At 38.3% G+C, this 213,711-nt stretch overlaps 9 protein-coding genes across 15 annotated transcripts; 2 read left to right on the top strand and 7 right to left on the bottom strand.

The window, feature by feature from the left end:
- Nucleotides 1–1,159: 1,159 nt before the first annotated feature.
- On the bottom strand, nt 1,160–38,731 carry adamtsl7 (ADAMTS-like 7). Its single transcript, XM_055037038.1, has 18 exons — nt 38,554–38,731; nt 37,950–38,004; nt 37,730–37,796; nt 34,551–34,873; nt 32,775–33,195; nt 32,020–32,122; nt 31,100–31,236; nt 12,743–12,947; nt 10,049–10,224; nt 9,783–9,879; nt 9,295–9,489; nt 9,035–9,164; nt 8,265–8,469; nt 7,849–8,022; nt 5,878–6,051; nt 5,580–5,759; nt 5,102–5,246; nt 1,160–4,889 (listed from the first exon to the last, which is right to left on the bottom strand). The coding sequence occupies exons 2-18, from the start codon at nt 37,976–37,978 to the stop codon at nt 4,747–4,749; spliced, it is 2,904 nt and encodes a 967-aa protein (XP_054893013.1). The 5' UTR covers nt 37,979–38,004; nt 38,554–38,731; the 3' UTR covers nt 1,160–4,746.
- A 2,827-nt stretch (nt 38,732–41,558) lies between these two features.
- Nucleotides 41,559–72,769, bottom strand: LOC129364409 (leucine-rich repeat-containing protein 49). Of its 2 annotated transcripts, XM_055037019.1 has the most exons (19): nt 72,542–72,769; nt 72,335–72,400; nt 71,887–71,956; nt 71,044–71,223; nt 70,793–70,883; nt 69,725–69,928; nt 69,105–69,171; nt 65,938–66,081; nt 60,414–60,497; nt 60,231–60,292; nt 57,820–57,967; nt 55,605–55,688; nt 53,290–53,465; nt 51,920–52,003; nt 49,020–49,254; nt 48,231–48,416; nt 47,053–47,162; nt 44,741–44,894; nt 41,559–42,311 (listed from the first exon to the last, which is right to left on the bottom strand). In XM_055037019.1, the coding sequence occupies exons 1-19, from the start codon at nt 72,632–72,634 to the stop codon at nt 42,096–42,098; spliced, it is 2,454 nt and encodes an 817-aa protein (XP_054892994.1). In that variant the 5' UTR covers nt 72,635–72,769; the 3' UTR covers nt 41,559–42,095. The 2 variants fall into 2 exon arrangements, with proteins under 2 accessions (XP_054892994.1, XP_054892995.1); XM_055037020.1 differs by lacking the exon at nt 60,414–60,497.
- A 9,301-nt stretch (nt 72,770–82,070) lies between these two features.
- larp6a (La ribonucleoprotein 6, translational regulator a) lies at nt 82,071–88,884 on the top strand. Its single transcript, XM_055037025.1, has 3 exons — nt 82,071–83,028; nt 86,102–86,300; nt 86,943–88,884. The coding sequence occupies exons 1-3, from the start codon at nt 82,259–82,261 to the stop codon at nt 88,038–88,040; spliced, it is 2,067 nt and encodes a 688-aa protein (XP_054893000.1). The 5' UTR covers nt 82,071–82,258; the 3' UTR covers nt 88,041–88,884.
- Nucleotides 88,885–93,600: 4,716 nt separating this feature from the next.
- Nucleotides 93,601–98,458, bottom strand: tm2d3 (TM2 domain containing 3). The gene is made up of 6 exons (XM_055036306.1): nt 98,332–98,458; nt 97,919–98,020; nt 96,894–97,054; nt 96,632–96,806; nt 94,960–95,035; nt 93,601–94,845 (listed from the first exon to the last, which is right to left on the bottom strand). Exons 1-6 carry the CDS (start codon nt 98,435–98,437, stop codon nt 94,680–94,682), a joined length of 786 nt encoding a protein of 261 aa, XP_054892281.1. The 5' UTR covers nt 98,438–98,458; the 3' UTR covers nt 93,601–94,679.
- Nucleotides 98,459–99,367: 909 nt separating this feature from the next.
- tars3 (threonyl-tRNA synthetase 3) lies at nt 99,368–112,776 on the bottom strand. Of its 2 annotated transcripts, none has more exons than XM_055036545.1 (20): nt 112,703–112,776; nt 111,319–111,662; nt 110,698–110,787; nt 110,117–110,304; nt 109,887–110,010; nt 108,900–109,024; nt 108,544–108,661; nt 108,345–108,409; nt 108,173–108,251; nt 107,834–107,980; nt 106,247–106,345; nt 104,690–104,856; nt 104,422–104,584; nt 103,232–103,369; nt 102,798–102,875; nt 102,611–102,711; nt 101,837–101,941; nt 101,462–101,534; nt 101,242–101,356; nt 99,368–100,076 (listed from the first exon to the last, which is right to left on the bottom strand). In XM_055036545.1, the coding sequence occupies exons 2-20, from the start codon at nt 111,637–111,639 to the stop codon at nt 99,928–99,930; spliced, it is 2,445 nt and encodes an 814-aa protein (XP_054892520.1). In that variant the 5' UTR covers nt 111,640–111,662; nt 112,703–112,776; the 3' UTR covers nt 99,368–99,927. The 2 variants fall into 2 exon arrangements, with proteins under 2 accessions (XP_054892520.1, XP_054892521.1); XM_055036546.1 differs by having other exon boundaries at nt 110,698–110,784.
- On the top strand, nt 112,288–129,865 carry ulk3 (unc-51 like kinase 3). 2 transcript variants are annotated; one of them, XM_055036547.1, is made up of 17 exons: nt 112,288–112,378; nt 112,900–113,041; nt 113,202–113,342; nt 114,042–114,162; nt 114,365–114,460; nt 114,678–114,821; nt 116,844–116,926; nt 117,687–117,842; nt 117,969–118,074; nt 118,198–118,238; nt 119,537–119,639; nt 120,610–120,674; nt 121,202–121,280; nt 122,838–122,878; nt 125,091–125,138; nt 125,247–125,334; nt 126,750–129,865. In XM_055036547.1, the coding sequence occupies exons 2-17, from the start codon at nt 112,937–112,939 to the stop codon at nt 126,764–126,766; spliced, it is 1,434 nt and encodes a 477-aa protein (XP_054892522.1). In that variant the 5' UTR covers nt 112,288–112,378; nt 112,900–112,936; the 3' UTR covers nt 126,767–129,865. The 2 variants fall into 2 exon arrangements, with proteins under 2 accessions (XP_054892522.1, XP_054892523.1); XM_055036548.1 differs by having other exon boundaries at nt 125,271–125,334; nt 126,750–129,863.
- A 26-nt stretch (nt 129,866–129,891) lies between these two features.
- On the bottom strand, nt 129,892–134,333 carry si:ch1073-459b3.2 (growth arrest-specific protein 1). Its single transcript, XM_055036549.1, has one exon. The coding sequence runs from the start codon at nt 133,904–133,906 to the stop codon at nt 133,163–133,165; it is 744 nt and encodes a 247-aa protein (XP_054892524.1). The 5' UTR covers nt 133,907–134,333; the 3' UTR covers nt 129,892–133,162.
- A 2,730-nt stretch (nt 134,334–137,063) lies between these two features.
- Nucleotides 137,064–144,469, bottom strand: cplx3b (complexin 3b). Its single transcript, XM_055036903.1, has 3 exons — nt 143,965–144,469; nt 140,186–140,273; nt 137,064–140,093 (listed from the first exon to the last, which is right to left on the bottom strand). The coding sequence occupies exons 1-3, from the start codon at nt 144,120–144,122 to the stop codon at nt 139,869–139,871; spliced, it is 471 nt and encodes a 156-aa protein (XP_054892878.1). The 5' UTR covers nt 144,123–144,469; the 3' UTR covers nt 137,064–139,868.
- Nucleotides 144,470–170,516: 26,047 nt separating this feature from the next.
- Nucleotides 170,517–212,801, bottom strand: LOC129364298 (tyrosine-protein kinase CSK). 4 transcript variants are annotated; one of them, XM_055036857.1, is made up of 14 exons: nt 212,588–212,801; nt 210,885–211,020; nt 189,306–189,389; nt 187,020–187,136; nt 185,506–185,618; nt 180,420–180,639; nt 177,284–177,377; nt 176,727–176,792; nt 176,220–176,319; nt 175,974–176,064; nt 175,710–175,783; nt 174,943–175,138; nt 173,716–173,802; nt 170,517–171,841 (listed from the first exon to the last, which is right to left on the bottom strand). In XM_055036857.1, the coding sequence occupies exons 3-14, from the start codon at nt 189,318–189,320 to the stop codon at nt 171,659–171,661; spliced, it is 1,356 nt and encodes a 451-aa protein (XP_054892832.1). In that variant the 5' UTR covers nt 189,321–189,389; nt 210,885–211,020; nt 212,588–212,801; the 3' UTR covers nt 170,517–171,658. The 4 variants fall into 4 exon arrangements, with proteins under 4 accessions (XP_054892832.1, XP_054892831.1, XP_054892830.1 ...); XM_055036856.1 differs by having other exon boundaries at nt 210,899–211,020; XM_055036855.1 differs by lacking the exon at nt 210,885–211,020.
- Between the last annotated feature and the right edge of the window lie 910 nt (nt 212,802–213,711).

Below are 213,711 nucleotides of genomic sequence, written 5' to 3'. Positions count from 1 at the left end.
CATTTATGGCATTTCAACTGGAAAACAAGAAACATTTAGGCTGTGTCCAAAACCATGTTTTACATAAGGAAAATAATAGTGCAAATTATTCTTTATTAAGCACTTTTGCTGCAGTTTCACTCAGATTCTCCTGAGATAGTCCATCCTGGTGTCATTTCAGGCCCGTCTACTGACTGGATGATGATACCCTGAAGGTGTAAGCTGCCTTTTATTTAGTCCCAAAGTCAATGGTGTTGTTGAAAGGAGGAGAACAGAGGCTTCAGTACTGCGCACACATTCATGTTCTATTCAGCCTTGTGGCTGTCTGTGGTTATTTATAAAGACTCAATTCCAAACCCAAACAGTGAGATTATTGTCCTTTTTCTTCTGGTTTAAGTTTTGATTATTGCTGAATCTCAGATTGCATCCATCTTCTATTTCCCTGCTGTGTGTTAGAGAGTGTAATATTGTTACTTTGGTGCAAGAGTCTTTCTTCCACTTGGCATTTGGAGTGACTAAGTCTGACTGTTGCAGAGCCATAGATGTGGAAATTTGGAAATCCATTCTTTTTGTTCCAAAGCTGCCTGGAAGCCATGCTACTTGGACAGGGGTGTAAGTTATAACCTCAAAGGGCTTTGTACACTGCCAGCTGCAGCACTGATGAAGTTACACAGACTTACAGATAAAGTTTGATGACATTCTGCAGATCAACTTTTTTTTGGGGGGTTAGTTCTAAGTAATTGTTTAAAACAGAAGATTTTTTTATCAGAAACACTGGAAATTGTGTGCTCTGTTTCATGTTGCTGCTCTTTTCCACAATCAGGAATCCATTTTAGTTTGGGTACTGCATGAGTGGCAAGAGGACAACTTTTTTTGAAAGAAGGCCTGCTTGTAGTTTGAGTAGAAAGTATTATTTTAGTCTACAAACAGTAAATATCTTGTTAATATTAGATAAGCATCTATTGTTACTTTTATATTACTTCTGCCTCAATCTAACACCCTTCGAAAAAACAAAAAAAAAAAAAAAAACACTGGTGTTATTACTGGAATACTGGCTTCTGTAATTATATCCATTACAGATTAAAACCATCCTATAAAAAGGTATTTTATTATTGTTGTTTTTTTAAACAGCATGATTTTATTACAATGTTATGCATGCACCCTGGGAAGAATAGTAGAAACTTATGGGGAACCTTAAAAAAACAAACAAAAGTACCACTTTAGAGGCACCTAACACACCAACAGCATGTTGCTGGAATGCTATTTTTCATCAGACACATGGAAGCGTTTCAGGATTTACGGTAATTTGGATGAAACTAAATATCACCAATTACTGAAAGAAAACCCGTTAAAAGCTGCAAAAGACACAGAACTGCAGTGGTGGTTTCTCTTTCCACATGACAAACCAAAACAAAGTGTTAAAATTTTATAGTTGAGATTAAAAGCAAATGCATGTGTGGGAATGCCACAACTTTTCACAAACCGTCTCCAACCAGTCTGACTGAATTCAAGCTACTTTGGAAAGCTGATAGATACAAACCTCAAAAGCCTACTAATAGGAGAAAATTTAATTACATGTTAATAACTTTTCAACCCATTTGGGCATCTGCTATTGTATAGCATGCAACCAAAAATAAGTGAAGCTTGGATTAAGATTGTGAACGAAAAAAGAAACAAAAAACAGTTAGGAAAGTTTACCAAGACTGAAAACAAAAGCTTCTGTTCATGTTTGTTCACTGCTTAAGCGTTCCACCTTCTAAAGACAGACCTTGGCATAAAAAGGGACCTGAATTAACATATTTTCTTGCTACAACATGAAACAACAACTGATTCCACTCAAGAATGTATGTATTTTTTGGTCAAAACTAAGAAGGAATTCCAGTAGAGTTTGACATAACATGCTATCAACATTTATTATTCAACATACAGCCATTCAAATTTGAAAAATGAGTTCAGTGACTAAAGAACTTCAGTTTATTGTTCTGCTCCTTCTGATTAGCTGCATAGAAAATATTCAAATCTTTACTAAATTATGAAACATGTTAGGTTGGAGCATTGTTCACACAGACCTGCATGTTGGTGCAAACTTAATCCACTAGATGGCTCTAAAGTAATATCATTAAGTCTTTGCTTTCAATGAAAAACAGAAATTATTTCATATAATTTCTTCTTGATTGACAATAAACTCCAAACTCCCACTGGCTTTCCACAAATGGTAATTGACCTGCAACTCTAGGAAAAAAAATATATTGAATACAAACATGCAACAACCTGTAGCTTCATGGATGTGTGAAGCATTTTTACATATTAATCCAATTCTTCCACTTGCCTTTAAGTAAACTGTGTTAGGTTCTACTATGTCTAATCCATGAGGTTTTCATTTTTTAAGTTATTGTGTAGTAAGTTTTTGAGAAAAGGTGTAGCCATGGAAGGAGAACAGCATGTTTCAAAAGGAGATATTGTTTTCAGATGACAGCACATATTGACTAGAAAGTTGCATCTGCCACTGGTTAAAACACAGGTCAAACTATAAAATGGTAAATAAATTTGCAATTTAAGCAGGAGATGATCACTCAGTTTGAACATCTGACCTGTTTGGGGCAACAACAACAGAGTCTGTTTGTAGAAAATGAGGAAAATCTGAACCAAAAATGTGAACTCCACCAACAACCACCATCAGAAAAGTGCAATTTTCTCAGGAAAGGTTTGAGTGTAAAACCACATATTCCTCTGACATTTTTAAACATAGTCTATTTAAATAACATCCTCAAAGGTAAACAAAGAAAAAGAAGAGTAGGGAATATAGATTGTGTTTTCTTTTCACATCTGTGATTCACACAGATGCATACATACTCTTCTCCTTTGGTGAGACGGCGAACAGGCTAAAGGTGAAGATCAATGAACAATTTGCATCCTCCCATGGCTTATTTTAGAGATAAAATTAGTTCACCCAGGCTGGATGAACAAAGATTATTCAAGAGTTGGGATTGATTTACAAAGTGTGGCCTGCAGCTGGAGTCAGTGCTTCATGATCCATCACACATAGACATATCCAGGACATAAACTACAGCTGCTACATTCTTTGCTTTAACCCATCCGGAACCACGTACATCAGAAGATCAAGGTATGATCTTTTCAGATTTTCAGACTAATATAGTTTCAGCATTTCATAGAAATTCAGCTTTCAGAGATTAGAGGAAAAATGGAGATGCATAGAATAAGTTGATTAGGGTTCAGTGTAAAGTTAATGAAGATTTAAAGAGTCGTGTCTGGAGTTCACTGGTTTTGGTCCACTGTGTTTCATCGAGTCCGAAGTCAGTGCAGCTGTTCAGCATTTTCTCGACAATTTTTAGAGAAATGTTCATTTCCTTTCTTAGAAAGGAAATGAACATATCTGACAGAAGTGCAGATATCTTCTGTCAGATATCTAAATCAGATATCTGACAGAAGTGCAGATATATGATTTAATAACAGCATTTCTGACCAAAACCCAATAAAGAATCAGTGGAGTATTGTCAAGCTGAAGATGATCCAAAATGCAGACAAACCTGTTTTGGGTGTCATTAACAGAAATGAAGGCCTGAAATTGTGTGTAATGTCTGAATTATAATCTCAACTACTGAAATACCTCTAATCAGTAGCCAGACTTAAATTGAGAGGGGATTAGTAATAACAATGCTCAACACTTGTGAGGTACTACATGAGAAAGTTTATAAACAACATTGTCATGGTAAAAAGGGCTAAATAATCAACGGGAATTTATGAACCACAGAGATATCAAATCAAGCCATGTGTACAATACAGCTATATAAAGCATTAATAATATTGTAAAAGTTGTGTGTCAAGGATTGATCAGTTGTGGAGTGATCATGACCCACAGGGAAGAAAAGAAAACAGAAAGTCATGTTTTCAACTTATCAAAAATCACCAGTGTCTGCAGCATCTGGTTCTGCCATCCAGCAGGCTGTGGGACGCCCACGTCCGGTTCGGAGGCTGTGATTGGATTAGAGGCAGAACAGCTGAAAAGAAGCCACCGGTGGCCGATAAAGTAGCATCCACCCTGGAGAGTCACATACATAAATAAAGAGGACTCCCCCCTCCTTTTAGGTTATGTGGGAGAGTCAGAGAACCATTAAAAAAACTAAACATTTATCAAACTGTTATACATAAACATATATACAGATAATTATATTACAAAAGCTGCTTTTACATCTCGGGGCAGTGTAGGAACGGACACGTCGTTAGTCCCATGGAGGGTTTAATGCACAGAATTTGTTTATGAAAGGAATGTTTTTGTGCCGGGCTCAGTTTAATGAGCCCATGTTAGTGAGGCTGGATGTGAAACCGCTTATTATATGCTGGACAGTTTCCACTTTGCTAGAATATATCCTCCACAGAGGGTTTTCTGGCAGTCTCCTCTGGACAAAGTGATGCACAAGAGCCAGCTGTAAACGCTTCATCACAAACTGAAGAACGAGAACCCAACAAGTTTTTCTGATTCCTCTGTTTGTTGTGGCTCTCGTTGATCCGGATAACGTTCCTTCTTTCCAGCACGTGGATTCATGTCACACATGATTCATAGCCTTTTTTGTTCCCCAACAGCAACCCGTAAAAGATCCAACACAAATGGTCCTTCTCAGGTTTTCATCCCTCTTAACATTAACGAGGGTCCTTTCTGAAAAAGGTCCTGTCCGTCCATCTGTCCAAGTAGGCTCAGGGTCAGAGAGCCTTTAGTGGGTGTGAATTCGGATCCTCAGGAAGTCGGTGCTAGCTGCGACCTCGGTGTACTTTCTGTTTGTGTGCAATGCGTGAACAAGATGCACAGCATGCTGTTTTGTAATAATCGTAAACGCAGAGGCGAGCCTGGACCACCACGTTGCAGTTGTAGTACTTGTCTCTGCAGTTCAGGTCTGAAGCAAACGAAAACAAAAATCACTAGTTATCATGGAAACTTCCACGTCGAGATCTTTTTTTCAAAAACAAATGAAAATGAATTTCCGTGGAACACGTTCAACATTGCAGACGCTACAGTGAACATATGTTCAGGAGGATGCTGAAATCATCAGGAGATACTGATCCCCTGTCAGTGGTATTCCAGACAATGTAGTAAAAGTTGGCTGACCTATCTGAGGTATGCAGGGCTCAGGGCTGCAGTCCTCCCTGTCCGCTGGTCTCAGTTGCTCATCACAGGCCTCAGAGGACAGCATGTCGTCTGACAGACAGCGCACCTCCCGAATGCGGAAACCTCCTTCGCACGTTTTTGAACACTGAGAAGGGCATAAATCAGTGCAGTTTATACAACTGGCACACATTCTGTATGCATAAAATATGCATTACACTGGAACACTTTACAGCAGGGGTGTCCAACGTGTGGCCCAGGGGCCATTTGTGGCCCATGAACTGATTTTGAGTGGCTGGACAAAATTCAAGAATCCTATAATTAATTGCATTTCAGAGGTGAAATTCCTAGTGTAGAGCAGCAACAGAAAAAAGTAAATAAAGCACACAGTTGCAAAAAAAAAAAGAATAATAGAAAAAATAAATCTTTACAATAAATTAGAGTAAATATATATACATATATTTGTTGCAATTTTACTCACTGCACTCCAGTCAGTGTGGTACCACTTTGCCCCACAGGTCTTAATGTTGCAGCTCTGCTGACTGAGTGGTCGTTCCAAGGATGAGCATTCATAGGGTGGCATGGTGGTAAATCCTTCATCGGACTTTATCAGGCACACCACTGACCTCTGCTGACTGCCTGTGCCACATTCTGCAGAGCACTGGTTTAAAAAAAACCCCAGCATACAATATTTTAAATAAAGAAATGATAAACAGACACAAGAAAAAGACATAAAACACCAAATGTTTTCTGCTAGAGTCTTTTGCCTTTCTTTGTACCTGGCTCCAAGGACCTGTGAACCACTCGATTCGATTGTCACAGGGACCGTTGTTGCAGACCTGGGAATCTGCAGGCCGCTCGCTGCCACACCCCTCCAGAGGGAGGCTGCCGATGTGGTTGGTCAGGCAAAGAATGCTGCGGGTTCGGACACCCATCCCACATTCAGCGGAGCACTTTGGGGAAAACGAATTGCAGTTAATGTGGGGTAGTAATCAGCAGGTTTGTCATCAAAGTGCAATATCATATCACTGGTCAATCTATCTGCCAAATTCCTATATTTTCTTTTGTGTTGTATTTATATTTTTTATTTATATTTAAATTATATTCTTATTCCTTGCTTATTTTTGCTTAATTTAGGGTTCTGGCTACTCACATTTAGTGTGTACCTTTGTATTTAATTTGTATTTTTTGTATTCTTTTGTATTTTGCTCACAGTGTGCCACTTTTCTGCCTGTAAACTGCTGGTAACTTCAATTTTCTGAGGGAGTCTTCCCAAGGGATCAAAAAAGTACGAGTCTAAGTCTAAGTCTAAGTTCAAAGACATATTTTTCTTCCTAGTTTAAAAGAAAAAAAAAGATATATAAATGCTTATATATAAATAATACAATTATATGAAGACTATGAACATTTGTAACCATAGAAGACAAGTAATAATAGTAAAAGAAACAAAGTGTGTTGGAAGTGTTTCCTATTACTCAAAGTTGAGAAGTAACACAGTTTATAACTTGGTTAAAGGAGATACTACTGAGAGCCTTTAAAACTGAAGGAAAACCTCCCTGCTCAGAGCTGCTTTTGAAACATGAGAAATGAAACATTAATCAATATTCTGATGTGCAATGATGGCACTTGACAAAAGGTCAAATGTAATGGTTCAGTTGTTGACTGTGTGTTCGGACTTTGTATTTCTGTGTCTTTATGATGTTAAGCACTTTGAAATGCCCTGTTGCTGAGATGTAATATTCAAATGAACTTGATTGATTGACCAATTGTGTTCATAAACATAAAGTTCATAAAGTAGCTTAGTTTAGTAAAATGCATTCTATTACCATGACTTTTTTTTTATGATTCTCTATCAGCTTAAGTCATCTAATAAGATTGTTTTATTAGGTGAAGCTGTAGCCACTTTCTCTTAATGTTTCTTCTACATTTTTCTCTCTTTTATGCAGAAGCCAAATGAAGGAGGATTAGTATGTTCTGTTCTTTCACTCCACCACATGGGCAAGCAGCATGCAAGAAATGAAATTTCAGTTCTATTTCAAGAAATTGAGTGGTGATACAGACAGTGTCATCTGAACAATGTTTTATTATTTTTTTATTATTATTGTTGTTGTGCAGTAAAAGCAGTAAGCAAAAAACATGGCTTGATGTTATAGAAAAAAGAGAGACTGGGGGAATATCTGCATGGCTGTCTAATGCTTTTTGTTTTTATTAACAAGCCACTGTCAACCACAAAAAATAACTGGTGGAAAGCTTTCCTGTGAAATCTCATTAATGTGCAATGCATTGCAGGAAGCAGTGGAGACAGGATTATCTCTAATGTCTGTCAGCACTGAACGCAGAACCTGACTTCATTACTCAAACCACTGTCAATAAATGAGCCTTTAACTCTCTCCACAGGGCGCATGTTTATAAGGTCAGAAAGCTTTTTTTTTTTTTGGGAAAGCATTTCCCCAAATTCCCACTCCTCTCTAGGTAAATGACTCATTTCTATTTCATAAACTCAAACTGAAGATGCAGACTTTCGGCTGCCTTGTTCAGATTTTTTTTTCTGTCATCCTTTTTTTTTATGTATTTTATCATTTCAAACATGAAAAAGTTTGACAATAAAACTTCAAAGTAAAACAAAAAAAAAAGTTAATTCAAATTGAACACTGTAATACCTCTTAAGCCTGGATGCTGTATACAGTAGGTTCATAAAAGTGAAAAAAAAAAACAACAACTCTATAGCATCTAATTATTTCTTCTCCTACCCTGTTTCCCCAGTCAGTGTAGAACCAGCTCTTGGCACAGGTTCCCATGTCGCAGTTCTCTACATTGCTGGGTCGCAGGTTCATGTTGCACTCCTCATCAGGAACGAAGTCACCCACGTTGCTGACACAGCGCACCTCTCTTGACCTCTGACCCACCCCGCATGGCACCGAACACTGTGGAGACACAGACTGCTTGGTTACAACAGGGACTGTTGCCTCTTAATTGTTTCATTCACTAGACCAATTAATAAACTGACAAGATAGCAATGTTAAAACACTAAGCTGATTTATTAAATGTAGTCATAAAAGTAAACTTATAAAAAGTAATCTTCTTTGCAGGAATAATTTTTGAAAGCTTAAAGTCATTGGATGAATAATTTATGTCTGAGTCATTCCACCGAACTGTTTTCACTCACAGATGTCCACTCAGAGCGAATCTGCCACTCACTGCAGATCTTGAGCTGGCAGGTACTGGCCGTTTCGGGTCGCTCGAGGTGTTGACAGTGGCTCAAGTGGACGTTGAGGGTGCGGTTGGCATAGACTTGGCGGCACAGAACCTGCCGGTGCTGCATGCCCAGTCCACAGGTCTTGCTGCACTCCGACCACTCTCCGATGTCCCAACTGAAATCCAATGAAAGCCTAATGTTAGTAATACTGCATAAAATATGTATTTTTCTAGACATGTGTCTCGCTAGTCAAAGTTCTAATATTCAGATTCAAAACAAAACTGAATGTTCAGGATGACTGTATCGGAAAGTACAGGCTTTGCAAGATACACAAGTTCTGAAATAGCAAACCGAAGAATGGACTTGGTTCTGTAAAACTCCCCAAATTATTATAATAGCAAATCATTGAAACGTAACATTAAACTATTAAGTGGCGCCACTTACCATCCATCAGTAAACACTACTCAATCACTGCATCAAAGTAAAACTCTAAAATAAAACAAGAAGTTTCCCAGCAGCAAAACATGTATACCAACAACCATCACTTCAATAGTGAAAGCTGAAACCATGTGGTACAAAAGTCTCTCAAATAATTAATATTCAACATTATTATAATGACTCCAAGATATTATTTTTATTACCCAGAGTTTACTTTTTAGCTACAATGTTTTAAATACAATGTTCTTCAAGAGCAGTAATTACCAGAAATTAGCCAATGAGAAAGAAGTGATTTCCCTTACAATGCTGGGCAGGGTTGCAGGTTGCAGGCTTCCTCCTGTGGACCTGGGCGGCTGCTGCTTTCACAAAAAGCATCTGACACCTCGACATGATTCAGCCGGTGGACGCAGCGGAAGATTGAATTTCTGAAACCTGACAAAAATTCCTGCATTGGCTACAACATCTAATTTGGCCAGTGATATAGTCACGATGAAAGCAAAAACTTTAACATTTGCTTGAAATTCAACACAGTAACCCATATGCCCAAGTTGAGCGCCCTAACCTTTTCCACAGGAGGCGCTGCATTCAGTGGTGCCAGTCAGTTTCCAGTTGTACGCCCTGTCACGTCTTGGAGGAACCACAGCAGGCACCTGGTTGTCAGGAAGATGTGGGTGATATCTCCCCCCACCTGCAGAGTTGAAGTTCTCCTGCTGCGTGTGGATTTGCTGCGTATACTCATCCTGTCCTCTCGCAGATTCTTTGGCGGCACAAAACAGAAAATATACCAGACTGCATTGCACATCACCACCATCAACTGTCATTTCCAATTTCTGATCTCAATTTTTTTTAAACCTTTCGATCTCGGTCCATTTTCTTTTAAGAGCTTTAATATCAGTAGATTACATAGTAAGTATTCATGTAATCTTTGTGTCATTAATTATCAGCAATTATTTTAAATCAAACTAGGCTGTGCTATATTAAGCCTTTCAGTTATCTGCTGGAAGTGTCTCTTTCTCTGTGTCTCTCTTTACAGAGTTAGCTGTAATTCACCTTCTGCTGTTTGTGTTGGTTGCTGAGGCTTGACGGCTTTCTCAGAGGGGAGAATGTACTCGTAGTGAACTCCAGGGTTTGGTTGTTGAAAGATCATCTAAAAGAAAAGTGATGGAGACTTTGAAGATGAGCCTTAAAAAATCTTCACAATATTTTGTTATGCTTTTCAACTTTTTTGCGGTCTCAAGTCAAACTCAAACCGCATTTAAACTGAAGATAACTTTCTTCTTTTTTTTTTTTGAATAAATTATAATTTTTCTGCTTACAAAAACATCCAGAATTTCATTGGTGGGGCCCTCAGCAAGAAAGGATTCCCCAGCTGTACTGCTGATCTCATTGGGTCTGCGGTAGGTGAACATGGTACCTCCACCCTCATATTTCCCCGGTCGGTCGATAGCCCAGTTTCCATTTATAATGGATCTCCCTGAACGGCTTCGCAGAGCTGCAAGAGACAGAAATTAATGACCATATAATCACCAACCACAACTCTGCGCTTGAACCAATCTTCTCAATAAACATTACACACAAATCTTGTCCATAAGTATGTGGACAAGATTATAGCAAACTCTTGTTGAGAAGAAAACAAAAGACATGCATCTGAAACTATTGATGTTTCAGATGCATGTCTGAAACATGCACACAAACATCTTAAAATAGCTCTCATACACACAGACATTGATATGATTCTGTACAGACATTTATGTACAATTATGGACATTAATGTTATATTCATTTTGAGTTTTTTATCCAAGCATTTGAACTGTTTTTTACAGAATGGAGAAACTGTGAAGTATTCAGTTTATACACCTCAAAACTGAATCACCGCTAAATGCTTGAGGAAATGTTTGGTGTTTCAACACCAATATTCTTGACTGCTGTTACAGGCTCCTGATGCCCGCAAAATCTTTCATGCAAGTCCTATAACAAACTCTCCCTGGATATTTTCTGCCGATTTTGTGGATTAAATGCAAGAGGCAATTAGAAAAGCATTAGGAGTGTAACATTAGACTAGCTTGTAAAAGAGTGTTTAGACAACTAAAAGCACTGTTAGATATCTGCAGTGTAAAACAGAGTCAGACCAAGAGAAACAGCGACAGAGACAGAGAAGGGAGAAAATAGGACTTAGTGTGGAGATTGTAGATGATTTCAGATTTATTTTAAATGCTGAAGTGACAGCCATCTTTTTTCAGCTACAAGTCATTTGTCTGAAGAAATGTTTCCACAAGTTACACTTTTCTTACAAGAGAGACTTTTTTGTCTGTTTGGAAGTATATATCAAGCAATAATAGCCCTTCATGAAAAACACAGTGTTTAAGCATTGTTATTAAGGTAACATTGTTTGAAACTACAGAGGAGAAGTTAAGACCACAGCCTTACTACCACAACAGATAGCCTGACTAACTAAGCAGCTGATATTAGCTTATTTTGCTGGTGTTGCTATTTAGAGAGCAGAACAACACAATCAAATTGTATCAAAATTAAATAAACAAATCACATGGATAATGCTATGCAACTGTAAGTAACCACATATTTTCTAATTCTAGCAGTAGCAGGAATAATTGTTGCTGACTGTGTTGAAATATGCTATAAAATTTTGTTTGTTAACGTTTGCGTAAATATTGTGAACTTGTGGCACTTTGTCTCAAGTTTTTCATTCTGTGAAAATTTTCTACAGGCCTTTCCATAACTTATCACGTCATCTAAATTTTAAAAATGTTACATTTATGATTAATGGTCTGTGTCATCACTCCTCATGAGGTTTATTTTCACTGCTGTCATAATAGTATGTGCAGGAGATAGATTTCAATTTTTTTCTACATATGACCAGGAGTAAAATAAAGGAAAGAACTGAATTAGACGACAGCCAAAAACTGTAAAGCAGGGTGGAAAATTAAATGCTCTATTTGGAGGGAAACAAAGCGTGCATTTAGAATGAATGAGAACTCCAACTATGCTGTTTCCAACTTGAAGTATTTGTCAAAATACTGAATATAGCTGCTCATTCTTGTTAACTGAATGATTGGATTTAAATCTTCAGTTGGTAAACTACACTGTAAGTATTCAAGGACCATTGTACTGTTGTAAAAATGTGCCTATAATGACTTAAAATGCCATGCTCTTAATAAAACAAGCAGATACTCAAACTTCTCTATTTAAGAAGTTTCAGTGACGGCCATTATAGACATCCATCCATTGTCTATAATTGTTCATCTTTTACAGTGTCGCTTTCGCCAGCTGTCCGTGGACAGGGCACCTACCCATCTGAGGGAAACACAGAGAAACATAGTGGAAATAAGCATGCCTTCATTTTTGCAAGCAATCCAGAGAATCCATCAACCTGACATGCATGTTTCAGACAGCTGAAGAAAGATAGAGAATCAGAGAGAACCCAGGTAAAAATACCCCATGCAGAGAGACCCCAGTTTGAGATTCAAACCCAGGAACCTCTTGCTGAATGGCAGCAATGCCAATAGTTGCATCAGTTTAAGAGGTTAAGAGTCTGTAGGAGCCCACAGACTCTTAACCTCCAGCAATGAACAAGTGCCATATGCACAAATATACACTGAAAGCTCACCCAACATTTGATGAATTTAAGCACAACATGCCTCTAAGGTTCATTCTTCGCTTGATGTTTCCTCTACTATTCATCTACTAAAAGTTTAAATATTCTAGCAGCTGTACTCCTTCTTATGTCCACCACATCATATCATATCTGGATGATATGATGTTAAAATACAATGACTGGACTAAAGAATAATGAAAAACCAGCTAAAATCCAACAAAGAGAGCAGAAAATAATTGCTCAGTACCACTTTAAGAGATGATAAGAAAGTCTAGCTCCTCAGCTTTCAGGTGTACAGACGAAAGTAAACATGCAAAGCAAAACCACAGACACTAATACTATTCCACAAAGTTGAGAATCTTCTGCATTGTCATCAAGGTCTGTTTCCGTTGCCCACCCAAGTAGTTTCTGCTCTTCACCATCTCCGTCACGTTGATCCTCGTGGCTCCCTCTGGGATCTCCACGATCTTGTGGTAGCCAATCTTGGACAAGCTGTGTTTGAACAGTCCTGAGACCAGCCTGCAGGTTGAGTTATCACCGCCGCACACGCCGCATTTGTCAACCACCTTTCCAGATCCAAGATATTCATCGCACCCAAGGCTCTATGGAGCAGAGAGGAGGAGGACAAGGAAGGGTTAAGTGGTAGTTATTACAGAAGAAAGTTCAATAAGATGAAACACAAAACCATGCTTAAAATAATTTAGGATTTACAGGATGTGCGAACAAGCCAGTGCCTTATTTTCCTCCTCTTTAGGGTGTGAATTTTATGTGCCACATCAATTGTAGCAAATTACAGGAAAGCTGGATGTAGTAAAACAGAACAGTTAACATCAGCACTCCATAATCAGGAGGAAAACCAGCAAACTGTGCAAACAGGTGGTCAAGGATCCAAAATGGTTTCAGTAAGCTACCATTCACTCAAACAAACAGAGTAGTATAGCCTTTTATCTGAATTTTATGTAGATCTACCATATGTACAATAAAACAACCATTTTTCTCCTTTAGGACTGAAGCTGTATTCCCACATTAGCAAGAAAAAAAAACATTTTAAGCAGCAGCTCCTCCTACACAGACTAGATTCTGCGCATGTCACATGGCCGCGAGGTGGAAAACCCAACTCAACAGACAAATGAGACAAACAAATTTACAGGATGTGCATCATAAACTCACTCAATTTTTAGCCATCTCAGCAGATTTTGCCTTTCTTAAGCTGTGATAAATCTGCAGCAGATTTGTGGCAGAACAGCCATATAGCAATAAAACCATAAACAGGTGGTGAAAGGTAGAGTGAAGGAGAGATGGAGGCAGGAAAAGGTGATCTGAGCCAAAAGAGGCAAGCTGAAAAGGAGAAACTGGCTCTCTCCCTCTCTTACCATTACTCTCTATTTTCAGCCAAAGCAAACATGAAGTGCCCACTTTCACACAGGAAATAGTAAATGATGGAAATAAAGAGAAGTGTCGAACAGCTGAACACTCCTGTGGTCAGCATATTGTGGCACAACTTGGAGTTGAATAAAGAGAGGATCACATCATTAAACATAACAGTTTGACACAGTGAGCGACGGCCACGTTTTATGAGCTTTTTTTACAGATCAGCGCAAATGAAACAGCTCTTTAGTTTGCCCGATGAATTGTGTCAAACACAGCAGGGTCCTTTTACATTGGTGACCAGCCACATTTAATTGCATGTCTGGTAAAGACGAGTAAAAAGTCCATAAATAAATTAGTCTTTTATTGCTATAGCAAAATACCACATTCATGTACAGTCTCTGGTGTTTAATGTGGTGTGAATGTGTTTTTCTACATGCAAATAAATTTTATGGCAGACCAAAATGTCTGCCATGTCAAAGTTAAATCTCTGTCTATTCTGACTAAAGCAGACAGTTCCAGTTAAAGACTTTGCAGAGTTTGGTAAACTTCACACATTTATGTTTATGACAGAAGGACAAAAGTAACACATTTTTTCTAACATAACTCCCAACCAGTCAGTTGACAGGTTGGGAGGTGACAGCACTCTTGCCATCACCTTGATTTTGCATTGTAGAAAATAAATGTAGTAACTCATCTACTCCCAGGGGCCTGAAGTTAACACAATTTGGCATCTGTATCACAACATACTGAAATACCCAAGCAAAACTAGAAAGTCATAAGTGGAGGCTTCTTGAAATTCGTATTAATCGATCAAGTAAATTACAGCAATATAATTTTTTAAAACATGATATTATACATCTAAAATACATTTACCCAAAAAAGAAAAAAAAGTATATATATCTTTCACATATGTGAAAGATATATACATATATGTGAAAGACATATATATACACATATGTGAAAGATCTTAGCATAAAGCCACTACCAATTGTGTGGTAGTTGTGGTTGGAAATGATAATTCATGCTGTACAGTTGTTAGTTTCCTTTACAAATACAAATCCAGCTCTAGGCCCCATGATGTCGAAGGGTGTAATCACACACCATCATCACTGTTGTCTTCATTTACAGCTAGTTAGCTACAAAGAAACATTCGTCCTACCACAGTTTAAAGGAATGACCAATCATGTGCAGCAGTTATGGTTGGAGAATGTGATATATTTACTCCCCATTTGAAACATAAACATTTAAAACCATCCTTCTTGATTCCAAGGAGTCATTTAAGATCACATTTAAGAGTCTATATTGAAAAGCAACTCTTTCCAACACATTCCTATTATCTATCCTCTGTATATCCGCTTATCCTTCCAGGGCCACTGGGGAATGTTCAAACTTCATCAATAAGATCCCAGTTCAGGGTTCATTCCCAGAAATTGTTGATTTATTGGGTATTAGGTGAAAATGAAAGAAACCCAATTGCCACCCCCATGTGAGTAATTTCGTCTTAGTGTGAATAGAGCTGTTCTGTTAGAGATCTTCACAAAACAAAGAACATCATAAAGACCCAGGAACACACCCAACAGGTCAGGAATAAAGCTGTGGAGAAGTTTAAAGCAGAGGTAGATTATAAAATAATATCTTAAGCTTCACAGTTCAAACCATTATTCTATAATGGAAAGAGTACAACTACTGACCTTCAAAGACATGTCCTCTATCTGCACTAAAAGGCAGTCATCGAGAGCATTACCATACCAACTAATAGTTACTCTGGAGGAGTGTCAGGAATCTACACTGCAAGTGGGAGAATGTGTTGACAGGACAAATATGGTCTTTATATAAATGTGGTAACAAGAAAGCTATTTTTTGAAGAAAGCCACAAAATATACTGTTTGGAGCTCAAGTTGAATGCCTTAGGCCCTGTTGGGAGGACCACAAACATGAACGATGATCTGGTGAGAAAGGAGATAAATAAAACCTTTTGGCTTGTTTGTAAATTCTCTGTGTGATGGAGAAAGAAAATTGCACATCACCACGTCCACAGCATCCCCACGATGAATCACGGTGGTGGTGAATTTCAAAGTGGCATGGTTGCGGATCAAATCGGGCCAGTCTGGGAATTTCAGAAATTGCTGATCAGGTTGTATTTCTACACACAGCCATCTCTCTTGCTCAAGCAGAACGGTTTGAAAAGCACAACGTGTGTGTGTGTACCTAATGTTAATTGTTACGCTCCATGTGGGTTCTTTTTCTTTTATTTGGGAAGGATCGTCCCAAATAAATTGGTTAGTCCAATTTCAGTCCATCAGTCCAATTTGTTAAAGTCAAGTAGCAACAATGTGTAGAAAAAACAGGTAAATAGTTCACAGTTTCAGCACTGGACGACTGTTAAGAGTCCTGAAGGGACAAGCACAGAGTGTCCCAGAACAATAATATTCAACTCCTTTTCTAGGTCTCTCGCTAAGCTCCCATCTGAAGTCATTTCCTTAGCTTAGCATGTGTGTTTATGTGCATGCATGCAATCAGATAAGAGATAGAAAAAAAAACACAAAATCATATATCCATACCAGTTACCAGCAGAAAACCAAGGCTACAATTTGGTAAAGTTGGACAACATGTAGGAATTATATTGCCTGGTTTGATTTTCACTCCAACCTTCAAATGATTGGGTCAGAGTTTGGAGGAAACAACATGAAGGTATGGATCCATCCAGCCTTGTATCAGCAGGTGATAGTTCTAATGCTGTAATAGATGTTTACTTTGGGCTTTTTATTCCCTATTGAATGTTGTTTTCATCTTCTTGTGTCAACATGACCATGGTTGTGGGCAACATGAAGATGAAAATGAGTTCAATATGTGGCTTCCACAGACATCAGATAACAATTCAATAGAGCATGTTTGGAGGTGTTAGAATATCAACCCAACTACTATACTTCTTTGGTCTTCTCAAATGAAATTGGAATGAAATAAACTTAAGTTTGTGCTTGTAGCACACATGTGTCAAACTCCAGTCCTGTTCTACCTAAAATCTGGACTAAGCATAAGAAGGCCCAGCACATTTGTTTCTCTGAAATAACTGGAGCCACGAGACTCGACTTTAACAACCCATAAAGATACTCCTCATTTGTTTGACAGGAGTATACATGCAAGAAGGATATGGAATGGAATTTGTCCCTGAATAATATTTCTAATTGCCAGACCTTCCCTCCGGATTTAAAAATTCAACCTTAAGTGTGAACCCATGGAAACGAGGCGTAGCTGGTGTCAAAAGAACCCAAGAGCCCATGTGACTGTAGTTCAGGTAAAATGCTGCCAGCTCCTATATGCCTGAATATTATTTTTAATAACCACTGAGTCAGCTTTCGAGTCTTAGATTTGCTTCTTCAATGAGGGAGAACCACAGATTTGTTTTTCATCCTCTCTCTATGGGTGGCTTTGTCATGGGCTAATAAAAATGGTTCTGTTTTTAGTGGAAGTAAAACGTGGTTTTAGTGATGCTGGCTTTAAGCATCACTAAAGCCAGCCTTCATCTGGATGTGGTTATGTGTGTCAGGATAGTGGAGTTGTCTCCAAGTCAAGAGTCAACCAAAGTAAATCCTGGCAGGTTTTCTTACAAGCAGATGATTTTTAAACGCGTTGCATTCCAAGGTCTTTGTTAGACAGGGATTCAAACAAACGAGTCAGTAAAGATTTCATCTCTTTCCAGGAAACAAAACAAGTCTTTTTAAATTGGACATGGTCGCTATGAAGGACTTTGAGTTTTGTTTTCTTTTATATATAGGTTTATCTGGTCCAAAGTTCAGCTCTGACAGCACTTCCACTTCAGCTTTGACTTTACAATAGATCTTGTCAAAGGCGTCTCCAACCTAGAGCTTTATTGAATTATAGCTCTAAAAATGCATTTCCCCCTTTACAAATTTGTTTTGTTTTAGTTTTTATTGTCACATTTAAATATTTCACCTTAGAAAACAAATTTTAATATCAGACATAGTAAATACAATAAACAGCTGAGGGAAGCACATTGCTTCAGAAAGCACTAGAAGTATAGCACGGACATTTTAACCACCATATGGTAGCAAGTATTTTTTGCAACACTACTTTAGGCCCAAGGAAGCTTCGAGTTCCCTGGCAGCCAATGCTAATGCATTGTGTAACTGCATGTTTGTACTTTTTATATGGTCAAGCTTCTAACTTGCTTACAATCTGCAAGTTGTATCAGACTGGAGGCCATGTACCAGTTTAATTTGGCAGCCACAATAATATGTGGTCAAATTTGAAAGTGCAATAGTACAAAAGTAAAAAAATTACAATACCAACTGTCTTGAAAGGCAGATATTAGTGGCAAAAAACTTTAGCCTCGGAGAATTTAAAAATAACAGCCAGAGCAACAGACTTTTAGACTTTTAAAAGTTTACTAGAAATTTCAGAAAGGCCTAGTTAAAGTCCAGAACTGGATCTAATTGGAGAGAGCTTGAGTTATTTTGAGAAGAAAATGCCCATTTCTTAAAATGCAAAACTGGTAGAGATATACCCAAAGAGATTTGCAACTGTAACCAATTAAATACAGATTTGCATTTATAAAAACAAAAAAGCCCTTTCTTTTCTCTTGACCTATCACGTAAAATGTAAATAAAATACAAAATGTTTGTGGTACAACATTTTTTAAAGGATTAATGGGTGAGAATATATTTGCAAGACATTGCACATAAATATTTGCTGTTTTATATAATATAGACTTTAGTACTTGTAGTAAAGGACCAGACTAAAGTTATCATGCATTTATATGAATGTACAACTGTTGCTCCTGCGTAATTAAAAGCATCTTGTATCCTCATATACAAAGCTTAAATGAAACCATTTAGAAAATGAAGGCAAGACTGACTGTGGTTTACACCTAAATGTCTTTTTGAATATGAAACAGAATGATCTGCGGCTGACAGACATGTCCAATCCTGGCCTGAAATTCAGACTTGCACCAGCAGCTGCAACACCAGCATCCAGATGTGGACAGCTGTCCTGGCCCATACACAACAATAGAAACTACAGTTATGTCTAATATGATCTACCATATATTTCTCTGACTCCTCTCTCTCCTTTCTAAACATTTCATGTTTAATCTTCAAAGCACATATATGATTTTGGTCAGTGGCTTACAGACAAAAGAATGCTATAAGATAGACTAGTTGCCAGTCCAAAGCACTAAATAATAGTCTACTTCTTTATACTTGAAGGTTTGACAGAAATGCTGTTTTTTGACATTTCTGTTTGATGTGTTTCAAGCCAAGTGTTGGGAAGACATAACAAGACTGGATATTTCTCTGGACTCAGCTTGCATTCCACCACTTTGTATTAGCAGTTTGAGTTAAAAATGAGAAGCTGCCTGCTTGAGTCTTTTTACACAAATAACTCTTAGGGCTACATGCCGCCAAACTTAATTCTATAAAAAACAAAATGAAATTGAAGTAAGATATGCATAAAGCGATGGCTTCCCAGACTGAAAACCATGTGGTGATTCAACCTCCCAAGTCTTTATCCACATAAATCCACACTGGATTCCCGCTAGAACTTCATAGCCTGCATTTTGGCAGGTGGCCATTCAACTTATTAACATATAGTAAAAGGACTAATTAAATTGTGAGACCTGAACTACTAACTCCTCCATAAAATGTGTCTCTGTTTTGAAAGAGAAATGTTTTATTTCTCTTATAAGGTTTTGAAATAAATGTGTGCTTGAATTGAATAATTTGAAAGGTGTAGAAAGGTATTCTGAAACAGACTATGTGCAGAAACTCAAGCCCTGTTTCTGAGCTTATTTTTAAGAGGACTATCTGACATTAATGATGAGGATTTCAAAAGCACTTTAGAGGCTGGTAAAAGTATTTAGTAAGAAGCTAATAAAGTTGTTATAGGTCAGCTTTAACTTTAAGATCATCTGGAAATGTGATACTGATTTAGGGTGGCTTCCAAAAAGAGGATACAAAGACAGTATAATCCCAGTGACAAGGAATTTACAAAGAAGTTGACTTCAGGATTTGACATTCAACTGGAATTTACATTACTAATATCTGACAAACACATAGGCAAAAAGACTTTTTAATTTTTATTTTTTTTCCCCAATTTGGCTTTTATCTGAGAGACAAGATTATAAGCTTAGACTTTAATAAAGAAGAAATAAAAGTCAGTTTACTTTGCCACTACCATCTGCCTCCCACATGCTGAGATTCTGCACAAATTTTACTGGTTTTAATGAGCAAGTCATCTCTGTCTTTCCTTCAAGTCAGCACTTTATGATTCAGGGTGAGCATTTCACCCTGACCAATAAACAACGCTACCAGTCTTAATGTGAAACATGTTGGACTATGCTGTTCTTGTTGCACCTAATTGTTTGGAATTCAATACCAAACTTTTTTTAAAAAATCAAACAGATACCAGATTTAATGCAAAATGCAGTTTTAAAATTTTGTAGAGTAATTTTGGCCCGCTTCTCTTTTCAGAATTATTTTAATACAGCACCATTTGGTTTTCAAGAATGAACATAATTTTCAACATCACACAGAGTATCTCAATCAGCCTCAAGCCCAAGCTTTGACAAGGTTGACAAGGTCAGCCCAGACCATGACTTTTGTGATTTGAAAGCAATTCAAAGTCTGATTTTCTGCTGAGCTTCACATCATTGTCCCCTCTGTGCCTCCTCTCATTGAATAAGAGGAGGCACACTTTCCAAAAAGGTTCCACTTTTATGACGTCAGTGCAAAGAATATTTTCGCAAAAGCTAGTCTGCCATTACTCACACTAACTTATAGCAATGTCTTTGTTTCTCATCTGATCTTGAAATTCTCAAGCTTTGCTTTTTCACTCTGACAGACAGGTTCTTTATAAATTAAGGCTTATTTTTCCATGGTTGGCAACAAAGACATGCAGTGTCTTTCTCTAAAAATTTATTCAAGTAAATTATTAAACAATAGAGCCCATTTACTTTTGTGTAGCTTTATTTAAATAAATGCAATCCTTATGTTAAGACAGCTTCTTTGTTTTTTTTGGTCTGATATTAAAATTCCTTCCATTATCTGAAAGAAATCCGTAATGGGAAAAAACATTTCTCTGGACAGTAGGCAGTAAGTAGACCACTAAAATAAGAGCTTAAGCTTTCAGAGATTACAGATTATATTCATATATTCACAGTTCTTTGTATGAAAGATATATGCAAAAAGTATTTTTTAACTCTCATTATCAAATTCCAGTCTGAGTGTAACACAAATAGATTCAAAGCTATTAGAGAAATGTGCCAAAACTGCATATAATTTCACAGGAGACATTACATGTGATTTTTTAAAGTATTAAATGAGCCCAAAAATACAATAAGACATGCTGTTTAGACTTGTTTTGATGTATAATTTGTAAGATAACTCACACATTTATTCAATTTGCTCCTTTCCCTAAGATTTTAGTCCTGGCTCTGGTATTATGGAAAAACTATCTTGCAGCCTGACAATGGTCAACAACCACAGCACAAACCCAGGTTTGCTGTTGTGTGTAGCAATCATCCAACCTTCAGTTCTCCACAACAGAGCTTTGTTCAAAATCAAAACTACGGAATGTTAAACCAAATGGCCCGCTTTCACAAAACACAAACAGCCTGGGGTTCATAATGGAGAACTCACAAGACATGAACTGAAGACAAAACAATTGCAGCCATGATTCCAGCTAAGTCACAAGTACTTTGTGTGTCATTTTAAAGTGTCCTGCACATTTTCCTGAGTACACACTGTGGGCCATTTACCTTTTTGTAAGAAAACTCTACAGGAGAGGTAAAACTTTTTCATCCCAACAGTAAAACAAGACATCGTCCACATCACAGACTGTCCTGAGGAAATGCCAGAGTGTCTTCATTTGAAGACTCCACTGACAGAAAAGTACTCAGAAACAGCATCCAGTTAAATGAATCTTCAGCCAATGAAATGGATTGAGTTTCTCCTGACAGCAGCACTCTCATATGGATGGTCAGTTTTAGTAACATAATAGCAGAACAGTCTCCATTTGCTGAAGGTTCGATTTCTAAACATAGCCTGATATTGGCTGCATTATATAAAAGTGATCTCCAAATTCTGTTGGAGATCCAAAAAAAAGCTCATTTTAATCAATGTTTTGCTCATTGCTGTGTGTTTTATTACCAAAATACAGCAGCATACCCAATGCAGCCTCAATATTAAGTGACATATTTGTCACCAAACAGATCTTTACATAAAAACAGATCCAGTGGCTGTTAACAAGCGATGCCATTGTCGAATGAGGTTGGGCATCCTTATCATGACCTTGGTGCTTGATAGGTTCACATAACAGCCTCAGGTGTCCCACAATGCATTTATTCTTCAGCAAACACAGCCCATCTGAGCTGGTATCCCGAGTACATTTGTTAAGCTCCAGGTCTCACTGGCTCTTCCAGTTGGAGAGAAATATAATCCCACAAGCAGCCAGTGAATGTTCTGTGGAAAAATAAACAGCTCAGAGAGCAAGGAGAGCCAGAATCAAAACAGCAATACTGTAAATGATTCCACTCAATAGCTGGACCACAGGATAACAGACACTGTCCAATATGTTTATAACACCAAGAGCCTGGCAATAAGAGAGGATTCATCTTGGCGCAGTGCATATGACACTGAAACTTCCAGAGCCTCCAAAACAATCTCAGTCTGAAGCAATGCTTCAACTGTTATAATCAGACACTGAGCGACAATGGGAATCCCCGTTCTCCCTCAGGTTCCTCCTGGACCCAGCAGAGGTGATCCTACCTGCGACCGCGGCTTCCCCTGCACACACACGTGGAGCCAGACAAGCAGCAGCAGAGCCACTTCTGACAGCATCCTCTCATGTGGCAACAAAAATGCTCACAAGTCTGATGCCTGCTTCCGTCTGTTTCTTCCTCGCCTCTGTGGCTCTGACAAAGCTGAAAAAGAACCTTCTCACTCCAGAAGTGATCACTGCAAGCTACTGCTGTAAAATGAGCAGGGGGAGGTGCAGTTGGGGGATAAAGAGGGGTATTTTCTTTTGAGCAGAAAGAGTAAGAAGTTGAAAATCAATTGGAAGGGAGGAAAATACGTGTTACAGTAACTACCAACATTAAATTGGAAGTCAGAAAGGAAGCTATGTGGAATTTTTCCATGTGGGATGAAGGGGAGGGAGGAAATTTTAGAAGCATAACCTCAGCAATTAAAATATGTGCAACTGGCTCATGGCCATGCTCTCTTCATAGGATTCAAATATAAACTCTACATCAGAAATTATCTTTACGGTTGTTTCTCATTCTATGAAAGCAAAACAATAAAATTGTGTTAAAATGGAAACATGCTAAAAAGGTAAAACATATTTCTGTCAACACATAATTTGACATATTGACTAAAACATTAATTATTTTTGCTGCATAATGCAGGCAGTTAAAAAAAAGCCCCATTAAAATCACATAGCTTACCAACTGTACCCAATTTGTTTCCCCAACATTAATTCTTAAAAGTCAGAGCAATGTAAACTTAAATTGGCCCTTGGTCCAGAGATCAAGGGCTTAGAGATGTCATGACTGTTTCTGCAGAAAATGACCTTTTTGAGAATTGACCTGGAAAGACATTCAGTGAGTTAATTGAAAAAGTTTCCTGGTTTTAAGAGACACATGGAGACCACAACAGTCTGTAACAATCTGAAGAGTTCGTGCAGCAGAAAGCTACATCTGCAATGGCTGTGAGAGGCAGAAGCTCAGCAAAATATGTTTGCAACCGCTGAAGAAATCTGATGGTACCTAAGTAAAAAACAGTCAATCAGTGAGAACTCTCATCATTTCCACTGCTAAGTCTGTAGCATTTGCAGTTAGCCTTTCTACAACCAGAAGCACCAACGTTACATTGCAAAATTAAGCACTTCTCTAGAAATATGAGTAGTTGAACCAAAATGACAACTACTGGAGTAAAATGAAGACAACACACACAAATCTACTTTTTAATCTTGATTTTTGGTAAGAAACTGATACAAATCATAATTTTTAAGTTACTCAGAAAAACTTACTCTAATGTTTTTAATAGTTGGACAAAAATAAATTTTCCAAAAACTATATTAGGGAATATTTGAGTAACAATTTGTTAAGCTTTGTACAAATTATTTGCTTTGGACTTTAAATTGATTTCTGTTTTTACTGTCACTAAATAGCTAAACCTACACCCAAATATTTACTTGGCAATAATATATAACATTTATGTCAGTTAATTTCTTAGTGAATCACCTATTCCCAATATTGGGTAATACTTTGTGTGACTACTGTGCAAATCAAACAGAAGGTTTTAATGCAAAGATCTTTTTCTATTTTATTCAACTGGCTTGTCTTATGGTGTTTGCTGGAACAGAGCGAGCATGAGACACAGACACACTCACCCACGCACACATACATGAAATCCAATATGGGGCATCTGCAGGATGCAGAATGACAACTGTATTTTCAGCTGGAGTCATATAGTAAGGGAAGGTCCCTTTTCAGCGACCGATCCATCACAGTCGCCGTACCGGCATTGTCCTAGTCTTCTGAAAAATCAGAGATCTAATATAGACCAGTGAGTGTATGTCGGGCGGGGCCAGACCGACGCTTCAGCACACCCTGGGGTCCATGTGTCTGTATATAGGTGGGCCAGCCCAGAAGCAACCTTGGCTCAGGACGCCTGATCCTCCCGGTCTCCAGCCCACACATGCTAGAATGCTGCAGGTGTTCTCAACATTACTGAGTCCAGTTGACTCATACTCTTACAGTTACTGAGGGATGTTTCAGTCTGAAGCTCATGAAGAAAACTATGATGACAGCAAACATTTTTTGGCAACTGTGACTTGCTGGAACTGGAAGAACTCAACTTGAATCCCATAACTTAACTGGAATTAATTTTTCAAATCGAAAGACAATAAAACAGTGTTACAACCTTCTTGAAGCATGTGTTTAAATCTCTAACCGAGAGCCAACCAAGTTTTCCCCAATCATTACTTTTAAATCCTTTACATTTAGTCAACTTGACGAAATCCTGAAGACAAGACAGGAGGACGCAGAAAGAGAAGACATAATTTTTGTGCATCTGGGATACATATTAGTCAAGCAAGACCAGACATGTAGGTCCCATGATTGTTTCCCTCAAGCAAAGTGTTTTGACTGAAGAAGGGAGGATAGAAGAGGATGGCTAATGAATAAAGCAGGTCAGGAGAAGAACATTGATAGGAGGGACAAGGTGTGTCTAAGAAATGCTTCTGCGTCTACTTATCTCTGGCTTGAAACTAAAAGCTTTTTGTATCCTAACTGAAGTAACGAGGTTTTTAAAATAATACCTCACTAAAAACACTCATTGTTATGGCGGTTTTATTTTAATAACTATGCATGAATCCAATTACCACAGCTTTGATGAAACTCTAAGACTAAAGGATGTTTTGATGTGGAATGTATTATGTGTGAAATTGCTGGATATCATGAGCCTTTCTTGAATCTTTAAGTAATAAATATTCAAAGCAAATGTACAACAGTACAAAAGTGTGGCTGAGTGGAACAAGCTGGGTTCCCACAAGCTGACCAGCTTTGAATTCTGAAGAAGGTCGTATCAACAAGACAATCTGAGAACACAAATCCCAGACAGATGTAACAGTTTCTCTGGCTTAGCATAGGAAATTGGTAGAACCAACCAGCCATGAAATGGCTCCAGGAAATCTTATAATCTTATAAATCATAATAGGGCCAGACATTTTGTAATTATATATTTCAACACAAAATAGATACAATGGACATTGGGCTCCCACAGTTCAGTTCAGTATAAGCAGATTTTTTTCGTGGAACATAACTCCAAATTATGCATGGAAAATTTGCCAATTTTTTTCACAAAACATATTTTAAATATTTGAAAGAAAATGCAGCTTGGGAAGCTGACATATCAAGACACATGCTACTTGACATGTGTCTTGACACATGTCAAGGCATGTCATTTGCAAAGCACCCAATCCAGGAGTGCAGACTGATTAGCTGCATCCCCAAGAGTGGAGATAAGGGCGACTGTGGCTATTAGCTTCTGTGGTACCACAAAGGTTTCCACTATGAATATTAATGCATTTTAAAGGATATTTGGGGTGTAAACTATTAAAATAGTCAGTTTAAATTGCTTTTACAGCAGATAGTTTAACTATTTCTGGGGTTGATAATCCAGCAAATACAGGGTGTCCACTGACATTTTTCAAATATTTTGGTGGACAGTTTTAATTTTTTTATTACATAAACTCTTACAAAGTCCCAAATTGTTAACGTTTCAAGTCTAATTTTTTAGTTGTTCTCAAGCTTCTCATAAGCTTTTTGTGCAACTAAACGTAAATAGTGGCAATATTTTACAAAGACTAAAAAAACAAAGTTTGAGCCACCATTCAGAGTCAAAAGAAAGTAGAATACTTCTGTTTTTAGCCACATGCAAAACACACTGATTCATGAAACTGAAAAAAATATATTTGAAAGCAATGGTACTTTCTCACATTATTCAGAGTATTTCATGATGATTTCAACCAAATTTAATAAAAGAATAGTTTTTATAGCCAAGCCAACAAAGTGCAAAGAGATAGAGATACCATCACTGTCAAATTTTAGAAAAACAAAAACGGTTACAGTTTAATAAACTTTGGTGTGTGTAATAAAGTGTTAACTACTCTTTAAAATTGTGAATAACACTGCTCCTTCCCCACTGAAGCACTTTGTCCAACTCTGCTCTGAGCAGACAACCAGGAGCTCCAAGTCCATGAGAAAAACCAAACATAGCTCAGCATTTGCAGAGACAGCTTTCTCATTTAAAGGGATTAAAGAATGGAACAAACTCCCACAAAGTCTTAAACTTTCTGCTGACCTGAAGGACTTTTCACCAGGAAAGCATTATTAGAAAGCAAGCAGTGTCAGCACTGAAAATTAAAACAGTAATTAAGGCTTTTGATTCTGACTAACTGTGGTAATTTTGTATTTACAATGATTCTAAACAAGATATGCATGGACATTAAATGTATTATGGTATGTATAACTTTAGACTGCTGTATTAACCCACCTTCTAATGGACTACAAATGGAAACCTGATTAAATTAATCTGGTGCAAAAGTTTTTCAAATTTTCCAGCTAAACTAACTAAAAACAAACAATCTAAAGAACTAAGCTGCCTTAGACAGAAGTGAAAGAAAGAAATCTGAGTCTAATTTACTGCCCTGAGAACCACATTTGGCAGACATTTAGTTCAGGACTAATAATAAACATGTCCATTTTTATTTCTAAATTTTATTTTAACTATCCATTGGCACAACTTTTTAAAACAGATGCATGGCACTTTACCTTGCTATGTTGCTTTATCATCTTAATAGTTTTGCGTTGTTAAATGCTCACCTGGTAACATCCTAATTAGCTAAAGATATTAATGTTAAAAATGTCCTGCTTTTAAATACTTTATGATAGTCACTATGCAAATAAACAATAAAGAAGAAAGAAAGATATCGATAGTAACCTAACTAAACATCATACTGAATGCATCTTAAGGAGTGATTTTGACTGAAGGAGCTTTCCACGCACCAAGTTTTTAATTTGTTTTTATAAATTTTAAACTGGTTTTATGTCAAGACACATGGTTGATTGGACCTCTTTTGCGTAATTGGCTGCAAGTTTGGGAAGATTTTCCTCCTGAAAATTTAGCTCTATTTAGCTTCAGCTTCTTAATAAGACTGTCACAGGACATTTTCATTACTTAATCCTTCCTTTGATTATACAAGGTCTCCTCTTACCTTATGCTGAATATGCAGCATCCCAAATTATGATGTTCTAACCTCTAAAGTTCAGTGTTGGTATGCTGCTTTACCTAGTGTTAATTCTCTTCAAAACATTGTGTGTGCAATGACTTTTAAAGAGTTCAACTTCAGTCCCAATTGATCAGACTATATTCTTTCAGTGCTTTTCAAATTCTCTGCAGCAAATTTTCAGTGTGACTCAACATGCTCCATCTTCAGCAAATCAAATCACATTTTACTTGTATAGCACCTTTCAGCAGCAAGGGATTTCAAAGTGCTTTACATAATAGAAAAAAAAACTAAGTTATGGAACACTGTTAACATTACATTTTGCAGATAGTTTTTCAATTAAAAAACTGTATATTAATTTCAACTCCCGCTACTAAGTATCTTTCTGTGTGTGGCATTTGGATCTTGGAAAACTCGTCTGATTAATCTTCAGCTCATTTGAACACTCGGCTGTTTCAAAATGTCTGCAGCCAATGCCATCATGTTCTCTAGCAATGAGATTGCAAACACTTCTAAATAGGTTTCACCAACTATGACATGCATTTAGTCTATCAGTTTGGAAATCTGAGATCAAAGAATAAACCATTTGATGGAAAACTGCATTAATTGGGAGCCAGATTACTTTATATGAAAGATCAATTTTCAGTTTTCTTTTGGGTCTCATTTTATCAATGTATTCAATTCCTATTTGTGTTCATTAGACCTTATTACACAAAGCTTAATTTAGAGGTTAATTACTTTCAAATTATTTGTAAGTGTCAGTTACTTGGTTCTCCTGATACTTGTAAATCTGATGTTGATCGCTTCATTGGAAATGTGGTTATAACCCTCATGAGAATATAAACCACAGTTACATTTTGGATCGCGTGGAAACACATGCAAGAATGACAGACCGCTGACATTCCAAACAAACTGATGAAGCAAAAGAACAAAAAATCTCCACAGCCTATTAAGAGCGACTCAACAAGCTAATTAGTGACAAGAGTCATCTGCCTGAAAAGAATCACTGTCAACACAGTACTAAATGTGCAACCACATCTGTAAAGAATGTTCTTATAAGTCACTATGGAAGTTACTGCTTACATGTGTCTTGGTCAGGAGTTACCTTAAATGAAAGTGATCTTAAGTACGAGTTACAGAGGTAATAAAAAGAAAGAAAAAGATGAGGGACCAAAATACCATGGTGCACAACACAAGTGTTGAGAAGTGACATGATATGTGGAGAATAACAGTAAAATAATTCAAAAGGAACTGAGATTTTCAAAAATTGTAGATTTAGAAGTACAATGATGGAAAGATGAATCTCAATTAAAGGTGTATCGAGCCATCTCGACAGTTGATAGTTTGAAGAGTCAAACTATCAACTAACCAACATCTTATCATGCTGTTTGTCACATTACTCATACAATATAAAGTGGAAAGATAACTTGTTCGCAAAGTAACCTGACTGAATTTGTCACTTCATGTCCACTGACATAAACACATGACCATCTGCAGTGTGTAATGATGAACAGTCTTGGGAGCCAGCAGCTGGGGTTTGTCATGGCAAATATTAAGCTATCTCCAACAGTGTGTGCCAGTCAGGCTGTTTATCACAGCACTCATCCCTCTTTTAATAAGTCTGCCTGCCCACCTCAGCAGAGAATGCACAAAACAGATGCAGCTGTCAAAGAAGAGAAGTGAAGCAAGGCTCTGGTTGTTTGATTAGTTTGGGGCTGAGCTCCTCTCTGGATCCTGGGAAACTTGCCAGTCAGAGAGGAAAACTATCACTGAGATCTCAGCAAACCAAGAGAATAGATGTGTACTTATTCATCTTCACTGGCAAATAAAAATACAACTAAATCAATTCTGAAAATCATTACATCTATCATTGTGATGTAGAGATAATAAGAGACCATTAATACTTTATGGCAGGACTATGAATAGAAAGATTGATGGTAAGTTCAGCCATCATATGAGATTTCCTCTTATTTCATCATTCCTTCCCAAACTGTATTGAGCTAGAAATCAATAACTGAGTATGCAATAGTCCAGGGAAGACCAATTTTTAACTTCAGGTGGGCCAAACATCACCAGCAGTGAAGTGTGTGTGGTCAGTGATCGCCCTTTAAAAATACAAACACACTTCTCATATTCACTCACTTGGCTTTAAAGGGGAAGTCAAAAATGGGTGAGAGCTCTACAATAAAGAGACCTTTCTTTCACTATTCGTCTGAGACACTCAGTCATTCAGAATGGTGTCAGTGCCTCAGTGTGAGCTTTTCCAATATACAGACATAGTGTAAAAGTACTAATGCCCCTTCAACTTAATCCTGTTTTGTCACATCACAGCCCAAACTTCAACATGTCTTACTGAGTTTCTTATGTAACAAACCAACATAAAGCAGTCCATAATTGAAGTGGAAGGAAACAGTTTTTTGAATGTTTTACAAATAAAAACCAATATTCAACGCTTTTGTGTCAATATTTTTCAAAATGGCCAAAACAAGTCGAGAATGTTTTACCTAATAGCACCTGTGAAATGTTGATTTCCTTACTGTATATTTTAGCTGCGTATATGTGGTTTATTGATGTAATTCCTGGTTAAATGTAAGCTAAATACAACTAAATGCTTCAAATAGACAGACACAATGCTCATTTCTCACAAAAGTTGGAATCATTGTTTATTCTTAGAACATAAAGCTTTCTCAGAATGTATTTGCATATTGTTTTGAAATTTTACCAAGAGACCGAAACTTGTGTGCTTTTTGAAATATCACAAATAGTATTAATAAATGCTAAAGTTTCATTATTAAATAAAAAAAGAAAACACAAACTATTTTTTTCTTGCAAAACTAACTTTTGTAAGAAAGAGTTGGGATTATATATTTTTTTGATAATGAGCTATGAGCCTTGGACTAGTACCAACAAAATGTCCAACATCTTGACTCAAACTAATGATTTTCTGTTTTGTCCCAATTATTCACAAAAACTCAACTCAGTCCCTGCGAAGAAGCAGCAGCAAAACATGTTTTATCGTGGTGGAAAAGTGATTATATCCAAACCTAGAGATTAAAGACCTCACTTGCCTGATATAATCTTAATTCTGCAGTGATTAATTACAATGCATGAGAAACACAGAGTGCAGAGCAAGGTCAGCGTTGTGATCACACGGCACTTTGCTGCTTCTTTCACACATTTCTGACTTTAAAACCCATATTAGAAGAAGAGCAGGGAAGTTCACAAAACATGAAAAGCAAGCCAGAAATGCTGCTAATCATCACTGGCAACAACACAAAGAGTGAGCCTACTTTTACGCTGTGCTGCCCTCTCCTGTTCACAGCCATTATTACACTCCAAAGTATACATTTTTATTGTTTATTAAATGCATTCTTCTCTTTATAAAAGAATAAAACAAAGTCCACGCAGGAAGAATTATTCCAAGAAAGAAGAAGCACCAACAGTCTGGATGAAAATAGCAGACAGGATAATGATGGCTACTTTTAGGTACATGCACTGCAACCATCATCCACGAGAAACCGAACATGTCTGTGCTTCAAGGGAACAGCTCATCAGGTCACAGCTGAAGATTGCTTACCGTGCATCGTCCTGCCACACACAGATTTATTTCATTTTGTCCACACGGTGTGCCATCAATCACCCTGTCTGACTGTCGCACGTAGAATCTGAACCCAGTGGCCCGGCAGTTCAGCTCACAATGCTGCTCCCCAGGAACTGAGAGAAGATCAAAAGGAGTGAGACATGTAGATATTTTGAGATCCTGATGGTTTCACACAATGTATTAGCAAAAGAAAACAGTGTCAAAGTATAAAAGACAATGACAGACTTGACGTATCATTGATTAAAACAAGGTAATTCATTTAGACTGTTAACATGAATTTGATAAAAATTCAATGGTTTCTAACAGGGAAACAATATACACAAAAGGATAAAACTAAAAGAATGTGTTACAATATGTCCATTGACAAACTTGTTTCACATTTTGTCAGGTTAAAACCAGAAACTTTAACAAGTTTTATTGGAATTTTGTGCGCATGAATTTTCACCCATTCATGCACACACTCAGGGTGGCAAGCTACTGGATAGTAATAAAGCGCAGTCTGACAGAAAGAAGGCTGCCAGGCACCGGCGCCACCGCCACCAGGTCCTCTGACCAGCAGGCAAAGTGGATGAAGTGTTAACAACAGAGGCAGGAGGAGCTGGGATTTAGAGGAGCTCCAGAAATTCAGATCCATCAATCTCACTGACTTTTCCTTTGGACTAAACACATCACAAGCCTTGCTTGCTGGTGATGCTCACCAATTGAATGGCAGTTTGCTCTAAGGTAGGTGTGGCTAAAATGTAGCTTAACACCATCAGTATGAATGCAAGTATGAATGACTAAACGTAGTGTGAAGCACTTAGAAGTTCTTGCAAATCATCAGGTCCCATACAAGTGTCAATTTACCATTTGACACTTGTATACTGGGCAGAAATAATTATAATAATGAAGCCTACCTTCATTAAAAGGTTCCCATTTATAGAGTCTGCCCATGAAAGGCTGGTTGTTGTAGGAAGAACACTGAACCGCTCTGATGTCTTTGCTGGACGGAGGACAATCCTGAAATGAACAAGAGAAAGTGTAAACAAGCATTTATTTTTCCATAAACATGTAAAATCATCAGTAACAACTAATGGCTCTTACTGTCATGTTCTGACAAATAGTTGGAGTCCACTGTCATGTTCGTGAAACTAGATCTCACTGAAGTCTCAACAAATTTTTATTTGGTGAGCCTCCTGATTTAACAGGAGGAAAATATAAACTGAAACATTGCCCACTAATTTAAATACACAGACGTGTTGTGGCTGACTGAAAACTGGTTTCCATAGATTGCTGCTTCATCTTTTTTCACAGGTTTCTATTTTACTCTGAAGATTAATAATAAACAATTCCTGACATTCTCAAAACGTTTGGCTTGTTTGTCTTGCCTGTACCATAAAACTTTTCCTTGATTCCAGGTGTTCTGAATACAGAATAACTTATTTTTTCTTGATTTATTGGCATATCTGAGAACAGAAGGCTGCCTAGTTTAGCACTGTTGACTTGCAGAGAAGAAGTTTGTGGCTCGTATGAATTTCTGTGTAAAGTTTGCATGTTCTAACCATGTATACATGTTTTTTCTGGATAGACTGGCTTCTTCACACAGTTCAAAAACATGGCTCTGTTCAACTAAATCCTAACACTACTACTGTGGGAGTCCAGACATCCATACATTACTGTTGCAGATCCTGTAGTGAGCGTGCTCCCCTGTACAGAAGGATGAAGGCAGTGGGTTGTAAGGTCTCTCCTGGTACAGCTGGTGGCTGGAGGTGTGACTCCCAGTCTGGACCTCAGCCTGTTTGGAGGATGCAGGCTGGTAAAGGGAAGTCCAGAGTTGTTTTTTCCTGGGATGTTGAGTCCTGGGATGCACATACACCCTGGTAAAGCGATGGAGGTTGTTGGAGGCATCCAGTTTGTGTGATCTGAGGTCGGTGTGCCCTCTAGGAAAGGCCTGAAGGGAGTTAGCAGCAGGAGAGCGTTTTTGTCTGTGGAGGCGAGGCGAAGCTGAGCCTCTGCCTGAATCCACTAACAGTGGAGCCACATGAGGTGCCCGTCCATATCCATACTTCCCTGGGACAATGTGGGTGACCTTCCTGGAAAAGTAAATGTAGATTATGATGTATTTATCCCAAAATTAACACATTTTATCTAAAAAATAAGATTTAGTGAAGAATTATTAATTGTTTTTAAAAACCACCAGTATTTCTCTAGGAAAATGTCAATGTGCTTTTTCTCTTTTTCACATAGAGTCCAACTGAAACAACTTCTTCAGCTGTCAGCATTATTTGCTTAAAGGCAAGCCTGACAGGAAGGAGGCCACCAAGCTGCCAAACACAGGCTAAACTTTTGACTGTAACTACAAAAGACTGGCTTTCCACTGGACGGCAGTCAGATGACCCAGAGAGGCGGCTCCAAAGAGTCACTTTTACATCAGGCTGCTCAGCATGCAGCACACATCCCAACAAATGCATGAGCTTTATAAAGCCAAGTGTACTTAATGTTTCTGACATTTGAGACAGCTTGTCTTTAATCGATGCAACAATGAAGATAAAATAAAAAATCTTAAGAAGTTGATATTTTAAATGCCTAGAAATTTAGGACAGATCCGTAATACACAAGAAACTTCTCCTATGGGCAAATTAATCTACCTGAGCTGAGATCTTTGCAGCTCCTCCAGGGCAAACATAAACCGCTTGCAGAGTGTTTATCAGCTTCTTTGATTAATGCTCTACTTGCTCCACTTCATGGGCATGTCTTTATAACTTTAATTTTGGCATCTTCCATTTTTAGATGATTAAATGAACTGTGCTCCATGAAATGATTGCTTTCATTTGTCCTTAGGTATGATTGTCTGTAATGGACTGGTGACCAATCCAGGGTGTACCCCACCCCTCACTCAGTGAGATTGGCACCAATCTCACCGTAACCTTACAAAGACAAGCAGGCAAGGACAATAGATGGATAACCTAAAACTTATTCAACTTTTTCCACAAAGTTCTCAATGTCTGTCTTCAAAGAACATTTGTATATAGATGAAATTGCACAGAATAAGTCTGTTTAATTTTCAGGAGACATATGATAGCTGTGTTTGTTTTTCTTTGTAAAAAAAAAAAAGTTTCACCTTTGCAATTATGCCTTTCTTTATGTTTTGTTAAAGCTTAATTAACACAAAGATAATTATGCTTAGAATCCCAATATACAGTAAGACAAAGTGTGTGAATGTTCAAAGGGTATTATAATGTTTGCATACCACATCCTGTATACAATGTCCCAGGACAGACTTTCTGAAGAGCTCAGTGAAGTAAGAGCATTACATCCTTAAAATGCCATTCTGTTCTACAGAAGCCTGTTAATCGCTCTTTCATTTAAGATAACAGTAAGGCAGCAGGGAAGGCATAAAATAGTTTCAATTTTATTTATGAAAAAAGTGATCTCACTGTTTTCTTACCTGCGTTCGCCTGGCCTGCTCTGCTTCTCCCTCCTCAGCTCTCCCCTGCTGCTGCTGCTGTTGTCGAAGGCTCTGACACCACTGTGGCGTGGAGCAGCAGCAGGTTTCAAAGCTGAAATGACATGGCCTGGCTGCTGGGGCTGAACGGCAGCTCCTCTGGAGGGGTATTGAGTGTACACAGGCAGACAGGGCCTTGTCTGTTCTTGTACCCCTTTCCCACATGTCCGGGAGCAGGTTGACCAGGCACTCCAGGTGCCCCAGGCTCCCTGAATTTCCCCATACTCCGCCCTGAACTCCTGTTGAGACTCTGTCCTCTGAGGCACCTGTACGGACGCAACAGAGCTTATATTAGATAAGCAGCTAAGTGTAAAAAAGTGGGGCAGGACGTTTAGATGTGAAAGCCAAGTACTCATGGGAAGCATTCATCAACAAGACTTTAATCTCTGCGGATCTTGGTTTGGAAAAACGCTCAAGTCAGTGACCTCATCTCCTCACCATGAATATCCTGATCCGCCACCTGTACATGAAGCAGACCTCTGTTCAGTGTAATAAAACCCTCATCTGGCTGGTTAGCCAGCATCTATTAGTAGCCTGTCCCTGATTGGCTACCTGAATTACTCCCTGTTGACTCTACTTTTCTGTGCAACTGCGCCAGGGACGTTTTAGCAGCGATCAGTGAGCTCACTGTTTGAGTAACGGTGTGCCAAACCGGCATTATGTATGGAAATCCTACTTCTTTGAGGAGCACTTTGTCTCTATTCACATCACTCTCTCTGGGCAAACACATGGCTGCAGAAAAAACTTAGCGACCACCAAGTTTTAACGGATGAAAAGAGAATACAGGAGCGGCAGGGGGAGTTGGCAGGAAGCTCCTCAGATGTCAATCAGCCTGGGTAGCTATTCAGCAAGACCTCAGAACTCCCCGCCCCTGGCTCCTTTACTCCTTCAACTCAATGCCACTGTCATCTCTGGGTCAGCATCGGGTCACGCAGCTGGATTCCAAGTGGAAGCACGTGAAGTCAACTTCGCACAAACTGCCTTCCAACTTTTAACTGAAGGGACTGTAGATGTGTTACTGAGCTTCACACGTGAGTTTCTTTCTGTTCCTGCAGGGTTCAAGAGGTGGTTGTCTGACAGCTGGAACCTGCCTTCTCCGTGTCAATGGGTGCACTCACTACTTCTCAGAAGTTTGCAGATTATGAGCAAAATGAGATTCTTTCAGGAGGTAATCTAACTGGCCACATGGAGTAAGGATGTTTTAATAATTGTCTGACACTCAGTTTGAATGGGGACCAAAACTGCAACATTTGTCACATTTTCACACTGTGCCAACCCAAACACCTTTGAGCAACCCATTCTCCACAGTGCCTGTGGTGGCACTGCACCCAGAATTACTGAAAGAATTGCACAAAATTACACAAAACATATCTCAAAAAGACATTGATTTCAACTTCCTTCTTCACAAAATGTGAACAAAAGTGAAATGGAAGCACCACATTTTAGCAGTAGTGAAATTTCTCTTTTGTCCTTTTTGTAAAAGTCCACAATCCCATTTGTCCAGACTTGTTCGATTGTTTTTACCCAGAATGCCCTACTCTATGACGGACCCCCTGAATGTTATTTTACATCGCGCCTGCGCACAACGCTGGAGGGAAAAATATTATTTCACATGGTAGAACAATTCCGTTAACTAAATGAAGCCGGGCGATATAGGTATTCCTAATTTGGTCATATGTGCCACAACCAAAAAATAACGGAGAAAAGACGCCGAAGAACAACTCAAGACTACTTTTTTTCCTCCCTCTGTGTCGGCTACGCTACGCGCAGACTCGTCATTTCCCACACAAAAAACAGAACATTCAGTCCGTTACAGCGCCATGTTTTTAGGCTTGGTGATTATTTTGCAATTATTAATAAATTGTGGCAGATTAGCTACTGCTGCTATCAGCTAATCCAGCACTTCAGTGGTTGATTAGCTAATTAAAACACTTGCTCAGATCTGTCAGAGTTGGCGTGTCGGTCGCCATATTTTTGTTTTAAGTGAACCGAAACGCACCGAATTCCACATCGACATGTTCCGGTTGTCAAAGTCAGGCAAGGATAACTGAACTGCTTCCCCCTCCCTCACGATTTTTGTCTTAATTAAAATGTTTTTCTGACCTTGTTCTCTAGTTGTCGAAGAGTGTACAATTAAGTTGCAAAGCACAGCGTCCCGTTTTCTTTTATATACCAGGCTTGCATTTAAGATTTAGCACGTTATATTGATGGTAACTTTGCTAAACCAGTCGAAGTCATCGTCAGCCAGCAGCTTTTTCAACCTACAGCAGGAAGATGGAGGCGGGTTCTTGCGCCCGTAATCTTCTTTTTTGACAATAGCCTACCCTATAAATTCTCTGAGAGGTTTAGATCACGCAGGTTTGTGGGCCAAACAAGCACAGTGATACTATAATTATTAAACCAGGTATTGGTACTATTGGCAGTGAGGGCAGCCATCACGTCATTCTGGAAAATGAAATCAGCAACTCCACAAAGCGTGTCAGCAGAGAGAACCATAAAGTACAGTACAATTTCTTGATAGAGGACTATATACCAACTTTAGATTTGAGAAAACATGGAGCATCGATACTACCAGATAACATGTCTCCCAAAATTCTCATTGAACTCAAACTAGAAAACTTTAACTCTGGGAAGTTGGTGTCCAGATCAATAAATACATGTAAATTAAGTAATTTTCTTCTAAAGGCAGAACTTTGGAACATTAAGCAAAAGATAATTGATTTTTCTTCTTGGCCCACATGATACAGTTCTGGTTGCTCTTGGTTTTTCCAGCTTCCATAGCATTGACTTTTTCTGGCTTAACCCCATTATGGAGAGTGTCAGTGACTCTGCTGGACCCTAGTCAGGTCAACACTCTTCCAAATGAAAGTGGAGGCAATGAGAAATGACCATCACATTTCTGTATTTTTTCTTACTGATGACTTATAGGACTTATACTCTGGAGAATATGGTATTCAAACCGTCAAGCTGAGGAAAAGTTCACAAATTTCACCAAATGTGCGATATTCAATGAACTCCAAGTCTAACAAAGTATAAAAACCTTTTTAATTTAATTACTAACACAAATTTCTGGCCAAAGGCTGCTCTATTTTGTTGATCTGTAATATGCAAATATTGCTCACCTTCCTGTGATCTGATGTTTGTTGACTGTCCAGGAGTTGTGACCAAAGCAGGAGCTGAACAGATAGTCTGCAAGCAACAGGAAGAAATTATTATTGTTCAAAATTATAGTTTTGCACAAAGGTACCACATTTTAAACTGTAATTCAATTATATTGTGATTCGTATTTTATAATAAAATAAAAAGGCCCAAAAGAAAACTCAAAGCAAACTGGTAAATTACCTGATGGACCAAATCCTGACTTCAAGCATGACGACTCGTTCCACAGCGTTGGACACTATGTGTGCAAACAGAAAATAATGGTGCCTTCTAATTCACTTTTTTGAGAAGAAAAATAAAAGCCTTTAAAATGTATTTAGTCTCACCAAGTGTCCACTTCTTGACTTTTCTTTTCTATTCTCAATAAGAATCATTCAGCTTGAACACCCACAGACAGTGACTCTGGCAGAAACCGTTAAAGTCTTCCACCCACTTGACCATGTGAGTTGACCTCTGACCTTTTTGGCTCCTAATGAGGGAGCTCCTCTAGTGAAATCCCCCCCCCCCACTAGCAGACAGCAGATCTAAAATTCAGCTAGAGAAAGCCTTTCACCTCTCAACCCCACACTATTTAACTCAGTCATGATTTGCACGTTGTCCTATTTAGGTTCACTGAAGCAAAAAGGCTTTCGAACGCGTCCTGATAACAATTCAGCTTGTACTGATCGCAGGGGAACAGTGGCTTATTATCTGCAAACATTTAGAAAGATGCAAATAACTATGATTACATCAATAGAAACCACAAAGTTAAGACAAAATCTAATACCTGCATTCTTCTCACACTCACCTGCAGCCTAATGATGAAGCGTTTCTGCTTTTTATACTGGTGTATCCTCTCCAAGCGCAGGCATCTTCACAATGAAAACTTGAATCTGTGAAGAAATGAAGGGCTTCCCTCTCAATACCTGGTGCAGATCCATGTGACCCACTGAAACCATGTTGGGAATTCGGGATCAATCAGACTATAAGCCCCGTGTATAGCTCTTCATTGCGACTCCAGCGGTTCTGCTTTTACGCGCAAACACAAGGACTGTGACAGAGAGCTGAAAACTGACACGGCAGAAGGAAAACACCCTCTGCTGCGCCCCCTGCCTCAGCCAGCCTACTCCACTTTGTTCTTTGAGCTGTCATGTAAAAAATACGGAGGTGGGAGTCTCCTCCTGCTTTTTTCCCAGAGTGCGCGCTTGGATTTGTCTGAGCGTGAAGGAGAAGCAGAGCAGTTTAGGGTTTTCAGTGGATCAGCCACATCAACACTCTGGCACTCCTTTTGCAGGGCTGACACAAAAGCAGCGCACACAATTAATTACTCATCGATTAGTCATTAACACATGTTTGAGCCAATATCTGACAAACTGCATTAAGCGGTATTATGCTGTTCGCTGAGTCAGTCTGTCCAACTATACTTAATTGATACCATTGCCTTGCAAAAACCTTCATACTCCTTAAACATTTTCACATTTATACTCAATCAAAACCTTTGATTATTGTTCTAATTGGACAAACTCATAGTAGTGCATAATTGTGACCTACTGTATAAAAAAACATGCGTGGTTTTGAACTGCTTAACAAATACAAATCTGAAAAGTGGGGTGAACATTTGTTTTCAGCCCCCGAAGTAAATCATTTGCAGTGTCTTTTAGGGTGTGTCTCTTTCTGTTTTTCACATGCGTTTGCCCTGGTTTTACCTTCATCCATCTTCCCAACAGTTACTCTGCTCAATAAAGCTATCCCCCAGCATGACACATTCATCACCATGTTTCCCGGTGTGATGGTGAGTTTAGAGTGATGGGCATCATTAGTTGTTTTATTAACATTATCTCATTTTATTGAAATGCTATTGCAACCATGCCTAAGTATTCCTGGAATAATAGTAATAATAAATAAAAATTAATATCTGACAAAAATTCAACTTTTAAATAAATTTTGTCTAAAGAAAGGTTGTGCTCAAAATTAGCATTGTTTGTAATTTATTGGAAAACCTGTCCCAATTAATGATTCAAAATCTAGATTTTTTAAAACATGGCTATGATATAAATTAAAAACAGTTGAGACATTATTTCATTTTAATTCTTTATATGTCTTTGACCCAACACAATTTCTTTATTCACAAATAAAGCAATTAATCCTTTAAGCAAACTAAGTATAGAAGATTAGTAATAAGTCTTTAATTTTTTTTAAGCTTCTATGTGCCCTGAGACATTCTTCACTCACTGTCTGCACTCTGTTACTAGTCTTGGAGTTGTGTTGAAACTGCTCGCTGTGTTGGCAGCTGAAGTCGTCTAAACTGTCACAGTGTCTCAGCACAAAGCAGTGATGCTATCACAGTTGTTCAAAAGGAATTTACAGAAGCTTTTCTGACAGCACATGCTCACACAGACTGGACTCCTGTCAAAGCAGAATGAAAGATTTTATGTAAGATCTTCAGACTTTGAATATAACAAGATGCTTGTCTCCATATTGAGTTGAACTAGTGGTTAGAGTCTTTCACATGGAAAGAACTTCAAGTGTTGCACAAGTATTTCCTTTACTAGATCTTTAACATATCTCCTTGCACCTTGGGAGTCTTTGAAATTGTGCGAGTAACTTTTCTGGACCTTGAAATCTATAACAAACAGCAATAACTAGCTGAAACTGATCACGTTGAAGTCTTAACTCCACACCACTTCTACTTTTTGAATTAAATTAGTGCAAGTAATTAACCATGCAATTATATGTTTAATTTAATAAATTATTTACCGCCTCAAAGCTGACATAAAAACAGCTAAAAAGATGTGTAATTTAAAAAACTAACTGAAGAAAAAAAACATTACATAACACATAAACTGACTGATTTAGGTAAGATATCTGTAACCAAGGCACTGATCTCCGACAGAACAAGTACCCCAGACAGCAGAGCAGGTTTGTTAGTGTGAAGCTGTTTGACAGTTGATTTCACTTCAGTTATTTGTTCTCCCTTGACTTGTCTGGGGTTGAAGAGGTTATTAGGGAGGGCTTAAGCAAAGGTGAGCAAGAATATAAGAGAAGCAGGTGAAGCCTCTACCTTCAGGGACATTCCAGGGTTCATGCTTGACACTAAACAGAGAAGCTTCACCTCAGATATGACTTTATACTTGCAATGGTCCCTTCAAAATGTCTCAGCTTGACTTTGGATCTGGTCAAAAGAATTTTTGAATTTTAAGAACTTAGCATTTGCTAGTTTGCATGAATGACAAATAAAAAAATGCAATTTGTCTGATTTCTCTTGTTACCACTCAGTCTGCGTATGATTGGTTGAACTTTTGAGTTTTAAAGTGGAAAATGTTTTTGTTTAAATTGTATATTCTTACTTACTCATACTTATGTATGCAAGCTGGGTGCAATGCATACATTGGATTGCAATGTATCCATTACATACATACATTGCAATGCATACATTTTCTTTCTGTTTTATAGTTTATTAAGGCTTTATCTGCTTAATCCAGTAAATGTTTCTAGAGAAGCGTCAAACTTTAACATTTGTGGTTTGATTCATCATGATAAAAAACACGAGGAACCTCCAGACATACAAAACTTGCAGAAGAACAAGACAGCCTATCCAGGGACCCAGTGCATCAACTAAACCAAAGAACGGGGCTGAGAGATGACAAAACTCTCACTGTCACATTGAAACAAGGCACTTGGTTTAGTTTATGGTAGTTCTGTTACTAAAAGCTTGTCTGAATACCCAAAAACTAAAAACAAACCTTCAATTATACATCAAAGTTTTCAGAAAATAGATCCAATAAAACTATGAACACAAACTTTGTGCTAATGCATAATCTTTTAATACTAAGTACAATACAGAAAGTCAGTAGTAAACAAAAAAGACCGTGTGTTTGTTTGTGCCTTTTCTTTCATGTCAGGCAGGACGAAGTGAGTTAATAATGCATGATGCTGATTAGAGGACAGAAAAATCCTTCTATTCTCCAGAAAAATACTCTGGTAATTTTCAGTCGAGGACGGTGCAGGATTTCATTCAGAAAGCTTTTAAAGTGCAGAGGATTTTTTTTTAGGGTAGTCAGTGCACCACAAGTCAGTGAGTCCTTTTAAGCTTCCTTAGGCATGATACAGCTCCACACTCTGAGGAACGGAATCAGTGAAGTTCTACATTCAGTCAAGATGTGCTGACAATTTTACAGACATCTTTAAATCCTCCATCTCAAAAGGGTCTCCAACTAACAACTGATCAAATCAGAAGGAGATGAAGCGCCAAGAATTGGGAGTTTGACATGGGAAAAAAAAAAAGCAGCGGGAAGCAATGTCCACATTTGGTAATGTGTATGTGATCTTATGTTGAACCTTTGGTCCTTTTCACTTGGTCTCAGTGAGCTTTGCGAGACTGGCTTGGCGGAAGGCCCCACTGTCCCTCATCTCCAACACGCAGTCTCTCACCATCTCTGCAAACATGGATGGCCAGAGCTTGTGTAAAGCCTCACCCTTCAGATTGGTGTCTGATGCCCATTTGACCAATTCCTGAAGGTATTGTTCTATCACGGCGGAACGCTCCGATGACTCCACAGTGCCCTCCTGGGACGAAATAAACATATTCACAGAGTGAAACATTGCGTAGATTAATTACACAGCTGGAAGTTGCCCGAGGCACTTTGCAGATACCAAAGGAAGACCTTAACTGAAATTACTGAAATGATTAAGTGATGAGCAAAAGCAAGAGTGATTACATTTTTCAAATTCATCGGTGGCAAACTAAGAATTGTGCCAAATGGTGTCACAGTTTTAGTAGAATGGAATATAGTAGTTTTTAATGTTTGTCACTGTACACCTGTACAGTGAGATTAAAGCCAACTTCCAAACAGTGCTAGTATCAAAGAAGAAAACTAGTAAAGAAAACAACATCACAATGAATCAAAATGTACAGTTGAGAACCTGGTGCCATCTAAAGAAAGTATCTCTATTGCCCTTTCTATTGATGGGAAAAAAACTACTCCAAAGCAATGGATTTATTTGGCATTTATATATTTACCTTATATATATATATATATGACAGTTTAAATAAATGCAATAAAGAATAAAAACATAAGTATAACATTTCTTAATGCATGACTAAATGTAGAAATAATTCATTTAATTACTGCATAGTCCTGTCGTAAATTGGCCTTCTGTCAGCATTCCCACCAAAGTCAGTAAGCAGAGCTAAAGGTGCAATGCACAAATTGATTAGTCTGCATTAAGGTTGCTGTGCAGGTTAACCAATCAGATGTCCAGCTCCATCTGGCAAGCCACATGACATTATAAATTTAATAATGGATTCTAGCACATAAAATATGAAGTAATTAAACACAAAACTAACCTAATACTATATATTAAGTAATTTATTTTGTGATTGCCATCAAAAGAAAGGGCAATAGAAATATTTTCTTGAGGTAGTAACAAGTTTGTAATTGTATTTTTGATTCATTGTGATATTGTATGTTTTCTTCATGTTCTCAGGTTAAAACTGTGCCACAAATTTGCACAATTCTTAGTTTACCACAGACTGTGGTAAAAGATGTAATCACTCTTGTCTTTGCTCATCACTAGATCATCTAAGTCATTCCACTAAATGCCTGAGGCAGTTCCCAAATCCTTTAAAGTTCTGATACACACAAAATATAATTGGGACAAGCTAAAATAAAGGAAACCTAATACACTTATTGTGGTTTCATGTTTAAGCAGTTTCAAAAGCTTCAGAAGATATATGTGCAGCTGAACTGGAGCTGACCTGAATAGAATAAAGAATAGCAAGATGAGTTAAGGGTGAACTCATACGTTACTCCACTTGATCCCCCAGAGAGTTAAAGAATGTGCAGAGAACCCTAAGACAGTCTTTAAATGTTTTGGATTTGATGCTGTTGTTGACTCTGCAGGCTGCATGTTGTCTGATATGCAGCCTGTGGCAATACTTGTAGAGGTAGATCACTGGAGAAGCCCCAAAAGTACGTCTTCACATTTCAAATCAGATTCTAACCACATTTTGCCATCCGGGTTATAAACGAGAGACAAATACACGCAGCGTAAAGTCTTTGAAGTTTGAGCTTAACAGGTTGTAAATTAATGCTAAGGTTGTTTTGGAAACAGGCAGGCATGTGGAAGCTGCTAGCATAAAAATAAACCAAGGTTTTAAGTCATTTAAAACCTGAACACATTTTTCATTTTACCATTTCTCTGTGAGTCCTTTGGCTCACAGAGAAAGTGTTGGATTAATGAGAGTTTCCTGTGGCTCTTCAGAGCATAGACTATTACAGGATATGTAATGTGATATCTGTCTAAGGTAAAGGACAATTTTTCAATAATGCTAGATTTATGAGCTGATATTTAATGTTACTTAACCTCATTCTACACTATGTAGATATTCTGTATGCCCTGACAAAAATTCACTCGCTTTCGCATGCAAAATAATTTAAGTGCCTTGAATGGTGGGACAAGACATCTTTTAATAATTGTTTGACCACTTTGGGTTTTGTATGTTTTTACTTCAAACTAGTCACAATGTTGAAGAATAGTTATGTATGAAAAAAAAACTCGATTTTACACCCATCATCCTAATTAACAATGACTATAAAAAGTGGCACATCCTATGACTGAATGTTTCACAAAATGTGCATTGTTTCTTCAGACTTAGTTCTTTTCAATTATGTTTTTAAAGATGTCAACATATTTGGCAAGACATAAACAATGGGACGAGAGCTACAATAGAAATCACAGTTTAGTAGCAAAAAAGAAGTGTTTCAACACTCCTGTGATATTAGATGGCAAGTATTCATGTGGAGATATCTCTGAGATCAGTGTGACATCTTTCAAATTTGTCGCTTTTAGAAGGAGATTCCTGTCTGTCAGTCAGTGTCTGGCATTTAGTACATGTCTAGTGAAGAGGGCTAGGTTTAGCAGACAAATGTCTAGATCTATTTTTTACACCACTGAGCTTCTGTAACACCTTTGTTAATAAAAGCTAAACAAACCTCAGGGCTCTCTGGATTACAGTCTCTGCTTGGATAGTTAAAGAGCGCTCTGCTCAGGCCTTCACCCAGGAGCTTCCCATTATCCCGAAGCTCCTCTGGACTCAGCCCCGCCCGTCGACCACGCCCCTCCAACAAGAACTGCAGCTGCCTTTTCCTTCAAAGTGGAGACAGAAAAGCAGAACAAGTGAGTCAAAATAAAGAAACTGCCACACAGAGAAACAGTGGCGACAAGAGAACAAAACCAATAAGACAGCAACTTTCTCTTTTAACTATTATTTTTCTTATTCAAGAAATAAGAAAAATAAATAGTTTTAAAAAACATCAAGGGTAAACAAATTTGATTCTCAATAAAGAATAAAAACAAAAACACAAATATAATAATGGTTTGTATGAAATAAACTACATCAAATTTTTGCTATAAGTATAAAATCCTGTGTGATAAAGCTTTGTACCAACATGTTCAGCAGTGCCAGGATGCTTAAATTTTACAGAGCAGGCTGGAGGCTAACATTCCACTTTAAATGACAGAGTGTGTGAAAGCATGTGGAAGTGTATCTGTGTCAACCCATCAGTGTGTAGAAATCAGTTTCATACAAACCAGCGGGCTCAAATCCCAGCAAAGAAAATTGCTTTGAATAACAAACATGTTTCAATTGATGTGTTTCATATGTAAACACAACAAATGCTTAAAAAGCCTTTCTTTTGCTACATTACAATAAAGTAACAAAAGCTTAAGCTTCAATGTACTTAATTGGAAATTTGAGTTTTATTTTATTTCATTTTTCAAACATGCTTTGTCACAAAATTTCAAGAATCCCAGATGAAGCAGCTGGTAAGAATATGTGCCAGAGCAGCTTTGCCCGACAAAAAGTTAATCTTGAGATGGTATCCTAATTGCTTGACTTAAAAAATAATTTACAAATACAAATGTCAAAAATGCATTGTAAAATTACAATATCTGAAGCTTTGAATGTGTCACAAAGCACTGAAAATGCAAACAGTTTTGCACAGCTGCAAACCTACCGAGAACATGACTGTCAATTCAACCTTAAAAAGACTTAGAAGAACATTAAGCAAAGAAGCACCAAGCAGCCCATTTAAACTCTGGAGGAGCTGCAGAGTTTTACCAGAAAGGGAATACAGAAAACTCCTAGTCAGGTCACTATAATCAATTTGGCACTATTTAGAAAAAAGGTAACTATTGAAAAAATTAGTTACAGTGGGTTTTATTTGGTTGTTGTCAGTAAAAAGGGTTGAAAACATGTATTAATTATTAATGCAAATTTAAGAAAACTATGTAGCCTTTGCAATAATGCACTACTTTTTCTGAGCTACGACATAAAATCTCAATTAAATATATTAAATTTAGTGGTTGTGACCTGACATGGTTAAGGGGATTGAATACTTTTGCAAGGTAAAGTACTTATTCGCAGAAGGCCACTAAACACAATACTGTTCTCTGCAATAAAGATTTGAAATTATAACAACTGAATACACATGACAGCTCTGCAGGCAGATTAAGAGTTCATGATATGAAAATGACAGGCCTCAAGCTGATGAGTATAATCCAGGCGAATCCAAATGTGCACAAATTAGGTTGAGAGATGAAGTGGTGGGGGCCAAAAAGTTTGAAATGAAAGGCAGGTTGAATCTCCTTTTCTGAGAATTTCCAAGTATTCAGGAAAACCTTCATTATTTTCATTGTGAAGGTAACATTATAAAAGCCCAATGGAGATAAGGGAGGCTTTTTATTTTAAATATTTAATGTTAATGCTAATTATTATTACACAACTTTCCTGAGATTTCACAATTCCAGATTATTATTTTAATTAAAAGAATAGAACTTAGTAACTAAAATAACAAGCCAAAAGTAAAAATGTTATTTTTTCTTTAAACAAGTCCATGTTTGCCTCAACCAAGCTTTTTAAGAGCAATTTCAGAGTCATCTTGTGCGTGACAAGTAGAGCAGATTCTAGATTCGTGAGGATGTTTTTGTTGACCCAGAGTGACAGACCTTAAGACTTATTTGGCTGGAAGGAATGCTTGTGTCCAGGTGCCAAATACCCACCCTTAGCCAGAAACACAAAGTCTAATTCCTCTGGCTCCTCTGTGCCAGCCTGTGTCTCATAGCTACACACACAGTCGCAGAAACGTATACTCGCACAAAGCTACACACAGGCATGAATGCACATGCACAGAAGCCTACATATTCAGGAGGTGAAACTCATTGAAGAATCCAAACATTCTTGATTCATCTAAACAAATACTGCTTACAGCCTGAAACAGTCTACTGAGCATCTGACAGTTCTCACCTGGACTCTTCCAGCAGCAATAGGAGCCGGCAACGTGGGGTTTCAGTGGCTGCTATGTGACCCAGTGTCCCAAATACACGCTCTGCAGCAATTACATCATTCATGGTCACCTAAAATCAACAAAAGAGTTCACTGATCGCATGTTTCTATAGTTGATTTAGAACTTAAAAACTTTAAGTCTGTCTTTCGTGGTTTATGAAGTACAATAACAGTGGTATAGGAGAGCAGACTAAAGGTACATTACACATAAGAGTTTAGCTTAGTCAATGTTAATGTGCTCCTGTGAAATATAAATAACATAGTTAAGAAAGATCCTGACGTTCAGTCTGCCAAGAATAAAAATGTAGTTAGGTATAATGAGGTGTTCACTTTATATGGTTCATACAGCAAAGTTAAATAAGAAAACACCATATTCCATGTGTCTATAAGTCATTATTTGTTTCACAAAACCTTCTCATCTGTAATATATAGTTTCCAACATTTTTGGAAGGAAACAACATTTACGTTGTACTTCTGCCATTATACGTGCTGTTTTTGATGCATATGTGCTTGATTTCTAAACTGACATTAACCAATCTGTTTCAGTCAGACCCATACAACCACCTCTCAATGCAGTAATAGCAGGAAGTCTTTGGGGGTATGTTTCTACATTATCCTAGCCAAAACATTTAACATTGGATTCTTCAGACTAGGCCACCTTCCTTCACATGTAAATGGCCTGCACTTGTTTAGCACATTATCAAGTCCAGAGGACTCTAAAGCACTTCACACTACATTCATCTTCTGTTGGTGGTAAGCTGTATTGCCTACCCTGGGGCAGACTGATAAAAGTTAAGGCTGTGACTTATGTTATCTAACAAACCTTTGAGATCTTCAGCTAGATTTATATAGAGATTAAATTATACACAGATAGACCCAATTTACTTGTAAGGTGGAAGATATTTTGGGATGTCAGAGTAAAGGGAACTGAATACATATCCATATCAGTTTTTTGAGTTCTATTTGTAAAATATAAACCTAGACATTCAAGTAATACTTTCCTTCCAGTAAACAATAATGCACTAATTTCTGTTGGTGTGTGACAAAAAGTCTCAGTACCGAGGTTGTAAAAGTGGAAAAGTTCAACATGCATATGCACTTTATATACTGTCTGTACTGAAACATAAACCAGCCCTTACCTCCTGGCCATTGATTTTTTGAAGGTTGAAGTGGTAGAGACGATAGATGATGAATGAGCGCCACAAAGCCAGACTGATCACTGGGTTTCCTTCTGGATGAATGGTCAGTTGGTCCAGACGCCTCACCTGAGCCAGAGCAGCGAGCTGGGGGAGACGGCTGATGTTGGTTTCCAGAAATATCAGGTGCTAAGAAAGAAAAAACAAGTTCTACATCAATTTCTTTAAAAGTATTTGTTAAAATGCAAAAGAAAATAAAGGATAAAAATTTACTTTAGGCTAAAACTCTATTTCAGTATTTGGAAATTTAAAGTATTAAATACCTATCAACAAATGCAGAGTGACTAAATGAAATGTTTTTGTACAAAAAGATCCAAATACTTGCCAAAGAAAAGACAAAGAGTGAATGTCTAGCTAACTAAACCAATGCAAGTACCAAAAACACAAGTTTCTAAATTTTACCAACACGCAGAGAGCCTCATTTGGACACGCTCGTGTCTCCCTTCCCAATTTATTGCAAATGCAAGCAAGGATTCATAGACTAATTAGAGATGTTTTATTGGGCTTATCTTAGCTAAAATTTCACGGCCGTAACATATAACAAAAAACATGTTGCAGTTTTGAACCTAACAGAACGAACAAGGTCATCCTGAACTGTCCATCAAAGAAAATACCTTTGCTTATTTTTCAACTTTTTTTTCAAAAGTTCTTCAGTGTATATTTTCTTATTTTAGTTTTGATTTTTTAAATTATTTTTTTCCAAACAGTTTTCCATGTAACTGGTGACCTCACCGATAGATTTGGGAACTTGACTCTTATCCTAGGAAGTGTGGGAACGATGGCATCAAAGTTAATGAAGCGGAAGGCGATGACGGTGACAGCACCAGCAGTCTGAACACCCCAACCTCTCTCCAGAGCCTCCAGGGCTCCAAGTCCAAATAAACGCAGGGTGTCTCCATCAAGCTCCGCCAGATGACTGTCAGACAAGGACAAGCTCTGAACGTTGCCACTCCCTGTCTCCACAAGTCTGTAAAGAAAAACATGAAAACATTCTATTTGAAACAGAAGCGTGCTGCCTTGGGAAGTTTAAAGACTAATCTTTGAGGAGACAAAGGTGGATACAGCTGGTTAAAGAATTATAAAGGAGCTGGCTGACAATATCCTGCATGTTTTGGTTAATAGCTGCTCTCTGCTTACCTGCACAACAGCTGAAATGCTCATTTAATGAGAAGAAAGTCTTGAGAGCAGAGAATCTGAGCAAGGCTAAAGAAGATGTGTATCCAGGTGATAATTGGCAGCCTGTGTACTCACCTGTGTACTCAGGGGACATTGCTTGCAGTGATACTCTATGTATCACTGAAAAATTTGAGTACAGGCCGCCAACAAACTACATCTCTACTGCAGCTAAAAACAATACTGGAATGTGAATTAGAGTCAGGTCTTGATAATGCGGAGATGAAGCATGACATATGAAGAAAGCACACAAAAAATGAGAAAAACTTGTGAGCACCATGAATCCACTGCACTGTGTTAGATGATGTATCTCCATGATCAGGGCTGAAAGACTGCCAGTTGGCTCTGAACTCCATTGTGTCACAATGCTACAGATAAATTATGAAGGCGGAGAGCAAGCCACGGAAAATGATAGGAAAAAAAACTATGGCATCAACAAACCCTGAATGTACTTCAGTTAGCTCTATCTCACATAATCCCACAGCACTATTAAAAGTGACATCTGTCATCTCTAAAGAAGCTTAATCTTCTCAAGTTGTTTCAAGATTTCAACTCTCATTAATGAATCTGAGTAAACCTTTTTCCTCATCTTTCTATCTCGACAGATGTGTTAGACACATTCCACCTGTCTTCTGCCTTAAACATTTGCCAAATGAAAAAGACATGACCCTGCATCAGCTATAATCTGGCAAATTCTGCTCCAGTAAATCACAATTCGATAACAAAATTAACATGCTCAAAGTGGCGTCAACATTAACTTCAATGTCATTCTTATTTGTCGCCAAATTGTGGTAGCTAATGTCAAGCAGAGATGAGATCATGTGTTTTCTTTCTACATGAAAGAAAATTCCTTTTTAATCTAACGAATCTTACGATCTGTTTAAACAAACTGAGAAAATTCTGTTTAAAGAGAGAGGACATTCTGTTCTCTCCGAATGTGAGAACAGTGATCAGTTAATGCACACTGCTGCAGATTTCAAAGTAAATTTCCATTATGGCAAGAAAATACAGACTTGGTAAAAGATAAAGTAGAGAGTGGAAGGCCTATACAAAACTGAAGTTTAGAGCTCTATTTTGAAAGGTTTAATCCAATTTTGTGGTATCTCCATCTGCCCATACAGACTTACATATAATAGACATATAATAGACTTCATAGCAGCCACTTTATACCTATTTATAAAACTATGAATAGGTAGACAAAATGCAAGTTTAAGAAGAAATTGTTATATCAAAAGTACCCTAAAATGAACTAAGTAAGATTGAACAAGAATTTCTTGTGCAGATGATTATTGTTAATAAAGAATCTGTCAGCTTCCTTAACAACTAACTGCATTTAGTTGTTAAGGTGGAACATATCAAACATAACTTAAAAGAAATTTGATTTTGCAATTTGACACCTTGAAGTTGGCCTCTGTGTCCTTAAGACGCTCTTGCTCTTTCCAACACTCGGCATTCAGCATGTCATTACAACAAGCTCAATTAAGACATTAACAACCTTTCTCAGTACCGCTGCACTGAGAAGTAGTTTGTATGATAAGCTCAGCAAAGTCTCTGTTGCACCAGGTGTTTGCTAATTGTTGCTGTTACTATTCTGGAGGATCTGAGCAGGAAAGGCACAGGGGTGGGGTGCTCTGTGATGCAGAAGCTTGGCTGGAGAAATAAGCTGGAGTAGGGGAAACTTTGTGAAAGCAAGCATTTAAGAAACCGTGAATGACTGGAATTAGGATTCAAGGTTTGCTGAAACATGAGTGAAAGAATTAAAACAAAACCTCAGGTGTGTGTTTCATGAGGGAATAACATTGTAACATGATGAAAAAGGTCAAAAAATCTATTGAGTCTGTACTGGGCTGAATCATATCAGTTGTGCCTTTTCCCTCAATTGAACTATATTGCACTTTTAAAACAAAAGCATTGGCATTGAAGTTTTCTGCTTTGGGGCTATTTTTTACATCATGATGCTGGGAGGAAAGGCATTCTCTGAACCATGTAATAACATTCCTTCAGACAGCCCTTGCTTTCATCTCAGCCCTCCTCCTCATAACTCAGCCAGAGCTGGATCACAGTGTGTGCATGAGAAGCTACCAGATATCCGACGTCACAAAACAGTTTTCAACGTCGTGTTATGAAATCTAGCAGGGGAAAACCTATTTTTAACATTTCCCACATATACTTGTTTACTATCTCTTCAGGTGCATAACTACAGAAGGTCTTTTGGTCCTGAGCATGTAAATAATAGGGTTACTGTGTTACTTGAAAATATTTTAAGGTGTGTGGGGAACAACAGCTGTTGCAGATATTGACTTCAACTATTAAATGGTATTTTAGCAGCTGAAAATTTTACAGGGACATCAGTTCCAGAAGTCAAGTAACTTATCGGAAAATGTATCTCAGGAGTTGATGGGAGTCGATCTGTGAACAGCATTATTGGTGCATTAAACATGAGAGCAGCTTTTCCTTACTTTGGATCTCGAGGGCTGTTAGGACGGCTGTTGGTGCGGAGTCTGTTTTCTGGTCGTTCTGGTCCTGAACCTGGACTTATCCGTCTGTTGGAAACATGGCAAAACCTTCAGCAACATTTAAACACAATGTGTACAAAACTGACCAAATTAGTGTCACTCCTAATTTGGTCATTTATTTGCTTGTCTCACTGGTTGTGATGAATTTAAGTTTTGAGACTTTGGCGATAGAAACAAAGACCTGGGATGAAAATAGTTGTTTGAAATCATCCTAAAGAGACCACAAATGTCTGAAAAAAAAAATCCTGAGAATTTGTCCTTGTCATGACACTTACAACAAACTTGACCTAAAAATATTCATGCCTATGCCATGTCTGATAAGGCCACAGAAATTTGAACATACCGGTATTAATGTCTACTTTGGGTTAAGTAATGGAATCTCTGCTACAGTATATTGAAAAAACTCAGATTGTCATATTTTTTTCACATTACAACCCAAAAATGTTTGAAAACAAATGCACACTACACTTCTCAGAGTTTTATTTGTTAAAAAAACAGAAACCTATCAGGACATGGCTATCAAAAAGATAAGTGTTAACTATAGAAGGTACCAAGAGGTCTATGGTAATTCTACATAGACAGATTTGGAACCAGTGAAATTTGGTGAGAAAAAAGTTATTGTTCAAAAACAAGTATGTGGAAAAAGTCAGTACAAAATTCAACAATTTAATCTATGAATGATGTGTGTGGGCAAAAACTGATACTGTACATCACCCTGAACACACTATTCTCAAGATTGAACATGGTCTTAATAGAATCATGTTGTGGGAAGCTTTTATTTTCTAGGATGTGCAAGATGTGCAACATTGTCATCTTTCTGGATTTTACTTCATCCAGAAAGATGGAAAAAGTAAAATACAAGGCAATAGCAGAGGAAAACATGCGAAAGCCACACACAGACTTGGAATTAAAGCTGAGGTTAACTTTCCAGCAAACAACCAGAACTACTAAGGAATGGTTAGATCAAAGCATAGTCATGTGTTAGAATGGCACAGTCAAAGTTCAGACCCAAATTCAATCGAGAACCTGTCATAAAAAATAATAGAATTGTGTTCACGTTTATTCTCTATTCAATCTAACTGATTTGGAACTACACAAAACAGAAAAAGTTAAATATCAGCCTGAAGGCATAGAAAGCTTGCAGCTCAATTTGCTTCTAAACATAATTTCAATAGAATAAATTTTGACAGCAATGTGACAAATTGTAGAAAATTGAAAGGGGTAACGGATACATGGCAGGTTTTGCCAAATAGTGTATCCAAAAGTTTTTAAAAAAGTCTGACATTTTATAAGAAACATTATGCAGTATGCACCTTGGTTCCTCTGGAGAAGTCTCCTGTGCCAGGCCATTGGTCTGCGCAGGGCTGTGAGCAGGACTGTTCTCTGGACTAATGTCCTCCTTAGAGCCGTTTGTTGGAGGCAGCTCCAAGCAGGCTTTGACACCCTCCCACTGCTGGGCCGCATTACGGATTGCTAGACGACGCTTCTCCTTGATGAATACATCAAATACACAAACACAAAAGGTGTGACTACTGCAGTATATTGCACAAAGAGTATACATTTAGAGTGCAATTCAGTTATTAGGAGACCAAAACAAGCATTTGGTATTTGTGGTTCCGTTTGGTCAGTTGTCTGCTTTCAGCTTATTCTGCAGAATGAAGTGCATAACTTGCTACATTATTCCTTCCTTGTTCTATTATAGTTATTTCTAGATTTTGTTTCTCTCTCAAAGCTAGAAGTAAATTGGTAGCAGCAGCATTCCTGCCACTTCTGGATTATGGAGATGTTTTATATATGAATGCTTCGACCAAATGTCTTCAATCATTGAATACTATCATTGTGCTTTAAGGTTTATAACTGGTAGCAGACGTTTTACACATCATTGTGACTTGTATGCAAAAGCTGAATGGCCTCCTTTAAGCGTACGGAGAAACAATCATCTGATGATCCTGATTTATAAATCTCTACTCGGCCTAACTCCAGGATACTTAACCTCTCTCTGACATAGCTCGGTTAGTTCTCATACTTTACGCTCAAACAACATTTTTCTTTTGCATGTTCCACGTGTTTGAACTAAAAAAGGGAAGCAAGCATTCAGTGTGTTAGCTACTACAGCCTGGAATCAGCTCCCGTCTGAACTCAAGATGTCAGAAATGATTTCGCTGAATTTATTTTGAGCGGTTCTTAAACCTAGGCAACAAGTTTCTATGAAACAGAGTCACTGCTTTTAAATTGTTTTTCTATTGTTTTACACTTGTGAATATATATTAATTGAGTATATTCTGAAACAAGTTTGCTATGTCTTGCAGACTTATGCCCAGGTCCCTTTCGAAAATGAGATCCAGATGTCAACGGGGTTTCCATGATTAAATAAAGGAAATACTTTTTTTTTTTTTTTTCTAAAAAGTCAAGACAGTACTTAAATACTTCCCTGTCTGACAACATGAAGTAAGGTCTTGAAAAGCAAATTCCTCTGATAAAGGAATTCAAAAACAGATGATAAACAAAGTCATCAATATCCATCAGTCTGGAACGGCTTACAAAGTAATTTCTAAGGCTTTGGGACTTCAGTGAGTCACAGTGGAAGGAATTATCTGGAAATGGAGAATACATTAAGTTGCTCTGAACCTTCCTTAAAAGAATTGGCCGATCAGAATTACTTGAAGAAAGTGTTAACTCATCCAGCAAGTCATTAAAGAACAACATTTAAAGCAATGCAGACTTTTCTTGTTTTAGCTAAGCTTAGTGTTCAACAGCAAAATGACTCTGTAAAAAATAGTGGCGGAGACTCTGTAAAAACTGGTGTTCACCAAAGACACACACACAAGCCCATCTCACATCAGTTAGAAATATTTTAATGATGCTGAAGACCCAAGAGGCAAAAATAAAGCATTTTATAAGTGTTCATCCATGCTACATCTGGTGTAAAACCAACACAACAACAAGATTGCTGCTTCAGGACGTGAAGTTTTTAGGGAGCAATTGCTTTTCACAGGGTCAGTTTGGTTTAGATAGACTTAATAAATGATATTCTAAATAAAAAACTCATTTTGCTCATGTTACCTGATCTGGTAATCTAATGGTGTAAAACAGAAAAGCTTTTAAGAAGTCTCTGGGGGTAGGGCGAATATATTTTCACAGACCCTTCTTAAGTTCCTGAAATACAGCTTTCAAATAAGTTTTGAGATTTTGTTTTACAAAAAAGCCTGTTACATTATTTAAACAAAAAACAACTTGCATATTAATGCCACAACTGTAATACACCACTCTTTCATTGTGTAACTATATAGCTTTTAAGACAAACTAAAATGAAATAAAATTGATCAGAATAAGGCAATTGTTATATCTTCACTGGCAACGTTAGAGAAAGTATATAAAAATGAGTAAAATATATAAATTAAAAATGGTAGTAGCTATCTGCTTAAATAAAAGAATTAGACCTCAGGAAGCCTCAATATAATTAAAGCAAAACTGAACTTTTTCAATAAATACTCATCTATGTACCAAAGACAGCTAAGCAATTATCTGCAATCTAACAATCAAAATATTAGTTGTACTTAAAATTGCACATCAACACACTCAATCCATGCAGATGTTAACATCAGAACAAAGCAGATAGGATTAGTACCTTATGAATTGTCTGCTTGTGACTCTCCTTCTTCTTTTCTTCCTCTTTTCGAGTCAATACACCTGCCATGCGCCGATCCTCGTCCTGCAAAGGAAAACTGGTGCAATCATGGTGTCGCTCCATTCATGAGTTGTGAATTATTCAACAGAGCAAGGAGGGGATGAAGGGGGATCACAAAAGAGACAGTCTGGGTCTAAAAGACTCTTCTCAGCACCGGAGATCAACCACTATGGAAGCCGGGCGAGGAATCCTAACACCAGCCAACTGCATCACAGGATTATCTGTCTGATTTCCAGTCTCAGATAAACTGAGCCCAGCTGTTGTGGAAAGGCAGAACTCCCAGAATGCAATGCTCCCAAAACAATCTGAGCCTGCTGGCTAAGAGCAAGGGGATATTCAGCTTTCAGTGAAAAGCTAGCGGAGACGCAGCTTCAGATTGATCAACAGAGTTTGATCCAGTGAAATGAAAAAATAATTTCAGCAGCTGGAGGAAGTTTTGATTGGATTTTGTGAATACTGTCACACAAAATGAAGAACAAAAGATTCTAATTCTCATCTTGAAAACATGAAAGTCTTCTGTGTTAATTACTTTAGTGCTGAAGTTTAAAGCAATTAAATTCCTAGTGATTTTGTGAATAATTGCATTTATAATAACAACATTAGAAAGCATCTTCATATGTGAACTGCCATGTGACATTTAATTGGACAGTTTTTGCAAGTGAAAAAAAACTGATGCAGTGCCTTCTAAAAGTATTTTTATCCTTGAATATTTTTACATTTTGTTTGGTTAGAACTGGTCCAGACCCAAATTGTTTCAGACAATGTGACAAAGCTTTGAATGCTTTTTTGTTGACAGTGGCTCTAAATCCTTTCTGGCAGAGTGTTAGCAAATTTACAAAGCCAGAAGGGCAAAACTCTTTCAAGATGGTACATCAAAACACAATTTATTTGGATTTTTTTTTTTTCAAATATGAGCAACTTTGAGATGATCTACCATGTAAAAATCCAAATAGAATACATTAAAGTTTATGGTGTAATGAGTCAGTTTGTGAATGTAAAGCTATGAACATATTTTAAGGTGGTGTATTGCATTTCATTGGATAGTATCTGCACATAAAAAAATAAAATAGATACATTTGGATCAAGTATTTTGCTAATCTATAGAATTAAATTTAATTAAGTCAAATATATTTTCCCCTCAATAAATGAAGCATATCCAGTATATGGGCTGTTAAAACCTTCTTTTCATTTTCTCCTGAAATGTGAAATTCTTTTCTCTGTTTCATTAATAAGATTTAATCTTCCAGCACTTAACCTCAGGTCTTGACAGATTAGTGACAGCATAGTGCAGTAGAGGAATTTTTGTCCAAAGCAGATCAGGTGAAATATAATTTAGATCATTGTTAAGAGAGAGACTTAATTACTGGATGGAAGAAAAAAAATAGTGATTTCTAGAACTTTAAGCTGCAGGCAGTCACTTGCTGAAGATATTTTTCAAATCACACAGATCATAAATCTTGAAAAACCTGGTGTCGTTACACTTCAAAAATGAAAACCTGAGAAAAGGGTTGAAATTCCCTATTTATGTTTTGAGGGCAATGTCTGTGGTACTGTCAGATTCCTCTCAGGTTACAAGCTCAGTCCTGGGTTCTCACTTCTAAATACAAACTAATGCTCCGCTGTAACATATTCATGGCATGTGGTAGAAATACAATAGTGCTTCTTATGGCAATACTCAAAATACTTTACAAAGTAAAGTAAACATGATTTGTATTTCTGTACCAATCTATCTATTGTATATATGCATCTCTTTCGGTATATGCATGTATATGTGATATACATGCATATACTAGAGCTGGTGTGTTTGCATTTAAATGTTCTTAAATAATATGGTTAGTTGGGTATTAGTATCTTTATTTAAAAAATAAGGTAAAGATTATGACCCCTTTTTAAAGATATTCTGACATAATTTATCTTAGTAAAAGACAAACTAGTTTTTAATCTACAAAATAAATACATTAAAACTAAGATTTCCAGCATCTACAATGATGCCCCTACAGCACAATTTCTTTCTTTCAGTTGAGTCTCTAGAAAAAAATACTTAGTCAGCAGTCAAGATCTCTAAGGAAGTAAAGTTTCAAAAGTGCTTCTCGAATGATTACTTCTTTGTCCCATTAACACCTGAATAAGCCAATGAAAAAAGAGTGAGTCTTACTGTGATGCGCTTCATGTCCAGCTGTCTCAGGTGAAGCACACAGCGCAGGACGGCCTGCTTGTACCATGTCTCCAGGGCTACAGGATTCCCATCCAGGGTGAGCTCAGAAATGGACTGTGACTCTCCAAGGCAGGCTAGCTGATCAAAACTAGATAGAAAGGAAGAACATTGTGAGATCTTAAGAACAATGCGTCATTACACAAACCACTGAGCCATAGCTTATGCTTAAATAATGGCGCTTTTAGGCAGCCTGCAATTAACACTGAAGTCAAAGAAGGACATCTTTTACCATCTTTGTATCATAAAGGGTCATTTGTAGACATGAAGAAGCAAAATTATGATAATATTGATTATATTAGCATTTTTGTCCTTTTTATATTATATATATATCTATATATATATAATTATCAAAATAATTTTTTTCTGAAAATCTGATTACATAAAATCAGTAAATAAAGAACTTTTTAAAATATATAAATTCCAGCCTACAGAAAAGTATGTTCATGCACTGTACAGTATGAGCACTCAATTCTTGGTCAGGGATCTTTGTACATTTAATTACTACATCAGTTGTTGTAGCATTGACACAATCAACCTGCAACCTGTGCTGAGGTGTTAAGAAAGCACAGGTTGATTTAATAACTGCCATCAGTTTATCTGCATTGTTGAGTCTGGTGTTTCTCACCTTCCCTTTCTTCAGTTCTCCTGCACATAAAAATAAAATCCATAAAACTTTTCAGCTGAGGGAAGCAGGAAGTGCTAAAAATGAATTCCAGGTATATGCCTGAAGTGATTTGATAAACACAATAAACCAACAGCAGCAGACGACGTGGCTTCATAAATCTTCAACTCTCACACTAGACCTCAAACAAACTGGATTTGGTGCTAAATCTGCTAAACTTTTCATTTGTAATTGATTGTCCACTGGGCAAGTGTCCAGTCAGTTTCTGTTTTAAAAAAAATTTAATCATTAATTATGTAACAATCAAATTTTCTGAGAACCTGAATCGTTAGTTTTCTTTAGCTGTAAGCTATTATAAAACACAAACAGTATATTTGTTTGTGTATACAAATGACTAATAATTATAATATGGAGGTTTCATTTAATTTTATTCAATCTATTTAAATATACCCATTATAAAAAAAATGTACTGTAAATAATACCATTGAAATTCCTCAGTCAGTTTCAATGCTTTGTATGTTTGCAGGAAAGATGATTGTCCGATGATTGTCTTTGGACAAATTGCTCTCTCCAGGACTTGTCCCTTCTTTGTGTTATATGTTTTGTAGTATTGTCACAAATAACTCATCCATAATGACAAGTTCTGAAATATAGAATGCTGCTAAGAAACAAAGAAATGGGTAAGTGTAATTTAAAAATTGTTTAAAGTGGCCTATCAAGATTTTAAGGTCTTAAAAAGATTTTTTTTTTAAATTAAAATGTAATCCTTTTTAGTGGCTTTTTAAGATTTTTGTAAAGAAACTAAACATCACACTTTTTATGAGATTTTTGTTTCAAGGTTCTCTACTGGGTAAGATAGGGACACCAAACAAATGACTGCGCTCTGATTATCTACCTAGCAACAGAGCACAACTGTTTCTCTTTCAGTATTATATATTTTCTAATGTTTATCCCAGGCTTTTGAAACTCTTGCTTTAAATTTACATTCAGCAGGTCTGGCTTAATTAAAATGAAATAAAAAAAATAATAAAAAATAACTATTCATGCACAAATTACACATTTCTTATATACAGATTATAATTAAACTAGTATGACACTATGGAGTTAATTGGAGCTTTTTTATTTTTACTCAGTATCTGATGGTATTTATTTGTTCCTGACTACGTGTGGCCCAATGTAGAATCATGCTGACACTTGAACAACAGTGCAGGCAAGAGATGTCAGGTCAGATCTGACAGTACAAGGTTAACATGGACAAGTAGGGCTGTCCCACCATATATCCCACATTCAGAGGAGATGATGTTTTGCTCTGGCTAAGTAACACTGAGATACCTCCTTTTTTAAAGATCAATGAGGAAGGAAGAAAATAATAACATATTTCCAGGGGTGACAAAAGTGTAATTTGGGATATGATTAAACCAAAACAATGCCTACAACTTAACCTCAAAACCTCAGTAATACCTTTATTACTTTTTCTCAGATTGTGTCTTGGTTGCCTGATTAACTTTAGGCATTCATCACAACTATTTCATACATAGCATTTCAAATACGTACATTAATGTAAGTAGATTACGTCTGTATTATTATCAGTATCTGTGTGAGGCCGTATGCGTTCTGCCTCTTTTGACAGAAGCTGCCAAATCCCAGGGGAAGGGACGTGGCATAGTCCAGCCACCATCCCTGTCTCTGCTCTGTGGGAATGAGGGAGTTAAGCTATACCAGCTCTTACCTGTGGATGTTGTTGCAGCTAAGAAAGAGACGCTGCAAGCTGGCCAGGCGGTCCACCTCAGTCTAGAAAGAGAAAAGGGGAGAGGAAAGACAGAGGGATGGATGGAAGTGAAGAGAAGAGGATGTTCAGGATCAGGGCACTGCATCGTCACAGCTCTGTTTGCCTCTCCATTCCCTCAGTCACCTTGCAGCTTTTTGCTCTAGCATTCAGCATCCTCAGCCACTCTGCGCATGCACACACACACACAAACAGAGCATGCTGCCTTGTCTGCACATGGAGGGGAGGGGCAACAGAAAGAGAGAGAGAATGAGTGAGACAGCATGAAGAGAACAGTGGGGAGGGGAGTGTGTGCTGCGCTAATGCAGAGATTTCCTGCTGCAGGAGGCTAACTTGAAATGCTAACTGGGACATTTACACATCCAGGAGTACAAACAGCTAACGACCACAGAACTACATCGCACTATAAAACAAGGACAGCAAAGGTAAATTCAACAGAAAAAAAGGCCTACGATTGCTTTTACTGACTCGTCAGGTCACATTCAAAATCAATACACATAGACACAGTGAGGGGGTGGGGTGAAGAACAGCAGCTGGCCAGCTGGCATGCTGACCTGGACACAGAGGAGCAAAGGACGATATCATAAAAACATCACCTAATCAGATGTCAGAAATGTGCTACTTCATGTAGAGCATCTTACGATGTATATGTGTGTGTGTGGATGACCAGTGATGCACATGATGGGAGCAGGGAGGGCACTCCCAGCAGCAGCCTGAATGAGCTGTGTCAGCATCCACCCATCGTGCAGCCAACGCCTCACATAGCGGTTTAGATTTCCTGCCCAGCTTCTGGTATAAATTAGACTGTAGCCTAGCTTAGGTTATGCTAGCTCCTTCATTGACAGCAATACACCAATGCAGCAGATACACATTTCTTAGAGTTACCCACAGTCTACATCCATACACAAAGTATCTTTCATTCTCACTATAGGGCTTATAAATCCAACAACATAATTTTGATGGTGTGAGCCATCTGGCTTATAAGCTATTAAAATGTCTGAATATCACTAACATACACTGGTTCAAATTTGACAGTCTTTGTGTCATGTCTGAGGGTGTTTTTCTGGTATATTTTTCTTCCAAACAACTGAGAATTGTTTAAGAACCACATTATTGTTGCCCACTATCATGGCCATTCAGAAGCATAATCCACAACGTCACAAAGCTTAAATAATCTCAGACTGGGTTCTTGCATATGAAAAATGGGTTACTCCAATTGCCTTTACAATTAAGGCTATTGGAGTAACCAATCGCCTTGACTAAATTAATTGTTTGCCTGTGGGATGTGGTGGACGTGATCACGTGATCAATGTTCAGTTGCCCACTTTGTAGCAACTGTGTGACAGTCATATAAACAGAAATAGCTGAGGAAGCCTTGACACCTTGGTAAATCCAGGACAACAAAATGTTTAGCACTATCAAGCAGCAAAACATCCCCAGACCATTTCACCACCACAACCCAGTTCGATTGTCAGCAAGGCAGCCTTTTTTGAGGTTCTGTCAGTTTTAGACAAAAAGTAAAAAGATACATGCCTTACTCAAACATCCATACTCAACACAAAAAACACTAAAAATTGTATGAGCTCAGATGAAAGTAGAACAATTAATTGTACCTGCATCTATCAGTTAGAGGATCATCAAGCAAGCAACATCAAAGCTTTCCCTTAAATGGAAAAGCATACAAGTTAATAGCACCTTTTACAGCAAATTGTTGTTTGATACTACCATGTTCGATTAAGAACCTGGAATTTCTCAATATGTAGTGCCTTTTGGATCATGAGAAATTTGAGATTAAGTAATTTTATTCACTGTATTTGCCAGGGAACCTCTAATACATTTCTTTGAAAAAGTCATGCTGTCGAGTGTTATCCAGCACTGACAATGAACCTCACTCCCCAAATCCCTGCCTGTGTCATCCTCTGTGTGAATGCTGGTGAAGAAGCAGCAGCTGCATACTGTCTTTAGCTAAAAATAGCAGCTCTCTCCCAGACAGAATGATGTCATCACTGGGTTGATGAGCTACAACAATCGCCCACCAATGTGCTCTCTTTTTCAACTAACCTGATCAATTGGAACCAATCAGCTGACAGGATTTGCTGAGAGCCTGTGCACAGCTACATGTTTGTGCCTCCTTTTGTGCCTGCAGGCGTGTATTTATCTCTGTGCCTGTGCCTTCACCTTTTTTAAATCCTTGCCTCACCCTCTGCTCACTGGCAGCCTGCGTGTCTTCAATTTTCACACTTACTTTGAACTCCAGTGAATGTGCTACTCCAAAAACATAGAATAAGCTCTCACCAAAGCATGCAAAATGACACACCACAAAAGGAGAATGAAAGGCACTCAAATAAACTCCACTACAAGCGGGCCCTGATGGGAATTTTTTTTAAGTTGTTGAATTTTGTGGCAGGTCTTTCAAAAGAGTAGACATGCAATAAGATCCTAGCAAGTCTTTTCTAAAGTGTACCATGACGGCAGATTAATTCTTTGCACGAAACCAGCTTGGGGTCATATGTCAATCAAAATCCATTGGTATTCTCTGTACAATGTTGCATGCGTGTGGATCATATTTGTACTATTTGGATTGTAATAGGAATATTGTTCTTGTTGAATGATCATTTTTATAGATGCAGACGTGATTATATTCAAGCAAACAGTTTTTATGTTAGTTCCTATGTGAAAAAAAAAATCAGACAGACATGTTAAGCTAATTAATCTATAGTAACACTGAAAGTGTGCTGCAGATTGTCTTGCATTAACCATTTTTAGGCTGCTTAAATCAAGTAGCTCAGAAGATGAGAAAGCCCTTGTGCTAATCCAAAAAGATAGTCTCCTTCTGCAAGACACCTTTTTGCCTCCTCTCACTAATGCTTGTATAGACTGCTCTCTCTCTTTCTTGTTATATAAAAAGCATTTTTCCTTTTGAAGATTTGTAAAGTTACATAAATTGCTTTTTTTAATAAATGGATGGTTCACTTTGGTATCTAATTAGAGTGGTGTGGAAAAACTATTATTAAAAGTATCTGGCAGCTTATACTAACAGACTAATATAATCTTAGTACATACATAAAATCAAATCAATTCAAGTCAACCTGGCCCTATATAAAGAAGTAATTACCACCTTGTTAAACCACAGCTTCTCAGTAAATGACAGTAATAACAGAAAGCAGAGGTTTCGAGAACAGAGAAGAAGGGAAGTTATTGTCATCTATTTATCTGGAAAGGACTTTAAGCCCATTCATAAGGCTTTGAGACTCCAGCAAACCACAGCGAGAGCCAAATGGAGAAAACATGGAACAGTGGAGAACTTTCCCAGAAGTTCACCTCCCAAAATAAATTTGCCATTCTGTTTTACGTAATCAATAGTGAGTAGGAAAACTTGTTTCTTCATTCTATTGCAAATGATCTCATGTTACATTTTACATATTTCATTTTAAATATAAATTCTTGCAATGCATCTAAACACATTACAATCAATCAATCAATCAAATTTTATTTGTATAGCACATTTCAGCTACAAGGCATTTCAAAGTGCTTTACATCATAAACACAAAAATACCAAGTTTTTTTTTTCCCCTTTTTTTTCCCTTTTCTTTTTCCCCTTTTTGTTTTTTTTTTCCCCTCTTTTTTCCCTTTCTTCCCCCTTCCTTTTGACACGGAATTTAAGCGCCTGTTACCGCCGGACTCCGCCGTCCGTTTAACCACGGGTATTCGCCGGGCCCCGTTGCCCACAACAGGAAAAAAAAACAAAAAAAAAACAAATCACCCCCAAATAATTAATTCAGTGGAAAGGTAAGATTTATCCTTCAGATTTATTTTTGAGCGATTTATGAAAATTAAACCAGCTAAATGCAGCTCAACAGAAGATTAATTATTTTACATTATTATCAAAACCAGAATTTTTCATATATAATCCCTACTTTTTTCTTGTCACTGATTTCACTTTTCATCTGCCTTCCCTTTCTTGTAAAGGAAATGCCTCTGCACCTGGAGGATGCCGTTTTACTGTACTGTGATAAAAATGCTTGGCAGAAAGAAACACTAATGATAGAGACGAAATAAACTGCTGATGGATAGCAAGTCCCATCTCTTCTTTTTCAAATAACATTAAATCCAGTAATTACGGTTTCTCAGCTTGAAGGCAAAGGACAAGATGAGTGATAAGAATAGTTTTCACTCAATACACAAAGTTGGGATTTTTTTCCCCCCAGCTCAAGGAAGCAGACCAAGACTTAAGGGATTTGCATACAAATGAAGGGGCTTGTTTTGGCACGCAGGACTCTGTTTATCAGATTAAAACTATAGTAACCAAAGAGAAGTGATTTTCCGCATTTCGAACATCCAGTTTCTCTTTCACTGCACCGGAAAGTCAGTGGGAGGTTATGGATAATGACCTCTAAAGTCTCCCTAGGCAACAAAAACAGGACGGATTTCACCCCAGACGCTTGGGCAAGGACTCTATTGATTTCACTTCTGGTTTTGCTGTATTTTTAACACGCATGGCCCATTAAGTCTTATGAAAATGAGAACAGAAATCATCTATGGAAACTGAAAAAGTATATTATTTGCACCTCCACCACGTGTCAAAATAAGCATGTGTTGTTTTGTTGGGGGGGTTTTTTGTTTGTTTTTGTTGTAGAAAAGTGTGCATTAGTCCATGTGAACAAAATAAACATACACATTTAGGAATTTACTTGTGATCATTGCAGCTCTGAGCTGAGGCATCTCCATGGTGTACTGGATAAAAATAAAGCAGTGGGAAACAGTAAATTGCAGCCAAGAAAGCACACAAAACCCACCAACTCTGCAGCTGTGGTGCATTTGATTAATTATTTTCTTTCACTTTTTTGATTCCGGCCATTGAAGAGTAGAAAATAAAGTGTTAGGGTGTTTGGCAAAGACATTCATATCCCTTTTAGCTTCCCATATTTTGTATTATTACAACCAAAAATACTATTGGTAGTTTGTGTGTAAGACCATCACAAAATAGTAGGTGCAAGTAAAAAATGTTAAAAACTGTTTTACAAATTGAAAATCTTAAAGTGTGACCATCATATGTATACAGCCTCCTTTCCTCTGATGTCCCTAAATTCAATCCAGTGAAATCTCAATATTAATGAACAAATAGCATCATCAAGGCCAAGAGACACAGCAGACAGATCACGTATAATGTTATGAGGAAAATAGTGTTATAAAATAATATCCAGAGCTTTTGAACTAACACTACATATCAACCTGTTTTTAAAAGACATTCTCTGATCAAATTAACTGAGCTTGAGCTAGAAAAATTAAATGAACCAAGTTTTCACCTTCAAGATGGGCAAAGCTGAGATATACACAAAAGATTTGCAGCTGTAACTGTAATAGAAAGTGAGTCTTCAATGAATTAACTGGGGGAGTGAATATTCACATAATACACCTCTGGAAATTTCTGTGTTATTCTTTTTTATGTGTGCCATTATGCTCTAGTTAATTTTATATGACCAAATCCCAATAAATTACATTAAATTTTGAGGTGGTAGCAGGACTTGTAAAAAAGCTAAAGCGTTGTAAAGTGTTTTTCAAGGTACTCCAGCTAAGATTTTTAACTTTACTTTCATTTAATATGTAGGGAAAACAAGACAGACCACATGTGGGTAAAGAGGCTTCTTACCACCACAGAGATGCAATTGTACTGCAGGTTGAGTTCAGTCAAGGAGCTGAGGCTCTGCAAATTCTCCACACTTGAAATGCGATTACTGGACAGGTTCAGAACTTGGAGTTCACTCAGGTGGGATATATTCTCTATCTTCCTGATCTGTATCAAAGCAAATTACAAAATATTTAACACATTCAGCACTAAGTCATTTTAATGATCTTCAGATATTACAGTAAATAATTTCTGTTGGAAAATGATTCCACAAAAACTGGACAAATAGGCCAAGAGACACAGCAATCACTCTTCCTAAGGCTTTCTTGAAATCTCATATTACCTACGTAAGAGCAATAGCCGGCGTCACAACCAAACACAGTAATTATTGTATTTCAAGCAAGCAGCAATTCACCGACACCTGACTTCTGGTTGAACCTTTAAATTATAAAAACAAACATGTGGCTGGAGGCCATTCAGTGGTGAAACCTTTTACTTCCTTCCTCACCTTATTATTAGTAGGAGGGGATATTTAGGAACCATTCTGTTATTTCAAAAACTTCACATGAATCCCTCAAGGCTGTTAAGAGGCCATGAAATGTTGTGCGTGCGCTCTAAATTTCTCTCACACTGAGGAACTTTTAAAGGGCCTTCAAGAGTTCACTTTCTAATCCTTGAGATTATTCCAGTTACATGCACATGCACTAACATTAATAAATATTCTTAGAATCTGGTTTTGATTTTCAAAAAGCAGCTTCTGCAAAACGTTCCCGCTAGCTGTCGTTTGGAGAGTTTAAAAGTTCAAAGCAGATATGACAATTGAACAGATCACTGTTAAAGTAAGTTTTTATGTATTAAATTAGTTTACTATAAATAAGTTTAATACTTTTTCATCAGCATCATGCATAATCATCTGATAGAAATGAATATTTGAGAGTCCAGAACAAAATCCTATTTAACCTTATATTCACCTTCTAATTTTTATCAATTTTATAGATTACCATTCATTTTTATTCAGATTTTGTTTTGGTAAAAAAGTCTGAAGACACTGATAGAAACTGATCATAAAAGGTTGAAAGGTTGGGCTGGTTAAATTTTGAAATAATAAAAACACAATAAAAACTATGAAAAGTTACATTTATTAAAATAAATCACCTCCAGAAAGCTTATTAGTTACTACTTTCATGTGTCACATCAGGTAGCATAACAACCCAAAGACCTAGTTCAGCAGAACAGCTGTAGGATGGATCCACAGTCCCAAGGAGAGTATAGCTTTTAGAAAGCCAAAGCCAGCTGGATGTGAAACCACATCCTCCTAGTAAAATCAAATAGGCAAAAAGATTTGTGTTTGAAGCAAAGTCAACCTTCCTGATTGAGTGTGAAGTGAGAAAAGAGAAATATTGTAATAACAGCAACTATGCACATACAGAAAAAAGGCTATCAGTGTCCCTTTGTAAACAGGTACCATTGTTTAAGAACAGTAAAATTTGGACTAAAGTTGGACTAAGACTGAAAAAGTTTTAGTCTGGAACAATTTGAGAGTTAAAGAGTGACTTTGAAGTCACTGGCTCAAAGCACAGACTGTGAGAATCATATATTCATCCATAGTTTTTACTACATCCCTGCAACTATGATAGTTGTAGGGATGTTGTCGTGCTGGAGCCTATCTGGTTACCAGGAAAGAGGTTAACTTTGCTCTCATACACACAAGCACCCAAACACACTGACATCTGAGGGTAATTTAGAGAAACCAATTAACCTAACAGTACTGTTTCGGACTGTGAAAGACAATTTTCACTTGATCTGCTTTGATTTGTGACTGGCTGTTATTCTATCCATTAATGCATTAACAATTCTAAATCCCACCATTTCAATTCTATAAACACATCAACCAACACAACGTACACTTTTTGTGTTTATTAATAAAATGAAATAAAACTTCACATAGTTTGATTCATTCATAGAGTATTCTAATAATTTCTTCCTTTTTTGATGGATGCAGAATACTGCGTCAGCACCTTTTTTCTCTTTTATGTGTTATGATTCTTGTTAAAAACAAAACATTATAACTAACCAGTAAGACTTCAAAGAAAGACAGAAATTAGTGTTGGCAAGGAAAATTGTGATCAGCAAAACTCTGAGATTAATCCCTTTTCAACACCCCAAAATATGTAACAAAGACTAAAATGGTTCATAAAATCAATTAAAGAAACACTTATTCCACTGTCTCATTACCACAAATGGCTAAATGAATACATAAAATGGTTAGAGCACAAACGTTCAGGGGGCAAGAGGCAACCAACCATTCACTGTTAGAAAAAAAATAACATAACACTGTAGCAGTCATTGAACAGTAATTGAGATGCCTGTTCATGTAAAGAGCAGCCAACACCAGAAAAAGAGAAAGTCTAACCAGAGCTCTGGAGAAGTTCTCTACGGGGAAGTGTGGGCGGGAATGCTGGCACAACGCTAATTTAACCAAGGAAAACCTCTCTGTTTTATTTTGTTTTATTTCCAGGAGCTTTTACATTCTCATCTGATAATGTTTGACTTCTTCTGGCAAGGCTTGGCTCTGGAGGCCAAAGAAACAGCCCTCAAAAGCAAAATCTTTACAGAAGGAACAGTATAATCTGTGAACACTCCAAGCTGATCCCAGGGCTGACAACATAAAAACAGTTATGCCTGTTAGACAAATTAAGCTCGGATCGCTAGGGAAATAATCGTAGGAGTGGACCTGAGAAAAGACCCTGTGAATTTTTTATTGTCAATGCTTTGATTTCTAGTGCTGGTGGAAAAACTAATAGTTTAAATCTCCATAAAAAAAGCCTAACTACATCAAGCTTCAAAAAAAAAAAAGAAACAAAACAGAGAAAAAAAGAGTAAGATTTTAGAATCATGCTTTTTCATCAGCAATCAACTTGGTTGCAATGCTTGCTCTGAAAATACACAATATTGCAAGTTTTAAGCTATGAGAAAGTTTTGAGAGTAGTCCTCCCCACCTACTGCTGGCATAAAGAATCAAAACAACATTTACAAAAACTTTTCCCCACTTGGTAAATTTATTATCTGGAGGAAGTAGGTCAAGATCTACCTGAACTTTGCAGCTTTATTTCATTGTCCAGAATTGATAAATAAATAACACTGCTAAATATAAATGAGCTGTAGATTGAAGGACAGTTAAGAAACAGTACCTGATTGTCATGCAAATCCAGAATACTCAGTTTGTATAAACGTTCCAAGCAGCAAATTTTATGAATTCTGAAAGGGAAATTCAAACATTAGTTGTATACAATTTAACTGTCATCAATTCTTTTCACATTTAGTCACATTATAGCCACAGATTTCAGTGCAGGTTGTGTAACAGCCCGAAATTGTGAAGTAAAAGAAACATTATAGCACTAATTTTTGTTGTGATAAATCCAAGGTGTGGCAAGCGTATGTATTAAATTGTACTTAGTCAATTCTTTTTAGAACCAGTAATCTAGGTGTGTTATACTCTTCATTTTTGACGAAAGATTAATCAGGTTTTTTTGTTTAAATGAGAAAAAAATGTGAACATCTTTTTGGGGGATGAATAGTCTTGCAATGCAATGCAAAATTAAAACGTTCAGTAACACAAAAATGTTCCATTTTCCATTTGACCTACCTAGTAAATACAAAGAAATTCTGCATTTTACTTTAAACTGCAGAAGCATTTGTTAGGTTAAATATAACTTGGATAAATTTAACAGTGTAACACAGTTATTTTGATAACGTATACATTTTAAACAGTCTAACTTTCTATTTATGGGCTCCTATTGTGATGACCAACCTGTTCTTCCCCAGCATCAGGACCCGGAGAGAGCTGAGATTTTCAATACCATTCATATCAGAGATCTGATTATCATGTAAGTTCAAGACGGTGAGCTGCTGCAGATGCGACAAATGCTGGATGCTGGTAATTAGATTGTGCTGCAGGTTGAGAAGTTGAAGTTCTTCAATAAAACCCATTTGAGGAAATTCCTCCAGGCAACGCCTAGATAAATGAAAGAAATATATTTAGCCAGATTTCGCATCCACAAATTTTTTCATTCAGTTATTTAAAAAAAACACTTAATTTTCCTTCCTTTACAGATTCCAATGACCTGATACTTCACAACACATTGTGGTTGAAAGAATTGCTTGATATCATTGTTGTTTGTTGGACACAGGGCATAGTAATTCAAAGAGACTATGCTGCTCCCTGGTGGCAGCCTAGCCTATGTTCGCCATAAGCTTTTATCAAAAAAATGTCAGTAATTCAATTCAAAAAGTGAATCTGGTATATTATATGAATTTTTCCACATGCAAACTGAAATATTTAAAATGGTCATTTTTGTTAATTTTTGTTGCTTATGGCTTAATGAAGTCCAAATATAGAAATATAAATAAAGGTTTCTCTGTCTCCTTTATGGTGAACACAATTATGGAGAAGTCTGCTGATTGGACAACACAGTAATAAAGTATTCAACCATCTTAAAGTTGAACAGAAGAAAAAAGTGTAGTAGAATATACAGAGGAAATGGTGCCTAACAGAGGTACAAAGTTCCCTTTTCAGATGAAACTTTATTTTCAGAGAAACTGATTTATAAAGTTTTTACTGTCAGCCCTAATAATATATGTTGGCAGAAGTAAACACTGAATGAAAAAGTGACGTTACGTTCAGTACTTGAATTGCAATAAATTTCCAATGAAATGGTAATAATGGACGAGACAACAATTTGAGAAACTGGCGATGAAGGTAGTTAGAGCTGCAGAGGGATTTAAAAACAATCATTTCTATAATATAGAATGATGTTCAGCGAACTAAAATACATCAAAATGAAAATAACTTAATGTTGTTGGAAATTTTAAAGAGTACCTGTCCAAGTCTATGCGTTGAAAACTGGCAGCAGAAGTTATCTGGGTGCAGGTGAAACCTGAAGAAGCTCTGTGATTAAACCCTTGAGAACCTAGCAATGTACACATTAAAATATCAAATTATGTATTTTAGTAGCATCTAATCCAGCTTCATAAAATATGTAGTAGACTTTATTGGTACAGTATAAAAACATGCTGGAAAATGTATAATTATCTGAATGATTTTTAGAGAAAATAAATTGTTGCATTTACCTATTGGCTTGAGATGTTTTAGGCACATGTGATGACAAGTGATCTCTGCACTGTGAGGCATTCTGCTTGATCTGCCTCTAGCTTCATTTGGACAATGAAAAACTGGAGCAGCACCAGATAGCCGCACTAAATGCTGGGCAGAGTTGCCACTGGTTTTATTGTTGGAATGTAACTCACTTCCTTCAGATGACACAAAGCAAAATGCAAAAGACAGAACATCAAAGGACTAATATTATCATGTGCAACATCAACATCAACTCATATACAGAGAAGTTTCCATATCAATACATTAGGATGGCAACAAATTTTATTAAATTATTTTAGTAATTGAATTCAAAAGGTAAAATGTGTGTATTGCATACACAGAACAATATATTTCAAGCATTTATTTCTGTTATTATGGCTAACAGCAAGCAAAAACACCAAATTTTATTTAAAATACAATAATGTTATTCTATGCTCTACACAATCAAAGGTTTTCCCTTAACAGCTGTCCAGCAGTCAGTCAATGACGCATGAAGGTAAGCCACAAAAGTTCATTGCTGAAGAAGTCGACTTTTTACACAGTGCTGTATCCAAACATATTAACAGAAGGCTTAGGAGGAAAATGGTGGATATGCAACAGGCCAGTCTACTAAGAAATTTATGAGACATTAAGTGCTTCCCTCTGCTGATAAGCTTTATGGTGATGCCAGCAAAACTTGGCATCTGCCTAAACTGATAAACTGTCTTCCTGCACTTGATAATAAACACTGTTTTTTGGCCAGCAAGTTTACCTGACCTAAACCTCAGAAAGAATCTTTTTTGCTTTTTGGATTTTGGAGAGAAATGTACAAAGCTTACCTGTGTTAGAATCACTAGCTGTTTGTGTGGTACTGATGTTTGTTTCGTTATTGAAATCTTGAGAATCAGACTGAAAAACAGTAAACACAAGTTGTCGCCAGAAACTAAGCACTTAAAAACACATGCAATAGTGGAATAAAAAGTACTTCCAAGAAAATAACAAAAATATAAATGGCTGTTTGTGCAATGGATTCAAGCAGTGACTAATAATTTTACCTGAATAAGTTTCCAATAGTACTGGCTAATTTAAAACAACCAACCTTTCCCGTTTCAAATGAACTTTTTGTATTTAACAAAGAAAACTGAAAACCCAATAACATAGTGAATACTGTAATAATGCTAACATGAATTAATTTTGTATCATTCGAAGGCCGCAACACGTGATTAATGAATTACTGTTTTAGCCCCACTGATCCAACATATCTGTCCCTGACACGTCATTACTTACCATCGTTTGCAGGTTTCCCGCAACCAGTGTTTTGGCTGTCATCAGGTGCAACTTGCATCTGTTGATCTATGCAGAGGACCATTTTAGGTCGAATTAAACAAAACGCGCACATTTGCTATCTCTATCTTTTCCACACAACATAACTTTAGCTCATTTAGCACATACTATTACCGCAACGGGCAAACTGTTACAACTCATTGTCTTTACCACAGGAGTCAGTAGTAGGCATTTGTCGCTGACGTTGTTGTGCTGTTTTCTACCACCGCGTCTGGTTTTCCCGTCAGTCAACTCCGACTCCATTACTTTTCCTGAAGTTACCTTCTAAGTCTAACTTTGATCGAGGAGGGAAAAATTATCATCATTATTATTTTAGAAACGGAAAGTAAGACAAAGGCCTGTTTATTTGCTAAAATAAATAGCTGAAGTGGAAAAGTCCGGTTTCTTAGAAGCTGTTACCATAGCGACAGCTGCGTTTGACTTCCGGTGTAACTTTAAAGGCCTCCTTATGGAAACAAAGGTTCGTCCCCAGAACGGTAGGGCCATTTTATTTACCTCAAACATGGCAATTCAAATGTAATATACCCACCCACAAAAGAAAGAACTGAGATACCTAATAGATAAGACTTATTTTGACACTAGGCAACTTTGGACTAGGCAACTTTATTTATATAGCCAGAGACAATTCAAAGTGCTTGTACAACATACAACACACACACACACACCACACACACACACACACACACACACACACACACACACACGCATATATATATATATATATATATATATATATATATATATATATATATATATATATATATATATATATATATATATATTATATATATATATATATATATATATATATATATATAAGTATACACAAGTTAATTATATCATGCAAATTTTAAATGCCATCTTCTTACCCTTAATGTCGCTGTCTAGCCCAGGTTTATGACAATCAGACAACGTCGCACCTCAGAACAACAAATGGGATCAAATGAATTGTGCCGTTTGTTTTCAGCCCCTTTTTAACCAGGCGGTAATAAGCAGTTGCTGAGAACAGACAAGTGCAGATTCATCAAAGGGACATCCCACACACTGCCTGTCACAATCTATTCATGAAGCCCAGGCTGACACATGTGATGGGAGGAGATACTGAAATGTATGACTGACAGCACACGTTAAACTAAAATGTCAATTTTATCCATTTACTGCATAAATTTAAGAAGCTTTTAAAACAAGTGCTCAATAAAAGGCATTTTTCCAGCAATCAGCTTTTTGAAAGGGTCCCTGTGCATCCATAATATTTTTAGATAAAATGCTGTACTGTTTATCATAAAAATTATGCACACCGGGACTTGTTTTGATCAATAGTTAAATGTAAATATAAATGGGCTGTTTTAACAACCCCAGCTCTGATTAGTTGGCAGTGGCACAGCATGGATGCTGCTGTGACTGATTGAAGACATTTGTATGTAAGAAAAAACAAGGGTGTTTTTTATAGATATTTTCAAAAGTAAAGCATAGGTAATGCAAAATGACAAACTTTTTTTGGACACTGCTGAAGGTTATTGTGTTAGTGTTAGTGCTCATGCTGTATAAATCCACTGAGTTCCCATAGCCTCAGTTTTATGGAAAAAAGCCAAAGTTCTTAATGTGAACCATTTCAATGTGAGGAATTTTAAGGTCAGATGCCAAGACATGTTTGATTTAAACAAGCTGCTATGCTTCTGGCATGCCTTTAGAAATTAATTTGATGCAATACTATTCATAAAGCTAAAAGTAAAGGGTTAGTTGGTATTCCAGATTTATTTTTGTCACTTGTGAAGGTACTATTAATAATAAATTAATATCCTTAATTTACAAGCTGAAGTAGTAATTGATGTCACCGTATTATCAATGTAACTAAGAAGTGTGGTTACTAAAAACACAGCAATCAAAATCAAAATTTATATCAAATTAAAAAACTTTGATGTCATTTGTTTCTTAAAAAGGTTTATTTTCTTTAAAAGGGTTATATCAAAATCTAATAGGAATATAACTCACTTGACAACTTGGGTTAATTCTTATAAGCTTTTATCATTCTTTTGTGAATAACGTGAAGAAATTGTCATGTTGAGGTTTGTAAAGGACTCAGGATAATCTTTGTTTAGTGAATGTTTAGTAATAATAAAGAACAATTTGGGGGAAAAAAGGAGATTTGTATAAGAAACAAGCACAGAGTAGGCAACAGTAGAGCAAATGAAAGAGGAGGGCTTAAATACCGGGAGTGCTGATCATTGGATTAGAAACAGATGGCTCATTGGAATTGCTTGCAGGTGAGAAGGAAAAGTAGGGAGTAAACAGGCAGGCTGACAGATAAGGTTATTAAAATGGGACTCACTCTGATGTCCATCCCAAATTAATGTCTCACACTAAGCTTGATTTGCTGCTTATCCGACGGGCTTCTCTGGTTTACTGAGTCATCGTACCATGTAGACCTCTGTTAGTGTCTGTGGGATTGCACTGCTGTGCTTTCAACTCAACACAAACATCAACACAGCATTACACTGCAGCATACTAGCTACTCTCAATGTGTTTATGTCAAGGATTAAAAAAACAACAAAAAAAACACCATTTTCAAATGAAAAACACTGATATGTGGTATATGTGCGAGTTGAAAAAGGGTTGATTAAAACAATAGAATGTCATTATGCATGTGCATTATAATAAAGGATGTATGAAACACTTGAAAACATATTCTGTAATTTTAAACAATATTATTATAAAATAATGTTTTATCCCATTTTTATAAACTACATTACAATCATATACTCAATTTACAGATTTGTTAGTTGCTGTTTTTTTAATGACATCACTTTTGTAGGTCTTTAGTAAACAATGTAGTGTTTTTTTTTTCACAACAAAGCAGACTTAAAACTTATGTTAGAATCAGAACAAAAGTTAGTCACAAAGGTTCCGCAATATAGCAAGTATATACAAAACTTGATATCATTATGAATGGGGAACCTAGGAATGTTCGCTCCAAGCCTCATTTACATAAATTGAGAAACTAACATGTGATTACTCATGTACAATATTGTAGAATCAAGATCTAAGATTTAATCATATAGATTAGCTCCTGAGTCAAAGTGTAAATGATAATAATTTTTTACAGAATACAAAATATCTCAGATTTGTCATTTAACCCATTAGAATTGCTTTCTTCCAACCCCCTTCAAAATGACCTATTTCAAAAATATTCTCATCCTTCTAAAATAATGGTCCAAGTCATTTTTTGCCATTTTATTTATTTATTTATTTATTTATTTATTTATTTATTTATTTATTTGCATATGAGAAATAATCGTCCTTTTGGTGAGAGATGTTTTTTTGTTTTGTTTTTTGTTGTTTTTTTGTTTGTTTGTGTGTTTTTTTGCCAAAATCACCTTTGGCAAAAACAATTAGTTAGGCAGTTAGTTTTAGAAAGTGATGACTTTAGAAAAATATTGCAAGGTTAATGGCCTAAAAAGAAATGCATCAATGCCTGTCACTATATGTTAAACCTGGAAAGACAATCTTATCTTTTAAGAAAACAACCTCCAGTTTATAAGAGATAAATTGAGACTGAATGATTTTGGACTGAGAGACTGATTAGTTTATGAAGTATTATGTATTTTAGAGTAGCTTATTCAGTTGCATTGATTTAACTGATTAAAACAAAACAAGGCATGCCAATAAATGATGTGAAAGTCTTCAAACAAGTTGGCAGGCTGTCACTTGGTTTGAGGAGATAAGTAGGCAACAATCACCTAAAAGCCTGTAGGAAATTTGCTGGAAGTTACTTTATCACACCCAAATCCCTCTCACTTTCTTTCCCACCATGTTGCATTGAACACAGGCTGGAGCAGTGTATGGCATGTGGCGCAGAAAATGACTCAGGCTGCCCACCAGCTGCGAGCCCAGTTTGGCAGTGGGGAGGAGCAAAGCTACTTCATGCAGAGCTGGCAACAGCCAACAACACCGGTGTGGGGGTTGTGTAGCCATAATGGAGAGAAACAATGTCAAGCTGTTGAAATAAAGTTCAGCATCAGATTTATTGGTCATGTATGTGACACACAACAGGATTTTTGCTCTCTCAAGTAGCACAATAGTAGCACAATAAAATAAAGAATAAATAAATGAAAGAAGAAGGCAAAATAAATGTAGGAAAAGTGCAAATGTAAATAATCGAATCTGTACTATTCACTGTCTTCCACTTAACAGAGATAAAGGTCACAGGGTTAACCCTCCAGGGTAGCAAAAACATCCGTATCTCATTCTGTTAGGCAATTCTAAAACGCAGTGCTAAAAAAGGTATTTGCCTTCCTGAAGACTTCTTCTGTTTTCTCTTTTTGTCCAGATTTAAATCTGATTCAGACATGTGGAATGACGTTATGAAGGGTGTCAGTGTGAAAATAAGCCTTCCAAATTTCTACCCAAAAAAAAAAAAAACTGATGGGAGTGGGATTCTGACACTGTGATCGAATTTCCCTTTAACACAAACACTTGACAGCAGTTGTTTCCCCTCAAAAGTGGCCAAAACTGTTGATAGGTTTACAGGGCAAATATTTGGATGCTTTCTTTCAGTTAATTAAATGAAGTTATAATGTGCATTATTTTTCTGTGATAGTGCAATTTATTTGAAACATTTAACAGGAACACAAAAGCTACATTTATCAGAGAGCAAATACTTTTTACAGCAACGTACAGGTGGGAGTTGGACACATGGGGGAACATGGAAAACTACCAGACAGATTCAAAATGTGCTAACGATTAGTGCAAACGCCTACACCTCTGCAGCCATAAATCCATACATCGATCAATGTTCAATACCTGCTTCATCTTAAAGGGTCTCCGGAGGGGTCCATGCCTCTGTTCTCTGTTCCAGATCAATGTAAAAAGAAATGTGTAATTATACACAGGAGACACCAATGTAGCTGGAAAGTTTCCGCAGCGGAGTTGATAAACTGATCACATTCAGAAAAAAGGGGCAATGGATGTATTGCAAATATATCTCAGTTAATAATATCAATATTACAATAATTTCTATTGGCAGATTAAGTGCTGTAATGTTCCTGTTTTCCATTAAATATATAGTATTACCTTGCATTATTAAAGGTCAATTCAGCATAAAATTCACAGAAATTCAACCAGTCTATATAAATTATTTTATCTTTGTAGAGTTTAGTGCACTTCAGTGTATTTTTTAATCGGAATTTCAAATTATTCTACAGAAAAAAACATTAAAGTTTAAAAACAGCATAGAAATCCTCTTTTTAAATCAGAAATGTGAACAAAATAGGATATCTTGTAGCAATGGTGTGCTTTTCTTAACTCGTTTGAACACATGTTCAAACGCGCTCAAACGTGTTCAAATAGAAGACAGCAACTTATGATTCTAGTGGGAAATTAAAAGAGGTCTCCAAATAATTTAAAATCAGACACTTAATTTTTCAGAAACAATGTGTGCAAGTAAAGGATATTCGAAACAACTGTCTATATGTCCTGCTTTGGCAATCCAAGCAGGTTTACATGAAAGACGGCTGCAACATGCTAAAAAAATGCTTCAAAAATTTTTTATCACAGATCAGAGTGTTGTAAAAATGTATCCCTATAGAACGAGAAAGAAAATGCACAAGTTTAATGCAAGGTGTCCTAAACAAAATGTAGACAGGACACATGGAGTTAAAGCTAGGTCTGAAATTGAATTACTTGGACATCAAAGCAGAGGACATGTTTGGCAGAAAAAGCCATTGGTTTAAGGATGCTTTGCTGCAGAAGGATCTTGCAGAAGGATCTTGTCTAAAATAAATAAATAAATAAATAAATCCACCATTAAATCTGTATTAGAGGACGCTTGTGGAAATTGTGAGACAGTACAGCAAATTCACTCAGGACTTGCTGAGGATTAAGAAATGGAAAGTCCTGGGATGAGTTAAAGCCCTGATCTTGATCTCATTGAGATGCAGGGGGGGTGGCGTCAAACTGGCTGTGCATGCAAGATGCAAGAAACCCCTCAAGCAGATCAAATTAAAACAAATTAGTTAAACTTCTTACATCTGGAACTAAGGAGAGAGGCAGACTTCCCTGAGAATTATGTTATAAACTGATGGATGTCTATAAAGTTATTTTGGCCAAAGAAAACACAAAAAACAGTAAACAAGTACATTTTATCTTAATTAAATAAGCAAGAACAAGCAAGACTAATCATTATTAAAGTGATAGTCATACTTTTTTAAAAACATTTTTAAATATATGATCTCCCCTTTGTATATAAGTCACACAAACTGACTTGCTCATTTTGGGCATGTTTTCTTCACCAGTTTTCACTTCACAGACAACTTTGATTAAAAACTAGAATTGAATTAATAAAAGTGCAAAAAGGTAACATTGAATAACAATGGGTTTACTTAACTGCTTCTGGAACATGAGGCCCAATACGTTCCTAAACTAAGAATTACAGATTGTTACAATAAAAGTTTTTATTTGCCACAAATATCTGCCACTTATAAAAAACTGTATGGGTTTTTGTGTCACCACAAAATAGTCTAAATATGATCAAAATTATTTAAAGTAGATTTGAAAGAGTCAATTTTGTATGATCATGTTTTCTTCCTTAACAAGTCAGCATAGGAAATGCTGACTTCGAGGTTCACACAACACGGTGTATTAAGTCATGTTGGTTTACATAGCAATCAGGGAGAAGTGATGAGGCATCAGTTTCTTAGGAGTGTCTTATCATCAAGTGGATAACTTAACAACTACCTGCCAATAGCAGAAATAGGACACAACTAACACTTCACAGAGATACAAATGTACCAACCTAAGTTTGAGTGTCTAATCTTCTCATATTGATAGGAAGTAAAACACATCCCTTCTGCAAGGGGTGTTTTTAGGCCGAGCAGCTAAGCGCTGCGAAGGCCTATTGTTTCTGTACTGTTTCTTATTATTATTATTATTATTATTATTCTTCCACCCAAATGAATTGGCTTTTTGGGGGCTTTATCATATTCAAAAACTCACCAAACTTGGCAGACCGTAAAGGGAGTTTCAAAATTTTGTATTTTAAGGTCATCGCAAAAATCCCATAAGAAATGGCTCAATAGCGCCACCTAGAAATTTTCAAAGGACCCTTTGCTATTCACTTTCTTCATCGTAGAGACATGAAATTTGGTACACTTGTAGAGCTCCCCAAGATGCTCAAAATTTACAATTAATGTCATAGTGCAAGTATCACAGGAAGTCGGCCATTTTGGATTGAAGGTCCAATTTTGAGCCCATTTTTGCCGTTTACAGCCTCCGTATTTGATCGAACTCCTCCTAGGGATTTCCATTGACCGGCTTCAAACTCGGTCAGTCTGTTCATAAGGCATGTCCCATCTAAAGTTATCAAAACGGTGAGTTTTTGAGTATGCTGAAGGGGGGTTAGCAGGGGTCAAAGTTCACCTACTCGCCGTAAATAATAAACTGCTATATCTCCTACAAAGAAACTCACAGAGGCACCAAAGTTACTGTGATTGATCATCATCCGCTGCCCTACAATACCATATGGTCGAATGATGACATCACTTAGGCCACGCCCCCTGAGAACAGGAAGTGTCATGTTTTACTGTGAACTGTCGCTATCTGACCCCTTTGACCTCATCAACATGAAACTGTGCCCAGACACAGAAAACATGTTGGTGTGTTGAGGATTCCAACCCCGACCAGCTTCGATGGAGCAGCTGGGCGTGGCGGCGTGGCGAAGTGACCCGTAACGCCATAGCCATACGTTTGGCTCTCAATTCCACATTTTTGGGCGCAGCTGCTCCAAAACTCACAAAGATGGATCTTCATCCACTCCCCGACAGGAATCCATCACAATATTTGCAGGGTGTGGCCTAATTTCTCTATAGCGCCCCCTAGAAAATTTTCAATGATCAGCCCCAAGCATGCTTTAACCTACAACTACGAAACTTTGTACACGTGTGTACCATGTCAGGACTTACAAAAAAGTCTCTTGGAGCCACGGTCTAAACCCAGAGGAAGTCAGCCATTTTAGATTGAAGTTCAAATTTTGATCCCATTTTTGCCGTTTACAGCCTTCCTATTTGATCGAACTCCTCCTAGGGATTTCGATTGATCGGCTTCAAACTCGGTCAGTCTGCTCATAAGGCATGTCCCATCTAAAGTTATCAAAACGGTGAGTTTTTGAGAATGCTGAAGGGGGGTTAGCAGGGGTCAAAGTTCACCTACTCGCCGTAAAAAAATAAACTGCTATATCTCCTACACAGAAACTCACAGAGGCACCAGACTTTCTGTGATTGATCATCATCGGGTGTCCTACAATACCCTATGGTCGAATGATGACATCACTTAGGCCACGCCCCCTGAGAAAAGGAAGTGTCATGTTTTTACTCTGAACGGTCGCTATCTCACCCCTTTGACCTCATCAACATGAAACTGTGCCCAGACACAGAAGACATGTTGGTGTGTTGAGGATTTCAACCGACCAGCTACGATGGAGCAGGTGGGCGTGGCGGCGTGGCGAAGTGACCTGTAACGCCATCGCCATACGTTTGGCTCTCAATTCCACATTTCTGGGCCCACCTGCTCCAAACTCACAAGGATGGATTCCCATCAACTCCCCGACAGGAATCCATCACAATATTTGGTGGGCGTGGCCTAATTTCTCTATAGCGCCCCCTAGAAAACAGCAGCCCATAGGTTATGTTGTTATTAATTATTTAAATATACATTATTATAACTTTTTATATATATATAAGTTTATTTTGTGGGTTAAAGTACAAACATTCATTCATTTTTGCTAGAAATAATACAAACAAAGTCATTCAGCAAAACTTATGACAGCGAAGTAAGAACACACTGGGGTCAGTGTTGATGGGACTACTGGCACCTTGTGGAGAAATACTGGTACTGCTAGTGCAATACCAGTATTGCCCCAGCAGGAGGCAGTGGTACTCCATCAATGAGAAAACAGATCGACGCTACGTAAAACAGTCAGCCGGCGACAGCTGGAGCTGCGAAGTTTTCCTGAACATTTTGCCTGCTTTTTGGAGCCACAGAACTGGACTACGCTCAACATTTTGCTTGGATTTTGGAGTTGCAAATCCAAACCACGCTTTTGAGCAAGAAGGCTCTGTTGGACCGGAGTTGGAGAAGTTTAAACTGAGCAACAGCTTCCGCGGTGCGGGCGGAGGCGCTGAAAACTGCGTGAGAGCTTCTGTGGTGGCTGGCGTGAGGCGGCGGTTGCTCATACCCCGCGGTGGCAATAGGCCGGAGCGGCGCTTGGCTGCGAGGGCCGTTCGAGGCTGCTTGCAGCTTTAATTTTGTTTTGTTTTTTAACTTATGAACCAAAACACTAAAATATGTGACGAAGTCACAGATAATTTAGTATCTGTGACTTTAAATACTGTAAATAGACCAATTTTGACCTACATATGTCATCCTGGACGGCTGCAGGACTGAGTTGCAACTAGTCAAAAATGTGTCTATGCTTTCTTGAATACAATTGCTGTCAATTGCCTGAAAATGTATTCGGCATGTTAGACCCTCGGGTCAGAGAGGGGATCTGTTGGGGTGGAGAAATCCCGTCTTAGTGGCACCTCTTGTCATTAATTCTTACTTTCTCCCTTTCACTTGGCTCCTTGACGCTCTTATGCACTTGCGCAAACCTTCCCTCCACGCGCTGACAGAGGCTAAAAGCCAATTATTCAATTAACGGTGTTAGCCAAGGGGTCGGCCTCGGCGCAGCCTTTTCCCAATTAGACTCAAACACGTGTACCCTCTCCCCTACTTAGAGATGGGCGAATGGGACACGCGTGCTTTCACAGACACAGACAGCACTCCGAATGTCTGGAAAAAAATTCTGTGTGTAAGTGAAACACGACAAGCAGAAATATGCACGCTTTAGTGAACGCCTTCATGCGATGCCTCGTCTTTCTCCTTCCTCCTTCTTGGCTTTGTGTCAGCTCTTGCTTGTGGGTTGGGAATGACTGCGAAGACGCGCTGCAGCGGCCCAATCCGAGAGCTCGTTTCAAAAGCAGAAAGCCTCTTACATATGAGGAAGTAAGGGCAGCAGCAGAAGGAGGCTCCAGCCCCTCGGTCTCACTTGGTCCAGGCTGCGTCTCGCTGGCCGCTGCAAGCCCCGCTGCTCTTCAGGGCCCTCCAAAGGCTCGGATCTGGGTCGGGGCTCTCTGGCGAGCCGTGGAGCGCATCTTTGGAGCCCCCTGGGTCTTTCTCCGCCATCGCTGGTGTCCGAAGAAGCGTCGAACAGCTTTGCGCATTCCGTGTCCTGCCCGCGCCTTTGAGCCGAGACAGATTAGAAGCTTCCAGGGAGCAAGCGCTGCTGCTGCCGCTGCTGCTGCTGCTACCATCCAGGACTGGGAGGGACACGGCGGAGCCGCCTGGACCCAGTGGAGCACCATGAGCGGCGCCGTGGGGGTCCCCGGCGTGAACCCGGCGGAGCGAGTCTCGGATGCGCCCGCGGACCCGAGCGTCGATGAGGTAATCATCGTGGACCAGCTCTCGCAAGAGATGGGGACGGTGACGATCACTGTGGCGATTCAGGCAGCGGAGGACGAGGAGCCGGAGGAAGAGCGCCCGGGTCATGTTGAGTGCCTCCGAGGCAGCTGCAGCGAGGACGAGCTGGGGAGGCACGACAAATCAAGGTAGGACTTTTTTCCGACTTTATTGGCTGCTCGGTTTACTCGTGTGATTGTATGAAAAAAAAATAATCTAAACTTGTAAAGTTCCCCAAAAACTCTACCCATTGGAGTTGGAGGTGAAATTTAAGCTTTTCACATATTTATTGAACGCTGACCAGCCGGTGGAGTGACAGCACATGATCCAGCACTGCTTTATATCTTATAAAGAGTATAAAAAGATGCACAACAATAGAAACCGACATTCCGACAGGTGTGATGGCAAAACACGCCAAACAGCATAACGCTGAGACAATGGATGGGGTGAATGTGTCTCCTCAGGCTGACTTGATGGATATTGCGTTCACCGGGTGGGAAGTGTTTTCAAGGCTGTTAAACAAACACCTGAGTCTGGCTGAGGACAGCAACCTTCCTTTAATCTAATTCCCCTGCGTCATGGCTTGCTATTTTTATCCTCTGGTCTATAAGGTCCCCGTCCTGCGTGCGCAAACAGTGAGTCAGTCAGTGGTGCATAGGCCAAAGGTGAAAATGGGTCGCGCTTCAGTCCCGGCGTTTGTGTTTTACTTGCAAGTTGCTCCTTATTGAAAGGTCAGCCTTGAACTCAGATCCCGTCTCGTACAGATACGCTGATTACTACAACATTCCTTCAGAGTTATCAGAATCAAGAGTGTAATCGCATCTAAATCTTGTGCGTGACTTAAATGTTCGAGGGCGTATGCATCCGAAGTCTTGTGGATGTGGGGCCCCTACTAGCTGCGTGGTCAGCCTGCTGGCAAGCTGACCGAGGGTGTGTGTGTCTCTGTGTGTGTGTGTGAGGGAGGGAGGAGGTGATGAGTCATACACAAATTTCATTCAGCCCCTCACTCCAGTCTGCAAAACTAAGACTGCTCTGCTTCACAGCCTGAGCCAGGTGTTGCTGGGTTTGGAACCACGAGAGACTCGGCTGCTTGATGACACGAATGATATTGACAAGTCTAGTTGAACTGTGTAGGACCAATTATAGTTGTCTTGCTGGAAGAAGGAACACAGCGAAAATTAATACAACATTGAAGGAATAAAATTTCTTTAAAAAAGTAATTGGAACGTTTTGTTCTCAAACAAATTAGGCATGGTAAAAGGAGTGTGGCCTTTGAGTAAATGTTTTTCATTTCAAGAGTTTCTGCATATTCCTGTTTTCAGGAAGCTTGTTTCAAAGCTGTTGAGCATAGAAACTGTATACGTCGCCTTGTCATGTTCTCTTTCTAGGTCTGTGAAGACCTGAGCGGTTCGCATGGTTCATATCCAAAAAGGAACAATATGTTCAGGCACATGCTCCTCAGCTACACACAGGTTTCTGGGAGGCATCGTCAATTTAACTTTGACCTTCCTGATTTGTTGTTCTAATATTTTATTTTTGCGACCCAAACTACAACTGTTTGCATTAAGATTGAGGAAACTGTTGCCCAGCCACTGACTTTTAAATTGTAGACATTTTCTTAATTCTTAGGGCTTGTAATGTGACAGGAAGTTGTCATCACCATATGCAAGATAAGATATGTTGCAAAACAAAATGATTTGAACTAGGGTGAGCATATAGATATTTGATAAAAATGTAGCTTTAAGGAACACCACATACATCAGATGTTATGAACTGGTTCTGGTAGTTTACAGGAGAACTGAGGCTAGCAACACAAATTCAGAATCTCAACATTTGTGGAGTGGTTTCCATAAGGCCTGAGATATGTAGGTGCAAGGGCATTCAGAGAATTGAATTACAATAGCCAATCAAATGTGACTGTAGACATAAAAGAATATTGATAAGTGGGGGTTAATTGGCACATCTGAAGACTGTCACTTAAATCAAAGCACAAACACTGAGTGATCTTATTTATTTTTATTTTAATATTCAAAGTCCTATTAAAACTGGCACCTAATGCTTACTATAATAACGAATTGTCAGAACTTTCCAAAAAACAGATCAAGTTTATTCTAGAACTTCTGACTTGTTGCTCTTAAGGAAGTTGGCAGGGCTTTGTGCATATGATTCTAGTTGTTGAGAAAGTGGGAGAGAGGAAAAAGATTCTGGAGAGCCATGTGTTGACGGCACACAAATGAATTGTGTCCAACTTTTTCTTAAATGTGACAGAGGAAGAAAATGGATAACAAACCATATGAAGGGTGGAACCCTGGAAGCACAATTAAAATGAAATTTAAAAATACGCAATTGATACCAAAGGAAAATGTTGTAATTCATGTAATTTTATTCAGAGTTGATGTAGGCTGTGGGTAGGAAGGACCTCTTGTAGCAGTCAATAATACAGTGGTCTTGACAAAGCCTCTGACACAAGACTCTCTATACAGTGGTCTCATAAAGAGGATGCTCAAGGTTGAACAGTAATTTTCTTGATTCTTGAGTAAATATTGAGGCCTGAATTGATTTAACAGTAGATACTGTTAACAATTTAATGGGTATGATTCAAAGCGGACATATGAAAAGCCATAAAAAAAACCCTAAAATCTCCTTGTGAGAATATCACGAGACTGTATGAATGTGGAATTGAAGAATGTCGAGACTAAATCTGTGAAACACACTAAAAAGGTAGATTTAGATGACTTTAGTTGAGGGTTGGCACCAAGTTTCTTTAAAGTTAGAAATCAAACGGCTGTTTTGATGGGTAACAAAATGAAGGATGTTTATGTGGCTTTTTTAAATTGTGAGGCTGATGTGGTGAGCCACCATATTCTTTGTGGGAGGGAGAGTCTGTGACTCTGTGCCCTTCAGATGGAGAGCCGTTGGCAGTTTCAAGGCTTGGTTGGACATGAGATCTGGTGCTGAGACCCAGCTTGTTGATGGCTGTAAAGAAAAATCTGAAAGTAGGAGGGGAAAGCGGGGAGTCATTGGTGATTTGTAGAGAAATGTCAGGATGAGGCTGCATCTCTGCCAGCCATTTAAGCCTGTGGCTTACAGGCTTGAAGAAAGTAAGAAAAAATGTGCAACAGTTTTAATGTTGGTGCTTAGTCTAAAACATGAAACGCTTAGATTTCACAGCACTCAGCAAGTCTCTCCTGACTGTGATCCATGTTCTCTTCCCACACACAGTGGTGCCGGCACCAGTGGAGGGGAGTTGGAGGAGGAGAGCTGGCAGCCTCCAGATACGGAGCTCATCCAAAAGCTGGTCGCTCAGATTGAATTTTACCTGTCTGATGAGAACCTGGAGCACGACGCCTTCCTGCTCAAGCACGTCAGACGCAATAAACTTGGGTTTGTTAGCGTCAAGTTGCTCACCTCGTTTAAAAAGGTAACTATGACTGCAAGTCTGCTATGTGAAAACACAGCAGAAAATCATTTAAATAGGCAAACTAAGGTAGATTAATAAGGCTATAATGACCTGAATTACTGTGTACCTTCAACATGCTAAATACCTCACTGCAGGCTATTTGTACACATTTTATCCTAATGTTCTTTTTGTTCTAAAGCTTCTAATGGGTAATATAAAACATCCAACCACAATTTATATTTGCAACATTTAACAAAAGCATTTGATTGTATTTCCCTGTGACATAGAGGCTTACTGTGGGACTGGATGTTTCTAGTGTCAGCATGACTAGCTGTTTTTGGTAATAATGTTCTCACATTGATTCACAGCAGCAGGTGCTACTTTAGGCTCATGCATATTTGTTGGCTTGTAATTGTTTCCATCTGTTTATACCAGAATATTTAACCAGGCTAAACATGGTTAATTTGGACTGAACAGGAATTAAAGGTCAACAGTGTCTAAGCTATAAAAATGAGCAAATCTGAGCTGTTCACTTCATGATTCAGATACTTCTGGAAAATGTTGGTTTTGCACTAAATCTTGGTTTATGTGATTGGATCAGTTTTAAAACTCAGTGGACTCTCTGAGGCTCTGGTCTTGCTGAAATAAACTTTGTCATTCCAGGTGAAACACTTGACTCGTGACTGGAGAACAACCGCCTATGCACTAAAACACTCAAAGATCCTTGAGCTGAATGATGAGGGTCGTAAGGTGCGCCGCAAATCTGCAGTGCCAGTCTTTGCCAGTGAGTCGTTGCCCAGCCGCATGCTACTGCTGAGCGATCTGCAGAAGTGGCCTGAGCTGGCTGCTCTCACTAAGGATAATGGAAGCAGTGAGGGAGGAGCAACCCAGCAGGAACAGCTGATGAAACTGCTGCTCAAAGCATTTGGGACATATGGCGCCATCGCCTCAGTCAGAGTCCTGAAGCCGGGGAAGGACCTGCCTGCGGATCTCAAGAGGCTGAGCGGGCGGTATGCACAGCTGGGCAATGAGGAGTGTGCTATTGTGGAGTTTGAGGAGGTGGAGGCTGCTGTTAAAGCCAATGAGGCTGTTGGGGGTGAAGATGGAGGAACGGGTTCACTGGGGTTAAAAGTGGTCCTGATAGGAACCAAACCACCGAAGAAGAAAGTACTCAAAGAGCGACCTCGCGAGGAGGGGGGAATGCGCAAAAGTCGTTCTCTCAACAGCAGAGTGCGAGAGCTTCAGTACCACGGGGATGACTCTGCATGCAGCTCATCGGAAACAGAAAGCACCCCCACATCACCCAGGCTAGCTAGGAAGTCTCAGTCCTGCAATAAACTAAGCCCCACCACTGCTGGCATCAGCTTCCAGAACAATCATCTAAGTCCTGGTATATCACCACGCAACAGCCCCTGGTCTAGCCCCCGAGCCAGCCCTTGCCCCCAACGGAAATCCCCCCACTCCCACAAGTCTCCCCTGGTTGCCGATGGCAGGCTGAGCCCTGAGGCTGGGCGCCGGTGGGCAGACTACTCCTCAGACAGTAGCCTGACCCCATCAGGGAGCCCATGGGTTCAGCGGCGCAAGCAGGTGGCGTCTCAGGAGAGCAGTCCAGTCGGCAGCCCAATGCTGGGTAGAAAAATCCAGAATGCTGATGGGCTGCCGCCAGGAGTAATGAGGTTACCGAGGGGTCCGGACGGAACCCGTGGTTTTCATGGAGTCACTGTTGCCGAGAGGGGAAAGACTGCTGCCACACAGACTTGATAACGTGGCATGTTGTGACGCATTTCACATCCCCCAGAAACAAAATGTGAGGTTCCTGGCCCTGTTGCTAAGCCCCCTCCTACATTTGAGACTGTGTAGATATATTTTTGTTGAGTGCATCGGGTTTCAGTCTTTGTTATATTTTTATACGACATTTTTTGTTACCATGGTAACATTAGGGGTTTACCAATGGAAATTAAAGTGAATGTAAACTAATTATGGCTTTGAGAGAAAGCTACAGATGCCACTGAAGGGGACCATGTTGCCTCCATTTTTCTCTAAACTTGTTCTACTTGAGGTGAGCTGGATAAATGAATTTCACCTTTTTTTTTCTTTTCTTTTGCTTCCTCTTTCTCTCTGTAAACTGTCTTGTCCAGTGTAAATGTTTGCAACATTGTCTTTGGATGACATTTAGATGTTTAAGTGGCATATAGGCACATGGACTTGGATATCACCATATGCCTTTTTCTGTATTTGTCAAGCATACATTTTGTTTTCATATGCTCTTTAAATTGAGGCCATACCAGCTCCACTGGCATAAGTGGTAAATGTCACATTTGGTTTAGTTCAGTTTTAATTATTTTTATTTCATTATGGTTAGCATGCTTTGGCACTTTGTAGGGTTCTCCTCTTGCCCTGCTTGTGCTTGACAGACAGCTGCTTTATTTATTTTTATTTTAGTTGTATTTTTCCAGTCTAAACCCACAGAGGGTTTTTGAGGGAGATTCAGGTCAGGAAGGATAGATGTTCTTATGTTTTTGGATTCTTTTCTTTTGCCTTCACATCAGAGCTGGGGTATTTGTACACTAAAATTCCTATTGTACAAATAAATCACTGAAACTGCTGTTTGCCTTGCTTTTTTTCCCCAACTATCATTATGCAAGCTTAATCTTTTCAAATATATTCTTGTTGGTGAGATAAATGTAATGCTAAAGCAGAATGGCAAAGCAATGAAAGGTGATGTATTTTTCTGGTAATGCTTGTGAAAACTCCCATGTGGGAGTTGAAATGAAATGTGAAAAATAATGTACACCAGGAGTGCTGGTTAAATAACCTGAAGTACTGCTCTGGCACATGCAGGGTACCAAGTCTACATGCCACCATTAAATTTCAGGGTTTGGTAGGTTTTACTTTTTATACTATTTTAGAACCTTTTCCTTATTTGAACTAAAACATTGATAAGCAAATCTTTCAAGGGGGAAAATACACCAATATTAATCATGGCGCACACTTATAAATGTGCTTGTGGCAGTGTTCAGAATGAACCACCATTGAAACTTGCTAAACAAAGAGTTGCTACATGCCTGTTATTTTAAAGTGCCTCTGTTCAGCCCTTGACTAAGTGAAGCTGTTTTAATAGGTTTTCCTTTGGGTAAGTGGTCGTGATACAGCCTTTGTCTCCAGAAAGCATTCAAACAAATTTATGAAACTGAAACGAGATGGGGATGCCGAGAGCAATGAAAGCTTGGCTCAAGTTTGCAAAACCAAATTTGAAGTCGCCCAATAGGCATGTCGCAGTATGAAACATGTTTTTAAAAACACTTTTTGCTATGAAAATGCTGCATAATATCCCACAGAAGATGCCCAAATTGAAGCGTCAGTTTTGATTTTTTTTTTTTTTTTTCCTTTTTCCAACCTGAAGAACAGCCTGTGAAGAAGGTATTATGAATGGTTTAAAATGCTAATATCAGCGCATGACAATGACAATAAGCAGTAGTTCTCTATTTTGGTACTCAGGACTCCTGAATATTTTAATAGTTTCTTTGTCTCACAGTCTTGACTTAAATAGGTAATTACCAGTCTTATGCCACATGCTAAGGAGGTAGTGCAGTAATTTGATTCCAGTACGCTAGAGCAGGGAAACATTGGGGCAAAGGTTGAAAACCACTGACCTGATATACATTCACATAAAAATATTACCAAAAGAAGATAAAAGTTATAGAATGCCCCTGCCAGAGTCGAGACTTCAATAAGAATAAAAATCTGAGGCCTCAGCTGAAGAGGGCTCTTTGAACAGAACATGTCCTTAAAGTGTGGAGTATTATAGCAGCGTGAGTGAATTTTGCTAAGTGAGATGTACCAGGTGAGTGCTGAAATAAAATGAAAATTTACTCCTACAAAGCATTAATGTTTTTCATTCTGTTTTCCCAAATTATTATTTTTTCCTTATTTTCCCTAGAAGTAACGTTACGTTAGAAGTGGAACATGTTTTGAATTTATTTATATTGGTCTCATTTTTATCTGTTTAACTTTTATATTTTCCTTTCAGTCTACATGTGTTATCTGGCTTTCCTGTTTAGTGAGCTGCAGTTTTCAGGCCCTTCCACAGCTTTTCAGTTGAATTGACATCTGTATTGGATTGAGCTGTTGTTGTGAAGACGAGTCTAAATTGGTTTGCTGTTGGGTTTTTTTGAGGACTACAGCAGGTTTTTTCTTTTGTATTTGTCTGTATGTAACTGCATTTATGTTGAACTTTTCTGTTTCAGGTCCGACTGGAGAGAGGCATTTAGTGTAATCTCTGGGTGCTCAGAATGCTCTGAATAGCTCCCAAGGTTTGTTTATTGTCACCCAGAATGTTCCTCTTTTTTATGGACAATGTAGCTGGTCACATTTGCACATAGGTGTGTGAATATGATTCATTTATCATGCCTTTATTAAAATACAGCTGCTCAAAGGGATTTGGATGTAACAAAAGCATGGTAAAAACTGAGTAGGCAATTGTTTCATATTGGTAGTCAGTTTAAATAAAATTGCAGGCCTTTGTTTTCAGTTTTATACCAATTAGTCCTTCTCTGATTAGTGTGAATTTAATTATTTCTTTGTTTAGCCTTGTGTTGCAAACCAAATGCAAAGATAAAAGGGTGGTGTGCACTTTTAGTATTGCTTCTCTGCGCACTGTAATTTGTTCCACGTCCTTAGGTGGTATCAAATTCTCCTTAGCAACCACCCCAAAAGTGGGAGAAAGGAAATGCACAGTTCTGACTTTTAAATTCATGTGGTGGCAGCTCAGTGTTTATCCACTCCTGTGTGTTAGGTTTATTAGCCCCAGCAGGAGGGAGAAAAGCTGCAATCTGTGAGCTTGAGTTGGATGCTGCGGGTCGGGGTCCCTGCTCCAAAACTCACAGGCATGGTGAGACTAAGTGGGATTGCGTAAGAGAAAGATGAATAAACTTTTGTTCTCTTGGCGCTATTAGCAATTCAAAATTGGGAAGTCGTGAGAGTGTTGGCCTTTTTTCCCTTCCTTTTTTTTTTTTTTTTTTTTTTTTTACAGCTACCCAAGACTAATAGAGAAAATAACTGTGGGAAGAGTGCAGAAGATTCAAATAATGGTTCCGAGGAGGAAATTTGATATAATTACCTTTAAAGAGTTTCATAAAAGGTGCAACTGTAAATGTCATCAAAGAGAAACGATACTGAAATCCTTCTTTGGCTATTATTTCTAATTGGGCAACAGGATCTGATCATTAAGTTGAAACAGAAAAATAGTATTTGTGCTATATGACTTATTTAGTCTGGACTGGATTTTATTTTCAGACATAATTGATAAGATGAGGTGATTAGATCACATCAAGTGAAAAATAATAGCTCTTTCTTTTCAGTGTTCAGGTTTATGTCATCACACTGTGACTGTTTTTCACAACTATTACAGCATATTAACATGGTTTTGTGTGCATGTTCTTTTAATGTAATTTCAGTAATAATCAGAGCAGACTCATTTTTGTTGAGTTTTAAAAAGCAAGTAGAACCAAAAAAGTAAACAAAATTCATGCCTATTTGCAGAGCTGTAATTGCCTTACCCCAGATAATTTGCAATGTACTTGCATCAGTCGAGGGGTGGGAGCAGTACAGGCTGTGTGGGGGGCGGTGTCAGAGTTAAGGAACTAGAATTAGGGAGGAGATCATTTCTAGCCTCAAAGCAGAGCAACCAACTGAAAAAGTCGACACAAATACAAGAAGTTACCAGAACAGAAAGGATTTCAAAAAAAAAGTCAGTGACATAAATCCAAAGCAAAAGTAAAAACCCAACAGAACTGATTCTCTGCCAAACCAGCTACACTGACGTACATATTCCCTGAGGTCTGAAGTAATTTAGCGCATTGATTAGGCTGTTAGAACAGGAAGAAATCAAGAAGGAAATGCTGCTCTGTCATCATGTTGCACTCCTGATCCCCTCCTTCTGTTATGCATGAGTAAATCAAAGGGCTATTTGCACCAACAGCTGCTTGAAAAGTGAAAGAAACGGGCAACAATTCATGAAAAATTACCTCACCTCATGAATAAACTCTGAGTTCCGAGTGCAGACTGGAGTGCTGCTTAAACTTGGAGACCATTTACACTTCTGCTCAGGTCTAAATAATTGAAATGTTAATTTATTTCAGCTATTCAACAGTGAAACTTGTCTATTGCACAGATTCATTACCCACAGAAAATTTTGAAAATATAGGACCAATGACAAGGCCAGTTTTAATACATTAATCTTATATCCTGCAACATAGCAGAGAGGAGAGCTGACTTGACAGCCAGCAGACAGTGAACTCCCTCCACAGAGAGGGTAAACCACAAAATGTTATTGCTCAATAGGTTTCCTGTACCCATACATATTAGTGGAAGTTTGAGTGAAAGGAAAAAAAGTGGAACTGAAAATGATTCAGGGTTAACCAAAAGGAACGCCTTTTCAGAGCTTGGTGGGGATTCTTAATGTAGACTGAGGTTGGAGTCGGACGAGTTTTGCATTTTATTTAGAAATCAAACTTCCAGAGTCTGGAGGAAGATCAGACCAGACTAACAAAAATTTTGATCTCTCTTCATTCATTCCTCTGCTGGGAATCTCTGTGGAGATGATTTCCTTTTCTGAAAAGGGAATCTGCCCACACGGCCCAAACAAAGTACCAACACCTGATTCAATGACCTTGATTTCACTGCAATTTGTTGTCCAGAAAACTTGCCTGACCTAAACCACAGAGCGAATCTTTGGGGTATGAGTCACCGGACTAGCCACATGTCAGGCTGCATAATAAAACAATTTAAGCAGCCTGACCAAGTGTTGGTTTGATATTAGCATTCTGTGCTTTTTGATCTTAAAAATCTCTTTTTGGACCTCTTGAAAAACCTTTGCACCATTTTTACAGCATATTTTTTCTTCAACTGAATTACCCATCAATGTGCTTGGAGATAATATCGAGTTCTCTTTAACAATTAGATCATTTACCAATGTCTTGAAACGTTCCTGCTTTTGGGACATCAACAATAGTTAGCTGGAAAACAGTCAACTCAGCAGCCTTTCAAAAGAGTTTACTTTTTTCTTAAAATATTATACCATATCGTTTTTTCTGGAAACAAGTTTTGGTTTTTCAGTAGTTGTAGATCATGTCAAATTAAAATAAACAGAAATATACCACCATGTAATGAATCTGACTTTCAAATATTGATTGGAATTAAATCGCTATCAGAGTGTACTCTTCAGCAAGCTTACCCTTTTGTTTTACCTCAAAATCTACTGACTTATTATTCACCTGACCAGAACACAAATTTGTAAAAATATGGCAAAACACTGCCAAGGTAGAGTGTAATAGGATTTTATTTACATAACTTACAAAGAAAACATCATTTACAGCCACAGCAGAGAAAAACATTCAATGAAACATACAAGAACGTAATGCTGTTGGTCGCAAACAGAAACAAAAACAACATTTTTTACAGTTGATAGTGTTTGACAAAGATTGCCAGTAGGATGGAGCGAAAATCTCAAATACCCATACAGGAAAACCACAAAATGGCTGCAGTTTGCAACTACAACACATCTCTGAAGTGTTTCGGTTATTTATCATGAACCAACATATGTTGCTGTAATATTGTTGCGTTCAAAAAACGTGATTATACAGCTAAAGCAAGTGAAGGATGCTGCATATCTTTCCTCTTTTTGTATCTGAAACTAAATTTCAAAAGACTGTATGATAGTTAAAATCTATAATTAATAATTTCCCCAGGTCAATATTCGTACAGTTGCCTTATTTCAGAGGGGGAAAAAAAAAATCAATGCAAAATCACTTTTTTTGAGAAACTGGCTGTTTTCAGCAAAAAATATCACCTTACAGTACTCCATCTCAGTATATTTATGCTTTAAGAACATACATATTACCTTCAACCAGTCTTCTGTGAGTGATGTAACCTTATCAAGCACTGCAGCCATGGCAACCATTTGACCCACATTGATGCATCTATCTTGCAATAAAGTAGGAGCGATGAGTTGTGTAAGGTGACAGGATGTCTGTGAAAGAAGCGCTCCACAGGAAGCCAAAGATGAGCATGCTGGAGTGTAACTGCCGGTTAAGTCAAACCAACTGGATGCACATAAACGGCGGCTCTCCGTCCTCCTGTGCAGCCCCATCTGCCCACTCTCCACAGGACTCGGACGCAGAGCGATTGGAACTGAGCATGTTGGTTCCGTAGGCAGAATCATCGCTGGCTTAACGGGGAAAACACTTCCTGCTCCTTAGCAGATGGGATGAGGACGTGTCGATGTGCTGGACAGGCAAACGTGCTGAGAACTCGGCATCTCAGATCCTCGATCTTTTGCGAGCAAAGTAGTGTGAGGCAGAAGGGGTTGCAGACTGCGACTTTTCCTAGGGGAGCGCTGCTTCAGATGTAGAGGGAGCCGTCGGCAGGTCCCACGTAGCCGACCCCAATCAGAAGAACATCTATCAGCGTCCAAATACCCAGGCCTCCAAAGCTGAACAGTTTGCCCAGTCCCTCTCTCCACTGGCCCAGATAAAACCTGTCTGCCCCAAAACCACCGAGAGTGATGCTGCAGCAACAAAGAGCAGAGGCACAGATTCACAGGATGATAATTTGAGAGCACACATCCTGACTCAAACTGACTGAATAGAAAAAAAATGCTGAAAACTGGCTAAAAGGTTACCTGAGTGCGAGTGCTGTTGACCATTTGTATCCACCGGTCCAGTTACAGAACAAACGCTTCTGAAACCGCCTTTTGCCTAAAGAAGAAAATTACATTTAATAGTCAGTTTAATATTAAACATTAACCTTCAAGAGAGATTTTTCTCATTTAAATAATTAAAAATATGAAAGATGTTTTGTACTCTGTTCGCTTTGCCAGACTAACAGCTGAAAGTCACTTTCTACACAGACAAAAAACATCTGATGAACTCAGATTCCTCCATTCTTTGTCACAATACAACCACAAACTCCAATGTTTTATTATGATTTTATTTGGCAGGTCAACTCAAAGTACTGCAAAAGTAATAAAAATGCAGTATGTAACTTATAAAAAATGTTTTTTTACATATTTGTTAAAACTGTCATGTGACAGTTTGCCATGTGACAAATAATCTGTGAGAAGATCAATCCTTCACTTCCTGCCTGAAGTAATATTGCCATCTTAAGAAATGCATCACTCCCAAGTCATCCTGACCAAAAACAACAAATTAGATCCAGGAGGAGTGTCTTAGTGCTGTCAATCAATACAATGTACTTGCTGCTAAATGTGCTAATGGTCGTTACAGGAAAACTGTTTATCCACCATCATGGGTGGTCATGCTAACAAGGTGCAGAGTAAAAAAAGAAGAGAGCAAAGAGAAAGGGGAGGAGAAAATGGGAGTATGAGCAGCCCCACACAGAAAGCTGATTGACAGCATTAAGACAAGTCTCCTTTCTCTGAGTGGTTATTTCTAGATAGCACTGGTAGAAAGCAGAAGAAGTTCAATTTCTCTCTTTCTTGGGAACATTCAGTTTTAATCAAGCAAAACAATATAAAGAGCTAAAATATAAATCACAAACCACTCAGCTGAAGGTAAAATAAGACAAAATTTGTGCTAAATTGAAGTGCAAAATATAAAGAAATTGTGAATATCTCATCACAGAATCTCCAGGCACAGATTATTGCTCCTTTCACTACCTAGAGAAAAAAAGCATTTTGCCTCCAATAAAAAGCATCACAGGGAAATCAGTTTGTCTTTTTGAAGCATATTAAGTCTCAACAGAGCAATTACAAAGCAGCCACAAACAATGAATTTCACATCTAAATTAGCATGCAAGTTTTTCTGAGAGCCGTTTCTCAGAAAGTCTTTGTTTTCCAACAGTAGCTCCTTTTCAGTCAGAGGGAGAAAAAAAAAGAAAAAAAAGAACATCCTTTACAAACTGAATACAGCATTGACTGCTGTATTCAGTCATTTAAGATAGCCCACATACACTTTGTCTTTAGATGTGCATAAGAAATTAAAAGCAAAATACACCAAGTGGTTTTGTGTAAATCTTCTACACACTGCCAGCTACCTGAATGCAAAACTAATTCATTTACATCAATGTAAGCCAGCATTTGGCTGGAGACAGGAAAAAAATAAGTCATCCCACGCCGTACATTACTGTTTATGTAACGGAAGTAGACAATGCAAAGTTCTCCATGACTCAGAGCTCCATGAAAAGGAAATAAAGTAACATTAAAAAAAAAGCTTAAACTGCCCATACCTTTTAACGGAAAAATAAATCGTCCATCAAAGGTCAAAGTGGATGACGAATACACAATTTACAGAAAACTGTGAGCATAGTAGTGCTATAAACATCTGTAGTCATACCTAAACAATGCACATGGTCCAAGACGTCACAGGTGGCGTTGTAGCGCTTGCGGGGACAGGACACCGTCATACAGTTAGTGGAGTTTGAGCAGCGGTACTCAGATGGGTCCAGCTGCCAGCAGAACTGACAGGTGATGGAGAGAGTGAAGTTACTCAGCTGCTCTCCTGACTTTCCCTGGAAATATAATAAGAAACATTCCTTCAGAGTAACTCCAACCAGACTTTAAGGTAAATCAAGACTCGTACAGAAGCTGCTACTCACTACGCAGTGAACGCCTTTCTTGGGTTTACATGAGAAAGATGCCGGTTTCCCATAAGTGCAGTTGTGTTGGTAATTGCACTGAATGCAACTGGCTGGCAGGCGATCACACAAACCTTTACTTGGACATTTGGAAGTGTAGCTGTCCTCATCTGTTGGGGAAACTGCAAAACATCTGACATTGAATTTGGTTTGAAAATAAAACGCTTTACTAGAGTTGACAAAAAAAATTATTCACTAAGTAAAGTAGGTTGACTGTTAAAAAACAATGAGGTGTTTTAATCAGTTAAAACAGTTATGAATATATTAGACTGTAAACAATTCTCTATTAAAAAGTCTGCACAAGAAAATGTAGGCAAGCTTTTGGAAAATCAAAAATCTAAAAATCTAGTGAATTACAGTAACAAAGTTTTTAATTCTGACCTAATTTATTGATGTCCACCTATAGGTATGTTACTTTTGATAACTGCATGGCCATCACTCTTGTGCTCATCTCCCTACTTGTGATTTTGCCACCTGGCATTGCCAACGCTTTGAAAAAATTATCTTTTAAATGGTTGCTGTGGCTGGGTTTAATATTTAGCAAACAGCATTTGATAAATTACATGAAATATAAAATAAGAATTCCAATCATTGTCAAATTTTATAGTAATTTGTAAGACAGCTATACAAATGTTTTGACCTTTGAACACACAACTCTTAAAAATATAAAGCACTCAATAAAGACAGCTTTTACATCATTTTTTCTGTTTCTAGAATGAATTACATTTACTTGTAATTCATTGGTTTTTATGATCTGTCTGCTGGTCTTTGAATGAGCAGGGTGTTAAAAGTGATTCTATTTCTTTTGTGTGTGTGTGTGTGTGTCAAGTTCACCTGTACTTAATCTATAACTTTTTATTTTAAATTAGCCCATTTACGTTTGGACTAGATTATGCAACACTAAACATGGTAAGACCAATGTGATTCTGTGTTAAAAAAAAAAAAAGATATATTCCTCATAACGATTTAATATCATTTGAATTTACCAGAGGCTACAGCTGGGATCACCGGGCTGGTGATGATAGTTCCATGCTGGGCGTCTCTTGTGTAAGGAGGTTCCTGGTCAATATGAGGAGAACTCAGGTATCCTGAAAAGCGATCATATTTAGTAAAAAAATAAAAATATTGCTTATAGGGCAAACATAGCATAGTAGTTTGTTACTTCACCGAGACAACAGAGTACAGTAACTTCTTCTAAATCAGTAGTTACAGTCACTGTTTAGTTCTAATTACAGTAAAATAAAAGGTTCAATCAAAACATCTCAGAATTGTTTTCATTCAGAAACAGCTAGGAGCAGGGGCTAGCTTGCTATGCTAGCTCGGTGCTACTAGCTTTGGGTACAAAACTAAAAGCTAAAGCCTTCTTCTCGAATAAATATAGCTGTATTTGTAAACATACCATTTACGCACTGTAAAACCAGATCCATAAACAAGATGACAAATATTCCATAGTGTTTGCAGCTCCGTCCTCGGTCTGGTCTCCATATGTGACAGCTAGCAGCCATTGTTGCTGCGGAACAAGAAGCAGCAGATGCATTCACGGAGTGTAGGTACCCCGAAGATGGACGGCCATCCGGCAATTAATCCATCCGATTTTGTCTCTACCGTTAGTGGTTTTGTTTATATAAAAGATACCAAGTAATATATTTAATCGGTGAACAAAGCACTAATCTAGACGCAAAAAAGCGATTTTTTTAACCCCTCTTATTTGTGTTTACTCGCACGGACAGCACGCAAACGTATAACGACATTGCTTAGTGTGATTTATTGGTTAATAGAAATGAAAAGTATATTATATATCCACGATAAGAAATAAAATTCATAAAATTAAATTCGGGATCTACTGAGTAGGAACTAAACTTTGAGGAAACATTTCCATTGATGTTACTTGAACGCAGCATGTTTTAGGGGGCGTTCCTTTTACGTTCTCTTGACTCTGAAGGCATCTTTTTCAATAATATTGTATGAATGCGCGAATAATAGATATTAACGCAGATAATTTAAATGAGCTGGAAATAGACCTTATTTGCAAAACAATTAAAAACGACAATATTTCGTTATAATTTAATTATCGCAGTTTAAGCATGATTATGTAAGTATTTTAGGTCAGGTTTTAATTTTCAGTTAATTTTGTCTGCCTTAACTTAAACATTAAGTGCAGTGGGCGGGATGAGAAACTATCACAGAAAAAAAAAGTGATTTGTGTGAATAGGCTAACCAATCAGATGAAGGGGTCAATTGTAGAGCAAAATGTTAAAATCTGTACATTAAAACAGAAAACAAAATACTATTAGAATTTTTGAAACAATAGAAAGTTGCATGCAATTTATGCAATTAAATGGTAAATCTCACTATTGGGCTCCTTTTATTTAGATGGTACAACAATCATGTGTAACAACTAAAAGAGAAATACAATATATTTTACAAGCAAACACTGGTATGTTCCTGACCTTATACATTAACATGTAGGGTAATTATGGTCTTTCACATCACACAGAATAATATTAACAATTATTGCCAAATAATAAAGAAAAAGAAAAGACTGAATGAGACACAGTAAAGCATGAATGAAAAGTGAAGAGAGAACACATTTTGCAGTTTTTTTTTTCCTTTTATTTCAGGTCTTTTTTCTCCCCATGAGAAATAGGTGTCAATTTCACATCATTTTAATGGTCATAGTGATCTCACACTCTCATTTATCAGTTCAGTTTCCTTCTAATTGATGTAGACTGCCAAGAAATTATTTGGTATTCAGCCCCAAAATGAGATTTTTCCCTCCAGAGTTCACTGACAATCACATGGACATTTACTTTTTTCTACTGCCCCATTCATTAAAATGCACTTACACAAGATTACGATCCATTTGTGTCCACTTCACATTTATGACTTTACAAAATCCATCTACACAAATGCCATCATCTGCCTATTCACAGCTCCTCTAACAACTGCTGTGCATGAGGTAACTTAAGGACAAAATTCGCTTTGCCCATCTTCATCAAAATTCTTCTTCTGCATTTCGGCAGCGGGACTGTTTGAGCAGGGTCAAGCGAGCCATCACCTCAGACACCGGCAGTTCTCCGTGGACCTTGTTGTCTCTTGTGCGCACGTTTACGCTGTTAGTCATCTTCTCTTTCTCCCCGACAACTGCCAAGACACGAGACAACAACAGCTTGACATGACACCACGAGCACAGCTACCCTAACACAGTCCCGGTTTTGTATCAGTGGCTTCAACAACTGTGGGTGGTTGGCCAGCTTGAGCGACCATTCGGCTTGAACTGTGACTGTAATTAAGGCCGATTATTTTGACTGACTCAACGTCTCATGGTTCTTTTCTGAGTAGTTGTGCAGTGAAAAAGAACTAGGGATTGCAAGCAATCAACAACAATTTTAGTTGTTGATTAATCTATCAGTTATTCTGCTGTTTAGTCAGATAAAAACAATTGGAACATTCTGCAGATTTTTTTTATTTGAGTCTTTTTTACGCAAAACGAGAAATACATTAAAAGATGCAAAAAAAACACTTCAATTAATTATTCAAATAATATAAAAAACTATTTTATAGCTTAAAATGCAACAACAAAGGTTTTCTATAATGTACGCTTGATCAAAGATGCTTTTGCAGATATAAATAACTTCTAACATCAACATGTGAAAAACCCTTTTTTTCTTCACATCAGTAAAGCGTAGGGCTAACCTGTTTATTTTTTGAATGATCCAATCAATTAATTTATAGCAATAAGAGAAAAATTACTTTTTAAATTTGAAATGCAAAAGAATTTCTATATTTATACAATTTTGGTTTTATTACAGCTCTGATTTATTTGTTCTGAATCTGTATACTCCAGTTAATGATTAATCAATTGGCAAATTAGTTGACAGTTATTTCAATTCTCGATTCATCACGATTGATCACAATTTATCGCTTCTGCCCTAAAACAAGCCGTAAAAGGTCTTATCAGTTTAACTACAGATTGTATATTTTAAATTTTTCCATGTATCTTTTGAAAAAGTGATCACATTGGAAGGATGGGGTTGTCAGATGTTAAGAGTGCGATTTCATTTTCTGCTTAGATTAAAATGTAGCATAAACCAATTTAAATTCACCCAGAGTTACCATGATCTATTTGGCTGCCCGTATTGTACTCTCACTTAAAATCTAAATCTATAAAAATATTGTTAGTTCTCCAAGATAGGAGGAACAACCTTCCCAACTAATCAGAAACATAAAACTGATTAGATTTGTTACACCTTACAGCAGCTCGTATCCTCTTCACTAATAAATTAAATTTGGCGTCACATTTTCTCACCCAGGATGAAATTATATTGAGCCAACTGAGCGTTTCGGATTTTCTTGTTCAGGAGGCAGCCAGAGTCCAGATCAGCGTCTGCCATGAAACCGGCTTCTGTGAACTGCTTGCACACCTGACAGAGAAAAATACCACTTAATGTAATCAGCAGCATGCTGTACAAACATATGACACCTTTCAGTGACACAGCGGTGTCTATTTTGGGAAATAGAACACGCACCTTGTTGGCGTAATCCTCACAGGAGGGGTTGATGGGCACCAACATCACCTGTCGTGGAGAGAGCCACAGAGGCCTGTTGAAGAGACACAGATGGGTTGTGATGATCCCCATGTAGCGTGACGCTAACAAGCACGCCAGTCAACCCAACCTCCTCAAAAACCGAAAGTTAAAAGGCTGAAATCACTGTAGTGGGAATGATGAGAGTCAGAGAATTGTGCTGTAGTCCAACACAAAGCCATGTAATTAAAAAGCAAGTGTACAATTAGACTGGAACATAAAAACACCCACAATAGGAGGAAAACACCTAATTCATCCATATTCATTTGACATTATGGATTGTGATTTAAGGGCTTGAACAACAGGGATTCAGCTCACCATTTTCCTGCATAGTTCTCTGTGAGAATGGCAATCATCCTTTCCACTGAGCCCAAGATGGCACGATGGATGATGACTGGCCGCGCTTTGTCATCCCCATCCTTTCTGTTACCACAGAAAGACAACAGAAAATGAGGTGGAAAGACAAAAAGAGAAAAAGTGTAAATAACATTTTTACTGTGATTATAATGTGCATATTCAGTTTCATAAACTCTTCTGTAAGTTTTACAATTAATCTTGGATTGTGACAGTTTCAGATTTTATTTATTTTCATTTACAGCAACTTTCAGTTAAATAGACGTGGATAATACAAACAACAATTTGACATTATACATTCAGAGATTTGACTTTAAAATGTCAGCTCTCTCACACTTTCCCACAAGAACCCGAGAGTGTTGAACAATCTTCAAAATATGAATAGTTTTATGGTTGAAATGTTATTCAAAAATGTTTAAATGTCTGTCAATAGGGTTTCTTATGTTACTTTGTTAAATTAAAAAAAGAAACCCCTTAAAAATAATACACAATAAACTATAATTTTATTAAAATCTGATTTGAGTTGTTTTAGTTTTTCAGTTTTTCTCATTACTTGTTTGGAACCATAAATTTAAAAGCATTTAAGGTCATTGAATTGTTATTTTATCTACCAGGACAGTTTGTTTACATTAAAATTCCTTCATGATGAAGAGCTCAAATTTGCATACATGTCTTGTTTGCTTGGCTTTGGTGCTACACAGCACCCAGACTCAGCAGCATTCTGATTAGCTGACTCACCCCACAAAGGTCAGATTGAAGCGAATAGGCAGCTGGAAGTCCAGCTGAATGGTGGCACACTGGTGGTAGCGTCCAATCGCGTCTTTGATCTTAATGTCAATCTGCAACGATAGAAAAAGAATAGTAGACCCTCAGAATAGAGCCGATCTGGCGTTTGCCAGGAGGTTATGAGAAAATACTGCCTGACCTTGGGTCCATAAAAAGCCCCGTCTCCAGGGTTGAGTTTCCATGGCTCCCCAAACTCATTCAGGCTGTTTTCAAGTTGCTGTCAAACATGGAGCATCGATGCAGACAATATTAGTAAATGCAACAAGCAAGAATACGACTGGACATTCAGTCTGTCCTGCTTAATATCAAATTATATAACAAAACTGAACATTTGTAATCCAAACAAAACATATGAGTAATGACTTGCTGAAAACACCGCCTACAGAAATTGAAGGAATTTGACATGACTCATAGATGTGATACTATTTGATGATCACATAGTGACAGTGAACCAAATCTCAGAAGGAGAAATTAATTATCTAAATTTATCGCAGTGAAGAAGACAAAAATTAGATCAGTCCATTCTTTTTTTATTTATTTCAATATGTAATCACGATGCACACCACAGTTTACCTTCTCAGCCTGGTTCCACACGGCTATGTCACCCAGATACTTTTCTGGACGGGTAGACAGATAAAGCTGGCAGGAGAATCCGAACACGTCGTAAACACAGCGGAGGAAGTCCAGACAACCCTTCATCTCTGACTCAATCTATAATTTAAAAAATAAATAAAAATGATGGTACAGTGAATTTATCTGACCAACATCAAACAACTAAAACCCAACCAAATCTTTTCCTTCCATTCAATTTTCCATTAATAAGTTTGCATTTCACATGGCTGTCCCTGCCAGTTGACTCAGATCCTCAAGAAGTTAGTTTAAGAAATGGTTTAAATATTAGTGATATATTGAGCAGTCTTCAGAAACCATGCTCAAAATAAGCAAAAAAACTAACCATTTACTTTCTGCTTAAAGCTAATAAAACATTTGACTAAAAATAACTATTATACAAATATGGATTAGTAAAAGGCAAGTTTACTTAAGGTTCTCCTTTTCCAAAGGTAATTTAATCTCACAAACAAGCCTCATTGGAATGCACATTCTAATTTATTGAATGAGACCATACTAACAAAATATATATTACTTGTTTTATAGTTGCTTGACAATGGCAAACTTTTAATACGTATATCAATTTTCAAATATAGTTACTATAACGATGACAAGCCGGAGTGTAAATATACTAGTGTCTTTAAATTTTATGCAATAATGTTTCACAAACTATAAATTACACTGCATTTCCTATTTTTGCTTTTTCTTCTTTTTGCTTAAGATGAACAACATTCTAATATGCGTTAGCATTGGGAAATATTTTGTTTACTTACATATCTGATTCTAACTAACAATAGATTCATAAATAATGATATAGATCGTAATATATTAGAACACTTATGATCGATTATGTGAGTATTCTGGCATTAAAATATGATGGCATGTTTGTGAGAGATGTTCAGAAATCTAATATGAAAACTACTACCCAGTTTATTTAGAATAAATGTCAGAACTAAAGATTCAACCTGATTTTCTCAATGATAAAATATAATAGTTATTGTACAAAGGGGGGCAAATGCTCTCTATTATGCTTAATGGAATAATAGAGAGAGTTTTAGTTTAAAGAATTGATATTTTGCTAATATTTTTCATACTATTTCACTAATTTATTCTGTTGCACACAATAAACTTGAAGGTTAGACTGCAGATCTGACCTGATCCATCAAGCAGAAAATGTGAGCATCATCCTGCTGGAAGCGCCGCACTCGGGTCAGACCAGTCAGAGTTCCTGACAGCTCGTTCCTGTGCAGGACCCCGAAATCTGCCAGCCTCAAAGGAAGCTCTCGCCACGAGCGAGGCCTGTGGCTGAACATCAAGCTGTGGCAGTCAAACCAGAAAGAAGCTAATCAAACTGTGCAACAAACCTCCGCTTGGTGTGAAAGGTCTTCATGTGCAAACCACCGGGAGACGATCTAAATTTACCAGTGGCCGGGGCAGTTCATTGGCTTCAATGCAAAGATGTCATCTTCCACAGGGAATGAAAACATGTTTTCACTGTAGTGTTGCCAGTGGCCAGATGTCTCCCACAGCTTGCTGTTGTAGATGTTGGGGGAGGCGACTTCCTGAAAGCCTCTTCTCCAGTATTCGTCCTGGATAAACAAGAAAACCACATAAGGCTAAACGTTCCAGATGGACTGCACAGGTACTTCACTGAGAGGAAATGAGCCACGACTTTTGGCTTGAAATCCCCAGCCACTGCAACAAAAACAGTGTATCATCCGTTTTGTTTATCCATTTTTTCGCCCCGAAGAGAAACCTGTAACAGCCTGTCGATCCGTTTTGCTGCCAACAGTTGAAGGCCGGTGGAAAAGATTTTTGTGAACATGTGAAACTGTGAAAAACATAAAGGAGGGAGCGAGAGAAAGCACACAGAGTCATCTTTTTCTGAATAATTATTTTTAGCAGAAAAAGAGCATATTATTCCACAAACGGCTGCCATCAGTCATGTGTATAAGCTTAATTTCCTTAAGAGTTCTGTTTAAATGTTCTTAAATATTCATGTATTTAAAGGAAATGCGAAATGCATAGTTTCAGAGCGAGAACTGGCTTGGGTGATGTGATAATGATCTTGCACTGATTCTGAGGAGCCTATGTGCGGCACTCTGGCATGGCCGAGCCCGTGGGTGTGTGCAGCCTGCTGTGAAAGCCTTGGAGATGTCAACTCAACTTTGCAAAGACGTCAGAGATCCCTGCAGAGCCAATAAAGTCCACTAAAGTTTCAAATACAAAGTCAAATGTTCTGCTGCAGACTGAGGATACCTTTGTGTTACTACAACAATTCAACTCACAGGAATATATTTAAAGAGCCTTGAAAGAATATTCACACTCCTTTAACCCATCTGGATTTTTCACACTCTACAAAACACCCATCTCAGGGATGCGTTTGCAATAAATAAGGCACTACTTTTTTCCCCAAATTAAATACATTAAAGCCTTTTGGTTTAAAATGAGAAAATGTTAAAGATATGAATACTCTGCAAGACACAGCATTAATTCCACCTTGCCACTCATTGAATAGAAGAAAATGAATAGATAAATAAAACACTTTGCAAAATTTTCATCACAGTTGAGACAACCTGCAGCAATCAAGTTGGCGTGAAGACTTTCCCATTTCCAGAGGCAAATTTAAACTTATAAAACTGACCACAAATATTCAGTTTGCTGCTAGCAAAGTGGTCTGTATTGTAGTGAAGTGGCAATCACCTCCAGCCCACTGGAAATGTTAAGTATAGCCTGAATCTCCTGAACTCAGAGTGTGTTTCTGTGTCACAGCCCCCCTGCAGCGCTTCAGTTTTAAAATCATAATTGCTGCCTACAGCAGAAGCAGAGGAAAATTGAAAAAAAAAATCTACTTTTACGTAAACTAAATGAGAGTCTGAGGATGTGAACAGAGCAACCTCACAAGGGACTCCGAGAGCTTTGAAAGGCAATGATTGTTTTGAAAGAAACAACCGAAGTTGCTGATTGAACCTGTCGTACCCTGATGAACTCCGTGAGCGTGTTGTAGATGTAGGCGCCACGTGGCATGAAGAAGCAGCTGCCGGGGCTGAGATCGTGGAAGAAGAACAGCTCCTGATCCTGTGAGGAAGACAAAGGAAATTACTTTTTAATACCTTCTCATCTGCAGGTATAAGCCAATGAGAAACTCTTTCAAACGCAGCAGGGAGCAATCCAATCATCACACATCAAGGTGACCTCCCAGCTGGAGAGCAGGGTCAACCATTCTTATTGAAGCAAGCAGGAATAAATTGAGCACAGTGATAACAATGGCAAGGCCCTCTGATTTGATAAATTAGGCTCTCAGATGGTGACACCTTGTACCACTTCTACGTATTTCAACAGAGTGTCAGATTGTATTTTGGCACCTAGGGTATAACAAGTTCTTAAAGACTAATAAAAAAAAATATATATATATAAAAATTCAGTGAGGCTTCTAATAGTACACTCGTACGTGAGTGTTGAGTGCAAGTACAAGTCCCCAATAAAGTCTTTCTGGACTCTTTGGTTCAGCCAAAATAACTATTTCATGCAGGTGATGTTCCAAAATCTCAATAAAATATTAATCTATTTATATTCTCAACAGTTTTGTTAAGTAAAAAATATATTTCTGAACATCTAAATGCCTATCAATACATGTCCAGGGTTCATTCTTATTTGTGAAAGCCAATTTGTAATTTATCATATCTTTAAGCATTGATTAACGTGTTAAATTGTGAATGTGACAACTCTTTTATTCACTGGAATGATGATGTGCTTGAAATTTTTTATGTAAAAACTTAAAAGGTTGCTTGTTTTGGATATATGTATTCAGGTCACTATTACTAAAATCAGAGATTATTTACATTTTTCGTCTCTCCAGTCCAAAGAAAGTTTTGGAAAGCTGACATTGATTTCATTCTATATGTTGAGAAAATATCATTTCAGTTGTAATACATTATCTGATAGAGTGACTGAAATGTCATAAACCTAAGTTACTCTAATTTGCGACGTTTTATAAGACAGAAGGCCAGCTGGAGGCTTTTTGAGTTGCTGTGAAGCACTGCCCTAAACAAAAGCATAGAAACGTGCCACAGAGCAAACTCTTTAACCCAACATGGAAGCTTTATACATTATGTGGAAACTCACATTTAATATGGGACTGTTATAATAACGTGCTGACTGAGGACCTGCCGTCTGTATCCTTCATGCAGAGTAACCAGATGGGGTGAATGGACAATTCATAGATGTCCTGCATATGCCAGGATGAAGCAGCACAGCGCCCCCAGCTGGTTTATGACAGGAAGCAGATTTGGATATGAAGGGAACTGTATTGTCTGACCAACAGTAAACCAGCTGAGGTAAAGGAAAAAAAGCTTCAATAAATCTTTTTCTGTGAGATGTGGTTTAAAGTTATTTGACGCATCCACAAAAACAAAACAAACAAAAAAAAACACAGACAAAGACTGCTATTTGAAGAAGATGCTTCAGCAATTATGTTGGTAGTATAATTGCAGAGCAAGAATCATCTCTAATTTTAGGCCTGTACCTGCTGAAAGGGCTAAAATGCATCCGCATATACTGACTCACTTTGCCAATCTTTCTGTGGTCTCTATTCTTGGCCTCCTCTTGAAAGTGTTCCCACTCCTTCAGCATCTTTGAGTCTGGGAAGGAAATCCCGTAGATTCTCTGCAGAGTCTCCATGTCCGAGCGGCCCTCCCAATAGGTGGAGGAGTTCTGATGAGAGATAAAGAAAAAAAAAAAGAAATATTCATCTGAAAAGTACTTCTACCTCAAAATAATGGTCTATTTTATGTTGGTTTATCACCAAAATCCAAACACGTGGCTATACTATGACAACATGTGAACAGGTTCTGAATTTTTTTAAAAACCCAACAACTCTGTACTAACTCTGCTATTTCCACTCACCTTGTATATCTTCAGTGCCTTAATCTTCCCTGTGTGTCTGACATGAGGGCCTCTGCATAAGTCAATCAAGGGCCCACATCTGGAAAAGATTCAGTTGTCGTAAATGACTGCATAAATACATGGATTTAAAATGACTAATTGTTTTTCTAATTTGGAAAAAAAAAGGTCTTGCCTGTAGACTGTTGTAGTCGGGGTGGTAACTTTCTCATTCAGAATGCGACACTTGAATTTGTTGTACTGGAAGTAGAAAAGGCTTTAGATGAAAAACACTAAGCATTCAAAAAAATGTATTCAAAGCTTTTGTGCCTAAATTGATACATGTAGCCTAGATAATTTCTGCCAAGAAACATCCACCCTAAATAACTACTTACTTTAAACATTTTTAGCAGTGTCTCTTTACTGATTTCAAGTCTCTCAAAAGGCTGTTTCTCTTTCACCACACTCTTGCACAAAGCCTCCAAGTCTCCAAACTCTGTGCTGGACACTGACCTGGAAACACCAAACACATTCAGGTCTTTACTCAGAGTTCGAGTTCTGTACTGTTCTGACATTTCAGTCTATCGTCTATCTATCGGCAGAGTGATCTTGTATTTGGACTCTGTTTGTACAATAGGGCTACAAACATTGTTCAATTGGCAACCAAGTTTAAAAATATACGTTAAATATCTAATTTTTCTACAAGTTTAATGTGAACTTGGCAAAATGCAGATAGTTAAAGAGTACTTACTTCTGTCCATCTAGGAACATGTCATAGTAGAAGCCATTCTCTATCGGGGGGCCGTAACACAAACAGCCTCCATAGAAACGCTCCATGGCTTCCCCCAGGATGTGAGCGCTGGAGTGCCAGTACACCTAAAGGTAAAATTAAGATACATGGAGAGCCAGTTTATATCCTTTTTATATATGAAGGATATATCCGTTTTATATAAAGGATATAAAAAAATACATAAAGTTAGAAAAATATTTAAAGCAAATCTCTAAAAACAAATAATTATCAGTTTGAGAAGGAATAGTATGTAAACACTCAAATTTGTTTCAGACAGAAATAGCTTTATTATTATTAAACCTCTTAATTTGCTTATTTGGTTTCATCTCTTCACCAGAGCTTCTCTCAGTGTCTCAATCAAATAAATTCTATAAACTGTTGTAACTCCTGCACATCAGATCCTTTTCATATAAAGCAGCTTTGATGATAAAGTGTTTCTTTTCATAAAACATTATACTTTTTTTTATTGTTGAATTTTTCTTTCCAATAGAATTGATTTAATAATTTTTAAAATCTCTTTGGTAAACATCTTCTGCTTAAGGTCTGTCTATCCCTTCATGTCCCATTTCTCTCTACATTAAAACCAACGTTCAAATCTTTTAGATGTAGCTTAATATGTGAAATCAATCTTAAATAATTTAAGGGGTAAACCTATGATCAACAGTCCTGAAATGCAGGAAACTATTTACAAAATCAGATTTGGATTGGCCTCAATTTTCTGAAAAGAAAAAAAAAAGAAACAATGCACTCTGACATCAATCTTCTTGGTTGGTTTACATTAGCACAACCAAGAAATGTATTGATTAATTGAAAATTACTTTAATTTCAATTGAATCTCTCCTGTTTTCTGTTCTCTTGAAATTTGAAAGAGCAGTTTGTGTACCGTCTTATTATTGTAAAGAAGAAAGTTGAAAAACTGATTCGCCGCAAGTTTTCGTTTGCACTCACAGCTTGAGCATCTTCATTATCAAAGTGCAAGATCTCCAGAGAGCAGTCCTGCTCAAGAGGTCTGTCCAGATCCCAGAGCTCTCCATTAACACGAGAAATCACAGCACTGTCGGCCAGGCCTTGGCTGAAAGACAAAATACACAACACCCTCAGAAAAGTTGCATCCAAAATTATGTCACTGGTTTCCTTCTTTAGATCAATAAAAAAAATATAAAAAAGGGAAAAATTACCTGATATCAGAGGCTATTTGATACGGTGTCGTAACCCAAGACTTTCCTGGAACCTTTTGCCCATCTGTCAACTCAACAATAATGGGTTTACTTTCTGCAGCCTTCCTCGCCAGCAGGCCATCACTCTCCTTTTTAAGCTCCTCGTAGAGGCTGAGGCGCTCGGTAACATATGGAGGCCATGGATTCAGCTTCACAAGGAAAAAATGTAAATGAGAAAAAAACAGCAATCAGTGTCAAAAAAATGCCTGATAAGTATATATATATATATATATATATACACACAAGTTGGTAAGATAAAACTAATATCTTCATGGTTCAACTTGATTTCAATGGTTATTCTAGATTTTACAGTAAATGGTTCTGTCCATTGGTGAGACCATGTACTGTTATCACGTCCCACCTCGACTGTGGACATGATTTATTAAGGGCATTCTCACATTTGTCTTTTTCTAAACTCAACAGGCATTGATGCCAAAGAGATAATATGTCTAACACTAAATAATATTCACTTGCAAGTATGCAAAATTAATAAATTAGCAAGTATATTTCACATAAAATAACTATGATCCAGTAAGATTTACCTCCTTCGTTCCTCCATCCTCTCGTCCTTTATCTTGCTTCTTCTCCTTCTTGTTTTTCTCACTGGGTTTCTTGTCTGGGATTGGAACCTGCTAATGAGGAGAACAAAACTGGCTTTGAAATCAATTAAGCACGAATTGCTTAATTGACATTCAAAAACGCGTTTTTGAATGTCTCTGGCATTTGATCTCTCCAGTGGTCATTGGGGTACTTAGATAAAGGGCTTGACCGCTACCGGACAATTACCTCAGAGCAATTAGGAAAAACCAATTAACACAACATGCATCTTTCTGAATCGGAAAAAAGCCAAAATCCCTGCTTAGAAACCACACGTCTTGTTATAAAAAAAAGATGCGTGTCTCCATTACTGCATGGTTTAATTCACCTGGAACAGTTTCACTCACAAAGCAGTTGTTCATGCTGAACCAACAGCATTAAGCGCAGCAGCGCAGTCATTCTACACAAACACAGTAACTGAGTGGGACAGCTGTCTGTGGACGTGGGGAGGTGTGACCTATTCAGGCCCACTCCACTCGCAATGACTAATAACTGCAACTGGTCCATTTTTTATTCTATATTCCCAATAATTAACCCAACTATAACATTTCAGGATTTATTATTACCCCGTTATCAGTTCGGCTGCCTGTTTGTTGTGGTTTTACGGTATTCCTCTCGGGGGTTCTGCCACACCGTGCTTCTGGTTGTTTCTTTCCCAGCGCCTCTTCCATGTCCAGCTCAGCCTGCAGACCCCTCCGGAGGTGCAGCAACCGGTACCGGAGCTTCTCATTCTCCGCCCGCAGGTTTTCGAGCTCGGGACTTTCAGAAACAACCCCGGCGCAGCCAGCCCCGCCGTTCAGTCCGTCCCGGAGAGCGGAGATCTCAGTGGTGAGAAGCCGAATCTGCTCCTCCTGGGCGCTTAAACGTGCAGCCAAGCAGTGCGCCATCTTTAAATGACCCCTGATGACGTCTTACATCCGGCAAGCATCCGGGAAAAATAAGAGACTTGCTTGAAAATTTTAATAAGCAAAACATATTTAAGATAATATTTACTCAGTAAGTCTGTGGGGAAATTTTGACAAAATATTGCAAATTTGAGGAAAATACTTGCTGTAGTAGTTTTTGAGCGTTCACGATCCTTACATAAAAAAAGCAACATTTGAGAGAACTCCAAGGCAAAATAAGCCAAAACATTAGGTACCTAAAAATTGGTCCCTTTTAGGTGTGGGGAGATTGTTTTATTGATTTAGTTTATGTATAATTTATATTCAGAGATATATTTTATTTTATTTCTATTTTGATAAGTAGCCTACTGTGAACAAGGAATTTTGTTGCGCTTTGCAGAAATGTTTTCAGCTAAAATACACAATTTAACATTAAACATTAAATACTTGAGAGCAATTAGTTGAATGTTACAACATGTAGAGAACAGCTAAGGAATATCTGATGATTGTCTTTTTATTACACTGAACAATTATACAACAATTATATCTATCTATATCTATCTACAGATAGATATATAGATCTATATACTCAGCAAATCTTCCAAAATTATGTTCCCATCAAGCTGCAATAGCAGAACCTTCCACTGGGGGGCAGTAACAAAGTTTGAGACGGAATTCCTCGTCAGCTATCTGTCAGCAGCAATGTAAACATTTCATTCATGTGCGGTGGATTTGCCTACAGGTTTGTGGAAACTGTTTCAATACGTGTTACTTTTTTTTTTTACTAACCATGAAACGTTATGAGTATTTCATTTGTATTTAAAGGGAGCAAGAGACGTAAAACACTGGTGTTGTGTATTTCCTGTGCAGTCAGTGGTGTATCTTAGCTAGCTGTAGATTGTAGCAACAGCTGAAACAGATTTAGTTTTATAAGTAGCCCGTCTGCTGTTTTCTTGTTTCAAAGACTTTAACACATGTATACTCTAAATCGTATGCATGTATCATACTTTCGAGCTACATGAAGCAACAGCTATTAGCAGTTAAATTAACTTAGTATGTTACATACCTGTGTCCAGAGATTCAACGGTGGTGGTTATTGACAAGCCTTCTATGATGTAAATGAGCTATAAAACCGGTGATTACGACAATTTAACCAGTATAAAGCAGAGAGATGAGGATAAGCTGTTGATCTCATCCTCCAACTAAAGGTTGAAGATCAGTGTGTATAATAGTTAACAGCAACTTGTTGACTTTGCATCACAGAAGTGACTGTGGGAACCTCTGATGTTGCTCTGAGAGCATGGCCTCCACCTCTAGTTTTGCCCCTCCAAAACTAGCAGACTTCATCTTGACAGAGCGTCTGGGCAGCGGTACATATGCTACTGTCTACAAAGCCTACAGAAAGGTGAGTTCAAGAAGGAGGAAATTGAAGCCTTTCTGTATATAAGTTAAATGCTTCTTATTATTACTTTTTTCAGATTTACAAGTTTTCTGTTTTGATTTGACTTGATGGGCTTTACTAGTTTTAAAGAGTGATATCTAAGCTCTTCACTGTGATGTAACAGGGGAACAGTCGAGAAGTGGTGGCAGTGAAAGTTGTGGGGAAGAAAACTCTCAACAAGGCCTCAACAGAAAACCTTCTCACAGAGATTGAAATCTTAAAGACTGTGCGTCATCCTCATATAGTCCAACTCAAAGACTTCCAGGTATGTGCTTGTAGAACAATTGCTTTGTAATAACACATCCAATTTTAGCATGTGAAAGTATTTTACACAATAGTGTGTACAATCTTACTCATCAAACAACTTTGTGTTGCTGTAGAGCAAAATGGTCAGGTTTAAATGTCTAACATTTGTTTTGAATGCCATGTATCACTAATTTACAGCTTTTTCTTTTCAGATGTGGTCAGACCTTTACCTTATGGTACTAAGGTAAAGGTCAACTCATGAACACAATGAGTTGTGTTCATATCCATTTCTGAAACTCTATACATGGCAGATAAGTAAACAGTCAGGAGGAGGTTTAGGACAGCATGATTAATTATTAACCTTATCTTTGGATGTCAGAGAACACAAAAGACTTTAAAGACTCTAAAAACAAAACATTTTATTACTTGACAAACTTTGTTCTCACAAGTTGCACCTGCAATTACCTGAACGGTCTGGTTGTGTATGCCCTACTGAAGTTACCTATCCTTGCCAGGCATATGTCATGTTGTGGCCCCTTTCTTCACCTTTGGGTTGTTGATTTATCTATAAATGTTTTTATTATCCAGGGGGAGAAGAGTATTTGCAATTGAGACACTATTTATGCTCACTTATGTTGTGATGTGAGTGCTAAAAGTTGCAATCAGAAGATTTTAGACCTTGTAGCTAATCTTTAGTGTTTTTCTCTTATTTTTTCAGTGGGATGCAGAGAACATTTATTTAATCCTGGAATGGTGTTCAGGTGGAGATCTCTCCCAGTTTATTCGCAGTCGCAGGATTTTACCTGAGAGTGTGGCTCGGCGCTTCCTGCAGCAGATAGGTAAGTCATTCCAAGCCTAAACAACTCATATTTTCAATTGTTACACACATTAAGCCCAACCATGTAAAGAACTATGGTTTGAAATTTTTTCTTTTTTCTGCTTTTGACGTATTTGTTTAAAATGTATACTTTTCTTTTTAGAGCCAGTAGCATTTCTGATCATGTCTTTTTATGTGACGTTTACATATTTGTGCATAAACAGCCTGTGCTCTTCAGTTCCTTCATGAACGGAATATCTCACACTTGGATTTGAAGCCCCAGAATATTCTACTGAGCGGCTCGGTCCTCAAACTAGCAGGTGATCTCATTCCCACCCAAAAACTGAATACAAACCCTTAGGAATTTACTACACAAACAATTAATAGAAGCTATCCCTTGCAAAAGCATGTAGAGTTTGTTTTATCATTTTTACCTTTATGCAGGTTAAAATGACAAACCTCAGGGTTCTTTGTTGGGATTTTAAGGAATAATGTTTACAGAGAACATAGTACTTAATATTTTCACTTGCTGTCTAGATTTTGGGTTTGCCCAGTACATGTCACCGTGGGATGAAAAGAGTGTGCTGAGAGGCTCTCCTCTCTACATGGCTCCTGAGATGGTGTGCAGACGCCAGTATGACTCTAGAGTGGATCTGTGGTCAGTCGGCGTTATTCTTTACGGTGAGTGCTTTTTAAAAAATCTCTTTTGAAATCCTCCAAGTTGAAAAACGCACATCTTCAGATTAGCCATTTATAGTATCTTCATTTGTTAACATGAATTTATATATACTGCTCAGGTCTTGAGCTATGGAATGTGAGCCCCCTCTAATGGCTATTAATAACAACCTGACAGGGCTGCCTTTTCACAAGAAAAGATTAATCACACAAGTGGACCTGCCGGCTTGAAAGAGCGCACTCAGTAGGTCAGAACAGAATTGTACCATTAATCATGTAATGGCAGGCTGGTGAAGGGCTCTTTATAGGATTAATATTACAGTAATAAAATCATAATGTCGCAGTCACAAACTAGACTATTCCTGTTGATTGGAGCTCTTGATACCAGATTGTGTTTGAAAATTAGAATTATTCAGGTAGCTCAAACACAACTTACTACTCAATTTAATTTATTTTAAGCATTATCTAAAAAAATAGCACTTTCACATCAATCTATTAAACTTAGTTCGTTAATTCCTCTGCATTATTATATTCGGTGATTTTATTCCAGTTGGAGAAGCAATGCATTGAATGAGCACACAGGATGATTAACAATTTGCAGCCAGTCTGCGCCACTTGGGACTACTCCTGTTTTTAAATGTTAAGTATACAACATACTGTGGAAATTGGCTAGAATAGAGAGAGGAAATGAAGTGTGACCAATTTGCACTCTGAGAACAAGTACATGTAAAAGATGTAATACAGTAGATGACCTTAAAGGGGTAATACACAGGTAAGTTTTTTGGCCTCAACTTTTCCCTATTTTGAAGGCCAATTTTGCTTACAAGTCTTCACTACCCATTTTCTTTGTTGTTTCATACATTTGTTTATTGATTTTGTATAATTAAAATGCCTTCCATTTCCACTTTAATGTCATCAGACATTAAAGTGTATTGATCTTTCAGAAGGCATATTTGTTATGTCACTTGAAAATGGTCTCAAAACAACAATCGCAATAACTTTTGGGACAATGTATTGTCCATCAAAATTTGTTATTGTGACAGACCTATTAATATGATAAATGACCTTGGGAAATATTAGGAGGATCCACTAAAGCCAGCTTTTACAACAATTTACATATCTTTTATAAAACTAAGCAAATGTTCTCTTTAAGCAAATGTTCTCTTTATGGAAGTTCTTCCTTTTAAACAATATAATAAATTTTCTGGTGGAAGAGGGAATACTTAACTCAATCATGTGCAAAAACACAATTGTGTACACACCCACACTCAAATCAGCAGCATATCTTAAGGGAAAAAGTCAGAGGCACTATAACAAAAGCTGCAAGTTGATTAATATTACTCTGCTTGTTCTTGTTCTTCATGGAGACTCATACAATTAGTATTTGAACTCAGGCTTAAAATGTTGTTTTGTACTGTATAAAGGTCTTAAGCCTCATTTACTTTGCCTTGCAAAAGTCTTCATATCCCATACACCTCTCACATTTTGTTACACTCTAGCTGCAAATTTCAGTGTTTATTAAGATTTTAATAACAAACACTAAATGTTTCAAGTTGTTTTTATTAAATCAAAATACAAAAATAACATTTGCTGGTCAGTGTTAATGGGAGGATTGATGGAGTTAATATGACACAGAAAAATTGTGATAGAAAACCTACCAGAGGGGCAGAAGAGTTGAGACCGAGACAGAGGTTACCTCCCAGCAGAACAAAGACCTTAAAGGGGACATATTATTCAAAGTTCACATATTGCACATTTTTGTGCTTCCATTTTGGTCTCTACTGCTTGTAAAAACACCCCATGCACTCAAAACTGGCAATAAATTCATATGTTTTGGTGTCTGAAAAATTTTGATTTAAAGTGGGAAGAGATCCTAAAACTGGAGCACTAGGCTAAAACTCCATCATAGCACTGTTTATTTTACATTTAAAGTTGCTGACAGATAATATCAGATTGATGTCATTAATTTAGTTTGATTTGATGAAGAATCTGTCAGTAAATTTCTCTCCATTATTTCTATACACGCAGAGGCTCTGTTTGGACGAGCTCCATTTGCATCAAAGTCATATGCTGAACTGGAGGAGAAAATACGAAGCAATCAACCAGTCGAGGTAAACATTTACAATTTAAACTAATTGCAGTCAGTTCTGTTCTTCCAAACAGTGCCAGATTTGAACATTGTCTGGAATAGTACCAGTAAAATTGTTTTTAAATTGCGCTCTTTAATTTCTTAATCCGATATAATCAGACTGAGTAGGAATGAGAGAAATTAAAATTTCCTACAGGCATCAGTATCGCAATATTTGAAGCTTCTTTCTTGTCAATCTGCCTTTATACCACTAGATGGCAGAGATTTTATATTTGTGGAGGACTGGTTCCATCCATTACATTTAGAAAGCCTGTTTGGGATAACATCTACAACAGGTTTGTCAATGAAGAGAATTACATATTGAGATCTGACGTTCAAAACTACTAGTTAGAAGACAACGTGTCTGAATGTTTATCATATATGTCTTCAGATGTGCAAAATATTTTTTTAAACAAAAAGTTAGTTCTGTTTATGATTTCTTGTACATACAAAATAAATCCTGTTTGAATTGGGCATCGGGAACTTCAGCCTGTGTTTACTTTTGATGAAAAAGTGCTTTCATGTCAAGTGAATTCCCAAGTAAGCATTAGGCTTTGATGTGTGGAATCACATTAGAGCATTGTGCATTATCTAGGGATCCACATTGACTCTAAAGGTCATCTTTTTTCAGAATGTAGAGATATAGGACACAAGGTTCTGTGCTAACAAAGCACTGTGCTTTCTATTCTTGGATCATCCTGTGAACTGCGTGCAACATAATAAGGTTGTGTTTTGTGCATTAGCTCCCTCCTGGGGCCCGAGTCTCCAAGGACTGCAGAGACCTTCTGTTGAGGCTGCTGGAGCGAAATCCAGATGCCCGGATCACCTTTGAGGAGTTCTTCACTCACCCTTTTTTAGATATGGAGCACATGCCAAGCGCAGACAGCATAGTGAAAGCAGTAAGAGAAGGAGAAGACATCAGCTTGTGGACAAACTAGCACCACAAACACTACAGGCCAATTATTATTTTACATGGTTTTAATAGTTCACATTGACAGATGTTTCTTTCTCATTGGTATTTTAAGAAAGAGCTGGTACTGCAGGCCGTGCAGAAGGACCAGGAGGGAGAGCGCTCTGAAGCACTGTCTTTCTACTGCAGTGCCCTCGAGCACTTCGTCCCCGCCATTCACTGTAAGGGCAAGATATACTTTCATATCCTGTCTGTAGCTTATCTTCTACACAGCACGTTCTTTGCACTAAAACAATAAACTGAGAAGGAATGCTCATTCTGGAATATTTCCACTTCTTCCTTAGATGAGACAGACCGACAGCGTAAAGATGTCCTCAGGCAGAAGGTATGCCTAAAGGAACTTTTCATACTGTATTTGCAGCATGAATAAGTTATGCAAATAATTTTTTATGTCAGCCACATAAACTCAGAGTTAATATAAAGGATTAAACAAGGATCAAAGATAATTTAACTAGGATTATGAGAAGAATCATTGTGACAATAATTTAAAAGTAATTCTTCTCAAGCTAAAGTATATTTACTAAAGTATATTTACTAATGATTTAATTAAGCAAAACAAATGCACAAACAAAAAATCAGAACAGAAAATAGTAATTCTAATATTACTTTAAAAAACATTGCCAAAAGGAGGCAGTGTTGTGACTAACTTTCAAAATAACGTTTTAAACTAAATTTATCAATATTTTATTGATGTCTCAACATCCTGGAGAAATAAACTCATAGACTAGTTTTAAGTTCAAATACATAATGTTAATATACATTCAAATATACACATACATAATGGTGGGGTGAAAGAAACACAAGTTAGATGAATCTCAAGTTTTGGAGTCACTTCGATTGCTCAGGTTTCAGCAACAAAAACATGGCTAGAGAAAGAATTAAGCACCATGGTTTTAATTTACCAAGGAATGAACAGCAAACCTCCAATTTATGGAAGAAAGGCAAAAAAATATATTTTTCTGCAGCAAAACAAGATAAATGTGATAAAATAAATGTGTTCAACCAAAACACTTTACAGATCCCAGCTTTTCTCTTGGCAGTGTGTTATTCCAGTGGAGGAGTTGTCAAGGCAACCAATCAGAGGCAGTCTTGGGGTAGCCCAAGAGATTTATCACATTTGACAGCTAATAATAACTTGGATTCTATTACTTTCTCTAAATCACATTCTTTAGCCTGAGATGGAGAACAAATATCCTGAGTGTATTACTCTTTACAAAATAGTTTGCAGTTACTAGGCCTGTCTCTTCTCTTTTTCAAGCATGGGTTTTTATACATCACTCACTATTTAAAGTTACAATTAAGCAAGGATTATTGTAAATCTTTTATGGGTTTTTTTTTTTCTTCTCAATTGATAAAATGACATCAGAGTGATGTTGACATATGATGGCAATCAAACCAATTTCTTTTTTGAGCGCCACAGCTGTTGAGGTTTTAAAACATTTGTATTTCAGAGATTTGTCCACCTGTGTCAAAGAACAGGATATCGTAAAGCCAATTATGATATGTTGCTGAACACTACAAATAACAATATATTCTCTCTATCTGCCCTTTTTAGTGACATGCAGTGTAAATGGAAACATGTTTTGTTGATCACAGAAGTCATAGTAAGGGTTCAACCCACAGGTCAGGCAGTATGTGTCGAGAGCTGAGGAACTGAAAGCCCTTCTCGCTTCGGACAACAAGCGCAGCTTCGAGGAGGCTAAGACATCCAGAGATGTTCTCCGAGGTAAAGAGCATACCCCTTGTCTTTGTTTCCAGATAGTTCTTAAAACTATTTTCCAGAAGGCTTATCCATGTGGGCAGCTCCAAATTTATGTTCATTTAAGTGAAACTTATTGGTAAAGGTTAGGGATGCTCTGATCAGGTTTTTTGCTGCTGATTCTGATACCGATCACCCATGAGGCCGATCTTTGGCGATCACCAATCTTTGCCTATCGCCTGGATTGACTGTTTGTTTTTCGCATTAGTTACAAATGATGCTATGTGATCTGGCAAAATTAAAAAATGATCTGCTGACAAATTCACCTAATTAATAAAGTAAACATGCAACATACTTGCAGGAACATCCTTGGTTGAACAGCTACTCATTCAAAAGAACAACTGAAAAACCTGCAATCAGTTAAACATTTAACAATAAGGTTCTCTGTGCCCTAAAGCACTTTGAACTGACTTATTGCTGAAATGTACTATCCATATAAACTTGATTGATTTGTTGGTATCTTAAGAACTTGCTAAGGGGCAATTTGTATGGAGAAAATCTGCACTACATTCAAATTTGGAACCCAGTTTTTTTTTTTGTTTTGTTTTGTTTTGGGGTTTTTTACTGAGATTGTGCATCTTCCGTTTATTCCACCCTTGATACAGTTAGTTCATGGGTGGACTAACTCAGTTCAAATATCAATGTATTCAAATACTAATGTATTTCAACTGAGGAGAGTTCAAATACATTATTGAAACCACCAAATTAATCTTGGTGACATTTAATATTCTATATGAACTACTGACTTTAACTTTATGCACTATTTTTCTGCTTTTTTTTTATGTTGTTGATAATTTATCCAAATCATGAATCCTTGCTGTTTTTAGCAGTCCTTTTTATGAGTTAAATGACTGTGAGGTGTAAGCTACTTTTTTTTTCCACAGGCACTATTACTGAATTTAGAAATTTATTTTATTTATTTATTTTTTTTTTATAGAAATGTCTAAAAACCAACCACGTCTCCTGGCTGCCTTGGAGATGGCTTCTACAGCTATTGCTAAGGTGAGACACTGAGAGACGACATCAAGGGCTTTTGAAGAATGTTCTTGTTGGTGTCGCTGGGAAGAGACTAAAAACATTTTCTATACCAATAAAAAATGGAAACATTTCCCCAAAAAGTTAGGAAACAATACACTCACTATTAAGACAGCTGTCCCAGGTTCCTTTTCAGCCTATAACTCCTACAAAAATGTATTCTGTTCCACTTTGTTTGAATAAAATACTGCATGTTTAATTTACTTTTGAAGAGATAAAATAAAAAGAATCCACAGAAAAGAAATATCAATGCACACTACACTTTTCAGAGTTTCTTTAGTCAGAAGGTTTGAACATGATCCTTATGATTTCGCTTCATCCCATATGCATTTCCAATTTAATAGAGTGTGCATATTTTTTCCAACAGTTTCACAGAACCTTTAGAAAACCAAGAATGAATAAATAAGTAATGTGATTTTTGTGGAACTTGTTTATTGTGATTTGATTTGGGCAGTATCAAATCAGGTTCTGATCATCTAAATCTGCTTTCATAGGAGGAGAATGAATCAGATGATCTTGAAGTTTTGGATATGTACCAGCAATGCTTAGGAGAGCTGCTGTTGGCATTAGCAGGTAACCAAATGCATTTATTGCATAATGTTCTGAATTTATTGCAATATTCCATATTGCATTAATACTGATAAATTAAGCTTAATTTATCAGGTGAGTTCACTAACCCTTACCTGATAAAGAAAATACAGACTTCTGAACTTATCTGATATCAAAGGTAAGCTCAGGAACGTTATAGGAAGAAATGTACACTATTTTATTTTCCCAAAACGTATTATTCATCTGCATTCTGAGACTGAGCCCAGTGATGGGGGAAGGATTGAAAAACGTATCATATTGAATATTGTTGGTGAACAAGTGGCATAACATTTCCTGTTTAATCCATTGCTTTCAGTCCACCTTGTGTTTATTTTGAAGTAGTTATGAATGATGGGGCGAAATCTTAGCTGCTCCTGCACAACTTACTCAACATGTTGTTGCTAGGTAACCAAATAATAAGTGAGTGATATGATGTCACTCATCTTAGCGCGAGAGGTTGATTGACTAAAGCCTGTCCTCTGCCTATATCCCCCAGAATGCTCTGTGGTTCTGGATTGGAGTTCAATGAATATTCTCTATATTGAATATCGAATTTTCCATCAGACGTATTTTCTATTGATTTTTATTATGAGTCTATTGCAATATATAATTTAGATTTTTTTGTCCAGCTTTAGAGGGGGAAGGGCTTCTTTGTTATAAATGAGGTTACAAGTTTGCTAAACAATGCAATACTACAGAAATCATATGTAGATAGAAAGAGGCGAAACTTCAAATGTGAGATTAGTTCACTAGGATGGAGCAATGAAGATTTGGGGTCTTTTAAGTGACAGACGTGGGAGTAACTGAAGACACTCCAGCAACTCACTCTGTGGCTTGGCGTCCATTAGGCCTGGTTCATGAGCTCATCTGGGAGATCAGCCTAATGGAAGAGGTGGAACAAAGTCATCCAGATGTGGCTTTGAGCTGGGATGAGACCGGCTGCCAGTGCCCTGTGTGTGGTATGAAAGCCCTGCCATCTGCTTCCACTTCATACACCATATTTCAACTGTGTGTGTTACTGAAACCTGGAGACAAACAAAAACTATTATCCCAGTTACCACAACTATATTGCTTAAATGTGTTGTGGGGATGAAACTGAAGAAACTCTTTATGTAAGCATCAAATTAGATATGCTTAAGAAAGGTCTCCAGGTTGTCCATGGAGAAGTAATTCCTGTTTCTCCACTGTCAGGGTGTGTTGTTGTCCAGCAGATTCCACCACAGTGATTGTTGGGAGAAAACATTGGTTCTTTGTTCACCCGAAAGCTCTTTGCTGCTCAGCTCCCCAGTGCACCTCCCTGCCACAGAGCCCTCCTCCTTATTCTCCTCTTTCTGCCACTCTACCCTCCAGCACAACCGACTGTGAAAACAATGGCTTAGATTAGAAAAGTTTCCACTTCTTCAGCCTCCAGTCAAAACGCTAGTGAAATCCAATCTAGTAGTTTGCCTCACAAAAGTGATAAGGTACTAGACTCCCTACCTATTTTAGTTTCATTATTTCTCTGCTCTTTTTGTGTTTTATCCCACTCTCTACTCAATCCAGCTGAGCCCCAGGGTCGCAGGAGAGAGCTGCTCCACAATGAGGTGAGTGGGTGAAGCAGTGGTTCCACTTTTAGCACCAACAATCTCGCTGAGAACCATCACATGAACCATATTTGTTTTCCTCAACATTAAGGAGGGGGGGAAACAACATAAGTCATGCTCCATAATTATTATCACACATTTGGATCAATCTATGATTTTAAATATTTATGTTAACTATGTGTGAAAGCAATCATAGTTTCTTGCCTAAACTAAATTGTACAATTATGGATAATATTTTACATCCATAAAGTGAGTTATTCATGTAATTAAGTTTCACAGCTCAGGAACTTTTTTTTTTCCTAACCATGATTGGTCTAATCAGGTTGTGTTTTGGCTGTTTTGCAGTTTTCTGGAAGTTTGTTCCAGATTTGTACCTATCTACATATACATTTGCTGTGCTGTGAGAGAGGGCCTACTGACAGACTCACCCACCAGGTCACTTTTTCATGTGCGTGGTTAATAATAGTCACCCCACTATTGCCAACTTATCAACTTTGTCGCTATATTTAGCGATGGTTCAAACTAAAAAATCAGTATCATCCCAAATCACATCAGGCTTTTTAGCGATTGTTGATCAGCCAGAAAACTGCAGTCGGTTCACCCCTAGTAAACACATCATCACAAATGAATTTTATAGAGCCAGTAAAGTGTGTCAGTGAAAATGAGCCACAGTTGTTGACAGTTTCTTTAATTGAACACATTCAACTATTATGTCACATAAAAAAATATGGTTCATTGTTGGGTCATTCCCTTTCAGCTAACGCTTACATATATACCTACATAGCTGTCGTATCAGATTTATCTTGTCAACGCAGCTTTATGAGCTGCAACTGGATGTGTCCTCTAAAAGTGCAGATACTGAACACGTGAAAAACTGTCTATTTTTTCTGTGTAATAAGACTTCACATGACCAAGACAAACCAAGCTATGAAAATAATGGCAGAACTCTGAGATATTTCTGCAGCAGTTAAAGTCGCCAACACCACAGCACCATCTATAATTCTCATATGGCAGAGAGAACCACGAGCTGCCATCCTCAATTTGACTGCCCAGCCAAAATTAGTAATTAGGCATGAATGACCTTTATCAGACATGTAATCAGCATACCAAATTTTACTCAAAAATATGACATCTCAGGCTGTTATAGCAGATCGAGAGCATGCTAAATTTGAGTTTCCAAAACTGCTTGGCTGCGACATTATAGAGCTCTGGTGAGAAAATAAATTTTTGTATAAATTTATATATAATGAAGAAAAATGGGAAATTCTTAGAATCAAATAAAAATATCACAAAATTCTTGCATGATTCAACATTTTGATCATCTAGAAAGATTACATTAGAACAGAAACATTGCCTCAAAATCCTCAAATGAGTCTTTTATTACCTGTGTAGGCTTGCCGTTGATGCTCTGTAAGTGTTTTCTTTTGGTGCATTGTTTATGTAGCAGCTGAGCCAACAAAACATCATATTTCACCAACCAACCCCAAGAGGGAGGGCAAGGCCCTCATGGACCTCCCTGTTTGAAGTTTTATGGGTGCTTGCCTTAAGTAAATTCAGATGCGGTTGTCATAATCTAATGCAGCATCGGGAGGCGGTGTTTGGAAAGAGAGGAGTAAATTAAAAGCATGTGGGTTTGTTACAACCCAAAACAGCCGACACACGCTGCCTCAGTTTGTGTTCACAACTATTTTAGAAAATCCTGCTTTTAGAGTTTCTTATTCTGGCTCCTCATAGTTATTATTGTCCTGGTGTCTTTCAGTGTCATGTTCCGCTTACACATGTGTGGCTCCCACATTTGTTGTTGTTGCTGATTAGAGGGATCCTGATTAAAGTCCTGTGGGGAGATAATATCAGGTTCGGAACCGGATCCTGAGAACCGGCGGTTAAAATGATTATTGCATCTAATGACTCTTGAAGGAAAGTTGCAGAGCTCTTAGTTGTTTGCAGTTTGTTAGTCCAATCTTTAAATGTTGCTGCAGCTCTACCCAAGAAGGTTTGATGACACATGGAGGTGTTACAGAGTCAAGAACCTTCTGGATCACCAGAGGATTTATAGCAACCTGCTAACAGCTGTTATGTTTAAAGCATGATCTATAAAAAATAATAAAGAAAAATGTGGAAAACCTTAGCAAGAGTTAGAAACTGTAGTGAACACACCCTTGGTTTCAGCGCGCATAATGTTATTCATGGGAACTTTTATGTCTCTTCTCAGATAAAAAGCCTCATGACCCGAGCTGAATATCTTAAGAAGCACATTAAGGTAAAATATACCAATTTTATTATCTAAGGACAATTACTTATTTTGACTTCTTTTTAAATGGTAATAAAGTGGTTCATAGAATGCTGATGATGAACTTAACTCCAGTAGATTGTTGTTTGTCTTCATTTTCAGATGGAAGAGACTGAGAGGGATGTGTCTCTGGATCGGGAATCTTTTGCAGAATCTGTCAGAAGCTGTGAGTTTTCCTGCTATGCAGAGTAAACCATTTCATTAAACCAACAGCCTTGTACTCCAGTGTTTGCTGATAAGTAAAAACATAGCGGGGCTGTTAGAGGAATGTGGCAAGCATTTGGTGCCACAAACTGCAATAAAATATCCTTTCATTAACGGTTTTTCCACTGGTTAAATATGAGCCAGCGTCTTGCTGTGTTGCTTGCCACCCTGTAGGGCGTTCAGGCTCTTTGATTTTGCTTTTGGACAGCTCTGTGCAGCTCGGTGCTCTTGGAAAGCCCGACTTGTGAAAATGAAATATGATGTAAAAAAATTCTGACCCTTAAAACACAAACCCTTGGAGAAATAGCAGCTTCTTACTTCTATTAAATACTCAGTGGCTGGATGTTGTTACATATTTTCATATGCAGCTGGACCACAACGTATCATTACTTGGTTTTTAATATACCTGGATCTCCACAGTGGTTACATATATAGACAAAGTCCTAATTCAGAGTATTTTCTGGGCTTAACTCCAAGATAGGGGATACCTAAAGCCCAGACAATATCCTGTTCTCAGGAATAAATTCCTTAGGAATTATGAATTGTAAAAAAATAAGGAAAGAAGTCAGCAGGCTGCTCAAGCTTTATGAAGAATGTGGCTTCTTACCCTGCCGCTGTTGTTTTAATGAAACCAAACTACAGTCGGGCTTACCAGCTGGCCTGGATCCAATAGCAGCTGCTCCAGAGTGGGTCGCAGCAACGCCCATGCCTGTCTGGTGGCCTGGGACTGCACGAGAATATGCAGCAAAATGCTGAGAATCATCACACTGTAACCCTGAGACAGCAGAGCAGCAGGCACTGTTCTTTTTTTATGACGAATATAGCCTCTCCTAAAGCACAAAAGACCCTCAAAGTCTTGTTAACTGAGGGCGCATGGAAAGTAAGGAACAGAGGGGGCAAAAACACAAAGTTCCTCTCACACAAGTGGAAATCTCCCAAGGTGTAGACTGTTCCTTCAAGAGTCGCCACACTCAGACTGACTTACAGGCTGCAACTCTCACTGCTTGTGTAAAGTCATTCCAGAACCTGGAGGGGTAGAGTGAAAAAGGACTGGGCTGTAGGTCACTAGTCCAAAGTTTGTATGTAGTATTCTGACTAATAAACTGAATTATGGAGTTTAATTAAATGTAAACCATATTCCTCAAAATCAAATGAGATAAATGCATCACTATGCATAACACATTTGTATAATTAATGACTTTTTGTTATGGATCACTGAAATCAATTAACTTTTCAATGGTATCATCGTCACATAATGCATAATGACAAATGTGATTACCAGCCTGTCCTTATGAATTACCTAAAATATGATGGGAAGCCTTTTTATTTGGAGCGTCTGGCAGTGATGACTAACATGAGTCTCCTATTCCTTTTCAGCATGCAGTTTGCAGTGAGTGGGGCAGCAGCTGTGAAACCCAGGAATGCCCTGTAGGTCGTCCGTCAATGTTCAGGATGGACACCACACCAGGCCTTTATAGGAGCCAAAGCAGACCACATCCTAACCAACTGAGTATACTATCTGGGTGGGAAGTGACAGTTGCCAACCAAAGGTGTACAATGTTTTGGGTGCTGCTTTAAAGGTCCCTAAACCAAATGAATTGGCAGGTAAAAGACTTGGTTTAAATGTAGTTTCATTTTTAATAAGGGAGACTGGAGGGTGCTGAAGTCCTGAAAGTAGCTCTTGAATTTTGGATTTGCACACTGGTGAATGTGAAAGTTTCCTGCCTTTCATTGTGTGTTGTTAGCGAGCTGAGCCTCAATCCCCTCCTCCAGACACACCATTGATATGTAAATTCTGGACAGCTTGTCTGACAATGCCAACACTGTTATGCTAAATGAGTTAAACTGAGACCGCTGCATTAGTTATCACAGGACATCTACAGGTCCTTTCAGCATGCTTAAGAGTTGCACAAAATGCAAACGTAATCGAACATGAACTGTAATATTTAATCACTGGTGTTTAGAAATGAACTGTTAACTAGACAAATTTGTGGGTCAACCACAGGCTCATCATGCTCTCATCACTGACTGAATCCTCATCAGAGGTGTGGCTCCTGCTTCACTTGCACTGCCGTCGTGTTTAGGTTTGGGTCAGGATCTGTATCTGAACTCCTCACAAATCCTTCAAGGCTTCTGATAAAGATTAACAAGTTGAACCGATATGCTGAGTTCTTGAGTACGTTGGCTCCAGCTGTAAAAATTGTTCCTAAAGGGAAGATTTTAAGGCAGCAGCAGTTTCCACACTGCTGTATGGTTTACCTTTTTTTAAATGAAATACCAAACCTGTTTTTATTGTGTATTTATTGGGAGGCAAAATGACAATAAAGATGCATATTATACAAAAAAATCAAATCTTCAAAGTTAGTTTTTTCTTTTCTGCCCAATTGTTGACACCACATATTAAGACATATGAGACATTTAAATTTTTAAATGTCTGCATATTGGTCAATCTTTGAAAGCAAAACTGCTGGGATCATATGCTAGAGCTCAGCATGGACCCCATGGTGTCGGCAGAGTATGCTGGAAAAAACAAAGATGTTATGAGAAATTACTGATATGACTGTTTTGAATGGACAGAGACTGAAACTAAAAACTTCCACAATAAATTATATTTAACTTCATAGACTAATCAGTTTGATATTTTTGTATATCAAACTGAAGAAGGAATTTGTGCTTTTTTATGTTGCAATAACTTTAATGTCAAACAAATCACAAGTGGATTTAAGTATATTTCTCATGACGAATCAGTGGCAAGATGAACTAATCCTATTATGCTCTTACATATTAAAGTTTTATAAGGGAATGAGCTTTAAACTTTAAAGCTGCGGTATGTAAATTTTATAAGAAATGCTTTCTACATATTTGTCAGAACTGTTAGTATGTTGTGACATTACAATATGAGACATCTCTGAATAAATTGAGTTCCTCTGCAAATGGGCATGCTGTCATCTGCACAAATACACTGCACTGTCAGAAACAACTAATAAGAGCCAAGAAGAAGATCTTGGCACTGTCAATCTCCCTCGTGTATTCGCTGCTCCTCATGTGTTCTTAAATAAGCAAAATAAATTTTGACATATATTGGATGGGAATCAACACAAAAAATTTTGAAAATCTTTTCTTTGAAAGCTTCTCCCATTTGTTTCATTAAGGTTTAAATTCTGTCAGTCTGTATGTTGTAAAATAATCGTTGTCTTTTCTGCAAGAATTTTTCCATGAAGAACTCGGATTTGAAATTTCTGGCTCAAAAACTGATGAAGTCCCAGAAAACTCAAGACGCGTTCCACCTGTCACGCCAGCTGTAAAAACTTTTGTTGTAAAAGCTTTTGTTGTAAAAGAGAGAGAAGCGCAGCTCCGATTTGAAGCATCCAGGACAGAGAACCATGCGGCTCGTAGCTCTAATTGGCTCTGAGTGCCATCACCGTTTGGCTTGGCGTCTTTGCTTTAATCAGGACATGAACAAGTTGCCGCCAGAAAAACTTTGGCTCCATTTGTGGCCCTTGTGATTTCTTTGTTGCTTAATTCTGGGAGTGCTGCCAATTTATGCTGCCCCACAAAACAAAACAAAAAAAAGTTTTTTGAATGTTCTTCCAGTAATACAGCCCAGGGAAGAGCATCTAGAGATGGGAAACATAACCCAGTTTTCCCCCGAACCACAATATGTATCTTTGTGGCTCTGATTGGCCTCCATTTTGTTTCAGCTCCAATCGCACGAGAATTCCCCATCTCTCTTCCCTGAGTGGACCTGATATCAGTGTTCTGCACAAACACAGGTCTCTGCAGTTTGGACTGGCTAACCTGGACCTCATGATCCCCACACAGAGCAGGCTGGTCATTCACTGTGCTCCAACAGCTGTCATAAATGGAACATTGTGTTCTTCTTTTAGACAAGAGCCTCGAAATCCCTGGGGTGGCTCTGACTCTGGAGTCGTGGAGAGAAGAGTGTGGGTCTTTGGAGCTGGGGTGGTTGGGTTGAGGGTTGTTTTAAAGGAATGTTGAATAAAGATAATTTAGAAAATGGGCTCCAGCACACTGCTGCCTCTGTAACCCCACCAAAAACACTCAAGTCCCCAAGGCTTCTCTGGCCATGTTTGTTTTGATTTTGCTCCCAGAATTGGCTGGAGGGAGGCCAGGAGGGATTTGAGGGGGCGGGTTGGTTGTTTTGGAGAACCTTGGGATGCATGGCAGTGATTAAGACAGACTGAACTGAAGACAGTCTCTGTAAACTGCATGTAATAACGCAGCTCTGTCGCTGTGAGTCACTTTAAATCACTCTCACTGTCACAGGGCCATCCCTTAGTTAAAACAAAATTAAGACAATCTGCTCAGTGCCTGGAGTCACAAAACTCTACCACCTGTTTGCTCTAATGGGGTGGAATGCAAAAGTCTTTTCACAGCATCAACTTCTATATATTTAGACAAACAACTTCAAACTTCAATGTATTTGATCGAGATTTTATATAGATGAACACAAAGTAACATGTAATTGTGGTGGAGTGCCTGTGTACTCAGTCCTGTTTACTCTGATACCCCTAAATAAACTAGTGCAACCAGTTACCTTCAGAAGTGGTAGAGTCTATCTGTATGTAATTTATGGTTATTATACGTGCAGCTGTTTTTGAAAGAAAGCCTTAAGAAGTCACACTTTGCCATTTTTAACAAGCTGGTTCGACAGCATGCCACACTTTTCAGACTATTTTTTATTAATAAAAATTGTTTTAAGCTTCGTGGCATTTCCCTCCCACTTCACAATTGTCCACTACTTATCGCTTGATTGTCACATATCAAAATAACATACATTGTAGATTTTGATTTTAAGATGGCATGACTGTGTACAAACAGTAAAAATACTTCAACAAGGCAATATGCCAGCCTTCAAACAAATGAGGGGTTTAGCCACTATTCTTTCCCACCTGCTATCGCCCGTTCACATTTGTTCTGCTCTGACAGAAAGTACACAACGGATCAGTTGCTCACACTAAGCAGCAACACCTAATGGCTCTTTTGTAGTTTGTCAGTGACTTGTAGATATCTTAGAAGGCGGGGAAGAATCCCCAAATGGCAACTCGCTTTTAAAGTGGGTCATATTGTTGACGTCCGAAATGCCAAGTAAAGCTTTTAGCAGTTTTTCTTACAGGGCTGATGGTATCATTTTAACTGAAGCCTTAACATAGACTCCTGAATTGTCATTTGTTTCCACTAAAAGTGGATTGAGCAATGACTAGACACTTAAAATTCCTCACTAGGTTTCAGTTACACCGACCTAATCCCTTAAGAATCAGCATTGAAAACAGCCACATGCAGGGCTTAGCGAGACAGTGTAATGGACAGACATGACAGACAGTTTGACCAACGATTAATTCTTATTTTCGGCAGTCATTTGTTGCATTTTGTGGTGTCAATCAGAGCATGAGGATATACTGACAAACCCCTTGCAAAAAAGTATAAATCCTTTACCTGGAAGACATCAGCTGTTTGAATAAAAAGTCACAGATATGACAGAAACTTAAAAAGTTGCAGTAATTAATGGCAGAAAGGTCAGACTAGAAAAATCCTCACCACGTAAAGAGAAACAAAACATTCTAGCGGGTTAAAAAGAGGCAGTGAAGGAAAAAAAAACAAAAAACTATTGTGCCACAATGATTGAAAATAGAAAATTTGATGAAGTGATTTTTTTCCAGGACAATAATGTCTTGGCAATCAAACAGTTTTCTGAGGGGAATCAGATACAACTCAATGATATGACTAGAAAACAATTTGAATATCTAGAATGTTACTGAAAATGTTAAAAAAATAATTGCCAACCAGCAGATCTGTTAGTTGCAATAGTCCAACTATTAAAGAGAGATAATCTGGTGCTATATCTTCAACTTGTTCTGTTTGCTACAAAATAAATCAAATAAATGCACATGATAGATGACTGTTTTGTTTTTTTTTTCAGTTGCTTTATCCTTTCCCCATGCCTTGCAAAAGTGGTTGCACCTGTTGATCGTTTTACATTTTCTCATGTCGCAACAAACCTCTATGTTATTTATTGTGGTTTAATGCGATAAAGCAAAACAAAGCAAGCCATAATTGTGAAGTGAAAAGGGAAATAATACATGAAAAAAATTAAGAGTGGGGTGCAGTTGTGTTTAACCCCACTGAGTCAAAACTCAGTGGGGTTAAACTACCTTTTGTTCCAATCAGCTCCAAATGTTTGTGGTATCACTACAGGCTTTGCACCTATTCAGATTAAAAATTCTCCTTGGACTAAATATATGACAAACAAATAATAACCCAGACATATTGTCTTTAAAACTCCATATATTGATTCATTCCTTTGTCAAAACACAACATGACACTTGTTTAGGCCATACATATTTCATTATAAAACCTCCATGTGGAAGAGCTTTCTGAATTCATGTTATTGCTACTTTTCTAGAAACAATGCAAAGCTGTCTGGTTTCTTCACACTGAATCTGATCTACATTTGTATGTTTATCCTAACCGGATGTAGGTAAAACCTTTTTTTTACTGCACACATTTGTAAAATGTTCTTCATATTCTAATTTATAACTTAACACACAACATAGTTCAACATTTAATTTCAAGTGGCAAAGATGGCACTGCACCTTTCCCTCCATGACTAAACAGCTTAAAACAGGTGGATGAGGAAGTGATGGGATGAGAGTAAAAAAAAAAACACTGGTTTGAATCACGCTTTCTATTGGTGCAGACATTTAAATGGGTCACATTAGCACCTCGGTTTAAATGCGGCTAATTCACTCAGCCTAAAACTAGCACTGTAAAAGCATTCAAGGCACGTGTTTGAAAGCAATAAACCTCACTGTGAATTTGTGCAAGTGACAATCTCTTGTGCTAGTTTGGGCTTTGCCTGTTTACAGACATTTACAAAAGAAATGGGTGACAAAAAAAAAAATCAATTAAGATATCCTTAAATAAGACACAGAAACACACATTTAACTCTCCACGGTGCCTGGATGCCTCAGTTCTTCATTTTTTTAAATGTTACATTTGCATAACGTTTTAACATAACTGTGAAGTGTGTATTGTAATGATTTTACTCCACTTGTGTTTCATATTTTCCAATAAATGAAGACATCTCCTTGTGCTTTAAACTATAAATTGGGTTCAAAGAAAATTCTGCTTTTTGATGACTTCAGCAAATGCTGAGAACAAAATGCAGACATTTTATGTTCACCCATTTTGGCAGCTGACAAATTTTCTCAAAGTGTCGTAGCCATGTGAAAGCAATAATAAAGTCAGGGAGCTTTTAAAAGCTTTTAGGGGGTCCGGGCTGCAGAGAGAGGGGTGGGGAAAAGTCAGGAAGAGTTCAATAAAACAATCTCGGATGGGGGAGGGGGCCAAGCAGAAGTGCTCAAGAAGCACTTCAGTTAATTTAAGTAGTCAGACCCACACCCTAGCCTGTCCGGGTTCCCACAAATATTTGAAGTGTGGTTACTGCAACAATGCTAAGGCCTCTGCAGTGGAGAGGAGAGCAAACAGAGGCTGGATGGCTCCAGTGTTTGTCTAAAGTCTTAATAAAGCCACACTTTAAGAAGCAATGAAAGCTAACCAAATAAACAAGAGCTGTTTAAAGGCACTCAAAATGTTCCCAACAAAGTCTCCTATCACGTAAAAGAAAATAGTTAAGGCATTTTTGACAACACTTCTGCGCTCCATGTCAGGGGTCCCATGATGAGGCCCCCTGTCATCATGGGGTTTGCACTCTCAGAGAAAAAAGTTTCCCTTTGATTGATAGATCCAAACATTCCAGTCGGCCATCCTCAGAATAATATCCATAGAAAGACAAACATCATGAAGCTGGGTAACCTCTGGCACGCAGAGGATCTGTCAGTGTAACCCTCCTCCCTGTCAACCTTTCGATCATCATCCTCATCGTCGTAGATCTCCTCAACTTCAGGTTGATCAGAAGCGACGCTGTGGTCCTCAATGGAGCAAAGCTTGCTCATGTTCTCCTTGACCACCTCGCAGAAAGGTCTCTCCACGCCGTCACAAACGCAGCGGTTCAGCAGCATGCCGTTCGGGATGAACAGCATCTGCTGGATGGTGGCCTTGCACCTGGAGGAGCACCGCCTGCCGTTGAACAGCTGCCCGCAGTACGACAGGTAGGCCGTGAGGGAGGCGTGGCAGCTGCTGTCCTCCTCGCACCGCTGGCGGGCCTCCATGCAGCCGATGCCCCCTGCGTCGCTGGGGTGCCTGCGGGGCAAGCACGGCTCTATGGCCCGCTTCGCGCCGAGGCAGTTCGGGTCCAGCGCGCAGTCACAGGTCTCCAGATCCGGCCCGCTGCGGGTGTTGTTGAGCCGGATCAGCGCCTGGATGCAGTGGCTCGGGCACTGGCTCCTCGTCCCGCGGATGTTCCCCTCGCACGCCGCCAGGTACTGGTTGTAGGCGAGCTCACACTCGGGCTCGTTGTGGCACTTGAGGATCGCCCGCCAGCAGACAAGCTGGGCGTCTAAAGCCACCAGGAGCCACAGGAGAAGCGCCAGCGGGCTGCACTGACATCTCATGCTTGGCTGAAGTTTGAGGCGTGTGACGTGCACATCAGGATCGGAGCAAGTCAAGCAAGCGAAGGTCCGACAGAGGTTTTGTTACCAACGAGGCGTTTGTACAAATGTTCCACAGACTTGCACCCGTGTTTGACTTGCTTCCTGTTGTTGGGCTTCGTAACAGCAGAAACAACCAGGAGCGGCTGCGAAGTAGAGAAAGAGCGCAGAAACAGAAACAGTCATCTCTGGAAGTGTGCGCTTTCCAAAGCAGGATCCTCCAGTCTGAGAGCTACCCAAAGTCAACGAGAGTTCCGCTCTTAGTACTAATGTTTCTCACAACTCCTCGGTTCGTTTCACTCCAAAATATAACTTTTAGCATCCATCCACGCTTCCCAGAGTTGTTTTTGAAGACATAGTTCTATCATGCTGCCCCGCTACGCGCGTCTTTGTCCTGCTTCTGGCTGTAACGCTTCACGGTCCGCCGAGCATTTCTCCACAACACCCCTCCCTCTGTCGAAAAAAAAAAAAAAAGAAAGGAAAAAGCCCCCCACTCCTCCTTTGGCTCCGCTCCTTTTCTCTTCTTTCATTTTCTGTCCTGGTCAATGATTGGTCGCAGATTGGAAACCCACTTCTAGCGCCACAAATCCGAAAAACTGCAGCGCACTGCTAAAGTAATCATACTGTCTGACATGTCAGATTCAAGCCCACACTTCAGTGTGGTTTACTTGGAGTTTATGTGATAGACCAACACAAAGTAGTGCGTATTTGTGGAGTAAGAAGGAAATTCCGTTTTATTTATTTATCGCAAAAAAAGAAACTAAAAGTCTGTCAGGTTTGTATTTACCTTTTAATGTTACACCTCATAAAAGAAAACCTAGTGCAACCAGCTGCCTTCAGAAGTCGCCTAATTAGTGAATGAAATCAACTTCTAACCACAGTATCACCATTGTGAACAACAAGCAGAGGGCAGGTTGAGATTCCAACTTTTTAATTTAGAACCAGGTAAAAGGATGGTGGTCCATCCAGACTAACAGGTCAGACATGAAGCAAAGAAGCCAGTGATTATTCTGGAGAATATAAATAAAATATTAACACATACAAATAAACACATTTGTAGTATGTAGCAACATGCCATAGGGAATAGAGAGCACATGTAGAAGAAAGTAAGGGAAGTTAACATTGTATTTGGTCCCTTGGTGGCGGGAGCATCGATGCTTTTCTTCATCTGTGACATGAAAACTCATGGATGGGAAGATAAATGGAGCTAAATCCAGAGTAAAACAACAACAACAATTCTGAGCCATTGGTTCACCTTACAGCAAACATGTGAGAGTAAACTTTGATTATCTTCTATTTTCTTAACTCGATTGACCTTTTTTTATTATTTTGTGCTATTTGGACAAAATAATTTCCACGTGGGAATCAATACTGTAATCTTGACTCTTGAAATGGTTTCGCTCAAAGTACACTCCTTTGTTAGAATGGCCCAGTCAAAGTCCAGACCTAAATCCAGTTCAGACACCATAGCTGTGAATATGGCAGCTGTAGCTGCTGCTAAATGTGGTTCTTCAAATAATTAATCCAGGAAAGGTTGAGATGCATTTGTGAACCCAGCTCTGGGTTGGCCTGTTACAAATTGTGAAAAGGTTCAAGGGCTATGCAGATTTTTTACCAGGCCCTGTAGGAAGAGAGAGGCTGGATGAAAACTGGTTATAATTTTGCTTGCACAAAACCACGGATCTGTGTGGTCTTCCCCCCTTGGCTTCCTCTCGCAAAACACAGGTTAAAGCAGCAGCCAGGAGGGGATCTTGCAAAATGCATTCCATTACAGAAAGGTCACATCTGCAACTTTTCTGCTCCAGCTTTCACCAGAGCAGGAATGGCTGCTTTCTCTTACAGCTCCTCGCTAATTGTCACCCTACCCCTCTCTCTCTCTGTCATTCTGCTCAGTTTTAAGCCCCGATTGAGAGAGGAGAATAGGGGAGAATGCTATTTTCTGGCCCGTTTCACCCTAATTGTGTCAGATTGGCCATGCAGTGGCCCAGTGTCTTTCCAGGCTGAAGATTGTTCACGCACTGCAGCCTATCAATAGGGAGGGGTTCAGCATCAATATATTTTACAGCTATTCCCTTTCACACCACACTTGAAAACCAGCAATAGCTCAGGCTTTCCTGCCATTGAAATGGTAACTAACTTCTTTTTTTGAGGGGGTGAAGTTGGTCCACGTTTCCCCCCTCCTGTAGCTTGTGCCAGTTTTTGCAGGAGCTGCCCAGAAGAGTTGGATGCCCAAGACGAATTTACCCTGGGCTATAAAAACTTCTTCTAGACGAACAAACATAAATAAATAATTTGAACTTTTAAACATGCACTTCAGAAGTAACCAGTAAACAGCATATAATTATGTCTAATTTAATCTAAGTACAACTGTTCTGTTAAATCCCTCAGTAGATTGTTAATCATTAGTAATCATTAGTAAACAAACAGCATCAGTTTTGTAGGTGAATATAACACACAGTCCCAATAAAATACACTATTTGCAATGTGGCAAAAAGTGAAAACTTTTGCAAATGGTAAATGAAGAACATTCATTGAATGTTCTTCAATGAAGATGTTCATTGAAGAACATTCAATGGAGAACGTTGAGTTAGGTCCTAGTACTCTTGACTTTGATGGGTAAACTGCAAATATTTATCTTTCTGTAGAGAGGCATGATAACCATGGACTCATAATTTTGATAAAAACTTCATAACTCTCTCTGTTTTTTTTTTTTAAAAAAAAGGAAAATAAAAAAAATGGTTAATTTCCTTCATTTAACAACAACTGGCAAATAATTATACACTTTAATTGTCTAGAACTGCATTTTATTTCTCACAAAATGGACGTTTTGCATTTGAAGTAAATAAAAGTTGTTAGATTTGCTGAAGACTCCTTAATTTCTATATAAATTAATTTGTTAAATAATCTAAAATTAATGTTGCATTCCACCTATCTTAAATTTTATTTCACAGGGCATTGACCATGTTGGGAGTTCTTATCATCCAATGCTAAATGGGAGTAAAAATCCTCACCTTGCTTGCCGTCACTGTGCATTCCTCTGTGTATTTTTGTCTCCCTCTGGTGTTCAAACTGCTGCAGGTTTACCAAAAATGTTAAGATAAAAGTGAAATGAACCACAGCGTCATAAAAACGTGTTTATTGCAGTTAAAACTCAAAAAGGGACATCACTGAAGAACTCTCACAGTTACAGACATACAGTGAAACAGCCAAAGATCAAGAAAAGACTGCCATCGCAGCCTTTTCCTTAAAAATCAGATTCACAGGATAACAGCACAGAATTTACACTTGTGTATTAGGATTATGAGTTATTAATTTCAAGTTTCACACCTATATAAAACAAATAGTTTGCAATTTATGGCTTGGCTTCCAACTATTGATACCATATTCTGATCTTTAATGGCAGATTCTAGTAGCTTTGTTTAAAAATAAGTTATTGCAACTTTCCTCCTATGTTATTTATATGCTATGAAGATAATATCCTCTATCACAAGAAATTACCCATTGCACTCAAAACGTATTGCCTCGGCCTTCATTCAATAGCAGCGTGGCACGTAACAAAATAACATTTCCGTTTAATTTCGGGAAATCACAACAGTAAGCTTCCTTTACATAAAACACAAAAATCCTACCGTACAGAAGTTAGAACAAAAGTCTAAAATTTTGACACATAAAATAAAATGTATTTTACATTAATGCAACACTGAATCCCCTCCTTACATCACAGGCAGGACCCCACTTTAAGCCTACTCTAACTGACAGTGAGCTCTGTCATGTTACAAGCACTCCCAGCAACAGGAACAGATTCATTATTTTTCCTTTTACAAAGACGCCGTTTAGCACATCACACTGGCTTAACAACACAACATCCAGCAGCACGAAACGCGAATACTGAGATGGCGGATGAGATGGAGGACGAGGCGAGGATCATGGGACGGATGACGACACTACAAGACTCAACGCGTTGTTGGAAATGGTGAGAATCAACCTGCTGGAGCCAAACAGCACAGAACTCTACATAGAACATAAATATCTGCATGTAGACTCAGCCGGATTTATACACACACCAGAGGCAAACAATCTGATATGTCCGTGCCATTTCCTCTGCGTTGGTCAGAGCGTTATCAACAAAGGCTTTGGCATACGACTGAAAGCATTTCCTTTCTACCAATCTGAGCAGCCATCAGAAAGCAGCATATAAACAGATCCACACACAATTTATATGTAGATATATAGTGGATAGAAATGGTATTGTATGGAAGCCGGATTAACTTTGCACACAGTTACATGTTCATGTAAAGCATTCATCACTGCAAGTTTTCACACCTAAACAAGTGAGTAATTATTTGTAGGTTTTAGTAAAACTAACAATAAAAACAAAAAAATTATTTAATAAATTAACCACTCAGAAAGCGATTCAATTATCTTGGAGCTTCAGCCTTGACCAACAAGGCTCACAAGAACAACAACAAAAAAACAACAGAAAAAACAAATGTCATGGAAGATTAACCTTTTGGTTGTCCTAAACAGTTGTTACTCATTAAATTGTCTGATTTTGTTTGTATAATTAACATGAGCTGGTGTGCAGAGCCGGTCAAGGCTGTTTAGGGCCCCCAGGCCAGAAGGGTCCTCAAAGAGTCCTCTAATTCTGACCGGAGTGCTGGTCATTTGGCTAATTTACCATTTCACACTTTTGCAGTTTGCTTTTGTACCCGACTCTTTTGCATTCAAGATGAAGCTACTTGCCACAAGACCAACTATGAGGTATTTCAATGCTGTTTTAGGGACATTTTGTACATGCTTTAATACCTGATCATTTTAAGAATATTTTTTTAGATGTGCTTAGAAATATTTGTGTTACGCTGTAAGATTATGTTAATCCCAAAGGAAGATGATTCAGTTTAAATCAGAGCTCAGAATTGCTTATATTTCTCAAGAGAAAGTCAATAAGAACCGCTTGAGCATTACTATGGCTAATAATTGTCATAGTTCGACAAAATACTTAACTACACTCAGAAACAAAACTGATACACAATGGCAGAAAAATATGCTTGAAAATAACTGACAACTTTTTTGTAGCTTGAAGGCAAAACCAGTCAAACTCACCCATTCTGCCTAACTCTACGACGCTGCGAAAGCGTATGAGTAAGTCAGAAAAAGTGCCCCAAATCCAGGGTCTACTGGCTGTTTTCACCTTCTAAAACACTTTTTATCAACCACTATTTAACTAAAAAGAATGAAGAAGCAATGCAAACTAAAAGTGGTTGTAGAAACTCTGGTGGGTGGGAAAAGGTCTTCTAAATCAAAATTTGTTTAGAGTCCAGTTCTAACTTAGGCTGGCCCTGAGTGTTAAGCTTGTGCATGTGTGTTCTCGTTCCAACCAAGCAGCTGACCCCAGTGGTCCTGACTTTATTATAGATGCACGCCTTAACCAATAAAAATCCTCTGCTGAGTTTTGGAGAAGAAAGGGGAGGGAACACACACATACACACTGCTACGACCTCTGCTGCAGAACTGCATGGTGTTGTCACTGGCCAGGTACAGAGAACGAAGGAGAATGGGAACACAGGGAATGAAGGATCTGGTGCACTGTACACATTTACCAAGAGGAGAACTTGCTCAGACCTGCAGAAATGATCTCACTGGTTTCAGTTTTATCAGAGAGCAAATTGGCTCATTTTCTTACTTTTTCTTTTTTGTATAAACGTGAATAACATTCAGGATGATTAAGACTCAAAATGGTTTTAACTAGTTAGAAGGTGAGCCAAAGGTCTCATAGGCTCCAGTCTGATTTTGATCCCCATAAGACAATAATTATGCAACTCTGCTCACTAAAGCAATGAGAAAATGTCTACACCAGGAGAAGCTCTGCCTCTGATAAATATCTGCACAAGTGAAACTCTGTTTTGTGGAACCGCTCAGGCCCTCTTCACATGAGGTTGCAGTTTTCCGTCTGCTTCTTGAGGTCTTCCAGTGTGGCCTGGGCTTTGTCCTTCAGCTGGTCGATGTCCACGTTCTGGATGTTGGACAGCTGGCCCAGCACGGACTGCTTGTGCGCCTCCTCCTGGTTGTCCTCAGCGATCATCTTGGCCAGCTCTGTGGGCAGCACCACGTCGTCCCCTGCCTGCTGGATCTGGGTCTCGTCGAGCTCATTCTGAGGCGCAGAAACACATGAAGAGAAAACATGCCAATGTTAGTTTCACGTGTTCGTCTGAGAAGCTGAAGCACATGCATTCTTTAAATTACCTTTGGTAATCTGTACTTTTCCCGAAAATGGGTTCTAACTGTAGCCCTCTCTGCTTTCTTCTGGGCAAAATGAGCTTCTCGTTCTTGTCTGCAAGACAGGAAGAAAATTACAGCCTACAGGCAGAATGTTCTGTACGAAGTAAAAGCTTGAGAAAAGCTCTACTTTAAACCAAGCATGGCAAAGAAAGGTTGCCTTCTAATAATTATTAGGCTTTCTGAAAATCAGAACCTAACATGCCAGTTGCAATATCTTCTTCATATTAAGCCTCTATCAATTAATTTGAACATGGAAAAAATTAGTTTTAAGTTTCCAACTTGGTCTAGGTCATGGGTAGTATGATTATTGCCTTTCTATGCAGTGGGATTTCTCCTACAGAGCTGGATTTCTCCGGTAGAATTTCAGCCAGGCCAACCAGCGAAAAGGAATAGAAATTATAAAATACAGCAATCATTTTTATGCTGCGTTTTAGAATTATAGTCTGCCTGTAGTTTCAGCAATGGTAGAGAACAAAGCCATTCAGTCCGTGCATCATAGGCAAACGTTAGCAATAGGGTAAAATTCAAACTTTCCTCCATCAAGGAATTGTTTCTCAATAGCCAAGAGGTTCAGTTCTGTGCCAAGCAAAGCATAGAAGAAGAGGCTTATTTTTACCAGGCTAGGTCATGGAGGGTAATGTGGAACAGCAGTGTCATTGTTGTGGACAAACAAAATCTTCACCGCTTTACACATCTGCGACACAGTAGAAGGATGTAATATGTTTCCTCTTCAGCTCCAGCTACTTGCTAATGCACCCAGAGTTAACCCTGGTCTGGACAGTCTGTGACAAGTTACGACCTTTCATGTCAACTGAACCCCACTTGTTATCTTGGAACGTCATTCATATGAATGATTTTTCTCACGATCCAGGAATAAAATTCTGGACATATTTGCAAAATCCCACTAATCAGAAATACTTTGTCCTCTTTACCAGCGTGATGAAACACCAATAGGTTGAGAACCCATGGCCAAACATGCAACATGTGCTCCGCCAGATCCTCCATCTTGTAGCTCATTTCTGTGTACCACACACAGCAACCATCTTGTTTCAAAATCAAACTGACCATATGCCATCGTCAACCACTTTAGGAAATAATTTTGTGTTTTCAACCTCCTCTCACTCACTGAGGTGATCACTGGATATTTTATGATTTGTAAGCAACACAGTACATGGTAGATATTAATGTATATTAAGCTTAATCTATTTTAGTCACTGTTGTGATGTAAATAAATTCCATGTGTTGTGATATGTGGGTGTGGTATGAAACCTGCTGGTTGAAAAGCCTAAATTCAGACCTTCACTGAACATCCAATGTCTACAGATTAATTTATACAGGCTAGAAGAAAACCAATGCAATTGTTATCATTTTTTCTTACTTTTCACATGTTAAAATGAATATATGTCTTAAAGATAATCAATTACTGATAATTTTTAGACATTTATTAATATTTTCTGCTGACAAGACAGCTGTCCTCTTTTTGTGCACAATACCAAACTCACAAGATTCAAGCTGTAGACTAACTAGTTTTGCAGCAATTTGAAATGATTTAAAAGAGCAGAAAATGTTAAAATATGTAAAGAAAATGACCTTTCTTCATTTAACATCTTGAAATGGTATTTTGTTCGAATTCCTGCTCTTTCTGGTGATATGCTGCTTCCCTATCTTCACAGTGAAATGATCCAAATGTCCAGAATCAGAGGTTTGAGGCACACATTTGGAAACAAAGGAGTAGATAATGTAGAATAAAAATCTTCACACTTGAATTTTCAAAGGTCATGTCTAATTTGCAAAATTTTAAAATAGGTGAACAAAAATGTTATGAGATGTATTTTTATGTGTAATAGTGTATTTGTTCAGTTTTAGCTCTTCCCAGCAAGCCGATAGTGTTGGATTTTTACATAATCTAATATAGGCTATTATACTTGAGCATAACAAAGTGTACACTTGTAATCAGGTATACTTAAAATAGTTTAGAAGTTCAGCATATGTTGAGTCATGTGTTTGGGAAAAAGTTATTCCATATGATACATTTATTTATTTCTCATTTAGCAGTGAGATATTTTAGCCACTAAATATTACACGAGTCGGGCAAGAAAAATGACAACTTCAGGAAACGAGAAAGAAGTTGGAAATAAAAAGCCTCTTCAATGTACCTATTTCTTTTTTTAATTCTTGGTAGCTCTAAACAAGCCCTCAATCCACTCCACCCTCAACAGTTGGAGTGTCCTTCCATATAGATGGGATTCTGCCTTTGTGTCCTCAGTTCTTGCTGCCTCCAGCAGGGGGCAGGCAGGAAGTGTTTTCTCCACTTCCAACTGCTAGAATGTTAATTGGTAAATCTGCTGTGAGCCACAGATATTGCGAGCCAGTCGGGCAACACAATCTGAATCAAACTTGCTTGAACAGCCAGAGGTCAAACATCTAGTGAGAACAACAACGAAATGAGAACATTTTGTGCAAGATCAGAAAACCGAGTGCGTCCTGAGGACAAAATAATCCATCCATCGAAAGGGCTGAAATATGAATACTTGGATAAAATCAGCAGCAGCATCAAAATTCAAAGAAACATGAGAAGGGACATGCTCGCACTCATTGTGTCAAAAGAAAGGTCCTCTTTTGGTTGAGATGGAGTATTCATCTCCGTGTGATCTGGAGCTCACTTCGCATTAACATGCCAGACATAGAAAGGCCATGCAGCGAACACCAATGTGCAGCTTCTGTGTCTTCTGTCTCTCAAGGGCATCAGTTGACCCAGGGTGTCACTGTTGTGTCCTGGCAGCTCAGGGTGATGAAATGCCTGTGTGTGTCATCATGGCAGTGTGAGCAGCCCACACTTCACCTCAGAGGTTTCGCTCTGTTTTAATCTAAGAAGGAAGAGCTTCTCCTGATCTATGTTCATGTCTAATGAACCTTCTGACTAATAATTCTTTCCCACCGAAGGTCACGTCATGATGGCAGACTGTCAGGCAGCTCTCCTGTGGAGCAGAGTGGGCTCTGCTGAGTGTTAATGGCTTCACCCACTCACTCTTAAAATGTCTGCACATGGTCCCAAAAGACAGTTTTGACAAAAGTGTTAGAAGGGAGGTGTTGGCTGATGGTGATAGGAACATTTTCTCTGTCCTAATATGCAACGTGATGAACAAACACTGACCATCTAAAAGGGCCCTGTAGAGTTAAAGGCTGGGGCAACTTTGACGACCTGCTTGTTATATTTTGTTCTTGCATTTTTTTTTTTTTACATTTTATGACTTCATCAGTGGCTTTAGTTCTGTGGAAAACCACACACACACTAAAACGTAGTAGAGCAAAGAGTCACACAGAAATGACAAAGCCGCCTCTGAATTAATTAAAGGAAGATATGCAAATTTGGTTCCACCTGATTTTTCATGCATCCTATCGCACAACAGTCAGGAACATCTTTCGCCCCCGGCACAGTAAAGGTATTCTGCGAAATAAATAAATGCTTATTTATTTATTTAAACGTGAGGGTTTTTTTTTCTTTCTATTTTGCCCGAGCATAGATATGGAGAGCTCCTCCGGGCGAGAGGAGCAGCTGTGTGAGGAGCGCTCCTATTATTGCACTGATGCGTAAAAAAGCGCGCCGCGCACAGAGCGCTCCTCGCTTTTTACCCATAGAATCAAATAAGCCATAATTTTAACATATTTCATAAAGAAAAACAACAATAAATTAACTCTTTGCTCATTATTATTTCACACAATATATTTCAGTCAGCGCTTACTTTTCCTCCTCTAACTGTTGCTGATATTGTTCAAATTCCTCTTGAGTCATTCCCTGCGCGGAGGCTTCTGATTTCTCCCCCTCGGATTTCTCCTCCGTGAGGCCGCCCGTCAGGTTCTTCAGCTGCCCTCCCACCACGTGTTTTACCATGAAAGCCATGGCTGCGGTCCGGAGAGTCCTCGGTTTGAGCGGCTGACGTTACAGAGTCGGTGCGCTCCTGGAGAGGGCGGCGGGGTCGTGGGGAGAGATTTCTTCCAAATCGGCGTTCAACTCAGACGCCTTGAGACTTCACGCAAAAAGTGGATACGGAGAAAAAAAAAAAAAAAAAAAAAAAAAAGAAAAAAAAAAAGAGAGGAAAAAGAGCGCAACTGGGAAATGCTTGAACCTGGAATCGGAGGAACGTGCTATCAGCCCCGGAGGCAGCGTCGGATAGCTTGACAGTTTCAGCACCACTGGCCCCGGACAGCTCCGCGTCGAGATGGACGGAGAGGAGCAGCTCAGTTATGAGTCAACAAGTTTGGCGCTGAACTCTACCAATCCCGTGACTCCTTCCTCCGCCACCACTCCCTCCCTCCACCCAATCCCAGGCACCGCCGGACTCGGAGCGCGCTCACACGGCTCGGAAAGCCGTGATTCGCCGTCTGAGGATGTGCGGCGATGGACGCAGGGAAGAAAACAACACGTGACGAGCGTGAGTTTCTCCTGGTCGCTTCGGTGCCTCCGTCTTTCTCAGGGACATCCAGCCGCCGCACAGTTTGTCAACAGATGAGAGAGTCCTGATTGCATGTTTATCCAAGGATTCATTGGCTTCCAGTGCAAAACCATTTGTCACATGCATTAAAGTGTTTTATGAAAGTAGCACATAATAGTGAAGTGGAAAGAAAGAGGGATGTTTTTCCAGTTGTTTGTTTAGTAATTAAACTCTGTCTGGAAAGTGTGGCGGGCATTTGTTTCTTCCGGTGAGACAATAATCATATTTTGACACGATTACCACTTCACAGCTGTTAGGACTTTTGAGACCAGTTTTGCACATCTCGAAATGTTCAGCCCTGTATTCCCCAAATGGCTCAAGGTCAGTCAGATCTGATGTATCTGCAAAGATCTATTTTTAGGCTTTGCCAAATGTTTTAATTTTATTTAGAAATAGGTCATTCTAAAATGAATAATTTTATATCAAAACCATTCCATTTTAACTTTGGTTGTACATTTGGCTTTGTTGTCCTGCTCTAAGGAGAACCTCTTCTCCAGGATTGCCTCATCCATCTTTCCATCGATTCTGACCAGCTTCTCCATGCAGAAGTAATGCAGCATAACGTAGCCAGCACCATGTTTCACTTTAGTGATAGTTTGCTCAGAAAAATATGAAATAAAAATTTTTCAAGGCTTTTTTGCCTCTATTCTATTTTTGACAAATTTTGTGAGTTTAGAACCAATAAATTTAACTTCAGATCTTCACAGCTCCTTGAGATTTTTGGGACACTTTGCTGCTTTTTAGGGTTACTTTTATTTCCCAGTCTGTCAGTTTTGGAGGCTTTCAGTTCTGTCACAGTCTTTTCAGTTTCTAGAGAAAGGACTGCTTTATGAAATATTCAAAGGTTGGGAAATTGTTTTAAGAACTAATTTGTGTCAGGCTATCTCATTTATTGAAATTTATGGCTGTAATGGAACAACATGTAGAAAGGATTATTTTGATATATAATGTATATGTTGTTATCACTCAAGACGGATGCATTGCATACAGATCACTGTAATGTTTGCTCAGTGAACACCAATGAGTCTGTGACGTGAAAAGATGTGCACAGTGCATGAGCAGATGGAGTCCAATTTTTAGCCAGCAAATGTGGTCTCCTGTGGCAGGAGCCACTTAAGGTCCTGCTTTGTCTAATGGGTTCAGAATATCAGTGTGTGGTACTTTATGGTCATATTTCTGTTTGGTGATGTAGGCAGAAACAGCTTCTGTCAAAAAATAAATAAAAAAAGGCTTGTTAAAACAGTATTAAGGTAGATGACATAATGTTCGGCTGGAATAAACATTTTTAATAAAAATGCGACCTACATTTTTGCATTCGCATCTGTTCTTACGTGAGCGAGAGAGAGAGATATTTTAAATCTCTATTTCTGCAGGAGTTTCCAGCAACCAAAGTGTGAAAAACAACTTTGATCACAAGTCAACAACTTGAGCGTCCTGATCCTCACAGCAGCCTGACACCGAGCCTGGCCTACTTTTCTAGTCCCTGTGGATCGTTGGGGGGAGACGGAGCAACGACTCAGTGTCTTTTTGTCACAGGCTTAGTGAGACCCTCTTAGCCAACACCTGCCTTGCTCTAAAACCTCTCCCGACTCCATCCCAACTTCAAAGCTGCAGCCGGTGAATGGTCTAAAACACAACACAGCGAGTAAGATCAAACCTAATCTCTGTGAAATTGAATAAAAGGAAGGAATTTGCCTAACCAGCATGTTTTAACATCGCGTTATATAATTTCGCTTTTGATATCCAGTCCTGTGGGATCTGCTGCAGGAGGAGGTCTCCATCACTTTTCATGGTCTACAAGTATTTTAGCAGGTACACAGCAGGAAGCTCTAATCCAACACGGTGCACACAAAACATGGCTTGATGGTGTGAAGAGCCTCAGAAACTCACTTTCACAAGTACAAATATGGAGAGCATAGGGCAGATATTTGATCATTTTTAGAAGAAATGTCACACCTCTGTTATCTGTATATACTCAAGATGTTACACAGTAAAACTACAAGGCTGTTTATTCACTAACAGTCTATTAGAATTTCTGATGTTCTCGTTGTGTTTGTCAAATCCTGATCATAGCTGCAGGTCAAAGGGATGTTTAATTTCTGTGTGTTTGAGATGTGATAGCTAGGAGAAAACATTAGCACACAAATTCAGCTGATTTAACCTTTAAAGATCTTCTGATTCTCTGTAGTCTCTTTAGTGCATAGCAGCACTTTCTAAATGTTTCAGCAGGATCACTAAATATCAGCAAAGATCTTTCAAATGTTGTGGTCGCTCATCTCGGATTCAAACTGTATCTTACCAAAATGTAAATGAGGCAGCTGCAGCTGAAGAATTGGAGTTAGATGAATTCCCATCACAGGTTATTTTGCAGTCTTTCACTCATAGCGGAGAAACTAGGAACCAATCAGCTGTATTTGTTCAGTAAGAGGGCATGACATTGACATGAAACCTTCAGAGTGAAATGCGGAGGAGAAAAAAAAAACATTACTCATGCTGCCTGATTTAAAAATAGGCTCATGTTTATGCTCCCTGACTGCGCTCAGTTCATGTTACAGCCTACTCAGCGTTGACCTCGGTCTCTCTGTACGGTGAAAATGAACGGCTCAGGTCTCCAAATGTGAGCATATATGATGAATACAGCCATGCTAAGCCTTCTATCTACCGTAATGCACATGCATTTGTGCACGCAAGCCAGAAACATCTCATTTGAATTTAGCATCTGTGGACATTTTTTATGCTCTAATAGCCAACGTCTACCACTGAATAGCAGAGAAAGTAATAATGTGCATTGCTTACATGAAGTAGCAAATATTTGTCATCTGAATACGAATCTGAATACAACTTTGAGGCTGCAACAACAAAAGGTTAGACAGCCGTGACATGCCGTGGTTGTTGTGAGCCCGGAGCGATCACAACATGAGTCAACATCACTGAAAGCATCATGCTGGCTTCTGCCTAGTCACACTTCCAGCCTGGATGCTCTTGATCTTCTGGGATTAGGAAGCTGTGTGGGAATCAAGAAAAAAGGAGTGAGAAAGAGAGAGATGGGTTTATGTACACCATCACTCACAACCGCTGATCCACAGCAGCCGAGTGTTACACCTTTGTTTCCGTAGACAAGGGATTAGACTCATCAGACAAGCATGCCCTGCAGCAAACAATGTGCACATTCAGGGACTTCTTAAATTTACACAGGAGGAGATGACGCCATTAGGAAAACGCTGGGATGCCAGTCTGTGGGAAAAGCTGTGTGTGGCGCCCGCCTGGTGAGATGACAAAATATCACACTAATCACGTTAGGATTGAGAGCTGATCTGAACATTCTCAGACAGAACTACTTACTGCATGAAGCAATGCTTCACAACTTTTGAAAAATATTCAATTTTATCTGAACCTGCATCAGGGGGTTGACCAAAGCTGGAACAGACAGGTGGGGTCACAGCAGCAAGGCACCATACGGAGCAAAGCGGGTTGGCCCTGCAGACGGGGTCTGATGCCCTGCAGGCTGTCCACGAGGTGTTAGACCACACCACATGGCAACATGGCAACTGTCCCCACAGTTTACATCAAGGGCAACTGCAGGGGATGAATATAATAGCCCTGATTTAGATCATGGAGAGACTATTTAAACTTTTTTTTGCCATTTTTGCCATGTTTAGAAAATGAGGAACATTCATATTCATATTTGCCCAGGCTGTAAGAGAAAAAAGAAAGCAGAAAAAAAAAATCTGCCTTTTTTTGTAAGTGCAGTGCAAGCAGATGGAATCTCATTTGTGGTGCTGACAAAATAAAATTATCACATTAAAAAAAGAAAAATCGCAATGAGACATCTCTTTCCAGAAACCATACCTCAGCCTCACTGGATAATCCACAGAACTCGCTGCCAACCGCTTTCAGAGAAAGTAGTTCAGATAGAAACTTGACAGCAAAATCTGTGGATTATCCAGGCTAACTGGGACACAGATTTGGAAAGAGATGCTTCTCTGAGAAACAAAGTTCTTTCTCAAACCTGAGAAGACAGACTATCCCTGCAGATCTGACACTAGAAAAACATTAGAAAATGAAAATAGCTGCTGAAAATGTGCTGCAATTAAATTATTTGTGTTTCAATTTTAATTAATAATGTTACTTCTTGCATTTCTGAATGAAATCAAATGCAAGCAACATTTATTTGGTTGTATTTCTGGCTCAATTGCAGAGTCATGGTTTATTCCAATGCAAAAAAAGCATTTTAAGACTCTGTAGCCTGCAAGCAAGGTTTTTAGCTCAGAAAATTTACATGTAATGGAGAAAGAGGCAAATACAAGGAGGAAGCCAGCCTGGGATCATTATTACACTTCACTTTGGCGAGCATAAAAGTGTGAAAACAAGCTGCCAAGAGACACATTCTGCGACAGAATTCACAGCAGAAGAGTACGCGCATCAAAAGTGAGAAAGATGAAACACAAATGTTCAGATATTATAAAACTGAAATAGGTTGTGAAATTGAGTGCGAAGGGAAAAAAAAGTGGTCGAAATGCTTTGCAGCTGCCTTGATATCCGCAATCAGACGAGGAAACGAGGACAAAAAGCACCACAGAATGTGTTAAGTATTGTTCTGAATACTGTTTTTCACAGAAACGTGTTATGTTCAAAGCTGAAAAATGCAGAGAAACTGCAGCTTAGCTTGTATGATACTGACAAATAACATGGAACAGATGAATCCTGTTTGACTTTCTCTGTAGAGAAACCGGCCGCAGCTTCAGAAAACCCTGCTTGTGTCAAGAAGAAAATAATTGTTGATGCCAAGAGCAACTCAGAATCCACTGCAGATGGTTAGACAAAGAATGAAAAATATCAAAACGGTCAACAATTCTTTCATTCACATAGTCACCTTTACATTTTTTGGAACTGACAAAGATCATCACTCCAACAACATGTTTAGGTGATCTAAGATTTTAAAATGCTGCTTACTGGTCACCAAACCTCAGAGCATTTGAAGCCGGAAACATTGTTGTTCTTTTTTGTGGTTTGTCTTTGAACAGAGATTATAGAGAATATTTTTCCTTATCAGGTTGACCAATTTTAACTGATAGGTGATTAATTAATCCCACCCTTGTGTTAAATCGACACCGAGGAGCTTTGTAGAAAGAGTTACAGGAAAGACATTTCCCTTTCCAATATGACACTGGTTTAATTAAATGCCTACATGGACCATTGACCCCGATTTCACCCAACATCCTCACCTCATCCATCATCTGTGCTCCTGGACATGAATGTATCCAAGGAGGCTCACACAGTGGCAAATTCACAGATGTAAATTTCAAAACAGATATTGTCAATTCCTGACTGTATTTGTTGCAGTAAAATATGAGGTTTCAAATCATTTCTATGTCCAAGTCCAACTTATAAAGAAATCACACAGAAGTGACCATACGTTAAACCAATAATAAAACCTGTAAAAAGCATACAACCAACGCATGACAAATAATAAAACCAGATGTGAAAATGTATCATGTTGGTGAAAAATAAAAGAATAGAAAATTGTACAAAAACACAAAAACTAATGAAACAAATCACGATGTTGCAAAAGGCACATGGAAAATACAATTTTCACATGAAATTTTAACACAGTAGGTAAAGATGTCTGTTTAATATTTGAAGGTAATTTTTGGAGCCACAAATAAAAGAGCTCTAGCTTCTTCTCTCACTAGCTAAAGGCAGAAAGTCAACTGATCTAAGGTTATGCGAAGAAACATAAGATATAGAAGTTAAAGGGATATTATAGAGAAAAAAACATGCGCAGTAGGCATTTACAAGCCACAATTGCAATTTTAAAATTGTTTCATTCTGACATTCTGCTCAGAAAATGTAGCACCTTATGCCTTATTATAATAGATATATTTTAAAATCATTTGGCATTAGAGGAGAATAAATCTGGCAGTCATCTGCATAGAATGGAGATATATGTCATTGTTTCTTGAGGATACACTCCAAAATGAGCATATAAAAAAAGGTATGAATACTGAACCCTGAGGAACTCCCAAAGAAAAATGCACTTGAGTGGAAAAGAAATGATTAATATTAACATAGAAACTTCCTTCTCTCTATCCCAAATGGAGTGAATCAAGTGCATTGCCCATTTAAGCCCTTTGAATCCAACTCTAAAGCTCCAGATGAGAGATAAAAATACTTTGGTCAACATTATCAAATGCTGTAGTTTGATCTGAAAGTTCACAAATAACAAAAGCAAAGGGTCACTTGCTGAAGAGGTAAAACCTCGTTGGAAGATCCAATCTCCATAAACACAGTTTTGCTTAGAAATGCATTCAATTAAACACTATATATATTATTTGCAGTAATTTTTGAAAGAATGTTGTACCACCCCTTGTCATTTGTTTAAATCTACCTGGAAATTGGAATAACTCAACCGTACACATTTTAATCTCCCACACACACACACACACACACACACACACACACCCACGCACACGCAACCCCCCCACACACACACACACACTCATATCTGTGTCTCTCTCTGGAGCCGCGAACATTTCAGAGCTTGAGCAGCACAGTTTAATCCACCTACTGTGAATTAAGACTGCTCTATTTTCTGCTAAACCGCTGCCAACCTGTTAAAGCCACTTAGAGGGAATGGGCCTACATCAAATGCAACTTGTATCACCATGTATGCCTAGGATAAAATTACCACTGGCATGTTCTGCTCTTGCAAAAGCATGAACTTGTATTAGTATAAGCAGCTATACAGAGGGCTTAAACTTCAGGAAATGTAGATGCTGTACAGTTGGGGCGAGAGTCACTGAGACTCCTGCTTGGTTATAGAAAATGTTTAAATAAGCAGGCATATTTTTATTTTGAAAGTTCTTGGAGGAGGCAGAGTGAAATAAAGTATGACATGTCAAAGATAAGTTAACATGGCTCACTGCTGAGCCATCTTTTCTTTGTTTTCCATCTCTTCCTCAGTCTCTGTCTCTCCATTCATTTCTCTCCTCCTCCAACACTTCCGCTTGAGCCTCGTTCACACCGCTTCTTCTTTCCCTCCTTCAAAATCCCTGCCACCCATTGCTTCATCCCTCTCTCTTTCTCTCTTTGCCTGATTTAGACCTCTTGCCTGAGAGGAACATCAGAGCACAATAGGTTAGTGCTGACTGATCTTAAGTGGAATGAGAAAACCGTAAGATTTTCTTTCATGAATAGATCCAAACAATCAGCAGTGTGAGGGTGAACAAATGTGAAGAAGATGAGATAATGCAGGCTGCGAAGCAAAGGGCAAAGGGCAAGGACAGGAGGAGGGTGGTAATGATAGTTAAAGTGACAGAAGGTGGAGCGAAGGTCAGTGGGCAGTGAGGATGTTTTCATTACAAAAAATAATGAAATGTCTCTTGAAATGTGTGACTTGATCTTGTATAACACATGGTGTGTTCATGTGTGTGTGTGCACTTTGACGGGTTGTGAATAAGTCTGTCATGACATAATACCTGTCATGAACATGACTAAGTCTTCATGAATATTTATGATTGTTCTCATAAAGTGTCATTTGGTAAATTATGACAGTTTTAATTCAAAGAATGTGGGCAAAAGTTTGTTGATATTCTGCTAACGTTGAAAAATCACAATTTCACAATTGTGATGTTTCGATTAAAAAAAGAAACACAATTAAAATCACATGTGAACAAAGAGGATGTTGCACCATCATCCTCCTACATCTTCCTGTTGTCTTCTTCGTCTTTTCCACGAGGGGTAACGTCCAGTTGTTGATCACATGACTCTTGTGATGTGTTTCCATTGCAGTTTTGCAAAATATAAAAATTCCGATGCAGCCTAAAAAAAACGTCTCATGCTAGCATAAAAACGCTTTAAGGTTTTTTTTTTCAAAATTGTGCTTCCAAGAAACACATTTATTTTTATAATTACAATTTGGGCAATTATATGGTCAATGGAAATGTACAGTTAGGGCCAGAAATATTTGGACAGTAACACAATATTTGTGAGTTGGGCTCTGCATGCCACCGCATTGGATTTGAAATGAAACCGCTACAACAGAATTCTAGTGCAGATTGTAACGTTTAATTTAAAGGGTTGAACAAATATGTGATAGAAAATGTAGGAATTGTACACATTTATTTACAAACACTCCACATTTTAGGAGCTCAAAAGTAATTGGACATATAAACATAACCCAAACAAAAAAGTTTTTTCTCAATATTTTGTTGCGAATCCTTTGGAGGCAATCACTGCCTTAAGTCTGGAACCCATGGACATCACCAAACGCTGGGTTTCCTCCTTCTTAATGCTTTGCCAGGCCTTTACAGCCGCAGCCTTCAGGTCTTGCTTGTTAGTGGGTCTTTCCGTCTGAAGTCTGGATTTGAGCAAGTGAAATGCATGCTCAATTGGGTTAAGATCTGGTGATTGACTTGGCCATTGCAGAATATTCCACCTTTTTGCTCTCATGAACTCCTGGGTAGCTTTGGCTGTATGCTTGGGGTCATTATCCATCTGTACTGTGAAGCGCCGTCCGATCAACTTTGCAGCATTTGGCTGAATCTGGGCTGACAGTATATCCCGGTACACTTCAGAATTCATCCGGCTACTCTTGTCTGCTGTTATGTCATCAATAAACACAAGTGACCCAGTGCCATTGAAAGCCATGCATGCCCATGCCATCACATTGCCTCCACCATGTTTTACAGAGGATGTGGTGTGCCTTGGATCATGTGCCGTTCCCTTTCTTCTCCAAACTTTTTTCCCATCATTCTGGTACAGGTTGATCTTTGTCTCATCTGTCCAGAATACTTTTCCAGAACTGGGCTGGCTTCTTGAGGTGTTTTTGGGCAAATTTAACTCTGGCCTGTCTATTTTGGAATTGATGAATGGTTTGCATCTACATGTGAACCCTTTGTATTTGCTTTCATGGAGTCTTCTCTTTACTGTTGACTTAGAGACAGATACACCTACTTCCCTGAGAGTGTTCTGGACCTCAGTTGATGTGAACGGGTTCTTCTTCACCAAAGGAAGTATGCGGCGATCATCCACCACTGTTGTCTTCCGTGGACGCCCAGGCCTTTTTGAGTTCAAGCTCACCAGTCAATTCCTTTTTCCTCAGAATGTACCCGACTGTTGATTTTGCTACTCCAAGCATGTCTGCTATCTCTCTGATGGATTTTTCTTTTTTTTCAGTCTCAGGATGTTCTGCTTCACGTCAATTGAGAGCTCCTTTGACCGCATGTTGTCTGGTCACAGCAACAGCTTCCAAATGCAAAACCACACACCTGGAAACAACCCCAGACCTTTTAACTACTTACTTGATTACAGGTTAACGAGGGAAAGGCCTTTTGAGTTAATTGCAGCCTTTAGAGTCCATTGTCCAATTACTTTTGGTCCCTTGAAAAAGAGGAGGCTCTGCATTACAGAGCTATGATTCCTAAACCCTTTCTCCGATTTGGATGTGGAAACTCTCATATTGCAGCTGGGAGTGTGCACTTTAGCCCATACTATATATAAATTGTATTTCTGAACATATTTTTGTCAACAGCTAAAATAACAAAGCCTGTGTCACTGTCCAAAATTTCTGGCCCTAACTGTAGCTAATGTCTAAAAGATGGACAGTTTCACCCAGATGCACAATGCCTGCACAAAACAGAGCAGCACTGCAGCCTTCTTCTATCCAAAAAATGATCCTAGCCCCTCTGTCTTTTCTTTTTGACATAATTTAATCATATCAATTAACAGAGAGATATATATGACATGTTGCGTTCATAAAATCATAGAAAAACTATACAAGTATTTTCTTTTCCCAGCTGTAAGGCAAGAAAAAAGGGAAAAACTACCAGTGTAGGGAGAGGGGGGTGGTGGTGAATTGGTGCTGAATACCTTCACAAGGCACCATGATTGCTCCACTCATTTGAGATGTGCTGAGCAGCTGCAGCTGTGCTCACGACCAGCAGCTGGATGCTGTCAGAAATAGACCCATTGAACAGCCCATGGATCTTGCAAAGTGTCATTTTACGTCTCCCTTCCATGTTTTTCTAAAGTGACGGTATATGGTGAGCGAAAGGAACAAGCACACCAGCTGTTCACAGAAAGACTGAAGAAGCAGTAGCTCCACCACACCTTCCTCAGGCTCTGTGCCGACACAGAGGATTTATTTTCTTTCCATCTGTTTGCATTTACGCTGGGAACTAATTACTGGGGCTAATTTTGATGGGGTTTTATTTATTAATGTGTTCTGCATATCGGCAGTAGTATGCAGTTCTCAATGAACACTGCTTTGTGCATACTGAGCATTTCTTGGAATGTGTACTGTCATTCTGTGCATCTTCTCATGTAGCTGTGACCCTGAGCTCAGCCTGAAACCTTAGATATCTGATCGACTCACCAAAAAAGCTCACAGACACAAACAACAGTGTCTGAAAAACATCTTCTGGCATCCAGAGATTCCCATAATGGTAGCTAAAGGGATGGGTGTGCTGTGGCTGAGAGGAAACTTTCATCTCCTTTTTTCATCTCCCTTCTCTTGTGCACCGCCATGCTGGCAACATGCATCCCTTTGTCCCTGATTACATAAAAGCGTTGATCCCTCACCAGCGCAGTGAAAAGTCCTGACAGAAGTTATGACCCCGTGTCTGCAACACCCTCCTCTCTGCAGAGATTGCACTGAAACGATGACGTTTCCCAGCGTAGAGTCACACGCGCTTGAGTCACCACAGAACTGAACTCGTTCTTATATTTGAAATAAATACTGTTTACACTATGAGCACCGACTCCCACAGTTTGAACACAGAGAGATGCTCTCTGGCTCACAATCAAGAGCTCCAAATGTGAAACAAGAAGAAATGGACAGAGTGTGTGGGGGAGTGAAAGAGAATTTGTGGATGTTTTTTCTGTTATTGAGATTCCTTCTGGTGAAGATAAGCAGCCCGCAGGCGCTCCAGCTTTTTCTGTCTGCCACACTGACCCAGCTGCAGCTAATACACCGTCACTGAGCATGTGTGTTTGCCTCAGCCTCTGGATGTGTTCATTCAGTCGAAGCACGGGGACGCGGACGCGAACACGGCGAACACAACCAATCTGAGCAATGAGGCCTTGTGAGACTGGGACAGATTGGAACGGGGGCAAAGGAACTGTGAAAACATGTGTGTGCAGCTCACAATTTAGTCCTCTATAAATAGATGTCTGACATTTGTTTTCACTTACACAAGTGAACATTTTAGTGTCTTTCCAGAATTTTGACGGTGAACATTTTTTTCCTTTCATGTCAGCAAAATGTCAGCACCCTCACATATGCTGCGACTAAGGGCGTCCTCTAACTCTCCCTCGCTGTACCTCTCTCATAAACACACAGTTGACTTCTCTTGGAGCCACTGCACGGGCCAGCTCGCCGTCCCTGATGACCTCATCCATTCTCGGCTCTCACACGTCGCTGCCTCCAAGTCCTCGCCATCCTCCGAGGCCTCATGTCTGTAAACACCAAATGTGCGCACAAACCCGCACGGCGGTTTTCAGAAGCCGTGTTGCTCCCAATGTGAAGAGCGAGGAGTGTGAGTCAGTGTGTGTTCGGTCCGGGTGTATTGTAGGCGGGGCTAATCGTCCTCATCCTGTCACTTCCTGTGTTCTTCTGTCTGCTCAGGTTTTTGGATGAGTGTTCACAAAAACAGCAGATCATGGACACAGATTAGAGACCAAGCAAATACATCTGCTGCCGTTGCTCTCTAATTGAACCAAAACACTGACCTGATGTGCTCTGTTTTAAGCCAATCCATTATAGTTCTGGCTATAGGTTTTGATAAACCTCCACCCCAGTCTGAGTGTTTTCGCAACTTCTAGCAGATTTTCTCCCAATATCGTCCTGTACTTAGCTCCGTCCATCTTCCCATCAAATCTGACCTACATTCAGCCCTTGCTGTTCAATGTGGGTTTGTTTTCTGCCACACATAGCATTTCATACATTTTCTTCATACCAGAGCACCTTCTTCCACATGTTTTCTGTGTCTATTGTACCAAGTAATTTAATTTGCAATAATTGAACAGATTGAATCTGATTTGAGGGTGGAGTGTCAAAACCTTCCGCAGTCTGATTACATTGAGGATGACAAAGCGTTTTTGCATGTTTTACTGTTGTATTGCAGAAAACAACAGTTAACCTCATGTCTTGTACAGTTGCCGCAGTGAGCAAACTATGCTGGAAAGTTAGTCTTATATTTTGGTTCAGAGTCACAGTAAACCTAATCTTCTTCTTATTTCCCTCAAGAGTTGTTCTCAAAGGCCCCTGTGTACTTGCAGCAATTATTTTGTGATAATTTGTTTAATTATCATCTACGCTGGATATTACCAAGTGTCCTCAAATCAAATTTGAACGTTTTAATGGTAAAATGGTAAATGGACTGAACTTATATAGCGCTTTTCCAGTCATTTTGACCACTCAAAGCGCTTTACACTAGAGTCACATTCACACACCAATACGCAGACCGTAGCAATTTGGGGTTAAGTGCCTTGCCCAGAGGCACATCGACATATGGCAGGAGAAAGCTGGAATCGAACCTACAACCTTCCGATTGCAAGACGACAACTCTGCCACACAACCACAGTTTGTGATTTGACTGATATTAGATTTGAATAAGCCAAGAGGTTAGGCTGAAAGGAGGTAAGACTGAAATACCTGTGCATTTAATTTTGATTGTTGATATGCATTTTTCCCAAATTTGCATGCCCAATTTCAATACAGCAGTGTGGCTCTTTTGCTGAAGCCGGGGGTAGCGCAGGGGTTTGTGGTGCTTCACTGCTCATAAAATCAGCCAAGACTGCAGTTTGATAAACAGCATCTTTTTCTGTCTTCTGTGTTCTGCACACCTTGTGACGCACACAGCTGTTTTCTTTCCTTCTCATGACTCATGCTCTTATTTGGTGCTCAGGACGTAAATCAGAACAAGTGTCATTACAACTGGCAAGACTACAGCACAGGTCTACGCAACTGCCTGCAAACTTCATCTACAGCCGGGTTTGAGCAAGTATAGAAAAAAACCGAATAACATGAGCTACAAATCAAAGGAGCATATCCTTCATCTTACCAATTCATTTGTTGTCACATTTTAGTATCTTGGCTTATCTTTTAGTCTTTGAGTTTCCTTTCTAAAACAAATCATAGGCAAGTAGACATTGAGATGGTTGAAATAAACACAATGTCGGATTACATTAATTACTACATCCAGTCTAGATTTCTCACAGTCTTTAACTGAAATGTAATAACATTTGAATGATTGATACAAAATTTGTCATCATCTGTGAAATATACTGGGATTTCCTTGCTTCCTCATTAAAGTTGTTTGGTGGAATAAACACAAATATGAAACCTTATTATAGAAATTTGATTGATTTCTGTATCAGTACTGAGAGTTGTTAATCTTGTACAACATAGTTCAATCCTACATAAGTGTGCCCTTATGGTAATGATGATGTACTCCAAACTGAAGGAAACAGAGCTAATGGCAAGAAAGATGCAAATAAAGTTACTAAAATGCTCCAAAACATCAAACTTGCAACACCTACAAGTTTTTTTCTGATCAAATGAGCCTAGAAAATGTTAGTTTCTGCTAAACACACCATTCTTAATCTCTACCAGTTTGAGTCAGGTTACTCCTGACTTAGCACAGCAAAAGTAGAAGTTGCATAAGACACTATCTATTGGTAAAAATGTGTCTGCATGAGGCCATCTCTGATGAAACCAACTGAAAAACGGCTCATATGCTCTGCTGAATCAAGCCCTCACCCCAAAGGCAAACTCATCATCTTCTTCCCTGCCGAAGCGCCAACATCTCCTCCTCTCCTCCCTCTTCCTCCATGTCAGACCTTTGCTCAACCAAATTCAATTAACTCCAGCGCAATCAGAGCGTTTTAGCACGTGTCACAGCTCGAAGGTGAAGGTGAGGCTGGCTCCCAAAGTAAGCCGATGACGTCTGAGGAGCTGAGGCCGAACGGCGGAGCCATCAAAGCTTCGGATGCCGGATGGTGGATTTATGTGACAGGCTGCCTGAAGATGTTAGCATTGCTGGGCGTCATGGATCTCACAGAAGCAATCCCAGACTCTGTGCCATGTGACTCAGATGACTGCGTAGATTTTCGCCCTTAGACAGGAGAGAGCGTCCTGTCCCCTGTTAAACATTTGGCCTGCCACTGTCGAAGGTTTCACACCTGGCTGATGAGTCACAGGGAGCAAAACTAGCATTACAATCTTGAGAAAGTATTATACCTCAATCATTTACAACAAAATAGAGACCCACCTTAATCTCTGTGACGATAGCGCCTTCAAAAGCATTCACATTAGTGTATTTGGTCAGGTTATTATGCAATGGTGGTGCACTGCAAAAACATAAAATCTTGCCAAGTATTTGTCTAGTTTCTTGTTAAAATATCTTAGTACATGTGACATAAGACAAAATTATCTTAGAGTAACTTCAACAAGATAAGTAAGTTTTTTTAAGTCAATAAATATTGAATTTAGATTATAAAAGGACTAGTTTCTTACTTACTTTTTTTTTACCACTACAGGTGAAAAGCATGTGCAAGTGAAATAAGTATTTTTTTAACCTGTATTAAAGAATTGTTGACTTAAAACAAGTTTACTTGTTTTGTTGAAAATGTACTTTTAAGTTACTTTTGTGTTTCTTCAACTTTTCTGAGGTATTAGCGCTAGAAACTGGACAAAAAGTCCAAGTAAGACTTTATGTTTTTGAAGGGGAAAAAAACCCCAATGCAAATGCAGATCTAAAAAATGTGGTATACAAATGTACCTGTCCCATTTTAGTCTGATACCCCTAAATAAATCCAGTGCAACCAACTGATTCAGAAGTCTATCAGAAGTATCCAGGTCAAAGTATTGATTTATATGTTTCAATGGTCCAGTGGCAAGATTTAAAAATGTACTAATATCCTCCATCTGTAATCTATTTAAAGCTTAATTTTCTATATCTTTAAATGTAAAACAGACATATAAAAAGTCAGATGGTTCTGCAAAGAACTGACAGAAAAATAGCAGATGAGAAACCCCGGTGTGACTCTCCGAAAAGACAGCCAGTGTTTAAAGATCTCCTGTAATTGTACAGTAGAAGACATTTGGGACAGAGCCATCTCCAGATGGTTTGATGAACCAGGGATATTCCAGGCCATGCTGCTTTGAGGCCTTTGTGTTCAGAACAGCTGAAAAAAATGTGATTGACAGCGATCCTTTCACAGCCTGTCATGTCACATGTAGTCTGAGATGAAGAAATTTCCCTGTCTTTTTTTTTTTTTACCTACTCAGCCTTTCCTTCTTTTTTCCATCTGTTTCAGAATTCAGACTGTTCCTTTTTTCAAAGTAAAACACAACATGGATATATTGAGAAAGAAACCTGCTGCAGTATCCCACAAGTTAATTACCTTGTCTACTCACATGCTAAGATAATGCTTGTGTGTGTTGTCGGCAGTGATTATCTTAAAGTCTGTCACCCTCCTACAAAGAAAGAGCTAAGAAACAAAATTGGTAGGAATTAAAAGATTCTAGCTCTCATCCAGGATTCTGGACTCTTGGAATAAAATTATATTTTAACTTGTATGCTGCTGATTTATCCTTTGACAAAACATGTTTTAATTCTCATAAGAAAGCTAAATGTGCAGCTTCTCAGCTCAGAGTGTGATCACTCTGCCTTGTAACGAGTGAATGAATATGAAGTTTCAAACAGTAGTGGTCACTCGAGAGGCGGTTTCTTTACAAGTCTGCATCGCCATATCAGACGCTCTCGTCTCTTTGAGGAAGAGTTCAAATGTAAACTCCTAGAAGCCACGTGAGTCACTCAAAACATGACCACCCACGCCTGAGTGTGGGGGCTGATGAGTAATTCTGCTTGGACTTAGACAGGAGGCGAGTCTTTGAAGACAAATGGCCTAGAAAATGATAACATGAGAACATGAGAAACTGTTTGAAACATTAACCAAATTTATCCAGTCAAATTTAATTACACCAATATGACAAGGACTTACCTCAGTAACTAAGATAAAGAGAAGAAAACCAGGTTCAAAATAAAAAGGCAGTCCACCTCTAAAAACTCCCTCACATTATATGCATTTTAAAGGCTTTTACAAAAATGCTCCACAGCACAGGAGCTGCATCTTATACCTCATCTCCATCTAAGTAACCAATCTGTACCTGTTTGTCACCTGGGTCCACCAATCATGAAGAAGCATCAGCACACTCAGTCTTACATATTAAAAACACAGCCCCTTATGACAGTGGTCATAACACTACTCTTCCAGAAAGGCCATATTCGTTGAGTGCTCACCTAATAGTCCATCTTTCAAAGGGTTCTATCACCTGCAGCTCCTCCAGAGGTTCCACAGCAACTGTTTTTGCTTATTTTAGGATGACCGCTATGACTTAGTAGGTTTGCCTTTGTGCCATACGCTTTCCATTTTAAGATAAGGGATTTAACAGTACTTTGTCAGATGTTTAAAGTTTTTAATATTATTTATAACACAACCCTTCTACCTCAGCTGTGTTCCGTAGCCTTCATGATGCTGTTTCCTTTCACTGATTTTCTCTAAAAATCTCTGACATTTAAGAATGTATCACACACTAATGGCAGACTATTTAGTTTTTTGAGTAACTTCCAAAGTAAATTGATTGCACTTGATTTTATATCTGGCAAGATATTGTACTAAAGGGGGCAAACAAAATTTAACGCCTCACTTTTTAAATTTCCACAAGGAAAATGTCCATCGTCAGTGTCCAAAAGCCACTAAACAGGGGATCTATTAAACTGAAAGGGTCGAACATTTTCCTGAGAGTAGTTTGTGTTAAAATTACTGCATCAATATCTGCATCGCCACTTGAACCGGAGAACTCAAATCTGCTTGGTATTTTCTTGTTATCGGCAGTCGTAGGGAGCACGGGTGCTCACTAACAGCTTGCTTTGCAGCGGCTACATGATTATACATGTCTGCTTACATGTGAGTTGCCACGACGCATCAACTTAATTAATGTGAATGTGCTCGGAGCAGCCTGGAGTCATTCCTGCCCACGGTAGTGAGGTTGTTACGTCACTCTCACGCAGAGTAGAAAAATAGGGACACACAGAGGCTACACATGGATGTGCTATTCTCGTGTGTTATGGTTGAAAACAGTCCCAGGTCTGCTTTGTTGATCTTGGACAGTCCTTTGTGAATGAAACAGGAATGGCCGCTTGGGTGAGGTTGTGTGTAAGTGTGCTTTGGAGCTGCATCTGCTCAAGCCACACACTCTGACTTCTGGCTGCATTCATTAGCTCCTGTGTTTCAGTGAGGATCTGGCACACGGCACTGAGCAGGCTTTCAGCTCTCATCTGTGTCTCTCCTCCCCCTGCGCCTCTGGCCAGACTGCAGGAGTAACGCTGAGTTAGTGTGCATGTGCCTGTGTACGTGTGTGTGTGTGGTCACCCCCACTGGGTGGCAGAGGGATGGTGGACATGGGCTCCTCCTTGAAAGTGAAGCATAGAAAAAGTAAAGCAATCTAGCTGCCAAAGGTAGCATGGCACACTTTCATCACCCGCTTTGGAATTCAGTCCAGAACATTTTCATGCACACTGAGGAAGGAATGAGTAGATGTGTTTAACTTCTTGTGTTACTCACGCTGACCTCTGTGAGGTGTGTGCAAAACCTTTAAATGTATGACTTTTCTTGTCTCTTAGGCATTTGTGAACCTTAACATTAGTTGCGGTTGGCTGCAGATCCTCATGTGTCACAGCAGTTTATACTCTGTCCTCTGCGGATGCTCTCTGAGCTGCCTAAACAAAGTCTAGGAGATTTGTGAGGCAGGAAACCCTAAATGACATAACATTGGTTTTCTTTTCTGAGACTGAAAACTTTGATTCATCTTCTCCACTTCAGTTTATCATCATATCTTTACAGCTCACACACACTATGTATACATTTCACAGGCTTTGTAGGTACAGTGAATTCCAGTGTTATAATGTTTATCAATGTAAAGGTCAGAACTAACACATCCAGCACCATCACTCTTAACACAGGGACACCTCTGGGATGTGTACTCAGTCCCCTGCTCTTCACCTTGCTGTCAAGTGGATGAGAGGCAGCAGCAGTCACGCAAGATGACTGCTGCATACCAGACATGAACATAGTGATACCTGTCTCTCACAGACAAGCCTATCAGCTACAACAATTGTTTTTCTGTCATCTTGCACAAGTCTGTCCACTCTCCACTGATATTGATAAAGCATTTTTGACACTACAATTGCTGCTCAATGGATTTTATGTTTTTCAGACCATAATCTGAAAACCTTAGGGATGGCTGTAGATAAAAAGCTCAAGTCAGCAGTTTGTGAGATACTTATAGCAGCACATCCTGCACTAACGACCAAACCTTGTTCAAAGTCACTCGAGTCTCATTTCATCAAAATTCCAGCAGCAAGTTCTCTTCACCACATTTAGATGCATTCAGCTACTGTCATGTGAGTTGCTATTTTCGTAAAAAAAAATTCAACAAAGTTCTTTTATTCAGTACAAAATTTTTGACATTTATGTCAATTTTTTAATGGATACTGCATGCCTTTTCAAGACTTTTAGCAAACAAAATGCTGTGTCAAGTTTGTCATGGTCTCCCACTGTTAATGGAACACACAAAGACGCAATCCGCTCAGGCAGCTTGCCGCTCTGCCCACTGCTCCTCCATTAAAACTGATAGCAAACTCCCACTTCTGACTGACAACAAATGTCGGGCTGTAGCTGTGACTCACGCTCCAAAGATTCATCAAAGCTCGCATCATCTGCCAGGCACCAGACTGTCAGGAGGGGAAAGAGTCCTTCAAGCTCAACCAACAATCTTTGCACTCCAAAGTCTCCAAACGGTGGAGAGACGTCCAAGAAAGCTGTTTGAACTTCAAAGCTCGCAGATCCTGCAAGCTGACGTCTGTGAATTAGAGTCAGCTGGGTCATGTTTACGAACCCGACTGGAACGGCAGAGTGCCAACAATGCCCGTGTGTAGCCATTCTATTAGTGGGGTTGATTGTATCAAGCTTAGTCACTGTTGATGATGTGGTCATTTTCAAATGACGGAAGAATATTATATTTTTGATGCAGGTGACAATGAGACTCGATGACATCAGCACGTTATGCAGAGGACATCACACAATTTTAGTGAAAACCCTCCTCAGGATTTAAAATCTAATCATTTTGGAAAGTATTTACACATTGGAAGCAATCTGGTTGAAAAGATTATTTATTTATAGTGATTTTTACTATGTTGCATTTGAGAGCACAAGGCAGATGGGCTTGTATATATAAACATTCTCTGATCTTATGTATTTCTTGACATTCTTTTGCATGTTTAATGTAGATTCCATGTTGTGCAAAAGTGTTTACACACGTTCACACATTTTACAGTGATGTGTTATGTATTGCAGATTTGACCCCATCTGATCAGTGCACTTTTCTCCAGCTCAGCAGTTTTTCTTCAGGCTTTCTTTCAAAAATTGTTTCAGTCTGACTGGAGAATACCTGAATATTAGTTATCTTATTCAAATAAGATTGCTGTGGTTCCTCCTACGTTACAATGGTATTAATGCTCTCCTTGCTTAGCCTTTTATCTTATGTGAGTCTTGTTAGGTTAGCATTTGTGCCTGACTCCATTTTCAGATGATAAAAGAGGAACAGAGCTCTGTGAGATGCTCAAAGCTAGACACATTGTTCACAGTCTAACCCTGCTCTAATTTTCCCCGCATCTTTATTCTTGACCCTGTGTGTTCATTGGTGTTCTGCGTTGTGTTATTCACAAAAAAACAAACAAAAAAAATACCCTCTGAGGCCTTCACAGAACAGCTATATTTATACTGGGATTAAATTACACAGAGTTGTGTAATCTGTTTACTAATTAGGTGGCTTTTGAAAGCATTTGGTAGCGCTGCATTTGATTTAGGCCCTAAATCAAATCATAGCCTAAATTTTAGGCTATGATAAATGGGGCTGATTACAAGTGCCACACTTGTAAGATTTGAAACATTTTTTAAAAATTAGATCTTCATTCCATTTTAGAATGATGTATTTGTTTATTTTGATCTATCACATTAAAGTCCAGTAAAATATTAAGTTTGTGGATGAAAAGTGACAAGACGTAGAAAGATTTAAGCACGATATGTTGGTATTTTTTTAGATTTGGCATAGCTACTCAGGATATAGCAGGTAGAAAGATACTGGAGCTGTTATGCAGTTGAGGTTCCTCTCTAGGGCCTCGGGGCCCTTCACCATCTTCTTATTGGAATATGTGTTGGCACCGCCCTCCCCTCGGATGGCTACCAGTAGGCCGGGAGCCTGGGATAGGGGGAGGTGAAATGTCAGGCACAAAATGCAGATTCATGCTGACAAGCAGTGCAGGAAGCATGTTTGCAGCGACTGAGGGAACCTTGATATTTCACAAAGTCAAATGAACATGTCAGCCAACACTGCGGGCCAACTATTGGGTTATTTAAAGTCTGCTTACATCATGGGATACAGAAACTGGTTTGTTATCCTTAGTCTCCAGCCCATCTCCGTCTGTGAGACGTGACCAGCGCTCATACTGAGAAAATCAATGAGGGTTTTGAGTGAGAGGCGACTCACATTGTCTTAATTTAAGCCATCATTACATCACTGTGGTGCTCTCACCTGCTGGATTAGCTGTTGGACCCAGTTCCTGTGTCTTATCTGTGTTCTGCACTGAGTCCATACACAATATGCTAGCCACAGCCTGAGCTTTGATTAGCAGCGGGACACCAAGAATAAGGGAGGACAATATTCAACCAAAAACACTGCTAATGTACAAACAGCATGGTGTAGAAGTGGCATTGCAGCCACTTCTACTGACCTGCCAACCACAAACTTTCAGCTTTGTACTCATTGTCCACAATCAGTACAAATTAGTATAAATACGATTAGTTATTTATTAACTAATAATCATAACTAATCATATTTATGATTAGTTCATAAATATGTAACACTTTGCTCTATATCACAAACAGCTGTACTCAAAGCCTTTTACATATGAAGTGTGGTTCTGCAGCATAGTCTCCTGCTTCATTTGACAGGGAGGGAAATTAAGGCAATGAAGCATTGAATTGAATGTGTTACACTGAATGATTCAACTTTTGGTGGCAGCATAATGCTGTAGTTTTTTTAGCAATCTAGACAACCCCTTAACATTTAAGATTTTTATTAAGAAAAAATGTAAAACTGCTTTGTGAATTATGACAAAAACACTAAAAATATCTGGAGATAATGATCCTAAGATACGTTGCAAGCCTTTGCGTTACCATGAGAAAGCAGGTTGTCTTTTACCTTCAGCTTATACAACACTGTTTATTTTTACGGTGCCACTTTGAGCTGTCCTTCAGCTGATGGACAGTGGCCAGATGACCCTCTCACAGGTCGGACATCATGCTGTCAACCTGGATTACTGTGCATGAATCATCGGATAGGAAGAGCAAACTGAGCAGAGGTGAAATGCAGCAACTCATAAGATTATTAACACCCTTTTAACTTTTCCACAAGTTGTCACCAATAAACAAAGTGTTTAATCTGGATTTTATGGGAAGACGTAAGACTGTGATGTGCTTTTGTAATCAGCCCCCTTTTAACTGCAATCAAGTGTCTTCAGAAGCTCAAGTAGTGTGGATATTTTGACAGGCACAGTTCGCTGCGACATGGTAATCAGTGGAGATAAGCTACAATCACCTCCAACCCCACCCGACCCTCTTCATGCTGTATCAGATGATTGATGAATAGATGGTAATAACTGGAAGCCTGATACTCCAAAGAAATACACCTTCAAGATGTAGCAGGGACACCCAGTGGAATGAGAGACATACTCCAAATGTCACCAGGCTCCTAGAAACAACCCCGCTACTCAAAAAGGGATCTTCGTCTTTTGAAGAAACTAAATCCTTTCCTGTACACAAACAGCAGCAGGAAGTGGGTTATTTTTAGACTGATCAGCGAAGTGGCGAGCCCACACACAGAAAGGCATGTGAAGCCATGCATCAATTTCTATAAAAGAACCGGAGGACGTTAGAGACAGCCTGTTGGCCTGATAGTGTCAATATTATTTCTGTCATCTGAACGATTGCTACGCGACACGGAAACAGGCTGAAAATTAAAAACTCCCACTCTCAGTGACAGTGCTACAGCTGTTTAAATACAACCCTTGGAGAGGGTAATTCCAGACTTCCTCCTCTGCAATCTGCAGCATCACAGACAAATGTCTCTGCTGGGAGAGGTCAACATTTTGGGAATCGTCTTCTTTTATTTTGACGATTTAATGACACAGAGACAGCTTGTGTGAAGTATTTCAGTGTTTCCCACATTTTGATATCTTCTAGATATTTTATTGGGATTTTTTCATTATACTGTAGGTCAACGCAAAATAGCATAATAATGTAGAGTGAAAGGAAGAAAGTTGTTCCTTATAAACAAGATGGATTTTATGTGAGCTGCATTTATATTCAGCTCATCTGAGTCACTGCCTTGAAAAACCTGGTTGATTGAATTACCTGGAAGTCTTTGGAATGATTATTTATTTATTTTTTGCACAAAAAACCCCCAAAACAAAGTAAAACCAGGTGAAATGCATCTCTAAAATGCAATTTCAAGTAACGCTACAGGTTTTCAGAAGGTGTTCAGCTGGACTTGCCTCTACATTCGGGGTTGTTGTCTTGCCTACTTTCACCCCTTGCTCTACCTTAAAGTATGATGTACAACTCTATCCGTCATCTCTGGTTAATTTCCAAATTTCTGTGAAATAAACTATATGCACTACTTTGTGTTTGTGTTGATCTGTCATAAAATCCACAAATATTTGTGGCTGCAATGCAAAGTAAAATTGAAGAGTTCAAGGCCTGAGAACACTTTAAAGGTACATCCTGTTCCGGAGAAACATATTTTTAAAGAAAAACAAAAAGTTTAGAGCTAAGGTTAATGCACAGAGAAGGGGTGTAGTGCCCCCAATAAAAAAAAAAATAATATATAAAATAAAAATTGCCATTAAAATACTCGTAATGACTAGAAATCCACATGAAACAGGCTGGCAACCTCAAGAAATCCTGCTTCATGTGACAGAGAAGCAAATGTAGACCTGAAGCCTGAGTCCACCTGTCCAGCTCACCCTCATTCTGTCACACATGTAGATTTGTCAGCTGCAGTTTGATGTGTCACAGTGTGTGAGAGGCTGGCGGGTGGGTGCGAATGCAACACCGGCGCACACGGACCTCGTCTGGCGTCTTCCTCGGACTGGTGTTGTTATAATCAGATTAATTAAGGAGCTAATTAGTTTCTATTGGGCTCGGTCTGACAGCCAATGGTCACACAGATCCGTATAATAACTTATCAAAAAGCTGATTAACACTTCAATCCTCCTGCATGCGCCTCCTAAGAACCAAAAGCTGAGTGCCTGTCATGATTAGTTAAGCCTGAAGGAAAGTCTTAAGCATCTAGATGTGGGAGAAAACTCAACTCATGTCAGACCGATGTGTCAGGTGGGATTCCCAGATTAAAACTCATAATTTCTTAAAAGAAATGAGTAAAATGAAGCCCAACAGAGTTGCTCTTTTAAGCTCCATTGTTGTCGACCTTTGGTAGGCCGAAAATGGCCCCTCGGCCACCTAATGAGCTGCATGTTTGCCAAGAAGCTCAGAAGGTGAGTGTCTCTGAGCTCCTGAGGTGGATGTGTTGGTGGACCTCTGCAACAGGCCCATCTCATGCGGCTGTGGCAGCATAACAAATCAGAGCTACCGTGATAGGTCCTGACAGCGGCGCAGCCTTAGCCACGAGCATAAAGCGCGTTTGTTATGTAACGGGCCTATTGTTGCCGCCCTGTCACTGCTGTTAAAATTCATTGGATTTATGCAAAATTAGGACCCACACAACATTGTTGTAGCAATGGAGGAGGAGCAGAGATCGGAAGAGCTTTAAAGTGGAAGCAAAAAGTGCAGAGAAACTAATGGATTATATGCTTTGCTTCAGCCTATTCCTTTTTTGGTAAATTGTGGATTATTTATTGTTATTTCTTTGTTGTTTCTGGTGATGTGGACAGTTTACCAAAATAAAATAACTGAATGAATGAATGCTCCTTAAGATGATGATGATCTCCAGAGAGCAGTGAAGGCCCCACTGTGTGAACCTTGACAACTTGGTCAAATGACACTTTTTCACACATTTAAGGCACTGTTGTCAACACTCCTCGCCTGTTTGCTGTGCTCTTGCAAACTACACTGAGACGTCGTTAATAGATGATGGGGCAAAACTCCCCGGTTGCTTTTGATCCAAGCTGAGACGAGAAGTCCAGATCTCTGAAGACCTCACCTGATTGAGGAACTTTTTCAAATTGAAACATTTTCACACTTCTGCAGATCTAGTTATACAGGATAGTGAGGGAAACTGAGACGGTCCTGATCGAAGACCACCAAACTGCTACATTATCCACTTTATATTACTCTACTTTTTACACATTTGATCCACATTGTGTTTGAGCCACATGCATTATTTTAGTATATGTGGACTAATCTGTTGAATTAACTTTCATTTTGCCGCTTCACAATTAAATTTCAGCACTAAATCAAATTTGAGTCTTTTTAAGACCAAAGCAATGAAAACCCAATTAAATCCTGAAAAATAATTTTAACTTATTTTTAACTCTCCTAATAGTTTAAGAACATTACACATGTAACTCAATTTAAAATTCTGTTCCTCAGCAACAACATGCAACTCCAGGTTTTTAATTTTTTTTATCTAAAGCTAAAAAACTCCATTTTATCAAGTAGATAGAAAATACAGTTGATAGAACTGTGTCCCAAAAAGAGGACAAAGGTAACCTTCAGTTTAGATAAATAAATTTAAAAAATCTTATTTAAATGCAAAATTATCTGCGACAAATAATGTAACGGAGCCCATCTTCAGCAGAAAACCATCATTGGATAGTAGTGCCACCATCATGGTGAGGGAATGTTTTTCTTTTCAGCTGGTCAGCGTTGATTTGAAAATTGAGCTAAACACTGGAAAATACCTGGAAGAAAAGTTGATAGAGCCTGTAAAGAATGTGAAACAGCAGCTATAGAAACCTTTGAGTGTAAACATAGAGCCACAGCTAAAATAAGAGAAAATATCAAAGCTTAATGTGTAAGCATGACTCAAAGTCCAGACCTAAATTCATTTCTGCATCTGTGCACAAACTTGAAAATTGTTCACAGAGAGCTTGAGCTGTTCTACAGACTCTCTAGTGCAAAGCTTGCTCTGGAGAATACTTCATACTTCAAAAGATTTACAACTGTAATAACGAAATGTGATTCTACAAAGCGTCTTTTCTTGGGAGCCTGAAAACAAATGCAGGTCACACTTGTTGAACTTGCATCAGGTGGTCATCTTGGAGATAATTTATAAATGTATGGCTTTTTAAAACCAATATGAATTCAATTTAATACCTGTATCATGACAGAAATGAACAAAAGATAGCTCTGTGTCTTACATCAAAGTAATTCCCTACTTTTTTTTTTTCACAGAATGCATGCAACATCGTTATAGGTTGGAACTAGAACTGAGACGGTGAAAAATCATCTCAGTCTCAAATGTCAATCATCTCACTCAGACACGCCCTCCCACCGCCTCTCTTGGCTCCACACAGTTTGCTGTAATTTTCCAAATTCATCAAGGCAATGCTTTCACAGGGCATTAGTTACATTAGGCTGTCAATGTACATTTTTAAAAACGAATTTAAGACATTTAAAGACTGTTTGCGGACGCCACGACAATGATGCATTTCCACACCGTTTAGATGGAATGATTTATTCATAGACATGATAGCATAATAAAACAATGAACATTGAAAGCATTGACAGCTGAACCCAAGGCCTCTCGCACACAGCATGCACCACCCCGACCCCAGAGTTCAGGGATGCCAAGCATCCAGAGCACCAAGTCACTTCCTGGCTTCTCAGAGTCCTCCTCCTCCGTCCTGTCCTGGTCAGTTTTCTCCTTGTTCTTCTCTTTTAAACCTTTAAATATAATTTTGATATAAAAACAAGCCCACGTATGATGAATCGACCATGTGTGTGAAGTGCCTCTCCTGCCCCAGTCTTCTCCCTTAATCACCCCATGCCCCCACTCGGGGCAGCAGGATGAAGATGACGAGGCCCCTCGCTAAACTCCACCTCTTCCTGTTCATGTGCTCTTATTAGGGGAGAAAAAAACTGAACAAAACAAAAGTGGAGTTGTCGGGAGACTGTAATAAAAAAACATCTACTGACCTCCCTGAATAAAAAGAAATAAAAAAAACGAATAAAAAATTGACACCTCAACAGTCCAATTAAGCAGTGGAGGGTTGTGGAGCTCTGTAGACTGGAGGCACTTTGGCACAGAGCGAAGCCCCCCCTCCACCTGACAACATAGCAGAGGGTCGGGGGTTAGAAGGATGGAATGACAGAGCCACGTGGATACTGGAATGATTAAAAAAAAAAAAATAATCAAAAGGTTGGGGGTGAAGAAGAGAGCACCTGACAAACGTGGAGGAAAAGGCCAGCCCCTCCTCCAGTTAATGCCACGTTTCAGGAGGAAGAGGAGGAGAAAAAAAAAAAGGAACGAAAAGGCATGATGCAAGTGGATGAGGATGAGGAAGAGCAGCTCGGACCAGGTTACAGAGCACGAGCGAACAGCGGCAGGTGAAGGAGGACGAAGAAAAGGTGTGAGGAAACTGCTTGGCAAAGCTATACAACACAAACAGGAAAACAGTCCTAGTGAAGAAGCAGGGTGGAGCCCGAGGTTGGGGGAGGGAACACGGTTTGGCAGTCCCTTGGTTTGGCAAGCAGGAGGAAGGTGCTGTGGTCCCTCTTCTTCTCCTCCTCCTCCCATGATCCGTCTGTACAGGGCTGCTCCTCATCTCCCTTCGATCCCCGACTCCACAGCTGCTTTTTACAGGTACAGCTCCTTGGCTCTGATATGCTGCAGTTTCTCCCTCAGCATGCGGAAGGAGGGCCGCATGGCAGGGTCCAGGGTCCAGCACTGCTTCATCAGGTCGTAGACCACAGGCGGGCAGCCGTCCGGGGCATCCATCTTGTACCCCTTCTCCACCCGGGGCACCACGTCTTTTAGTGGCTGAGAAACAGACATGCACAAACACACAGAGCAACTTTAGAGCCTCAATCAACTACTCTGCCATTTACAACCAAGATTAGAGTTTCTAAATCACATGGTTTGAGAAGTAGAGTCTCCTGCACAACCAACAAAAAGGCAGAGTAAGTTAACAACAAAACGCTCCTCTTTTCCAGCAGCCATTGTACAGCACATATAGCAGTGAAACCAGCACGACAAAATTGCTGGGGTTGCTTGGTAAGGGTGCAATGACTCATAAATTGGGAGGTTTTTGAAATGGCTTGCTTTGCAGACACCAAAAAACATTAACATATTGCCAAAAAACAGCTTGATGTTTTTTTTTTTTAACGTACTGTCACAGTTTTTATAAGCAGTAATGACCCAAATGAAATTACCAAAAATGCAAAATGTGAATTTTTCATACTAGAGCCCTTTTAAGATTGAAAGTGTAAACGGGTTTTATTACATGCACATGCCATTAAATCAAAAGTATCAGAAAGCTCATGTAGATTCATTGCATTGATACATTTTATTTCTTTAATTCTGTTCATTAACAACTTGAACCTAAAGTCCAGTTTCTCTGAACACTAAAATGTAACATAAAACCGATGAGCTGTGTGCATACTAATAGAAGGTTTAGTGGAAGGAAAAAGTGTGATAGAAAATTGTCCACAAGCAACAGAGATAACAACAAGCTTGAGAGAATTATAAAATGAAATTCATTTAGGAGTTGGGGGAGATTCATAAGTCATTGTGGTTGTTTAAAAGAGTCAACACACACAGACAGATTGGTGTGTCAGTGATGATTTGGGAACCAGGCCATCTGCTGGTTTTAGTGCATTGTGTTTTTTGTAAGTGCAAAGCAGAAACAGCTTGCTGAGAAGAAGTTGTAGAGCACGTCATGCTTCCTCCTGCTGACAAGCTTTATGGAGACAGGGATTTTCTATTCCAGAAGGACCTCTACAAACTGCTTCATCCAAGAATGACTTGGCTTTATCAATTTGGCATCACGTGAGTCATCTATGAACTTGTTTGAGAATATAAAGAGAATTGTCAAAAGGAAATAAAGGGACACAAGAGCCAATGTACAGACTACTATTAATGCAACCTGAGCCACTTTAATGCAAATTATCCCGTTATGCCTTCTGTGTTGCTGCAACAATTTATGCAAAAGGAGCAAAAAACAAGCAGTAAGTGACTGACAGACTGGAAGGACATGACATTTCTGCATTAAATATCAATTTTTATCGATTTGATGTAATCTGACTTTCTGAGAAACTAAATGATTGGTTTTCATCCTCTTTAAGGTATAATCAAAAAGAAAATAAAACAAATTGAGTTCAAATGTTTCAACTGAATGACTGAAATAACTTAAGTGATGATATTCAAATTTACAGAGATGCACCTATATTGTATGTTCCACAATATGAAAAGGAAGTTTGCTTCTGATTCAGTGTGATAAATGGATGTTTTGAGGAAACTTTTTTAGGAAATGAGAATAAATGCAAATAAGATTTCTCAAATATTGACTGATTTCATGCAGCATTTTAGCAATTTTATTTCCTTAATTCTTCCTATCTTGATTTAAAATTCATGACGTGACCTTTATCATTTTAAAAGATTTCAAAACTGAGGTTTATTATCTTTTAGAAAATGTAAACGCAAACATTTAATACTTTTCTAAAAATGGAACACAATTAAAACAAATTCCAAACCCTGAGGACTGTGTCAGAACCTGCTGTTTGTTTATCCAGCTGAAATGATTCTCCTATTGCACAAAAATAAAACCAGACTCAACACTGGTCCCAGCGCTAAAGTCTGCCATCTGCTGGTTTATCTGAAATTTGACTACCAGGATGACCAGCCAGGATACTTACAATTCTAGGGTAAGGCACACGGCCGAAGGAGTAAATCTCCCAAAGAAGGATTCCATAACTCCAGACGTCTGACTTGGTGGAAAACCTCTGTTGGGTAAAGACAAGCGAACCCATTAACACGTTTTCACATGAAGTCATTCAGAAAGTGACACATAAATACTGCTGACATAATTAGCAGTGATTTGACAGGGTGATACAGCGGCTGCCTGAGGAGGTGCCGTCATTTAAGCAGAATGCACAAGATCTGGATATGAGGATCCTAAATTTAGTGCAAACTCATATTTGTGAAGTTTGTTTGTAAAGTTGAGTTTTAAGCATCTGTGGGGATTATGTGCCCACTTTTCAAGGCAAAATAAATTATTTCCACATGATGCCTGCAAGACTAGAGATAAGCATTTGAGAAAACTTACAGAAACTCTGCAAATAATCTATAACATCATTATATGTATGGTTGCAAAGACATGTTCCAGCACTTGAATAAAATAACAGCTCGAAACAAACGTGAAAACAGAGTATTATCAATGCAGTAGATCAGAGCTGAAAGTTTCAACCACCAAGAATCTAATCAAGCTTCCTTCCGAAAGAATCTCAGGAAAAATGTTCTTATATGCTTGGATTATTAGAAGAAGTGACATGTTTTTGCATTCTGTTGCCATAATTTTTGGCAAAATTTTAGCGTCATTAATAACTCGTCGCACATATTATTTATTGGAAAACAGACACATAGCCATTTAAGCAAGTAGTCATTCTGGAGGGGTCACTATGAGGTCATGATTAGACAAAGTTTTACCAATTGGCATTAGAATTGAAACTTGTATGTATTAAAACTAGGATCTAATTTGAATGTATGTTCCTGAATTTGCCAAAAATGATTGCGAAGAATCGGGATTCCTATAATTATATAATTTTACCTTTCTAGATACATTTGTTGTGAACTGAAATTATGGAAATAAATTTAATTTAACTGAACTGATTCAGTTAAATCAGCTGAAAACTTGATTTTACAGCTATTTATATTATTTTAAGTAATGTAGATTACCTGAATCAGCTGAAGATAAAATGCCTCAAACAAATCAGGGATGTAAAATTGACTGGTTTCTACCTCGTATTACTGTTCTGAAAATGCTTTGAGATGATATTTCTTAACTGCACTAAAACCCAATGAAATGTTTTGATTAGTTTAAATTAAAGAAAGCCACAGCCTGCCGGTGCAGATCTGCTGCTCACCTTCTCTCTTAGTGCTTCTGGGGCGGTCCACTTGACGGGCAGCTTGGCAGTGTCCTGTATGGAGGAGGCCTCCTTGGTGAGACCAAAGTCGCTGACCTTGGCGATGTTGTCATCAGACACGAGCACGTTCCGAGCTGCAAGGTCTCTGTGGACGAAGTTGTTGGCCTCTAGGTACTCCATGGCTTCACACACATCACTGTGGGTAGAAAGAAAAGGACAACAATATCATAACTATAACTTTATTACATGACAGATATGAGCAAATGTGTGATCTGCTCTTGACAAGAGGAATAGTCAAATATAGAGACAGAATATTGTGTTTTAAGATCCCATATCTTCATCTGGTAGATATTTTCTTCCTTTTTTTGCTTGATTTCATGCAAATAAAATCCATTTCTGATAAGAGAAGCCAAGTATTCAATGTGTCACACTGAAAATAAGCCACTGAAAGCCACAGTGGATTAATACACAAATACCTTCAGAGTGGAACCTTCTCGCTCATTTTATGGTCTTTTTTTCACAGGTGCTAGAAGACAGCACTGTCTTAACAAGTGTTTAATTAAAAAAGGATTAAGTCAAAGCCTATATTTGCCAATGCAGCAGCCATTTTTCAGAGAAAACCATCTGAATAATCTGTATGTCTGTAAACAAACGGTTCTGGAGTGCTTTCAGCCAAACGGCTGACGCCGTTCCCATGAAACTCTGCAAAACTCCTGACAGCTAGACAAACATTTTCAGAATTAAATCTAACCAAGATAAAAACTCACAGCGAGAACTTTAGCAAGCAGTCCCCACCAAGAACAGTCCGTCCTCTGGAGCGCAGGTAGTCCACTAGGCTGCCCTGTGGGGTATTAACGTTAACATTAATATCCAGCTTTCAGTGCATTTAGTCTCTGGTGTAATCATGAAGATATAATCTTTACCTGCAAATGACTGATATTTAATAACTTAAAAAAGCCAAACTAGTTCTACAACTGGGTATATTTTTGATTTTATTAGAGAACACACCCACACACTCTGATCTAACTGACCTTGGCCATGTATTCTGTTACGATGTAGAGGCTGCCCCTCTCCTCCACAATAACACCGAGCAGCTGCACCAGGTTGTTGTGCCTAAGTTGCCTTTGAAAACAAACAGATGGAGAAAATGATGCTGTTGGTGTGCAAGAAAATGCATAAATCCATTTAGCTGCTCATGCTAAAGTAAAACCTCATTAAGAAACAGAAATAAAAAAAACTGTCTCAAATTACAGAAGAAAAAAAAAGTCTGATCTTACGTCATGACAGAGGCCTCGGCAATGAAAGCTTGTGCTGTGGCATCATTTTTGATACACTTGACAGCCACCTTGGTCCCTCTGTAGTCTCCCACCATCACATCTAGTCATGAAAGACATGTTTTCGTTTCAAAATGATGGAAAATCATTCCCATTTATTGCGATCATAGCTCTGATACAGGATTGGGGTTTTCCTGATCCACCTTTTCTTGAACTTTTTCTTCCAACAAACCAGAATTCCTTGAAACTTTAAAAGTAGGGATGCAAGTTATAGATTAATGAGTTAAATATGCAAACAAATAACTTAAAAATCCTACAATATGACTTTCTGAATTTTTGTTTTAGACTCACTCTGTTCACAGAATGAATTTAAGGAAGTAAAAAAGCAACTAAGGTCTAAGGAATTGCAGGGATAATAATAATGAAAAGTGAATCATCTGCAGAATGATTTCAATTCTGTATAAAATTTAACTATAATTATATTGAAAAAAAAAAAAAACAGTTACTCACCTCCAAACTCCCCCTTTCCAATTGTCTGAAGCAGCTTTAGTTCTTTTCTGTTCAAGGCCCAGCCACCTGCCAAGAGGTGCCAAAAAGGGCTTAATAACTGTAATGCAACATTAGCAACATTATCTTTTGTCCCGTAATAATCAGAGACCTACAATCAAACTAATCACAGATGTAATAAAATACGTTTCAGTTTGAGAGCTCTATTTGTGTCGACTTTTAGAATAAGTGCTGCGATAATCAGTCATGTTCAGAGGGATACATGAAGTTCAGCAAAGGCACATAGAGGAGGAGTCAGCTGGTACAGATTAACTTTGACTGCTGGTGAAGCCCATGAGTATCCACACACAAAAAAGATTAATCACCCTTGTGATTAATGCTATTAGTCTGGAGATGACAGCACAACCTTAGAGGGCATGTAGGGTTTGTATTTTACTCCAAGTGCATGCATGCAACAGTGCGCTTACAAGGTCAATACGACGGCAAGTAAACAAATGTCCCTGTGAGCCTCGGTGGCAGAAGCCTAGTGGAGTGGTGTAGTAAAAGTAGGGGAAACTTACTCCTGGAGAACTCGTCCTGCGCCGCCACCGTCCCTTCCATCAACTTGGGTTTAATCAGTCTGGTGCAAAGCCCGTCAGCATCTTTGGTGTAGTGCTGCACACACAATTTTGCACAATTAAGACATCATTTTTAGGTATACAATGTAAAACTACCCTGTTTTGTATTTTATGAAGGCTTAAAACTGCAGGCATTAAAACTTAAGACATTGGGTGGGGCTTAATGAATCATCACTTTGTTCATGTAAAGCCTTTTATCTGCAAACAGCTGCACACAAAAATTGTGATAAAAAGAAAACTGTTGCAACTACTAACAGCACAACTTCTTCTGAGCACTGTATATTTCACATCCAGATGTCACATCTGAAATTGAACCATAAATAGGTTTGACACAGGTGACCTAAAGCCATAGCAGTGACAAGAAAAGGCTACAATGATACACAGCATTCTGTCAGCACTCCAGCTAGACTGATGCTACACAGCAGAGGGGAAATTTAGTGCGAGAGGTCAGTGATTGACAACAAAACCGTGTCATTGGGTCTTGACATTAGGTTGTACTGAGGTTCATATATTGTTATGGCTAGCTGATACAGCCATCCATAACAATGGCTGATATTATTATAACAATAACCTAATAAAAATATTTTTAAGCTATTTTTTTTAGCTTAAAAATAAAATCTCTGATGTTTTAATACCAAATTCAATTTACAATTTTAGTCTACTTTCGCCTCTCACTTTTTTCTCCTTAAATAATTAGCACTGACAGAAAATATCTTGAAAAACTTTTTATTTCAATAATTCCTTCTCTGAATTGACCTAAATTAAAAGTTGAAACAAACAGATGCTGTAAAACATGCATGTCAAACATAAAAGTACTTGGGTGGGTTGGCGTAACTCTGGTAACCCGCCCCCCCAAACAATTGATGAAAAATATAGATTTTCCAAAAAAATAAATGTTCAAAAACAGAAAATTAGAGTAGTTGATAAAAATCAATGCATCACCCAGGCCCAGATATTAGACAAATAAAAAATGGAAGTTTGTTGGGTTCTGAGGGAGCTGAGAAAAGGTTGTTACTCCAATTAGGTGCAAATCATCATTACAACCACCAGAGGGAGAGCAAGGTGCAGGAAGAATATACTCTGAACTCACCAGTTCTCATGCCTGCCAATAGATCCTCAAATATTAAATAACATGTACATGGATGCGTATGCTATATCTTGGATTTTCCTATTGTTGCACTAACTCATGTATGTGTTTGGTACAGTGTTTATCAACTGAAATGCTCCAAATAGTCTGATTCTGCTTGTGTAACATGTTGCAATTGACAAAAAAATGATTTACATAATTGTCTTAGCTAAATCAAGATCTTCCCATATATAATTAACACTGAAGGCTGTGATTATGAAGTAAAAATACTCAATGAGTGCATAAAAGACAATACTTCATCATGCAATTATATTGCTGCTACCACACGCAGCCTTCTTTGCTTTTATGACATGCATAACATTACTGCGGATGCAATAATTGACAACAAGCTGTCAGCAAACAGTATGTTTAGGGATAAATAGAAGGAAGAAGCCATATGAAACATGCTGTGACCAATAACAGCAGAGTGCAGGAACAGACAGCTAAACGGAAAAACACCAAAGAATGTGAAGAATTCTATCTAAGGCTATTTACAGGGGAATGCAGACAGTCTACCAAATAAAGATATGGAGAGACTGACACAAGGGAAAATGAAGGAGAGCGGGGAATATGAGCCAGCAGGGGGAAGAGTGAGATGGATAACAAAGAGAGGAGGACAAAAAGCAATATGCCAGGTATCCACGAGGGAACTCGAAGAGGGAAAGACTGACAGAGGGAGGTGGAGAAAGGAAGTGGGGGCAGAATTGAGTGTGGAGGGTGTGAACAGGATAGACAGAGATTGTGGGTGGGTGATAATAGGAATGCACCAGAAATGGGGATGATCTCACTGCCAGCTGGCAAATTCCCATCGTCCACTTCCAGTGCCCCACGGGGTAAAAAGATGAGGCCCAATTAGAAGTGTGATAGCCGCCAATCTAGCCTCTCTTCCCCTCTTTATCTGAGAGGATGAAAGACCTCTCTTTCTCTGCCTGCCACCACGCCTCCTGTCTTCCCCTCTCCTCTCTGTCCTTCCTCTGAACCTGCCTTCAGATAGCGGGCAGGAAGGGAGCCAAATCAGAGTGAATGCTTGAGTCTTGATGTTAAGGGAAAGGTGGATAGTGAGTGTCAATCCTTCTTGTTTTGAGTTATGTAACCATGTTTCAGCAAGAATGAGTACCCAAACTTTAATATGATGGCAAAGTTTGTACTGTGGATTGTGGACAAAACAATATTTTTTCAATTGCAGTATTAGTGACAGTATATTTCTTTGGTATTTCACCAGGAACCTAATAATCCTCCTGGAACAGATTAGGATGGGTACATGTGCTATACAAAACGTGTTTATTCCATTTTGTTTTCAAAATCACTGTTAAATGAGATTTTAGTCAATTCTGTTGTGCCAATATTGAGCTCATTTCATAATGAGGTGTTTTAGACCCTGCTGTCACTTTAAATAAATATAAATAAGCCACACCCATTTACACTCACACGAGAAAATGGACGCAAACAATTCCGCAATTCTACAACTATACATCTTTGAAAAGCAGAAGCAGAACCTCCTACACAGGTAACAAGCATGCAGCAAGTGGTTTCTGTATGGCAAGTCAACAACAAAACACTCAGCTGGGTTTGACAGGTGACGGCATATCGCCATCAAATGAGACTTAATCAGGAGGCCTTTTGAAATAATTCATTTTGCAGATACCAGAAAAATAACTGGGTGTTTTCATTAAGTGCTTGGGCTGTTTTTAGAAACAATAGAAAATCAAACATGTATGCAAAAACATGCAAAATGAGATTTGCATAATAGGTATTTTGTAAGAAATCTAACAGGTTTGTTCTTACACAACATGAGCTACATTTATATATAAAGTATATATATATATTTTTCACACATTTTATTCAAAAAGCACTTCTTTATAATGATGATAACTGAGGAATACAGTAGACTACCTATCTAATAAAATTTAAAAGGAACAACCAAACAAAAAACCATCTAAGTTCAACCCTCACCTCAACCAACTGCATGAGATTCTCAAAGTACTCCTCCTCGTCAATGGTCAGTTTGCCGTTGTGGTAGATGATGCGGTAGTGCTCCACCTTGCCGTCGCAGCTGACGCACAAGGTGTAATCGCCGGGGTAGTTGGTGCTCTCCCTCACCAGGAAAAGACCCGTCTCAGGGGGGTAGAGGAGACGCTCCGCCTGCTCACGAGTGATTTTCCCATGAAACCATCTAAAGCGATGGAGAAAAGAGAAAAGTTAGTAAAGCACAGAAAGGGAATGTGAGAGTTTGAAATAACTGACTTTATAATGTAGGTCAAACTCCAAAACGTTGTTCATATTTTGTCATGTTACAACCACAGAGATTAGTCCATCACCTGATAATTTTATCTGAAATTATTGGAAAGTCAAATAAAATCTAGTGCAACAAAATTCCTCTAGAAGTCAGCAGAAGACTCAATAAACTTTTGTATTTTAAAAAGACAACTAATCGTTCTGGGACTAAGAGGAATGATAGAAAGCATTAGTGAACAAACAGCATCATGAAGACCAAGGAAGACATCAGAAGGGTCAGACATAAAAACTGGAAGAAAGACAAAAACAAAAGGCCTTTGAATTGAGCTTCTTATAAGTGAACAAAAGTAGACATAAAGCCAGAGCAACAATCAAAGCATATGCATGTGGGAAAATGGCCCCGTCAAAGTCCAAACCTAAAGCATGGGTTAGGTTGATTTAAATCAACCTAAACTATGATTAAATTAAGAATCCACAGCAACACCTGGCTAATTCTCAGATGTATCCAATCTGACATGAGGTTGAACTAGCCTACAAAAAATGGGTTAACATTTCAGCCTCTGGATACAAAAATATAATAGCCCAGTGCTTACCCCAGCACTGGGCTATCAGTATGTTATAGTGCTGGGGTAAGTATAGTGCTTACCCCAGACGACTTTCCCACATCAGCCTGATAGCACTGAGTAGGATACAAATGTGCGTTACTTTATTTGGTTAGAAATAAAAATGCTACAAGACAAAGCATTTTTTTTCTTTTTTTGTTTGATAATTATCAGCAACCACTTAATAGAGCAGTGTCTTGCATAAGGTAGTGCTTGCAGGAGGATGCAATTACAACACAAATCATTATCCCACTGGATCAAGCAGGTCTTTTTTTGTCAAATGCCTGCTGAGCCAAGAAGATGCTTCCTCAGAGTAAATAAGAGCTAAAAAAAGAAGTTCTATAAACTACATTTGGCCACAGTTTCTGTACTGAGAAAAAAAGAAAGAAGAGAAACTATGTCAATGTCACTAAACGTGTGATGTTTCAACCGCACATAGTGATTTACTATGTTTTCTGAAAGAAGAAGCGAAAAACAGGAGGGGAGCAGTAGAGGGAAGCCAGCAGCAGTGCTTTCACTCAGACCAGAGACAGAGGCTGTCTCGTCTTAGAGATTCAGTGAGAATGTACCTGGTTCCAAACAACAGGAAACGCACACACACACAGAAATAAAGTCTGGGGGCAGAAGAGGAAACTGACATGCAGGCACACCAATAACAGGAAAATACAAAAAGACTTAGTTGGGGCAGTGAGTCAGACAAGCCAAGAGACCCACTCCTGAGTGAGTTAGGAGGAACAGAGAAATGACCTGAACTTTTACTAAATGGAGGAGGGAAAAAAACAAATCGAGTCCTCTGCTAAGATACAAAGGTGTTAGTTTCTTTTTACATAAATGTCTATTTAAAATCAAATGCCTTATTTTAGAATAAAGTTCAATAATGCTCTTGCTTGCCTCTGACAACACAGAACACTGCACAGTTGTTCATCGACTTCTGCCACTCATGGAAGAACTATTCCATGAAACAGGTTCTTCCCGTCAGCGTTTGCTGGTCAATGGGTGGTAATTAACTACTCTAATTGATTTATCCTGTTTTTCTGGTGCTTGCCTCCATTGCACCTTCCTCCTCCTCAGTTCTTGGGCTCATGAGACGTCGGAGGTCTTCGTGGTAAAGCAGCTTAATGCGGGTTGAGTTGATTAGATCAGCGATTGCAGCGTCTCCGATGGACAGAAGCTCTTTAACTCCCACTAATCTGAGAGTGGATGACAAGCTGTGTGAACGGCCACGGATGCGCTCAGTGGAAACACAGTGCTGTTTTGTTCCGAGAAACCCACTGCAGTTTTCAGACGTGACATGGTGAAACATGCTTGATCCAACATGGAAGGAGGAAACAGGACACCAGTGTTCAATGTCCTTGTTGTTATCATAGGATGGTGCCACAATGAGGAGCATAATTCGCCCACAAGAGGGCAGCAGAGTGAACAGAAGCAGTAAGAGCCCCCAAGATGGCATCTTCCACTGAGTATCAACAGAGTGTGAGAATGGGGACAGAAGACCACAGCTGAACCCTTATGTAACCCAGAATAGAGGGAGAGGCCATTACTGAGACATCTGTTAGTGATTCATGACAACATTTAAAATGTCCCTCTGCGTCACTAACAGCAGTATCAGAGGACGGCTTGTGCATAAAGAGAGCACTAAAATGTGGTGATAGCAAAATCTTGGCAGGTGAAACCACTAAAACATGACCTGGCAATACAAATGTACAAATAATTTTAATTGGTACAATATCACACCACAAATGGTTTCTAAGGTTTACAGTTATGAATTTCAATAAAGTCCAAGTCAGATATTCATATTAAAAAGTTAAACTCGTAATGTACATTCATTACAGAAAGCTACGTTTCTCATGCTCATGTCTCTTAATTGTTATCATTTTTTGCTTACAGCTAATAAGAGGCTTCCCCAATACTTGGAAAATACAGGAATTATTATATGACTTACAATGTATAAGCAAATCAATTTAATGGAATTAATGCTTCTCACTTTTGCAGTCATTAAAGACAGATCTGGACAGTTTCTATTAAGCACTTGAGGGAAAACAAATATTTCCATGTCAACAACATCGATTTATCTAAGTAGAGGCTTCTTTTGCTGTTAAGGCACACAGAAACAAACTTTAATGACTTTACCAGAAAATCACAATTCCCAAAACATGTTCTGCTGCATTCAAAACATCACCAAATACATCTCTGTCCAAGATAGTCTGAATGCATGGTAATATAATTAATAACTATTATATTTAAAAATTATTACTGCAAGCTCAGTAGCACTTAGTGAAATGAACACTGAGTGACACTGAAGTAACAATAAAGACATAGTATTGTGCAGTCTTGAATGATAAAACAGAAATGTGATGTTATGCTATATTATAACCTAAAGCCATTAGACTGTTGACTGCTCACTGAGACTGCATAATGTATTACTACAGAAGCTGTCCTTTAACAGTTGCCAATTTAAGCATATTAATGAAATGCAGAGTGGGAAAAAAATGTGGGATAGAAAACGGTGCATAAGCAACAGGAATAACCCTGACATTGACAGAACTGTGAAGCAAATCTGATTCAAGAATTTGCCTCTTTGAAACATCATGTTAATGCAACAATCCATGCAAATATTGAGTTCATATAAGCTACGGTGCAAAGATGTACTTCTCAGAGACTGACATTTCTGAATTAAAATATTTCTTTATTGGTTTAATGCCAGGGTCTGCATTTACAAATGGAAGAGCTGCAAAATGTGGCATAAACTTTTGTGAAAAGACATTAAATATCTACTATAGGAAATTTGTGGTTTTGAAGTTTTAAAATAAAGAAAATCAAAAAACATTTATCAAAAGAACATTGATTAATTTTCTTATATAGGATGTTGATGCTTAAGGAAAATTATGCAAATCCCCCCTGCCACCTCCCCCCAAAAAACTTCTAGTTTCCAAAGTAAGAATGAGAAAAAATATAAACATTACGAATAGTTGTGCCATTCTGTTATGAAAATACAATGCAGGATTTATTCCATGGAAGAAACTTAAATAAAAGATCTGCTATATGTATTTTTTTATTTGGTTCTCCAATTTTTTAGCCTAATTATTAAGAGCCATTCTGGAAGGTTCAAAGAGCCACTTGTGGTTTCGGAGCCATAGGTTGAAGACCCCTGTTCTAATGTAATGTTCAAATTCAGAACAGAATAAATGCTACTAAAATATAACTATCATGAATCTGCATTTCACTTTTTGAATTTAATTCCTGAATTTTTTATTTATTTATTTTTTGTTGATGTTCTATATATAAACCTTGCACACAAACACTCCAGCATGCCAGAGCTGGATGAGCATTCACACCAGTGTGGACAGACGATACCAGGAGTGGCAAGGAGAGAGAGGTTAGAGCTCTCAGCAGCAGCTCATGAAGAAACAAAGAGGGTCAAAAGTCAGTTCAAATGCTTCCTGCCAACATGATGTGAAAGTCAGCCACTGTAAGTTAAAGAGGTAATGCTGATGAGCACCAGCACCATGATCTGATTTCACTAATACAGATGTACTTGGTGTAGATTATACTTTTCTTTGAAATGAACAAAAGATCAACCAAAATGGCAACTAACTGCTAATTACCCATTTCATTTTCTAAGGTAATGGAAAAATGTCTAAATTTTATCCAATTAGAAATTGAGTATAACAATAGCTCACTATAACTTCTTCTAACTTCAACTTATACTAACATAAGCAACATTTTTGCAGCACTTGTCTCCTTTCGCTTCACGAATGAAAAGCTCATTTTAAAGTCAGAACATGCAGGTATTTTCTGTTCCTGCAGAAAGAGAGACATGGCTTTCTTGTGTCATTTGATTTGCATGCAGCTTTCATCATGTCCTCTTACTTGCTACAATTTCAAAAAGAGCCACTCTGTCACTCTGAAGCGGTTCACAGATGCTTCTGGCCTCAGACAGTGACACAGATGAAATGAGACACCATAAAGGCGGGATTTCCGTGGATTGATGTCGGAACTGTGTTTTTCCCTCGCTGCGGGGTGCCAAACAACTTATTCACACGGTTGAGCAGCAGACACATATGTGGCACAAATATGCAAGATGCACAACCATAGTCACATTCCTGCAGTATTTCTCCTGCAGTGTTTTTAAAAGTGTTGCATAAGAATGCTCAGCTGCTTTTACAACGCATGACATGCTCCATTAGCACTCTGGTACTTACGGCATAAGACTGAGCTTCCCTCCTGATTTCACCCCTTCCCTTTTCTGGACGTAGTTGGCCGGAATGGTCCCCTCTCTACCCACTGTGTTTCTTGCTTTGTACCAGTTTGGATCCTAAAAGAGTCAAACACCAAAAGAGTTAACTTCTATCTCTGTTGAAGCTGAAGGCCCACTCATTTGAACAGTAGATTTAAACCACCAGCAGACTAAGAATCCACAAAACATGGCAACAATATGATCTTGCCAAGTTGCTTTTTTGTTGGTTTGCATGAATGTTAAACTCCCTCAATAAAATAAGGAGTAATTGAGGTAGATCTTAATTACAACCTGAAAAAGCAGTCCGACTTTCCTACCTGATACTCCCACTCTACACAAATGGACAAAATGTGTTAATGAAATCTATCAGATGGTAAGATTAACATTCTTAATCCATTTAGAGATGAACAAGTGTACAGCACTATGGTCAAAATGGAAATCCTATGTTAATAAAACAACATGCAAAGATTTTGGCTTGGTTAATAAAAAATATGTAGTAAGAATTGGTTTATTTTGCAGAAAGTGTCTATTGGCCATCTAATTTCCTTTTGGTTATGTATATTCAAGTAGTGTCCTTTCAGAATAATACCCTTTTGTTCTCTCTCTTTGTTCTTGTTCTGTTGGTTGTGCTTTCTTTGTTTTACATGCAAATGTGAAAGAATTTGATCACAGTTGACTTAAAGCTTTTATAATCTCAATGTTTCAAAAATAAAAATACTCCACCACCCACCCCCAAAAAGAAAAAAAATAATTTTAAATATTGATTATTGATTGTATCTCATCTCCTCTTTCTGCTCATATCACATATAGTAAAGATAACTCCCTTGAAAGGAAGTATTCATTTTTTCCAGATAGATCTCTTTTCATGGAATTATGAGACTGGTTTATACAATTAAATGTCATCTAAATCCACTAAAACGAAGTTGGACGATAAATCAACACCTAAAATTGTTGTGCTCCTCAAACCATTTCTGGTTCCCCTTACAACATTATCCTGTTGAAACAAGTAGGTGTTAAAACAAAATCCACATGGATGGCAGGACACAATGTGACCCTGCAAAAATAATTACATTCCATCTGCTGGCTGCCCTTCTTCTCCTAGTTGGTACTATTCTTCAGGTAAGCAATCCACATGCATTTGATCATCTATATGATGTACAGAAAACATGATTCATAAAATCAGGCAAACGGCTTCTATTGCTTGGTCCAGTTCTGATGCTCTCATGTCCCCCGTTTGCTCCTATGGACATAAGACATCGTCGCAAACTGCAATTCACTGTGTGCATGAACTTCCTTTGCAATTTTAGAAGTAGTAGCTTATTCTGTTGAAATGGATCAGCCCTCACTCCTTATGTGCATTCAAGAGCCTCAACCCCTACATAAAAAGTGAATACCACCCTCATTCACACATCAATTCTTGTCATTCCATTTAAATTAAGAATGCAATTTGTGAAATGAGTCTCAGACATTAATTCTCACCCTGGTGACGCCAATGATGGTCAGTACATCTCCTTTACAGAAAGGCAGGTCCTGTTCAGTGCCAGGTTTGAAGTTATACTTGGCAACGCACTCTGTGCCAGACGACCATGGCACCTGCTACAAAGAAGACACAGAAAAAGCACCTTTAAATTGTAGGAAGGCTGTCACAATTTCACAATTATTTGAGTATTTACATTGTTAAAATTCCTCGAGGCAAATTATGTGACTCAAGGCTTTGTTAAAATTTTGTTTCACTATTTAGCGTGGGTGATTATTTGTGTTCCGCAACAAGCTTATTTGTTTGAAGAACACTAAGTGCTAGGAGCATAATGTCCAATTTTCAAGTTCGGTCCAGGGAATACGGGGGATTTTTTAAATAGTTTTTTGGGGCACCAATGGAGATCCTTAAAATGACTTGTGCGTTGCATGGAATACGACACCCCGTCTCCTCTTGGAGTAGCTTCCTAGCGGCTGGTTTGAAGCAAATGGCGGTGATGAGCACGGTGGGTGTATGCATATACGTGGAGATATAGACGGAAACTCTGTAGTTGATGCTTACATAAAAATGGCTGGCAGAGTGCACTGTGGCGGTACAAGTGTGTGTGTGTGTGTGTGTGTGAAGGAGGTCGTTGTCAGGCAAATATATATATGACAAATATAATAATCAATATCCCAGTTGTTTTTAATGAAAGGCATCTCTAAGGAAGAGGGGTTTCAGGACCTTTGAGGTTTTCTAGGAGTCCCAGATTAGTGCTGTGAAAATTGAATGCTGCTTCTTATTCTGGGGATGCAGAGCAGACCAGAACCAGAAGACTTTAGTGTTCTCGAATGTTGACTGCGGTGATGTGCTCCATTTTCCTAGTTTTAGTGAGACTGCAAACAGCAATTGACTGATTTTTTAGGCAAACCCATGAAGACAGCAGTTTCATGGGTTTGCCGATGACCCTCAATAAATGTCTTACTGAGGGTCACTCTTTGCATCCTCTTTCAATTTTTTGTCATGTAGTAGAAATGAAAGCTCAATTTCTAATAAGACAGTAATTCAGAATTTGGAATTCTTAATTACAAACTGAATAAATGCATAGAAGGCTTTAAATAATCTATGTAAAGCTGTAATGCTGATGTAATAGTTTTGAATAATCCATAAATGTAGACTACCCATCATGATTAAAGCACTGTCATCATTAAAACTGCTGACCTGATGTTTTCTGGCAGGTCTAAGTGAAACTATTCTTAAATAATAATGTGAATGGGACTAAATAAAGTACAAAGCAGTTGTTGTGAGTCAGTGGCTTTCTTCCCCAAAAAAGTGAAGTTTATCAGTGACAATAACATGCTATCTACTGGTGAGAAATATTATCCGGCAGCAGTAATATGCTCCTATGCTCTCCTTGGCTCTAGTTGGCTTGAGCTGGGAAAATGGAAGAAGCACTGTTAAGTTAAGCTCTTAACATGGCAATCTGCTCAGTGAATGATTAATAGAAACAGGTCAGCTAAAGATGGCGCCTTGATGGTCACAGTCGGGGTGTTTTTTGATCTAAATGATTAAATGAAGATGAAAGAGTTCAATCTCTGAAATGTAAACATATTTCACTGCAACATCAATTCAGAAATAAATGCAGCAGTATTATGTTAAATAATGTAGCATAATAAAAGCTAATCAAATTAGGAATGCACAAATATGGACATTTGCACCTGTAAAGATATTTGATATCATTTTAGCTTCCTCATATTAAAGAGTTATTAATATGGCCTTGTTTCAATTAATGCAATATCAGTCATTTTTATGCTAAAAATGACTGATATTGGTCAATGCTGATGTTAATGCATTGTTGGTATGTTATTTTTCTGCTAAAATTTATTTGATAGAACACAATTAAGCTCCTTTTATTATAAATTTTGCAGGAAAAAGATTGACAATCATCAAACATTAGTATTTGGTACAGATGTGGATAACAGCAGCATAGAAAAGCTTTACAGTGTTAATACAGTCTGATTAATGATGAGGTGTAGCTAAACTTATGTCATGAATTATTTACATTTTTTTTATTTTAATTTAAAAATGAGCCTAGTTCAGTCACTTGTAAAGAAAAAAAAATCTGCCAGTAATTTTGGCAGACGTCTAGTAAGTACATTCTTAAAAGAGGGTGAGAAACATATTTTAAGGCCACTCCTTAAAGTGCTCAACAGATGACTTGTATGATAAAAATACAAATGGCAGAGTCAAAAATGAGTTCACATTAGCCTGTCAGATACTGAAAGCAAACAAGACAAACAAAGCCTTACATGGATCGCAGACATGGTGAGGGGAATTTGGCAGCAGGTGTCCTTGGGCAGGCAGTGGTCACTGTTCAGCTAGTAACATCAGAGCTGTAATACACAAAAGCCAACAGCATTAGGAATCACGCACACTAAACAATATGTCAAACTCTACAGATTCTTCCAAGTACAAACTGAAATAAATTACACTATTATCCCTGTTGTCCTCCCTTTCACAAAAAAACAAATAAAAAAAACAGGTGCAAATGTGTCTCAAAGACTGTGGAAAAAAAAAATACTCACTGAGACAACCTTCAAAACAACTCTGAACTATCAGAGGGAGAAATCAAGTTTGGAATGCAGTTTATCGCAATAACTCATGTCGATGGTAATTATGAAACGATGCAGACTGAGAAAGACAGAGGAACGATTCACACCTCTAACTGGTTTACCTAGAAATTACAGGAATCGGCTGCCAATCAAAACAAGTGAAGAATTTGCAGATTCAACATAAAAAAGCTTAAATAATGGCGACCCCATTTAGTGAACAACAGATCACATTTATTTGCTGTCTTATTGAATTTCAAGGTCTTTCATTTATCCATCAAGCAAAGAGGCAATTTGAAAATGACAACTGTTTATTTTTAGTTTGACTGCTTTTAAGTTCCTGTGCGGCCATTGGTCAGGGTTGATGAAGCTAAAAATCTGGCAATTCGGTTCAAGAGACAATTTCTTGGTTAATCTGTAGTCTGCAGTTAATGACCGTAAGCAACCATAACAAGTGTTATGGTTTTCCACTTCAGAGCTAAAGTAAATGGAGCATGATTTGATCGTAATGTTGAGGGCAGGAGTTTTGCTCTTAGTGGAATAGATGCACTATTCCAGAGACAGTCTGAAATGCTTGCAAAATAAGATAAAATATTTGGCTAACTCAAAGCAGTCAGTTATCTGAATTTACAAAAAAAAGTGCATTTTCAAAAGAACAACAAATCAGAAGCAGCTCTTGAGATAACTGTAGCAGTAACTGGATAACAGCAACCACAGTGACTCCCATTCAAAGCATCTTACTTCCAGCTTGTGCCAAAAACAGGAAGTCGAAACAAGGAGGGTGGAGAAACACAAGGAGGAAGTCGCTGACGCACATTTTCCAAAGCTTTATGAAGGGAGAACTGGGTTGTATGTGGACAGCAACATGGACAAAAGTGTCTGTGGCTACATTTAAACCAATCACAACTCATCTCAACAAGGCCAGGTCGGCAGACAAATAATAGCATCTAAAACTACAAACTAAATTCTGGACCAAATATCAAAACCAAAATAGGTAGGTGCTAATAAAAAAATAAATACATAAAAGAGATTCTGAAATCTCTCGTTGCTGTGTATAATCTTTGATCCAATGGCTAAGCTTCGCAGCATGACCATATCCTGTGCTGAAACAGGAAAGAGCCTAATTGCAGACCAGAACAGATGTGTATGCAAACTGACAGAGCCAAATTTGTCTCAGTCTAGGCTGCTCCAGTGAATCCAAAGGGAACACGCTTCTTTCCTTTTTGCCCTTCTTTACTTCTGCAACACCAACTCTCAGCCACACTTGCTGGCAAAGTGGTAGAGGAGTAACAAGCAAATGCTATTCTTATCTCGATCCAAGAGTGAAGAATGCCTGCGAGCTATTCAGGAGCTTTAGCATCAAACTGTTGAAATCTTTATTCTTCAGGGAATTGAGTGGTTCTCAGTAAGGCCTTGTGACTTCTCAATCTTCTGCTGGTGAATAAAGAATCATGCTGCTTTATGTGCTTTTAAATGGAACAATAATTCTACAAGAAAATAAAACCTTGAAAAGAAGATCCAGGAGATGCAGCACAGCTGTATTTGAAACTAGGTTTATTCCAACAAATAATAGGATGTTTCAGGCCAAGTGTACAGCCTCTAGACTGAAGATCTGTATCACAAGTCAAATTTAAAAGGTTTTGGAGACCTTATTTATTCTGGAAAGACTGCAGAGATGGTGGTGAACCAACAATGTCATCATTGGGAATTTTAGAGCAAAGACACATTGCATGAACAAACTCCTAGACAGGAACCTATCCAGAAATGGGATAAAGGACAAAAGAAGGTACATTTTCTCTTTGTAAGCACTTCCGTTCTGTTTCACACACTTTAAATCTGCAGTGAAAAATTTAATTTCCTTTTTAGCCATCTGCAGGTGTTCATACAGATTGGTGATATTTATCATTTATTCATTTTCTGGACATAAAATATGATCAAAAGTTCTGATCCAGCAGTTCGTTCTTATTTTTTACTTCACAGTTTTAGGAATCGGAAACTTCCATAAAACTTGAGAAATTGACATGACCTACAAAGAGAACACATGAAAAGAATTTTAATAAAAACAGCTGTTTATAAGGATAACCAATGTACCCTTTAAAAATCCCATTACAATTGAACTCCTGCAGATTTTCTCCCTGTGTCTTGACAGGACAAGTTCTGGACATTTATTTATTGATAAAACTAAAAAGTTTTCACTCAAGCAAATCTCTGCCATTTTGAGGAGGTTACCCTATAATTTTGCTTCTACACTCACTCTGCAAAATGCCAAGTGCAAGAAAAAGAAAATATTTTAGTACATTTTCCTTTATCATGGTTCTCTGAATGAATTAAAGTTTAAACGTGAATCAAGATAGTGTTCTTATCTTCAGACTGTAACAAGTAATTCTTATAACTGAGAAACCTCGGACTGAGTCACCTCGGTCTGAGTGAGTCTCTGTGCCACGTTAATTTTAAGGCAAGCTAGAAGAGAAAGCGTCATGGAGACGTTTCAGAATACTTGTCATTGTGAAATGTCATCTTGTCTTTTATTTATGCTAGATTGAAATCAATAGCCCAGGGTAAAATTGAATTTAATGAGCAAGCATTAAACAATAACTCTCATTTCACTCAACAAAGAAGAGCATTGCATGCACAATAATTGCAACATTCCAACTGAATTCCACGACTGGTCAGCAAATGACACTATTCATTTGCAACAGAGAGACTTCTATGCAACATTCCCCATCTTCAGCAACTTTTTGTTAATGATGCTTCTGCAATCTGCTGTTTTTCAAAACCTAAAATTTAGCTTAGACTAAAATTCAGCTCTCATAAAGTAAACATTATTTTTGCTTAATGTTTAAATGAAATCATTTATTTGATCAAAAATGACAAAACATCTGAAATACGGTGCAATTAATTGTATTTCTTTAAATACCCAAACTGAAGAGTTTTATCTGCATCCCTTTATTTTCATTTCCATTCAGATTCAAATCATGGTGCATCCAAGTTTAAATCGGTTTGCTATGAAAAGCATTATGCAATATAAATCTCTGAGCCAGTGAAGCTGAAATGGTGCGCATTACAAAAAAGTGCCACAATTCAGCAAAGGAAAAAAAAAAGTAATAGACAAATTAGCACCCAATTAATTTAACAAACACCAATCAATTCAGAATTTTGGAGGATTGCATGATGCATCACTGAAGAGAACAGGTACTTAAAGATGATCTGTTCTTGAAAATAATATGCCACTGAGGCACATTAAGTTTGCACAGTTTGTAAAGAAAAAATATTTCTGGATTTTAATTTGCTGAAGGATAATATAAAGTTGTGGAAGACGTCTTAAGAAAGTCAAACCTCTAGCAGAAATTTTCTGGGGAGAAGAAAGAAATGCAGACATGGAGCTGAAAATGGAAATGTGGTAAACACAGACAAAAAAAAAAAAAACATACAGCCAAGATTTTATTAAAATTATGGAAAACTGTGCAGCCACTGAAGAAGGTAAATTAGTAAACATTACTATTCAGTAACCTATAGTTGTTTTAGACAACAAAAATAATAGAAATGCTGCTGGTTCTAACTTATTTGATTAATTTTAATATAGATATGGAGAAAATCCGTTTTAAATTTGCTAATGCTAATTTGGATAATTTATCCAGGTAAGAATTAAACAGTGATGGAATCAGGTGCATAAATGTGTTTTTTTTGTTGTGAAACATAAGTCATCTTAACCAATGTGGGTTATACTTATCACTTAGCTAGTAGACTCATTCCACTAAATGAGTCAAAGCTTACATCCTCACCTACACTTTGTCAGACCATCACAAATATGACGAGTTGTGATAAAAGTATCGCATCATGCCATTTTATAATGTAAAGTCTTTTGAAAGACATGCTAAAAAAAGTGTGAGCCGAGTCTTATCTAGCTGCATCAAGTATGGAATGACCTGGTACTTGTCCTCCTCCACTTGTTGCTGGCTGAAACAACGCTTTCCTCACAAGGAAACCAAACCCATCTACTTTGAGAAAGAATTTGGAATCGCAAGAAACATCAACTCTTTTCACACAAGGTCTGATCTGCTAATCTATACAAGGAAACACTTTCCTAACAAACAAATGGTATTTATTGAGGACATAAACCCCCTTCATTTAGCAATTCAAAAAAGCTCTTGTGCTACATGGAAGTTTTAGTGCAGTAAAGTTTTAGTAAAATCCCACACAAACAGAGTATGAAGCTTTCACCGTAGAGTGTATTGGCAACAAAGAGAAAAGTATGGAAAAGTGTGGAAAATTATGGAAATACGATCTGTCATGTATGCAAATATTCAGTACAGGCTGCCAGCAAAATGCTTACAGGGCTGAGAGTTTGCACAGAGGACAGCTTGCAACTGTCAACAACAAATGACTCGTGGCTGCATCAAATTTCCCTCTATGTAAAGCATTTGACAGTAAAGCTGCCTGCAGCAATAAAATCCAAAGATTTAAAAGAAATAAATACTCAATATTTACAGGTTATTAAATATATATTTTTGATATATAGAGCAATCTCCTTTTGAATGAGCCTGTCAGATTTAGCATTTTAAATGCAAAATTGAAGAAACTGTATTAAAAATGTTGAAAAAATGTGGCCATAACCAGACTGCATTGTGCAACTCCCATTGTTTGCATGTTTTTATTTTTGATTTGCATTACAGTGCACAGAGGTTTGTGTCAACCAGGAAGCAGGCTGTGAGAATAAGGGTCAAGTTTTGGACATCCTTAGCCTCAGTGTTCTCAAATTTCTCTCATTGGTTGAGCAGTCTCCCATCCCAGCAGTCACTACATTCACATGCTGCAGTGATCCCTGGGGTTTAAAGCTTGACTAAAACTACATTTTTATGCAGTGCTGATTCTTCTTTAAGTCAAATCTACTAAATCATTGAACTGAAAGTACCAACAAAATACTTTTAAATAGAACTCATAGAAAAAAAAAATATTCAAACATTAAAATAAACAAATAGATGTGTCCGAGTAGAACAACAGCACAGCTCTGCAAATTAGGAACAAAAAACACAATTAGATAGAGAAATAAAAGGCTAGATAGCTATACTACAAACTCATAATTCTAGACAATATATTGACCTATTACAATTAAATCCAAAAAATTCTAAGTTAACGATGAGCATAAACTATACTTTCAAATTCAGGCTGAAAAGTATCAAGCAGGCACGAGAGAGTGAAATAAATTAAGAGATGCTCTTGCTTACTCAGCCATGATGACTGTGGTTCTGTTTGCCATCTGCCACATCAAATGTTTCCAGTGACCGTCACCTTTTTTTTTTTTATCCCTGACCTTTTTGTTTAGTCTTTTGTGGGATTCTGCAGCAAGAGAAAGATAGCTTTGGCCTTCTGGATTTGGATGTTTTTAAACATTTATACTCAGTTCAAATATAGTCCAACACAACCTGAGATTTAGAGCAACAAACAAAGATGTATGTCAATGTTTTTGTTTCACACACAGTGACTGGACATGGCTCAAAAGAAAATGCATGTCTTGACCAGACACAGCAACAATATTGACCGCTTTCCTTAGGTTTATAATTCATTCCAACAAAGATTGTGTTGAGCTTTAAACCAGAAATTGCATCCAATTCCCATGAAATCTGAGCCTTGTACATCTCAGGAATAATCTGCCCGTCAACGAATCCCATATCACACAAACGGCCTTTCAAAAACATCAATGAGGAAATTTAAATGATTCTCATTTCCTTTGCAGTTTGACAGTCAATTTTTAGGATTAGTACAAAAAAAAATTACAATGAGAACATGAGCCTATCTACTTTCCCTTTTCACATAGAAAATGCATCTCCTTAACTCTGTACCTAGAAAAGTAAGCTCCAATGTTTTTTTTTTTTTTTTTAACGCAGGTAAACCAATAACCATCTAACTAATATGCCTAAAACTATTAAGAGAATTTGTAATGCATTGTAAAAACATCTGATCAAAACAGTACTGTAGTAAATTCACAGTCTACTTTGATTCAGAGGAAAACATATTTCTATATGTTCTATATGCCATAACATATTTCTATACATTATGGCTTTAATATGTCCACTTCAAAACTATACAAATGCCTGTTATACCATGCCAACAGTTAAAATAGCTTTTAATGACATGTCAGACCCCAAGTGGGAAAGTTTGGATAATTTTACTTCAGAGCATAGCTTACCCCCACCACAAGCTGTCAGTCAGCTGAGTATGTCCAAATGCAGGAAAACCGCATCACTTTTCCCCTTTAAAGTAAAATGAAAACTGGGTGAGAATTTTCCCAGTACTAAAAGAAATGCAACCATGGGTGAGTTAGGTTGCCTATTGATGAACAGAAACATTATTTACTTGGCAACTTCTCAACATCACATTACCAAACAGAAGAAAAACAATGTACTGCAGGATAAGGATTTTTCTCTTTTACTGATTTTTTCTTCCACTGTTGTGAGGAGCTGCCACAATCAGCCAACGTAAATGATCATTAATGTCAAGTTTTAAATTAAATGCTTTTAGTCGACACATTCTTTAGAAAATTATCCTCATTTATGTAACCTTCAAAATGACTGACAGCAGTTTTCTCTATATTGTGAAAAAAAAAAACCCTGACAGCAGTCTGGAGCGGTGCTTTAAAGATCATGGCTAATAAAGTGTCTGCTTTTATTGAGAAATGAATCGGGGTTGTAAAGAGTTTTACATCTTGTCAGCGCTGAAGTGGAAGACCTTCTTGTAAGGTGGTAAACAGGAGGATTGGATGCTATGTAAGATTGTCTGAAACCACAGGAGGCTACAATACATGCATGACAAGCAGCTGAAGAGACGACATCCAGTGCTACTGTCGAGGAGTAAATATCGCCATATTAGTCAGCTATATTTTATATAAATGTTTGTTTCTGGAAAGATGTGTCTGAATTAATCAATGTTCCAATTTTTTATCACATTTAGTTATGTAAAAAATATTTAAATATCCCCTTTGAGAAAAATGAATTTTCAGTTAATATAAAAAAAAGAACAAAAGTTGATAGATTAATAAAGAAAAGTCACTAATGGCAATCCTATTCCATTTAAGTTTATAAAACAATTATTTTAAAACTTTTGCTGAAACATAGCAAGAAAATACTTGCTTCTGTTCTCAATGCAATAAAATAAAACTGGAATTCTTTATTACTAGATATTAAAGATAAAAAAAGCATTTTAATGTGATGTTTTTAGCAGTAGATGTAATGCAAAAAGCCTGTATTAAGTGATATATTTTGAATGCAATATCAGAAAAATATCTGCTTCCAGAATATTAAATTACAAATCGAAACTGGTCCAATACTATTTTTTAATGACTGATAAAGCAGTGCAGGAGTGAAAACTCTCCCACCACATGGAGGCTGAAAGGTGGGGAGACAGGGAGCAACCCTCCACCCTGCCTCTCTGACGTAACAAGTGACAGGCCTGGGCTCGCTGCTGATGACAGATTATAAGAATAGGGATGCAGGAAGCAGAAGAAAGAAAGGAAGAGGGAGACAGAAGAACCCGCCCACCCATTTCACTCCCCCCCAGCCCCCTTTTGAGCTCTGGGAAGCAGAGGGGGAGGAAGGGTAGTGATGGTTGCTTATTGTTTAAGCTCTGTGTGCCGCGGTTCCAGGCTCAGCACACACTCATCCAGATCTAGCTATTTATATCCACACAATATCCATGCAGACAGAGGCAGGCTGCAGCCGTTTTCATCATCGAATACATAACGGAGACACCGAACTGAAGGGTCTGCCTGCTGAGACAGTGTCCTTTTTCTGATTATTTGTTTTTAACAGGATATCCCTTGATAAATGGAGTCTCTGTGTTTACAAAGTTATAAGCTGTTTTTTTTTTTGCTTTAAAAGCGTATGTGAACTAAAAATCTAAATTAGCTTATTAAATCATGTTGAATATAGAAAAACTGGATTTCATCCTGATCAGGTAAAAAATACCTGCTTTAGGTCTTGAGACTGGATCAGCCAATCTATCCTGATTGACTGTAATGTAGCTTGAGCTAAATAAGAACAACTGATTTCACCACAAACAATAACAAAAATGTCTTGTTTTTTTAACTCGTCTATTTCTGATATGGAAAAGAGCCATCTGCCAGATTACTCTTTCCAGTAATCTTCTACCGTAGACAACTGATTGAACTGGCAAAAAAAATTTAACCAAAGTCCACTTTAATAGATACCAGGAAGGCTTAATATTCTACATGTAGTGATTCTAGTTTGTTCTTTAAGCCATCAGCTAGTCTGGAAAATGCTGAAATTATAAAATTTTAATGGCAGTCACTTCTGCCATTATATAAATAATTACAAAGACCAGCCAACAGTGTTTCAATTAGCACTGTGCCTAGGTAGGACCATCCAAAGCTGCATTTTCTTTTGTATACTTTACATTTACAAAAACCTTGAATAGACAAATATGAATTGTGAATAGACAGGAATTCACAGCAAGAAATTTCTCATTGGCTTCAACACAATTCATCAGTGTTAATTTCATTTTATTGACAGTCCAAATCTGGCAGAGATGCTGAAGGGACACAAAGCTTAGATATGTTAAGGACAGCGGCAGAGAAAGTTAATGGTGCCATCAAAATGTAGAAGAAGCCAATAGTAAGTAGTGTGTAGGTGTTTGGGAGATGACTGGACGGGTGATGTAGTGAAACTGAGTTAGAGTTCTCAGTTTTACATTTCAGATTTGTAGAGATGTTTTGGAAGCGTTTCTGCTCCTGCATGTTTCATTCAAATAGTTAGATTACCTCCTCCTTCATATAAAAGGCTTCTTAGTCAGCCAAGAGTGTGTTAGCAAGGAAACACTTAAAACATGTAGGACCGTGAAATCTGAGGAATGGCTGGAACTACAGAATATTTAACAAATCATCTTGGAAGCCTGTAATACAATTCTCCATTTTTTTGTTGACAATATGCTAAAAAAAAAAACGCTGTCTAGCTAAACTTTTTAGTCATTTTGCCAAACATTTCTGCTTATTGTCTCCCGCACAGTTGATCTTAATACATGTTGTGCAACCTCAAACACTGTCCCCTGTGAAACACATCGTGAGGGACAAAGGGAATAATGCACTTGAACAGCAAATATAAGACAAAGAATTAAGGCAAAAAATTGCCTCTAAGATTTTGTTAACACTCATGGAGTCACTTTTGAAACCATTCCAGCTTTAGTTTAAATGAAGCTCAAACAGAGAAAAGGGTCATGAACTTCATTATCAAATGGTGAGTAAGAAATTTATTTAGACATGTAAGACAGTTTAAATTTTGATATTTGTCCTGCTGCTTTGTCAGTATTCCTATGCGTTTCTCAAAGTTCCTCTCAGTAGACTATTTTTAGCCTAGAAACTACAACTTTTTTGACAAAACATCGGATGTGCTAAAACGCTGCAATTCTGGGCTTTCCTTTCTAGACACTTTAGCTGATTATATCAGCTTTAAGCTCAAAGTTGCACAGTGTTTTCTTGTCTCTGCCATAGTTAATTAAATATCACATAACAGAATACATACAGCTCATTTAATTTAGTTTCCAGTCAGATTGTAATTTTTATCAGCGCTTTCACTAACAAATATTGGCATGTTTTGAAAAGCCTACTCTTTCAGTCCCTGATCTTTGTGGTATAATGTTTTGGGGTTTAGTTAATTTGTTCCATTACTGTCCTTGGGGGGCGTTTTGGGCGTTAGTCAGACCCCACATTTAGCATATGTGGGGTCTGACTGTGGATCAGACCAGGTGCTAGTCATTTTAGATCATGATGTATAGCATACTTTTGCAGATATACTAATTCTAATAAGTTTTATTCAAAACATTCAGCAAAACTCCTGCTTTGTTTTGTAACAACTTGTGAAAGAACACATCTGTTGCCTTATGTGGGAAAACAGCTGTAATTTACAATTTTTTGTCCTGCTGTGTAAAGGAGAGTCAGTCCTGCTTGTAGCTGCACAGAGAGTAGACAATATTATTGGAACGAAGATTTTAAATATTGCCATATCATGTGCCACAAATACAAAAGAAACTGGTATTAAGTTTAGTCATATCGCCAGTCCCTTTAAGATGGATGCATGCACAGAAGTTGCTTAACATTTTAGGGCTTGTGAAGAATAATAGAGAAAAAAGCTAGAACACCGCCTGCTGCGGATGCTGCTGTTTTCATCGCCTTCCCTTCCCCTTTGATAGCTAAGCATGACAACTCCACCATTCAGAACAGAGGAGGAGATGAGGAGGCAAAGCACGACGATGGTGACACAAAGAATCTCATTAGAGGCAGCCACAGTGGGGTGCTGGTACAATATGGCAGCAGCATTAGCAGCAACTGCAGCTTCAAATCTCTTCAATAAAAGAAGCATTCAATGGCAACAGAATGGAGAAAAATCAGACTCAGTGAGCAGAGAAAGAGGCAAGGGAGGGAGAATCTACAGGCTGGCCAGCAACTGGAATTGCAAATTGTCCTGGATCACTGCTATGGTTCAGGAAAGGGATTATAGAGATTACCTGCACAGTAAGTAATCTCAAATTGAGAAAGGGATTCAATGTCTATAGCTGCTGAAAAAAGAAGGTAGATGCATGAGATCAAGAGAGATGGAGAGTACCCTCAATGCAAGATATGAAAAAATGATGCTCACAGATGGAGAGGACAGAGGTTAGGGAAGCAAGGACACAGCAAGGAGGAAGACGAGTGAGGAGTGTAGAGACACTCTGCATCCAAGGCTCCTTAATATTAACAGCAGTCTGTCGCTTCCTGTGCCAACCATGAATAATCCAGGCTCCACCCAGCAATGCCAACATGCTAAATTATTCATTCACAACCACAGACTAGCATTAGCGCACTGTCGGGCACAGGCACATTTCCCTGCTTAAAATCAACAACATGCATGTGTTCACATGCTGGAGACATTTGTGTGCTACATGCATATTATTAATACACTCACATAAAGTAGTAAAGACATTTATTTTTCCATTTCTGACAAATTACTTTTTAAACTTCCAAAATAAATGATGCCATTAACGTGCAAAGACAACTAAAATTAAATTGCTTGAAAAAAAGGATCAGATATACACATTTGTCATTTCTTCCAACTTGGAAACAGCAGAACCTGTAAAATTATGAAAATGCTACTTTAGTGATTAATAAACACAACCAAACTGTGTTCAGGTTCAGAATTAAAACTCACCTTAAAAATAACCACTTATCACTCGTTACTGATTAAGCGGTAATAGAACAACCCAAGAGACAAAACTAACTAGGTCACTCTTTCCTTTCCTAGTCTACATTAAAATTGGAGCCTAATTATCTCGGAGGAAAACTGCCAGAATTAACCAGCCGAATGTTGCGTTTTTTAGCTTTGTTGATGATCTTGGGGTGAGTGTGTGTGTGAGAGACTCCAAACCAAGCACTGTGGTCAAATCACATCAAGTTAAGACAGCAAAGCTTTGATCAACTTCTGCAAAAACCAAAAAGCAAACCAGGAATTACTAAACAAAACTCCAAAAAAAAAAAAAAAAAAAAAAGCTGTAGGTATTATTCAGAGCTTCTTTTCGCAAGCGAAACAAGGCTTCAGGAGCGAGAAACCCCTGGATGCACATAAAGAAAATGCATGCAGCACAGGAGATACTTTCCTAATGCAGGGCTGCTTTTTGCAGAGGCACCAACTATATGTCCTGCCTGCAGAGAGAAGTGCTCAGGGAAATCTTCAATGGAAGCCTAACACAATGTGTGATGATAGCCCTGTTCACTTCGAGCTCAGTTATTGAAACAAAGCCTTACACGTGACAACATTCACACAAATTCTCATAAACTATAAACAGTCAAATCCCTAGATGACACCAAAATTATACATCAAGTATGAGATTATATATGAGAAAAAAAAAATGCTACAGTTTCATGGGATCCGGTGAACTAGAGTGTGCAGACGACTGCCAGTGCTTCTCTCTAGTTCACTGCAGGCCTCCACACGTTGCCCCGTCATCCTAGATGTTTAAACTTTGACTTCTGTTCTAGTTTTCTGTCTATGGTGTAGACAGGAAACTAGTCTACACCACTAACGATGCACACCCTGAAGCATGGGACCACTGGATGAATTTAACACAAACATCCAATACAGAAATGCACAACATCATCTAATTACATGTACTTAGAAACAGAAAGGTCCACTCCCTCTAACATTCAATAAAAAGGCCTTTAAAATGTAGAATCAGTCACATTTCTGTAGCTCTGGAAACTACCTTTTTAAAACCTTGGTATACAGCTTGGTAGTGTACAGTTCAATGCTAATCTGTACTAATGAAAAGATGTTTGATGAAATTATAAGTTGTTTCTAGGACACAAAAGGGAAACAAAACAAAAAAAACAAAAGGAAAACAAAACAAACATTTTACAGCTCAACGATGAGCTGTAAAATGATTGAAACTGAAAATATGAGAAAGGGTTCAAGGCTGGTATAATGGTTGCATTTTGATAATCATTTTCCTGCTACTTTTGGATAAATCCATATTTCAACACATTCTTACAAGACATGATAATATGCTGAGGAGGATTTGTTAGATTAAATTAATAGTATTAATTCATACATTTAGATGAAAGTAGGTACACAGTTATAAAACATTTCATCTCAGTTTTTTATGCATTGCAATTAATTTTCACAGGAAATTAAAAAAGTATGACTCAACAATGTGATGTTTTGATAGGAAGGTATCTGTAAAAAATGTGCTAAAGTTCATTCTGGAGCCCAATATGTATAGCATAATACAAACTCCTCTGAATGGAACAAAATTGAATCCAAGCAGCCAACTTCTGATGTAAAAACGGCATCAAAGCCCTTTAAGTGACCAGCAAGGAAATCATTTATATTTTAGTTTCTGACAGATTACTTTTTAAATTTCCAAAATTAATTATGCTTCAATGTTTTAGAAGGGATGTTTTAGATCCCTTCTAACCCTGACTGAATCGCTGCAAAGTCAAGCTCCTCATTTGGCACAGATCAGAAAAATGTATTCACAGGCTAACATTTATTCAAGCTGCCTCTATGACAACATAAATTAATAGCTAGGGAGTGTCTGCATGTTTTAAATGTTTGGGACGGTACTACTTTCCCAAGAGACAGAAAAGGCTTTATAGAAACTTGAGACGAGAAGCTTTATCTTCCTTCAACGACATCAGCAAATATAGCAAATGGTCTGTGAGTACGGGTTGCAAGTCACGGAAGAGTGAATTCTAAGTACCTAAATTATACCCAGGAAAACTGCATCATTGGCTGTCGGTTTCATTCACAATTCAAATTCAAAGGGTTTAAAAATCAGCAGACGCAACTAACATGCAATGATCAGACAAGGCAGGACACTCAGCACTCACTGGGTTAGAACAGAGATTTCAAACTCCAGTCCTCCAGGGCCAGAATGCTGCAACTTTTAGATTTTTCTACCTCAGCACACCTGGCTCCAATATTAGCCCATTAACAGAGCTCGGTAGAGCTTGACTGCCTGTTTGTGAGGCAATTTCATCAATTAATTCAAGTGTATAGGTCAAGGAGCACATCTGAAAGTTGCAGGACTCTGTCTGGCCCTCAAGAATGGCATTTTGTGACCCCTGGGTTAAAGACAGAATACAACCTGCTGAAATCACCAGTCCACTACACAGAACACACAACCATGTGTTCACATTTAGCAATGCACACATTTGGCTAGTTTATTACTTGCGTTGCGCAGCGCTCTGACTTCAGCCCGAGTTGTTGACAAAAGCTAAGTATTAGCAGCATAACGTCCAGTTTTAGCGCTGCAGGTGTATTTATGCAGGTGAGAGGATAGACTGAACACTGCGGGCAGCTGTGTACTAGGTAATTAACGCAAGTGTAGCTTACCAGGAAACTTATTTCATGTCATCCCACTCTCAACAAATGGGTGGCAAAGCTTATTGTGGCGAAACGTAGCTGGTAGACCCGTTTCTGTGTGTCAAAAGGTGTCAAATCCCGTCGTTAACAAACAAAAGCTTTAAATGTCTGGGCAAGGTGAGAGTTCATCTATTAAACTGAATGAAGATGAATACAGAAAACAGCTGGAGGATAGACATTTTCTATAAGCATATTTGTGAACCTGCGTCTTTATTATTGAATTGAATATAATTTCAGATTTTTGTATAGTTTTTATTCAAGTTAACTTGGAAAGTCAGCTATTATTGTTACGAGTTAATTTTCTAAACTACAGAAAAGTTGTTAGCTCAAATATGAAAAATTGGACTGATGTTGATATGCGATAGTGATATCAACATGAGTGGCCTTGAGTGGCTCTCGCTGACCACTCCAGGCCAACAGTCCTCCCTCTGTAATGAGGTTTTGAACATCACCAGTGGATGGGGAAGTTTTCTGCATCAGACCTTATTTTGCAAATGCATTTTCATCTCCCATTATGACTTTTTTTTTTTTTTTTTTTTCAAAAAAGCCAAAAAATAACGGGAGAAGTTAATTTCGACCTTGGCATTTTCCTTCAAAATGTTCGAATGCGATACTTGAAAATTACAAAGCACAGCAAGTCATTCGTGAGATTAGCATTTTCATTAAATCTCAAGCAAAACCTGATAGAAGATAGGACCAATTTAACTTCTTCAGCAAAATCTTATTTAAAAAAAATAACTATTTCTTGTAATTTAAAAAAAATTGAAGGAAATTCCACAGGACTTTTTAAAAATAAATCATCAAGTATAAACAATTCAATTCACTAAGGTTCTCAGCCTACTGTCATAACTTCAAAACAACTGCAGCGCACCAATAGAGATGAAGAGGAAGTCCAGAGTCCCCCCATCATTGCCATCACTATGGATTCATTTCCACCTTAGGATTACCGAAATAACTCAGCTGATTTTAACAGACCGTCAAATGGAGAAAACGGTTTCTTCCTGCTGACTGCATTGTTTTCCTTATACTTCCCTGACTGGTATGAGTATAAAGCACATGAGTGATCATGACGTAGGTTTGGTATGATAGTGCAAAAAATAATCATACAGTGAAACCAACTACAGCAAACATCCACATACACAGGAAAAGATGACGGTAGTCTTATGAAGGAAATCAGTAACATGACATTTGTTTGGGGATTTTCTGTTTAGGCTTCAAAAAGTTTAAACTGAAAAGTCCATTGTTAATATTATAAAACTGTCACAAAAATAAAATACAGGAAACAGATTAACCAAATAACACCTCACATGTAGGTATCAAGCTTCTAGCATTGTTGCTAGAATACCAGCAAAAGTCAAGCAGCAAGTTATGGAACATAAGATTTAATGAATAGGTTATCATTTCTGAAGACACTTTGAGCAGACAAGTTGTTGAAATATGGAAAACCTCAACAGTCTCGTGAGAAGCAAAACAAACAAAAAGCTTTAGTTTAACTATGAAACAAAGATATATACTAACTGTTTTAGTAACTGTAAAAAAAGCACCATATGAAGTAATAGAATAATTATAAGAATCCAAAATAAATGTACATTGGTTAGCAACTTCAACTTTACTGGATAGCACTGGAAAAGACTTTATACAATTTTACTACTAATTTCAATACAAGACATAAAAAAATAAAAATAAATGTTCGATGTAAACAGATTTCTACCATGTAAACTTCTTAAAACAATGCTGTTTGCATTGTCTTTGGTCTAGTCGAATTTACAAAAATTATCCATTTTTTCCTTTTTTTTCTTTACTCATTGAAAGCTATGTGATAGTCCACTAAACCCACAGTTTAAGTACTATACAGACAAAAGTTAGCTTCCAGTCACAAAGTTAGCTTCTGGCATAAAACAATAAGGAAATCCTCTTAACAAGGAGAACATTTGAGTTGGCCAAAGTACAGCCTGTCTTATCAGCATTACTCCACAAGGAAAATAATTAACCCTGATGTTTAGGGTGTCAACTGACAGCCAGATACAAAGCACAGGTGTTAAACATTAATGCTGTCTTTTAGTACTTTCTTAAAATGTTGGTGAGAATTAGAGCAACAAGCATAGTAGAGATCTTCAGTCGTTTCTGATTGATAATGGGAGAATCAGGCTGAATTTTATTTAGATTCTAAATCTTATTTTAATTTAGAATTTAAATAAATTCTGTTATGGTCATAAAAATTTAAAACAATCATGAAAACCAACTCTCCATGGTGGCGATTAAATACTCTGAATAATAAATGAGTATTTTTCAGCATATGTATTGTTGGAATTATTATTTTTCCACTATTGGTTTCATGTCAGAAGGAAAATGCAGAAAATCTATAGTGTTTAAAATATAAATAATTCATGCGCTGTCTCGGAATGACTGGTGTACCTTTTATAAATCACTTGTATCATTAATATAATGAACACCACAAAGCATTGTGATAAATGGAAAGTTCATATGAAATTTTTAGATACATGTTGAGTTTGAAGCCATCGTGGTTAGTAGAATGACATGGAAGAGTATTAATAAAATAAATGTAAAGGACTTCTGGTTGAAATATTACAACTCCATACCCAACTTACACTTGGGTATGGAGACACTGGCCGAAAGAAACCCCTAGTAATTCATATTAGGGAAGTACTTAAAATACCAAGCTTACAAGCTCCAAAAACATATACTTTCCTCTCCACAGACATTTATAAAAAGGACTTCATCTTTATTTAACCAGACCACAAGTTCTGTATTAACCTACAAAACAATAACTATATGGGAATATGTTTTTCCTTTTTACATGAGCAGTAAGAATCTACTGAGACCAGTAGAAAAAAAGTGATTTCCCAAAGCCTCACTCCCAAATATCTTCAGTGTTGAAACATAGAGCATTAACATTTTTCACTTTTCTTTTTCTAACATTACTTCAGGAGTGAAATCCAAAAATAGGTGTAGATTAAAAATTAAAGAAACGAGTCAAAACAGTCATGAAATGTTAATGATGCTGTGATTTCTTCCCCTTTCCATTTCCTTTAACCTTTCTAATTTTATCCTTGCTAGAATGCCAGGAGAAGTCAAGCAACAAGATTTGATCAGGGAAATGGGATGTAAAGCTGTCTAAAATGCCAGTTTCTAGAAATGTTACAAAGTTTAACATCACTTTCTCTGTCAGGACGTTACCAGTGGGGAAACTTCTACTGCTTAAGGGTGAAACACTAACACTCAGGGGTGAGCCTGCCATCAAAAAGATCCCCAAGCAGCCACAAGATAGACTGAGCAGGGGAGGGTACTTATAAGCATTTTACTGCGCAAGATTTTAGTCACACTGCTGATTTCCTGAGAAGGACTAGTGGTAGAATAAATTCTGTCCTCAGGTTGGAAAAGCATGGCTCAGCTTTCAAACTTTAAAATGTTTTTCACAAAGCCACTGTGTGAAAAAAAAGAGCAGGACTGGTTCTGGTTAAAACAAATCTGTAACATGTCATGTGTAGGTATCACATTTAGTGAGGTAAGGACTGGTTACAGCTTCAAAAAGTAAAACGCTGTCCTTCTGAGGCGGACAATATGACTAATTAACAAGTCAAGTCATTTCTTAGACTCAACATTAAATATCAAATCAGACTGTTTCTTCAAAACATATGGACATCTATTTAAATAAAAATAATGAATAAATTAGTAACAGTCTGCTCGCTCTGATATTTTTGCTGACAGATTGCAAATTTAATCTCACAAATTGAGACTGAATTAAAGTTTGACTAATGATCCACCATTCTGTTAGACAGTGAATGAAAATGGTCAATTTCACCCTGATCAAAATTGTCCAATAGAAATTCACTCCTTTTAATAAAATGCTCCAAGCTTTCACTCCAGTTATTTGATTCTAAGGCACTTGTCAAATAAAAACAACATAAAGATGATGGAGGCAGTAAAAATGTACATACAAGCCAAAAACAAACTAGAACAACTAACCTGATTATCTAGTTTAGAGAGCAACATGCTGTGTACCCCAAAGTCTACCTGCAATCCCATTATACCTGCTTCAGATTTGGTCTGGTTTAACAGCTGTTACTTTAAAAACATGCCACTGCCAGCTTTAAAAAAAATTAAGCCTTTAAGTGTTTCTGAAAAGGCGGCTTTCGATGTTTTTAGTTTTTGATCTCCTCAGTTCTCAGAGCCTGAGAACAAATTTCTCAGCACACCTGGACTGTCTCGCCATCATGATGAATGTTTAATACATTTTTGAGCAAAAACTTCTGGAAGAAAACTGTTGAAACCTAATTTTCTGTTTTGCTGTTCATAAAAGAGAAGACATGTTGTGGTAACTGATGAGTTTCCTAATAATAATCCCATGCAGTCAGAGAGGTTTATAATTGTCTACTTAGCATCAGTGTTTTCATTTTATAAAAGTGCACAACTGTTAGACACCCATTTGTGGAAGGTTGTTATTTATTAAAATGCAGTTAGGTTTTCAAAGTATAATTTATCTGCTTCATGTACTTCAGTGAATGGTTAAACAGAATTACACCGAATCATTTATTTTCTCTAAAATCAGTGAATCACACTGCATTGTGGGAGGGGGTGAAATGTTTACCATCATTTTTCCCATTGTACACATCTAAAACTAATTAGACAGCCAGAATATCAAGATGTGTGTGTTGTATCATATTGCAGATGCTAGTCTTTACGTATTGTAATACTTAGTAGGATAAAGTTTTAAAGAAAGGAAACTATCTGGTTGGCCAGAACAAAAATCTGGATCAAAAGCTATAAGTAAAATTTATAGACGTGTAATCTATATAGGACTGTGAGGAAGCTGGCAGCAGGCTAAGCACAATACATAAAGATTGTGATGGAGAATGGTTTTGATTTACTCACATTTCCCCCTTTCCTCTGTTTCTTTTCCATCACCATGATGTTTTCATCAATATCTGTGAGCTTTAATATTGAAGGCAAATCATCTATAGCAGTCGTGGGCATCTGGGATAGCAAAAGTTCATCCAACTGGTCAATTATACAAGTTGTACAGAGCAGTCTAAATATGACAGGCTATCAAATATTGCATCCAAGCAGCCAGGAGCAATTTCAAAAATGCTTGCAAAAAGACTTTAATAACTGCGGTTTGATTTATTCAGCAAATTCAGCAACACTTGCAATAATAGGTAGATTTTTCTTTTCGAACAAAAATCCTTTTTCCATAGATTAACATTTAGGAGGAATTTAAAAAAAAAACAATCATGATTATTGTGAACTAATTTAACTTGCTAGTACAAATTTTTGAATACTTCTTGTGTTTAACATATGCATTTTCATCCCCCCAAAAATCAAAAAATTATATACAAATGATCCTAATCGCACAGTCCCTGATGTGAACTCATCTTGGTATGTAGCAAAACAAACAGAAGAGAAGAGGGTTATATGGGAAACAGATTAGACCAATAAAATAGACCATAATTCACAGAATGTCAATAAAGAAAATATTTAGAACCTCATAAACAAGGGAGTACAGTTTTAATGTATGATGCATCCTTTTCTGAAAGAGGAAGCAGTGCAGGTGCAGAGCTCATGTCAGTTTCCATTTCCTTTACAATTCCTACTTAAGTGGACCATGACATGCTTTCCCACTTTGCATGTTACAAGGTCCATAATAAAAATGCATCAGCCATAATGTGCATGTTTCTTATCAGACAGTGAACTCTGCACGCCTGGGTGAGAGACTGTCTTTTATTTAAACTTTGGTGCTGGATGCATCTATGTAGCGTGACGCAGAGCTTGCAGGGTTAACGATATACTTTCTGTAATATAATGTTGCCCATAAATACCTGTATCCTGTTAGACTGTGCATGAGAGTCTCCAATAAATCTTTCCTTTTTTATTGCCATCGCTGATTATAAAAGATGGAGAAACATGGTGGGGGTGGGGGGGACGTGGAGGTCAGCGGGCCTTGGAAGGTTTTCAAATGAGCAATGAGATGGATTCTGTGCAGACAGAGGAGCCATTTCTTCTCTGTTAAGCACATAAGCCTGGCTCAAAGCTTGACATGAGACAGCAACATACTATTCACAGAGACAAGCCCTCTCCCCTCCCTCAAAATGGATTCAGAGCTAATTAAAAGACGGCCAACGTGAAGTTTTAGAGCAGTCTTGTGCTGCTGGCCGGACATCAACTGGACAACTCTCACCTGATGGGGAATCAGTGAGGATTACTGGCAAAGAAATGTGTGACAAGCGGCACAAAGTGGTGTTCACAGGGTTCATCTGAAATGCTTCAGCCTCTTGGGTCAAGCAATACAACGTTAAAGCTTCTTGAAACTATAGCCTTTTGACTAGAATCACAATAAAATACAAAAAGTGATAAAATGCAAGAAATCCCGACACACGGCTTGCAGTTCAGCCCTGACAGATCTGGCATATGGGTTGCTAACATGTTGCAGTCTGGTTCACCAGATTCAGAGAATAATGAATGCCAAGCCAAGCCCCTCCACTCTCCAAACAATCATAGTAATAGATTTCTCTAATAAGATAAGATAGCCACAGCTCTCATCAGCTCCCACTTAACCAGCACAGAACAAGTTGATGACATTTCATTTCATGATTTAGGCAGGAGCCTGTTACCAGTATCAAGATCTACCAAGGTTTTGTGGAGGTATGGTTTTAAAACTGCAAAACATTTGGTCCACATGGTTTGTATTAGCTACTCACAACACAGTCTCAAATTTCAGAGACTTAGACTCAATCTTGGACTCAAACTGGCAGGTCAAAAAATTAAAATGCTGACATTTCTATTCTATTAAAAGCATCAAAACTAAGAACTTCCACAATTTGGGTCAACAGACACATATGTATGCACTTACAAGCACTTCTTAGGTCAATTAAAGTCAGAAAAAAACTTAAGAACCTATGTTGTAGCATAAATAGTAATCATTCAAGTCATTTGTTTTCGGTTTTGATTAAAAGTTACAATGTGAATACCATTTTTTTTCTTTGTTTGCATGATTTACTACTTTGAAAAGACGATAACTTAAACTGGGAATCAATCTGACACAGAATTGGCTGATCAAGTCAAAAGAAAACTAGATAATTTTAACCCAGAAAACCAGAATTGGTCTATTACTATATCCAATGGTTCATAGTCTGTTTGATGATATGCAAGAGAAATTAACAAAGAGAGAACCACCCATTACTCTTAATACACAAATATTTAACAACAGCTGCCAAAATACAAGAAGTATATAGCAACTGACTACAGGCTTTACCAGAGCAGATGATCTCACGAACAAACAAACTTAAACTTGCACTGGCAGTGTTTCTCAATTCTGATCCTCAGGCCCCCCCATTCCCCTCATGTTTTAGGTGTTTACCTTCTGCCACACACCTGGATTGAATCTCTGGGTGATTAACAGGCTTCTGCAGTACTTGATGGTCATGCAATCATTGGAATCAGCTGTTCTGGAATAGAGGCACGTCTGAAACATGCAGAGCAGGAGGACCTAGGGACTGGAATTGAGAATCATTGCACTGAAGCAATTACTGTACAACAAAAACAAAATAAAAACTTGATAAAACATTTGGAAATTATTTTAGATGTCTGCTTCAGTTAATATGTCATGAAAAAAATTAATAAATGTAAAATGTTACTGCCAACATTATTAAAACAAATAATCTATGTGAAAAGGATTATACAATACAATACTTTTGTTAACTTTTTGTGTTCATTCTGCTACTAATAATAATGAAAAAGGATATTTACAACAGAAGGGTTTTGTTTGGTTGTTTTGTTTTTCTGTCAAGAGTTCAATTAAAAACAGAGCCAAGTTAGTCACTTACAAGAAACAAGCCAATCTAACCAGAACTGCTGGTTGGTCAAACCTGCACAGGCAACAAGATCTGAACAGGAAATATGGTCAAATCTGACCTACCACAAAACGCCAACATGTTAGATAAGCAGCGCAAACAGTGAGATAACACTAATCAGAAGAAATGTTCCCCGAGAACAGCCCAATGCTAAAGATCAGGTCCTGATTAATCTGCCAGTCCTCACACATGAATTGTTAGTGTCAGTCCTGTCATGGCTTGTACCAATTTGTTGCTTTCAAGATATCAGAGGTGTACCTTGATGTACTGAAAAAGCTAAACAGTGCAAAATTTGCAGGAACTCAGAAGCTTCTTTTCAGTGCAAAAATAAAATGTTTGTGAGTATCTTGTGTCCTACGTTTTAAATGGACGGAGCAATGCATTTTATTCACCCATGCTTTGCAGAAGCGATCAAACTGTAAACACAAGATTGGTTCATTTATCTGCTGCTGAAGCTTGCAGTTGTCAATTCAGAAAAGACGGCAATATGTTCAGCACAAACACAAAAGGTCGAGGTTTAACCCCATTCTAGCTCCACGTTAAAGCTACTGAACATATTGTCGGACCTGCTTCATGTGAACAAATTTGTTTACTTTAATTGTCTCACCAGCTAAACCTCAGTAAGCAGTTCTCCCCCCTTGTTTCCTGAATGTCAATTTATTTTACCCATTGCTTTAGGAATGGCGTCCCGAGAAGAAAAACAATAATTGAAAAAATCTTAACTTGTCCGAATATGGAAGCAGAGGCTGGAAAAAAGGGGTGACTCAGTGATTTGGGGTGCAACTACTGAAGCGCCAATGACATAAAATTATTAAAATAAGCACACAGAGGAGGCATAGAAATGGCTTCATTTTTTTGTGTGTGGGTGCTTCTTATTATATTGCTAACCGTATTAACAGACACAAAGAAAATGTAAAACCCAGTCAGACCTACCATCTGAACTGCTGTCCGATAATGGATCTCGTGACGTTACTGACCATTGAGCAGCAGCTAACGCTAACACTGAGCGAGATTTAAGGTTAGCTCGGCACAGCAGTGATTGGTCTTGGATCATTTCACCCCACACTGTTTGGGAAATGTAAGCTTAACACCAAACCATTAAGATTAAACCACATTCCGTGGACAGCTGCCCTGAACCTCCCCGTGGTAAAACGCTGCAGCTGCAGCAACAAACTGAGACAAAACAGTGGCTGCGCTGTGGCCAACTCACCCAAAAGATACCGCTGAGGTGTCGAGCAGATGCGGCTGGAGGTTAGCGATGAACGCCCATCAGTAAAGCTCCTGCGGTTTGGGGGCATCCAGTTTTCGCGGGGCTAATGTCGGACAATCCGAAACGTGGCTTTGCTTTGACGGCTTTCTGTCCTCTGACTGCATATGTGTGTGTTGTGTTTGTGTGTGTCTGCCAGGCCTGCAGCTGCTGGAAGGAAATGGGCTCCCCTCCGTCATCGATACGCGCATGCGCATGCGAGCAGAAACAGAACAGTGAACGGTGTGTGAGCGCGACCGCGTGGCCAACAGGTGAGCGTCAACTGATGGCAAACTTGTTACTTGATTTCAAAACATTTTCTATACCATACCAGCTCAAAACAGGGCATATGAATGTTTGTTATTATTATTATTATTATTATTATTATTATTATTATTATTATTATTATTATTATTATTATTATTATTATTATTATTATTATTAATGATAATACATTTGAAAAGGGGGATATTGATGTCTATTCAGGAATATTTACTCGCTTAACCAAAATCCAGTCTACTGCAACACAAAGGACACCAGACAGATTTTAAAACAATATTACAGAACACTGATTAGTCCAGTTCTCAAATATAGAAAAAGTATTGCAAAATTACCTATGCATACCAAAACAGCACTTCTCTGGAGGAGATGCTTTGATACTACAGCTCAGGTAGGAAATGTTATTGATTAAATGTCTTCCAGAAATTAAGCTTTTGAGTAGAAGTGACAAGAAATAAAAACTATTGTTTAAAGAAATTCATCATAATTCATGCCTCAAACCATAATGCTTTGTTCATATACTATGATGTACATTTTAGGACATTCTCATGTCTCAGGAAATCATCCTCATCTGACGCCGTTAGAACAAACTGTCTCAAATTGATTTTTACTTTCCCATTAATGTCATATCTATTATTGCTTCTGGGAAAAATAATTGATGTACCAATTTTACCACTTGCTTTGAATTAGCCTATTCAAGGCAAATGAAATTAGCCTTGAATAGACATCCAAAAGTCCTTGTTTCTTTGTTTTTTTATTCCCTGCGTGGATTTAAAATGTTTCATGTCTTACGATCCTGGGTATTTTAT

This window comes from Poeciliopsis prolifica, unplaced genomic scaffold (genome assembly GCF_027474105.1).
Source record: "Poeciliopsis prolifica strain line A6 unplaced genomic scaffold, Auburn_PproV2 SCAFFOLD011, whole genome shotgun sequence".
NCBI lineage: Eukaryota > Metazoa > Chordata > Actinopteri > Cyprinodontiformes > Poeciliidae > Poeciliopsis > Poeciliopsis prolifica.
Note: the sequence above shows the minus strand (reverse complement) of the source record. Positions and strands in the feature narration are given on the sequence as shown.

Coding starts and splice junctions, on each gene's coding strand:
- larp6a (XM_055037025.1), top strand. CDS start 82,259: ATGCACGCTTTAGTGAACGCCTTCATGCGATGCCTCGTCTTTCTCCTT. Junction 83,029..86,101: donor GGGAGGCACGACAAATCAAG/GTAGGACTTTTT, acceptor TCCCACACACAG/TGGTGCCGGCACCAGTGGAG. Junction 86,301..86,942: donor TGCTCACCTCGTTTAAAAAG/GTAACTATGACT, acceptor TTGTCATTCCAG/GTGAAACACTTGACTCGTGA.
- adamtsl7 (XM_055037038.1), bottom strand. CDS start 37,978: ATGCTTGAAGTCAGGATTTGGTCCATCAG. Junction 34,874..37,729: donor AAACATCAGATCACAGGAAG/GTGAGCAATATT, acceptor GCGTCCGTACAG/GTGCCTCAGAGGACAGAGTC. Junction 5,247..5,579: donor ACCACACTGACTGGAGTGCA/GTGAGTAAAATT, acceptor TGCCCTTCTCAG/TGTTCAAAAACGTGCGAAGG.
- tars3 (XM_055036545.1), bottom strand. CDS start 111,639: ATGGCGCACTGCTTGGCTGCACGTTTAAGCGCCCAGGAGGAGCAGATT. Junction 104,585..104,689: donor ATGAACTGCCCCGGCCACTG/GTAAATTTAGAT, acceptor TGACTGCCACAG/CTTGATGTTCAGCCACAGGC. Junction 100,077..101,241: donor TCAATATAATTTCATCCTGG/GTGAGAAAATGT, acceptor GTGTCTTGGCAG/TTGTCGGGGAGAAAGAGAAG.
- cplx3b (XM_055036903.1), bottom strand. CDS start 144,122: ATGGCTTTCATGGTAAAACACGTGGTGGGAGGGCAGCTGAAGAACCTG. Junction 140,274..143,964: donor CAACAGTTAGAGGAGGAAAA/GTAAGCGCTGAC, acceptor CCTGTCTTGCAG/ACAAGAACGAGAAGCTCATT. Junction 140,094..140,185: donor AAAAGTACAGATTACCAAAG/GTAATTTAAAGA, acceptor TCTGCGCCTCAG/AATGAGCTCGACGAGACCCA.
- LOC129364298 (XM_055036857.1), bottom strand. Junction 176,793..177,283: donor GCAGGACGAGTTCTCCAGGA/GTAAGTTTCCCC, acceptor ACCTCTTGGCAG/GTGGCTGGGCCTTGAACAGA. Junction 171,842..173,715: donor GTGTGCCTTACCCTAGAATT/GTAAGTATCCTG, acceptor TCTGTTTCTCAG/CCACTAAAAGACGTGGTGCC.
- ulk3 (XM_055036547.1), top strand. CDS start 112,937: ATGGCCTCCACCTCTAGTTTTGCCCCTCCAAAACTAGCAGACTTCATC. Junction 114,461..114,677: donor CTCGGTCCTCAAACTAGCAG/GTGATCTCATTC, acceptor CTTGCTGTCTAG/ATTTTGGGTTTGCCCAGTAC. Junction 114,822..116,843: donor AGTCGGCGTTATTCTTTACG/GTGAGTGCTTTT, acceptor CTATACACGCAG/AGGCTCTGTTTGGACGAGCT.
- si:ch1073-459b3.2 (XM_055036549.1), bottom strand. CDS start 133,906: ATGAGATGTCAGTGCAGCCCGCTGGCGCTTCTCCTGTGGCTCCTGGTG.
- tm2d3 (XM_055036306.1), bottom strand. CDS start 98,437: ATGGCTGCTAGCTGTCACATATGGAGACCAGACCGAGGACGGAGCTGC. Junction 98,021..98,331: donor GGTTTTACAGTGCGTAAATG/GTATGTTTACAA, acceptor ATCGCTTTTCAG/GATACCTGAGTTCTCCTCAT. Junction 97,055..97,918: donor GATCCCAGCTGTAGCCTCTG/GTAAATTCAAAT, acceptor GATGTTTTGCAG/TTTCCCCAACAGATGAGGAC.
- LOC129364409 (XM_055037019.1), bottom strand. CDS start 72,634: ATGGAGTCGGAGTTGACTGACGGGAAAACCAGACGCGGTGGTAGAAAA. Junction 66,082..69,104: donor TGGATTTGCATGACAATCAG/GTACTGTTTCTT, acceptor GCTTTGATACAG/ATCAGGAAGATAGAGAATAT. Junction 48,417..49,019: donor TCAAGTTCCCAAATCTATCG/GTGAGGTCACCA, acceptor TTTCTTTCTTAG/CACCTGATATTTCTGGAAAC.